Source organism: Condylostylus longicornis, unplaced genomic scaffold, assembly GCF_029603195.1.
Source record: "Condylostylus longicornis isolate FDR11 unplaced genomic scaffold, ASM2960319v2 ptg000031l, whole genome shotgun sequence".
NCBI lineage: Eukaryota > Metazoa > Arthropoda > Insecta > Diptera > Dolichopodidae > Condylostylus > Condylostylus longicornis.
In genome coordinates, this window is record NW_026578000.1 from 9,329,494 (window position 1) to 9,582,134 (window position 252,641).

At 29.7% G+C, this 252,641-nt stretch overlaps 16 protein-coding genes and 1 non-coding gene across 22 annotated transcripts; 9 read left to right on the forward strand and 8 right to left on the reverse strand.

Moving 5' to 3' along the window:
• The first annotated feature begins 70,386 nt into the window (after nucleotides 1-70,386).
• On the forward strand, nucleotides 70,387-116,067 carry LOC129608291 (rap1 GTPase-activating protein 1-like). 2 transcript variants are annotated; one of them, XM_055519702.1, is made up of 4 exons: nucleotides 70,387-70,459; nucleotides 110,260-111,903; nucleotides 111,992-112,510; nucleotides 112,794-116,067. In XM_055519702.1, exons 2-4 carry the CDS (start codon nucleotides 110,374-110,376, stop codon nucleotides 112,950-112,952), a joined length of 2,208 nt encoding a protein of 735 aa, XP_055375677.1. In that variant the 5' UTR covers nucleotides 70,387-70,459; nucleotides 110,260-110,373; the 3' UTR covers nucleotides 112,953-116,067. The 2 variants fall into 2 exon arrangements, with proteins under 2 accessions (XP_055375677.1, XP_055375676.1); XM_055519701.1 differs by lacking the exon at nucleotides 70,387-70,459 and having other exon boundaries at nucleotides 110,178-111,903.
• A 2,546-nt stretch (nucleotides 116,068-118,613) lies between these two features.
• Nucleotides 118,614-119,713, reverse strand: LOC129608292 (histidine protein methyltransferase 1 homolog). Its single transcript, XM_055519703.1, has 3 exons — nucleotides 119,605-119,713; nucleotides 119,133-119,535; nucleotides 118,614-119,073 (listed from the first exon to the last, which is right to left on the reverse strand). The coding sequence occupies exons 1-3, from the start codon at nucleotides 119,670-119,672 to the stop codon at nucleotides 118,678-118,680; spliced, it is 867 nt and encodes a 288-aa protein (XP_055375678.1). The 5' UTR covers nucleotides 119,673-119,713; the 3' UTR covers nucleotides 118,614-118,677.
• A 1,348-nt stretch (nucleotides 119,714-121,061) lies between these two features.
• LOC129608387 (26S proteasome non-ATPase regulatory subunit 7) lies at nucleotides 121,062-122,247 on the forward strand. Its single transcript, XM_055519871.1, has one exon. The coding sequence runs from the start codon at nucleotides 121,142-121,144 to the stop codon at nucleotides 122,132-122,134; it is 993 nt and encodes a 330-aa protein (XP_055375846.1). The 5' UTR covers nucleotides 121,062-121,141; the 3' UTR covers nucleotides 122,135-122,247.
• A 231-nt stretch (nucleotides 122,248-122,478) lies between these two features.
• Nucleotides 122,479-139,861, reverse strand: LOC129608297 (ankyrin-1). The gene is made up of 5 exons (XM_055519709.1): nucleotides 139,722-139,861; nucleotides 139,332-139,568; nucleotides 138,572-139,044; nucleotides 123,811-124,513; nucleotides 122,479-123,160 (listed from the first exon to the last, which is right to left on the reverse strand). Exons 1-5 carry the CDS (start codon nucleotides 139,822-139,824, stop codon nucleotides 122,856-122,858), a joined length of 1,821 nt encoding a protein of 606 aa, XP_055375684.1. The 5' UTR covers nucleotides 139,825-139,861; the 3' UTR covers nucleotides 122,479-122,855.
• Nucleotides 131,239-136,952, forward strand: LOC129608298 (uncharacterized). The gene has a single exon (XM_055519710.1). The coding sequence runs from the start codon at nucleotides 132,100-132,102 to the stop codon at nucleotides 133,783-133,785; it is 1,686 nt and encodes a 561-aa protein (XP_055375685.1). The 5' UTR covers nucleotides 131,239-132,099; the 3' UTR covers nucleotides 133,786-136,952.
• Nucleotides 139,862-141,724: 1,863 nt separating the features above from the next.
• Nucleotides 141,725-143,265, forward strand: LOC129608320 (eukaryotic translation initiation factor 3 subunit H). Its single transcript, XM_055519771.1, has 3 exons — nucleotides 141,725-141,875; nucleotides 142,159-142,839; nucleotides 142,893-143,265. Exons 1-3 carry the CDS (start codon nucleotides 141,783-141,785, stop codon nucleotides 143,145-143,147), a joined length of 1,029 nt encoding a protein of 342 aa, XP_055375746.1. The 5' UTR covers nucleotides 141,725-141,782; the 3' UTR covers nucleotides 143,148-143,265.
• A 2,513-nt stretch (nucleotides 143,266-145,778) lies between these two features.
• Nucleotides 145,779-179,145, reverse strand: LOC129608362 (uncharacterized). 2 transcript variants are annotated; one of them, XM_055519846.1, is made up of 3 exons: nucleotides 178,432-179,145; nucleotides 169,182-169,252; nucleotides 145,779-150,005 (listed from the first exon to the last, which is right to left on the reverse strand). In XM_055519846.1, exon 3 carries the CDS (start codon nucleotides 149,953-149,955, stop codon nucleotides 149,053-149,055), a length of 903 nt encoding a protein of 300 aa, XP_055375821.1. In that variant the 5' UTR covers nucleotides 149,956-150,005; nucleotides 169,182-169,252; nucleotides 178,432-179,145; the 3' UTR covers nucleotides 145,779-149,052. The 2 variants fall into 2 exon arrangements, with proteins under 2 accessions (XP_055375821.1, XP_055375820.1); XM_055519845.1 differs by lacking the exon at nucleotides 169,182-169,252.
• LOC129608452 (uncharacterized) lies at nucleotides 155,667-157,253 on the forward strand. Its single transcript, XM_055519946.1, has 3 exons — nucleotides 155,667-155,711; nucleotides 155,793-156,018; nucleotides 156,257-157,253. The coding sequence occupies exons 1-3, from the start codon at nucleotides 155,667-155,669 to the stop codon at nucleotides 156,973-156,975; spliced, it is 990 nt and encodes a 329-aa protein (XP_055375921.1). The 3' UTR covers nucleotides 156,976-157,253.
• Nucleotides 179,146-182,240: 3,095 nt separating the features above from the next.
• On the reverse strand, nucleotides 182,241-183,058 carry LOC129608453 (collagen alpha-1(XI) chain-like). Its single transcript, XM_055519947.1, has 3 exons — nucleotides 183,019-183,058; nucleotides 182,591-182,773; nucleotides 182,241-182,527 (listed from the first exon to the last, which is right to left on the reverse strand). Exons 1-3 carry the CDS (start codon nucleotides 183,056-183,058, stop codon nucleotides 182,241-182,243), a joined length of 510 nt encoding a protein of 169 aa, XP_055375922.1.
• Nucleotides 183,059-183,365: 307 nt separating this feature from the next.
• Nucleotides 183,366-189,196, reverse strand: LOC129608454 (collagen alpha-1(XXIII) chain-like). Its single transcript, XM_055519948.1, has 7 exons — nucleotides 189,157-189,196; nucleotides 188,633-189,073; nucleotides 188,447-188,563; nucleotides 188,294-188,380; nucleotides 187,669-187,674; nucleotides 183,771-183,926; nucleotides 183,366-183,655 (listed from the first exon to the last, which is right to left on the reverse strand). Exons 1-7 carry the CDS (start codon nucleotides 189,194-189,196, stop codon nucleotides 183,366-183,368), a joined length of 1,137 nt encoding a protein of 378 aa, XP_055375923.1.
• Nucleotides 189,197-193,736: 4,540 nt separating this feature from the next.
• LOC129608455 (collagen alpha-1(VIII) chain-like) lies at nucleotides 193,737-194,483 on the forward strand. The gene is made up of 3 exons (XM_055519949.1): nucleotides 193,737-194,190; nucleotides 194,257-194,319; nucleotides 194,377-194,483. Exons 1-3 carry the CDS (start codon nucleotides 193,737-193,739, stop codon nucleotides 194,481-194,483), a joined length of 624 nt encoding a protein of 207 aa, XP_055375924.1.
• A 3,838-nt stretch (nucleotides 194,484-198,321) lies between these two features.
• LOC129608456 (uncharacterized) lies at nucleotides 198,322-199,077 on the forward strand. The gene is made up of 3 exons (XM_055519950.1): nucleotides 198,322-198,592; nucleotides 198,742-198,983; nucleotides 199,060-199,077. The coding sequence occupies exons 1-3, from the start codon at nucleotides 198,322-198,324 to the stop codon at nucleotides 199,075-199,077; spliced, it is 531 nt and encodes a 176-aa protein (XP_055375925.1).
• A 1,856-nt stretch (nucleotides 199,078-200,933) lies between these two features.
• On the forward strand, nucleotides 200,934-211,299 carry LOC129608524 (collagen alpha-1(XI) chain-like). 3 transcript variants are annotated; one of them, XM_055520077.1, is made up of 17 exons: nucleotides 200,934-201,024; nucleotides 202,389-202,614; nucleotides 203,237-204,735; nucleotides 204,800-205,064; nucleotides 205,945-206,051; nucleotides 206,106-206,169; nucleotides 206,706-207,164; nucleotides 207,221-207,382; nucleotides 207,433-207,665; nucleotides 208,051-208,150; nucleotides 208,213-208,599; nucleotides 208,663-208,751; nucleotides 208,815-209,130; nucleotides 209,192-209,497; nucleotides 209,557-209,709; nucleotides 209,771-210,930; nucleotides 210,990-211,299. In XM_055520077.1, the coding sequence occupies exons 2-17, from the start codon at nucleotides 202,434-202,436 to the stop codon at nucleotides 211,131-211,133; spliced, it is 5,625 nt and encodes a 1,874-aa protein (XP_055376052.1). In that variant the 5' UTR covers nucleotides 200,934-201,024; nucleotides 202,389-202,433; the 3' UTR covers nucleotides 211,134-211,299. The 3 variants fall into 3 exon arrangements, with proteins under 3 accessions (XP_055376052.1, XP_055376055.1, XP_055376053.1); XM_055520080.1 differs by having other exon boundaries at nucleotides 209,771-210,925; nucleotides 210,990-211,148; XM_055520078.1 differs by lacking the exon at nucleotides 200,934-201,024 and adding an exon at nucleotides 201,052-201,172.
• A 3,248-nt stretch (nucleotides 211,300-214,547) lies between these two features.
• On the forward strand, nucleotides 214,548-217,362 carry LOC129608526 (ejaculatory bulb-specific protein 3-like). 2 transcript variants are annotated; one of them, XM_055520085.1, is made up of 3 exons: nucleotides 214,548-214,784; nucleotides 215,077-215,331; nucleotides 216,541-217,362. In XM_055520085.1, the coding sequence occupies exons 1-3, from the start codon at nucleotides 214,736-214,738 to the stop codon at nucleotides 216,678-216,680; spliced, it is 444 nt and encodes a 147-aa protein (XP_055376060.1). In that variant the 5' UTR covers nucleotides 214,548-214,735; the 3' UTR covers nucleotides 216,681-217,362. The 2 variants fall into 2 exon arrangements, with proteins under 2 accessions (XP_055376060.1, XP_055376059.1); XM_055520084.1 differs by lacking the exon at nucleotides 214,548-214,784 and having other exon boundaries at nucleotides 214,885-215,331.
• Nucleotides 217,363-218,739: 1,377 nt separating this feature from the next.
• Nucleotides 218,740-227,798, reverse strand: LOC129608458 (coiled-coil domain-containing protein 170). The gene is made up of 12 exons (XM_055519951.1): nucleotides 227,721-227,798; nucleotides 224,500-224,601; nucleotides 223,319-223,447; nucleotides 222,750-223,166; nucleotides 222,273-222,671; nucleotides 221,881-222,207; nucleotides 221,704-221,823; nucleotides 221,507-221,644; nucleotides 221,314-221,448; nucleotides 221,073-221,243; nucleotides 220,437-220,971; nucleotides 218,740-218,765 (listed from the first exon to the last, which is right to left on the reverse strand). Exons 1-12 carry the CDS (start codon nucleotides 227,796-227,798, stop codon nucleotides 218,740-218,742), a joined length of 2,577 nt encoding a protein of 858 aa, XP_055375926.1.
• A 2,041-nt stretch (nucleotides 227,799-229,839) lies between these two features.
• Trnak-uuu (transfer RNA lysine (anticodon UUU)) lies at nucleotides 229,840-229,912 on the reverse strand. The gene has a single exon. It is a non-coding gene; the product is annotated as a tRNA-Lys (tRNA).
• A 12,911-nt stretch (nucleotides 229,913-242,823) lies between these two features.
• Nucleotides 242,824-245,573, reverse strand: LOC129608459 (intraflagellar transport protein 80 homolog). Its single transcript, XM_055519952.1, has 8 exons — nucleotides 245,444-245,573; nucleotides 244,882-245,329; nucleotides 244,587-244,814; nucleotides 244,143-244,522; nucleotides 243,914-244,083; nucleotides 243,511-243,859; nucleotides 243,149-243,440; nucleotides 242,824-243,090 (listed from the first exon to the last, which is right to left on the reverse strand). Exons 1-8 carry the CDS (start codon nucleotides 245,536-245,538, stop codon nucleotides 242,824-242,826), a joined length of 2,229 nt encoding a protein of 742 aa, XP_055375927.1. The 5' UTR covers nucleotides 245,539-245,573.
• Between the last annotated feature and the right edge of the window lie 7,068 nt (nucleotides 245,574-252,641).

Genomic DNA, 252,641 nt, shown 5'->3' on the forward strand with positions numbered 1-252,641 from the left:
CCAGAATCTGTGGATTCCCAGTGATCACAAAAAACACATAAAATCGCTCTATCTCTTCTAGTTTAGCCAGAAAACGCGTTTAAAGTTTTGCAAAAGATTTTTTTAAATATCTCCAAAAATATTTTTGCTACAGCCTATTATCATATATTGCCAGAATCTGTGGACTCCCAGTGATCACAAAAAACACTTAAAGTCGCTCTATCTCTTCTAGTTTAGCCAGAAAACGCGTTTAAACTTTTGGAAAAATTTTTTTAGATATCTCCAAAAATATTTTTGCTACAGCCTATTATTATATATTGCCAGAATCTGTGGACTCCCAGTGATCACAAAAAACACTTAAAATCGCTCTATCTCTTCTAGTTTAGCCAGAAAACGCGTTTAAAGTTTTGCAAATTTTATTTTTAAATATCTCCAAAAATATTTTTGCTACAGCCTAATATCATATATTGCCAGAATCTGTGGATTCCCAGTGATCACAAAAAACACTTAAAATCGCTCTATCTCTTCTAGTTTAGCCAGAAAACGCGTTTAAAGTTTTGCAAAATTTTTTTTAAATATCTCCAAAAATATTTTTGCTACTGCCTATTTTCATAAATTGCCAGCATCTGTGGACTCCCAGTGATCACAAAAAATACTTAAAATCGCTCTATCTCTTCTAGTTTAGCCAGAAAACGCGTTTAAAGTTTTGCAAAATTTTTTTTTTAAATATCTCCAAAAATATTTTTACTAGTGCCTATTATCATATATAGCCAGAATCTGTGGATTCCCAGTGATCACAAAAAACACTTAAAATCGCTCTATCTCTTCTAGTTTAGCCAGAAAACGCGTTTAAAGTTTTGCAAAAGATTTTTTTAAATATCTCCAAAAATATTTTTGCTACAGCCTATTATCATATATTGCCAGAATCTGTGGACTCCCAGTGATCACAAAAAATACTTAAAATCGCTCTATCTCTTCTAGTTCAGCCAGAAAACGCGTTTAAAGTTTTGCAAAATTTTTTTTTTTAAATATCTCCAAAAATATTTTTACTAGTGCCTATTATCATATATAGCCAGAATCTGTGGATTCCCAGTGATCACAAAAAACACTTCTCAAAAAACACTTCTTCAAATCGCTCTATCTCTTCTAGTTTAGCCAGAAAACGCGTTTAAACTTTTGGAAAATTTTTTTTAGATATCTCCAAAAATATTTTTGCTACAGCCTATTATTATATATCGCCTGAATCTGTGGACTCCCAGTGATCACTTAAAATCGCTCTATCTCTTCTAGTTTAGCCAGAAAACGCGTTTAAAGTTTTGCAAAATTTTTTTTTTAAATATCTCCAAAAATATTTTTACTAGTGCCTATTATCATATATAACCAGAATCTGTGGATTCCCAGTGATCACAAAAAACACTTAAAATCGCTCTATCTCTTCTAGTTTAGCCAGAAAACGCGTTTAAAGTTTTGCAAAATTTTTTTTTTAAATATCTCCAAAAATATTTTTACTAGTGCCTATTATCATATATAACCAGAATCTGTGGATTCCCAGTGATCACAAAAAACACTTAAAATCGCTCTATCTCTTCTAGTTTAGCCAGAAAACGCGTTTAAAGTTTTGCAAAATTTTTTTTTTAAATATCTCCAAAAATATTTTTACTAGTGCCTATTATCATATATAACCAGAATCTGTGGATTCCCAGTGATCACAAAAAACACTTAAAATCGCTCTATCTCTTCTAGTTTAGCCAGAAAACGCGTTTAAAGTTTTGCAAAATTTTTTTTTCAATATCTCCAAAAATATTTTTGCTACAGCCTATTTTCATATATTGCCAGAATCTGTGGATTCCCAGTGATCACAAAAAATACTTAAAATCGCTCTATCTCTTCTAGTTTAGCCAGAAAACGCGTTTAAAGTTTTGCAAAAATTTTTTTTAAATATCTCCAAAAATATTTTTGCTACTGCCTATTTTCATATATTGCCAGCATCTGTGGACTCCCAGTGATCACAAAAAATACTTAAAATCGCTCTATCTCTTCTAGTTTAGCCAGAAAACGCGTTTAAAGTTTTGCAAAATTTTTTTTTTAAATATCCCCAAAAATATTTTTGCTACAGCCTACTTGTATTATCATATATTGCCAGCATCTGTGGACTCCCAGTGATCACAAAAAATACTTAAAATCGCTCTATCTCTTCTAGTTTAGCCAGAAAACGCGTTTAAAGTTTTGCAAAATTTTTTTTTAAATATCTCCAAAAATATTTTTGCTACAGCCTACTCGTATTATCATATATTGCCAGAAGCTGTGGATTCCCAGTGATCACAAAAAACACTTAAAATCGCTCTATCTCTTCTAGTTTAGCCAGAAAACGCGTTTAAAGTTTTGCAAACATTTTTTTAAATATCTCCAAAAATATTTTTACTAGTGCCTATTATCATATATTGCCAGAATCTGTGGATTCCCAGTGATCACAAAAAACACTTAAAATCGCTGTATCTCTTCTAGTTTAGCCAGAAAACGCGTTTAAACTTTTGGAAAATTTTTTTTAGATATCTCCAAAAATATTTTTGCTACAGCCCATTATCATATATTGCCAGAATCTGTGGATTCCCAGTGATCACAAAAAACACTTAAAATCGCTCTATCTCTTCTAGTTTAGCCAGAAAACGCGTTTAAAGTTTTGCAAAATTTTTTTTAAATATCTCCAAAAATATTTTTGCTACTGCCTATTTTAATATATTGCCAGCATCTGTGGACTCCCAGTGATCACAAAAAACACTTAAAATCGCTCTATCTCTTCTAGTTTAGCCAGAAAACGCGTTTAAAGTTTTGCAAAATTTTTTTTAAATATCTCCAAAAATATTTTTGCTACAGCCTATTATCATATATTGCCAGAATCTGTGGATTCCCAGTGATCACAAAAAACACTTAAAATCGTTCTATCTCTTCTAGTTTAGCCAGAAAACGCGTTTAAAGTTTTGCAAAATTTTTTTTAAATATCTCCAAAAATATTTTTGCTACTGCCTATTTTCATAAATTGCCAGCATCTGTGGACTCCCAGTGATCACAAAAAACACTTAAAATCGCTCTATCTCTTCTAGTTTAGCCAGAAAACGCGTTTAAAGTTTTGCAAAATTTTTTTTAAATATCTCCAAAAATATTTTTGCTACAGCCTATTATCATATATTGCCAGAATCTGTGGATTCCCAGTGATCACAAAAAACACTTAAAATCGCTCTATCTCTTCTAGTTTAGCCAGAAAACGCGTTTAAAGTTTTGCAAACATTTTTTTAAATATCTCCAAAAATATTTTTACTAGTGCCTATTATCATATATTGCCAGAATCTGTGGATTCCCAGTGATCACAAAAAACACTTAAAATCGCTGTATCTCTTCTAGTTTAGCCAGAAAACGCGTTTAAACTTTTGGAAAATTTTTTTTAGATATCTCCAAAAATATTTTTGCTACAGCCCATTATCATATATTGCCAGAATCTGTGGATTCCCAGTGATCACAAAAAACACTTAAAATCGCTCTATCTCTTCTAGTTTAGCCAGAAAACGCGTTTAAAGTTTTGCAAAATTTTTTTTTTAAATATCTCCAAAAATATTTTTACTAGTGCCTATTATCATATATAACCAGAATCTGTGGATTCCCAGTGATCACAAAAAACACTTAAAATCGCTCTATCTCTTCTAGTTTAGCCAGAAAACGCGTTTAAAGTTTTGCAAAATTTTTTTTTTAAATATCTCCAAAAATATTTTTACTAGTGCCTATTATCATATATAACCAGAATCTGTGGATTCCCAGTGATCACAAAAACACTTAAAATCGCTCTATCTCTTCTAGTTTAGCCAGAAAACGCGTTTAAAGTTTTGCAAAATTTTTTTTTCAATATCTCCAAAAATATTTTTGCTACAGCCTATTTTCATATATTGCCAGAATCTGTGGATTCCCAGTGATCACAAAAAATACTTAAAATCGCTCTATCTCTTCTAGTTTAGCCAGAAAAACGCGTTTAAAGTTTTGCAAAAATTTTTTTTAAATATCTCCAAAAATATTTTTGCTACTGCCTATTTTCATATATTGCCAGCATCTGTGGACTCCCAGTGATCACAAAAAATACTTAAAATCGCTCTATCTCTTCTAGTTTAGCCAGAAAACGCGTTTAAAGTTTTGCAAAATTTTTTTTTTAAATATCCCCAAAAATATTTTTGCTACAGCCTACTTGTATTATCATATATTGCCAGCATCTGTGGACTCCCAGTGATCACAAAAAATACTTAAAATCGCTCTATCTCTTCTAGTTTAGCCAGAAAACGCGTTTAAAGTTTTGCAAATTTTTTTTTTAAATATCTCCAAAAATATTTTTGCTACAGCCTACTCGTATTATCATATATTGCCAGAAGCTGTGGATTCCCAGTGATCACAAAAAACACTTAAAATCGCTCTATCTCTTCTAATTTAGCCAGAAAACGCGTTTAAAGTTTTGCAAACATTTTTTTAAATATCTCCAAAAATATTTTTACTAGTGCCTATTATCATATATTGCCAGAATCTGTGGATTCCCAGTGATCACAAAAAACACTTAAAATCGCTGTATCTCTTCTAGTTTAGCCAGAAAACGCGTTTAAACTTTTGGAAAATTTTTTTTAGATATCTCCAAAAATATTTTTGCTACAGCCCATTATCATATATTGCCAGAATCTGTGGATTCCCAGTGATCACAAAAAACACTTAAAATCGCTCTATCTCTTCTAGTTTAGCCAGAAAACGCGTTTAAAGTTTTGCAAAATTTTTTTTAAATATCTCCAAAAATATTTTTGCTACTGCCTATTTTAATATATTGCCAGCATCTGTGGACTCCCAGTGATCACAAAAAACACTTAAAATCGCTCTATCTCTTCTAGTTTAGCCAGAAAACGCGTTTAAAGTTTTGCAAAATTTTTTTTAAATATCTCCAAAAATATTTTTGCTACAGCCTATTATCATATATTGCCAGAATCTGTGGATTCCCAGTGATCACAAAAAACACTTCTCAAAAAACACTTCTTCAAATCGCTCTATCTCTTCTAGTTTAGCCAGAAAACGCGTTTAAACTTTTGGAAAATTTTTTTTAGATATCTCCAAAAATATTTTTGCTACAGCCTATTATTATATATCGCCTGAATCTGTGGACTCCCAGTGATCACTTAAAATCGCTCTATCTCTTCTAGTTTAGCCAGAAAACGCGTTTAAAGTTTTGCAAAATTTTTTTTTTAAATATCTCCAAAAATATTTTTACTAGTGCCTATTATCATATATAACCAGAATCTGTGGATTCCCAGTGATCACAAAAAACACTTAAAATCGCTCTATCTCTTCTAGTTTAGCCAGAAAACGCGTTTAAAGTTTTGCAAAATTTTTTTTTTAAATATCTCCAAAAATATTTTTACTAGTGCCTATTATCATATATAACCAGAATCTGTGGATTCCCAGTGATCACAAAAAACACTTAAAATCGCTCTATCTCTTCTAGTTTAGCCAGAAAACGCGTTTAAAGTTTTGCAAAATTTTTTTTTTAAATATCTCCAAAAATATTTTTACTAGTGCCTATTATCATATATAACCAGAATCTGTGGATTCCCAGTGATCACAAAAAACACTTAAAATCGCTCTATCTCTTCTAGTTTAGCCAGAAAACGCGTTTAAAGTTTTGCAAAATTTTTTTTTCAATATCTCCAAAAATATTTTTGCTACAGCCTATTTTCATATATTGCCAGAATCTGTGGATTCCCAGTGATCACAAAAAATACTTAAAATCGCTCTATCTCTTCTAGTTTAGCCAGAAAACGCGTTTAAAGTTTTGCAAAAATTTTTTTTAAATATCTCCAAAAATATTTTTGCTACTGCCTATTTTCATATATTGCCAGCATCTGTGGACTCCCAGTGATCACAAAAAATACTTAAAATCGCTCTATCTCTTCTAGTTTAGCCAGAAAACGCGTTTAAAGTTTTGCAAAATTTTTTTTTTAAATATCCCCAAAAATATTTTTGCTACAGCCTACTTGTATTATCATATATTGCCAGCATCTGTGGACTCCCAGTGATCACAAAAAATACTTAAAATCGCTCTATCTCTTCTAGTTTAGCCAGAAAACGCGTTTAAAGTTTTGCAAAATTTTTTTTTAAATATCTCCAAAAATATTTTTGCTACAGCCTACTCGTATTATCATATATTGCCAGAAGCTGTGGATTCCCAGTGATCACAAAAAACACTTAAAATCGCTCTATCTCTTCTAGTTTAGCCAGAAAACGCGTTTAAAGTTTTGCAAACATTTTTTTAAATATCTCCAAAAATATTTTTACTAGTGCCTATTATCATATATTGCCAGAATCTGTGGATTCCCAGTGATCACAAAAAACACTTAAAATCGCTGTATCTCTTCTAGTTTAGCCAGAAAACGCGTTTAAACTTTTGGAAAATTTTTTTTAGATATCTCCAAAAATATTTTTGCTACAGCCCATTATCATATATTGCCAGAATCTGTGGATTCCCAGTGATCACAAAAAACACTTAAAATCGCTCTATCTCTTCTAGTTTAGCCAGAAAACGCGTTTAAAGTTTTGCAAAATTTTTTTTAAATATCTCCAAAAATATTTTTGCTACTGCCTATTTTAATATATTGCCAGCATCTGTGGACTCCCAGTGATCACAAAAAACACTTAAAATCGCTCTATCTCTTCTAGTTTAGCCAGAAAACGCGTTTAAAGTTTTGCAAAATTTTTTTTAAATATCTCCAAAAATATTTTTGCTACAGCCTATTATCATATATTGCCAGAATCTGTGGATTCCCAGTGATCACAAAAAACACTTAAAATCGTTCTATCTCTTCTAGTTTAGCCAGAAAACGCGTTTAAAGTTTTGCAAAATTTTTTTTAAATATCTCCAAAAATATTTTTGCTACTGCCTATTTTCATAAATTGCCAGCATCTGTGGACTCCCAGTGATCACAAAAAATACTTAAAATCGCTCTATCTCTTCTAGTTTAGCCAGAAAACGCGTTTAAAGTTTTGCAAAATTTTTTTTTAAATATCTCCAAAAATATTTTTGCTACAGCCTATTATCATATATAGCCAGAATCTGTGGATTCCCAGTGATCACAAAAAACACTTAAAATCGCTCTATCTCTTCTAGTTTAGCCAGAAAACGCGTTTAAAGTTTTGCAAAAGATTTTTTTAAATATCTACAAAAATATTTTTGCTACAGCCTATTATCATATATTGCCAGAATCTGTGGACTCCCAGTGATCACAAAAAATACTTAAAATCGCTCTATCTCTTCTAGTTTAGCCAGAAAACGCGTTTAAAGTTTTGCAAAATTTTTTTTTTAAATATCTCCAAAAATATTTTTACTAGTGCCTATTATCATATATAGCCAGAATATGTGGATTCCCAGTGATCACAAAAAACACTTAAAATCGCTCTATCTCTTCTAGTTTAGCCAGAAAACGCGTTTAAAGTTTTGCAAAAGATTTTTTTAAATATCTCCAAAAATATTTTTGCTACAGCCTATTGTCATATATTGCCAGAATCTGTGGACTCCCAGTGATCACAAAAAACACTTAAAATCGCTCTATCTCTTCTAGTTTAGCCAGAAAACGCGTTTAAAGTTTTGCAAAATTTTTTTTAAATATCTCCAAAAATATTTTTGCTACTGCCTATTTTCATATATTGCCAGCATCTGTGGACTCCCAGTGATCACAAAAAATACTTAAAATCGCTCTATCCCTTCTAGTTTAGCCAGAAAACGCGTTTAAAGTTTTGCAAAAATTTTTTTTCAATATCTCCAAAAATATTTTTGCTACAGCCTATTTTCATATATTGCCAGAATCTGTGGATTCCCAGTCATCACAAAAAACACTTAAAATCGCTCTATCTCTTCTAGTTTAGCCAGAAAACGCGTTTAAAGTTTTGCAAAAATTTTTTTTAAATATCTCCAAAAATATTTTTGCTACAGCCTATTATCATATATTGCCAGAATCTGTGGATTCCCAGTGATCACAAAAAACACTTAAAATCGCTCTACCTCTTCTAGTTTAGCGTTTAAAGTTTTGCAAAATTTTTTTTTTAAGTATCTCCAAAAATATTTTTACTAGTGCCTATTATCATATATAGCCAGAATCTGTGGATTCCCAGTAATCACAAAAAACACTTAAAATCGCTCTATCTCTTCTAGTTTAGCCAGAAAACGCGTTTAAAGTTTTGCAAAAGATTTTTTTAAATATCTCCAAAAATATTTTTGCTACAGCCTATTATCATATATTGCCAGAATCTGTGGACTCCCAGTGATCACAAAAAATATTTAAAATCGCTCTATCTCTTCTAGTTTAGACAGAAAACGTGTTTAAAGTTTTGCAAATTTTTTTTTTAAATATCTCCAAAAATATTTTTACTGCCTATTATCATATATAGCCAGAATCTGTGGATTCCCAGTGATCACAAAAACACTTAAAATCGCTCTATCTCTTCTAGTTTAGCCAGAAAACGCGTTTAAAGTTTTGCAAAAGATTTTTTTAAATATCTCCAAAAATATTTTTGCTACAGCCTATTATCATATATTGCCAGAATCTGTGGACTCCCAGTGATCACAAAAAATACTTAAAATCGCTCTATCTCTTCTAGTTTAGCCAGAAAACGCGTTTAAAGTTTTGCAAAATTTTTTTTTCAAATATCTCCAAAAATATTTTTACTAGTGCCTATTATCATATACAAGCCAGAATCTGTGGATTCCCAGTGATCACAAAAAACACATAAAATCGCTCTATCTCTTCTAGTTTAGCCAGAAAACGCGTTTAAAGTTTTGCAAAAGATTTTTTTAAATATCTCCAAAAATATTTTTGCTACAGCCTATTATCATATATTGCCAGAATCTGTGGACTCCCAGTGATCACAAAAAACACTTAAAGTCGCTCTATCTCTTCTAGTTTAGCCAGAAAACGCGTTTAAAGTTTTGCAAAATTTTTTTTTCAAATATCTCCAAAAATATTTTTACTAGTGCCTATTATCATATACAAGCCAGAATCTGTGGATTCCCAGTGATCACAAAAAACACATAAAATCGCTCTATCTCTTCTAGTTTAGCCAGAAAACGCGTTTAAAGTTTTGCAAAAGATTTTTTTAAATATCTCCAAAAATATTTTTGCTACAGCCTATTATCATATATTGCCAGAATCTGTGGACTCCCAGTGATCACAAAAAACACTTAAAGTCGCTCTATCTCTTCTAGTTTAGCCAGAAAACGCGTTTAAACTTTTGGAAAAATTTTTTTAGATATCTCCAAAAATATTTTTGCTACAGCCTATTATTATATATTGCCAGAATCTGTGGACTCCCAGTGATCACAAAAAACACTTAAAATCGCTCTATCTCTTCTAGTTTAGCCAGAAAACGCGTTTAAAGTTTTGCAAATTTTATTTTTAAATATCTCCAAAAATATTTTTGCTACAGCCTAATATCATATATTGCCAGAATCTGTGGACTCCCAGTGATCACAAAAAATACTTAAAATCGCTCTATCTCTTCTAGTTTAGCCAGAAAACGCGTTTAAAGTTTTGCAAAATTTTTTTTTTAAATATCTCCAAAAATATTTTTACTAGTGCCTATTATCATATATAGCCAGAATATGTGGATTCCCAGTGATCACAAAAAACACTTAAAATCGCTCTATCTCTTCTAGTTTAGCCAGAAAACGCGTTTAAAGTTTTGCAAAAGATTTTTTTAAATATCTCCAAAAATATTTTTGCTACAGCCTATTGTCATATATTGCCAGAATCTGTGGACTCCCAGTGATCACAAAAAACACTTAAAATCGCTCTATCTCTTCTAGTTTAGCCAGAAAACGCGTTTAAAGTTTTGCAAAATTTTTTTTAAATATCTCCAAAAATATTTTTGCTACTGCCTATTTTCATATATTGCCAGCATCTGTGGACTCCCAGTGATCACAAAAAATACTTAAAATCGCTCTATCCCTTCTAGTTTAGCCAGAAAACGCGTTTAAAGTTTTGCAAAAATTTTTTTTCAATATCTCCAAAAATATTTTTGCTACAGCCTATTTTCATATATTGCCAGAATCTGTGGATTCCCAGTCATCACAAAAAACACTTAAAATCGCTCTATCTCTTCTAGTTTAGCCAGAAAACGCGTTTAAAGTTTTGCAAAAATTTTTTTTAAATATCTCCAAAAATATTTTTGCTACAGCCTATTATCATATATTGCCAGAATCTGTGGATTCCCAGTGATCACAAAAAACACTTAAAATCGCTCTACCTCTTCTAGTTTAGCGTTTAAAGTTTTGCAAAATTTTTTTTTTAAGTATCTCCAAAAATATTTTTACTAGTGCCTATTATCATATATAGCCAGAATCTGTGGATTCCCAGTAATCACAAAAAACACTTAAAATCGCTCTATCTCTTCTAGTTTAGCCAGAAAACGCGTTTAAAGTTTTGCAAAAGATTTTTTTAAATATCTCCAAAAATATTTTTGCTACAGCCTATTATCATATATTGCCAGAATCTGTGGACTCCCAGTGATCACAAAAAATATTTAAAATCGCTCTATCTCTTCTAGTTTAGACAGAAAACGTGTTTAAAGTTTTGCAAATTTTTTTTTTAAATATCTCCAAAAATATTTTTACTGCCTATTATCATATATAGCCAGAATCTGTGGATTCCCAGTGATCACAAAAACACTTAAAATCGCTCTATCTCTTCTAGTTTAGCCAGAAAACGCGTTTAAAGTTTTGCAAAAGATTTTTTTAAATATCTCCAAAAATATTTTTGCTACAGCCTATTATCATATATTGCCAGAATCTGTGGACTCCCAGTGATCACAAAAAATACTTAAAATCGCTCTATCTCTTCTAGTTTAGCCAGAAAACGCGTTTAAAGTTTTGCAAAATTTTTTTTTCAAATATCTCCAAAAATATTTTTACTAGTGCCTATTATCATATACAAGCCAGAATCTGTGGATTCCCAGTGATCACAAAAAACACATAAAATCGCTCTATCTCTTCTAGTTTAGCCAGAAAACGCGTTTAAAGTTTTGCAAAAGATTTTTTTAAATATCTCCAAAAATATTTTTGCTACAGCCTATTATCATATATTGCCAGAATCTGTGGACTCCCAGTGATCACAAAAAACACTTAAAGTCGCTCTATCTCTTCTAGTTTAGCCAGAAAACGCGTTTAAACTTTTGGAAAAATTTTTTTAGATATCTCCAAAAATATTTTTGCTACAGCCTATTATTATATATTACCAGAATCTGTGGACTCCCAGTGATCACAAAAAACACTTAAAATCGCTCTATCTCTTCTAGTTTAGCCAGAAAACGCGTTTAAAGTTTTGCAAATTTTATTTTTAAATATCTCCAAAAATATTTTTGCTACAGCCTAATATCATATATTGCCAGAATCTGTGGATTCCCAGTGATCACAAAAAACACTTAAAATCGCTCTATCTCTTCTAGTTTAGCCAGAAAACGCGTTTAAAGTTTTGCAAAATTTTTTTTAAATATCTCCAAAAATATTTTTGCTACTGCCTATTTTCATAAATTGCCAGCATCTGTGGACTCCCAGTGATCACAAAAAATACTTAAAATCGCTCTATCTCTTCTAGTTTAGCCAGAAAACGCGTTTAAAGTTTTGCAAAATTTTTTTTTTAAATATCTCCAAAAATATTTTTACTAGTGCCTATTATCATATATAGCCAGAATCTGTGGATTCCCAGTGATCACAAAAAACACTTAAAATCGCTCTATCTCTTCTAGTTTAGCCAGAAAACGCGTTTAAAGTTTTGCAAAAGATTTTTTTAAATATCTCCAAAAATATTTTTGCTACAGCCTATTATCATATATTGCCAGAATCTGTGGACTCCCAGTGATCACAAAAAATACTTAAAATCGCTCTATCTCTTCTAGTTCAGCCAGAAAACGCGTTTAAAGTTTTGCAAAATTTTTTTTTTAAATATCTCCAAAAATATTTTTACTAGTGCCTATTATCATATATAGCCAGAATCTGTGGATTCCCAGTGATCACAAAAAACACTTCTCAAAAAACACTTCTTCAAATCGCTCTATCTCTTCTAGTTTAGCCAGAAAACGCGTTTAAACTTTTGGAAAATTTTTTTTAGATATCTCCAAAAATATTTTTGCTACAGCCTATTATTATATATCGCCTGAATCTGTGGACTCCCAGTGATCACTTAAAATCGCTCTATCTCTTCTAGTTTAGCCAGAAAACGCGTTTAAACTTTTGGAAAATTTTTTTTAGATATCTCCAAAAATATTTTTGCTACAGCCTATTATCATATATTGCCAGCATCTGTGGACTCCCAGTGATCACAAAAAACACTTAAAATCGCTCTATCTCTTCTAGTTTAGCCAGAAAACGCGTTTAAAGTTTTGCAAAATTTTTTTTAAATATCTCCAAAAATATTTTTGCTACAGCCTATTATCATATATTGCCAGAATCTGTGGACTCCTAGTGATCACAAAAACACTTAAAATCGCTCTATCTCTTCTAGTTTAGCCAGAAAACGCGTTTAAAGTTTTGCAAAATTTTTTTTAAATATCTCCAAAAATATTTTTGCTACTGCATATTTTCATATATTGCCAGCATCTGTGGACTCCCAGTGATCACAAAAAACACTTAAAATCGCTCTATCTCTTCTAGTTTAGCCAGAAAACGCGTTTAAAGTTTTGCAAAATTTTTTTTAAATATCTCCAAAAATATTTTTGCTACAGCCTATTATCATATATTGCCAGAATCTGTGGATTCCCAGTGATCACAAAAAACACTTAAAATCGCTCTATCTCTTCTAGTTTAGCCAGAAAACGTGTTTAAAGTTTTGCAAAATTTTTTTTAAATATCTCCAAAAATATTTTTACTAGTACCTATTATCATATATAGCCAGAATCTGTGGATTCCCAGTGATCACAAAAAACACTTAAAATCGCTCTATCTCTTCTAGTTTAGCCAGAAAACGTGTTTAAAGTTTTGCAAAAGATTTTTTTAAATATCTCCAAAAATATTTTTGCTACAGCCTATTATCATAGATTGCCAGAATCTGTGGACTCCCAGTGATCACAAAAAACACTTAAAATCGCTCTATCTCTTCTAGTTTAGCCAGAAAACGCGTTTAAAGTTTTGCAAAATTTCTTTTAAAATATCTCCAAAAATATTTTTGCTACTGCCAATTTTCATATATTGCCAGCATCTGTGGACTCCCAGTGATCACAAAAAATACTTAAAATCGCTCTATCTCTTCTAGTTTAGCCAGAAAACGCGTTTAAAGTTTTGCAAAAATTTTTTTTCAATATCTCCAAAAATATTTTTGCTACAGCCTATCTTCATATATTGCCAGAATCTGTGGATTCCCAGTGATCACAAAAAACACTTAAAATCGCTCTATCTCTTCTAGTTTAGCCAGAAAACGCGTTTAAACTTTTGGAAAATTTTTTTTAGATATCTCCAAAAATATTTTTGCTACAGCCTATTATTATATATTGCCAGAATCTGTGGACTCCCAGTGATCACAAAAACACTTAAAATCGCTCTATCTCTTCTAGTTTAGCCAGAAAACGCGTTTAAAGTTTTGCAAAATTTTTTTTAAATATCTCCAAAAATATTTTTGCTACTGCATATTTTCATATATTGCCAGCATCTGTGGACTCCCAGTGATCACAAAAAACACTTAAAATCGCTCTATCTCTTCTAGTTTAGCCAGAAAACGCGTTTAAAGTTTTGCAAAATTTTTTTTAAATATCTCCAAAAATATTTTTGCTACAGCCTATTATCATATATTGCCAGAATCTGTGGATTCCCAGTGATCACAAAAAACACTTAAAATCGCTCTATCTCTTCTAGTTTAGCCAGAAAACGTGTTTAAAGTTTTGCAAAATTTTTTTTAAATATCTCCAAAAATATTTTTACTAGTACCTATTATCATATATAGCCAGAATCTGTGGATTCCCAGTGATCACAAAAAACACTTAAAATCGCTCTATCTCTTCTAGTTTAGCCAGAAAACGTGTTTAAAGTTTTGCAAAAGATTTTTTTAAATATCTCCAAAAATATTTTTGCTACAGCCTATTATCATATATTGCCAGCATCTGTGGACTCCCAGTGATCACAAAAAACACTTAAAATCGCTCTATCTCTTCTAGTTTAGCCAGAAAACGCGTTTAAAGTTTTGCAAAATTTTTTTTAAATATCTCCAAAAATATTTTTGCTACAGCATATTTTCATATATTGCCAGAATCTGTGGACTCCCAGTGATCACAAAAAATACTTAAAATCGCTCTATCTCTTCTAGTTTAGCCAGAAAACGCGTTTAAAGTTTTGCAAAATTTTTTTTTCAAATATCTCCAAAAATATTTTTACTAGTGCCTATTATCATATACAAGCCAGAATCTGTGGATTCCCAGTGATCACAAAAAACACATAAAATCGCTCTATCTCTTCTAGTTTAGCCAGAAAACGCGTTTAAAGTTTTGCAAAAGATTTTTTTAAATATCTCCAAAAATATTTTTGCTACAGCCTATTATCATATATTGCCAGAATCTGTTTAGCCAGAAAACGCGTTTAAACTTTTGGAAAAATTTTTTTAGATATCTCCAAAAATATTTTTGCTACAGCCTATTATTATATATTGCCAGAATCTGTGGACTCCCAGTGATCACAAAAAACACTTAAAATCGCTCTATCTCTTCTAGTTTAGCCAGAAAACGCGTTTAAAGTTTTGCAAATTTTATTTTTAAATATCTCCAAAAATATTTTTGCTACAGCCTAATATCATATATTGCCAGAATCTGTGGATTCCCAGTGATCACAAAAAACACTTAAAATCGCTCTATCTCTTCTAGTTTAGCCAGAAAACGCGTTTAAAGTTTTGCAAAATTTTTTTTAAATATCTCCAAAAATATTTTTGCTACTGCCTATTTTCATAAATTGCCAGCATCTGTGGACTCCCAGTGATCACAAAAAATACTTAAAATCGCTCTATCTCTTCTAGTTTAGCCAGAAAACGCGTTTAAAGTTTTGCAAAATTTTTTTTTTAAATATCTCCAAAAATATTTTTACTAGTGCCTATTATCATATATAGCCAGAATCTGTGGATTCCCAGTGATCACAAAAAACACTTAAAATCGCTCTATCTCTTCTAGTTTAGCCAGAAAACGCGTTTAAAGTTTTGCAAAAGATTTTTTTAAATATCTCCAAAAATATTTTTGCTACAGCCTATTATCATATATTGCCAGAATCTGTGGACTCCCAGTGATCACAAAAAATACTTAAAATCGCTCTATCTCTTCTAGTTCAGCCAGAAAACGCGTTTAAAGTTTTGCAAAATTTTTTTTTTAAATATCTCCAAAAATATTTTTACTAGTGCCTATTATCATATATAGCCAGAATCTGTGGATTCCCAGTGATCACAAAAAACACTTCCCAAAAAACACTTCTTCAAATCGCTCTATCTCTTCTAGTTTAGCCAGAAAACGCGTTTAAACTTTTGGAAAATTTTTTTTAGATATCTCCAAAAATATTTTTGCTACAGCCTATTATTATATATCGCCTGAATCTGTGGACTCCCAGTGATCACTTAAAATCGCTCTATCTCTTCTAGTTTAGCCAGAAAACGCGTTTAAACTTTTGGAAAATTTTTTTTAGATATCTCCAAAAATATTTTTGCTACAGCCTATTATCATATATTGCCAGCATCTGTGGACTCCCAGTGATCACAAAAAACACTTAAAATCGCTCTATCTCTTCTAGTTTAGCCAGAAAACGCGTTTAAAGTTTTGCAAAATTTTTTTTAAATATCTCCAAAAATATTTTTGCTACAGCCTATTATCATATATTGCCAGAATCTGTGGACTCCTAGTGATCACAAAAACACTTAAAATCGCTCTGTCTCTTCTAGTTTAGCCAGAAAACGCGTTTAAAGTTTTGCAAAATTTTTTTTAAATATCTCCAAAAATATTTTTGCTACTGCATATTTTCATATATTGCCAGCATCTGTGGACTCCCAGTGATCACAAAAAACACTTAAAATCGCTCTATCTCTTCTAGTTTAGCCAGAAAACGCGTTTAAAGTTTTGCAAAATTTTTTTTAAATATCTCCAAAAATATTTTTGCTACAGCCTATTATCATATATTGCCAGAATCTGTGGATTCCCAGTGATCACAAAAAACACTTAAAATCGCTCTATCTCTTCTAGTTTAGCCAGAAAACGTGTTTAAAGTTTTGCAAAATTTTTTTTAAATATCTCCAAAAATATTTTTACTAGTACCTATTATCATATATAGCCAGAATCTGTGGATTCCCAGTGATCACAAAAAACACTTAAAATCGCTCTATCTCTTCTAGTTTAGCCAGAAAACGTGTTTAAAGTTTTGCAAAAGATTTTTTTAAATATCTCCAAAAATATTTTTGCTACAGCCTATTATCATATATTGCCAGAATCTGTGGATTCCCAGTGATCACAAAAAACACTTAAAATCGCTCTATCTCTTCTAGTTTAGCCAGAAAACGTGTTTAAAGTTTTGCAAAATTTTTTTTAAATATCTCCAAAAATATTTTTACTAGTACCTATTATCATATATAGCCAGAATCTGTGGATTCCCAGTGATCACAAAAAACACTTAAAATCGCTCTATCTCTTCTAGTTTAGCCAGAAAACGTGTTTAAAGTTTTGCAAAAGATTTTTTTAAATATCTCCAAAAATATTTTTGCTACAGCCTATTATCATAGATTGCCAGAATCTGTGGACTCCCAGTGATCACAAAAAACACTTAAAATCGCTCTATCTCTTCTAGTTTAGCCAGAAAACGCGTTTAAAGTTTTGCAAAATTTCTTTTAAAATATCTCCAAAAATATTTTTGCTACTGCCAATTTTCATATATTGCCAGCATCTGTGGACTCCCAGTGATCACAAAAAATACTTAAAATCGCTCTATCTCTTCTAGTTTAGCCAGAAAACGCGTTTAAAGTTTTGCAAAAATTTTTTTTCAATATCTCCAAAAATATTTTTGCTACAGCCTATCTTCATATATTGCCAGAATCTGTGGATTCCCAGTGATCACAAAAAACACTTAAAATCGCTCTATCTCTTCTAGTTTAGCCAGAAAACGCGTTTAAACTTTTGGAAAATTTTTTTTAGATATCTCCAAAAATATTTTTGCTACAGCCTATTATTATATATTGCCAGAATCTGTGGACTCCCAGTGATCACAAAAAACACTTAAAATCGCTCTATCTCTTCTAGTTTAGTCAGAAAACGCGTTTAAAGTTTTGCAAATTTTATTTTTAAATATCTCCAAAAATATTTTTGCTACAGCCTATTATCATATATTGCCAGCATCTGTGGACTCCTAGTGATCACAAAAACACTTAAAATCGCTCTATCTCTTCTAGTTTAGCCAGAAAACGCGTTTAAAGTTTTGCAAAATTTTTTTTAAATATCTCCAAAAATATTTTTGCTACTGCCTATTTTCATATATTGCCAGCATCTGTGGACTCCCAGTGATCACAAAAAATACTTAAAATCGCTCTATCTCTTCTAGTTTAGCCAGAAAACGCGTTTAAAGTTTTGCAAAATTTTTTTTTTAAATATCTCCAAAAATATTTTTGCTACAGCCTATCTTCATATATTGCCAGAATCTGTGGATTCCCAGTGATCACAAAAAACACTTAAAATCGCTCTATCTCTTCTAGTTTAGCCAGAAAACGCGTTTAAACTTTTGGAAAATTTTTTTTAGATATCTCCAAAAATATTTTTGCTACAGCCTATTATTATATATTGCCAGAATCTGACTCCCAGTGATCACAAAAAACACTTGAAATCGCTCTATCTCTTCTAGTTTAGCCAGAAAACGCGTTTAAAGTTTTGCAAATTTTATTTTTAAATATCTCCAAAAATATTTTTGCTACAGCCTATTATCATATATTGCCAGCATCTGTGGACTCCTAGTGATCACAAAAACACTTAAAATCGCTCTATCTCTTCTAGTTTAGCCAGAAAACGCGTTTAAAGTTTTGCAAAATTTTTTTTAAATATCTCCAAAAATATTTTTGCTACTGCCTATTTTCATATATTGCCAGCATCTGTGGACTCCCAGTGATCACAAAAAATACTTAAAATCGCTCTATCTCTTCTAGTTTAGCCAGAAAACGCGTTTAAAGTTTTGCAAATTTTATTTTTAAATATCTCCAAAAATATTTTTGCTACAGCCTATTATCATATATTGCCCGCATCTGTGGACTCCTAGTGATCACAAAAACACTTAAAATCGCTCTATCTCTTCTAGTTTAGCCAGAAAACGTGTTTAAAGTTTTGCAAAATTTTTTTTAAATATCTCCAAAAATATTTTTGCTACTGCCTATTTTCATATATTGCCAGCATCTGTGGATTCCCAGTGATCACAAAAAACACTTAAAATCGCTCTATCTCTTCTAGTTTAGCCAGAAAACGCGTTTAAAGTTTTGCAAAAAATTTTTTTAAATATCTGCAGAAATATTTTTGCTACAGCCTATTATCATATATTTCCAGAATCTATGGACTCCCAGTGATCACAAAAAACACTTAAAATCGCTCTATCTCTTCTAGTTTAGCCAGAAAACGCGTTTAAAGTTTTGGAAAAGATTTTTTTAAATATCTCCAAATATATTTTTGCTACAGCCTATTATTATATATTGCCAGGATCTGTGGACTCCCAGTGATCACAAAAAACACTTAAAATCGCTCTATCTCTTCTAGTTTAGCCAGAAGACACGCGTTTAAAGTTTTGCAAAAGATTTTTGTTAAATACCTAAAAAATTATTTTTGCTACAGCCTATTATCATATATTGCCAGAATATGTGGATTCCCAGTGATCACAAAAAACACTTAAAATCGCTCTATCTCTTCTAGTTTAGCCAGAAAACGCGTTTAAAGTTTTGCAAAAAAATTTTTTAAATATCTCCAAAAATATATTTGCTACTGCCTATTTTCATATATTGCCAGCATCTGTGGACTCCCAGTGATCACAAAAAATACTTAAAATCGCTCTATCTCTTCTAGTTTAGCCAGAAAACGCGTTTAAAGTTTTGCAAAAATTTTTTTTCAATATCTCCAAAAATATTTTTGCTACAGCCTATCTTCATATATTGCCAGAATCTGTGGATTCCCAGTGATCACAAAAAACACTTAAAATCGCTCTATCTCTTCTAGTTTAGCCAGAAAACGCGTTTAAACTTTTGGAAAATTTTTTTTAGATATCTCCAAAAATATTTTTGCTACAGCCTATTATTATATTGCCAGAATCTGTGGACTCCCAGTGATCACAAAAAACACTTAAAATCGCTCTATCTCTTCTAGTTTAGCCAGAAAACGCGTTTAAAGTTTTGCAAATTTTATTTTTAAATATCTCCAAAAATATTTTTGCTACAGCCTATTATCATATATTGCCAGCATCTGTGGACTCCTAGTGATCACAAAAACACTTAAAATCGCTCTATCTCTTCTAGTTTAGCCAGAAAACGCGTTTAAAGTTTTGCAAAATTTTTTTTAAATATCTCCAAAAATATTTTTGCTACTGCCTATTTTCATATATTGCCAGCATCTGTGGACTCCCAGTGATCACAAAAAATACTTAAAATCGCTCTATCTCTTCTAGTTTAGCCAGAAAACGCGTTTAAAGTTTTGCAAAATTTTTTTTTTAAATATCTCCAAAAATATTTTTGCTACAGCCTATCTTCATATATTGCCAGAATCTGTGGATTCCCAGTGATCACAAAAAACACTTAAAATCGCTCTATCTCTTCTAGTTTAGCCAGAAAACGCGTTTAAACTTTTGGAAAATTTTTTTTAGATATCTCCAAAAATATTTTTGCTACAGCCTATTATTATATATTGCCAGAATCTGTGGACTCCCAGTGATCACAAAAAACACTTAAAATCGCTCTATCTCTTCTAGTTTAGCCAGAAAACGCGTTTAAAGTTTTGCAAATTTTATTTTTAAATATCTCCAAAAATATTTTTGCTACTGCCTATTATCATATATTGCCAGCATCTGTGGACTCCTAGTGATCACAAAAACACTTAAAATCGCTCTATCTCTTCTAGTTTAGCCAGAAAACGCGTTTAAAGTTTTGCAAAATTTTTTTTAAATATCTCCAAAAATATTTTTGCTACTGCCTATTTTCATATATTGCCAGCATCTGTGGACTCCCAGTGATCACAAAAAATACTTAAAATCGCTCTATCTCTTCTAGTTTAGGCAGAAAACGCGTTTAAAGTTTTGCAAATTTTATTTTTAAATATCTCCAAAAATATTTTTGCTACAGCCTATTATCATATATTGCCAGCATCTGTGGACTCCTAGTGATCACAAAAACACTTAAAATCGCTCTATCTCTTCTAGTTTAGCCAGAAAACGCGTTTAAAGTTTTGCAAAATTTTTTTTAAATATCTCCAAAAATATTTTTGCTACTGCCTATTTTCATATGTTGCCAGCATCTGTGGATTCCCAGTGATCACAAAAAACACTTAAAATCGCTCTATCTCTTCTAGTTTAGCCAGAAAACGCGTTTAAAGTTTTGCAAAAGATTTTTTTAAATATCTCCAAAAATATTTTTGCTACAGCCTATTATCATATATTTCCAGAATCTATGGACTCCCAGTGATCACAAAAAACACTTAAAATCGCTCTATCTCTTCTAGTTTAGCCAGAAAACGCGTTTAAAGTTTTGGAAAAGATTTTTTTAAATATCTCCAAATATATTTTTGCTACAGCCTATTATTATATATTGCCAGGATCTGTGGACTCCCAGTGATCACAAAAAACACTTAAAATCGCTCTATCTCTTCTAGTTTAGCCAGAAGACACGCGTTTAAAGTTTTGCAAAAGATTTTTGTTAAATATCTAAAAAATTATTTTTGCTACAGCCTATTATCATATATTGCCAGAATCTGTGGATTCCCAGTGATCACAAAAAACACTTAAAATCGCTCTATCTCTTCTAGTTTAACCAGAAAACGCGTTTAAAGTTTTGCAAAAAAATTTTTTAAATATCTCCAAAAATATTTTTGCTACAGCCTATTTTCATATATTTCCAGAATCTGTGGACTCCCAGTGATCACAAAAAACACTTAAAATCGCTCTATCTCTTCTAGTTTAGCCAGAAAACACGCGTTTAAAGTTTTGCAAAAGATTTTTGTTAAATATCTAAAAAATTATTTTTGCTACAGCCTATTATATCATATATTACCAGAATCTGTGGATTCCCAGTGATCACAAAAAACACTTAAAATCGCTCTATCTCTTTTAGTTTAGCCAGAAAACGCGTTTAAAGTTTTGCAAAAGATTTTTTTAAATATCTCCAAAAATATTTTTGCTATAGCCTATTATCATATATTGCCAGAATCTGTGGATTCCCAGTGATCACAAAAAACACTTAAAATCGCTTTATCTCTTCTAGTTTAGCCAGAAAACGCCTTTAAAGTTTTGCAAAAGATTTTTTTAAATATCTGCAAAAATATTTTTGCTACAGCCTATTATCATATATTGCCAGAATCTGTGGATTCCCAGTGAAAAGTGTAAGTTAATAATAAAAAAACACGTTCATTGTGTAATGATGTGATATGTAAATTAATTTCATATAACATACATATATATATATGTATATCTGTATATCTTATGTCTAAGATTTTGACGAAAAATTTAGAAAATTTTAATTTAAGAAATTTTCATGTTTAATAATGCAAGCAATAATATCATTGATGTGTGTATACATGTTATATTTTTATTTTTACGCATATATTCATATTTGGGAAATATTTTCCCATTTACGTTTTCAAATTTTTAGCTTTTTTCCAAAAACATTTTCAAAAAAAGTGCTCATTATTTTTACTCTGTGCGTCCGTCCGTGGACATGTTTTTAAAACTTTTACACCCCTAAAGACAGAAAGCTGAAATTTCATTCGTACATCTGAATAATCATACTAGCTGAATAATCATACTAGAAATTTCGTAGAAGAAAATCCTCCCTCTAAAAATTATAGCCCCTCAAAGTTTTAAAAATGGTATTTTTTAAGTAATTAATGTATAGCAAAACTAGAAAAATTTTTTAAATTATGCAAACGCAGAAAAGTGGCGGCTATTCACATAGATAGATATTAACAAATAGTTCATTTCGTTAGAAAAAATGTCTTTCCACGTCCGTGCACTCTCAAGTTATTGCCTCTCGAAGTTTGTAAAATTTGAGTTTTTTATACCTTATATTTCCGAAACTGCAAACTTTTCCAATTTTCTAAAAAATGCAGAAACCTAGTGGTTTCCTAATGCCATGCCATTAAGAAATATAACTGTTTTTCTAAACTCGTGCAATTAACCCTTAAATTTGAGCTTTATAAAGAGGCGTATTAGGCAGTAAAGGGAACTTGTTGAAGGGAAAATGGCTACATTACAAACCATAGGTCTGATCTAACTTTATTAGTAGTATTTTTAATAAAAAAATCATAACGAATGAAAATTGTCACATTAAAATATTAAAAAGTGTATTTCAGTAGTGACATGATTTTTTGCTCCTATGTTACTGAACCATCACTCGTTTTCTTAATACTTCTCATAACAATGTTTGCTGATCATCCATCAAAAATAATGTGATTTCTTTGATTTTATTGAACTCAATCAAAAAATGCGATCAAAGCACCTAAAAAATTAATTTATATGAAATTATAATAAAAAAATTATATTAATATAATTTTTTCTTTTTACCTTTTAAATGAATAATAAATACATTTACCCATCACGTATGCTGCTGCAAATTAAATGGCTCTAAGAAGTCAAACGAATCAGAAATTCAATTGTTCTCGTATATGCCGGTACATATGTACATACTTACGACTTTTTTTTAGACACAAGCAAAATTTTCTGCCTTAACGTTCAAGGGTGCCCAATTGAGATACATATGTATATAACCATACTACAACGTGTATAATATAAAATGCATTTCCTGAACTTATGACAAGTTACATCAACATCATTTGTTGATGTAGCCATTTAAAGTCTGCAAGTAGTAGAAACAAAGGAAAAATATTACAAATACAGTATATAAAATGTACATACATATGTATATACATACATATTTATTATACCAAAACAAACATATGTACATAAGCACCTGTTTATAATTGTAATACTTTTTGTCTTAAAAAATTTTCATTCCATTAACGTTCATTATAATTTTGCTCATTGAATATTAAAAGTTAAAAGTTAAAAACACATAATATAGAAAAACTTCTTAGAATCGACAGTGATTTCTAAAAAGCAATATGATTTTACCCAAAAATTGTTATACGAGTATGTACATTATATAAAAGTAAAAACATTATAAAAAAGAACATTTTGATTTTTCTTCTAATTCGTAGCACTCAAAAAACTTTTTCCTTCTTTGGTTCTGTGATTTTCTGATAAAATGTAGAGCAAAGCAGCGTTTCTTCAGTTCTTTTCATCTTCCTTTTAATTATGCATGTATTATACATACGCACTTACATATTTTTATTGTAAGAGTATATAATATTTATAAAAATGTATTTACAGAAATATATGTATGTAATCAAATTAATTATTATATCTAGCAAAACTGAAAATTTTCGCTAAAAATAATATCATCGCGTTCAAAAATTTCTTTACAAAGAAAATTCCAAGAGTGTGTGTTCACATACATACATACGAGTATATGTATCTTTTTATTTAAATTTTAATTGAATATGCCGGGACTTCTTCGAAATATTAATTCTTTATTTAATACAAGTGCCAAAAATCTTCAAAAGACAAAGATAGCCCGACCAAAATTGTCGTCAGACCTATCAATACTGCGGAACTTTAACCCAACCTAAAATGCACACGGATTGTCATAAATACAGATTTGCTTTTATTTAACTTTATTTTTCAACATTAGATCCTACTAAATTTGCTGATGATACAGCAATATTGACAGTCAATGTTACATATCCTAAACCTAAAAAATCACTTGTATAAAGCACATATAGTATAGGACCGGGAACACTGCCTTGAGTCACACCCGCCTTAATTTGTCTAAGCGTCGAGTACTCCTCCTCCTGTTTAATTCGAAAAAGCCTGTCAGACAAATATAATTCAAGTAACTCAACGAATTTCTTAAGTTTAAATAATAAACCGTCGTGCCAAACCTTATTCTTTATTAAAACTTTTTTCAAAAATGTCATTACCCTTCTCGGCAATTCTCTTATTATCGCAGCACTAATGAGATCATTGGGGTCTTGTTCGATTTAAGCGATTTTATATTTCTTGTTATGCTATAAAATTCATTTAAATATGTATTATAAAACATATATGTACACATGTGTGTGTACTTGAATTTTTGTGACGATATGAAATTTGAACAGTCTGTTGGTTTCTTAATTGGTAAAGTTGGTTTAAAGTTAAACCTTACTAAAGTGAAATTTTTTTTTTTTATTCCTGTTACTCCACAACTTGGGAGCTTTGGGCTTCATTCATCTCTGTTCTTTTAGTTCATCCCACGAGGTTCCGTATCTATTTTACGAATGACACTGTTATTCTCCATGTTGTTCTGGGTCTACCTCTTGGCCTGGACCTCGCTATGGGTTCCAGGTCAGCGCCATTCTTGTTATGCATTCTTCTTTTCTTAATGTATGACAAATCCACTTTCGATTTCTTCGGGTGATTTACTTCAAGATAAGCTCTTCATTTGTTAGTTGCCACAAATCTGTGTTTCTAATCCTGTTCGACCAGAATATTCGGCATATAATTCTTAGGTGTTTATTTATGAACACTTGCAATTTAATCTTGATGGAATAAATGAACGTGAGTAGCCATGATTCGCAGCTATATGTTAATGGAAATTAAAGTGGAAAATAACGATAAAAAATGTAAGAATAAATATGTGTAATTAAAAAGATTCGAATTCAATTTGTATAAATAAATAAATTTAAATTTAAGTATGTACCCACATAACAAATGAGTCACTTATTTGCAATACGTGTTCCAATCCAATGTCAATCTATTTTGTAAATTTTATGTGTGTTCCTAAAATCAATGTATCTATGCACACATGTTTGTATATACGATAAAAATTCTACACATATTGAACTCCTGCAATAACTTTATATTCTCATTTCGTCGCATTTATTTGTGTTGATTTTTTTTCTTGTAATGTTATAAATCATCATGCTGTGCTGAGATATATTTTGTTTAAAGGAAGGTGTAATAAATATCTTTTGCAGTATGCTTGTGTGTGCAATATTTTTTACTAAAGTTGAAAACCGTTATAAACATAATTTATTGTAACATTTTGCTCTAAATTTTAATTAAATCCGGTGTTAATATTATTAGGAAATTATAAATTAAAATTTTGGTAAAAAATCGTAACAAAAATGTTCGCCAAACCTTTGGAATGTATGTATATTTAGATTATTTTGAATTTATTATAAATGGAAGTCAATAAAATATAATAGTTTTTGCAATCTCATCCAAAAATTCATAAAAACATGAAGTGAAGGTATGTTAAGGTTTGTTGAATGCTTAAAATTCTAAATTAAACAGTTTTCAACAACTGTTTCTTGTTTACTTTTTTTAAACACTACATATGTATGTATATGTATGTACATAAACAGAATATATTAAGTGTGTATCTATGTAAAATTATGAAAATTCTTCTAATATTTCATTAATATTCGAAAAAAGGAAAATTTAACATGGAAATTTACGTTCAAATTAACTCTCTGGGGAAGATAAAGAAATGATTTCACTTAAATTTTCTTTACTTTAACACCCAAAAAAGTTTTCTATTTTGGAAAGTTTAACGAAAAACAGAATATTTAAAAAAATACGCACGGTTATAATATAATAATAAATCTGTGCATGTGCACAAATACACCAACAAAATTTAAAACAAAAAAAAACAAATCAACAGTAATAATGGCAGTAAAATGAGACTTATTTTCCGGTTTATTTTCTTTTATTATTAGTATGTATGTTATAAAGGTTTTTCTATTCGCTTTTTATATATTTTTTACATATTTTTAAATTGAATAGGCGATTATTCAGAGAGTTTCCTCTCGAAAAAAATTAATATCAAACGTTTCTTTCTAAGTACCAAAGAATAAGATATCGATTCAATATAAAGAGCAATGCGGCGTTCAATCAAGCCATTTATAGAGCTTTAAAGATGACGATGAAGAATTAAATCAATCTTGATTTTATATATTGCTAAATCTTACTTTTCTAACCCAATGCATACATATGTACATTATATTGTATAAAGCATTTTTTTTGTTTTCTAAATGTCGAAAGATAATTGTGTAATTCCAGAAAAAAGTGGTCGACAGTTAACGAGCCAAGGTTAAGTTAGAATAGATTGACGCGGCCCACCGAAAGGTAAACTTATTGTTTCTTCCTGAATTTGTCACAACAGCTGCTACAGAAATTCTTTTCGCGGCGGCACATTCTGCTGCCATGTTCGCCAATAAAACAAGTTCTGGTTAAAACCCCATAGTTGTACTGGTCCATCATCCCGTTAAGTGATGACCTAAAATCTAGGAAGGCAGCCAGTGTGTATTGCACACAATTAAAAAATTTTTCTATATAATGTACCAAGTAGTTTAAGGCCGTTTACTTACCCTTCCAATACACATGTTGTACAGAAGGTACTAAGCTTGGGTTAACGTTGCTCCTTATCTATACGATCCAAAGAATTTTGCTCTTTGCTTCTTATGTATACATATACGTCTTAAATTTTTTGGTCAATTACGACATCTTCCCCCAGTTTTAGGAATGAAGAACACCTTATTGCATGTTCTTGGAATGTAGGTTACGTCTATACAGCATGTGTAGATGATGTTCAGCCAGGACAAGATGACCTCCGCCGCGCTTTGTAATTCTGCCAGCATTATATCGTCGAGACCTGCCGAATCGAAAATTTCTAAGGGTAGTGAACTCTTCGGACCATCATTGTGGTTTTCTTTTTCTCAACCCAGTTAGCGGAAACGTCCCAATAGAGGCGGTAATTATAGATTTGGATAATTTGATTGGTAAGCATACAGACCATACTGTCTAGGTCTACAGTCGCCTTATAAATTCAGTTCATCTGTACTCTTAGCACTATTACAAAAAATGACTGACCGACGAAACTAACATAGGTAATGATGTAAGGAATATTAACAGAAACGTTTGTAAACATGAATTTGTTATTTTCTATTTTGGACTCTGTACGGTATTTTTAATAGTGTTATGTATGAGATTCTTTGTGATGTTGATAAGATTTTTATTAGGTATAAATTGTTGGTTTTATTTGTTTTTGTTATTTGCTTAGTACTTCTTGAAGGTTATGAGAAAAAGAAAACGGAAAGCGAAACATATTTTTTAAGAAAATTTATGTGAAATCGAACGAATTTAGTGTGATACAATCGGATACAAATATGTACTATATATGTAGTTATATTTTGTTATGATTTAGTATAGTAATATATGTACGTGTAAGATTAAAATTGTATAGATTTATAGACCGTTAAAAGTATTAGTGCAGTAACTGGTCTGTGAAATCAAAATATTTACTAATATGAAAATTATATTCTATGGTTGATAAGCGGTGAATTTGTGTGACCTACAAAATAGATATACAATATAACTATGTATGTATCAATGTTACAGAGAATTTTTATTTTTTACATAATTTTATTTTCAAAATCAAGTTGTAACTATAAATTTTTTAACTACCTGTTTTAAAAGTAAGATCAAAAAATTGTATAAGTGAACTAATTATTGACTTAGTATTTGTTAAACATTTTTCCATGGTGTGGAGACTTTATGCTTAAATTGAGTGAAAAAGACTCGTTAAATAAATTCCTAGAATACTTAACATCATTGCTTATGTTTCAATTACATAAATAATTATGAACTCTGTTCAAAAAATGCATTTTATTATAAATTGGAAGTCGCTACATTTCTTCATTATGAAGATTTTTGTTATTCCAAATGTAATGTACATATACATATGTATGTAAAATTTGCATAAAATTAAATTGTATGTATTTGAATCTGAAGAATTGCGTAAATGATCGTATTTGCTAATATTGAGAATAATATGAAAATATAAAAATATGTAAGCCTTTTTATCATTTATCATTTATTTTATCATTTATCATTCTTTTTATCATTTAAAATATTGCAAACATATACACCATATAATAAAATTACAAAACTTTCATTAAATTGAAAATTTCTATATGGTTTGTGCGATTAGTTCAGAATATATTTACTTATAATTTTACATGTTGCCATCTAAATTCTATTTTTAACACTAGACAGGAAACAATATTCAGCCGTTTCCTTTTTTTCTATAACTTTGGTGTAATATTGAAATGTTAATTTATTTATTGTTTTAAAATAAAATTCATTTAACAAATCTACAAGGATGTAAATAAATTACCATGAACAGAATAATTTTGAAGTTTGAAACATTAATGACGACGATGAATTTTAATGAAATTGTTAATGTGTAGGGAGTGCTGCCAATGATCAGTCATTTTTAGTAACATCTTGAAAAAGAACTTTTTAGACACCTAAGTATTTTACTTTTCATTTGTAGTAAATAACGTATAAAAATATTAAAAAATGGAATAAAACTATAAGGATAATTTTTTACAAACGTATACAAGTAATCTAATCGCATACTCGAGGAGGAATGAAAAGGGAAAAAGGAGGTTTGAATGGAATTAGTTGAAAATTCTTCTGTAGTAGAACCGAATAAAAATTATTATAATTCTTACCTTTTAACCAAAAATTAAATTCATAAATAATTATCTTTTCTCTTTGCTTTCATTTTTCTATTCTTCTTAATGCTTAAAAAAAATCATCAGCCATTAAATCACGAGCCAAAATTACGTCAAGGGCATATTAAAAAAAATGTATGTAATCGAAAAGAAAATGACTATCTACACACATATGTACATACATATATACCTATGATTTATGATCTATAAGAAATAAAAAACCTCGAAGGATAATAATAATTATAGCAATAATGATTTTGTTGGGATTTATATTACAAACGTCTTAGCATGCACACATGGTTCTACATACTTTTATTATTGTATTAAAGAATCTATACAAAACATTAAAGTGTGGGAATTATTTGGCGCTGAGATAGTACAGAATATCAATGAAATTAAAATTATATTATATTTATGAATCATAAATCAAAAGATGAAAGTTTTATACATTATGGATCGAAGATTGTCACAAAAAAATTAATATTCCAAATTAGTTTCAATAGTGAACTCTTCTTAAATGTGATAATGTTGTATATATGTTACACTAAAACTAAAATAATCTCATACTATTTGACTTCTTATTTTTTATTGCATTATGTTGTTTCAGTAGCTTTACTTCATTTTCTAATATTTTTGCGCTTTTCTGAACATAATGTAATATCTAATATAGTTTCAAACGAAATTTTTTCAGTCATGTTCATGTACAGTACGAGTACATAATTCTTGTTTTTCATTCATTCAGTTTAATATCTTACATTCATTTAAATCGACGAACAAATGGCTTTGTCAAAAATCGAAAATTTCTTATACATTATTCTGTTATTTTTCCCACAAAGTGTAAGTTAGGAGTTTTAGATATTAAATGGTATACAACAATTTTTGTTTTTTGTCTTTACCTCTTTCGAAAGCAACAGCTTTATTCTTCATTAAAGCTGTGATTGTAAACTCTTTTAGTTTGGAAACGGGCTTGACTTATGAGTTTTAGTTATTAATTTTCAATGTTTGATTTCTTTTATTTTTTTTCCTGAATTTTCTTCTTTCAAAGTAATAAGTACATGACATCTATATAACAAAAGTATATAATTTTGTTGATTTTTTGCCATATTTAAATTCCCTATAAAAAACGATTGTATAAATACAATCATTTATTTTTTTAAATATTCCTTTCTTTTTCTATTCTCTTTGGCTGCAGATGTATTACATATCAACCTACCACTCAAAAGTTATGTAAATATGAACACAATATTATGTACGAATAAATTTAAGCTGCAATGTTTATACAGAATATTTGTATGGAACAAATTTTATTGAAAAAGTGTATAAATAACTTAGGCGCCATTCGAATTTATTTCATCATGTCATATGATAACTTTTTTTGTGGGTGTTTTTATTTTATAAATATTTTATTACACTTAAATGCGTGCAACATTATCAGGATAGGCGATGAATTGTTGGTAGAAGAAAGAGATGCATATTCGTATTCGCTCTTATAATGATCATACAACACTTACACATAATAATTATTTATTAGTCAAAACATGTACGCACGTTTTGTAGTTGCTAGTATTAATAAAACCAAAGGTTACACTGAAGGTATACAAATCAATAAATTTTCTGATGTATATTAGTTATATGTGTATGTACATACATACATCTATTAAGAACAACAACATGCTTTGCAAGCTTGGCCAGTGTTGCATAAAAAATCCTACACGGCCACTAAAACTGTTCTGAATTTTGCTTCTAAATTGAATAACATTAAATTTCGGGCAAAATTTCCAGATGAACTTCAGTAAAAGAATTGACAGGTCTGTCAAAAAACAGTCAATTCTACTTTATCATTTCAAAATTATAAATTAAAAGTGTATGGAAATTAAATTAAAAACTTTAAATTAACCAAACCATTATTTTCTAGAAAAAGTTTTTTAACTGAATATTTATAGTGTTTCTGTATCTTTTTGGATTATACTTATACACTTAAAATTTATATATTTGTATTTCAGAGAATTTGCTAATGCGATTTACTTGATAATTGCATATTTATCATTAAATGTTCTTTTATAATATGGAATGATGACACGTTCAAAGTTTTTCTGTTTTTGCTTTTTGTTTTGTCGTTTGGGACGAAGATATTATTTTGCATTCTAAGTCGAGTATGTAAAAACAATCAATGAAATGATTTTTGAACGACGTGAAGTTCTGTATGAACCATAGATTGTAACATTTTTTGCGCACGAGATTATTTATAATAAATCTACACGAAGCTTACAAGTTTCTTGACATACTTTTATATTATCATATTATTGAAAGTAAAAAAAGAATACATATTAACAAACTATTTTAACAATATTAAGTACATTGAAACTTTGACGATTTTGTATATCATTGTTAAGGTATTACCGCAAAATCAAGAATACAAATGAAAATAAGCTCTCTACTTCTCATTCAGCTCCACTACCTGCAGGTGTACTTATATGTATATATATTCTATTTTTAAATCATATGATTTTAAGGAACTTCATTTAATTGATACGAAATAAAATTTTCGTATTTTAAATAACTTCCCTTAATATTTTGAATTCCCTCCAAATTATTAATCGCAGTAGTTTAAATATTGTACAAAAAAGACGAATTTAATTAACCTTAAAACAATAATACTTTTACTTATTAAATAATAATCAAAGTGTTTCCAATGGTCAATCAAATTTCATTTCAAAATGTAAATAAAAAGTGGAAAATAATTCAAAACTTTCACCAGTTACAATAAAAAATTCATCTAGAAAATAGTAAAAATAGTAAGTTAAAACAAAAAAAGAATTATTAGAGTATCGCATGCTTTTTTTCTTTATTGCCTAGAGAATAAAGCGATAAAGCTTTTTGCTATAAGTGTGCACACACTTAATATAATTTAGTAGTAGAGCCATGTCATTAAAACCTCATCTTTTCTTATTATTTATAATCAGTTATTTAAATATGAAAAATATAAAAAAATAATTGGTACAGAAGGCACACAAGATTTTTTATTTAAAATTGTTAAAAATACCAACGAAATATAAATAGAAAAACGGAAAAAATTAACTTTCAAAAAGTAAAAAAAAAGAAAAAGTTGCCCCAAAAAAGTAAAAGTTGCAGGCTGGTTGAATGTTCCTCCGAGACATCGCCAGGAATCTATCCGATTTCCTAAGGTCATATTTTGGCCACAACTTTCTTGCTGTTCCGCATGTACAAAGAGTTTTTTCCCCATACGGTCAGCGCACGATAAATAATGCCCATATTTATTCATTTTCACTGTGTTGATAAGAATAAAAACTTGCGCCGCCCCGGAAATGTCGTTGACTCAACCACACCTAGTTAGCTCATCCGGCCGTTTATTTTCCACTATAATTATGGTGAGCCGAAGCCCAAGTAAGATAGATGCTATAGCGAACGCACAGCTACGCTAGCTTATAACAGCATTGGCGGTTCGGCTGTCAGTCACTTCCACCGGGAAGACACTCGACTCGTAGTCGATGCAATTCAGACACCTCATGTGTCAAGGGGAGAGAGGAGCTCGACACAAAAATTCTGGTCGAAGTTTAACCTTGGGATACAATAGTTTTGTTGGATCTAAACGCTGCAGCAAAACCAATACGCGAAGCCCTTTGAAATCTACAAATTACAGTACGATTTTATGCCTACTCCATCGCCGGCAAACACACAAGCGCTCCATAGGTGAGAATTGGTCGCACAACCGCTGTATACGATCATATAACCATGTTAGATTTCAATCCACACCACCTTCCAACCATTTTGTAGGTGTAGAGAGCCATGCAGGCCTTCCTCACCCGTATAATTAAGCTGAAGAATTAACGTGTAATTCTTCAGCTTTTTGAGAAATGGAATTTTTTATACTTGTTTCCATATTTTTCAAAGTTTACAAAAAAATATTTTGAGCAAAAAGTCAATTTAATGGGCAACGAATTGTAACACTACTTCCATGCCAGAAAACTTTTCGTATTATTCTCTGCAATTAATTCTATTTGAATTGATTTAGCGCATTAAGCGGCTTATAAACATATGTCATTGGGCATGCCATTAGTTTTTCTCTTTGGTGTTTGATTTGGTTCAAATTGAAAATTTTATATGTTTTGGTTTCCTACTTTTTTTAATTGAACTTCATTTAAAGATCGCAAAGGGTTCATGAAACATTTTTTTTATTGAATCTTCAAAATGAATTTATTTTATGGAAATATTTGGATTAACCTATTTGACAGCACAGTCCTCCAGTTAAGCTTTGAGTCCAGCACAATACCCAAGTACTTAACCATCAGATTAATAACGAGGGGAACATCACTTAGTCCGGGCAGCCGGTAGTGCGGAACTTTGGCTTTGGTAGTAAAGAGTACTAGCTCCGTCTTCTCTAGGTTTACTCCTAGTCCACATACCTCAGCCGAAGAGCCCACCTCGATCGGCGATCACTTCAAGACACTGCTGATCGTTGGAAGGTCGAAGCGCGAATCCAGGATAGCAACCGCCTTGACATGCCTCACATAGAGTTTCATCAGGATCTCATTCATGGTCATTAGCTAAGCTAGAGCGGACGGAGAACCTCTTCGAGGGGTGTCCCCTACATTGCTGCCTGTCAGTTCTGAAAAAAGAATTGTAGACACTATTTAGCGAACCACTGGCATCTTCACACCAGCTCATAATTATTGAGAGCTTTAACCCTGTCTTTTTGCTTAGCGAAGTGTTGTTTTGAATTTCCTCAGGCACTGGTTGTAGGGCTGCCATGACTCCGTCCTGTAGCAGACATTAAAGACATCTCTGGTCATTTTCTTGAGATTGGTTTTGTCTTCGTTTCACAACGGAGAATAAGTCTTCTTAAAAAATTTTAGAAGCAAAAGGTCCCGACGACCACGTACTCACCTCTTTCGTTTGTCTTCGAGCTCGTCTCGAGGGTGTACCTGACGTCTGTGTCACAATCAATCGTTAAACTTAATCGCTTTGCTGTGACCTCCAACACCAGGTTAGTAACTTCCGATGGTGGGGTAGGGATATCATGGGTCATATAGACCAACACACATAAACAGAATCACGACGTTTTCTTCCTCTAGCTTTACAACCCTCAAATCCTCGATGCTGAAATTAAAGCAAAGTAAAAATGATTTAATGTGTCTTCTAACTAACATGCAGATTTTAGGATTACCTGTCTTTCGTTCTACTAGCTCGTGGAAGAGGTTATATTTTGGGTGCTAAGTCTTCTGATCGTGTTACTGTGCACCCATTGCTCTTAAGTAAGAGCGATGATAACGTCTTCCTCATCTAGGAAGACCATTTGGAAGTTGACAAATTATGAACATTTTTAAGGCAGAGGTTGTGAATTTTTAGGTGGTTGGGCATGTATCAAATTTAAAAAAAAGTTTATACCGTATACTTAACAGATTATTGTTGTTTCTAAATTTATACCTTATGCAGTGTATAGTTTGCAAGTGTACTGATATGCTTCTATTCCTAAGAATGAAATTTCATTTATAGAATTCGTTGAAGAGGTTATTAAACTATTCCCTAGAATGAAGAATGTGTTTTTTACATATGGAGGATCGTGCTTTCAGAGACCTAGAGTTTTGACAAATGATTTCATGTGTTTGGCGTATGCATTTCTAATTATGTTATATGGAATGTTTCGTTTAATTTTCGCTGTGTTTCTTCTTGAATAAATCTGTTTTTTTTTTTAATTTCTTCCCTTAATTTTCATCTGTCCTTTTTTCACGTGCTTTCTTTAAGACTTTGTTTGCAACTTTATTTCGATATTTTTTTACTTTTTGGTTTCTTTAGATTTTGGTTAAAAGGAAAAGAACCCACTGCTGTTGCTTTTGTCTGTATAAATCGCAAAGAGCCAAGAAATTAAAACAAAGAGGTAATAATTTTTTTTGTGTTACCTTTGCCATTGACCCAAATCTTAGCGACATGAAACAATGCGTACAGCTTATACACGTATTCATTTTCTCCATTTAAACGTGTTTTTCGCTCTCCGCCGCCAATGTTTTTTAGTTTTCCATCCATTTCTTGCTTTTCACTTAGAAATGTGCCCGTATGAATATAATTTTTGACAGAATTTCGAATATTTGTTTACTTTTTCATTTTATTACAGACCGTATTGTGTATACAATAGGTAGGTTATGTTATGGCAACAAATTTTGCATATCGTGTTTTCGGGGGGAATGCACTTCTCCATAGTAGGGAAGTGTAAGTAAACTATTTTTAGCAACCTGTCGGTCTGTGTGTGCACGCGTGTATCTCAAGTTCTGCTAAATCGATTTTGATGAAATTTTATATGTAAGTTTGGTTCTACCATGGAACGGATTGATCAAATTTTGGGATATATCAGGCTTCGGGAACTGCACTTTTTAGCGGGCCTGTTTTACATTTTGACCATTTTGAAGAAAATATTCAGCCGATTTGCTTGAAATTTCATATATATAAGCTTCGCTCGACCGTCCGCGAAACCTCCTAACTTTTGGAAGAAATCAGGAGTCAGCAACTGGACGTTTACACCGGCAAAATATACATTTTTGCGTACATAAAGAGCAATAACCAACCGATTTCATTGAAATTTAATATTTAAATTCTTCGTATTAAAAAAATGAACATATAAATTTTTTGGAAAGATCAGATCTCGAAAACTGATCTGCGGGCCGATTTTACATTTTTCACCATATCTACGGAACGAATTAATGGAATTTCTTGAAATTTTATATTTGAGCTCTGGTTGCAGAACTAACTAGCGAGCATTTCAGGGAATTCGGGTAGCACAAAGCGAAACTCTACTAAGAGCCAAATTTACATTTTCCTAGGTATGTTGACTATAAGCTTACTAATATTCTAAAAATTGGAAAAAAGTATTTAATAGACATTTTTATAATATTCTGTAACACTTTCAGTTAACTAGACAATACATATTGCGGTCGGTTATGTGCTGACCACATCAGATTTTTTTTATTAAAATTGTTTTGTAATGAACGTTGTTTTTTATCAATTATTTTGTTTTCATCATCTACTGATTTAATTCAGCCTGGAAATGGTTGGAATTAATATTCGTTAAATTGAATATAAGGTTGCATTTATTGTGAAAATTTATTCGGAAGAATTTTATTCATATTAAATTTAGCGTAAACAAAAAATTTTATGGATTTAATTTAAATTTTTTCGTTTTTTTTTTTTGTTTATTGATTTATAAATTTTTTTTTGCATACATAGCTACAAAAATATCTTAAGGTTTGGGAATTTTTTTTCTAAAAACTAAATGAATTTATTTAAAATTCAGTAAAAGTTATTGGCCAGTAAATTGTTTATTGATAAACTAAAACACCTTTGTTATAACAATTGCATTTCCAATAACTAATATGGGAGTAGCGTTGTCTGATTTCTCATCAACATTGTTTATAAAAAAAAGTTAAGTACATACATATAACTGCATACCATATGTATAAACTATTTAGAATTGTGGTATAACAATTCAGGGACTTCAGTATTGGTCTTATTACATTTTACATTCACAGTATAACACTTATGATTCAAGTTAAACAATTTTGAGATCGCTAGATGATAGCAGAATTTTCTTCTTTACGGCTGCCAGTCGCTTCTGTACTGATATGATTTTCTTCTTTTGAGGAGTTTATCTTTTCTACACTGTTTTTGTTAAGAGAAGTTTCACATTCTGAATTACACTGATACGCTTACTAGATATAGTAGTTCCACTATGCGCTCTTATTGGTTCTGCACTAATTTGCTATAATTCTTTAACTTTTCACTTTTCATTATCATCAACCAAAAACATTTCTTTTTTTCAAAAATTGCGCCTTCGTGCACATGTTCTTTCAGTTATCGCCGTAATTTTCATTATTAATGTAAATATCAAGTAAAAAATGAAATATCGCAAATATGAATAATCGCAAATACGAGTAATGGGAAGAAATTTGAAGAAATGAAATAAATTATACAGAAGATAAAAATTAAAGTACAAAATGAAAAATGAAAAATGTTTTTGCACGTACGAATGTGAAGTATGTGGGAATAATTTTTATTCTATAGTAATAGAAAAACACATCGAAAATTTTCTTTTAAAAGAACAAATAAGAAAAATAATTTAATGTATGAAGGTTGAATTAGCAAAAAATTGAAAGGGTTAAATAATTTCAAAGTTATAAAAGTTTTCAATACTTTAATATTTTACTGAAAGAGACCTTCGCGTTTATAGTTTACGATTCACTATAGCACTAAAGTACATTTGTGTGGCAAACACGTGAAAACCAAATTTTAATCTCGAGAAGTTTTCATTTTATGCCAAATTCAATATAAAGACGTAATTTCAAAATAGAGACGTAAGTTTTTTTCCCTCTAATACTCTATCTATTGAAATAATCAATAAATATTTAATAATCTAAACAAAGTGGGTCATTTACATTAGTTTTTTTTAGTGATATCAAAAATTGTTTAGCATCGTTAGATTTTTTCTGTATATTATGAAATTAAAAATTGTTTAAATTTTCGAAATAGCGAAAAATTCTATTTTTGACTATTTATATACACATGTGTGTAGTTGCTTTTAAAAATAACATATAAAACAATCATACACAAATCTGTAAATAAAGTGGCAATACAGCTAACATAATAGCTGTTTTTTGTAATAAGTTCTGCGAAAATAATTTATCCTCATATCGCTTTGACAAATTCATTATTGCAAATATGAATAAAACCTATTCTCTTTCTACAATCATCTATTTTTATAGTAGCTACTTTCTTAGCTACATAAAAGGATACAAAAAAAAATAACATATAGGCCACAAAAATTAAATTTATGTTCCACATCCCCTTTTAACCCTTAAATATTATCTACAACACAATGAAAATAAGTGTAATTTACAAAAAAATATTAAATTGAAGTACTTGAATAAAATATTTTTTGTGTACATACATATGTATGTATGTACATAAATTTTTTGGTCCCAACTACACAATTTACGTTGCAGCCTCTTGGTCCAAATACACAAATGTGTGTACTATTAAAAAATTCCGAACCAAATACATAGAAGGTAGAAGTAAACACAATGACATATTACTATTCTTTTCAGAATTCTCCCTTTGGAAAAAAAAAACAAATTTTTGATGTAACTTATATGCAGTGTCGGACTAAAAAGAAAAACATTCCATAGTGTTTATAGGTCATATAGACTGACTGAGTTGCACCCTGAGGCCCATATTACACCTTTTAACACATTCACCAAAAATGTAAACTTATTTGTAATTTTTTCAATCACTACTATAAATATCTGTCGTCGTATGTGCACTGGTCTGCACATACGGTGTGTCGGTCCGTATGTGCACGTGTGTATCTTGAGAGTTCGACCGAACCGACTTTCATGAAATTTTATATGTGAGTTTATTTTGGGTATGGCTCGGGTAGATCAACATTTGGGACATATCACGCCCCGGGAACTGAACTTTTTTGTGTTCCGATTTTACATTTTTGCGTATATAAGAGAAATACTCGTAATTAACCAATTTCGTTCAAAATGAATAGTTAAATTTGGAGTGTTAAAACAATGAAATAAAAATTTTTTAAATTGATCAGGACTCGGAAGCGGAACTGGGGGTCGATTTTTCATTTTTTACCATACTTACGGAATGGATTGATGTAAATTCTTGAAATTTAATATTTGAGTTCTGGTGGAATGAAAACTAACTGGTGAATTTTTCAAAAAATTCGGGTGGCACAAAGTGAAGTTTTTCTAAGAGCCAAATTTACACTTTTCAACTTGCTAGTGTCCTTAAAACTGTAAAGTAGTGTTTGAAACTACTTTTCATAATCTTCTCAACACTTATACTAAACTGGACAATATTCACTGCGGTCGGTTATGTGCTGATCACATCAGATTTTTTTATTAAGCCAGAATGGTGTTTTGTTTGGAAAATTATCAATAACCTTCATCAAAGCCGGTACTATTTATAAATAGACACGAACCCTTTGGTGTTTGCATTTTGTATTTTAATGAGCAGATTTTTTTTGATCACTGCACATTTTTGTTGACCCGTGATCCGGGACCTGCTGCAATAAATGCGACACTGCCCATTTTTATGTACATGTTATATGTATATTTTAAACTCGCTATTGTTAAAATTCAAAAAGAAAAAAATGTACCTTACAAAAATTTTAAATATACCATACTATTTATACTAGCATTATTTATGCTGCAATATCACCATGTAGTCTATAAAACCATTGTTGGGGCTTAGGGGCTTGGGTTCATGGGAATTATATATAATATATTTGTGTAAGTAGTTAAGTGGAGTTAAACAATAGATTTACTTGCTTCAAAAAATGCTTATTTTCTGGCTACACTTACACTTGTTAAAAATATATATTTATATATATATTTTTACATAAAAATGTATGTATGTATGTATGTGTATAATTATATAATCGGCATGGTATTTTAAAGGTACGAGTGTTTTAATGCTTACAAAGGAACAAATCAAATTTGCCAACTTATGTTCAATATTGAAAAGAAATTAGAATATTGAATTTGCTTTTAGTAAAGTTGGGTCAAACCACTGGTTTGTATTGTAGCACTTTTCCCTTCAACAAGTGAAAATTCTGCTTTTAAATACAGTCTATGTATATTTATCAAACTATTAAAATTATTTTCGTTCATATACAAAGCCATTTCTAGGATTGCATATATTTAGGATGACGCATTCATGCAGTCTTTAAAATAAAGCAAAAATTAATATAAAGAGGGGTTAACATAATGCTCGATTTTAAGGGTTAATTGTGTGAGTTAAGAAAAATAATTATATTATTGAATGTTATGGAATTTACCGTTAGCTTTTTGTGTTTATAGAAATTTGAAAAAGCTAGCGGTTTCGGAAACATAAGGTGTCAAAAATTCAAATTTTACAAATTTCAAGAGGCGATAACTCGAGAGGGGGTGAAGATGGAAAAAAATTTTCTTCCAACGAAATGAACTCTTTGTTAATGTCTAAAAGCCCCTAAATTTCAAGCTTCTACAGGCTGGGGTCTAGAAGAAAAACGAAATCAAAAATTTGGAAAAACAAGACTTTGGATAACGGTAAATTTGAACGGCCATTTGGTTTTTTCTAAAGTTTAACTATAGTATATCACGCTAGGGGAAGCAAGTCGCTGCCTTTCTGCGTTTGCAAAATTTCAAAAATGCTTATGGTTTCATTGCAACAAATAGTTAAAAAAGGCCATTTTTAGGGTTTTGGGGGGGTATAACTTTTAGAGGGGGGGAGATAGCTAAAAATTTTGTTCTACGGAAATAAGTTTATAGTAAAGATCTATGTACAGCTTTCTATCTTCAAGGGTGTAGAAGTTTTGTAAACAGACACACGGACCGACGGACGGACGGACAGAGTGAAACTAAGCACTTTTTTTTTCAAAAATTTTTTGGAAAAGTGCTAAAAATATAATGAAAAAATGCAATTTGAGTACACGAAAGAAGAAGTTTATCGATTTTTAAGTTGAATGAACTGCATAGTAAACATAAGTACAATGAACTATGTTAAGTGTTATTGTAAATAACTACGGTTGTTAAACAAATGTTCCATAGAATTATCAGAGAGGCCGTCATTATAGAAATATTGATTTTTACTTCACAATATGATTTAAAATAAGTGAATTTTATATGGACATAGTTATCTAATTAAATTTAGAACATTAAAAAGCATTTGTTTAATTTCGCTAAATGCAAATGATAAACTAATAATTAATTTGTTTTTTAGAAATAAAATTTCTTATATTGATGGCATGAGTAAATACTGCATTGCAATTAGGTTGTTCTTACATCTACGAGTACATCGAATTTATTTATAAAAACAAAAATACTCTTATTTAGTGTTAACAAATATTATGAACTTCACTCGTTTTCCCTTTCTTATAATTTTTTTTTCTGAAACACGATTATTTAAATTTAAAAAAATTTTAAATGTATGAATAATGTGCCGTTAATTTTGTTTATAACTTGTTGTATAATCCAGAGATTTGTCATATTGTATTTGTTAACAAAATACATTTTGTTACAAACGAATCTATTCAGACGACAAATGAAATTTTATAATCCATTCATTACAAGAAGAATTTTACAAGTATTTTGTGCATTTGAGTTCGAAAAAAATTCCAGACTTGAACTTGACTTTTTCGAACATTTCGTTTTCTCTTTGTCACCTATACTGCAAGTGTCATATGTGTATGTACGAGTACTATATATGCAAAAATTAGAAAAAAATTTTTAAAGGGAAAGTTAACCTTATTTAGGGGCTGGATTAAAAATATCAATGTTATTTACCTTTTTCTGCAATATTTTCTTGGAAAAACATGCGAAAAACGTATAATGCTGTTAAAACATTTATTATTTTGCCTATATTTTAAAAAGGTTTAAAGTAAATGTAAGTATATATATATATATATATATATATATATATGTACTCAAGACAAGATTATGGTACGTAACCAAAATTATTCCTTAAACATGATCCTTCGAGGTTTGTCGCATTCTCTCACAAATAAACAATATAAAATCTAACAAAAAAATATGAAATACATCCATACTTACAGGTTTACGTTTTGTATATTAAAGTATTAAGCACAAATTTTGTTGTATTTATACGTATACGTATATTAAAATTAGAAATGAAATGGCATGTACAATATGTAGACGTAAAATAACATTAAAACAGACTCAGGTTTAGCATATGCGAAATAACGCAAAATAAAAATATAACGAAAACAGAATCAACATAACTTAAAAAGGAAAACACTAACACAAATAACAATGATAAATATAAGAAAATAATGAAAAAAAAAGCAAATGATAAAAAAGATATGTGAATTTCTTTCTTCCTTATTGTCTTTTTTCTTGCCCTTTTTTTTTGTATTACAACAATTTTCTGTAAAACAGTTGTGTACCTACAAGAAAAGACACAATGTACTCCTGAAGGAATTCTTTCACCATAGTATCGAATGTAGTACAAGTTTCTTTAAAAGAGAACAATATGTTAAGAAGATATCAAATTTATTATTAGGCCCGAAAGTTATTGAACTACAAATTTCACTTTCCTGTTTCTTAAATATCCCCGACACAGTTTATTCTTATGTCAAGTATGCTTATTTATATTTACCCTTGGGTACAGGTTATACAAGTACAATTTAGATGTTTGTGAATTAGTACTTGTTTTGCGAGTTTTCTTTTTTTGAATTTTGCTTAAGGTACTTCAAAAGAATTCTCAAAAGGAGCAATTGGTTTCATTATATATGCATGTATTTATGTTTGTGTATACTTCGAACAGAGTGTGTTAAGGTATATCGTAAAGGTATATCGTAGAAAAGGATAAATTATGTTATTGAATAGTTTTGATTTAAAATCAAGTGATTATCATTTTAGCGATTTAAAAAAATTTCCAAAGGTTGTTAAATGAAAAATCTACTTAACCAATATTTTTTTAATACTTCATTAATTTTTTAATAAAAAAATTACCAAACTAATTAAAAAGGAATCAGCTATTTTCAGTCTGCAGATTAGCTGAAATTAACGAATAAGTTACGCTCTAAGTCTTTATATTAAAAACCTAATATCATGCCGAAAATCATTTAATCCTTCTCATAAATTCTCTATTTTTCTTATAAATTGTGTTGCCTTTGAAAATATATTAAAATCATAAAATATGCCACAAGGAAACTTAAGTATTCGTGTTCCTATACGGGAAAATTTATTGTTATTGAACTAAAATTAACTTCTTTAAAATAAGTTGTATGCATATAAGTATGTAAATATTGATAATCCTTTCTTTTTTTTTCAAAATTTGTTAAATTTTTTTCAACGATAACGCACTGTTGGTTTATGTCTTGCTTATTCTACTTTATGTATTTCTAAATGAAAGCAAAATATTTATTGCGAAGTCATTTTCAAGTATTGCGGAATCATTTGATTTTATGACTTCCATTTTGTGGAATATTCTCGCTTTTATTATGGCAAAATAAACACACATGTACACAACATGCTGATGTATATCAATGAGAGTATATGTTCAACTTCGGGTTAAAATAAAGAAAAAAAGGATTTTTTCTCTTTTAATTTATTTGTGACACATTTAATTCTTCTAGTAACAAAAAAAGATGTGCGTATTTCAATATGTATTTTTTTTAATTTTTTTTTTTGCAATAATTTTTAATTATTGTTATAGTCAAAAAAAAGGAAAAAAAAAAACAAAATACCAGGGCATTTAAACCCACTTTAATTATTACGTCTATTCCTTTTTTTCCAATTAGATTTTATTAAATCATTAAATATAAAACACAATATTTAAAGTTTACGTTTGGAAAACAGGATAAAAAAAGTTTATTTTGGTCAAAATACGTTATAGTCAAATAAATTTTTCGTAGTAGTGATTTTGTAAAAAACTTTTTTTTAGAAATAACAATGTATTAGATTAAAAACGAATTTAAAAAATTACCATTTTTTCTGCAATTCATAATGCATAGAACAGATCAAGGATGTAGGGTGAAAGAAGAAGTATGAAATTAGTGTAAGATGTAAATTGTTTACATCATACATACTTGATATGATGTGAAGAATATTTTTCTAAACAAACTTAACAAATCTAACCGAAATACTTCACCTGTCATGCATTTAATAATAAATCCGAAAAGCACTTAATAAAACTATTAACTGTAGTTTTTACGTTAGCAATTTCACAATATAATTTTAATTGTAACCTAGTAAAGAGGGTATTAATGAAAACTTTTTCTTAACTTACACGTACAAAACTTTTTTCAAACAGAAAGCTTTCAAATTTTCATTTGTAAACAGTTTCTGTAAGAAAAAATATGTGATATACGAATACAAAAGGCACAAACACAACTATATGAAGAAATTTTCAAGGATAATAAAACAAAAAAGTTTTCAATTGCATTCTATTACACCTGCTAAAAAAAGATATAGAATTTTTTTGTGCTTTCACCTTTACGAAAATAAAAATTACAAAATGATTGCACAAATGATTCAAAAAAGTTTGCATAACCATGCAGTAATCGGAACGAAAAGGTACGAAAATAATATTAAAAGAAAATTAGAAATTACAACAGCAGCTAAATTAGAGCAATTTTAACATAAGAACTCTTTTAAGATGTAAGTGAAAATTCATGTCTTAACAATAATAATAATAATAATGATAATGTTGATGGAAATGTTAACAACCGCGAAAAATTCAATAAAAGTGATATATCAGCACTAATCATGAGATGTGATGCGAATTTTATGAAATAGTACAAGCACCAGTTAATACATATATACGTTGTTCAGAACAACTGATGACTTATACTAACTTTAACAATAGACTCTGGACTTTATTAATTTAGTTTGCAAATAGTTGAGATACTCGCAAAAGTTCAAAGCAATTGATAAGCAATTGGAAATAAGCAAATTTAAATAGTTAAATAGTAGTACTTAGGTTAGGTTAGGTTAAGATGATGCGGTTATCAAAGAAACTTCAGCAGAGATCATTAGCGGGACGTTCCATTCTCCTAGATTGAATTCCGCTATGATTCGGAGCCCAAACCAAAATTTCGAACGATTACGTTATCTCATTTAAAAATGATCTGCGATCCTGCACCGTTCTAGAACTAGGCATCTCCACTTCTAACACCCTTACCGCTGCTTGACTGTTCGCAAAAATGCTGGTAAACCTAATAGGTACTGCTGTAGCCTAGAAGACGAAAACTAGTCTTAGAGGAAAAAGAGGGCCTTGTTTCCTTCAATTTGGCGAAAATATACTCAGTTTTTAGCTTTTTTCAAAATAAAAATTAAAAAAGGTATTTATTAGTTTCATTCTGTTCGTCTGTTCGTCCGCCCATCTGTCCCTGTGTCTTTTTACAAAACTGTTATATCCTTGAAGATAGAAAGCTGAAATTTTATATATGAATTAGTTTCTCTTTAGATTTTTTAAATTAATTTTTTATTCACCTCACATTTAAAACTTGTTATACTGTTTAATTATTGATAGATTATTGATAGATTACCATGATCTTTTTTATGAAAAATTGTGCATCTGCATTTTGTGTAGGTGAAGTCTATATTTGAAAACCAAAACAAGAATGAATATAAAATTATAAAAAATAATAATTTGCGATCCAAACTAGACAATGCAATTGTTATAACATGTGATAAATAATAACTTGAAATCATTCATTACAACACTGTGTTAAAGAGCCTCTGCGAAATGTAAATGAAATAACAAAAATTTTTCATTTTATTTAACTATATTTGTATTTGTGAAAGCATTTCCCTACAAAGGAAAAATAATTGAATTATATGTATTTCAATTTGGATTTGATTATGAGTTTTTATTCCATTAAAATTTCATTTTAGTTGAGAAAAAAAGGTTCTATGTAGCCTACAATAACTTGTGTTGTTTTGAAATATAAGTCTACTTTATTCTTAATGTTATTTTTTTGTAGGTTACTTTTAAAAGATTCTAAATTAAAATTTTAATGAATTTCTAAAAATGTCACACATTATAATGATTAAATGATTATATTGAATGCATATAAGAATGTTGATCGAAATGTTAAAATTGTTTTCTGTAAGTTATTTCTATTTCAGCATTCTGGGAAAAAACAACTGCTCATTCAAAATGAGTTAGTTGAGAACTGCAACTAGTAGTGAAATTTGTATTTCACGTATGTGTTCAAAAATATACTATTCTTCTATGAATTGAATAAGGGAAATTGTTTTTCAAAATGAGTATCTTTCACAAAACAGCGTTTTCCAATTTTTCTTTTTCTATTAAACTTAATATTTATATGTAAAAAGCTATTAATTTCTCTAATATCATCATCCAAATAAATTAATTCAAATGTTTAAAAATATTTAAGTACAAAGTTTTCTTTTACTACTCAAATTTATTAAAAATTAATATGTATCTTAATACATTATTTTGCTTTTGTGTAGAAGAAGATTTTTTTAAAGTTTTAGGTATATATCGATTAACATTCTACATTAAATTTTTTTTTTATTATATTTGTGATTTATCTCAAGTTATGTAAATCTATTCGTAAATATTTTATGCCGGTTCTCAAAAGCGTACCAAAATATGTTTATAGTACAGAGATAGAAATTCAATATCTTTTAAAAATTTACAATTGCTGTAAAATTTCTTCTAAGGCATTCTAATCTTTTTTTAGTATAGACTTTTTAGGTAGCCTATACTAAAATTTATATTCTGCAGTTTTCTTTTTTTATGTAAAGTTTTAGTTGTAATTCATACCAATCCCTTCAATTTGTAATTTAGTTAAAATTATGCTAAACAAGTCTGGTTCCATTTTCTCAAATTAAATTTAAAATTTATCTTTTTTATTAAGATAATACCAATGAACATTAAATATTTCATTTTGTAGAATACCACGTGAAAACTATACATGAATGGATGTAGAATTTTTTATATATTTTACAAATAATTTCACAAAATAAAAGAGAAATGATGACTCAATTTCGCTTGTGATATCGGAAACAATACCTTCACTGTACAAAAAATGAAGATATGCACATACATACTACTAATAAGTGCAATGTTGACACAACCCGGTTCTTTTTTTTTTTCATTATAAAATAAAATACCTATCACACTGGTAATAATGTGTTTTTTTTTATTCTTGGTTGATCTATCTTTTCATTAATTCTATGATTCCATTTTTGCCATAATTTATTAAGTTACAAAAATGTCGGCCCAACTTTTTTAATTCGATTTAATTTTGAATATTTTGATATAATTGCATAATAAATATTGCAAGAATACAATTCTAATGAACTTTAAGTTTTATGAGAATTTTTTATTACCGTTCCTACCGAGACCGGTCAAATGACCGTTTTTAGATTTTCAATTGGAATTTCCTACATTCAACGTAAGCGAATTGCCTTTAAACTTTATGACTTTTCCTCATATATATGTATCATGCATTTTTCAATACTCACTTATTTTTTTATTGTTTATTTTCCGAGAAAAATTTGTAGTCTGTCTTACTTAAGTGCAGATCAAAGAAATTTAATGACCCCTACATTTTCGATTCAGATTTTTTTTAGACTTACACTTCATCACCTTCCTTGAGAGGATCCCCTTTTTTCTTCTTCCTTATGAGAAAAGACTCAAATTAACTGACTTTCTCACTTTAAGGAAAAGACTTGATGTTTTTTTAATTCTGATTTAATCACTCCCGATATTTTAAATAAAATCATGGTCAATTCTAATATCAGGTTTTGTTCTGCTGATTTTTTTGTAGTTCCATTTCAAAGAATTAATTATGAGAAATATAAACCCGTCAGTAGAATGTTGAATTTATTAAATTCAAGAACATAATTTATTCATTTCTGGATGATACCAATTTAATTAATAGTGCACATATTGTATTTTTAGAAACTATGTAATCTTTTACTTAAGCATGGGATGAAAAAAAATACTTGATATAAAAAAATATATATGAACAATAGCCATCAATATAACATATAGTTCGTTGTTTCGTTTTCAATGGTATCAAGTTTTAAAGTGTTAATGCCGACAAAAGAAGAGCAATTTACAAATAATTGATACCTAACGCGTCACTTGTTTTTTATGCAAAAATGGGTGATATTCATTAATGTTTGTGTGCTTACTCTTATTAATTATCATTTTGTTATATGTACGGTACGTGTAACAAAATGACAATGACGTTTGTGTTAACTTGTAAACTAAACGTTTACACTCATATAGATAAATAGTTTAAATTTGTGTCATAAATAGAGCATGAAACACAATAGCTTACAAATCGATTTGTTTTCGTTTTGAACTTCATTGACTTTCTTACAGAAGACACAAACGAACATTTATACATAACTTGTTGGTAATTTTATGTTAGCGAGTCGTAAAATGAAATGCTGAAGATAAATCACTGAATCCATCTAACTGTATTTATGAAAGTCTTTCTTTCATTAATTTAGCGTGGTTTTATTTTGCAAAATAGAAAAGAAATACTATAAACTTTTGATCATAATTACTAAAAACTTTGCCACAGTTCACACGTAATGCTACAGAAATTGGTCGTATAGAAGCAAGAATTCTAATATGGATAAGTTTTCAGTCTTGAAAACGTTCGGGGGCGGGTTTAATTTATTAATGATAAGTTTTATAAATAAAAAGACAGAAGTTGTAGAATTTATTTACTATAATAACGTAAATTGAAAATACAATGGAGAGCATATGAAGAGGGACTTTAATATTAAATCATTTGAAATGTACTTTATTTAAGACGTACGAGTCAATGTAGAGATTTCGGTGCATAATGTAAATGCAGGAACATTTGAATTTAAAACAGATAAAAAAGTGAAAAGATGGCGGGTTTCTGTGGGCGGAAAATTGCAAAAAAACATTTTAACGAATTGAGGTAATTAATACGAGAACCACCACCGGGACACGAATGTTGAAATCTTAGACTGGTGGTTTCAATCTCAATCAAAGTAAACGTTGAAGAAATTTTAAAAGTGTACATTTAGGTACAACTTTTTTAGGTTTAAAAAAAATGGCTAAGAAAGGTTAACTGCAAATTCTTATGACATGTTGACGGCTATTAAATATTTTCTAGAAATTATTAAAATAATCACTGAATTACTCTTTTATCATTCTTCTTATTTTCCTCTTTAGAAAATAAAATAAAAAATTAAAATATCGTAATTCAAAATATATGATCAAACAGAATTCGTTACTTAACTTTTATATATTATGGAAAATTTTAGGAATGTGTGCTTGTTAATAGCAATATGGCACATTACAAGGATATCGTTCACGTTACGTACACATATTATACACAATCATCTTTAAGTGAGAAATTGAAGACATAGAAGATGCCTCTCGGCATTCAACAGTTTTCTTTTATTTAGCTTTTTTTCAACTAAATTTTCATTTCTATGTAAAGTCTATATAATATGTAATGTATAATTATATACCATTTTTGTATATAGTGCTCAAGAAATTTATAGGATATTAGTAAGAAAAAAAATAAACTTAATTTAGGTTGATTCAAATCTTTTTCACTTATATGTCACTTGAATTTTTTAACATCTCAATTCGGAAAATTTCCCACAAAAAACGGAAATTCTACGACATTTATGTTATATACGTATAAAAAAAAAATGGTTAAAAAAGGAAACCCAACCAACCAAACTAACATTTTTATATTCTAATATATTTTCCCTTTCTTTATGGTGTGAAATTTTTTTTCAAAAATTCCATTTTACTTACTCTCTTTAAATATAACTAAAAAAATTTTCAAATTATTTTTTAAAAAGAAGTCTTATCAGAAAAATCACTCACTTTTGTCACATTATATTATATATGTATTGTAGTTATACAAAAATTCGAGATACATATATGTGAAAATTGCCTAAAGGACTTTTATTTTCAATGGCTATGCATTTGTAATAACATTTGATAAGGAAACTTATTACAATATATGTATTTATGTATGTTACAAATTCTATATTTATATCCTTAAATTAAACTAAAAGTTGATCCGTGAAAAGGGAAATCGTGTTCTTTAAATATCCTTTTGCTTTTAAAAGTATTCTTATACCTATTCAATATGGACGTTTTACTTCTTATTAAACCCATATTATTGCATATAATATGATCTTAACAGAACATGATGACAATAATAATATTAGGTGTGTATATTAGTTTTGGGATTTAGAAACATTATAAAAAGAGAAGTTGAATACTTGGGAAAATTCTTATATAATGAGGTGCAAATAAATGCTCGTAACATAGAGTTATCATTAGGAGCTTGTTTTACATGCGATTGATTGTTCTTTATTTTTTGGTCTTAAAATTTATTTGATTTAAGCCATAGTGTTCGAAATACAGCTCGTCAAAATCAAAATTTTTGTTTTTTTTTTTTGAATCTTTTTTTAAAAAACGCAAAATTTCTCGAAAATTTTTGTTATTACTTTTTTTTTGCTTTTTCCGATGCGCTACGATGAGATGTAAAAGTTAACCCATATAACATTTTCCTCTATGTCTCATAGTTTTGGCAGTAAAACGAGTTAAATGTGCTCAAAAAACATGCGAAAATTGCATATTTTTCAAGATTCATGAACTTCTATGAAGAAACACTACAAAAGTTGGTTTACAAATACTGTAAATACGAAAGATCTCATGTAATGTACTTGTATATGTGATGAGCTTTTTTTCTTAATATTTTATTTTTATGTTTCTACTATTTATATGGTTGTACATCTACACTCTTTTTAGCACTTTTCCGAAAAATTTTTTGAAAAAAGTGCTTATTAGTTTCACTCTGTCCGTCCGTCCGTGTGTCTGTTTACAAAACTTCTACACCCTTGAAGATAGAAAGCTGAAATTTTATATATACATAGATCTTTACTAGAAACTTATTTTCGTAGAACAAAATTTTTACCTATCTCCCCCCCTCTAGAAGTTATACCCCCCCAAAACCCTAAAAATGGCCTTTTTTAAATATTTGTTGCAATGAAACTTTCTTTTAACCCTCAGAAAAACATTAGCCAGGCTGAATAAATACAAGCTGTTTATAGGAATAGTTGTTTTCGTCAATCCAAGCCGATTTCTAAATTTATTGTTTAACTGCCGTGGTCCTGAACATTACTATACATTCCCCGATATGAATTCCCAGAAAATAATTATTTAAATTTTTCTTGTTAAAATTTGAAACTTATTCCTTGTAATAACCTAGAATTAAATATCTTATAACATAATTAAGATCTTATATTTATTTCTGCGAAGCGAACTGCAAAATCATGACAATCCTGGTAGTACAGAATGTAATATGTTTTCCTGCTTTAAAAAAAATTTTTTTTAATCGTCATAAATTTAAAATATAATTTTAGATAATCATGAAAGCTAAAATGAAAATTGCCTTTTTGAAGCAGATAAGAAGTAAAAAATTACGGCTGCACTCTATTCATTTTGTTTGATTAAATAAATTTTCTTTTATAGTTTTCCTTAAACCTGTGAGTTTTATTTTGTAAACTTTCGATTGTATTTGTTTTTTCACTTTGTTTTCAGGAAATAATTTGTGCAGTATGCAGAAAACTGAAAAGTTTATATTATTAAGTAAATTACCTAATTAATTTCGATTGTTAACATTTTGCCAGAGTCCATTTAAACTTATTTAAAATTTTCAGCAAGAAAACTTTTAATCACATTATTGTAAATGAAAAACGGATCTAGACCTAATAATAAAGAATGTAATAAATTTCAAAAAATTTTTATTGCCACTTTTTAATTACTTTTTAAGTTGCACTGTAACTTTTAAAAAAATTTTTTTGTTTTACAATGCGTAGAAAATGAAGTTATTTATTTTTTTTTTGCTAAAAGTGTAATTGGAAGAAATTCAACTTAAAACCATTTTCCATTAATTTTTTTGAAAAGCCTATTGTTCATGAAAGATTTAACAAAAATACAGACAATTAATAGCTTCAGTGAAGACGGAGTTAATTTAAAACTATACATACGCCTTTCTTTGTCATTCTGATTGAGCTTTTAGCTCGAAATGTAAAAAAAGAACTTGCTTTTCTTCCCACAATGCGGTGTCGTTGTATTTTTAGATTCATTAGATGTATATGGTTTAAAGGCAGTTCCAAAGTTTTGTTTTTGATAGCACGGAATACTACCAACTACATTATTAGAAAATTTTAAACACTACAATGAAATAAGTACTTTCGTTATTCCCTTGTGGCATATGGTTATGAAAAGAAATTTTTTAAAGTAAGTTATCAATTTATAAAAATTATCCATTCTTTTAAGCTGCGTGCAATTTTTCAACGAATAAGCTACAAATTTAAAAAAATATTATTCAAATTATCATTTACCAACATCATTTACATCTTGACATTTATTACTTCCAAAATAGGAACTTAATTACTTTGTTAGTATTGCTTTTTTTTAAATCCCATTGCAACAATTTTAATTTTACAAGTTCAGTACATTAATTTAATTAATGAAGAAAAGTTTGTCATACCATCTACATAAGTATATATATATTTAAATAATCATACTTACTTCTCTAAAAAATTTTACTGCTTTATGTAAATTTTAAAGAAGTCTTAATCCATTAATTTATCCATTCATGAATATACATAATCGCAAAAAGGATTTTGCACTTCTCATACGAAATTAAAACAATGCTTATTTGACGCTCACTATCCTTAGCATTTTGAATAATTTCTTTTCATCCTAAGGAGGACATTAAGTATTCAAATCATCAGCTTACAATATGTTTAAATTGTGACATAGAAAAAATTTAAGGTAACTAATAGTTATACAGAAAAAAAAATATTTTCTGTAAAAAACTTTTACAATAAAATATTCAAAGTGTTGCGAAATAGTTTTAGTGTTCTCTAGGTCTTTATTGATTTTGATAATTTTCTTTGCAAATATTTCACTAGATTCACCTAAATTCCATTTTATATTCTCGAATAATAAAATCTTTACGATAATCTCAAGTTTGAAGTACAAATTTATTATATACTTTTTATGACTTTGTTTGTAATTACATACATATATTAAATAGATAAAAATTTTGTCATTTGTCAAAAATTTTCATATTAAAAAACAAAGTAAAGATTGTTTTTTTAAGAGCCAAAGGATTGATATATTAAATTACGGAACATTACAAAAATTTTTGCTTATTAGTTTACTCTGTCCGTCCGTCCATCCGTGGGCACTTTTTTTGTTTACAAAACTTCTACACCCTTGAAGATAGAAAGCTGAAATTTAATATGTACATAGATATTTACTAGAAACTTATTTCCTTAGAACAAAATTTTTGCCTATCTTCCCCCCTTTAGAAGTTATACCCCCTAAAAACTCTAAAAATGGCCTTTTTTAACTATTTGTTGCAATGAAACCATAAGCATTTTTGAAATTTCGCAAATGCAGAAAGGTAGCGGCTCGCTTCCCCTAGCGCGGTATACTATAGTTAAACTTTAGAAAAACCAAATGGCCGTTCAAATTTACCGTTATCTAAAGTTTTTTTTTCCCAAATTTTTGATTTCGTTTTTCTTCTAGACCCCAGCCTGTAGAAGCTTGAAATTTTAGGGGCTTTTAGACATTAACAAATAGTTCATTTCGTTAGAAGAAAATTTTTTTCCATCTCCACCCCTCTCAAGTTATCGCTTCTTGAATTTTGTAAAATTTGAATTTTTGACACCTTATATTTCCGAAATCGCAAGTTTTTTCAAATTTCTATAAATGTAAAAAGCTAACGGTAAATTCCATGACATTAAAAAATATAATTATTTTCCTTAACTCACACAATTAACCCTTAAAATCGAGCATTATGTTAACCCCTTTTTATATTAATTTTTGCTTTATTTCAAAGACTGCATATATGCGTCATCCTAAATATATGCAATCCTAGAACTAGTTTTATATATGAATGAAAATAATTTTAATAGTGTGGTAGGTATACATAGACTGTATTTAAAAGCAGAATTTTCACTTGTTGAAGGGAAAAGTGCTACAATACAAACCATTCGTTTGACCCAACTTTATTTGAATTATTTTTTATTTTAGTCGAGCTTTGACTCATAAGGATTTGAAAATGGCTTTTATAATTTAGCACGGACCCAAAATTAAATAATATGGTCAGTTCCAATATATTTAAAATTATTTATGTAATTAATTTTGTATTTTACACACTCTTAACAATTTTGAATTAGTTAAACAACTTTTTCTGAAGAGTACATATGGACCTATACTACATGTATATATGTATCAAATAAGCCACAAAAATCTTCGTAATTGTAAATATACATTACATTCGTAGATTCGTAGATTCTAAGGGAACCGAGTGGGACAGGAGTAACCCCCCAAGTCACCGCAGCCATTTTTGACTTATTGTAGCCCCCCCACTCTCCCGTCTATAATATCACCGTCCCAATCACAAAGCCGGAGATATCCCTAAGGAAGTTGGACAACAGTTCCCAAACACTTAGGGACCCATGTCCAAGACAATTGCGGCGCCGGTCTCATCGCCACCCCCACAATATCCTCACAGGGGGGAGCCCGACTTCCCTAGCCTATGCAGGTGGTACTTCACTGGGCAGTGCCCGTTGAAGAAATTCGCAATAGTGCGAACCCGGCTCCTGCTCATCCCCAGCAACTCCGCGGTGAATCCGCTGGAGCACGACACTTTCGCATGACGGCACCCTTTCGTGTTCCACCAGTAACGGCCGCATTCCGCCGCGAGCAGGCAGGCAAGCCTGGCTCCCGCGGCGGAAGAAGGCAGACCGCAGAAAGGCAGCGACTGTACAAAATCAGCCCCAGATCCCTCCGCGCCAGCTCATCGGCAACTTCGTTGTCCGTATGGCCACTATGGCCCGGCACCCAAATGAGCGTCACTCTGTTCTCCGATGCCAATTTCATAAGTGCAGCAAGGCAGCTCCAGACCAGCTTGGATGTAACCTGAGCTGAACGAAGCGCCAGCAGTGCAGCCCTGCTGTCTGAGAACACATAGATGGTGCGGTTTCTATACCCCCTTTCCAAATTGATTCTCAGACAGATATCTATTGCATGTATTTCGGCCTGGAACACTGCAATACGGGTCACGGGTTGCATATACACGCGTGTCCGGACGGACACCGTATACGCCCGAATCCACACATGACTCTGTTTTGGACCCGTCTGCATACCACACGCTCGAACCCGACCTAAGTACCGGACCACCCCGATCCCGATCGATCGGGAAACAGAACCCTGTACCTGTGGTCGAAGTTGTACCGCGGCAGACAGGTATCCGACATGGTTATTCTTAGAATCGAATCGCCCTAAATGAAGTCTCTGTGAGTCCTGTGGGCCAACTTTAGCCCTGCCCCGTCCTCGCCAGAGAGAAGTCACTAGCCGAGCTTCCTTCAATATATGGAGGTGCAGTGGCGGCAATCCGATCATCACCTCCAATGCAGCGGTGGGAGCCGTGAGCATTGCCCCGGTCACTCCCAGGCAGGCCAGCCTCTGTATCTTTTCCAGCTTGGCGCGCACATCTGCCTGCTGAGCCTTACGGCACCATACAGTCGACGCATAGGTGACGATGGGCCTAGCAAGGGCCGTATATAGCCACAGTGCTATTCCAGGTCGCCCCGATGAAGCTCCTACACGTCCACAAGGCCGCCGTAGCTCTCCCGATAACTCTATCTATATGGGTATTCCAAGAGAGACGATCATCCAGGGTTACCCCTAGATATTTTACCTTCCTAGAGTAACTAATACGTTCACCAAACAGAATTGGGCTCGTTAATCTATCCCTGCTTCTGCGTCTGGAGAAGGCGACTAAAGTGCTCTTGCTTGGATTTATATTTAACTCAGCGCCCCTGCACCACCTTTCCACAACACGTAAATTTTGCTGTAGAAGATCAGAAATACTGCTCTCAAATTTTCCCCGCACGACGAAGGCCACATCGTCGGCGTATCCCCAAACACGCGCCCCGGAGCCCCTGACTGCTATCACTTTTTCCATTGCTTTCAATAGAAAAGAAGTAAGGCTGATTGGACGGAAAGACCTTGGGTAGTTACTTGGTCGCTTACCCACCTTCGGAATATACGTCACTTTAGCCACCCTCTATGCCTTAGGGATGTAACCCCACGCATAGCTGACACGAAAAATTTCCAAGAGTGCTCTGGCGATATGTTGGAAGTCCCTCTGCAAAAATGCAGGATATATCCCGTCATCACCTGGAGATTTGAAGGGCCTGAAAGAAAAAACAGCCCATCGTGAAGACTAGACGGGATCGTTGCCAGTCACCCCTCCTGGGCCAGGATGCCTTCGCTTCAATGACCGCATTTGAGTGATTCCGAAGAATCTCCGAGTCAGGAAAGTGCGTTGAAGCCATAAGCTCCAACGTCTGCTTTCCGTTCTCAGTCATGGAGCCATCAGGACCTTCCATTAGGCCCAACCCGCTAGCATACTTTTTGGAAAGCACCCTGTGAAGACGCGCACTGCTGGAGAATTCATCAATGCCCTTGCAGAACGCCCTCCACGAAATTCTCTTCGCTTTCCTAATTTCTTTATTGTATTTTGTGAGTGAGTCTTTATACTCTTCTCACGAACCCGACGCCTTGGCCTTATTGAATAACTTTCTGGTCTTAGACTAAATCTAAGCCTTGAAAGCTCTTCATTCCACCACGGGCACTTCCTACTGCTCCGCCTCGGCTTAGCGCGGCAGCTCCCGTGATAGGCATTAGTAATAGCCGCCGTCAGGGCCTTGCTGGCCAGTTCTATATCCATCACCGTTCTGACAGAAGCAGGAACGGATCCAGTCCCATCCATGAGGAGCGTTTCGAATTGACTCCAATCGGTGGATTGGGGCACCCGATATATTTCTTCTGCCACGCCCCCGGAGACCACGATATCAAACCTAATCTGCCTATGATCGGACATGGATGTCTCGTTTGAGACATGCCATCCACCAACCCTACTGCCGATAAATTCAGTGCAAAGGGTGATGTCAAGGACCTCTTCCCTAATTGCATTTATGAATGTCGGCATATTGCCCTCATTTATAATCATTAATTTATTGCTATATATAAATTCAAGTAGGCACTCACCTCTTTTGTTTATATTGCTGCTTCCCCAGACGGTGTGGTGGGCATTGGCATCACTTCCTATTATAAGTTGGAAGTTCCTCCTTCCACAAAAGTTCACTAGATCCTTCAGTTGCTGGTCCGGATGGGCACAGTCCCCCGGGAGATAGGATGACCACACAATGAACTCTGTCCAGTCCCCGGAGGACTTCACCTTCACCAACGCAGCTACTTGATCCTTAGAACAGTAATCTGGAATGGGAAAATACGTTAGCCTTTTACTAAACAAAATGCAAGCCCTAGGCCTGCTCCCAATTGTATTATCATACAATAGCTCATCTGTTAAGCCCTTAACCTGATCCTTCACTATGTAAGGCTTTTGGATAAGGGCAATATCGAGGTGATCCTTCATAAATCTATGAGCTAGAACATCAGTAGATGTCCTAGCATGCTGTAGATTTATTTGGATGCACCTCACAGCCATATCATTTCCTTCGGCTCTTGTCTATGGGCTTTGGCCCTTTAGACAAACGCTTTACATGAGCCTTACCTCCCATTGCCGCCTTTTTACACATCTTGGTGGGCGCCTGCCCTGCCACAGCCTCTTTTGCCGTCCTAGGTGCCACGCTAGCCCTCCAACAGCAAATACCGAAGCAGTTCCGGGCTTCCCAATGGGTTTGAGCCCTTTTGGTTCACTCGGGACATTTGTATTTGGCGTGCTGGTCGGTGGTCCTTTCGTTTCCCTTGCCGCCATTTTCGGAGCGACTTCAGACTTTCCAATGAGTTTTGGCTCTTTTGGTTGGCCTGAAGTGCTCGTCGTTGTCGCGGGGGGCATTAGTTTTTTATTTTGTGCTGCCCTGCCTCCAGCACCTTGAGAGGATTTTCTTACTTTAACCCGAACGGTAACACGGAAGAAATTCAGAAAAAGTCGGAACTCCGCTTTCCGTAGATCTTCCAATCCGAAATCATCCACGGAAAAGGTGACGCAGCAGCCCCCGTCCTTTTTCTTATCCATCCTCAGCACTCTCCAGGAACTTATCTTGAGGCCGGGATTTTGCTTCCCTATCCTACTTAGAAATTTGTCCCTGGAGAGACTGACGGTTGTCTCGTCCTTTGGTACGTAGGTGACGCAGACATGCTGTTCGGGCATGTCGTCGCCATCTAGTACCACGACGTCGAAACCGTCCCAAGGCTTTATCTTCCTGCAGACACTGATTATCCACTCCCTGGTGTTTTGATTGTTGCATGTTACGGATATCCATCCGTCCCTTTGCAATGCTGCGGTGAATTGTGGATGAGAGTCCACAACTTTATCCATTTCATCCATGATGGAGTGCTGAGGATGGATAGTTTGATTTTCCCCATCTGAACTTCGGATAGCCTTTCCTCTGGATGCAGTCTATGAGTGATGGCCACCTTGACCTGTGCTACTGCATCCCGATAAGAAGTCATTTTCGGGTTTTGTTGAGGAATGTTCCTAGGGACCTTTTCCTCAACATTGCCCTTCATGGATCTCTTTTTTGAGGGCCCTGCATCAGGAGTGTTGCTTTCCGACCTTTCCCTCTTCTGGGGATGGTCGGCCACAACACCCGATCCGCAGGTCTCCAGCTTTTCCAGTCTTTCCTTCTCATATCTGCGAGCTTCCTCTGGGGACATGCCATCCCTGATATAAGCCGCGATACGCCGCTTGGATCCACCAGAGAAATATTGTTTTTTTCCCCTGATGTCCAACCTTTTCCTCCTCCTCAGTTTATTGGATAATAGGTCCAAGAGGATCCTGATTATCCGTCTTCATCGGAGGCGCCGCCTTTTCCTCTACTGACGTGAGAAGGAGTTCCTCCTCTGTGTCAGTCGAGAGAAGCTCTGGTTCCGAAGACCCTTGAGCACTAACTGGGTTTATGTCGTCCTTAGTATTGTTGTTGTTGTTGCAGTTGTTGTGTTTATCACAGTTGTTGTTCTTATTGTTGCTGTTTTTGTTGTTATTGTTTATGTTTTCCATTTTTGGTCCCACGAATAGCACGTGAAAGTAAAGTCACCCTTGGCAGAGCCCGGCATACCATGGGAAGGCTCGTTTAAACTGGAGGGCGCCTGGTATCCAGAGTCCGCATACTCCATATACATTACATACGTAGCTACTTCTAGATTGTAGATTTTTTCAAGGGAACCGAGTGGGGCAGAGTATCCCCCGGGCCCCTCCTATAATATCCCCGTCGCAAGTATGACACCAAAGATATCCTTAAGGGAGTTAGACAGCAGTTCCCGAATACTTAAGAAACCTTGTCTAAAATAATTGCGCCGCCGGACGGCCAGTACCGGGTAGTCGCAAAGTACGTGCACGTTAGTTTCATCACCGCCCCCGCAAAATCTCCACTGGGCAGAGCCCGATTTCTCCAGTCTATGGAGGTGATATCTAACCGGGCAATGGCCCACAAAAAAAAAACCAGGCAGGCGAGCCTAGGCCACACAGCGGCGTAAGGCAAACCACAGAAAGACAGCGGTTGCACAAAGTCAGCCCCAGATCCCTTCTGTGCCAATACATCGACAACCCCGTTGCCGGCATGTCCACTAAGGCTGCTCCAGGCAAGCCTGGATGTAACGTGGACCGACTGAAGTAACGCCTCCCTGCTGTCTGAGAACACATAATTGGTACGGTTCCTATACCCCCTTTCTAAACTGACTCTCAGACAGATATGCATGTATGCATGTATTTCGACCAGGCTCACATATATACGCGTGTCCGGGCGGACACCGTACACACCCGACTCCGTTTTGGACCCGTGAGTCCTATGAGCCAATTTTCGCCCCATCTCGTCCTCGTCAGAGAGAAGTCGGTAAGTCATTAACCGAGCCTCCTCAACATATGGAGATGCAGTGGTGGCGACCCAATCATTATCTTCAATGCAGCAATAGGAGCCGTCCGCATAGTCCCGGTTACTACCAAGCAGGCCAGCCTCGGAAGCTTTTAGCTTGGCCCGCACACTCACTTGTTGAACCTTTTTGCATCACACGCTCGACATCCACAAGGCCGTTGTAGCCCTCCCGATGACTCTATCTATGTCGGTACTCTAGGAGAGGCGATCAGGGTTACATCCAGGTACCTCACCTCCCTACAGTAACCAATACGTTCACAAAACAGAATTGGGCTTGTTAATTTATCCTTGCTTCTGTGCTTGGTAAAGGCAACCAAAGCGCTTTTGCTGGTATTTATATTTAACTCAATGCATCTGCACTACCCTTCCAGGACACGTAAATTTTGCTGCCGAAGGTCAGAAATGGTGCCCTCAAACTTACAGCGTATGACGAAAGCCACATCGTCAGCGTAGCCCCAGACATGCGTCCCGGAGCCCCTGAGCAATTAGGTCATCCACCACGATGGACCACAGAAGGGGCGAATGAACCCCGCGTCTGTCTAAGCCTTGAAAGCTCCTCATTCCACCACGGGCACCTTCTATTGCTCCGCCTCGACTTGGCGGAGCAGCTGCCATGATAGGCATCAGTGATAGCCGTCGTCAGGGCCCCGACGCCCAATTCGATATCCACCGTTGTTCTGACAGAACCAGAAATTAACCCAACCCCCTCCATGAGGAGCATTTCGAATTGAATCCAATCCGTGGACTGAGGCACCCGACACATTTCTTTTCTCATGCCATCAAAGACCAGGATATCGAATCTAATCTGTCTATGATCAGACATGGATGTCTCATTTGAGACACGCCATTCATCAATTCTACTACTGATAAACTCAGTTCAAAGGGTGATATCAAGAACCTCTTCCCTAATTGCGTTCATGAATGTCAGCTTATCGCCCTCATTCATTATCGTTAATTTATTACTAAATATAAATTCAAATAGGCACTCACTTCTTTTATTTATATCACTGCTTCCCCAGACGGTGTGGTGGGCATTGGCATCACTTCCTATTATCAGCTGAAAGTTTATATTTCCACAGAAGTTTACTAGGTCAACTGTTCGTCTGGATGGGCACAGTCACGCGGGAGATAGGATGAGCATGCAACAAACTCTGTCTAATCCACGGGGGATCTTATCCTCACCAACGGAGCTACCTGATTCTTGGAGCAGTAATCTGGAATGGGAAGATATGTTAGTTTTTACTAAACAAGATGCAGGCCCTAGGCCTACCCCCAATTGTATTATCATATAACAGCTCACCTGTTAGGCCCTTAACCTGATCCTTCACTATGAAAGGCTCTTGTATAAGGGTGATGTCGAGGTGATCCTTCATAAATGTATGAGCCAAAACCTGTGCCTGTGGATTTATTAGGATGCACCTCACACCTATATAATTTCCTTCGCCTCTTGTCTATGGGCTTTAGCCCTTTAGATAAAGGCTCCACATGGGACGCCCTTCTCCTTTTTTCCTCTTTTGGCCCGCCCTCCTTTGTTGCCTTCGCAGGCCCGGCATTATCCTTCGAGGTGGAGGCCCCATCTGCTCCAGCTGCAGCCTTTGGAGCCGTTTCAGGTTCCCTAATGGGCTTAGGCGCTTGCGGTTCCCCTAACTGTAAAAGGTTTTTAACTAGTTTCTTTTAAATTCAAGCAATATTCTAGTTATTTTTTCAATATTTTTTATTTTTCAATATTTTATTTATTTTTATACTTCATTAGTATTTCATATGAATTTCGTTCCAGACAGACTATATTGCATCATAATATCTATATTATAAATAAAAATATTATACATATTATTTATGTACATGTTATACATACTCGTATTATACATATACGTTCATAATATCTATATTATTTCGAAAATTAAATAAAAGAACTCTTCCGTCCGTCCGTGGGCATGTTTACAAAACTTCTACACCGTAGAAGATAGAAAGCTTAAATTTCATAGATATATAGATTTTAACTGAAAACTTAATTCCGTAAAAGAAAATTTTTACTTATCTCCTCCCTCTAAAAGTCCCTAAAATGTAATTTTTTAACGAATTATTGTAGCAAAACCAGAAACATTTTTAAAATTCTGCAAACGCAGAAAGAAAAGTAGCGGCTAGTTTCTTCTACCACTGCATATCACATTAGAGTTTAATCTAAATAAAATTTTTTTTGAAAATTTTTGATACAGTTTTTTTTTCTAAACCTGAGGTTGTAGGAGTTTGAAATTTGAACAGCTTTTAGATATTCATAAATAGTTGATTTTATTAGACAATTTTTTTCCACCTCCACCCCTTCTCAAGTTATCGCCTCTGGAAATTGGTAAAATTTGAATTTGACACCATACTATATTTCCGAAACTGCAAACTTTTCCAAATTTCTAGAAATGCGCAAAGCTAACGGTAAATGACATGTCAATAAAAAATATAATTACTTTCCTTAAATCGGTCAATTATCCCTTACATTCGAGCATTATGTTAATCCCTTAATTTTTTTTTGTTTTATTTCAAAGATAGCATACACTGAAAGATATTCGAGTATGAATAAAACTAATTTAAGTAATGTAGTACACAGATTGTTTTTAAAAGCAGTATTTTCATTTTTTGAAGAGAAAAGTGCTGCATTACAAACCATTGGTTTGACCCAACTTTATTGTTACAAAATTTTTATGCGAATTAGTTCCCTATTATACGAAAATTTTAAGTATGTATTCTAAACGTAATGGCCACACCTTAGGTTTAGAATACGCAAAGTTGCATATTTTAGCATACAAGCATACATGTGTGTATGTATATGTGCACATTAAAACTATTTTTATTGTTTCCTTGTAATTCAAAAGAAATAAGGTCAACATTTCTAATTTATGTACATACGAGTACACATGTACGGATTTTAATATATGTAATATTTGATCCGAACAAAAAATTATGAACAAACTGTAATATTGCTGAATCGTAAGCAATTAAAACGAAATTATTTTAATTATCCTGAATTTTCCTTTATTTTTTTTTTTCGTTAAATACTCATATAAAAAACAATAGGCCTTCTTATAATTAAAATTTATTTAGAATTTTTTTTATAATTAGAACAAAATTTTAATTTAGTTAAAAAAAATGTAGCTCAAAAATTTTCCGGTATATGTATAGGTACAGGTACAGTTGAATCATATTATTCACTATACTCACTTACTGTTTGTTCAAGCAGTTCAACACCGGTAAAGTTGGCAGCGTAGTTGAATTGGTTAAATTTAGAAATTTTTCTTAAGAGTCGCTGAAATTATAAAACTTCGAAAAGTTTCCGGTAGACAAAAGTCAAAACTTAAATATTCGCTTTAGTGCTTTTAATATTTAGTACTAACAAAAATAAATTAGATGAAAAATAGTTTTTCTTTTAACATTTTCATATCCTTAGTCGCAGAAGAGTGCAATTATATTTTTAAATATTTCGTAAGCGTTTACTTATCTATGGAATATAATAAATTGAATTGCAAAAAAACTAATGTCAAAATGTTCCTCCTTTCAAATTTGAAATTTTTTAATATAATAATTTTTTTACAAAGCAAAAGCAACATTTTAAATATTACTTTGTTCATATTAAATTAAAGAAACCCTTACACGAAAAATCATGAAATTTTTAAAACATTAAGAACAAAAGTTTTTCATTTTTTTCATCAAAATTTCATTCTTCCTTTGAGGATCCTTTAAAATTTTAATCTTATTATATATAGGTGTAGGAGATGTAAAAAAATATGAAGTTTTATTTTGCGAATGCAAAAGTAAGCTTTCATCAATTCGTTTATTCTTTAAAAAAATTTATAAAAAAAACTTAAAAAAGGACTTATGTCCTTAAGAGAATAATATATTATTGCATCTCAATATACATACATACGTATATACGTACATAGTTTCTACGCATAGAAATTAGTATATATATGTACAAAATCTTTTCGATTTCAATTTTATGTTTTACTCGTAGGTTTTCAAAACAAGTTACTTGAACGATTTAACTTTAATCCCTTTAACATTTGAAAATATGAATTTTCATAATTTTTCATTTTAGCTTCAAAAGAGTTTCCAATTGTGGAAGATGGGTCAACTCAGGTTAATTTTTTTTCCTATTTAGGCACTTTATTTCTGACTAGTTGTTTTCCACTTGATTCGGCTTCATTTAGTATGGTTCATCGCCACGTCTTACAGGGTCTAATCACCTTCCTTTTCCCCTGTGGTTTCAGTCTAATACCTGCCTAGCTATCGAATTCTTTGGCCTCCGTAACGTGTATCCAAGCCATCTCCACTTTCTTTCTTTTATAGCAACGATTATATACGTCTGGGCGGTCTGCCCAGGTAGTTTAATTGGAACAAGCCCTTAATTTGGCTGTCTCCTAGTTGAAGGGACGTATTATTTTGTATTCAATCTTAAGCATTTGTTTTTGTTGATGCTGTTCTTAAGGTCGACTCTCGAAGCCTTCGTTTCTAAGATATTTATTCTGGTCTGCATATTCGCAAAAGTATGAACTAAGGGGCAGATATCGCCTGCATACTCAACATCCATCAGTCTGCTGGTCAATTTCCAGTTGATACCCTTCGGCGTAGTCTTAATTCTTTTATATGAGGTAATCTTTCATTACCTCATCCAGCACCACTATGAAGAGAAGAGATGTTGAGGTACACCCTTCTTGACACCTTGAGTTATTTGAATTAGTGGCTTAACTGAAGATCTTGTAAAACACCGGAACTTGTATTCTCGTACACGGTCTTAATAATGTTTACAATATCTTTCTGGGGACGCTGTCATAGTGTAATATAACACAAACTTGAAGCCATGTGCTTTCCAGAAAGCTTTAAGTTTAACGTTGTCGAATGCTCGCTCGCAATCGACGAAGGTGCAGTAGGCTATTCAACTCGAGTATAGTTTTGCAATTATTGATATATATAAATATAATGATAGTTTGTGCTGAATTTGACCAATATGGTTGGCATACTTTCTAAAAATTTATAAAAATTTGGGCTCTGAGAGCGGATAAAAAAATTTGCTGATAAAAGTTTAAAAAATCTCAAAATTCAAGTAATTTTTGAAGTATTCAGAAAGTTGTTCACTTTAGGTTTATAAAGGAAAATGTTCTGACTACTTGATCTCCATTGAAAAAATATTTAAATGATAACCTTTCATGATAAACATTTTTAACGTTTATTCATACATGTATACATATAGTAAATAGACGACTTTCTAGTATATTTATTCTAACGAAAATGATATTATAGAAAAGGAATACAATAATGTTCTTCTTCAAAAGAAATATTTTTTTATAGATACTCTTTTTAAAATTATGAAATGTACTTACATATTTTTTCAAAATGAAAATAAAAAAAAAAATAAAAAATTAAATTGTTCAAAGAAAAACTGGAAAAATCGCTAAAAGTTTAAGTAATTTTTATAAAAATGTGAAGTAAAAATTTTTCCACAAAGTTTTTCTAATCAATTTAAATGAAAACGCAAATAAATACTTTTCATACAAATTTGTACAATTGAGTATAGAAAGGTGAAACTAAAGGTTCAAAAAACAGAATGATTAGGCAAAAAGTAAAGTCATCTAACTTTATTTTCATTTGATTTCCCTCACACATGTGAGGGCAGTCAATGAAAATATTCAAGGCGACATACTTGAACCTTCATAACCAAAAAATACATAAAGAAATTCTTATTGATTATTAAGCACAAAAGCTTTGTAGGATTTTAATAAAAAATAGAAATTACAAAAAAATTTTAAAATAAAAGAAAAAAAAATAAAAAAAAGAGATTTAAATTTAGAATTTTACTTTTTTAAGTTTTTGTACACGAATACACTAAATACTTATACATACGCTATGAAAGTATGACAAGTTTGTTAAAATTTTCGATTTGCTTACATTTACATAACATTTTAACTTATAGAACTACAACATCCTGTAAAGTTTTTTTTCAGTTAACAAAAGGCGAATACTGTGAATAAATTTGTCAGTCCTTCTAATATTATTACTCTTTTTGCGCAAAGACATGAAAAACGTTTTTTATAATGGCGTTTTTAGAAGTGGAAAGCTTTAAAATCAAATAATATATGTTGTCTTAGAACAACTTGTTGTCTATGTCGGGTAAAATATTTTTTCATATTTTGATCAAAATAAGTTAAATTAATAAATATTCCTGATAGTGTAAACTTCGCCACTTTATAATAACGATTTTGTATAAACCTGAAAAAAAATTAATTTTTTTTTTCCATTGGTCTTAATATCGTTAGAATAATTAGTTCAATTTTTTTTCAGAAAAGAAAAATTTTAAATAATTTTCACATTGAAACAACTTGAAGCACAGCCTTCAATAACGATGTATAAATAAAAATCAACAACATTTCTTCATTGTTGTTGCTTAAAAGTTTAACCTACTACAAACAAATGTAAACTATAATTTTAAAATGAAATTTATTGTTTCAAAATTATTATAAAATTTAAAAGGAAATATTACACTTTTTAATCATACCCGGAATCAAAGAAATCATAAGTTTTTATATATGAAAAAGCCCTATAGTTCGGATTGTGTTGTGATTAAGAGTCTTGCTTTCAAATAAATCTCATAATATAATCTACGAATATGTAAATATATACCGCTTCTTATGTATTTGGACTTAACTTTGGTCTCTGCATAATTCATTGGCTCAAATTGTAAAATATCTCTATGGACGGTTACAACATCATTAAATAGTTGACGTACTCTGAACATAAATTCATTAATGCCATCTTTACTGTAGTAATCAGCTTCTTTAGCAACACTTAAAAATACTCGATCACCATATAAAACTTCTAATGAATTGTTTTGTTGTTGTAATGATGCAATCAAAAATGGTGAAACAGTGAAGTTGCGTTTATAAATATCATCATCGTTTGTTGAATTGTTGTTATTGTTACCATCGTTATTGTTGTTATTATTATTATCATCAGTTACATTCTTTAATTGACATTTAGTAATCAATTTTTGAGAGAATGGACGTACGGAGGAACATTTTTCTCGTGAATCTTGAAATAAAAAAAAAATGTTATTATATATTTTCAATTTAGCTATTAGTATGACTATATTTTAAAAATATATACATACAGATGTACATTTTATTGAAATATATGTAAAATGTACGAACAAGTTTTACCTTCTACAATAAAAACAGCTCTTTCCAAATAAGAATATTGAGCAATTAAATTTTTTGGTGTAATAAAAAGCTCTGCCAAAGCGGTATCGTTTCCTTCATATCCAAATTGAACACGATTTTCACCAATACGAAGCCATAATGCAATTGAATTATTTGATATGATTGGAATTAAGGCGGTATTAATGTAAGTTTTTCTATTTGTACTCGCTGAAAATCGGGTAAATGAAACTGAATAATGATAAGGATTTATTGAATTATGATAAAATTCAAAGCCCCTTAAAAGATCTGAGTTATATGCATCATCAAGTTGAAATTCAGCAAAAATTGGGAATGGTTTAGCAATTCTAAATTTCAAACACTTTTGATCACCAATTCCATAATAAATTTTGTCATTACTTGGGGGTTGTAATATATCTCGAATAGGCGAGACATGCTGGTTAGTATCATCGTCAACAAATAGAACTTCACATTCCAGTTTCTTACCATACAGATCCCGAAGAGATGGTACTGTCACATTAGTTGAATTAGTTCCATTTGGTACTTCCAATTGACCATAAAACGATAAATCGGTAGGATTTTTAGCCAAAGCTATCGATAAAATAGCAAAAAAATTTATAATAAAATATTTCATATTTCCAACGATATGAATGTTTAACTTTTTTTTTAAATAGGTTTATTTATTAATTGTTTAACAGTTAACTGTTTCAATTTAAATAACTGCTATTCTATAATTTCTTCACATTTTTATACTTACTGATAAGAGATTATGAAACAATTTAGAATCTTATGTTATCTTTTTTCAATTTTTTTTATGTTAAAGAATATTGTAATTATTATTTTACTAGTAAAGTAGTAGTAAACACGTGAAACACGAAATATTAATTAGTAAATATTCACAAAATTATTTAAATATTTAACTTGAATATCGTTTGTTATTGAATGAGATGAAAGAATACAAAACATTTTCAGTAAAATTTTTGCAATTTTTAATAAAACATAATTTCCCAATTGTTAAACATGATTCAGTTATAAGAATGCATAATTGTGAGCCGAAATTAATTTTTCTTGTTCCCGATCATTGCCTTAGCAATCAAATATCACTTATATTTAGATGTTCCAAAATTGTTTTACAATGTTTTGAAATGTTTTCATAAATAGATTTTATCGTTGATTGGAAATACTAATTTTACATAACTGATATAAGCTGATAGTGGTCTTGTACAGTTACTGGTATAACGACAATATTTAAACTTAACTATAAAGCAAAATCTTCAGCAGTACTATATACTTCAGATACTATATAGCTCTTTTTAATTTGGTTTACTAACACTGAAAACACCAAAATCATGATTTAGTACAGGTATAGATAGCAGATTTTCAGAATTGTAATAGTACCAGAAAACTCATTTGTACACCAAACTGGCTTGTTATATATGTGCAACAGTAACTTAAACAAAAAGTAGGTTTTAAAAAATTTGATCGACCACTGATTCTCCTGTGTTTCTACTGTGTTTTCTTTGTGTTTTGTTGTTTTATTAAAAACTGTAAAAAACAGTAAAAATTTCAGATATTATATGTTTTTCTCAACACTCAAAAATTATAAGTTCTTTAATGTTTGTTAGGTTTAGGTCCGTTTCAGAAAATTTTGTATTAAAATCAAATTAACTAAATTAATATGAAACATAAAAACAATTATGTATAATTTACTTACATTTGCTTTAATAAAAATACCTAATTAAAAGTTAAAGAAGCAATTGCTAAACATATTAAGTAAAAAATAGATTCTTTTTAAATAGCTTCTGTCTAGGCATATACCCAAACAAGATTAATCACAAAAATTAAAGAGAATACAAACGAAAATAAAAAGCGCAGAAGCTAAAAATTCTAGGAATTTTTTCTTTATTATTGTATTGTTAACTTTTAGCTAGCAAGCGGTTAAGAAAATTTAGTAAATAATGAGATTAAAAATAAATAGCATGCATGCGTCACTTACGAGAATATTGAATTTTGTATAGGGAATTTTTTGAACAGTACAGTTTATTTGAATACCTAATGTATACACATATATGTACGTACAATTAAATATTAGATAGATATTAAATATATAGTAGTAGTAATAAGTAGTAATAAAAATGTTAAAAACATAATATTATAAAAAAATTTTATACTTTGACCATGATTTACACAGTCTACTAGGGAAATCTTAACTAATCTTAAGTTTAGAATAAATTTATAAATCCATATAACTGAAAATATGAAAAATGAACAAAACTTCCAACATTTGTTTAAATTATGTAAGTACATACCTATATATCTATATTATGTATTGCTAAAATAATGAAAATTGATGTGTCCGACTACAAGAACATTTATTCTATACTATAGTATAATAAGTATAAAAAAATGTATTTTCTCGAATTTTCTTAGTGGATTATTATTTCTGTTCTTCTTATCTGAGATATTAAAATAAAACATATTAAATTTTGTATACACATTTACTATCGATATTATGTATTTACGTATATGCATACATTTATAAATAAATTTTGTATATCCTACCTCACTTTTCACATTTAACCTTTCACCAAACTTAAGGCACCATACTCTATATTTACGAGTATTATATTACAATGGTATGACATAAGAACAATGATAGCAATGACAAGAATTATTATACCTTAATTTTCAATGCTACATATTTATGCAATTATATTAATAATGAATTAAATGATAATAATTGTCAAATGGACAAACAACAACCAACTATTAAAATTTTTTACGCAAATTGAACAAAATGTATTGAAAGAATTATATTACATATTTTTATTTGTAACAGTCCAATAAAAAATTCTTATAAAAACAATATTAAGAACAATAAAAAATTATCGACACATTTTTCTTATGTATATACATACATAAGAACATATGTATTTGTTTTGCTAATAATTAAGACATATATGTATACGTGAGTGTATAGAGCCTATATTTTAACTAAACTGCAATGTTATGCGACAATCGACAAATACAGCAATTGAAACTACTAAATTTCGCACTTATATTCCGGCTAGTAGTCACAACTTAATATTAATGTGAACCAAACTTTGCATACTTACAGGATCACACATATCTGTTGAAATACCTAGAATAAAAAGTACTCTAGTAAAAAAACAGGACTTGAAATTATTTTGCTAAACTTGAAACGAAATTGCAACTTTCTATATTCAAATAAAATGTGTAACTAATTAAGGACAAAGCTAGCTACAATTACATATTACTCGTAAGGCCCACTCTGTACTTTTATTTAGAATGTTTATACAATATTTTAAGTGATGCGACAACATATGAATGAAATTTTCAATTATAACTTGATTATCATTACTTTAAAATTAAAAATGAACACGGATCTTCTTTTGACAGGCCTAAATCTGTTCTGATGAATAAAACAATATGAGTGCATCCATCTATTTTTCATCCGATAGAATTATGATAAAAAACTCTAGAACAAGTTTTCTTTTTTTGTTTTTTTTTGACATAGAATGAATAAAATGTACATACATAAGTATGTACGTTTGTACGTAATATAATCTGACTTATATAAAATAATTAAATATGTATATATATATGCATGAAAAAAATTCCCTTCATTTTAATATTTGCACACATCCATACATACATATTATGTAGTTATTTGATTCATTTTCTTTTCTTCTTTTTTCTTTTCAGGTAATAATCAACCGACAAAAAATAGAACAATATATTTGCAACATTGTATTATAGAATGGATTTAAAATGCATACATATATATTTATAGTAGAATATTTATAAAAAATTGTTTACATCAGATTTGGCAAAATAAAAAATTTTCACTTGAAAGAAAGTCCCTACAATAATGCAGTTGCTGTGCCAACAACATTGGCGGCAGTGTACTTTGTAATTTTCACAGTTAACTTAAATCATACTTTGGTGTATTAGAAAGTTGCTGACTATGTTGCAAACTAATTACAAGTGTGTTTATCTCAATTAACTGTAAGATTATTATAATATTTTTGATCTCATTCTCAAACAATTTCATTGAAAGAAATGGATTATATTCAATTATATTTATTCAATGATATTGTTAAAACTGAATAATGAACTCATGAATTGGTAAAGAGAGAAGACGGGAAGTGACATAAAATATGCACTATAGCGAAAATTCTCATTTCCAAATATAGTATATGTTAATGATTATTGCGTTTTGAAAAGTTGAAGCATGTTCATATTCTAAAATTATGGGAAAGCTAATTACAGCTTGTTCCATGAAGTTTAGTAATAAATAGCTGAACTGCTGAATGCTACCGTGTTTGTCACGGAGATGAAAAAAATTCTATAAAACCGAATTCGTAAATCCTATTCACAGGTTTACTATTAAAGGGTAAAAATTATATATACAAAAAAAAAGGATATTCATATTATTAAATTTCGGTTTATAACTGAAGTAAATTAATTTCAAAAAAATATACACTGTTACGATAAAAGTTTATAAAAAAAGGATATTCATATTATTAAATTTCGGTTTATAACTGAAGTAAATTAATTTCAAAAAAATATACACTGTTACGATAAAAGTTTAATTGCGAATACAGTAAGTTTTTTTTTGATAAATAGGATTCTACTACAAGCAAAATCGAAAGTAAGTATGAAAATACGAAAATACGGCCTCATATTTAGCTTGAAATAGTTTATTAAAACAGCCTTTATAGCAGCGACCTGTATTACGATAACGTTCCGCAGATCACACACGCATATAAAAATTAAGGCCTTTAATCGTCAGGCAAGTCGAATATCGTTGTCAGGCAGGCAATGTCCCTCTGAGACATCGCCAGGAGCCCATCCAATTTCCTACGGCCATATTTTGGCCACATCTTTCTTGCCATTCCGCATGTGGATAGGTTCTTCCATCTGAGATTCTTTTCACGTTATTCCTAATGGAAATAAAAACATACCATGGAAATGTCAATGGCTGAGTCAAACCTAACCCGCTCACGCGTTTGTTTCCCGCAATATAACGTGGCATGCGCAATATAACGTGGCAATAGTAAGATAGTCTGCATATGCAGCCTCCTCACATCGCGTTTTACCAGGATCTCATTCATGAGCATAAGGCACAGAAGCAGAGAAAAACCCCTCAACCTGGGGTGTTCCTGTACTGATATGCCTGGTTATAATGCTGCTAGCCAGTTCCGAGAAAAGGATTCCAGGCTGCAGTACCTCAACTCAGCTTCAAGACACGCTCCAAAGCTTTCAAAACATAAGAGGTAAGAAAAATCGGTCTAAAACCTTTCGTTTTTCATAGTCCCCCCGTTTTGGGATGGATATCAGCTTAACACATCTCCATGATTTGGGTACATGGCACAGTGAAAGGCGCTTTCTAAAAACTTTTAGGAGCCATTAAACTATAAATTTTTCAGAGTTTTGTAGTATTGCCGGAAATATGTCGTCCATTTAGCCGCATACGGTAAGAAATTATCCACAGCCCAAACAATCCTCCCACCAGTGACAACAGATTCCAGCCCTTCCTCCGGTGCCAGGGCCGCCAACCGCCCAACCAATGGGTAGTTCCTGGAACGATTCTACATCACCTGGGAAGTAGGTGTTCACCAATAAGTTTAAGGTTTCCTTGGACGTTTCGGTTCATGTCCCATCGATACCCTTAGAAATAAAGATTGGAGTGCTCCTTATATAGTAATCTGGCAAGTTTGGCAGACTCCCTTCTACACTTTACATTTTCTCAAAAATCCCTCCTACCTTGGTTTTTCACGGAGCGGAGTGCCTTTTTAATTTCCTCAGGCACTCCTTGTGGGGTTCCCATGACTCCGTCTTGTAGGAGGTATTGAATATTTCTCTCGCCATTTTCTTGAGATTCGTTAAATCTTCGTTCCAACACGGTGGATAAATCTTCTTAAAGTATTTTTGAGGGCAGGAAGCTCTGAAGACCACATCCATGATTTTCTAAACTCGTCAACTCGGGCCTCCAACTTCTTGACATCATAAATATAGTTTTTATACCCTGCACTTCGTGAAGGGTATATTAACTTTGGTATGGAGTTTGTAACTACTTGAAGGAGTCATCTGCGGTATGGACATATATATATATTCTTGCTCAGCGTAAAATTCTGAGTCGATTTAGACATGTCCGTCTGTCCGTCCGTCCGTCCGTCCGTCCGTCCGTCCGATCGCACGATAACTCAAAAACGAATAATGCAATCGACACCAAACTTTCACAAGTTTTTTCTTTTGTGCCAAGGACGAGCCCTATTGTTATTGGACTAATTCGGACAACGGGTTCGGGTAGCTGCCATACAACTCAAAGAGTTTATTTTAAATATTTCAAAAACTAATAAACGTATAAATATAAAATTTTGTATACATGTGTCCAATTATATTCTACACATGCTCTAAAAATTTTAATGGGATAGCTGCACCGGTTCGGGTGGCTGCCATACAACTTCAACAGCAAATTTTTTATATTCGGCAAAATAATAAAGCCAGATTCATGAAACTTGGCAGTCATGTGTCCAATTATAGGTCAAATATATTTCTGAAGTTTTAGAGGAATCGCTTGACAGGTTCGGGTACCTGCCATACAACTCCAGAAGCTAATTTTAAATATTTGGAAAAATAATAAAGTCAGATTGATGAAACTTGGCAGTCATGTGTCCAATTATAGGTCAAATATATTTCTGAAGTTTTGGTGGAATTGCTCGACAGGTTCGAGTAGCTCCCATACAAGTCTAAAAGCTTATTTTAAATATTTGGAAAAATAATAAAGTCAAATTCATGAGACTTGGCAGTCGTGTGTCCAATTATAGGTCCGACATATTTCTAAAGTTTTGGTGGAATTGCTTATCAGGTTCGAGTAGATCCCATACAAGTCTAAAAGCTTATTCTTAATATTTGGCAAAATAATAAAGTTAGATTCATGAAACTTTGCAGTTGTATGTCCAATTATAGATCAGATATATTTGTGAAGTTTTGGTGGAATTGCTTAGCAGGTTCATGTACTTACCATACAACTCCAAAAGCTAATTTTAAATATTTGGAAAAATTATAAGGTCAGATTCATGAAACTTGGCAGTCGGATGTCCAATTATAGGTCCGTGAAGTTTCTATAGAATGATTTTAGAGGTTCAAGTAATTGCTACACAATAACGAAAGGTGCAGGGTATAATTCAATCGGTTTATACCGACTGAAACGTTTTTACTTGTTCATATTAGGTTCAGCACGAATGAACCCCCATTTATTTTTCTTGGGTTCCTATATGGTAAGAAAGATTTAATCTCCAATCGCACAGTGAAGAGAATCAGGGCTGTCGTTTGATTTTTTGGTTGGAAAGCAGAAATATTCAAAAAAATGCATTTTTAAAAAAGAGGAGCCAATTCCTATATTTTATAAAAAAAAAACAACTTACTCGTATTATTGTACGAATACAAAAAAAAAAAACAAAAAAAGAACAAAAGAAAAGGGAAAAACAAAACAAAAACTTTGAAAAAAAAATTATAAACAAATTAATAAATAAATTCAAATTAAAATATATCACAACAAAAACTTAAACTTAAAATAATATTTTTTACATGAACCTTCATATACCTTCATACATTTTTTTAAAGTTTAGGCTTTAGTTATTGTAAAATATTAAAAAAAACCTCATAAGAACGTTTATAACGTGTTTTTCTGATCATATGTTTACTGCCTTATTCATTTCCTAATATGTAGATTAAAATGGTGTTGAAAAAGTATACTTGAAATAAAAAGTTTAAATAAGATCACAACTTAATTCCTAGCTTTCCGCATCAATATTTTTAAATAATTCTTTTGAATTTAAAATATTGCATACCATTTCAAAATAAAAGAAGTTTCTCAATTTAGTTTTAATCAAATTAATGGAAGAAAATACCCTTTCAGCTGCCGCTATACAATACGCTAGACAGACGGAGTTTGCAATAAATTTTCCAAATTTTCAACAATATAGTCGATCGACTTCAATTAAAATGTCAAAATTGCAATATTATCCCGTATTGAAAAAAATGTATACAAACATACTTCATCTGCTGACGTCGACGAATTTTTTTAAGTTTGGTTATTTGACACTTTAACTGACTAATTAATAATTTTCCAAAAGTATTTATCACAAGTAAAATTAAACTACAATTTTTATACAGTTTTTGTGTTGAATTGTTTTTTTAAGTATGGAAAGGAAATAATTAATTGAATAAAAAGTAAAATTATAGTAAAAGAGTCGTTTGATATTAATAAACAAATTATTAAATGAATTATAAAATAAAAACTAAAATTGGTGTAGAATAATTTAATATACACATTAGCAGAATATGTAATAAATTTATTGACATTTATAAAAAAAATGGAAAAGAATTAAAATTATTATTTCTATGAATTGAAAAAAGAAAATTCAAAATCTCATTTTACAAATTAAAATTTTACTAATAAAATAAGTGTAAAGCGTAAATTCGTAAGCATTCACTAAGTACGCATATAGTTTGTAATAAATGAATAAATATGTTATTTTATTACTCTTATATAAAAGTTAAATTATTCAAAATAGAGGGAAATTAAAAATATTAAGTTCGTTTAATGAATTTAGATGGTCTAAAATAAGGTTATATAACATAATGCAATCAAGAAAAAAATGTTGAAGATTTTGGGTTATGATTTGAAAATAGATACTCTATTACCACTAAGTATATTAAGTTATTATGCAACACAATTTAATCATCTTATGTGGTTGTGACCCTTTTATATTTACATAATGTCCACAATTTAAAAATATCAATGTGAGGGTTAAATTTTTTAAGTTCAATCCATATATAAATTTCTATACATAAGTTAAGCGATTTACTTGTTTTTCCCATATTTTTTAATTGTTATATTTCAGTTTTTGATGAGAATGATTGATTCGAGCAATCAGTACCTTAGTAGGATTTAATTACCAATGCAAATTATTTTTAGTAAAAATAAAATAAAATTTTAAAAATTAAATTTATTAAAATGAATCAAAACAAAATTAATTGAATTTAATCATTTAATAATTGCATTATTAAATTAAATTATTGATCGAATGCCTTATTTGTTTGCTTTGCGAGTATTAATTAAGCAATTAATTTATACTTTAAAATTTTATATACTTCACTATAGGTGATGGCTGTATACAGCCCTTGCTAAACCTATCGTCACTTATGCGTTCGTGGTATGGTGCCGCAAGGTGAAATAGGTGGATGTGCAGGCCAAGTTGGGGAGGCTTTAAATTACTGGAGCAATACGAACGGCTCCTTCGGCTGTTCTGCAGACTTTCGTTGGACTGCCACCGTTGCACCTCTACATTGTGCTTGAAGCTATCAACTTACAGACTTCTTACTGGTAATAATGTCTCCGGGAGAAAATTAGTCTGAGGCACTCATAGGGCTTTCGACGAAAACGACCGCGTTCTCGGTCCTGGTGTGTGGTATTGTTTTGCAACAAAAATATCCTTGAGAGTGAACTATAAGATATGCTTATGATGAACTCAAGATATGCTTGAGAGTAAAGATATGCTTGAGAGAAAGCGTTGCTGGAGCTCCTATCAGCTCAGATCACATCCAAGCAAATTTGGAGCTTTGTGCCCGCACTTGTGGAGCTAATTTTTTTAATTTAAGCTTAAGCATTTTTTTGTCTTGCTATTGTAATCCTACTAAAACAAAAAAAAAATCACCTGTTTATTTTACGGAAAAGATGTATATTTAACATACGATCTTTTATAATTTCAAAGAACATGAGAGGATAATAACCGAAATATCTTCCTTCTTTTATTCTCCCTATTATATTCAAAAATAACATGAGTTAAAATTTGTATACGCGCGAAAAACTTTCATGAACACAAAAATAAAGATTATTTAATATTTCAGCTTTCATTCCCATAACACCTGAACCAGGTGTTTCCAGCCGTAACAAAATATGATGCAACTGACTTTTAACTAATTTTTTTTTTCATTTTTTATTCTTTCCCGTTTTTAGTTTTTTCTACCTGCTGCTGCTGTAGGTGATTGTTTTCGTATCGGCAAAATATTTTTGCGTTTATTTTTTTACTACACACAACAAACTCTCAAAATTATTGTTTACTTATTACAAAAGGTGAATATTTATATGAAAAAAATGGGCTATCATTGATTCAGTTTGTAATTTTTAATTTTTTTTTTCTCATATTGGGGTTACATACTTTTTCAACTTTTGCACACAAAGTCGTAAATGTAAATATAAGTATATAAAATTATAATATTATATCTTCACGGTCGGTTGGGTCATGTTCTTAAAGGTGATTCAATCATTAAATTTATAGTTGAAGTTAGTGAATTCATGGGAATTTTTGTTTTATTTTTAATTTTTTAAATAGTATTTTAACTTCTTGTTCTATTGCGAAAGTGGATATTTAAAGTTGTTTAGATGTCTTGGATGAGTGATTTTGGTACAAATATGCAAATGTTTATGTTGCTTTTTCTTAATAAGAAGTAGAATTGTTGATTTAATTTTTTATGTAAAAATACTTCCAGTGATCTGCTTCAATGATAACATACTAAAAAGTTCGAAAAGAATTATTTAATGTAAAAATTTTTTTTCAAATTCAAATATATTAAATTTTTCAAAAAAATTCAAACACAAATTTGAAACTCCTGCATACATTAAGTTTCAAAAAATTTATCGGAAACTAAAAGTTCTCCTAAAGAACAAACCTTTTTGGTAATTTTCTCAAAGAAAGTTATACTTTAATTTTATACACTCAATGTTTCGGCGCTTTATAATTTTTGTAACGTCTCAAATTTTACAGAAAATTTCTACAGACTTCACGTCCCTTAATTTTAAATATTTTGTAAACTAAAATAACATATTAGTAAATTAAGTTCCATGAGCTTACCATATTTAAAAATTACCGTACTATAAAGAATTACTAGTAATATACTCCCTAGTTACATAAATTTCAGTACTTTTCAATATTTTCTAAGATATGGCCAAACTACTGTCTAGAGTTGTATGGCAGCTATCAGAAAGAGACAGGCAATTTCATTGACTTTTATCAAACACATTGGCCCTACTAATATATTTGTTTGTGTCTCGTACCCGAACCAGTACCACGTTCATAACCAATTCTAATAGGGTTCTGGCACTTACTATAACAAATCATTTGTGAAAATTTGCTGAACTTAACTCAATTAGTTTTTGAGTCGTCGTACGGACAGACGTGCAGACAAAGCTAAATCGATTCAGAATTTGATGCCGACCAAAAACATACACTTGAGTCTACTCGTATATCTCAGACCATTATTTCTTAGCGTTACAAACGGTAAAACAAATTTAGTATACGATTCGAACATACGCTCATGCGGGTATAAAAATAAAAATATTTAACTTTAAATCGCCTAAAGTTATACTTTGAAATATTTTCATTTATGTCGCAAAATTCAGACTAGAAATGAGAAGCAAAATATGAGAAGCTAAATATATATTTCCGAGTGCAAGAATATATATAACGTATATATATGTGTATGCATGCATGTGTATGTATGCTAGAAGAAAAATTTTGGAATACGTCATATTACGAGTATAAATTGTTTATTGCATTTTTTTTGTTCTTTGTTATATCCTTTAAAAATATGAAAATAAGTTAGAAAATATAAAAACATTGTTTCGTATAAAACTTTTTTATGAACCCTTCATCACGATTTTCATATATTTTCAGTATTATTTTGTTATAAATTTTGAAACATTGCCAACAAAAACAGAAAAAAAAACAACAATACGAGTAGAAACTTGAAAATTCTAGAAGTTATACCCCCCCCAAAACCCTAAAAATTCTATTTTTTAGCAATTTAGTGCAGTGAAACCATAAGCATTTTTAAAATTTTGCAAACACAGAAAGGCAGTGGCTTGTTTCTGCTATTGCGGTATACTATAGTTAAACTTTAGAAAAACAAAATGGCCGTTCAAATTTACCGTTATCTAAAGTCCGTTTTTTCCAAATTTTTGATGTCGTTTTTCTTCTACGAGTAGACCCCAGACTGTAGAAGCCTGAAAATTTAGGAGCTTTTATACACTAATAAATGCTTCATTTCGTTAGAAGAAAATTTTTTTCTATCTCCACCCCTCTCAAGTTATCGCCTCTTGAAATTTGTAAAATTTAAATTTTTGACACCTTATATTTCCGAAACCGCAAGCTTTTTCAAATTTCTATAAAAGCATAAAGCTAACGGTAAATTCCATGACATTAAAAAATATAATTATTTTTCTTAACTCACACAATTAACCCTTAAAATCGGGCATTATGTTAACCCCACTTTATATTAAATTTTGCTTTTTTTTAAAGACTGCATATATGTATCATCCTAAATATATGCAATCCTAGAAGTAATTCCGTTTATGATTGAAAATAATTTTCATAGTGTGGTGGATATACATAGACTGTATTAGCAGTATTTTAACTTGTTGAAGGGAAAAGTGCTGCAATACAAACCATTGGTTTGACCCAACTTTATTTTGTTTTGCTTTAATTTTGATTTTCATCTGAAATTTCCTGCATGCTTATTGAATCTTTTCAATTGTTTTTATGAACGCAGTGTTTAAAACGTGAATTATCCTGCACAATAGAAATAACTTATATTTAAGTAAAAAAATTTATTTCACTTGAGTTTATAATCTTTCTTAAATTAGTCCCTTGCAAATGAGTTTTCAAATTTGGCATGCACGTTCTGTTATTTTTGTACCAACATACAGTAAGTTGAAAATAATAATGACAGAAAACTCAAAATGAACTTTTCTGAGATATTAATCTATAATGAGAAAGTTTTCATTTTTATTTTTGGCAAAGTATTACTTTAACTTTTGAAATGAAATAATGTACAATAATACGTCTGTATACAAATACATATGTATATATTTCAACCATGGTGATAATTGGAAACAAACATTATATTATGGCAAGAAAATCAGTTATTTCAAGCATATACGTTAAAACATATCAACATTTTTTACCATACAATCTACAGTCGTATTTGTTTGTATTATGTAATTGTAGTACATATACAAGAAAAATAAAAACAATTAAGATTTTGAATTTTGTAAAAACGGAAACTCTTTAAATTATTTCCTTAAAGTTTCTCTTTTGTACTTAATTCAATAAATACATAATAGCTTAAAGCTGAGCACATATCGCATTAAAGAATTTTATAGTTACATATAGTTAGTTTTGAATAAGCTTACTAAAGTTTATATCTTAATATTATAACAGTATAAATATATCATTACTCTACGCCTTCGAGTCTGTTCACAGAACCCAAAGTATTTTTTAATGTTGAAGATTTCAATTGAAGATTGTACAAATAATAGGAAAATCAAATCAAACAAATCAAATATTGGCTTTTCTTTGAAATATTCTTTAAATATAGGTTGGTCTTCCCTTTAGTAGTAGTGCTTTACCACTGTATCAAAGAAAAATAATTAAACGATAACAGACCAAAATAAATATAAAACTGAAAGTATTTATATTTATGCGCTCGTGTAAGAGTGACAAATGAGTAAAGCACATATAACATATTATATTACATATCCTGAAGTATTTTCCGGAACCTCTTATTAGCAAGCCTTTTAGCTATTAATGCATGTATTTCAATGTAAGTAAATATTTTCAATTTAAAAATTTCTATTTAAATATTTCTTGTTTGTTTTGAACTCATCTTATCCTTCCGCATATAAGAAAGTATATAATAAGAACACGTGAACAAAATTGAAAATTAGAACCGAATTGTAAAAAAGTTGACAATTTTTATTATACTTTTATCTTTGTTTTGGTTTGTATTTTTCTAAAAATGTTTAATTTAGATTATTATGATAAATAAATTTCAAGTGAGTTGAAGCAATGTTAATTGACTAAAAATCCTTTTTGAATTAAATTATATAAATAGTCAATTGATAAATAGTAAAAAACCAAAAAAATTCGTAAGAATTAAAAAAAATTTCAGTTTGTTGGTGAAGCTAAAGTTATTATTTTTTTTACCGACCGTATTGTGTAATAGCCAATTTAAATACCAACTTTAATTAAGCGAGCACGTGTAAAGTGTAGTTCTTTTTTGTTATTATTTCGTTGTATTTCACTACCATAAAAAAAAAAAATTAATTTAATGAATTCATTTTTTTTCATTTTTATAAAACCAATTTAATAATACAATTTAAAGACAAGTAACAATTTAAAAAAAACCTTTACTAAAATATAAACTTAATTTATTATCCATTAAATATTAAATTTGGCAGTAAATGTAGCAATAAAGTTGATTCTCTTAGCAATTACATTTTAATAAACACTTAATGCTGAATTCAAACAAATAACATTAAATTGGCCAACTATAGAAAAAAAAATCAAAAAGAAAAAATGAAGTATGATAAAGATGTTTTTTACCTTTCATAAAAAAAAATGAATCATTTAGTTAAACTTGAATTAAAAGTTTATTAAAAGAAAAAAAAATTTATCATCAAACTTAAAAAAAGAAATGATAGACTGACTGATAATGAGTCATTTTTTTAACAATGAATTTTTGTTTTAGCTTAAAATTTTTAAAAACTTGTAAGGGAAGACAAGTTTTATGACAGAAAAAAATACTACTTTTAATTTCAAATGTAAGTTATTTCACATTGCGCATTTATTTATTAAAGATGCCATAAACTTATATCAAATTGTCTATATTATTGAGAACAATTATTACAATGACCCCGAATTCTTATTTGAGAACTTTGTTATAAGTCTACACAAATTGTAATAAGGGTTTAATATTAACAACAACGCTGCAAAATAAATAATGTATTCATCATCATTCATCACCTTTTTACAAATCTTTCATCCCCTTTTTTTTTAAATAAATTTTTCTTATTCTCCGAATCATAATTGCTTTTTTGCAAAATCCGCAACATGAATACTTAAACAACATCCTTGTTTGAAGACTATATATTGGGTTAAATTTTTGGATTGCAGAATTTGTAGAAATATTATTCTTTGAAATATGTATATTTTATAAATATATAAAGTAAAAAAAGATGTTCTTCTAGAATTACTTCAATAGAACATAAAGAAATTGTGCTATTTTATAAATCATAACTTAAGCAAGGTTTTTTTCATAATGTAGCAAATGTATAATTAACATTAATATGTCATCGCGATTTTTTCGTCAAGGCAAAAAAAAAACCTTTTTTGGTACTTTGAAGTTGTTTTTTCATTGAAGTTTAATAAAACAATAATTTTTTTAATTAATTTTTTTAAATAAAACATTAATTTTTTTATTTTTTTAGTAAATTAATTAAGTTTATATAAAAACCAGCCAAACAAATTTCCATACTTTTTTATTACGTTATTGATAACCAAGGCTTTATAATTTACATCAAAACATTCGTCGTATATTCATTATATACGTCGTATATAATAATTCCAATAATTCAAACATCTACATATTATGTTTTATGTTATGTAAATATATACGTATATATAAATTATGTATTTCCCTAATTCATCAATGTTGTCGAGAATAAGTAAGGCATGTGTACCTGTGTCAATAAATTGTTTATTTGTTTGCAGTATAGCCTTGAAAAATTCAATATAGTTAATATTTACCAAATCTTAATCGTATAGACCCATAAACTTTAATTATTATAGACCGGTAAAATTATCTTTCATGCTTCCTTCAGTACCTGTTAAATTTTTAACGAAAAAAATATATAAAATGTAAGGTGAGCAATAAAATGTAATAAATGGAACGTAATATAATACAAAAATTCTAACTGAAGCAACACAATACTAAACATATGGCAATCGTATCCAATTTAAAAAAAAAAAATTTAACAAACGATTTTAGGCATCGAAAAAATTCTCACCCGTTCTCAAAAGTCTTAATAAATATGTGAGCAAATAAACCGAGTTTTGAAGTATGAAATTTACGTTATTCTCCTATATGTGATCGTGATAGTATAACTACGTGTAGCAAGATAACAGATAAACGAAAAATTATTTTTGATACTACAAATTTATTAAAGCTAGAACGTTGGTTGGTGTACAATGTGACTGACTAAAAGAGAAAGTCGAAGAAAATACAATTAATAGATGCGTATATTTCCAAATCTAAATTTTCCTATGTCCAGCCCAGGCCAGATATATTCAATCAGCTGCATGATTTCATTCCTCAGTAACTGTTGGAACTCCTTGCAAAAGATATGATGGCTATATTTTTAGTTAAGTGTAACTTAGAGATGAATTTTATTGCTTAATCTGTGCAGTTTGGTTAACCTCTCGGTCTTACCTTAGCATTGCAAACAGAACCGACTCTTGAATTCACAGAAATGCGAATGAAATTTCTATGAACTGAGTGTTAAGCCGCGTATATATGTAAATTTATGTAAATTTAGAGACCAACAGCTCAGTTACTCATATTAATAAAAATTTTAATAAAAAAAGTTAAATTTAAATATTATAGATATAAAACTTATCTTGCTTTTGTTTTATATTTGAGATTCTGTTTAATTGTAGCAGCATACAAGCTTAAAATGTTGTTTAAATGACACAAGTAATACAGCAACGACATGTAAAATAATATATTTTTTTGAATGTCATATATGTAACGTAAATTAAATGAAATTTTTTTTTTGAAAAATTTTGAAAGAACTTTTGACCGAATAAGTTAAAAAGGATAATAGCACAATTCAAAAATAATAAAAATTTTAACCCTAGACAACATATTGTACATCATGTCCTGTGTTGTTCCTAAAATAGTTTAAGCAATAAATTCCAAAAAATAAGGTAACGAATTAATAAAAATCCTTATTAATATTATTAAAGTTTATATAATATGATTGAAAAATAGAAGACAAAACAACATTTCCGGATGTTCAATTAAGGCAAAAAAAAAGGTAAACAATAAATTCTTGTTCTCCTTTTGATTTAAGACACGATTCATGATCAAGTAAATTAAGTCTATATTATAGAACAACAAGATACACGCAAACACTATAAGACCCACTATCTTTCACCTCCATTGTCTAAGTCAAATAATTTTTTCTTGCAATAAAAAAATTTAATCACAGCACTAAAGTAAAAAAGGGCACATCGGCCCTACTAATATATTTGCTTGCGTGAAATTTCAATACCACAGCTTTTATAGTTTCTGAGATATAGGCAAATAATTTTTGAAGTTGTACGACAGCTACCAGAAGGAACTGAGCAATTTCAACGGCTTTTATCAAACACATTGGCCCTGTTAATATATTTACTTGTGTGAAATTTGAATGCCATAGCTTTTATAGTTTCTGAGATATAGCCAAATAACTTTTGAAGTTGTATGGCAGGTACCAGAAGGAACCAAGTAATGCCAACGACTTTTATCAGACACATCAGCCCTACTAATATATTCGTTCTTGTGAAATTTCAATACCATAGCTTTTATAGTTTCTGAGATAAAGACAAATAACTTTTGAAGTTGTATGGCAGGTACCAAAAGAAGCCAAGTCATTTTAATGACTTTTACTAGACATATTGGCCCTACTAATATATTCGTTTGTGTGAAATTTCAAAAGCACAGCTTTTATAATTTCTCAGTTATAGCCAAACAAATTTTGAAGTTGTATGGCAGCTACCCGAACTGGTGCCCCGATCATGTCCAATTTAAATAGGGTTCTGGAACTTATTACAATAAATTATTTGTGAAAATTTGGTGAACTTAGCTAAATTAGTTTTTGAGTTATCGTTGGGACGGACGGACGGACAGACGGACAAACAAAGCTAAATCAACTCAGAATTTGACGCTGATCCTTTTATACCCTTCGAACATACGTTCGTACGGGTATAAAAATACTGTTTAGTTCATTAAAGTTGATTTCACTGAGAAACTGTACAATTTGTAAACTGAAAAATCAAATTTTAGAAAGATTGACTTGCAGCAAAACTTTATTTTTGGCTGTTTTTTAGGTTGTGTTTCCGTTTTTTTTCTTGTTATACCGAAATGGAAATGGCATGAAAAATAAAATTCAATACTCGTAATAATCCGATCAAAAAATTTTAAATTATTTTGCCCTCAAAAATGACCTTTTCTTTCGTTTGTTTTCGTAAAAAAAACAATAAGGAAAAAGAGAGCAAACCAAAATAGACTCAAAATCACATACCGTTACACAAGCAGATTTTTCTTTATGTTGTGTTCATTTTGCAATCCTTTTATTTCTATCAAAATTCAAACTTTTTTTTGTGTTGTGTTTCGATTATTATTTCACTTTGTCATAACAAAATATCCTTTTTTTGACTTTTTAAGTTTTCATGTTACATATTTAAAAACAAAATGTTTCTACCTTGAATCATCCAAAACTTTTTTGTTTCATTTTATGAAATAATAATCTAGTAAAAGGAGTTTTCGGTATTATTGTCTCTCTGGTAAAGTTTTAAGAACACTCGCCTCTCAAATATCTTAAATTTAAAAAGGGCATTTATTATAAATTGCATTAAACTTGAAATAGAAATAAAAAAACTAAAAACAAATGACTTTTTATTGGACGTATTGTGATGTGATGTCAACAAATTTTGCATATCGAGTTTTCGGTGTTAATGCACTTCTCCATAGTAGGGAAGTGTAACTACACTATTTTTAGCAACCTGTCGGTCTGCTGGTCTGTGTATGCACGCGTGTATTTCAAATTCGGCTGAACCGATTGAAATTTTATATGTAAGTGTATTTGAACTATGTCAGGAATTTATCAATTTTTGGGATATATCAGGCCTCGGGAACTGGACCTTTTAACGGGCTGTTTTACGTTTTTGATCATTTTGAAGATTTATACAACAGATTTACTCAAAATTTTATATATTAGCTCAGCTCGACCGTCCGCGAAACCTCCTAACTTTTCGAGAACTGATCTGCCGGCCGATTTTACATTTTTCACCATATTTACGGAACGAATTGATGGAATTTCTTGAAATTTGATATTTGAGTTCTGGTTGTTACTGAAACTAACTGGCATTTTAGGGAGTTCGGGTAGCATAAAACGAAACTCTACTAAAAGCCAAATTTACATTTTTTTAGCTATGTTAACTATAAGCTTACTAATGTCCTAAAAATTGGAAAGAAGTATTTAACAGACATTTTAATAATATTCTGTAACTTTTTTACTTAACTAGACAATACACATTGCGGTCGGTTATCTGCTGACCACATCAGATTTTTGAATTTGTTTCAATACATAAAATATTGAGATTTAGGGCCAGATCGTCTATCTCGCTATTTTACTCGGCAAGTGAGAAGAAAGTGAGTAACTATTTGTATTTGTATAATGTAACATTCGAGAGTGAAGAATTATTCGGTATTACATAAAATGTACATATACAAAATTTATGCACTTTGTTTTTGAAAATTCAGTCGATAATTTGAGAAAAAATGCAAAAATACAATTGAAAAAATGAATAATTTATTAGAAAAATTAAATATCCATTAGAAAAACGGAGAATTCTGATTTGAAAGTAAATAAAATATGAGTAAAAAAAACGATTAAGCTATTAGACGAAAAATAAAGGTGAATAAATCCTAAATTCGAAACATCAAGGAGATAATAAACTTTTGACAAAATTTTCTATTCAAATAAAAAATATTAAAATTGGAAGGGTCTACTTAAAAGTGAGCTACTACGTCAACAGATAACCACAGACAACATAATCCAAAAAGGAAACACGCCAAATTGTTAGTCAAGACAAAAAATAAATGAAACATCAAAAAAAAGGCGCGCAATAAAGCTAAAAGAAAGCTGAAAACAGAAAGGTTGATAAATATTCAAGTCAACCCATGATTAATAAATTTTTTTTTTCTTTTTTTGCAATTTTTAATATTCTTATTAATAATGGTCATTTATTACCGACCGGTTTGCATACAATAAGGGAGATTAAGTGATGTTACCAAATTTAGCATGTCGAGTTTTCGGTGGAAACGCGCTTCTCCATAGTAGGGAAGCGTCTATCGATCGGCGTGTGCACGTCTGTGTCTAAAGTATGGTTGAACGGATTTTGATGAAAATTTATATATGCTTTTGACTGTATCATAGATTGATCAACTTTTGGGATATATTAGGCCTCAAGAACTGAACCTTTTTACGAAACGGTTTTACATTTTTGACAATTTTTGAGGAATTCGGATGACTTAGAGGTTCACTAAGAACCAAATTTACATTTTTCTTTATATATCGCTCAAACGTTCGCTCGATTATATGTGTTTATCACATCATATTTTCCAATATAATTAAAAATATTCCATTTTTTTCGCATGACCCTGACTGATTATGCGAGTCCAGATGCCAATTAAATGAATGATATAAAATTAAATCCGTGTACTGGAATAAGGAAAAACCATTTTTGTATATAGGAAGAAAATTTTTATTTTGTTTTATTTTATTTTACAAAATCAAGACTTTTTCTTTTTTTTCTTAAAATTTAAAAACCACTTTGCGTAAACACTTTTGTTATAAATAATGCCCAAAAAATACTTTATTTAATTATCAAAGATCCCCGAGTCCTCTCGATTTGCAATGGTATCTTTAGAAAACATTGCGCGACATATATGTATATACGGTACCAAAAATGTCTTCTTCTAAGAGTTGAAAATGTGTTATTTCAAGTAAAAGCATACCAAATTTATTTAATAATAAAGTATTTAAAGTACTGAAAACGGTTCATTAAGAAATCTTTAAATTTTAAACAATGCATACTTCGAAACCTATAAAATATCATTGTGAATTATAATCATAACCATAAACACAAAATTTTAATAATGAATAAAAAGCAAACATATGTATATAAACCTAAAAAAATATATTTTAAGGACTTTTAAGAACTAAAGTTGCTTTTAATTAATTTATATTTGCAATTTCATTTTCATCTGCAATAAAAGATGAACAAAAATGAAATTTTTTTTTTCCAAAATATTTGTTACAGTCGAAAAAGGTTTTGCTCTAAAAAAATCATGAACAATAGGGTATGCACATGAATTTAGAAACTTCTTTAAAAAAACCATTTAAAAAAGGAAAATTTTATATGAAATAGGGATTCAAAAAAAAGGTAGACCCTATATTAAAAATACTTACAAAATGAAAACAATTTTTATTGTCAAATCCTGAGCCCTAAATTCTGTTATACATATTTATATATACATATATATTTATATTATTTACACATGCATATGTACTTATTTATTCGAATTGGTTACATATATGTAATTAACTGGGGACCATACTAAAGCACCTTAATGTTTAATTTGCATCTTATTTTTACCTAATACATATTATATTATCCATATTAAAAATTTTTTCATATCAAAAGTTAAAATAGTATTATCAATTTTATACAAAAAATTTCGAAAATAATATTCGTACAAGAGTTTTTAAAACATAACTAAATATGTACATAAAAATTATTAAGGTGATTGCAGAAGTAATAATTAGTCGAACATGCAGGAACACAAGTTGTTTACATCCTGCATGGTTTTTCTTTTTTGAAAGCGTTTTTATATGAAAATGGGTTAATAATTAATAATTTGAGTTTCTGTACTATTTTCGAAAATTGTTTCTCCAAAATTTGATAATTTCAATAAAGAAAAGTCCGCTATTAAATTATTTTCAAACGTCTTATATATTTAACGTTATAATCTGAATAATTATCGAAACATTTTCTATATACAATTTAGTACTTACTTTCTATTCAAACTTACTCAACATTTTACGCAATTTATTTAATACCTAGGAATTCAAGAAAAACACACTTTTAAAAACATGTTCGTTGTTGAAAAAAGGAAAAAATTTATAATATCTGTAAACAGAAAAGTAGTTAAAAAGTTTTTCAAAACAGCTGTAGTACTAGACAAAAGTAATCATAATTTCGTTTCTTTGTTTATGTCACAAGTTCCAAGGTCAAACACGTTTCCATATTTTTATGCTTGTAGTTTTTTCGTCCTTTACTCATATATACATACATTAAAATTTGTTTGATTTTTCGCTTATAAAGGTTCAGTATACGAACGTAATATTTTTAGCAAAAAATTCAACTTTTTAGAATAAAATTTTTAATTTTTAAACTAAAGATTATTGAAAACTATGAATACTCCTCTTCCCGTCTTAGTCTTTTCCCTTTACTTAATTATTAAACGTTATCTAATAAACAATGCAATACCTATTTGTATATTTAATGAACGTAAGTTTGAACAACAACCCGAGAATTAAAATAGCCATACTTAAAGAAAAATTTAAAAATTAAATGCCCCTTAAGGCAAATTCAACAAATTACATTTATTATGTAATTTACAACATTTATTTATGTTTCAATGCGTCAAATTTTTTTTTTTATACTTTTACTGTTAATCGGATCCTACGGAAAGTTTGAGACATCGGAATATGTATCGAGAATATCCGAATATTATGGGAATATCGGGATTTTTTTAATTTATTTTTATTTTTTCCAAATAAATATTAATTATCACATTCATTTAAGGTATTTGAAACTCCTAACTATTCACAACAAAAACGAGAAAAGAAAAGGATTAATTTTATTTATATTTTTTTCTCTTTTGCATTTTGGATGGAGATGCTTTGGAAAATTAAGAGATTTGAAATTTATAAATGGGAAAGCATGAACTAAGAAATACAAATTCGTTAAGATATAAGGTGGTCATTTATTTGTGTACAAAACTGTATCTTTATACACAAATGTAAGGAAAATTATTTAAATTTTAAAGTAGATTACATAGTTATTTATCAAGAAGTCAAAAACAGTTATTTTATTTTAAGGAATAATGCTCTGCAAATGATGAATGACAAATATCCTTATGAAAATTTATAAATTCCATATTATAGAAGTCATTATGAAAATTTCTACATCTATAACACTAGTGATGTGTGCGGGCCAAGCTGGAAAAGCTACAGAGGCTGGCCTGCCTGGGAGTGACCGGGGCGATGCGGACGGCTCCCACCGCTGCATTGGAGGTGATGATCGGATTGCCGCCACTGCACCTCCATATATTGAAGGAAGCTCGGCTGGTGACTTACCGACTTCTCTCTGGCGAGGACGGGGCAGGGCTAAAGTTGGCCCACAGAACTCACAGAGACTTCATTGAGGGCGATCCGATTCTAAGGATAACCATGTCAGATACCTGTCTGCCGCGGTACAACTTCGACCACAGGTACGGGGTTCTGTTTCCTGATCGATGGACGTGGGATCGGGGTGGTCCGGTACTTAGGTCGGGTTCGAGCGTGTGGTATGCGGACGGATCCAAAACGGAGTCGGGTGTGGGCTCGGGCGTATACGGTGTCCGCCCGGACACGCGTGTATATGCAACCCTTGACCCGTATTGCACAGTGTTCCAGGCCGAAATACATGCAATAGAGATCTGTCTGAGAATCAATTTGGAAAGGGGGTATAGAAACCGCACCATCTATGTGTTCTCAGACAGCAGGGCTGCACTGCTGGCGCTCCGTTCAGCTCAGGTTACATCCAAGCTGGTCTGGAGCTGCCTTGCTGCACTTATGGAATTGGCATCGGAAAACAGAGTGATGCTCATTTGGGTGCCGGGCCATAGTGGCCATGCGGGCAACGAAGTTGCCGATGAGTTGGCGCGGAGGGGATCTGGGGCTGCCTTTGTGCAGCCGCTGCCTTTCTGTGGTCTGCCTTCTTCCGCCGTGGGGGCCAGGCTTGCCTGCCTACTCGCGGCGGAATGCAGTCGTCACTGGCGGGACACGAAAGGGTGCCGTCATGCGAAGGTGTTTGTTCCGGCGTGCTCCGGCGGATTCGCTGCGGAGTTGCTGGGGATGAGCAGGAGCCGGGTTCGCACTATTGCGAATTTCTTCACGGGGCACTGCCCGGTGAAATACCACCTGCACAGGCTGGGGAAGTCGGGCTCCCCCCTGTGCAGATTTTGTGGGGGTGGCGATGAGACCGCCGTGCACATTCTCTGCGACTGTCCGGCACTGGCTGTTCGGCGCCGCAATTGTCTTGGACATGGGTCCCTAAGTGTTCGGGAACTATTGTCCAACTCCCTTAGGGATATCTCCGGCTTTGTGATTGGGACGGGGATATTATAGACGGGAGGGTGGGGTGGCTACAATAAGTCAAAAATGGCTGCGGTGGCTTGGGGGGATGCTCCTGTCCCCACTCAGTTCCCTTAGAATCTACAATCTACAATCTACAACACTAGTGATAGGAGTAAACAATCGCACACATGAAAGCCCCGAACAAAAAAAGTTTAATACTTTAATATCATATTCACTTTCAAATACCAAAGTTTTGTATTTAAAAACAGTAAACTGCTAAACTATCGCAAAGATTCCTTAAAGGCTTGGTAATGGAATAATTTAGTACAGTTTATACAAATTAAACTAGCTAAAAATAAACCATAAAAGTAAGCCTAAACAAAGGGAAAATGAACAAAGTCCTAGGATAACCCAGAAAAAAATTTGTGTCTTAACAGAACTAGGATAGCATTACATTATACGTTCATTTTAGATAAGGTAGGTTTAAACCGAAAAATTATTATTAACATATTGAATGACAAAAATTCGAGAGTATTATTTTGAGCAGGACTTTAAAACACATTTTATGGAACCTTTTAGACACTAATAAATAGTTTATAGAAATAGGTTATTAGAAATTTGTAAAATTTGAATTTTTAACGCTTTATATTTCCGAAACCGCAAGTTTTTTCAAATTTCTATGAATGGAAAAAGCTAACGTAAATTTCAAGATATTAAAAAATGTAATTATTTTTCTTAACTTACGCAATTAACCCTATGTTAACCCCTCTTTATATTAATTTTTGCTTTATTTCAAAGACTGCATAAATCGTTCATCCTAAATATATGCAATCCTAGAGTGAAAGTTTCGTTTATGAATTAAAATAATTTTAATAGAGTGGTAGGTATACATAGATTGTATTAAAAAGCAGTATTTTCAGTTGTTGAAGGGAAAAGTGCTACAAACTATTGGTTTGACCCAACTTTATTTCTTCTAAATAATGGTGATGAAACTTAACGCAAAAAAATTTTATAGAAAAAAATGATTATTAAAAATCCATCATTTTTAATCCAAACTAAAAAAACTATATACATGCATACTTATTTCACGTACTTTTTTGGAAACCCAATATCATAATACTTTAACACTTATTAAAGAAATTATCCCGTAATTTTCCAAACATACATTATTATATAATAAAGAAAAAGTAAGCTTTCCTTTGAAAAAATGATTAAAAAAACGCACCTAAAGGAAAATATTCATCAAGCATTATCCCACTAGAATTAGTGAGTATCTAAATATAAAAAATATGTAAAATACAATATTCATTGCAATATATACAGTTACTTCTTTTCAAAGATTGGTATCTTCAATCTCAAAACCCAAAAGAAAAAACTATAGAAATTACCAAACACTAAACCAATTTAGTTAGTTGTTGGTTTATTTTTATATTTTATCCTTAAATGAAAGATCACAAAAAAACATGAGATCCTTTTTATTGAAAATCTTAATAAAAGTTATAAAAATAGACAAAAACCAAAGACTATAAACATTTTTGTAAAAACAAAATCCAACACAAAAAAGTATTTACTTTTCCAGTCATATATCCTAATTACAGGTAAGTTTGTAAATGAAAGTAAATAATTTTTTAAAAATTTCATTTTTACTTTTCATTTTATCATCCTGTTTGTATCATCGTTAATCCGTTAATTAATTTTAAGTATACAGTAATGATGAGATACTTAGATAATTTCTACCATCCTTTTTCATAACATTAATGATTTTCTATCATAGGATGTAATTGAATTTAATGTAAAAAGTAAAACAAACATCCTTTTGGTCTAAATATTTTCGTTTTCTCTCTCTACTTTATAAAAAAGATAAGTAATGTATATGCCTATTTGTAGGTTTCGGAAAGAAAATATTTTAGCCCTAATAAATTGATTAAATAAATATACGTTCTATATATGTACGTACACATGTAGTTACAGTTGCATAGTGTTTTTCTTATTAACAAATTTTTATTTTCCTACTATATTGTACAATATACTTTATTGCAGATTTTGCTACTATATTACACAATATAGTAGGAAAAACTGCAATAAAGCTTTCCAAAATATAAATTTAATTTATAATTTAATTAAGTGCTGAATTTCCTTGTATTCTGAATTATTTAAATTATTTAAATAACAAGGAATGAATGCTTAGGCAAAGGGAATGACTAGCACAAGCTAACCATATCTGTGATCGTTCCGAGGACAACTAAGGAAAGAAATTTAGAGGGTGTGTTAGAAAAATTGGATCGTTATCAATTCATGGGCATATAGGGATTGATATCGAGAGAGTGCTAGATGGCATGGCTCTCACTGAGAATGCAGTCCGCGCAGCATTATTACCTCAATTATTGTTTTATTTTCACAATTATTTTATTTAAGGTCTGTGTGTTTTATATAAACATCAGTCAATACAATATCGTATGATATTGCTATTAACCTAAACTTTTTTTTCACATTTATATAATTCAAAAATTTCATTCAAATATAAGTTTTCTCATAATGTAACCTGCTTGTATAATATTAAACCAAGAACATATGTAAGTCATCTTTGTAACGGTTATAAAATATATGATTTTGTTTTAAAATTTTAGAGAAACAAGGAAAAAATAGTCGAATTTGAAGAAAAGTTTGATTTGAAAAAAAATAAAAAAAAATCTGATGTGATCAGCACATAAACGACCGTAAAATGTACTGTCTAATTAAGCTTCTGCTGTAGAAGAGCATAAAAATGCCGTTTAAACACTTTTTTCGAATTTTAAAGATGTTAGCAAACCTTTAGCTAAAGTTAAATTAACAAGCCCTGATATTCCCAAATATACATATGTAAGTTTGTTTTAACACATCGAATTGAAATATTAAATTTCAAGTAAACTGGTTAATTGCTCTCTTTATATGATTTTATAGTTTATCGAATTGTCATGCGAAGCTTATATTTAAAATTTCAAGTTAACCTGTTGAACGGCATGTAAAAAGATTCAGTTCCCGAGACCTGACATATCACAAAAGTTGATTTGTAACTTACATGAATAACTTAAATAAGACGCGTGCACACGCGGACCAGCAGAACTCACTAAAAATACATATAGTTTATTTACGCTGCTCTAACATGAAGAATTGCATTTCCACCGAAAACTCGACATGTGAAATTGGGTTCTATCACATAACTTCCGTTATTGTATGCGATACAGTCGTGAAATATAAAGATAAAAAACTGAAGACATATGAAATCACAATCGCATGATTTAACCTAATAAATTTTATTCCTCCACAAAACGAAATAGTATTATACGAGTATGTTATATCCTTGTTGTATGTATTTTATAATTTATTTCGCCCTTCGTTATGTTTTAAAAAAAATTTATCGTTCTATTCAACATTACTTACTAAAAACTTTTATATTATGTATATAAAAAATGAAAACAATATACGTATAAGATCACTGAAGTTTTCTACAGTGAATAATAAAACTAATATGTAAATGGATATTATAGGTTAGAGTATTATAAATTTCACTAAAAAGAATTTAATTCGAGACTAAAGATTTTTGGCAATAAATTGTAATTTATTCATTTCTTGTAAACAGAACCAACGTAATTAAAGTCATAGTCAGTCCCAAAGTACGCTATGGCATATTTGTTCGCAGATAGAAAAACAATTTCGTATAAACGGATATCACAGATTTGATACGATCAACTCTATTTTTTATTGTTTTAGTATTAATTTATTCTTAATTATTAATTCATCTTGCAACTTAATATACAATACTAGTGAATATTATACAAGTAATTTTCAAATATTCGTAATATTCGATATTAGAATAAAAGCAAAAACTAAGAAGAATAAACAGTAAATATTAATAACCTCAAATAATTAATATGAATAAAAATTACGGCAGGCTGGTCACCTACCTAGTAAACTCTTTGACGCTATGAAACTAGTGCATAATATCATGCACTAGCCCTATGCTCCTTCTAGGAGTGAATAAGTAAAAAAAAAATACTTGTCTAGTTGCATGTTAGTTTAGAAATTTGAATACATATTTATAAAAGATTTATAGTAATAATCCTTTTATTGCTATACAATCTATTCAATAATTAGATCTGTATATAAATAAATATATAATTATGAAAATTATCTTGAAGTAAAATCTAGTATTTAACTTATACGCTTTGTTCTTGAATAATTGAAATCGTTTCAGCTTAAGCATATTATAGTCATTTTATTTAAGGTTTTATTTAAATACAAACCTAGGACACTGGTGCAAAAGTATTTTCACTCAGGAAATAGGACGAAAAACAGGTCACTTGAAGAGTGGCACGTTATGCGGCGTTCACGGAGTATAATTGCGAGATAATTGCATGTCAAGAGGATGTTGTAGAGGCCTTCTGCGAGGGCATTCTAGAATTCCCCATGGGTGCAAGAATTCATCGGGTTCTGTCGAAGGAGTCTAGCACTGGTGTAGGTCTCCTTATTAGGCATCAAGACTATGCCGCCCCGTAACTTGCATTCCCAAAGATGATAGAGAGATTGATGCAAAGTCAATGAGACCGATTACTTTGTCATCATTTGTCTTTAAAACGATGAAAAAATTGTTGAGAGGTTAATAAGCAAAATTTCTCTAGCTGCCAACCCTCAGTTTACGCATCAGTACGCCTATCAGAAGGCCAAATCCAACTTTACCTTCAAACGTGGTTCTTCTCAACTTTACCTTCAAAATCGAATCTCTAAGTCGCCTTGAGAAGAAGAGGTATTGACGAACTGGTTTTTCGAACCGATTATGCACTTTCCTGATAGCAGGGTTGTGCATTTATCCCTTGGCGATACGCGTATTGTGCCCTAAACCAACAGGGCTGTCCTCAAGTGAGAGTTGTGACAAGTGGTTGACGGACTACTTTGTCGTCTGCATGACCATGGCTTTGCTTGTTAGGGATACGCGGACGTCTGCATCGTTATTGCAAACTGGGTAGTCACTTGCACAATTTGAGACAATCTGGGAACCGATTTTTGTAGATTTTGTCATGATGTTTTTGTGAAGCATGGCGTTTTATAAACAATGGGACGTTACAATAAGTCTTTATGGCTGAAATGATTTGGTCTAAGGAAAACGCCTACAAATCTGCAAATCTAACGTAGTTTTGTGAGAAAATATCTATTAGCACTACAGTAGTGTATTTCAGACTGAGATACTTGTGGTGTTCACGCCTGCAGATCCATTTAAATACAAGTTTTCCTCTGAGAACTTATCTGACAAATAATATATGCGTAAAAAATCTTTATATTTCGCTGAGATAAACTTACTAACAATACAATTTTATTTAAATAAATTAGGTAATAATTATAAAAAATTCAACCGAAAATGAAAAGTTACACAGTAAATTAAAATGTCCTCTTATATGTTGCCAATTCAATTTCAATTTTCAGTTGTTTCTTCTGGTTATTACACTATTTATTTCCTTGTCAATCTCAAAGTATTTATTCTTCTTCAGACACAATATATTCACATACGTACCAAAAATTTAATTAGCCATCATATTATGAAATATTTACCAAAGTATGCGCATAAGTACATAATTAAAATTCAGGAAGAAAACACACATACATGTGTCCATAAAATATGTACGTATATGTACCACGATATGCATAATATAAAAATTTACAAAAGGAACTATGAAAAAAAATATTCATGTAAATGAAACATGAAAAAAAATATTTAAAAATAATAAACGTGTTTCATAAGCATACTTGTTTTCCTAGCCTTGAAATTTTCAATTTTCCATGTAAAAATTTGTGCTAAGAACGACATGATAAACAGAAATCTAATTTGTCATTTTATGATTTTAACATTATAAAAGTAATTGTAAATGATGTAATATGCATACTATACGAACTCTATAGGTACGTATTTATGGTTTACATACATATACATATATTGTGTACATATATATGTACATAAATACATGTAAATAAATTTTTGAAATATTCAATGTCAAAGTCATATTCAATAAAGTATTGACCCTGATCCATTTTAAATTAATATTTCATTCATTCATTTTCTAATAAAATACTTCCTAAAGAACTAGTATAAGTTTATAGGGTTTATGGGGTACTAACCATAAAAATAGAACAACGTATATGTATATACCATAATATCACATGCACGAACGTTATTATGGTATTGATGGTTATATAAGGACATGAGTATCTTAAATCATCATTAGAAGAAAATAATATGATTATATTATTGGACAACAATATTGCTTTGATCAGTCAATAAATTGCAAAACAAGTTAAATTTGTACAGTATGCAGTTTTATACAACCAAAGAAAAGAATTTTAAGGAAATATTAACATACACACATAGGCTTTTATTAATGTTAAAAAACCTTAAGGTATTTTTTAGCAAGTAATTACCTAAAAAATTAAAACTTATCAAAAGTAATGCACATTATGTCACTTCGTCGAATATCCCTCAAATATCATTTACATAAACAGTAGTGTTCTATTTGCTTAATTTTAAAATTCAAGCAAACAGCAAGTACGGATTAATCAGGCGATTGTGAACTACTATGCCAGAAGAAACCAAAGTTTTTCATTTTAATTAAACAAAAAATTAAACTAAAATCATTTCTACTTTGCATTAAAATTTACAAGTTTTGGATCAGTATGCTTTTCTAGAGTTAAAGAAAAATTTAAAAATACATATAACAAGAAAAGTTTATATAGCACGAAAAAAAAAACAAAAATTCTAGATCGTTCAGCTTCAATCAAAAATGGAAGACGCCATCTATAGTCTATAACGAACTAAAATGGGATTCTTGAGTTAACGTCTAATAAAAACTGCAAAATATAATATTTTTTCCTTGGAACAACCCATAAAAATGGAAATAGCAAAGTTGAACATGTCAACTCTGTGCTACCAGCTTTTATAAGATTTAAAAAAAAAAACAACAACATTACTAAACCCATAAATTATCTCGTTCAATTATCTTTGACATTGTATAACGGCCACACGAATTACTTTCTCGATAACATCCCGGAATCCCGTCCGTGTAATTTCACGATTTGAATTTATCGTGATCGTAATGCATAAATTATTTATATAAAAATATTTTTGATATGTTATTGCAAAATCATCTATGATAATTCAAAGAATTTACCTCAGAAGTCTTCCAAACGTTGGAACAAGAAACAAATTCACACAAACATAATCTTCAAAATCATTTGGATGCCGCCACCTCTTTTTTAGAAGTTAATTTAACGAATTAGTCAGTTAAAATGTCAATGGCCCCTCCTTCCATGATTTGAGTACATGAAAAAGTAACAGGCAGCTCCTGAAAACTTTAACAAGCTATGAAACTACAAATTATTCCCTAGTGTTTTGCAGCATTGTCGGAACTATGCCATCCATTTCAGCTGCTTCATACGGTGAAGGAAACACCTCTTAGAAAATAAGGGCTAGAGTGCTCCTTAGATAGTAATCTGGCAGAGTCCCTGCTACACTTCACATTTCCAATCCTCCAACACTCCTTGTACGATTAGCCCGTCCGGTAGCAAACATTGAAGATATTTCTGGGTATCTTTGTGACATTCGTTAAATCTTCATTCAACCACCGCGGATAAATCTTCTTAGAGTATCTTAGAGGACAGAAGGCCGATGACCTGGACTTCCATCTTGCCAACATCATAAATACCGTTTCCCATATTAGGAATGACCGTGAACTTGTTCCGCACGATATTTCTCTCCTCTTAGGTTCCTAGATGGTTCAGTAGATTAAGTCTCGTACCGCGCCGAGAAGATAATCCAAGCATAGAGGAGAAGAATGCTCTCCACTTTTCGAATAAACAATGGTTTGTTTTAGGCGTTATATCTTCCCAACCAAAAAAGCCGTTTTATGTTGGGAATAGTAAAAGTGGGAGCGTTTTTCTTATTTGCCATTTCTAAACTACTGCTTAAGATAAAGTCATATAAGAACAAAATCATGTTAGAGGCATTTGCATCGCAACCAAATCAAACTTGATCGCTTAGCTATGACCTCCGAAACCAGTTTAACGACTTTTGGCGGTCTAACATGGGTTATATACGCCAAGCCTATAAACAGACTCGAGCTTAAAAACTCCCGCCGCTTCCTTCAGCTTTACCACCATCGAATCCTCAGTATTAAAGTTAAAGCAAAAAAATGATTTAATGTGTTTCTTAAATAAATTACGGACGCGTACTTCTTTCTAGTTTGAGAAGAAGCCAAACCTCATTCGGTTCTAATTTTTTCGTAAAGCCTCTAAACTTTCCTCGTTCATGAGGAGTAGGAATGATTCGCTGCTGTTCTGGGGTACTTTTGACTCATCAGTTATCCATCGGAAACCCTGCATTCGCTATCTTTAGAACCTTTAAATGTTTGTCCCCTGTAATACTCATCGTGGGATACATGACCGGGATCTCCTTGGGATTTTCCAGTCATGGCTAAGTTTTGCGACGAATTAAGAAAATCCGGAGAGAGACGGTCATCACATTTTGTCAATCTGTAAACCCTGGCTACCTAGGGTGACTCAAATCCTGGCTACCTAGACTCAGGACATTCTTGCTTTTGATGGTTATCATGTGCTCTACTAACATGTTTAATTGCTTTGCCTCTACATTAGACCAGAGCTCCGCCAACAGTTTGAGGTTGTACGACTTTCTGTCGGCAATTCTAACCTAACGGTGGTCACATATCATCTAACTCATCTTCTTTTTCTAAGCCTGGTGTGCGGTCGTTCCGTGTCTTGACATTACTCGATTTCTCGCTCTTTTGAGCATGTTTTTCACCATCCTGGGACCTGTTTCGTTTCATACTCTTAAGAGGTTTGGAGACCTTATATACTTCGAACTCATCAATTACCTACTGTCATTTGATTTTGCCCTCAGCATCCCCCGGCCTCATTTCGAGAAATCTTGCCAAAGATATTTGCCTTAAAAACCTTGACAAAATTACAGAAATCGGCATACAAGCTCACATCACCGTCACATTATGTCGCATTTGTTGTTCGTTGCCCCTAGAAGTCACCGCTCAGGTGTAACTAGCACTTGAGAGTAAGAGAACGAGAATCACAAGGCCTAGAAGCCTTTAAATTCGTTCTTCCAACCCCCAAAGTCATTCTTCTATGGAATTCTTAGTTTTAAATTTTCATCTCAACCTTATCGACATGGTTGAACCTGGCACGTACCTGAGTTGGTACCAAATTCACCGTTAAACTTGGTTGAACCTTGGTTGAGCCTTGGTTGAGCCTTGGTTGAACTTGGCAGGTACCATGTTCACCGATCATACTCAGCTCCCTCACCATGACAAGATGACGCTCCACCGATTATTATTAAGTATATTCATACTTATAGTCGTTTATATTTACTTTTAAGAAATTTTCTCCCCTCCTATTATCAACTTTTTCCCGACTTATAAAAAAATGGCATTTTTGTTTTTTGCTATTCTTATCAACATTATACGTAAGTATATAATTTATATTTGTAATATTTATGAAACTATAAAGCCCTATTGTCAAGTTCCTTTCATTGCAGAATTTTTCTTTTATGCTTAATAGATCGCAATGGTTTTTAAAAAAAAAATAATTTTATTAACTTTATTTTAGAAAAAGAAAAAAAACGTAGATAAATTAAATCGGACAAAAAAATAAAAAACAATAACAAGAAAAAAAGTGTAAAAAACAATGGCGATGAATGAAATCAGTCAAATGAAACATTTCCCACCGCAAAGTTGTAAGAAAAAAGCTAAAAAACTCTAATAAAATAATTTATCCATAGCAAATAGTTTTGGTCATCACACCCGCTCAGAGTTCACAATATAATTTACTCATAGAATATTCATGTTTTTATTTTTCAAATTAAATTTTCTTTTTCAGAATTTACAAGTCTTCCTTTTACTGAATTTTTATTGCTTATCATTTACTATCATAACAGAAGCAATCATCAAAAGTAATCACTATCATTGTATTAAATATTTCTACTATCAATGCTGGTATCAAAAATTGTTAGCATATAGCGTGACGCCATAATTTTATATTCAAGAAAATATTACCTTACCTTTAGTTGATCATAGAAATGGTAAGATAATTTGTGCTATATACATATGTACATAAATACATATTATATAGAAACATAAAGAAATAATTTTTAATAAAACAATCATGCAGAAAAGGATTTTTTTATTTTCTCAAACGATATGCATGTACACATACGCAAATGTAATGATGGGAAATTTGCACAATTTCCATAAGAAATTCAATAGAAGCAAAATGTTTTCTATCTTCTGTTCTGCGGTTTTAAATTGAAATTAAAGTACACATAATAATGTAAAACTATTTCTCAGGATTAAAGAATATTTTGATGAAATTATTGAAGCAAAACCAGACATAATTTTCAAATTCTGCAAAGGCCGAAAAGTAATGGCTGGCTTCTTCTACCGCGGCACACCGTATTTAAACTGTACAAAAATAAAATGGTCGTTAAAATTTAACGTTATTTAGAATCCGTTTTTTACAAATTGTTATCGTTTTTGTTCTAGACCTCAGATTACAGGATTCCAGAATTTTTGTAGCGCTTAGATATTTTTTAAATTTTTTACCACCTCCATCCCTTTCAAATTATCGCCTCTCGAAATTTAAAAAATTTGAATTTCTGAAACTGCGAGCTTTTCTAAATTTCTATAAATACAGAAAGCTAACATGTTAACAAATTAAAATTGCCATGCGATTAAAAAATATAATTATTTTTCTTTACTCGGGCAATTAACCCTTAAATTCGAGCATACCTCTTTCCTCTTTCTTTATTTTCGTTTTATTTCAAAGATTGCATGCATTGCTCAACCTAAATGTATGCTCTTTATTATCGCTCATCCTAAATGTAAATTTTTGAAATATATTTGTATATGAATGAAACTAATTTTAATAATGTAGGACACAGATTGTTTTCAAAAGCAGTATTCGCACTTGTTGAAGGGAAAATGATACATTATAAACCATTGGCTTGACCCAACTTTATTTTTCTTAGAATTTTATCTTTTGGTTATTCCATTATGTAATATTTCTTGTTTCTTGTTTAACAGTGAGAGTAACAATAATGGCACAAGAACTATAAATTGTGCGGCATCTAAAGGCATGGTTATATCGACCAGCATGTTTAAGAGAAAGAATGTGAAAAAGTGACATGGCTGGCGTCAGATGGACAAACCAAAATTAGATTGACCATGCTTTGATAGATTCACGACATGCGTCATGTGTAAGGGGAATAAGAACCTTTCGTGGTGCGAACATAGACTCAGATCACTATCTAACAAGAACTTTACTACGGGTACGGATATTTAATGTAAGAAAAACTCGGGGCTTACAACAACAAAAAAAAGTATGACATCACAGCTATGCAAAGTGAGGAAAACATGAAAAACTTCAGGGAGCGTCTTAATACGGCTGGGACCAATAATCAAAACGCTATTAACAACGAAACGCTGTCAGGGAAATGGGAGAATCACGTGGCTAAAATACATGAAGCGGCTGAGTATACGATAGGTAGAAGTCAGCGAAGAATCACAGAAACCTGGTTTGATAATGAATGTAAAACCGCCACTGACCAAAAAAATGTACCGAACAATGCTTAGCAAGCATAGAACTCGCACAGCGAAGGAGAAATCTAAAGAACTGAGAAGAGCAGAGAAAAGAATACACAGAGTCAAAAGGCGTATTTTCAACAATAAAATTTTCGAAGAGCTACAAGAACACAAAACTAGAAATAAACAAAGAATAAAATAAACAAATATACGTTAGAAAAGAATTCAAACCAAAGGTAGCATATTGCAAAAATAAAAATGGAGACCTATTAATAGATAAGTCCCATATATAAGAAAGATGGGTACAGCATTTTGATGAACTTTTAAATAAAAATGAATTTGTACAACCCGTAGTAAATGTGAAGTGAAATTGAACCACACACACTACAGGATCTTAACGCCACTATAAAAAAACTTCAAAGGAACAAATCACCCGGTTTAGATGAAATCGCTGCTGAGTTTTGTAAGAATATAAAACGAAATTTTTTACAAAGTGTTTATCATCTCATTCTTGAAATGTGGAACAATGAGATCATGCCAGAACAATTGGGCGTTGGACTTATACTCCATTAAAGAGGAGACCAATTAAACTGCGAGAATTACAGGGGCATAATACTTTTAAATGTGGGTTATAAAATTCTTTCGAACATCATACTTGAAAAACAGTGACCATTTGCTGAGAAAGCTATGGGCAGTTACCAAGCTGGCTTCCATTCTGGAAGGTCAACATCGGATCAAATATTTATCTTGCGTTAAATACTTGAAAAAATCGAGAACATAACATCGACACATACCATATGTTCATAGACTTTAAATCTGCATATGAATGCATGTTTAGAAAACGTCTCTATGCAGCAATGAGAGAATTCAATATTCCTGAAAAAGCTTATACGTTTGGTAAAGTGCACCATAGCCAAAGTAAGGAATAGAATCAAGATACAAAAGGACGTATCTCAAGAATTTGAAACAATAAACGGCTTATGGCAAGGAGATGGTCCATCTTGCATGCTCTTTAATCTCGCCTTGGAAAAAGTTATACGAGATTCAAAAATAAATGTGAAGGAATATCAAAGAAAACTCTGTTTGGCACCTGATTTAATGCTAAATGGATCCGTCAGTTCCCTCTGAATCAAAACTCTCGCATTTGTATTTTCCAACGTGATAAGTCTTATTAGCTTCTCAGGTATACTTAATACGTATCTGCAGAATTCCATATATTTTGCCTCGGTCAATGCTGTCAAATGGCTGCCGGACATCAATAAAAAGACAATGAACATCCCGGGAGTATTCAAACATTTTTCGAAAATTTAACTCAAAACAAAACACTCGTAGTTTCTTTATTTCAAAAGGTCCGTAGTTGATTTGTTTACTCTAAAGCCGCATTGATAATGATTATTTACTCAGACAAATTACTGAGACGTTCGTATACGAGTAACACATTTGTAAAAGCTTTATACGACATGTTTAGTAAAGAGATTCCACGGTAGTTTCCACATAATCTATTATCTCCTTTTTTATGAGTTGGAAATATTACACTACCTAGCCACACATTAGGAACACTTCCTTTATTATCTGCTTCGTAATTCATTTCATCTGGAATTTTATTTAAGAATTCGTCCAAATGCTCTTTCCACCTTTTTAATATTTTTGCTTCTTCTATAACTATATAGCCACTTTTACTTTTACAGCTATTTAATTTTAGTTGAAATGGTGTAGTTTGTTTAATGTTTTTATAAAACTCTTTTATTCGGTTTTTAGGATTTTCTTTTATTTTTCTTATTTTAATCTTGAGCTCATCTCTTTTTTCTTTCTTATGATTTTTTAGCTTCTTTTCGTTTTTTCTCATGATCTAATAGACTACTTCTAGTTCCTATACTTATTCATGCTTCATGTTTACGATCATTCAGCATATCTGTATTTCATTTGATAGGCTTAAATAGATTCCTTGAATTTATCATAGAAATCCTTTGTCGTATTCTGAAATAAACAATAAATAAAACAAAAATTAAAAATATGCAGCGAATAAATTACTTTTTTGAAGAGAACTGAGTAAAAAAATAAATAAATATAGAATAGATATGATCTTCAATTAAAATCTTTTATAATAGTTACTATGAACTTAAAAAGCACTAAGTCCATTATTAATCGCAGATTACTTTATTTTTTACATTACCATTAGCACGCTACTTTCAACAATCGGCAAAATTATTAGTATTGGTTTCCGTCGTTTGATTGGTTAGATTTCCTTTCCGTCGTGATATTTGCCTTTACTTAAGTAAAGATTATGTTAGTATAATATACAGTTAACATTTTGAAAAGACGAAGAGTAGGACATAGTAGAATGATACAGTGACATGAAACTAATTTTTTTATGTTTATTTATTTTGATTTTTTTATAATAAATAATTTTTGTTTTAAAGTTAACATTACATAAGAAGTTTTGGAGATTAAATTTTTCCCAAATGGGTTAAATAAAAATAAATGAGGAGGAAAACTTTTGCAATCAAAAAACTAAAAGATTTCAAAAATGAAAAACATGTGCCATTTTGTAAAACTTTCGTAAACAAAAACGCAAAAATAAATTATTCTAATATGGTCATTTGTGTAAAGCAAAGTTCTTGAATTATCAAACAGAAAAAAAATTCAAATAGAAAGCAAAAAAGAAGGAACAGAAAAGATAGTATGTAAATAACGTTTAATGCAAAATTAGTCTGATTTGGAAAATGAATTTATAAATTTATTATTTTAAGAAGTTTTACCTTGTTTCTTTATCAATACGAGTACAATTCAAAAAACAAGTAAAAACGTTTCACGAATTATATCGTGCACCTTGACAATCTGGCTATATAAACTTATTTTGAAATATATAAAATTAATTAGTTTTTTTGGTAGTATGGCAGTTAAAATCTGTTCAACCTAATTTCAAGGAAATTAATTTATTATTTCTCTTTATATGCACAAAAATGTAAAATCGGCCCACAAAAAGGTCCAGTTCTCTAAGTATGATTAAAATCTACGACTTAAAATAATTTATTTACGGAGAATTCCGTTTGCACTGAAAAGTCAATATGTAAAGTTTTTTGCCATCACATAACCTCACTTATTGTATGCAATGCAGTTGGTAAAAATGTAGAAAGAAAGAGCAGTAAAAAAATATTTTGATTTAACATCGAAATAAATCTTTAATTTTATATTATGACAGCATTATGATTAAAAAAATGATGCAGTACTAAAAACTTAAATAATAATACAATAAATTTCAGATCTTATAATAAAAAATAATTTCAGATCTTATAATAGACATTAACAAACACAAAATCCAGATAATTATTAGATAGTGTATTGGATAATTTTACTGCTAATGGGAAATCCTGCGCAATATTCAAAAGTGTGGTTAAGATTGTAGATTTCAAGGGAATCGCATGGTCACTATGGCCCGGCACTCAAATGAGCATGACTCTGTTCTCCGATGCCAACTTCATAAGTGCAGCAAGGCAGCCCCAGACCAGCTTGGATGTAACCTGAGCTGAAAGAAGCGCCAGCAGTGCAGCCCTGCTGTCCGAGTACACATAGATGGTGCGGTTTCTATACCCCCTTTCTAAATTGATTCTCAGACAGATCTCTATTGCATGTATTTCGGGCTGGAACACCGTGCAATACAGGTCAAGGGTTGCGTATACACGCGTGTCCGGGCGGACACCGTATACACCCGAACCCACACCCGACTCCGTTTTGGACCCGTCCGCATACCACACGCTCGAATCCGACTCAATCGGGTCGCTCTCAATGAAGTCTCTGTGAGTCCAGTGGACCAACTTTAGCCCTGCCCCGTCCTCGCTAGAGAGAAGTCGGTAAGTCACTAGCCGAGCTTCCTTCAATATATGGAGGTGCAGTGGCGGCAACCCGATCATCACTTCCAATGCAGAGGTAGTAGTCGTCCGCATTGCCCCGGTCACTCCCAGGCAGGCACCATACAATCGACGCGTAGAGCCCCGGAGCCCTCGAGAGCAACTGTTAGATCATCTACTACAATGGACCACAGGAACGGCGAAAGGACGCCGCCCTGCGGATACCCTTTTGCAGCGGAAATGAAGTGTGCATCATTAGCTATGGTGGGCTTAATAATCCTATCCTGTAGCATCCGATTAACACATCTGCTCGTCGTCGCATAAATTCCTCGTTTGTGCAACGACTTACAGATGACATGACATGGAGTGTTGTCAAAAGCTCCCTCTATATCAAGGAAGCAGCCAACTGCCACCTCCCGCACCTCCAATGAGTTTTCAAGGACCCCCACCAGACTCTGCAGAGCGAGTACAATAACCTTCCCGACTGATAGGCGTAGATTCGTGCAAGGGATTTCTTCCCAGTGCCTCGTCCCGTATAAATCTATCAACCACTTTTCCATTGCCTTCAATAGAAAAGAAGTAAGGCTGATTGGACGGAAAAACCAGTGGTTGCTTGGTCGCTTACCCGCCTTCGGAATATACGTCACTTTAGCCACCCCCCATGCCTGAGGGATGTAACGCATAGCTGACACGAAAAATTTCCAACAGTGCTCTAGCGATATGTTTGAAACCCCTCTGCAAAAATGCAGGATATATCCCGTCTTCACCTGGAGATTTGAAGGGCCTGAAAGAGAAAACAGCCCATCTAATCCTGCCCATCGTGAAGATCAGACGGGATCGTTGCCAGTCATCCCTCCTGGGCCAGAATGCCCTCGGTTCAATGACCGCATTTGAGTGATTCCGAAGAATCTCCGAGTCAGGAAAGTGCGTTGACGCCATAAGCTCCAACGTCGGCTTTCCGTTCTCAGTCATGGAGCCATCAGGCCGTTCCATTAGGCCCAACCCACTAGCATACTTTTTGGAAAGCACCCTGTGAAGACGCGCACTGCTGGAGAGTTCATCAATGCCCTTGCAGAACACCCTCCACGAAATTCTCTTCGCTTTCCTAATTTCTTTATTGTATTTCATGAGTGAGTTTTTATACTCTTCCCACGAATTCGACGCCTTGGCCTTATTGAATAGCTTTCTGGTCTTTGAAGCTCTTCATTTCACCACGGGCACTTCCTATTGCTCCGCCTTGGCATAGCGCGGCAGCTCCCATGCTAGGCACTTGTAATAGCCGACGTCAGAGTCTCGCTGGCCAGTTCGATTTCCATCACCGTTCTGACAAGCAGGAATGGATCCAATCACATCCATGAGCAGCGTTTCGAATTGACTCCAATCTGTGGATTGGGTTATCCGATACATTTCTTCTGCTAGGCCCCCGAAGACCATGATATCAAACCTTATCTGCCTCTGATCGGACATGGATGTCTCATTTGAGATATGCCATCCACAAACCCTACTGCCGATAAACTCAGCGCAAAGGGTGATGTCAAGGACCTCTTCCCTAATTGCATTTATGAATGTCGGACTATTGCTCTCATTCATAACCATTAATTTATTGCTATATATAAATTCAAGTAGGCACTCACGTCTTTTGTTTATATTACTGCTTCCCCAGACGATGTGGTGGGCATTGGCATCACTTCCTATTATCAGTTGGAAGTTCCTCCTTTCACAAAAATCCACTAAATCTTTTAGTTGTTCGTTTGGGTGGGCACAGTCTCCCGGGAGCTAGGATGAGCACACAAACTCTGTCCAACCCCCCGAAAGACTTCACCTTCACCAACGCAGCTACCTGATCCTTAGAATAGTAATCTGGAATGGGAAAATACGTTAGCCTTAGGCCTGCCTCCAATTGTATTATCATACAATAGCTCATCTGTTAGGCCCTTAACCTGATCCTTCACTATGTAAGGATCTTGGATAAGGGCGATATCGAGGTGATCCTTCATAAATCTATGAGCTAGAACATCAGTAGATGCCCTAGCAAGCTGTAGATTTATTTGGGTGCACCTCACAGCCATATCATTTCTTGCGACTCTTGTCTATGGGCTTTGGCTCTTTAGACAAAGGCTTTACATGAGCCTTGCTTTTCATTGCCGCCTTTTTACATATTTTGATGGGCGCCTGCTCTGCTACAGCCTCTTTCGCCGTCCAAGGTGCCACACTAGCCGGGCTTGAGCCCTTTTGGTTCACCCGGGACGCTTGTATTTGGCTTGTATTTGTCGATGGTCCTTCCGTTTCCCTTGCCGCCGCTTTCGGAGCGACTTCAGACTTTCCAATAAGTTTTGACTCTTTTGGTTGGCCTTAAGTGTTCGTCGTTATCGCGGTGGGCGTTGGTTTTTTATTTTGTCCTGCCCTGCCGCCAGCACCTTGAGAGGATTTCCTTCCTTTAACCCGAACGGTCTTTTAATCCGGAATCATCCACGGAAAAGGTGATGGAGCAGCCCCCGTCCTTTTCCTTATCCATCCTCAGCACCCTCCAGGAACTCATCTTGAGGCTGGGATTTTTCTTCCCACCCTCCAGGAACTCATCTTGAGGCTGGGGTTTTTCTTTCCTATCCTGCTTAGGAATTTGTCCCTGGAGAAACTGACGGTTGTCTCGTCCTTTGGCACGTAGGTGACGCAGACATGCTGTTTCGGCATGTTTTCGCCATCCAGTACAACGACATTGCAACCGTCCTAAGGCTTTATCTTCCTGCAGACACTGGTTATCCACTCCCTGGTGTTTTGATTGTTGCATGTTACGGATATCCATCCATCCTTTTGCAACGCTGCAGTGAATTGTGGATGAGAACCACAACCTTATCCATTTCATTCATGATGGCTACTTTGATTTTCTCCATCTGGACTTCGGATAGCGTTTCCTCTGGATGCAGTCCATGAGTGATGGCCACCTTGACCCGTGCTACTGCATCCCGATAAGAAGTCCTTCTCAGGTTTTGTCGAGGAATGTTCCCAGGGAACTTTCCCTCAACATTGCCCTTCATCGACCTCATTTTGAGGGCCCTGCCTGAAGGGCGTTGCTTTCTGACCTTTCCCTTTTCTGAGGATGGTCGGTCACAACACGCGATACGCAGGTCCACAGCTTTTCTAGCCTTTCCTTTTCATATCTGCGAGCTTCCTCTGGGGTCATGCCATCCCTGATATAAGCTGCGATACGCCGCTTGGATGCACCAGAGAAATATTGTTTGTTTCCTCTGATGTCCAATCTTTTCAGGTCCTCCTCAGTTTGTTGGATAATAGGTCCAAAAGGATCCTGACTATTCGTCTCCATCGGAGGCGCCGCCTTTTCCTCTACTGGCGTGAGAAGGACTTCCTCCTCTGCGTCAGTCGAGAAAAGCTCTGGTTCCGCAGACCCTTGAGCACTAACTGTGTTTGTATTAATGTTGTCCTTAGTATTGTTGTTATTGTTGTAATTGTCACTGTTGTTATTGTTGTTGTTGTTATTGTTATTGCAGTTGTTGTATTTGTCACAGTTGTTGTTCTTGTTGTTGCTGTTGTTGTTATTATTTACATCCTCCATTTTGTTCTGTTGTTATTATTTACATCCTCCATTTTGTTCCCACGAGTAGCGCGGGAAAGTATAGTCACCCATGGCAGAGCCCGGCATACCATGGGAAGGCTTGTTCCCATGGAGTTATGTTAAACTGGAGGGCGCCTGGTATCCAGAGTCCGCATACTAACGACTAAGCTCCTCCTTAGCCATGCAGACATCGACATATGCTGTTCCACCTTGACTTCGAGGCAGGCCTTGACAAAGCAAGAGGTTCGCCGCGAGACATGACCACGACACGAACGTAACTTTTATCGTTTCAATCACCCCTTTATCCTCCACCATTACCAGGGCCCACCACTAGGAGGTGAGAGTGCGGTTTTGGGCCCCAAAGGTTAAGTTAATCTACTTCCAGAATAATTTTTTCTTTAGTGAAACATAAAAAGCGGGAGACCACGTAAGTTGCACTGCTTTGTGGCACTAGTATTATTTATATCACGTAAATAATTAGATTATTATATTTCTTTAGTCCCCTTTTAAACAACGTTATAGTAGTCCCAGCATAAAAAGTAACCTCTATAATAACTCATATGAACTTATTTTATATTTACTTACAGGTTCCTCAGCAACAACATGAAAGGTTACACCAAGTACAAAGTCATCATCATCATTCACCGCAGTTAAATCGCCACTTTAATAATACACTTCAGCATTCCAATAGTCGAACATCAATGTTAAGAAATACATCGATCTCAAATCAAAATCATCAACAATCAAATTCTACACCTTCTTCACCTCAATTGGGACAATTTAAAAGTGGATCACCATATAGAATAAGTCACCAATTATCAAATGGTTATTTATATCAATCTCACTCATCAGTTTCATCTCAATCATCAATTGTTACAACAATATCAGCATCCCAACGTTTACTCGAAGAGACTTTATCACAGTCTGGTCCACATCCAATGATAGTTTTACCACGAAATGGTGGTTATTGGGTTGATGGGACAGATCATGAATGTGCATTTGATTCACATGGAAATCCCGTTCTGCCTTTACCAGCATGGAGAGCAAAATTTGAAACAGATGATACAGCTAAATGTTATCGGCGATTTTATATGACAAGAGATCATTCAAATTTAGTTGGGCATGATGATAATTTAGGTCCTGTATTGCTATCAATAAAAAATGAAAATGTTGCTAATCAAGAACATATTAGAATTTTATTACGATTGAGAACGGGAACAATGCATGAAATAATACCAGCCTCCTGTCTCATACCAAATCCAAGTCCAATAAAAATGGCTCGACTCTTAAATGATCAAATAAATGTTGACAATTTTATGCCGGTTATATGTCCGAAAGCATCTCAATTAATTGCTAGTTATGATGAGCATGTTATTGTGACAAATTTTAAATTTGGAGTTTTATACCAAAGATATGGACAAACCACTGAAGAAGAACTATTTTCAAATAACAACGCGTCTTCAGCCTTCGATGAATTCTTAGATTGTCTGGGGCAAAGAATCAAGTTGAAGGAGCATAAAGGGTATCGTGGAGGCTTAGATACACAAAATGGACATACAGGAGAGAGTGCAATATATGAAATATATAAAGAGCGGGAAATTATGTTTCATGTTTCAACAATGTTGCCATACTCTGAAGGTGACTCTCAACAATTACAACGTAAGAGGCATATTGGTAACGATATTGTTGCGATAGTATTTCAAGAATCTAATACGCCATTCTCACCCGATATGATTGCTAGTAATTTCCTGCATGCATTTATTGTAATTCAACCACTTGAACCCAACACACTCAATACAAGATATAAAATAAGTGTTACAGCACGAGATGATGTGCCATTTTTTGGTCCAACTTTGCCTAATCCATCCGTATTCAAAAAAAGTAGAGAATTTAAAGAATTTTTATTAACAAAACTAATAAATGCTGAAAATGCTTGTTATAAAGCAGATAAATTTTCAAAACTCGAATTGAGAACAAGAACGTCATTATTGCAAAATCTAGTTGAAGAGTTAAAAGAAAAGACCAGAGATTTCCTAGGTGCAGATTTATCTAATCCTATAAGCCCTTTGCATGAAGCAACAAATAAGGAAACTAGTAATGCTGGTACAAGGTTTATCGACACTGTTCGAAAAGCGCTTATTTCCAGGGTGCGATCACAAAGCAGCGTTGACCAAGGATTTTTAACTAATACAATAGACAGATCAAAGAAATTAGAATCATCATACATGAATGTAAATTTGATATTTTTCTTTTTATAATTGAAATAATTACGCATATGTTTTGAATTTCATTTCTCATTTTTACTTTTGATCTTTTTAGACTTTTGGAAGATCGAAATCAAAAACAAAAAAATCGGATTCTACAACATCATCTCCCGATATCAACAATTTTCGCCAAAAACAGGGCTGTAGTATTGTTCATCCAAATGTGGCAACGAGCAATATTAATCATATTAATAATAATCATAGCCCAAATCAAAATGAGTTGCCAATTTCATTTAATAACAATGGAAATTCTGTGGCTAATATGTCAGAAACAAGTGATGACTCCAGTTTAAACAGTATTGATTTAGATCCAGTAAATAACATAGAAGGTGCTGTCTACATAGATAGTGATACAGGTCTAGAGTCGATGTCATCTGCTGAAACAACGCCAAAAGCTTGTTCCTTATGTATTGATGGTTCAAGTAACAATAAAAAAGAGTATCATAACAATAACTGTAATAAAGATTTAAAGCATTTTAGCGACCATCATGAGATTGCTTTTGAAATTGAAAATTATAAGCAAGAAATAACCAGATTAAAATGTGATAAATTGGATTTATTGAGACAAAATGTGGTATGCGTTATTGTAAACACTTTTTATTTGAAAAAAGCAAAGCGTTTAATTTGTAAACGGTTTCAGAATTTCATATTTAAAATGTGTTAATCTTAACAAATATCTAAATATATCAAATAAACTTAAAAATGATTTTCTAAAATTCATAATACATCAAAATAAAGTTCAAAAGCCTTTAAATCAAATATTCATTAAATTAAAAATTTTTATTATCACCTAAATTTGTGTTTGTCATGCTTAAGAAACATTTGGTATAAACATATTTTTTTTTCTTTATTTTTAGACGTGTCAACGTGACATTAAACGGTTAAGGGAAAGAGAATTATCGTTACAAGGTGACTTAGCAGCAGCCGGAAAAGAAATTCTACGGTTAAGGGATTTATTGAAGGAATACATTCCTGAAGAAGAACTTTCTGGTCCATCTTCATTGTCCCATGTATAAACAGATACAAATTTTTGTCTTCTTATACATGAGCGTAATATTAATTTTTTCAAAATTTGGTTGAAAAAAATGCATCACAATCTAAAAAAAACCCAAGAATAAAAAAATTATAACATTACACAGTTTTCCATAAACTTGTAAAAAATGATTGACAAATTTATAGCACAAGCAAAAGTCACAAATAATTTCAATAAGTAGATATAAATTCAATTTTGTTCTTTACGTACATATATTAATTATCCATACTGTACGTATATAAATTATGAAAAATATTTTTTCTTGTATATCCAATAACTTTCTTTTTTTCTATGTTACAAACAGAGTATATTCCCCCGGCTTTTTAACACTTTCATCTTTTATATTATATTATCTTATTCAACTGCACCTTCAGAGATTTGTCCTATTAAGTTTAAACAAACATCAAAAGAAAAATATTTCCAGTAAGATATCCATGTATCTACAAAATAATTTATGTTGTTTCTCCATGACGTTAAGCAACTAAAATGTGACAATTTTTCTTAAAATTATGAATTTTAGTTGAAGGAATAGTCATAAGAAAGCCTTCTACTTGAGCTATAATTTGGATGAACATAAAATTAGAAAACAATTTCATATGTTTTGAAATTTGAACTTCCTCGATGGGTAACCAAAATTTTTGGTCAAAATATTATAACTACTAAAACTATAACGTAGTAAAAAAAGAAAAGAAAGAGATAGCTGAATGATCAATAGAGCTCCTGCTCTATTCTTTTTATTGTGGAATATTTACCTAAACTCGAATTAATATTTTCAACAAAAAATATTTTTCAAGTTTTTAATTTAAAAATTTTTATAAATTTCTTCTTAGTAATATAAAATAAGTTGTAAATAAAATCAAAATATTAAATAATATGTAAGTAAATATAAAGCAAAATTTCAAATTATTATTTAAATTATTATTTAAAAAAAATGTAATATCGTTATAAGACCTTGTTATAAAATGGTGTTTTAGTTAATTGTACGTATATAGTTAATTAAAATAAAGTTATATAATATTAAGTTTACAAGTTAATTTTAACCACAAAGTTTACACACAATAATATCTCTAAAAACATCTCTTCAATTTCAAAACCCTATTAAGATGAAAATAAACACTTCTATTAAAAAAAGTGAAAAAACTACGATTTGTAAAAAGTAAAGCAAAATTTAATTGTGATTTATAATTATAAAGAAGTATGAATGATTTTAAATTAACAGAATTATAAACGTTAAGTGGCTAAAATTTTGATCAAAAAATTTCTCTTTGGTTCAAATTGGTCAATCAATTTTGAGAATAATATAGAATACAAAGTAAGCATCTCAGAAAAATTAATACGCTAAGAATGCAAAGCTGAAGAAGTTAACAAAATGATAAGAAGAAGTAGATGTGACTAATTTTTTTGCATGCGGAAATTTAAGCGAAATGAGTATAACAATGAGAACGGTCAAATTTTTAAAACATTTAGGGAAAGATGTAGGAATTATTTTTTTCGTTAAGCTTCTGAATAATTTGAGTTAAGTATGGAAAGAAGTAAATTAAGTTTTTTGTTTGCTGAAAAACTAAAAAAGTATTTGCAAAAGAAATTAATATTATTTATGAATGAAGGTTTATAATGCATGCATGTAGTTGTATATAATAAGGTCTGTATTTACCTATACCCATGTACTAGCTCAAGAAAGAACTAAGGATAACGGCTATGTAAAAGTTATATGTACTTACGTAAAACCTACATGTAATAGCCTTCCCTTTTGCACAGTCTTCCCATAAAAAAATTTCGTTTGATTTTCTATTAATTTCGGACTAATTTTCAACTTAACTAATTGTACATGTACTTACATTAAAATTGCATATTCTGTTTATTTATTACAACACAATCTTTTTTATCATTATTTTGTGTACATTGTATTAATAGGTAATTGGGTACCCAGTTAAGTATACCTACCTAATGTTGCTCAAGAACTAATAAACCTTAACATTATTTATAAAATACATTAAAAATGTTTATTGTTAGCACTGTTTTTTCACATGAGGATTGATCTTATAATAACATACATATATGTATGAAAGTGTTTACTTATTCAGTTTTTCGGAAAGACCTATTAAATACCATTGCATCCCTCTAAATATGGGTAAATGTTATTTTTAACGGAATTATCTATGAATGTCGAAAAATATATAATGTAGGTTACATATAGATTATTCATTCTTCATAGAGTTGACATTTTATGTATCTATTCACATAATTTGAAATTACATATTTATGTACATACATATCTAAGTAGGTACCTACATACATATACTTAGATTTGCTAATTAAATTGTTAAAATATTTTTCTAATCGAATGATTACATAAAATGTAATCAATAATCATATACAGTTTTCATACTTCATGTAGAATAAGATAAATATAAAGCTAAATTAATTTTCAAGAAAGCTTTAATAAGCAAGAAAATTTAAATAAGAATTCTGTTAACTATGTAAATATTTTTTCACGTTTTAATATTCCTTTATTAAAAAAAATTTACAATACATATGTATCTAATAACTAACTAAAAACTAAAGAACATGTTGATATACACAAATACAAATATGTAATATATATATGTATATATACATATGTATGTATAAATTATACCTAATATAGTAATGTACCCCTGCACAAGCCTCACAATAAAAATTGTTAATTGAACAAAGTACATAATTACAAAAAACAAAACAAAAAGCTAAACCAAAAAATTTATGTAAAAACACAAAATACAAAGCTTATTTTTTATACTAAAAATTCAATTCAACTAAAGATAAATTAACCGCACTACAAAAATAAGAATACATATTAGATAATAATCTGAAAGTTATAAAAATATATAAAATTATTATAAAAAAACCAAAGGTTACCTTACGCATCATTCACATCAAAATTAGTGTTTCAAATAAAAATAAAAGTATATTTGAAAATTTTCTTCAAAAATGTTGGTTATTAAAAAAAATTAAAAATGACACGAACTAAATGTCTGTGTAAATTTAGATGAATAGAAATGTTAAATTTAAATTTTTACCGAAAATAATTATTTAGTTTTCAAAATATCAGAGTAAATTATTAAACGACAAACAAAAATAAGTTAATTGTGTAATCTTTTTGAAATTACATTTAATTAGTAGGATAATGAATTTTATGAGTATACACACATGTTTTTATTAATTTTATTTAAAATTTTTAATTGATTTTGAATAAATAAAGATTATTATTAAATATATTCACAAAAAACAAACAAAAAAAAGTTTTTCTTTTCCGTATTTTATTTTATGAAGTATCCTTGGAGCTTGAAAGTTTGTTTTATTTATTATTTCAAAATTTTAAACAAAATTTTACACTTTTTTTAAGAATGCAATAAAATAACAATATCAAAAACCTCCGTACCAGCGCTACCAAAAGGGAAGACCTATCTTCAAAATTAAGGCTTTTTGGTCACATTTTTTTGCAAAACTTCAAAATAAGATTTTTAAAATTTTTAAATTAACAAAAATATCTTCAATATTAAGGCTTTTTTACTGCTACTGAACTTTTTGAGAAGTAGATTTTTTTACATTTTTTTTCATATTTTACAAAGTTTACTAAAAAAAATTTGACCAAAACATCAATTTGATGGGCAATGCACGCTACTTCCATGACAGATAATTTTTAATATCATATGGCACTGCACACGTCATTAATATTTTTTGCTTTGGCTCTGATTTCGTTCGAATTGGAATCGTGATATTTTGGCTTCCTACTTCTTTCAACTGAACTTCAAATGAAGATTTAAAAGGGCTCATGAAAAATCTTTTTATCGAAACTTCAAAACGAAGATTTTGTTTTAACAAAATTTAAGATATGGAGTAATATCTAATTAGATAGACAAACTCTAATGTCAAGCGACTGCAAATAGATTTTTGTAAAGAGATAACTCACACTGTCATAAACGGATGTACTTCGATATGAGGGCACAAATTTCATAACGACAAAACTGCAAATTTACGGTATAAAACGTTCTTCGTTACAGCGTAAGGTTGCTATGGAATAGCGTAAAAATTTTCTGTGGAGCAGTGTAGCTAAAACAAAAATATATTAAGATGCTATTTTAAGAATGCTTGAATAAGAGTTTATTCAAGCATTCAGAGGTTTAGTAATTAGTTCGTATTTGAGCATGTGAATAATTTTCATTATTTTAATATATTGTTATTCAGAGGATATTCAAATGAAATTTCATTAGATGAATATGACTTGTAGAAATGAACTTTAAAATCACAGCATATTGGTAGGGTATCAATATATTAATATAAAAATTAAACTCAAATTTTAAATGAACATAAGTTTGTTTGTAATGATAAATTTTGTTTGTCACAAACCAAATTATAAACGAATTGAGAAGTATGGGATCTCTCGATTTCGAATAAAACTCCTTCAAAATTCGGTTTTCAGTGAAGTTTAATTACAAAACGTTTAGGATAAAATAGCGAACCCTCTGAAACAATGGAAATACAAATACATATCTGCCAAATTTAATAATAAGTTCAAGATAAGTATTTGAAGTTAAGGCAAACTGAATAAATAAATTTGAAAACTTTTTGTAAGAAATTAAAAAGTCTTAACTTATCGAAGAGCTAGTTATCAGTCTTTATCATACTTTTGTATAGAAGGACTGATATTTGATATCAAAATAAAGTGTTTTGGCTTCGAAGTTTAGTTTTGGTTTTGACTTGAAAAGTTTTTTCAAATTTTGTTAAGTAAAAGTAAGAATCTTAAAAACTTTTCAAATCTTATAGCAGTCGAAACATATGTTTTTCTTGGTTGTCTGAAGGTTTAATTTTTGAAAAAAATTTTTTTTCATCAATAATTTTTTTTCAAAACTTTTCAATTAAGAATAAATTAAAATAACCAAAAATTATTCACGGATCTTTTTTTCTAAGTTTCACACTTTTATAATCCAAAATCAAAATTTTCGGTTGTTATAACCAAAAAATATTTGCTTATGTTTGATAAATACTTTAAAATTTGACGTTTATCACCTATTTATTTATAAAGTTTTAAAAATTTTTCAAGTTTTCTGTCTGGTTTATTTTTTTTTTAAGTGAGAATTTTCTTTCTTTTTTTCAGAGAAAATTCGCCATTGTTTTTCTTTAAAAGTTTTTGCAAATTTTATTCCAGATCTATTTTCTCTTATTTTTGTTCAAAAAGTATTGTACTTGACGCTTTGTATACAAAAACTTTATAAAGTTTTTTCAAAATTTTTAACCCCTAGCCCTAGCCTATTATTTAAAAGTAAGTTTTGAAAGATTAAGATTTTTTGGAGTAGCGATCAGTTGATTTTTATTTTGGTTATAATTTTCGTAGCAAAATTATTAAATTTTGACCGCTATTAAATAATTTCATTTCAAATGGAATATGTAAGTTAAGAGCATAGAAAACGTTTATATGCTCGCAAGCAACAAGCTCCGTTGAATATCTAATATTTACCTCAACACGTCACTTTTAAAAATTTATGGCATTGCTCATGTAGATTGCGATTAGGATTTTGAGTGATCTATCATTAGAAACTGCTTCATCATTTGCGCAAAAATTATAATTACGCTTGGTAACTAAGCTTGATCCTAACCAAATTATTAAAAAATTGTCATATTATGTACCAATTAAATATTTTATTGAGTATATAGCGAATGTGACAAAATCAGCTTTTAAATTTTATTTCTAAAATTTCTCTGCAAACTCCTATAGTTGATTTCCACACAATTTTACTTTTAAACCGGTTATCTCTCACTATTAAATCTTCAAATTGCCTGAGGCCTCCTCCAACCCCAAAATAATGCGTTTTAGCTGCAAGGTATATTAAACCAGTTGATTTTAATTTTTCTGCAAAAGTATTTAGAAGTTTCGCATGATTGTCTGGATTGTAAATAGTCTCCGAACTCAAGATTAAGTCAAATCTTGGTGAATTTTTTGTTGCTTCTACATATTTCGACCAGTCTCCAGAAAAAAATTTCATTTGTGACGACTCCAACCACGAATTGAACGGCAAATTAATCAAAACATTTGGTATCGTTACTAATTCTAAAACATCTTTATTCTAAAGTATTCATAAGTGAAACCGTCTAAAAATTATTTAATAAACATAAATATACTTACATAGTCTTGAAAATGCACAATGGCGTTATTAAAAGCTGCAAAAATACCCAAGAGGCCTGTTCCGCAACCTAGATCCAAAACTAATTTTCCGCTAATATTCTCAGTTATCTTATTTTGAAGCATATATATTAATAAATCCTCAGTGCATTCCCAAATTTTAGCACCGCCTTCATAGACTGCAGTAACTAAATCACTGTGATTTAAATCTGCATTTTTGATGCTATTTTTTATAGTTTGTTGCAATTTAATTTGCTTTTCATATGAAACAACAAACAGTTGTTGGTCCAAAAATGAAAAACATTTTGAATTCTGCTTGTACAAACTAATATTTGAGTGTTTACTTTTATCCAAGAAGATTTCGTCTACATCATACCAATACAACCGATTTTTCTTTTGCAGCTCTCTAAAAGTTGATTTGTTAAAAATCAATCGCCAATAAGTAAATATTCAATTTAAATTCAAGTATTCTTACTGTGTGCTATCATATTCTAAATTAGAATCACTTTCTGGACCATCTATATTGAAATTGAACTTAAACATGCTTGCAGAACTTTACCCATCTTTTCCTACATGAAAAAAAAGCAAAACAATCACGAAATGTCAAAATATGCGTCAAAATGAAATGTCTCTTTAGGCGAATTTTGATGGAGAAATAATATGTACTGTATTACAGTTCATATTACTGCAACAGCGACCGTCGCACGATCTGTTAAAATATTATTCAATCCATTGATTTAAATAGGGTAAGTTACACTGCTGCTACATACGACAGATTTTCGGAAAATTGAATATTTGTCGCAGAATCATGCAATGACAATTGAAATGAAAAAAAAACAGCGAGAAAAACGGTAATCGTATTATAATTTCAAAAGAACAGTAAAAAATATGATATATAAAAATATATTTTTTTAAATTGTTTTAAATTAACTTATTGCCGCTTTTTCTGTCAATGTAAACTATTAGGAGATTTCTTGAATTTAAATTTTTAAGTCTTTAGAATTTTTCACACATTTACAATGCGGCTGCAAAAAGTAATTTAAGAAAGCCGGGCCAGGTTTTAAGGCTCTAAGTGATATTTCTATATTTTGAGTGATAACTGCAGCTCACTTCAATAATTTGAACTGTCCAATCAAAGAAATTCAAGAAGTGTAAAAAGGGAGCTTTTTAGATAGTTTTATTTTTAAATTTTATTTAATTTTTTTAATAATGAAAAAGACTAAAAAGTACTGGTTTTGGCAAAATGTCGAAGCATTGGTTCGTTGCTTTTAACCTGAGCTTTACATTTTATTTGACAGTTGTTTGACAAGAACTATTCCTAGCTGGTGCTTCAAAGAAAAAGCTCAGCACTTGAATTTAACTTGATTCAATTTTCTCTCTCGTAACCCAGCATTTACACATACAAGTTACTTGCATGCAAGTTTGTATAATATTAATTGTCAATTAGTTTTTCGAAATGTCAAATTACTTGCTATTATGACGTAGGCGTTTAGCAAGTTAATTTTTGAAAATGTCTTTGAGAAGAAAACAACTAGCAATATATATAATTGTTTATAAATTTTAGAAACCATAAGTTTGCTAAGTTTAATTTTTTCAAAACAAAATTCAAAAATTTTAAATTAAAAAAAAAAAAAATCAAAACAACAAATTTTTTTTTGTGAATTTCTCAATATGTCAAATTACTTGCTCAAATTACTAGCAGCAAAATTTTCTTGCAAGTTGAACTGCAAGTAAACAAGCAAGTAGAAATATTTCAATGTGTTAGTAAAATTTTTGTATGTATTGCAAATTTCTTGCAAGTAACTTGTACGTGTAAATGCTGGGTAAAGATAAGTAATTAAAAAAAATGTTAAAATATTTCATTGAAAACTCTACCAAAATGTTTAGGGTAGAATTAGACATATGGTAACCTCATTAAACTTCAAATTTCATTGCTTGCAAATTTATGAGAACTTGTCATTGCTGAGCAGTTTTTTGTTGAAAATAAAAAAAAATTGAATAAAAATTAAAATATGCCGACCAGTGAAGTTGCGGTTAACAAGATAATTGTGCATCCTTTGGTGCTTTTGAGTGTCGTTGATCACTTCAATCGTATGGGGAAGATAGGGAACCAAAAGCGTGTTGTTGGTGTTTTGCTTGGTTGCTGGCGTTCGAAAGGCATTTTAGATGTATCAAATAGTTTTGCAGTGCCATTTGATGAAGACGAAAAAGACAAATCTGTCTGGTTTTTGGATCATGATTATTTGGAAAATATGTATGCAATGTTTAAAAAGGTAAATGCTAGGGAAAGAGTTGTCGGGTGGTACCACACCGGTCCAAAATTGCATCAAAACGATATAGCTATTAATGAACTGATCAGACGATATTGTCCAAATTCAGTTTTAGTTATTATAGATGCAAAGCCTAAAGATCTTGGTCTTCCAACGGAAGCTTATATATCGGTTGAAGAAATTCACGATGACGGTACACCGACATCAAAAACATTTGAGCATGTTCCAAGTGAAATTGGTGCAGAGGAAGCTGAAGAAGTGGGTGTGGAACATTTGCTTCGAGACATCAAAGATACGACTATTGGAAGTTTATCACAAAAAATTACTAATCAACTGAATGGACTGAAAGGATTAAATGCACAACTAAAAGAAATTAAATTCTATTTGGAAAAAGTTAGTATGGGAGAATTGCCATTAAATCATCAAATTGTTTACCAACTTCAGGATATATTCAATTTATTACCAAATATAACTTCTGACCAGTTTACAGAGACTATGTATATTAAAACTAATGATCAAATGCTAGTCGTCTATTTGGCGTCCATGGTTCGATCTATAATAGCATTACACAATTTAATTAATAATAAGATAACAAATCGGGATGCTGAAGAGGGAAAAAAAGACGATCGGGAAAAAAAAGAAAAGGAAAAGGAGAAAAAGGAGAAAGATGAAAAGGATTCATCGAAAAAAGAAGATAAGGAAAAAGCTGTAAAAGAAGAAAAATTGAAAAAGTAATCTGTTATAATATACTTGTATTAATATTTCTAAATTAAAAACGTTTAATTAAATATTTTTATAAATTTAAATTTAATTTGAATTTTACACCAATAAATTACATATTTTATTTACTATGAGATTTTGAATAAAGAAAAATTTTCAACGTTTAAATTCTACAACTATAATTGTAGTTCAAATCATGTAAGACATTCAAATGTTTTATAACATTTTTATATAAAATATGTACATATATAAAAACAAAGAACTGGGGGAAGCTCTTTCGAAAAATTCTTAAACTTTTCAAATTTCATGTCTTAATAACAGTAAATTAAATTTTCGGAGTTCTGTAGTTTCGCATTACTGCCCTTGCCTGTGCATTGAATAAAATGGGAGATTTGAAAGGTTATCAACATAATATATTAGTCTTTTTTTAAATAAATTTATTTTCTATTTGTATTTAAAATTAAATCCTTAAGTGACTTTATGCACTTTTTTTATCTTAATTATATTTTAATATATCTTAATACTATTTTAAATATACATTTTTCAACATAACGACAGAAAGTAACATAATTATAAAATTATGAAAATATAAGTATAAGTTTTGATAATTAATACCAAAATCTTAATTAATAATATTAAAAAACCTAAATTTACTTTAGGATTTATGAATCAATCCTAAGTCTTATTTCTAGTTTTTATGAATTTCATTCACTTTAAAAATTATGAAATTATTAAATTAAAGTTTGTTTGTGATCTTTGGTATATCATCAAATTCATATAAATAAGTTTGAAGTGGTTTTGGAATGCTCAATTGTTTAATTAATTTGAATAACTTTGACTCATCGCAACCTGACGCTTCTGCCTTATCAGCTTTTATATTTATTAGCAGTAAGTTACGAACTTTTATCCTACTTAAACTTTGCAAAGACAATGGATTATGGCAATAGTATCCAAGCCAGTCGTCGAAATCTCCTTCAACATTCTCCCAAGGTGCCTTTTTTAAATTTGTTGGTTTCGGATGAATCTTTAAACCAGCATTTACTAAAATTAAAAAGAAAGATAAGTGTTTAAAAATAAAAATATTTACTATTTTAAAACTAGACTTTTCGAAATTCAATAAATATTTATATTATAACAAGTAAATATTTACATATGTATTCTCATATCTATCAATTACATACAATAGTTGCAATTTCTTGCCTTACTTTTCGAAATAGAAAAAATTGAACAAGACAAATTTTCCAGTTATTTCCTCAGTCCCATTATAAATAGTTTCGTAGAAATAGTTTACAAGAATATTATTATGCATACATCATACATACATGCATATATAATTTTTTAACAATGAGCATCAACAGAAATTTTAAAAAATATTATGGCTGGTCACTACAATAAAAATTGAATAAAGATTACAGTCATAAACTTTATAATATGTTAAAAACTGTATATAAAAAAGATAACTATTATAAAGACTAAAATGTAGATTCTGAAGATATTCATATTATAAATATATGAAACCCATTGTTATATAAGTACACTTATATGGAAATATATAGAAATATAAATATATCATAATGCGAAATATAGCATTTAAAAGTAGTACATTTAAAATCATTTAGAAAATTTTGGCACATTGAGAAAGTGCATTAATGTAAATATGTAATTCAATATGTTTTTTTTGTAAAATTTACCCAACAATTTCAATAGATTCCAATTCGGATGCGATTTCTCAAATAAAAAGTTGTCTGCATAATTTTCATTTCTTATTTTATTAATATCAGCACCTTCTTTTATTAGAAATGCAGCTATTTCAAATTGTTCCAACATAATTGCTGTCATTAACGGTGTTTCTCCCCAGTAATTTTCATCATCCATACAAACTCCGTGATCTAAAAGAACTCTTGCGACTTTGATAAAGTCGTTAAGTGATTCAGCGTTTTGTACAGCAACATGAAATTCCTTTGTTACAGAACGATTAAATTTTTGTGCGCCATTTTTCAATAAATAGTCAACCATATCTGCATTACATTGTTTTATAGCTAAATATAAAGGGGTATAACCAGAAAAACGTATATTTACATTTTCACCCGCTTCAATTAGTAAACGCGCTATTTCTAAGAAATTATTTTGCACACATATATGCAATAAGTAATGGGTAACGAAAGGGCGTGCACCATTTTGTAAAAGATGTGATGTTAATCGAACGTTATTCATTACAGCTGCATAATATATTGCAGTAAAACCTTGATCATCTTGTAAATTAATTTTAGCTTCTTTAGTTAATAAGTAAAATGCTACTTCTTCATTTCCATTAGATATCGCCGTCATTAATGGTGTTTGACCTTTGTTATTTGTTGTATTTATTTCAGAACCAGCTTGCAAAAGAATTTCAACCTAAATAAAAAATTTTTCAAATAAATTATTTTTCTTCTATTGATATTTTAAAAACAAAAGTATTTTTTTAAGATTTTATTTTATTAAGTAATTATTATAAATCTGGTTTTTCTAAGTCCTATATAAAAAATTATAGCTCAAATTAACTTGGTTTTAAAATGCTATGATATTAGGCGAAACTAAAACAATTTAGGCAAATCACAGATTTATATACGATACGAAGAATTCAAATATGGCAGTCATGGACAGTGGTTAGACAATATTTTCATTAGTTAACATCTAAAACAAGTTAAAATTCCAATGACATTTATATCTAGCTTTGTAGAACTGTATTTCACTTTTCCTTTTCATTACAATTGAAATTTTTATAAAGGTGAAACCGTGAGGTATACAACTTCTTTACGAGACAACCTCATCGGTAGTTTCTACAAATTCATGATGATTGTATTTTCCTTTAAAATACATCTTTAATGAATTAATAAGCCCATTGAAAGTTTTACTGGATGCAAGTCAAGAATGGACCCAACACCGTTAATTTTTTCCATTTAAATACAATATTTTTACAGTTTTATAAAACCTTTTATATGACGGTATTTTAATAACATGTTCTGCAACTATACATACATACATATGTACATAATTATACCAAAAATTATATAACAAACATAACATTATTTTTAATTGGCAATTGTTAGGTAAGTAAGCATCTCTGTCTTATAAATATATTGGTACAATATTTTGTTATTCATGATTAAAATAAAAGTTAAAATATTGAGAACCTTGAGAAATTTGGTTTTTTATTTTTCGTCTGGTTTTAAATTTTTTTTTTCTGAAATTATAAAATATAATAAAAATTCAAAGATAAATACATAAACATTATTTTAATAACATAAAAAAGTGCGCGTGTGTGTAGTTTAAGTAGTTTATCTGGTATTTTTGGTTAAAACCAATATTTTTTGTGTTGCTAGGTTTAATTTGAATCCAATTTTTTCTTAAATTTAGCAATATTTGTTGTTATATGCGGTCTTACTTGATTCCCGTAACGTGATTAAGACCAAAAACTTTTAAAATACTTACACATACTTAGCAAGAAATAAAAAAATTCCAGATCATGAGTCATAAATTTAACTTTATTCTCTTTCAGCCAATTTTTCTATTGAATTCACTTTAATTTAACTATTTAAGTCACTTGTTACTTATTACTCTCATAATTTTATATTTATAAATATTAATTTGAAATCTTTGTAGCTCATATATTTAGTAAAATTACAATTCATATTTCAGTTTTCTGAATAAACGAAGGAAATTTATTATGGAAAATAAATTCCGGCAATATGCATATATCGTAAAAGACGTATTAGGTTTCAGCCCCTATAAAATGTTTTAGATTAGATTTAGATTAGATTTTTGAGTTCAAGGGAATTGGACAGAAGTTCCCGAACACTTAGGAACCCATGTCCAAGACAATGCCGGCGCCGGACAGCCAGTGCCGGACAATCGCGAAGGGTGTGCACGGCGGTCTCGTCACCGCCACAAGATTTGCACAGGGGGAGCCCGACTTCCCCAGTCTATGCAGGTGGTACTTAACTGGGCAGTGCCCCACGAAGAAATTCGCAATAGCGCGAACCCGGCTCCTATTGATTCCCAGCAACTCTGCTGTGAATCCGCTGGAGCACGCCGAAAGAAACACCTTCGCATGACGGCACCCTTTCGCGCCCCGCCAGTGAAGGCCGTATTTCGCCGCTGGTCTTCACGGCGGAAGAAGGCAGACCACATACGCGTGTCTGGGCGGACACCATATACACCCGAACCCACACCCGACTCCGTTTTGGAACCTTCTGCACACCACACGGTAGAAGAATGGTATTAATTATCAAGTACCGGGCCACCCCGATCCCACGTTCATCGATCGGAAAACAGAACCCTATACTTACGGTCGAAGTTGTACCGCGACAGACAGGCATCCAACATGGTTATTCTTAGAATTGGAGATTTAAAGGGCCTAAAGGAGAAAACAGCCCATCTAATCCTGCCCATCGTGAAGACTAAAATGTTTTACTTCGAACGAAACAGAATTTTTCTCCAACAAATAAAATTTTTAATAAAGTTAATTTTCAAAATGTTTGCCCTTTACGAGTACTTATAATTTAATTACAAAGTAGAGCTTTGTACACAAAAAAAGTTTATCGGTCTCTTGCAGGGACAAACTGTACATCTTGTTCGAAAAATTTAATTGTACTCCAAATAAAATGAAAACAGTTTTTATAAAACAAATTTTAGAAGTGTAAATAACTAACTAGGAAACGTTAAAGAAATATTCAACCTTATGTTTTTGTAGCGTGCATTTTTAGTTAGTTAGTACAATACTTTTTCTTTAGTTTAACTTAACACTAATTTTCTGCAAACATTGTCTTGATTTATTTCAAACCTAATTTTTTTTAAGTCAACCAAATTAAACCAATAAAAATTTGTGAATTCACAAAAAAAAATTTTTTACGATATCATTCATAAGCCATTATGCCATAACTGTGAAACGAATAAAAAAAAAATTATGCAATATATTTTTTTTTTCTGTTCATTGCAGCACACTCGGAATGTTTTTTGTCTTTTTTTTATTTTACTCGCCTGTTTTTCTTCTTTTCTTTTGCAGTACTTGTGCAATTCAAATGTAGAACGAAATGTGTAAGTATTTATAGCACATTATGTATCTATCTCAAATTTAGAGTGTTAAGCTTTGCTTCCTGCTTTTGATACTGGAAAAACTTAGAAATTCATTGCATTTAGCATTTTGAAAAAGGGCTCGGTAGGTTTAAAATATTAATAATTTCAACTTTAAAAGATAAAATAGTCTGATATCTGCTCTTATGTTACGGAACATTTTAAACTTGTTAGTGAAACGAAGTGTCTATATTTCTAATGACGTAACATGAAACTGGAGAAATTTTTGTTTTCGTAAGTTTGCCAAGTTATGAACTTATAATCCTTATTTAAATTATGTACTTAGGGGTTTTAATAAATTTCTTAAAGGAGTTGCTGATCTCAAACTTTTTTGATATACTTGATGAGATAAATGTGTAAACGAATGTATTTATTGTGTGAGTAATTTTATTTTACATTATTGCATTATTTCTGTTTTGAAACGAAAAAGCTTTTTTTGCTTTAGAATGTTTTAATTTATAATCATTTGTTTAAAAAAATTAAACAAATGATTATCATAATTCGTAACATTAACTCGAAATGAATTGATATATGTACATATAAAATAATTTTTCAAAATTTTAAATAATTAAAGTAATTTATTGAATGTAAAAGAAAAAAGTCTTAAATGAAAGTATTAAATTATTTTTTAAATAGAAAAGAGCAAAATCGCCACATTTATAATTCATATTTTTGTATATGTATTATACGAGTAATGTGTGATAAAAATAAAATTTTCTTTTCAAGTTTTCATAACCGTTGAAGCATTGCATCGAAATTTGTAATATATTTCACACGTAATGGTCATAATTAGCAAATACACTTGTCTTAACTTTCTTTTTATCTAATCTGTTTCAAAGCTAGATTCATTACTTGGTTTTGTATTAAACTATTCAGAAACGTACATTGATTTGTCGAAACTGAAATTAGAATACATACATAGGTCTAAGAATTTTTAAAAATTCTAAACAAAAATTAAATTGAAAAAAAATTTTATAATTTTTCGAATGAACGAAGCACTGATTAGTTAACTCAATTTTCTCCGCAAAACGACAGGTTTTCAAAAATTTCTTCGCAAAATTCGTTTTGAGACAATTTAATAATCAGTTGAATGAGAAACCACTTTTCAAAACAAAGTTTCAATAAAATAAAAATGCAATTCCAGCTTCATTTTTTAAAGAATAATTTTTCGAAAAAGATTTTTCCTTAATTTATGAAAAATTATGAGATAATAAAGAAATTATTTCAATAAATCGTTTTCATGCTTTCACCTTACATAATACTATATACATATCTAAATGGAAGCTCCCGCCTTGAGTAATATGTTATTTTACAACCCATGATAAAAGACAAAATAAAGAATTTAAGAATCTTTAGATTCTCAGCTTGTGGAGAACGTGTTTAAAAGAGGATTATAGAAAATTGTTATTAGAATTTTTTAAGAAGTTTTTCAAAAATAAAATGTCAGAGGCACGTATACATTTTAGGGTTACGATGTATACATTTTAAATAAAGAAAAAAAATAATATTAAAATGTGGCTAGGTATAAAATTATAATTTGCCTAATTTTTTCTGTATTTAACATAGGAAATTGCATTTAATATAGAAATAAAATAATGTTTATTATTATGCAGAAATAAAAACGAGTTGAGGTGGTTTCCTTTTTATTGAACAATGAAAAAAATTCAAACAAGTATATACCTGTGAAGAACCATTTAGCTAAAGTAAATCTATTTTTTATTTCTCTTTTGTTTTTTGTAAAGAAATCAACTTCACTCTCAAAAGAAAAATAAAAGCTATAAAAGAGAATAAGAAATATAAAAACGTACTTGGGCTAGTTCCATGCATACATAGGTGTTCATAATTTTTTTTTTTCAAAATTTTTGTATATTCGTACAAGTATAAATGTATGTACATACTGAAAGTACATTTAAGATTGTTAACTACATAAATTAGTTAAAATATATATATACCTACACATATATACGATTTACAAATACACATTTATTTCAAAGTTGAATTGCAAGAAACAACTATTTATGCTAAACTAGTTTTTCTTTAATTAAACGAACGCATTACTTGCTGTGCCGTTGCTGTTGGCTTAAAGTATTCGTTTCTTGTTTCTTTTTGTATTCTGTTACTTTTTTTCTGTTAAGTTTTTCTACCTAAATATTTTAACTTCGCTCGTTGTTCAAGAAAACAAAAAAGTATACAGAATAGTCATTTTTTGCATAGATGTTTGTTTGGAATTTTCCTTGACAAACTATCGAAATTAGTTTACGGAAAGTGGAAAATCGGTAGATTGTCGAATTAAAATTAAAAATAAAGTATTTATAATTTTCCTAGAAATTAAAGTATGTACATATACGTAATTTTTGTGTATTAATTAAAGAGCTCGAAAATGATAAAACTGAGTATAGAATTTCTTTTAATAAAAAAAAATTTATTGATTGAACGCACTTTTCTAACTTTCCTTTGAATTTTTATATGTTTTGACCAACTTTTCACTATAAAGCTTCAATTTGTTTTATATCAAATGTTTTCTAAAATGTTCACGTTATTGATTGCAACAATACGCAGTAGAATAGCTTTGGATACTTTTATTTTGCAAAGGATATGAATTAGAAACGTACAGTTTTACATTTAAAACGCAGTCAACAGGGTACTCAAGAATAATGCATACGGTAGAAAAGCTTTGAAAAATTTAAAAATTTAATAAAACATTATAAAGTATTTTTACACTTAATTAAACAGAACTTTTAAATTTTCGAGCAAATGCACCCGTACCAAGAAAAAATTTGTTGAAATAAAGGAAACTAAGAAAGAAATATTTTGTTACTTTTAAAGTCATTTAACTTCGAATTCAAAATTTTAGACAAAAATAAATTACAAAAGAAAAAAGTTGTTTCTGTATATCGGGTGCGAATATTTTGAAATCGTCATTGAAACTTTTTGTAGTAGTAGTGTAATTGAGATTTTTTTTATTGTATTGTATTTTTTGTTTCGTTATTGTCTGTAGTTTCTTTCGTATTGGCATTTTAAACTACAATCCAATAATAGTACCCCACTATCCCGTATTTCTTACACTGCAGAAAAAAAACCACGAAAATGTTAAGAAAAACTGTATTTATGTTTTTTTTTAATATTCTTTCCTGGGAGTACAATATAAAATCGACTTGCCTCTGATAAAGTTGAATGTCTACCAAATACATATTATATAAATGATTTTAAACATTTATCTAAATTATCTATTATTTTAAAGTATGTTCTGAATGTATATAAAAAATTATTTCTTTTCAAAGTACAGAAACATAATGTATTTGTACTCACAAGGTTTGTCATGATATGTGCAAGTTATATCTATGTTAAATTAAAAATTACTGCACGAATAAAAATTAAACATTCATTATATCATATAGGTACGTATTTCATTCAAATTTATTAAGTTAGGAAGGAATAAGTTCAAAATTTTTGCAGGCACAATTTAAATAATTTTTTAAAACCCATATGTAGAAATATGTATATGTATACCAATGTTTAGTAAGCTAACCGACAAACAATTAAATTATAAATCGAATTGCAATAACGAAAACAACAATACCTTTAAAAATGGTTCAATGGTACTATAATGTTTCCAATTAAATCACTATCCATAGTATACAGGTTTTATTTCGATATATATAAAAAAATTTAAATACATTATTCTTTTATTAAGAATTTCGACATTATCTTTCTTAAGAATTTCGGTCCTGGAAATTATATAATATGTCGAAGCATACCTGTAATTTTTTTCAAATAAAATCGAACGTTGAAGTGTATTTATTTGAAAAGCGAAATCATAAATTCAATCTGAAACTAAATTGATGGAGGTATAAGCTCCTGCATGAGCTTTAACAAAAATGAATAGCAGCAAAAATGTTATTATTATGTTGTGTTATAAAACTGTTTTTTGTTTTTTTTTTTTCTGGTTTAACTTTTTATGGTTTAGTTAAGAGTTTAGTAATCTTGTGCTAAGTTTGTGGCGTATTTTATATGTTATGTGAAAGTACAGAGCAATCGCAACTTGTTTTTCGCTTAAGTCTTTCATTTTTTATTGGTGTTGTGTGGATTTTGATTGCTTTTTGTTCGTTTTTTATTATTTCATTTTGTGTATCAACGGTGGTGGTGGAAGTGGAAACGGTTATTGCCAATCCCCATTATAATTTTGAAACTAAAAGTGAAATCAAATAGCATTGGATACAGCTGAAAAATTTTTATAATTTTTAAATTATTTTTTTTTTGTTTTTTTTTTTTAATAATTTTAAAATTATTCAAAATATTTAAAAAAAATAACATAAAATAGAAAATATATAATTTTTAATAAAAATATTTTTAAAAACGTCCAATATATTTTAAAATATACAAAAAAATAGTTTAAATATTAAAATATTACTGTTATTTTTTATATAATACACGTTAAAAAATATAAAAAAATAAAAAAGAAGCAAAATTGGATAATACGAAATACCACATAATTTTAGTGAATTGGTTAAGACGCCAGTAAAAATTTATGTATTCAAACCATATTCGAAATTAAAGTTGGTAATAAAAAAAAACCTTCAACGTATACAAAAATGAAAAAATAATAAGCATATATGTAAATGTGTAGATTTGTGAATACTTATAACGAATGTGAATAAATATTAAATCTATTTGTGACAAAATAACAAAAAAAAAAAGAATACATAATTTATATGTACGTATATACATACGCATATACATACAGCTATATAGTGTCAATATTTTCTGAAACATTTGAAAAAACACAAAAAGTTTACCTAAAATCTTATAAAAAATTTTGCATTTACATATAGGTCCACTTTTTTAGTGTATTAAAATTATTACCGAATATGGTTTCTAGACGTAAAATTTTATCTCGATCTAAAGATGATCTAAATTTAGATCCAGTTAGCATTACTGGACAACCAGAAGATGAAGAAGATGTGTGGTATCATAAAGAAAAATTATTCAAAGAGCATATTCAAGAAGTGCTTGAGAAATGGTCCCAAATTGATGATGAAATATGGGCTAAAGTGATTGTATTTGAAAAAAATCGTCGTTTAGCTAAAGCATATGTTCGTGCTCCTGTGTTAACGGTTAACGGGTCTGACGATGGCTTCGATGGTATGCGTATCGGTTTGTGCGGTTTCGATAATCCAAATCGCGACTCAAAAACCGAGGAATTAAAACGTCATATTGAACGCGGTGTTAAAATTAAAATGGATGATGCTGGTAATATTTTAATTAGACGTTATGCGCGCAGCAATGTTTATGTCAAAAGTACTGCATTAGGACCAAATGAAGAAACATCAATTGGAGCTGATGTTGTTAGTTTACCAAATCAAGCATTAGAAATTGATAAAATAGTTAAACTATTCGATATGAAAAAATTTCAATCAAATGTTAATCGTGAATTAAGACGTGCATATCCAGATCGTAGACGTTTAGAAACACAATGCTTATCAGTTGTTACATTTGTACGTTCAGAAAATGAAATATTAGAATGCCCAATATGGATATTAGTTATAAATGTTGTTGCCATGGATATGTTAAAAACTAAATTGCCAACGGTGCAACGTCCATTTTTAGATATTAAAAATCGACCAAAAATACCTATTCCTGATGAAGATCCATATAGTATAGCTGGTAATGGTAGTAACTCTTTGAATATCAGCAATAATAATAGATTTATTAGTTTAAATGGTAATAATGGACATGTTGCCGCTGCTAAAGAACAGTTATTATTGCAAAGCCAACAGGATGCCCGCAAACGTAGTGAAAAACCCCCAAAATTACCACCACGTGATAATATATACCCACATGAAATACCAAAACCAGATTACGATGATTTGTCGCCATCATCAATTGTATCAAGTGTTAATAATGGCATACCGTTGCCTTCATTGACACCTTCATCAACAACAACAACAACAACATCATCATCTTCATCCTCATTAATACATCACCATCCCCCCAATAGTAATGACAAAAAAGCCAAAGATAAAAACGACAAAAATAAAGACAAAAAAGATAGGAAATATGATGATCCATATTATTGTGGTTTAAGAGCACGTGTTCCAAATTTTGTAAAAATGGCGAAACCATTTCGGAATAATCCATCAAATAGTGGCGGTAGCAACAATGTTAGTGACAAAGAAAAATTATTAGATCAACAATCACTATTATCTGCTAAACAGCAACATTTACAGCAACAACAACATATAATATCAAAAAGAACATCTGTTAGTCATATACCGACTGGTTCATCATTTAACCCATTAAAATTACATCATTCACATTCACATCCACATCATATGGCTGCAAGTCATTATCATTTGTACCAACAACATCAACAGCAACATCAATTGCATCAACATCAACAACAAATGATGTGGCGTACAAAAAGTTTTGAAAGTGGAATCGATTCTGATTTTCATGAGTCCCCTTATACTCATTTATATGGTGGACGTGTGCCATTACCAACAAGAGGATATATACCGACTCCACGTAATATGTATATTGGTGAATGGGACTAGATTTTATTTTAGTGTTTTCTTCTATTGATACACACATTGTACTTTTTATTTCATTTATATTTAATAACAATTTTTATATTTTTTAGATTGAAATAGAAAACAAAATAATCAATTTTCGGCTGTAAAAAATTTAGAAAAAAAATTACTATATTTTTGCCCAATATTATAAATTTTATATATAGAAACCTTTTATAAATTTATTTAAAAACAAAAAAATTTAAATATTAAAAGTAGTTTAGAAAAAAAATTAATATATATTGTTATTAATGGATTTTTATTCAAAAAAATTTAAAAAAGAGAATACAAATTTGATAAAGAGGTTTTTAAAAAAAAGTTTGCTTACAACTACATATGCATGTACATAAATTGTGATACTATATATAACTTTAAATAAAAAAAAATTCTTGTTACGAATTCAAATAATTGTAAGTTATTATTGACTTTCAAATCACGTTTAAATGTGGAAAATATAATAAAAACCAATTTCTTCTTCAGAATTTGTTTTAACGGAGTTGAATTGAATATTATTATTTAACCAAGGGTGCGTTCAACTTTCAGTTTGACTTAAAGAATGAATCAAAATACACGCTTAATGTTTCTTATGATTTAATAACTTTCATGTGTTTAAATGATATCATTTTCTGTAAAGAACCTACTTAGTAAATACTATTGAAAACTAACTTGTTTTAACATAGCTTTTTTTTAATTTTTCTAGTTCGTACATATATTCAAATGATGTCACTTTGACTGAGTGAAAATAGAAAAAAATTAATGTTCTTTTCATAATCAATTGAATATTTTGAATAGAGTAACAAACAACATCTATTTATGCTGTTCTATATTTTGAAATGAAAATGTATCATACATTTCTTACACCATAGCTCATAATTAAATTTTTTAATAAAAATTTTATCATAGTTTGATTAATATATCATTTCTTTCAGAAATGTTTGCGCATTCTTGAGGCTAAAAAAATTAAGTTTTTCAATAAACACAATAGAAGAAAATAGTTTTTTTTGTAGGTTTTGTTTTTTGAATAAAAATCCATTGAAATTAAATAATTTTTTATTCCTTTAGCCATTTTTTTAGCTAATGTAAGTTTGCAGAGAGAGAGAGAATACAGGTATACTATACAATATGTACACTATACAATATCGACTTGATAAAATTATATTATGGAATTTTAACATATTACTTTAACGTGAAAAATAGCAATAAAAGTAATAAATTTAAAACGTATAAAAAGAAAGCACAATAGTCATATCAAATTATAGTAAAAATTGTTATTTTCTTTAATTGAATTGTAATAACAATATATGTATATATGAAGGTATAATTTTTAAGAAAATTTAATAACACAATAGAGAAAAAACAAATACTGTTTTTTCGATCATAGTTTTGTTAAAAAACTTTATTGCATATGGCAAATTAAGTCTTGAAAATAAAAAATATAATATTACTATATTTGTATACATGTTAATTTACATAAACGCTATAATATGTATGCATGAATGTGTAGTTACACATTCATATGTTCATATGTATTATAATTACATTAATTTTTATGTCAATAAATAGGAAGTTGATAAAGAAATAACAGGAATTTTTTAATTTAACGGGCTTTTTTATTTTATTCACAGCAATTTAATTTATTGATTTAAAAACTTCTGATATATACTAATGTTTAATCATTATAAATGCATGACTTAACATTTGGACTCCAAACTTGAAAAGGTTTATGTGCCTTTTTGTACCTACAGTTAACCAATAATACAGTTACCTAAATACTCGATTTATAAACAAGTATAATTACTTTTTAAATTTATGCTTAGGCTAGATTTGTATGTAGTTCATATGTGATTTTAAGTATATTGTCTATTTTGTTTAACTCATTTCTTTGGTTTATTCAAATTTTATATTTACACGTTAACATTTTTTGTTAAGCAAAGCAACATGCACTTATATTCAAGAATTTCTAATTGTTACATTTTCGTTTGTTTTTTCCCTTGTGTTTTCCTTTAGTTTTTATTTGAATTATATTAAAATTAGAAGAAAAATTTTTGAAGAACATGCATACTTATATTTAGAATGAAACATACTTGCTTAGTGTATGATATTTATAAGTAAATTTTTAATTATAATTTTGTTTTTTAGGTTTTATGAAAATGCTTTTTTATTACTCAGGCGTGTATGTATATAAAACTTGAACAAATATCGAAGAGATTCTTTTCTTTAAAATATATATAATTTGTCTTTTTTTGGCAAATTGAAAATTCGATGCTTTTAAACACTTTTGTTTTTTTTTGTTCCTTATTGTATGACGCAATTAAGATTTTATTACGAAAATTATTTTGAGTTCAGTTTTAAATGCATTCTTTAGTGAATTCAAAAGGTATTCAAAATGCATGTGCAAATGTTAAATCAATAAAATAAATTTATAAAATATATAACATGTAATATACGTAAGGATATGAAATTTTTAATAAGTAATAAGTAAATACATAATGAAATTAAAACATAAACAAAAACTTTAATTTCAATAAAAAAGTAATTGAATTTAAATCTGTTTAATAAACTGTATGCTTAATATGGCAGTAAGTCGAATCATGCAATTATCACTACAAAAAATATTATACAAATTATGCACATATATGTATATACATAAGTAAAAAATAAAAGAATTATTACATTGCGTATAAAACATTTTTAAGCTTAAAGTAAAAATTCTTTTCAAATTATATATTATTCATTTCTTATAAAATAAAATCACGATCAAAAATTTTTTAGTATTTAGATCCTTAATATGCTTGCACATGCATAAATACGTATGTATGTACATACATATTATGTATGTACCTTATTATAGCATTTTTCCACTTCGCCATAAATTTGTTGAATAGAGGCATTACTTGATCCTGTATTCATATACATATGTATGTACATAAATGCATATGAATGTTTTTTTTACTTATTATAATTAACTGCCTAAACATATATTATATAATTACAGCAAAATCTAAAAATAAATATCTCAAATAAATAAAAATTAAACAACAACTTTTGAATGTATTAAAATAAAAAATATTAGAAACAAAAGATTGATTTTAAAGAAACATTAAATCTATAATTTAAGAAAAAAAAAAAATAAACATAAATCACATTATGTAATCAAATAAATAAAAAGCTATTGTTATCATTATAATTTAAGTTATAAAAATTTCTGTACACAGGTATTGTATATAAGAAACTGAAATAAATAAAAAAAATTATGAAGTAAAACTACTTATGTACAAATGTACATATCAAACTTTTGTTTAAATAATTCTTTTTGATTAAACGAAAAATGAAAAAAAAAATTAAACGTTTCCAATTATTTTGTTAACACATAAGTGTTGTTTGAATCAACACAAAACAGGCATAATTACGCTTATATAGCATTGTACGGACACAATTGTACCTAACTAAAGTAATTTAACAAATATGAGTATACAGAGTGTGTCGTATAAGGTGGGAAATAATTTCAGGGATGATTCTTTGATCGATTCCCAGCCAAAAACTGTATGGGTGGGGTCAGATGTGCAGATAAACTAGTTTTGGAGCTACAGTCTGGTAAAAACAAGGTACAAGATTTTTTCTGCAAATAAATAAATGTTTATAATTCGGAACCATGCATGATACAGTAACCGTTATGTGGACTTTGTATCTTCCGCATGTTTATATCCGTACGAACGTATGTTCGAGGGGTATACTAAATTTGCCTTACCGTTTGTAACTCTAAGAAATAATGGTCTGAGATATAGACTCAAGTGTATGTTTTTGGTCAGTTTCAAATTCTGAATCGATTTAGCTTTGTCTGCACGTCCGTTCCTATGATAACTCAAAAACTAATTGAGCTAAGTTCACCAAATTTTCACAATTGATTTATTATAGTAATAGCCATTTCCCTATTTAAATTGGATATGATCGGGGTACTGGTCCAAGTAGCTGCCATACAACTTTAAAATTTATTTGATTATATCTTAGAAACGCACCATATCTTAGAAAATATTGAAAACACAGTACTGAAATTTTGCATAAATTAATATGGTAACACGCCAACTTAAAGCCATAGTCTGTCCTATGGTCAGCTATGGCATACTTATTAATAGCACATAGGATAACAAATTCGTACAGGTATAACAGAGTTCACCCAAATCTATTATATAAGTTTAACAGATAAACTGGATTTTTGTAAAGCATTTCATATATATGTACATACATAATATATTGCTATTGCTTATGTTTAAAATTTAAAGTATGTTCATTTTATGTAAAAATGGCCATATTTGTGTTTTGAAGTATTTTTGGCTATAAATTCCGTTTTAAAAGAGAATCTGCAAATAGATTTAATTCTGTAAAAAAAAAGTTAACAAAACCATTAATTAAAAACGCGATAAAGTTAAGATAGTCAAAAGTTCCACAACACAAAGTGATCTATAAGAGATAGGAGAAAATAATTTTTATTGGTATTAACGTTTTAAAAGGTTTTCAGTTACACTAGTGTGAGTTTAACGGATAAGCATTTTGGCATCGGCGGTAAACTCTTTTTTGTTCTGTAAGCGCATAATTTTTAATTTTTGTTAAGCGAGAAATCAGTTTCTTGAACAAAAGTAAGTTTCTTGAAAATTTCCCAGAGCTCCTTGCTCTATTGAATTTCTCTTTTCGAGATTTTGAATTTTCAAAATTAAGACTTCTATCGCATACCTAGTTCTACCATATTTTTAATGTATTATTAAGAGTTACTCACAACTTTCACATTCCCCATTTTAGCGGCTACATGGAGGACTGTCTCTCCTGTATTATATATTTTTCTGTTTGGATCTGCCTTATGTTGTAACAATATTTCAACAATATTATTATTTTTAACAGCTAAATGTAAAGGTGTGACTCCATTTTGTGTAGTAATATCAACAGGTGACCCATTTTCTAACAATATGTTTAGACATTCAACGTGATCTAACACAGCAGCATAATGAATGGGGGCTTGATGATAAGCATCCAAACAATGAGGATCTTTTAGTTTAACTGTATTAGCTAATAATTCCCCAGTTTGCTCAAACATTCTAGCGTAGTACATGTAAAGTCTTGACCATTCATCATCCGCCGTTGCATAATTTGATACTCCTTGCATTTCATCGTCCCATTGTAAACCATCCATACCGTCGGGAGTCCGCTCTATATCAAATTCTAGGTTTGCAGTTCTAGGTTTTTTTGGCGAACCTAAAAATATTTAAAATTATTTTTAAATATTTAATATTGAAATCTACACTTTTAATCAAAATTTTTGTTGGTTTTCTAGCTTTAAAAACTAAAATAATAATGTAAATAAATTTTCACAATTTCATTATAACTTTTTCATAAGGTTGTTACATTCATAACAAGAAATAATACAAATATGTATGTTAAAAACAAAACATTAATGTAAACTCTCATTAAGTCCAATGTGATTATTCTAAATTTCTAAAAATTAAAAATTAAATTTCATAGGTATAAAGATTTGTGCTTACATCCGTTAAGTGATACATATTCTTCCTCACAAGATTTTAAGAGAATCGATAAAATTTCAGAGTACCCCTTGAAGGTAGCTTGTCCAATTGCAGATCTTCCATAAGACGTGCATTTTGTTGCATTTGCACCATCATCCAATAGCTTAGAAACCATCTTTATATCTCGTTTATCTACATAAATATACAATTTTTCGTGAATATCCCACTTTGATTGCATTTCTATATCTCCCTGAAGGCCTGAACCATGAATATTGAACATAAATAAATAGAAGGAGTTACTATCAGTTGTCATTAATTTGTTTGAAGTCATTTCAAACCAGGAATTTAGAGCATAATTTGACGTTAGTATTAAACATTTAAAAAAAACTTATTGTATTGACTATAACCAACCTTTTATGTACGTAGTGAAGTTTTTAGCAAAAATCCATCCGACATAAAAAATTATTTTAGAGCCAGGCAGATATGCAATTTTTAACTTTTTATTTGTATTCATAGGTTTATATTCAAGTGCGCAACTCTATGATTGCATGCATTTAAGCATTCAAATAATTTATAAGATTTTACAAACTGATTGCAATTTTTAGTAAACTAAATCGATTTGAATTGAAATAATAGTTGAGTTGCTCAGATGTGCGCCCAACGATTTTACAATATTTATTTCTTTAATACATCGACGCTATTTTAAAATATCTTACTTGATTAAAACATAACTGAGTTGTATTTTGGCAACGTCAAACTTTACATGTACAGTAGTTAATAAAACTTGTCAAAGAATTAAACAATTTTTAGAAGAAAAAAAAGTTCACGAGACAAAAATTATTATGTTTTAAATAATAAATATTCAATTTAAATTTAATTAAGTCTCGTAAAAGAATAGATTAAGGCTTATTGTTTCTTCAACTGGCAAAAATTTTACTATCAACAATTTGATCAAGCAATTTGACATTTTTAAGAAATGGCCTTATGTCATTAATATGTATTCTACAATAATTTGTGGTACGCAAACTTTCTTCTTAATTATTTACCATATATAAACCCTCAATAACATACAGCATTTAAATATCAAGCATTGTTTTGATTTTTTTTAAGGGTTACCTAAATTTTGTTTAAACATCAAATACTGTTGCCAAATAATTAAGATTAAATAATTTAGACACATATATGTATAATATTTTATATCATGATACAAAAAAGACATTAAAAACGAAAACTACGAAAAGAAACGAAATTACCATGCAGTATTGAAAATAGGTAAATTCAGTTTAATACAGAAAAATTTTGGTTTCGAAAATATTAATCTCATGACAATTTTGTGAGCATTGGACGACATTTCATTTTTCCAACCCACAGACTCCTTTACTGTTCACAGATTCACTAACATACTATACAAAAACAAAACATACTATACAGGAACATTAGTTGATGTGTAACGCTCACATAGTATTGTCAAGAATATGGAGTATTTACATTTAGTGCCAAAACAATATAACACTAAAGTCCAAATTCGGGCTTCATACAAGATCGATTAACTTATGATGATATGGTAACACTCATTAACAACAATGCAAGATGGAGCACAAAAAGTGACTGCTACTGACATTTGAAATATAACGATCAGGCCGTTTTATAATTGCACAAAGTAGTCGAATTTGCAAAAATATTAAGCTTTTGTGATAAAATGGAGCCCGACATTCTAATATAAGTAAAACACTCTCTGTGCTTATTAATAATCTGATACCGATATTTAAAAGACGCAACATACATGGCTTTCGTTAGTTTTTAAGATATTATAAAGGTAAAAGTGAATTAGAAAGTGAATATGGATGTAAAGGTGCAAAAATTTTCTAGTTGATGTTTTTTTCAAAGTAGGCATTCCACTGTGAACAAGAATCTTGTAGAAAAACATGATTTTTGCGAGTCAAAATTTTTTTCTTTGTTCAGAAACCTGAAAAATTGTCGCAAAATACAGGAAATTTGATACAGAAGAGAAAACTTTGATTTGAAACATGTTAAATAGGTTTTTGCATGATGTTGGACTTTTTTTTATAATTATATCATACAAACTTTTCAATTATGATATCATTCAAGGTTAATCTTCTTTAGCATTCTATAATTTGAATGTACTAGATTACAAGGTTTTTACTGCATATCACACAAACTATACTAAATCATATTTAAATATAAGATACATACTAAAAACAAAAAAAAGTTTCACACAAAGTTATGCATATGAATTAAAAATACGCTTATGTGTAGGCATTTATTATTAAAATGTAGTTTTTTGTATCCATATTTAACAGTGGAGCACACGTAAACAAAAGGGAGCCAAAAGCTCCATTCGGAGCCCAAACGACAGCACTGATAACGATATAACATAAAATCGTGTCAAATTTATTAGTTTTCTCGTTTTATTCTCCAAGTACATATTCCCTTTACTAACCAGCAATAAACATGGCTAATCGTAGTGGTAATCGTAATCGTAATCAAAATCAAAAAGAAGAGCCTGTTGACAATACAATTAGTTATGTTCAATGTGATGGGTTGGTAAGTTATTTTAATTTTCAACTATTTGACCCATTGTACAAACAAAAACGTTCTGCATTTTTACCCAAAAAAAAAAACAATTTTTGGTTAAATGACACGATGAAAATGCACGATCTACATGTTTCAGGAGTTAATATGAGACTGCTGCAAGTCAAAATATAAAATTAAAAGAAATTTTTCGTCTGCTTTTTGATATTGTATTGCATTTTTTATATATATGTATAAAATCAGATATGTGCATACTTACAAATAATTTTATTAAATATATGTAAATTATTTGCAGGCGGTAATGAAAATGGTGAAACATTGCCATGAGGAATCAACAAGCAACATGGATTTGGCCCAGGGTGCTCTTTTAGGATTAGTAGTTGATAAGCGTCTGGAAATTACGAACTGTTTTCCGTTTCCAAAAAGTGGTGATGAGACTATGGATGAAGAAGAATATCAGTTAGCCATGATGAGACGTTTAAGACGCGTTAACGTTGACCATTTCCATGTTGGATGGTATCAAAGTGCTGATGTTGGAAATTTTTTATCATTCCCTCTATTAGAGTCTCAATATCATTACCAAACTAGTATTGAAGAATCTGTTGTTGTTATATATGACACTCAAAAATCTGCCAGAGGATTTTTGACATTGAAAGCTTATCGTTTAACACCACAAGCTATTGCAATGTATAAAGAAGGTGATTTTACTCCGGATGCCCTACGACAATTGAAATGCGGATATGAAAATTTATTTGTTGAAGTACCAATTGTTATTAAAAATTCGCCATTAACTAACATCATGATGAGTGAGTTAGGTGAAATGGTACCGGAGGAAGAAGGGAATCGGTTTTTGGATCTAGGAACTGCTGGAGTATTAGAAAATCATCTCCGATGCCTGATTGAACGTGTTGATGAATTATATCAAGAAGCAAGCAAGTTTAATAAATATCAACAAGCTGTAGTTAAGCAAGAACAAGTAAATAGATTTTTACGTAGGAATTTCTTACTCATTTTGTTATTCTTTCTCAGGAAAAGCATAGAGCTTTGGCTAAATTAACTCAAGACAATGCCGCACGTGCGTCCAAAGGAGAAACACAAATTCCTGAAGAAGACGTACTAAAACAATTTAGGCCACTAGCAGTTCCACCAAGACTTAATTCTATGATTGTTTCGGGACAAGTTAACACATATTCGCAGCATATTTCACAATTTTGTTCACAATCACTAGCAAAATTGTTTGTTACGCAGTCTTTGCAAAATGCTAAAGAAACTAAAGGATCGTAAATCAACTTTTTTCAAAGCAAATATGAACATTTTAAGAAAAAAAACAAAGTAAAACTTGCGTTTTAAATAAAGATCTTAAAGCATAAGAAGTTTTTGTTATCACATTTTAAGTTTTTATGTATGCGGAGTTAAGTTCTGTAATGTATTATTAGATTGTTGCTTTACTTTTAAAATGTTCAAATTTCAGTCTGCTTTTCAATAGCTAAAAATTAACACAATATAATCATTAAGGCCTGTACTTACCTTTTTATTAACATAGTGCATTAGTGTTTTGATTTTAGTGTAATAGAAACTATGCAAATTATTAAATAATTGAGTAAAAAAAACATAAGAAATGGTTGGCGCAATAGGGTTCGGCCTGCAAATTTATGCAAACTCCTGGTTATATTTAAATTAGTTATATTTAATTTATATTCACTAGCAAAATTGTTTGTTACGCAGTCTTTGCAAAATGCTAAAGAAACTAAAGGATCGTAAATCAACTTTTTTCAAAGCAAATATGAACATTTTAAGAAAAAAAACAAAGTAAAACTTGCGTTTTAAATAAAGATCTTAAAGCATAAGAAGTTTTTGTTATCACATTTTAAGTTTTTATGTATGCGGAGTTAAGTTCTGTAATGTATTATTAGATTGTTGCTTTACTTTTAAAATGTTCAAATTTCAGTCTGCTTTTCAATAGCTAAAAATTAACACAATATAATCATTAAGGCCTGTACTTACCTTTTTATTAACATAGTGCATTAGTGTTTTGATTTTAGTGTAATAGAAACTATGCAAATTATTAAATAATTGAGTAAAAAAAACATAAGAAATGGTTGGCGCAATAGGGTTCGGCCTGCAAATTTATGCAAACTCCTGGTTATATTTAAATCTATTGACAAAATAAAAGTTTTAAAAGCTTTTAGATTTTATAAATCTCAGTTTCAGAAATATCGCAACGTTGTGTTGCAGTTTATTTTTACAAATTTTTATGGGTCAAAATTAAAAATAAATTTCTAATATTTTTCATAAACATTAAAATAAAACTACAACTTTTAAAGTTTATTAAAAAAGCAAAATTTAAAGAAATTATATTTTGTTCAACAATCAATGATAAATATATTTGAATTTTAATTATGGATTTTGAATATTTATCTATTTACGGTCAAATAAATTTTCTAAAGTCAAGTTTACGAATCGGTAAAAATTAGCAAAATGTTCGAAACAACATGCATACATATTAATTCTAAGCTTTCTGACGTGTCCAAGAAGACACGTATTAAAAAATGGAGTAAATAAAAACATCCAATGGTGTTCACAAATTCTTATTGTGCCTTCAATCTGTATTGCAACAGGTTTGTAATTTGAAGAAGTACCTAAAAATAAAAAGAATTTTTTGAAGCATTCAAAATACATTTTAAAGAAGTTCAATGACCTTATCTGGCTAACCCAAATTTTCGCATTTTTTCTTTATCTTCTCAAAATAAATAATTATGTACTTTATTATTTTGTAGCGTTATTATTGTTAGGATACCAAATGCAATGTATGTATGTACATATACATGTGGTAGTTTTGCAAGAAAAATTTACAATCAAAAATAAGTGACGATAGTGGAAAAATATTGATAAAGAAAGAAAATGTACATACATAAGTAAATATAAACTGGAATAACAAAAAAATATTATATACTCCGATACTTAGATATGTTGTGTTTTGGCTTCAGAAGGGTAACAAATTCAACATAGGAATTAAAAATCGCCATATTAAATATGCTAAAATCCTGTTTTCAACATAAAAATTACATATTATTTGTGCACTATCCTATATTAGTTGTTGTTATTTATTAGTAAAAAATCTTTCACTTAAAAAGTACAACTGTTCAATGAGTTTTCTGATAAATATTAAAACTAATTTAAATAATTGCAGTATTAACGCATTTATTAAGATTGCATAAAGCTTCACTGAACCTGATATTAGAAATACATATGTACTCGTATATGGAGTGAAACGATTGCTTAAAACATAAAGAAATATTTAGGTATTACTACTGTTTGAAACTCTGGAGAAGAAAAAATGCACCTGGGTAGAGTGAGCTTTTTATTAGTCATTTAATAACATAGTGCAAGAGTTCAAATGAAAAGTGCCTAAAGACACAAATGTAGTTTAAATTATTTGTTTACAGTTTTTGTCGCAATTTTATAGTGATTTGATTTGTATGCAGGTACATACATACCTCAAAAATGACTTTTGACCATGCTATGATTTTCTATTTTTAAACATTATTTCATATAAGTTGTATAAAAATGAGGAAATAGCACAAACTTTTTGATGATTAACGCAGTCATAACTACTAAAAATATGATAAGCAGTGATTTATTCGCAATAACCAAGTACATACCATATATTTATATTGCATGAATATATAATTATACATACGATGAGGTATTTCGATATAATTATACATACGATGATTTATAAAATATAAGTTTCCTTTCAAGATATTGCGTATGTATTGGCTTTAGCGCAAATAAAAATTAAAAAATTTAACACATCGGTATTTGTTGTTGATTTTTCAATTTTCTCTTTATTTTCCATATCATAAAATCTAAAACTTCAACAAAAAACCAAATTTTTAATCATGTTTAATTTAGAATTACAAAATAAAATTGTGTCAAAAAAAATATTTCGTTAAAAATTTTTTTTTATATTTTTTTTATGGATAACTTAACATGCTACCTGATTACATTTAGCAGACGAAGCATTTCATTTGAACCAAAAAGGTGGACTATATTTCAATTTATATCTTTTTAAAAACATTATTTGCTAAAGTTGTTAATATATTAAGAATTTCTAGTACTATTAAATCAATATTATTAACAACGAATAAATGGTTTCCGGTAATATTCTTGTAAGATGCTGGATCACATCTTGGAATTTTGAGTCATCCGAAGCTTAGAAATGAGTATCTGTCGAGAGACTTTTAAATATGTATTTAAATTAATCAGATATGTATATTAAAAGTTTTTATTGCTGCAAAAGAATAACTTCGTTCACAACTTAATCTTATAAAGGTTTAGTCATTGTTGCTTTCAGTTGTCGTAATTTAGTAACTTTAAAGTGCGCATAATATCTTTCTAAAAGGATTAAGTCAGATTTCTTACATTGCTAGTTACTGATATAATATACATATGCACATATACATATGTACAAATGCTTATACGTGAGAAAACTATTAGACTTGATTTTTATTTGTGTAGTGGAACAAACATTTTATATTTTGTGTTAATTTTATTATTTTGTGTAGATATGATGAATGCACGCTCGTATTTTTTTAATTTTCGATACCTTGAGGGTGAAATAATTAAATTAATAAAAAATTTCCTGAAAGTGGTGAAAATTAGTTCATTGAAACTGGAACATTAATGTAAATAGTAAATTTATGGTTACATTCTTACATATTTAGACAAGTTTTTGATGTACATATGTATTTAAAAGAATTGCTACGTGTGACTAAATGTTTTTGATTCGCACAGTTTTAATAAGTTTTTTTTGGTTTGTATAAATTTAATATGTTTTACATAAAGACGTGTGTGTTTTAGTAAACTATAAACGTACATGTTCTTTTTAATCAATTTATTATAATTTTAATAATAAAAATTGAATAAAAAATTTTTAATTGAAATTTTTACATAAATTTCAAAATATAACATACATTTCTATACTTTATTTCTCATAATTATATTTATCACAGTCAAATTATTTATTTACGTGTTATTTCTTTTGTTTGTTTTTTTTTTCATTTTTACGCTTATTATATTACAATATTGTAACGTTTGTGTCTTTGTGTAAAATAAACTTAACATTTTATTTTATTCAATTTAAATTTAAACAATTTCAATACATAGTTCATATTATTCTGAGGAAAGAGAATTTTCAATTAATATTTTTGCTTGTAAGTCATCGCCTAACTAAAATTTTGGTACTCAGAGCTGCGAGTGATATGCTATTTTTTATAGTTGCAAAATATTGATTTGATACTTTTTTGTGATGAAAAATTTGAAAATAGGCGAAATATTATAATTTCAAAAAAGATATTTGTTTTAATGATCCATCTTCATATCTTAAAAACACATTTTAACATATTATGGGTAAATTTTACTTTAAATAAAATCATTAAACTCCTTCGTAACTTAAATTGAAAATGCCAATACTTCGCTATTCAGATTTTTAAAATATCGCTATCCAGAATATGATTTTCGTTTCATATCGAAAATAATATTAATTTATTTTTTGATGAATAATACACATGATGTGCTTCTCAGAATAAACTCCAATGTGTTAATTAGTTTTTAACTGTGTTTCAAGGATTTCAAAACCTTTTGTGCAAGAAATTAATAGACACATTGCTCTGTCTATACATATATATACAAGTTTTTCAAATTAAAATGAAAATAGAATCAACTGAATGCTTCTCAGAAATGCCAGACCTTTACTCAATAGAACTTAGTGAAATAAAGTCTTTTGTAATTAGTATAATCAGCTAGCTTAATAATTCAAAATAAAAAAATTCGCCTTGGGCTCGATCATTGAATGAATAATAAAGTTTTGAAACTTAATTTTAAATTCTTTCAAATATATGCCTAAAATATTCTTGATTGAATGTGCGTCTCATTATTTTTAATTAGACATTATGTATAAAATTCTTTCTACAATCAGTAGAAATTAATCTATAATTTCAGCACCCATAAATTTACTTATCTAGATTTTTTTTTAAACTATGTAAATGAATTTAAAATTTTAACATAATTGTTACTTAATTTGAAAAAAAATATTATGCACTAACGCAAAAATAATAAGTCCAGCTTTTATGTTGAAATTTTAGGTGATTATTAAGGTGAAAATCTTTCATTTTATTATCTTGCATTGTCTATTATCGTTTCATTTCATTTTATTTATTGTAAAATTGTGATTTAATTATTTTAGTATGATACAACAATTAATTATTATGATACATTTTATAAATAAATTTTCATTTCGAATTTAATCACTTAGTGAATTTCTTTTTGATTATTTAGTTTTGTGTTTTTTTTATTTTGCAATTTTTAAAATGCATATTAAATAAAATATTTTATCAAAATTAACTTTTGTTTTGTTTTATTTATACGCATATGTCATTTCAAATGACAATAGTTTTAACAGTTTTATATAAGTATTTTTGCATGTTATATAAGTATATACGTATAGTGTATAAATTATGTAAATATTTGTATATAGAAAAATAAAGAACAAAATAAAATATACATAATACGCTTTGTTTTTTGTGTAAACGTATAATTACAAGTAAAATAGTTTTTACACTTTATACAATTTTCTGATATTTTAAACATCTATTTTTTTTCGATATTATTGTAAATTTTTTTACAGCTTACACTTGTGTACATAATTTTATGAATCGGTTTTTAAATATAAAAATAACAATTGATTGAATCGTATAATTAAAAATGTAAATGGTATTTTTAGATTACAAATAACTGTATAAATTTGTTTTATACTAAATGGCATATAATATAAAGTATTATTTGAATAATTACAACTCGATTTTTGTTGTTTTCGACTATAGGTGCTTTAACATTTTTTATATTTTATATTACATAATGATTTTTTTCTATTAAAATTAAAATGACTAAACTTAAAAACTGTGATATTTTTTAAATTTAATAACTAAAATTTTCATACATGACTAATTTTTTTGTTTTGTTTTTTTTTCTAACTAATGTACGTTTTTTTTTTTAATTCTAAACAAATTTTATCGTTGCAATTTTAATCATACAAAGAATCTTATGTATAGTGTATGTGTAAGTATATAATATATAAAAATTTCATACATATTACATTTTCATTTTCCAAAAATAAAACAAGATTTTTTTACTGACTACGCTTATTGCTCCCACTAGCGGCATCAGCAACAAATGTTTGTAATAAATAACGCTCAGCATCTTCTCTAGTTACACTTGTAACATGATGAAATTGACACGGGTGTGATATTTGTGATTTTGGTGGTAATGGTACAGGTTTCGATTTCTTTTCTTTTTTAGTTTTCCTTTTACTACCGGGTTGGTTTAACAATTTATTCTCTGGATCATTAATTAATTTTTCAATACATTTCCATAATTCATGAGCAGCATCACATGAATCAAAACTAAAACCAATTACTTGATTAAGGTTTGACGATAATGACATTGTATGAAAAGACGGACCTGCAGCGCGATATTGTGATGAATTGTCAATAATGTCACGCCACAGTGCAAAACATGAACCACGTTCGGCTAGACACAGAGTAATGCGTGGTATTGAGCGGGATCTTGCTGATCCTTTATCATGCAATAATACCGGTATACCAGTATATATTAAACGCCAATCGTCTTTTCCAATACCTTCATATAAATTAGCTAATGACGAACTGACATAAATTTCTGTTCCTAAACCGGCAAAGAAACTTTCTACTTGATTACGTTCATTTTCTGATAATATAGTACTAGCTGTACTAATAGCATCAACATCTTGTTCTTTATGGTTTAACTTATGGCTGTTTATATTACTCATGTTATTTGTTGAGTTTGTCGTAAAATTTTGATTATTTATATTATTTTGATAATTCTTCTGTTGTTGATGTTGAAACTGGTGATTTGATGTAGGATCTGATGTTATGCTCCTTGGCCAATCTTGATTTATAACATCACATGTCTCTGACGCAGTTCCTTCTGAAGAATCGGATGGAGGCGCTGAGTCACCAACAGAACTTAGACGTCGTCTTGGTATATTTGCCATTATATGTAATTATTACCGTGTTGTATTGAATTTTTTGTAGAGTCCGTTACCTGGAAAACCAAATTAAGGAAACAATTAGCTACATACATACACACATAAATTTTAGCTATTGAGCAAAAATAGTTTGCGATATTTAAAAATATTTTTGACGTATCAAAAAATAAAAAGAATAATGAAATTTAGACATACTTAAACTATCATACTAATTTTCTAAAAATAGTATACGAAAAATGCTTCATACTGCCAATATTTTTGATATTATCTCCATTTCTAGATTAGATAGAAAATTTCAGAATAGAAAAACAAAATTTCCATAATCGATTTTTTATTTGCATTAAAAAGGACTTTTTTAATTTATGGTTTTATACACTAGAATAAATTTTGTGTTCCGTAGAAGTTTTTAAACACCATTCGCAAGAAATTATTTTTGTATTACAAATTCAGATTTTTAAAACTTACAGAATTTTCAAACTTTAATAAATTCCCTGCAAAAATAAATGAGAATCTCTGACGTAAAATATGTATACACATATATGAATGTATAGTTGAACTGGAATTGTTTTTAATAGATAATCTTTATTTAGTGATGATAGTAAACTGCCAATATTAGCGCCTTCAAAAAAAATTAACCATTCAAGTACTAAAAAATTTTTTTTCAATGTCAATGCTTTTCGAACAGCGTCAAAAAAGTATTGTGTTTTCGTTATTTTTCAACTGAGATATTGAAATAACCAAAAAAAGTGAGTTATTGGGTTGAGGTTGGGAAAATTTCAAACCAAAAATTCCATATATATAAAGGAAAAACATACATATGTACATATACAGACAAAATAAGCAAATGATTGAATGATTAATTTTTTTTGTCTTGTGCAAATATTGTTTTTGAGTCAGTCCTTTGGTTAACTTGAATTGAATGATTAAAAAACAAGAAAACAACCGTAGATGAAATATGCCTTTGTATTCGCTTGAGTATTTTCATAAACTCCTATAATATATAATAATAAAAAGTATGTATGTAAGTATATATATAGATATCTGTGGTATTTTGTGCGTAAAATATTTTAATTATTTATTTATTTATTTATTTATTTATAATCTTCCAGTAATATACAAATTTTTGTCTTAAAATAGTTGGTTATTGTTTTTATAGAGTTTAGGCTGTTTTAAAGTCTTTACAACTAAGATATTTTTAATGTTTTATACATATTTTGGCATTTATTTAATTGAGAAATATGCAATTTTAAGGAAAAATGGGAAAAAACCTTGTTTGACTTCGAACTTATAACTATACTTAAAACTAAAATAAAATTGTTATCGGTTATTATTTTAATTAATTAAAAAATTTTGATACCTATCTATTTTTTTGAAAATTTGAAACAGATAAAATTTTGATACCTATCTATTTTTTTGAAAATTTGAAACAGATAAGAATAATTCTTGAGTTTAAAATTTACATGTTTAGCAAATTTTAAACAAATGGCGAAACAGCAATTACAAATTCTAGGAAATTCGTTACTCATTTCTATTAAAGTAAGTTTTTGTTTTATGTTTAGTATATTATGTCAAATCACAAACTAAACATAAACATTTTAATCAACTTAATTTCTTAGAATACGCATAGGGTTTGTGAAAATGAAAAAACGCTTATAATTTAAATTTATCCACAAAAACCCAGCAACACATTTAAAAGCATTTAAACAACGTCTAGAGATCAACAAAGTTTACTGATAGTTGAATATAAACCATGTACATGAACATATAGTATATACACTTGCATACATTTATATTTACGTATTTATGTATGTATACATTTACGTATAATTTTGTTTATATTAAATATTCAAAATTTTCTAGATAAAATCAAAATATGTACTTATGTCCAAACAAAAAAAAATACCTACACTTATACAAATACAAAACTAATCGTCTAAAAGTATTCTTGTATTTATCTTATTTATTTATTTCTCAAAAAGAGAAATTCTGCATGTGTTCGTATAAAGTGTTTAATAACATAATTATATAATAAAAAAAAAATTAAAATGGTTATACATTGTGTTTGAGCTCTGTTTTGCGGGTTTTATAGTATTTTTCTAATATATCTATAGGTATATATACATATTCATTATATATTTATAAACTCATTATATATGTAAAACTCATTAACTCAATATCAATTTATTTAGATTAATTAGAAATATCTTTATCTTTGCTCTGTTGAAAAATATAATGTATTCTGAAATATATGAATTCAAATCTGAAAAATATGTATGTAGGAATCTACATTATGTATGCACATACTATACTTTGGTTAAGTTACCTCACAAACCTTTAAAAAAAAATTCTGAAAAATAAAGTCTTATAATTTCAGTAATCATATTTTAACGAGTTTTTATTGGAATTTCCTTTGTCCTCGTGATATTAATAAAATTATGCGCGGTATGTATATACTGTGTGATGTATCGTTTTTAAAAATCTACCTTTGCAATCATTTTTGATACCCAAATATTTGTTACGAAATTTTAAAGAAAAAATATAAGAAGTATATGCATATGCTTACACACATATATCTTCATATATTTATATACTTTAAGTAATTCATTATAAAAAATTATTTAAGCGCTATTATATAAAAGAAAATTATTGACCTTGGCACATGACTTTTACAATTTTGTTTCTTATTAGAATATATTATGTATGTATATAGATATATTACTCGTATTATGATAGTTATTGCTCATTTTTTATTTTTCGATTCATGATTTCTGAATTCACATAACTAAAATAAAATAAAATGATATAAGATGGTGTGAATCAGAATAATAATAATTACTTTTTCACCTTAAAATATATTTAACCCCTTAAGGTCTAAGATAATTTTTAGAAAATGATTAATATTATTATTTCTGTTATATTATTATTCTGTTATCTTATATGTATGTATTTATTTTGAAAACAAAATCATTCAATAAATAAATAAAAATGTATGTATGTATTAGAATACGAGATCTATTCTAATCTTGTTTTGAGGGTACAATCGAGTTTCGACTACGTATTTATACATGTATATGCATATAATCTTGTCTAACCTACACTGATGTATAATTATTATCATGTATGGATATGACTGATGAAGAGAAATTATTTTCAGGAAATAATAATCTTAAAAAAATTAATTATCAATTAAAAGAATACACAATTTTACTTCTTGAGCTCAGATTGATTTTTTTTTATTTGTCAATAAATAACCGTAAGCATTTGCCAAATTTTAATTCATTTTTTGAGAGTTAAATGAAAAATAATAATAATTAACAGCTATTTGCAAAACTTTTTACTATAGTATCTTTATTTGTAATAAAGTAAATTTCAGAAATAACGTAAGCGTATAACGTAATTATACCCGTACGAACGTATGTTCGAAGGGTATACTAAATTTGCCTTACCGTTTGTAACGCTAAGAAATAACGGTGTTAGATATAGACTCAAGTGTATGTTTTTGATCAGCGTCAAATTCTGAGTTGATTTAGCTTTGTCTGTCCGTCCCAACGATAACTCAAAAACTAATTGAGCTACATTCTCCAAATTTTCACAAATGATTTATTGTAGTAAGTGCCAGAACCCTATTTAAATTGGACATGATCGGGGCACCGGTTCGGGTAGCTGCCATACAACTTAAAAAATTTATTTGGCTATATCTCAGAAACTATAAAAGCTGTGGTATTGAAATTTTACACAAAAAAATATATTAGTAGGGCCAATGTGTTTGCAAAAAGTCGTTGAAATTACTTGGCTCCTTCTGGTACCTGCCATACAACTTCAAAAGTTATTTGGCTATATCTCAGAAACTATAAAAGCTATGGTATTGAAATTTCACACAAACGAATATATTATTAATAGGACCAATGTGTTTGATAAAAGTCGTTTGATAAAAATCTCTTGACTCCTTCTGATAGCTCCCATACAACTTCAGTAGTAGTTTGGCCATATCTTAGATAATATTGAAAACACAGTACTGAAATTTGGCATAAATTAATATGGCAATGCGGCAACTTAAAGGCATAGTCTGCCCCATAGCCAGTTATGGCATATTAATTCGCACAGGGGATAAGAAATTCGTACGGGTATCACAGAGTTGACAAGGTCAACTCTATTTTTTCTCGTTTAAATAGAAATTGCTAGAAAAAACAAAGTTTGACATAAAATTTTTATATAAGTTTGAAAAAAATACATTAAAATAAATTATAGTATACGTGAGTAAATTTTTATGCTTCTGATTACATATGTATTTTACGCTTTACTTATCTATCTATCAATAGTACAGGGTTTTAATCCACTTATCAGCACTTTAGGCTAAATCAAGAGATTTCGTTCGTTTCAGTTTTTCTGCTCTAACTGGCTCTTCTAGACATTAAGGGGCCTCAATGTTGAACAAGATTTGAAAATATGAAAATGTAAATTATAACAATTGATGTAAATGATCAACTTAATACAAGATAAGAGTCCTTTATATTCATTTTTTTAACACCCCAAAACCACAGCTATACGTGTGCGCGCGTGTATCCCAAGCTCGGCTGAACCGATTTTGATGAAATTTTATATGTTAGTTTATTTTGACTATGGCACGGATTGGTCAACTTTTAGCATATGTCAGACCTCGAGAGCTGAAGCTTGTTGTGAGCCAAATTTAAATTTTTTGGGTATATAAAGAGAAATAATTAACCAATTTCCTTCTTTAAATTTAATATTTAAAATCAGGGTGTTAAAAAAATGGATCTATAAATTTTTTGGAAAAATTAGGGCTTGGAAACCAAATTGAGTGCCGATTTTACATTTTTTATCGTAAGTATACACGGAGCGGATTGATGGAATTTTTTGAAATTTGATAATTCAGTTGTTTGTTACCGAAACTAAATGGTAAACTTTTCAGAGGATTCAGGTCGCATAAAGCGAAATTCTACTAAGAACCATAGTCATTCAGTTAAGAAGGATTAAAGATTATAAAAAGTCATTCACTCAAGATGAAAGATTATTAGCGAGAAAGACGTTGACATTTTTGATAAAACCTAAGATTAAAACCTGAGACCCAATTCGGTTTAAGCAATTTTACTGCTTGGAAAATTTCGTTTTACTTAATTTATCGTTTTCTACACTAAAGTGGACCTGCCCTGTGGACTTTTTAACCACTTTAAGGATCAATATGACAGCAGAGTGATCCAAATCCAAATTTAAGTCAAAACTATCTTCCAAATTCAAAACAATAGAAATTTGATACAACTAAGTATGTACTAAAAAAGCAGGGTTACAGTTTCGCAGCAAATAATCTGACAATATTGTATTTCAAAATTCCAAATTTCAAACTTTTTTTTGGAAAAACCGTTATATTTATAAGTATATACATTTATATTCTTATATTTGTAAAATTTGTAGCAAAATGTTTACATTCATTTATTTACTTCCTAGCAATTAAATATTCATACATATGTATTTATGTGCTTTTTATAACGATTTTTAAAATAATATTTGAACAATTGAAAAAAAATTTAAATAACAAGTAGACATTAAACTTTTAACTCAACCTAAAAAATTTTAAAATCTATTTGAAAATCTATTTTAAAATTTTTAATTCTGAATTTTAATTAAATATTTTAAGAGTTTAGTTTATCTAAATAATTAAAAGTGATATTACGTGTCATAGAAATATCAAATTCTTCAAGATGCAGTTTATTTTTTTAATTTTAACAATTTTGAACTTCGATCAGGTAATAATATACATACATTTATCGATATACGAGTAGTATAAATTCTTAAATTGTTTGAATAAATTTTTGTTATTTTATTAGACATTGTTAGTGCGCTCAACAATGAATTCATTTGAAGTAACGTTTACAAATAATTTGGTAAATTCAGTAAATTTAGATTTATTGAACTCAATTTCCAAAAATTTACAAATTTCATTGGAAGAAAATAAAGCGGTTTTTTTGGATAGTTTCACGCCTTTGTTGAATAATTTTTGTGATATGATTTGTAATTTGATTTCAGAAATGCCGATAGAAAATGGGAATTCAAGTGAGTTTTAAAAATTATATTAAAGTTAATAGTACATAAAAAATATGTACATATATGTATATACCTTCTTCGCGTGTATGTAAGTAAGTATAGCAATTGAATATTTTATACTGATATTGTTCTTGTAAATAAGTGATTAAATAATAGATAATTACAATTACAATGCATTTCATATATGTAAATGTACATATTCTGAAAATTTAAATTTTTAAATTACACTATAAATTTTTTTTTGTAGTTTTTCAGATAATTGATGATGTTGCATCGGATACCTCATTAAAATCATCTGGTGTTTTACAAAATTTAGCTGGAGTTATTACGAACGGTTTACGAAAATTTACTGAATATTTAACTAACGTCAGTTTAATTCAAACCAATATATTTAATAATATTCTTGAGCAAGAAAAGAAATTATCATTAATTTTAAGAACTTATGTTAATCTTCAATTTGAGTACTTTGAAGGTACTGCGATTGATAAGATATATGTAGACAGTTTTGTTAATAGTGTTAATGTTTGTATGGAAAAATTTATCGAACAAGTTAGTTCATATGAATTCAATTTCGATTATTTAAATTGCAATGGTTCAAATGATATTCTAGCAAAGAAAATTAATGAATTTTCTAACACTAACAGCTTTACAGATATTTCGTATATTTCAAAAATATTGGATATATTAAAATTAAGGAAATCATCAATTAATGCAATTCTAGATGCTAAGAAGCTTATAAATTTTTATGCGGAAGAAACATTTGAGAACATCGTAGATAGCTTGGTAAATAATATAAAAATGTGTATTGCAGGCAAAATATCTGAAACGAATTACTTAAAATTAATAAATTTGATCGATGCGTTAGAAATCGATTTAAGTTTCAATGAATTGGATATACAAAAGAGAATCGATTTAATCTCTAATGAAAATATTTTTATAGAAGGGTGGATAAATTCAAAACTTTAAAAACATAAAGATTATAATTTTTTCAGATTTGGTATTTACAAATTATTAAATCAAAACGCTTGCATGCATCCTAAAGGCAATTAAATCAATTAATTTAAAGAGAAGTTAAGCACAGAGAACATTCATAAATCGCAACGTTCCCAATTAATATACCGAATTTTAAGTAATAATAGGATTATCTCCTTATTTGTTTTTTTTTCCCTCTAAATTAGGTTAGTTTTGCTTAAAGTTTAAACACACATATTCTAAGTTTACAGTTTGTCACTAAATTCAGAAATTAAAACCTTTAAAAAATTTGTACATTTTAAATAAACTAAAAAATGTGTATTGGATATATTTTGCATTTGCTTTTATTATATAAATTATATTAAGTATGTATTAATGCTATATATATATAACTGCTACTTGGTATTTAAGCAAAAATGTGTTCAAAACACATACTATGACATTTTTGTACCTGTTTGGTAAAGTCTTCGTTTTCGATTACTAAGAGTATTTCCCAAACAATTATTTGGTCAATTTTCTCAATTTTTTAGTAAAAGAATTCAATTAAATTCAATCAAGTCAATTGTGGTAATACAAACGAATATAATTTAAATTATCAATTATTGTAACCAACTAATGGCATCGTTATTTGTAGTTATTATACAGTTAGCTACACATAATGTATAAATTTAATGTATTAAATTTCAATGAGGCAATTTTGTTTCGTACGACTGTATAGTGTATTTGAGCCAAGTAAATTCTCGGAATTCCAAGAACTATTCTCGGAAAAGTTCACATGCGCATTTTAAACTTCGCAAGACTAATTTGTCTTTTAATTTTGCATATACGAAGTTATATTGAACTAAATGAGCTGGTTTTAAGAATAATTGAAATTGCTTATAGGTTTTTACTATATTGTATGCATACATATATATGTTTTACTCTTTTTATAAAATTAAATACATATTTGTGAACTAAATTAAATAAAAAATATTTGTACAATTGGCAAAGGCGCAAATCAATTTCTCAAACTCTGAAGAAATTTATACTACATAAAAATTTACACTTTAACTTATATTTAAAGACCTTTTCAATTATTTAAACAGTCAGTTAATATAAATTTTTGATTGAAAACGTTTTAAAAATTAAAACAAAATACCAAAGATGTATCTAAGTTTAATTATTTTAACAATTCTGAGCTTAAGTCAGGTGAATTAGAATATTTAGATGATATAAAATTCTAACAATATACTAAATATAGCCATGTAGATGTGTATGTAAGGGTTTTATTCGTAAATCAATATTTTTTTATTTAATAAGATTTCGCTTGTGAATTCAAATCCAGGACTAATTGGAGATTTGCTTAAACCTTTAGATAATTTATTTAAACCAGTAGACAACCTGCTAAGACCAGTAGACAGCTTGCTTAAACCGGCTTCAGACAATAATATTTTAACAAATTTACATAATTCATTGGAGAAAAATAAAATCAATTTTTTAAGTAGTCTATTTGGCAATACTGAAACCGATGTATGTGGTCAAAAGGCTAGTCCACCGAAAGGAAGTAAGTTTTGTTTTTTAGAATTATTTGTTCAAAAATTTTTTTTAACCTAATTTATATATAGTTCTTGGATTAATCGGGATTTTGATTAAAACCTTGACAAATATTGTTGGAACTGTTTTAAAAGGATTAAACCAAATTACTTCGTATTTGGGTGTTACTATTGATATTCAAACCCAAGCTTTTGATATGTTTCATCAACAAGAACAAACGCAATCAGAAACTTTACAAAATTATGTTAATACACAATTCCAAAATATTGTAAATTCAGCTGGTCAAACTATAGACTTAGCAAGTTATGTCGATGCCGTTAACAGCTGTATGAAAAAATTAGTAGAACAAGCTAAATCGAGTTCAGATAACTCAAAACTCATCGATTGCAATGTTCCAATTGATGCGCTGGTTGATAAATTAAACGAATCGAAAGGCCAATCAGGAACAAATGGTTTAATTGATAATATATTAACCATTTTAGATGAAAGAAGAACAACAATTGACTCAATTCTAGATGCTAGAGATCTAATTGACTCATATACTACCGATTCATTTATGGATACTGTGCATATTTTTGTAAGTAATGTGGAAACGTGTATGAAAGATAAGTTACCTGAGGCCGATTATAAAGAATTAGTAAATATGATTGACTCTTTAGAAAATGATTTAAATTTAGATGGTTTGGATTTAAATGGAAGAGTTGATGTAATTAACAATCTGATTGTTACAGTTCAAACATGGATCGATGGAAAGGTTAATACACTCAAAAGATGAACACAATTAAATTTATTTTTATAAATAAATGAAAATATGTGAAAGGCTAACTTAAAAAATTTATTATTGAAAAGAACTAATTTTTCAGTTTCTAATATTTGAGAAATTTTTATTACAACAAGAAAAAAAGTTTAAGATAAAAAGTGCCCCAATTCTAATTATGTGAAATTTTTTCATGACAATTTAGCAAGTGTTAGTAACGTGAACTAACTTCACACTCTGAGACATAGAGTTTGTTACATTAGAATTTTTTCTAAAAACCTCCTAAAAGAACTTCTACATAATAACTAAATTAGTTGAGATTTCCGACAGATTACAAACTTATTTAATAATTTTATACGATATTTTACTGCTTTATAAATGAATTTTGTACAGCAAAAAATAAGATCGAATTATATAATTACTATGAAATTTTAAACCTTAACTATACTTATTTACTTATCGATTTTATTTTAGTTTTATCCCATGGCATTAAAATTTTTTATATTACATAAACGACTCGAATATCATTTTTGCTTTTATGAGGTTAATCAACATACTGCATTCAATTATCGATTGATATATTTATTTGATATGTCGTACTGGTTTAATATTTTTTGTGACTTTTTTGATGCACAATTCAAAAAAGATAGCGAGAAAATGCGTACACATGTATGTCACGTCAAAAATGTAAAGTTTTTCCATCCTAAAATACATTTTAGATATAAGTATAATAGATTATCACCATAAAATATGAATATGTATATGTATATGACAATCATATTATGCATATAACACATGTTCCTGCATAATATTTTGTTTGTATAGACACTTATGGTTTATTTTTATATCGATAACATTTTATGATGGCGTAATCATAATCCGAACTTATCAAATAATATCAAAAGCAATTTAAATTTGTATTTTTTATTTTTATCATAAAAAATAAAAAATAAGAATTCTTTCCATAAATAAAACTAACTGAATTTTATAAAACAACACTTATTTCATATTTCAATTAAAATTAATGTTTCAAGATATACTCCTACATAATACTATGTAGTATGTAGCATTTTTTACGTAAATTTTGTACATGTCTTGTACTATACGTATGTGATATATACAAAATATAAAATTGATTACTTACTGTTTAAAATCATGAAAATGATTATGGGAATAAAAGTATAAATCTGGTCGTAAATGAAGATTTAGTTCAATCTTAATATATGTACTCATGATAGATAATTAACTTAATTTTTCATTTGAATATAAATCGGCCATTTATTCATTGGGAAAAATAATTTTGAAACTGTTGCAAGAAATTAAATTTGAATTTATTTCGAATTTCGCACTGTATAATACAGTAATTTGGTAAATAATACTTAGGTTCACTTTTTATTGTCTTGCAATTAAAAAGCATAATCTCTGTGTTGATTTCCGGTTTCTTAAGCTTAATTTTATTAAACAGAATATACTCTTTACTAATTGGGTTTTACTTCTTGTATATAAATTTACAAATTACCATTATACAATTAATCCTTTTATATACATAATTCGTACAAGTGGTATCTTATGAATTACGGACATAATAAGAATTAGTTTAATTCTGCACAATTAGCTTAATAAGTACTCATTCCTGGAGGAAGTACTTATGTTTAGAATAAAAAATATAACAAAAAGAAAATTATTATTTAATTAAAGTGTAATGCATATTTAAAACGAGAAAAAATAGAGTTGACCTTGTCAACTCTGTGATACCCGTACGAATTTGTTGTCCTATAGTGAACAAATATGCCATAACTGACTATGGCACAAACTATGACTTTAAGTTGCCATATTACCATATTAATTTATGCCAAATTTCAGTACTGTGTTTTGAATATTATCTAAGATATGGCCAAACTACTACTAAAGTTGTATGGGAGTTACCAGAAGGAGTCAAGAAATTTCAACGACTTTTATTAAACACATTGGCCCTACTAATATATTCGCTTGTGTGAAATTTCAATACCACAGCTTTTATAGTTTCTGAGATATAGCCAAATAACTTTTGAAGTTGTATGGCAGGTACCCGAAGGAGCCAAGTACTTTGAATGACTTTTTTCAGACACATTAGCCCTACTAATATATTCGTTTGTGCGAAATTTCAATACCATAGCTTTTATAGTTTCTGAGATATAGCCAAATAACTTTTGAAGTTGTATGGCAGGTATCAGAAGGGGCCAAGTAATTTGAACGACTTTTATCGAACACATTGGCCCTACTAATATATTCGTTTATGTGAAATTTCAATACCGTAGCTTTTATAGTTCCTGAGATATAGCCAAATAAAGTTTGAAGTTGTATGGCAGCTACCCGAACCGGTACTCCGATCATGCCCAATTTAAATAGGGTTCTGACACTTACTACAATAAATTCTTTGTGAAAATTTGGTTAACTTAGCTCAATTAGTTTTTGAGTTATCGTTGGAACGGACGGACGGACGGTCGGACAGACAAAGCTAAATCATCTCAGAATTCGACGCTGATCAAAAACATACACTTGAGTCTATATCTAAGACCGTTATTTCTTAGCGTTACAAACGGTAAGGAAAATTTAGTATACCGTTCGAACATACGTTCGTACCGGTATAAAAAATGCACCAAAATTATTGATCAAATATTGAAGTTGGCAGCTACCACAAGGAGTCAAGAAATTTCAATGATTTTATCACACATACCAGCCCTATTAATACAATTATTTTCGCGAAATTTCTATATTATAGCTTTAATAATTTCTGAGATAATGCCAAATAATTTTGGAAATTGTATAGCAGCTGTCACAAGTGCTCATGGAATATCAACAACTTTTAATGAATATAGCTGCCAATTTACTATATATTATTTTGCAAATATCAGTGCTGTGGGTTGAACAGTTAGCCAAATAACTTTTTCAAGCTGCCAGAAGCAGCCAAGTAATTTCAATGACTTTTATCTACATAATGGTCCTAGTAATATATTTGCTTTAGCCAAATTTCAATACAACAGCTTCTATAATTTCTGATATACATACTTTAAAATACAATGGATGTAATAAAAAAGAGATATACAATAAAATTATTTATTATTACTGTAATAAATCATTTGTACGACAAAACTTTCTCAAGTTGCTTCTTTTATGCCAAGGACCGGACCTTATGCCAAGGAAAACGGGTTAGGGTCATACAACTAAACAAATTTATTTTTAATTTAATCAATAAAGATATAAATATGAAATTTTGTATGCGTGCCTCCAATTAAAAGCTGTCCATACAACTCTAAAAGCTTATTTCATATGAATGCATGACCGCCAAGCTTATGAAACGTGGCGGTCATGTGTCCAATTATGGGTCACACGTATCCTCAAAATCTTGTTGGAATGGCTTGAAAATTTTTGAAAAAAGTGCTTATTAGTCTTATTCTGTCCTTCCGTTGGTGGACATGTTTACAAAACTTCTGCAACCTTAAAGATAGAAAGCTAAAATTTTATACGTGCATAGATCTCGATCTACTAGAAACTTATTTCCGTATACGAAAATTTTTACACATCTCCCCCCTTTTAAAAGTTATATCCCCCCAAAACCCTAAAAACGGCTTTTTTTAACTATTTATTGCAGTGAAACCATAAGCATTTTTCAAACGCAGAAATATAATAGATGGTTACTTCTATAATGGCATACTATATTTTAGCTTTAAAAAAACAAAATGACCCTTAAAGTTTACCGTTATCTAAAACCCGTTTTTTTCAAGTTTTCCATGCCGTCTGCCTTCTAAACCCCAGGTTGCGAAAGTATGAAATTTTAACAGCTTCTAGACTCTAATAAATAATTTATTTCATTAGAAGAAAACTTTTTTCCATCTCCACCCCCTCTCCAGTTATCGGCCCTGAAAATTTGTAAAATTTGAATATTTAGCACCTTATATTTGCAAAACTGCAAGCTTTCTCAAATTTCAATAAAAGCAGAAAGCTAGCGGTAAATTCTGTGCCATTAAAAAATATAATTATTTTTCTTAACTCACATGCTCAACAGGGGCTCAAAATCGCACTGTCACCTCCAAGTGGTGAGTCCTGGTAATGGCGGAGGATGGAAAGGTGATTGAAATGAGGCGCCCTCCAGTTTAAATTAGCCTTCTCGTGTTATGCCGAGATCTGCCATGGGTGACCGTATTTCCTGCGCTACTCATGGGACCACAATGAACAGAGAAACAAAAAACAACAACAACGATAACAGGAACAACAACGACAATAACTTCAGCAAGGACAAAACAGAGAACAAAAACATCAAGGACAACAACGAGGTGGCCGGTAATGCTATGATCGGTGCTCCAGGGTCTTCGGAACAAGAGCTCATTTCGACCGACGCATGAAATGGAGAGATTGCAGATCAGGAGAAAGAAACATACTTTCTCTGGTGCCTCTAAAAGACTTATGTCTCTAGAAGAGGCCCGCGAATACGAAAAGAAAAGGCTGGAAAAGCTGAGGGCCTGCAGAACGGTTGTTACAACCAACCATCCCCAGAAGAGGGAAGGTCCGAAAGTAACACTCCTGATGCAGGACCTTCAAAGAAGAGGTCGATGGAGATAATACTGAGAAAAAGGTCCTTGGGAACATTTCTCAACACAGCCCAAAAAAGACCTCTTACCGGGATGCAGTGCTGCAAATCAAAGTAGCTATTGCTCATGGTTTGCACCCTAATGAGAGGCTATCCGTCGTCCAGATGGGGAAAATAAAAGTAAATGGACGAAATACATGGCTCCCGAATCGCACCCTCAGTTTGCTGCGGTGTGGCAAAGGGACGGATTGATATCTGTCACATACAACAACAGGGACACCAGGGATTTGATTACCAGTGTCTGCAGCAGGATTAAACCTTGGAACGGCTGTAACATAGCTGTGCTAGATAACGACAACGTTCCCAAACAGCGCACCTATGTATGTTACCTATGTCCCAAAGGACGAAATAACCGTCGCCCTCTCCAGGGAAAAGGTCATCAATAGGATAGGGAAGCAAAATCCCAGCCAAAAGATGAGCTCATCTTCTGATGAGGATGCTCCGTATGGATAGAGAAAAGAACTACCTTCTACACCTTCTCAAAGACGATTCCGGTTTGGAGGATCTACGGAAAGTGGAGTTCCGTCTTTTTCTTAATTTCTCCCAAATAACCGTCAGGGTGAACAGTGAACCGAAAGGGCCTAAATCCATTGGGGAACCTGAAACGGCCCCAAAGGCTGCAGCTGGAGCGGGAAAGGGAAGTGGCGGGTCTGCGAAGGCAAAAAAGGAGGGCGGCCCGGAAAAGGAAAAACTCAACGACGCGCAAGTCAAGAAAAATAAGGAGAAAGGGGACCCATGTGGAGCCTTTTTCTAAAGGGCTAAAGCCCATAGACGTGAGCCGAAAAAAATGATGTGGCTGTGAGGTGCATCCAAATAAATCTACGACATGCTAGGGCATCTACGGATGTTCTGGGTCATAGGTTTGTGAAGGATCACCTCGACATCGCCCTTATCCAAGAGCCTTACATAGTGAAGGATCAGGTTAAGGACCTAACAATTGAGCTATTATATGATAATAAGATTAGGGGTAGGGCTAGAACCTGCATCTTGTTTAGTAAAAGACTAACATATCTAACATAAAGGCCTGCCAGAAGAAATCTATCAGGCGCTTCAGTCCACAGATTAGAGTCAATTCAAAATGCTCCTTAAGGAGGAGGTTGGCTCCATTCCTGCTTCCGTCAAAACAACGGTGGATATCGAAGTGGCCCTCGGGGCCCTGACGATGGCTATCACTGATGCCTATTCATGGCAGCTGCTCCGCCAAGCAAAGGCGGAGCAATAGGAGGTGCCCGTGGTAGAATAAGGAGCTTTTGGGACTTAGACAGAGGACCAAAAAGCTCTTCAATAGGGCCAAGGCGTCGGGTTCGTGAGGGGAGTATACAGACTCACTCATGACATACAATAAGGAAATAAGGAAAGCGAAAAGGAGCTCATGGAGGGCCTGATGGAACGGACTGATGGCTCCACGACCGAGAAGGGAAAGCAGACGTTGGAGCTGATGGCCTCAACGCACTTTCCTGACTCGGAAGTTCTTCGGAATCACTCGAATACGGTCATTGAACCAGGGGCATCTTGGCCCAGGAGAGATTACTGGCAACGGTCCCGCACGGTCTTCCAATATATCGCTGGGGCGTTGTTGGAAATTTTTCGGGCCAGCTATGCATGGGGTTATATGCCTACTGCTTGAAGGGTGGCAAAGGTGACGTATATTTCGAAGGCAGGTAAGCGACCAAGCAACCACCCAAAGCCTTTTCGTCTCATCAGCCTTACTTCTTTTTTATTGAAAGTAATGGAAAATGGTGGTTGATAGGTTTATAATGAACGACGCACTGGGAGCCAATCCCTTGCATGAGTCTCAGTATACCTATCAATCAGGAGGTCTACTACGCTCGTTCTACAGGGTCTATTGGTGGAACTCACTGGACGTTGGGTGCTTTCTTGATATTGAGGGTGCTTTTGATAACACCCCATATCGTGTCATCTGCGAGCTGTTGCACAAACGTTTGATTGATGCAACCACGGGCAGATGGGTTGGCCGGATGTTACGCGATAGTATCATTAGATCCATCATAGCTGACGACACACTCTCCATTTTTGCTGCGAAAGACGTGTCCACAGGGCGGGGTTTTTTTTGCCCCTCCAGTGGTCCATCGTGGTGGACGATCTACTTGCTGTGCTCAGGGGCTCTGGGGCGCATATCTGGGGCTACGCCGACGATGTGACTTTCGCCATACGCGGGAAATTTGAGGGCACTATTTCTGACCTTCTGCAGCAAAATTTACGTGTTGTGGAAGGGTCAGGCCCAGGTTACATCCAGACTTGTCTGGAGCTGCCATACTGGCATCGGTAAACAGTATGACACTTATTTGAGTGTCTGGCCACAGTGGACATGCGGGCAACGAGATTGCCAATGGAGTGGCGCGGAGGGGATCTGGGGCTGACTTTGTACAGCCGCTGCCTTTCTGTGGTCTGCCTTCCTCCGTCGTGCGGGCTAGGCTCGCCTGTCTGCTTGCGACAGAATGCGGTCTTTACTGGCGGGACACGAAAGAGTGCCGTCAGGCGAAGATGTTTCTTCCAACATTCTCGAGGAAATTCGTTGCGGAGCTGTTGGGGATGAGCAGAAGTCGGGTTCGCGCTATTGCGAATTTTTTCACGGGCCATTGCCTGGTTAGATATCGCCTGCATCGACTGGGAAAATCGGGCTCTGCCCAGTGTAGATTTTGCGGGAGCGATGATGGAACTGCCGTGCACGCACTTTGCGACTGCCCGGTACTGGCTGTACGGCAGTGCAATTGTTTTGGACAGGGTTTTAATAAGTATTCGGGAACGGGGATATTGTTGAAGGGGCGTGGGGAGGCTACAATAAGTCGCGAATGGCTGTGGTGGCCCGGGGGATACTCCTTCCCCACTCGGTTCCCTTGAAAAGAATCTACAATCTAACTCACATATATGAATATTTTAATAATCGAACTTCCAATAAAACTTAAAAATAACATTTTATTTGAAACCACTTTATTTTATTTAGGACATAAATGATCAGTTTAAAAGAAAAAAAATTTAGTTGACCATGTCAACACTGTGATAACAATACGAATCAATATTTTTAAAACCTTGCCACGGACTGAATTTCTTAGTAAAGTGACATGGAATTAAATGACTGAATTTCTAAATATTGAATATTAGAGTTCTGTTTGCTACTGAAAGTAACTGGCGAATTTTAAAGAAATTCGAATGACATAAGCGAATTTTTTTTTATTACCTAGAAATTTTCACTTTTCTAGATATATGTTTATTAAAAACTTATTATAAAGTACTGAATATTTGATAGAAATATTAAGACATTTTCAAAATACAAAAAATAAATGCACAACTTTTTGCCAAAGCTAGAAGCTCTTGTGCTACTTAGTGTATAAAACCTTTGCAACAATAATTGATTGCATTTAGTAAACAAAAATTTTTAACGCATGGCAAAAACTTGGTTTTTTTTGCGCTCTGCTAATTTTGGTTGAGTAAATCTTTGGTTGAGTATGGGAATTTTTTGTATATGTAATGGTTTTACGTATTTATAACCCTATGATTTTTTAAGGATATACCAAGTACTTTTTAAATTCTTTTTAAACTTTAAAACTATATGACATCAACTTGTAAACGACGTTTTTTACAAACTTGAATATTTTTAATAATGAAGTACGTTCGATTTTCCCAATCCTAATTTTCTCTCTTTTTTTATTTAAGCAACGACTTTAATTAAAAAAGGAACTGTATTTTTCGATATGTTAAAAAAAAATTTCAATAACGTTTGTAAACGAAATACAGATATCGGCATTTGTTTGTGTTTAAATGTATGTTATGTATGAACAACGAAATATGTTAAGTGTCACACATTTTTCAGAAGACAGAAGCACGACTGGCTGTACGTATGTGTTTTGTTAACCTACTCTAGATAGAACCGTTGCATAATACTCACATACTTCTTTTTACCTCTTTTCACCCCTCTCTTACTGCCTCTTTCTTCCTCTTTCTCATATGTTTTTTCACTCAATTTCAATACATTAAACACAATAAAGTATACATATTTTGAGATTATGTCGCTAACAATAAAACTAAACACAAAAATATAAAATCTACATTTTATAAAAACTACGATTTAAGTTACATGCATATATGCATATATGTATATCTATCTTGCTTAATCATTCATTACGCTAATGAAATTAAAAAAAAAAAAACATTTTCTTATTTTCACTTTTACCTTAGTAGTCACAATAAAAATAAAGTTTGGTCAAACCAATGGTTTGTAATTTAACACTTTTCCCTTCTAAAAGTGAAAATACTGCTTTTAAAAACAATATAGCTGTAAAATACTACATTATTAAAGTCACCTTTGTTCATATACGAAAATATTTCAAATATTGCATACATTTAAAATGAGCTATCTATGCAATCTTTGAAATAAAACAAAAAAATTGAAAGAGGCATTAGCCTCACGAATTATATTTTTTAATGGCATGGCATTTATCACTCGCGCTCTGTATTAATAGAAATTTGGAAAAGTTTGCAGTTTCGGTATTTTGATTCCTACTACCTGAAGTCTAGAAGAAAAACGATATCAAAAATTTGGGAAAAAACGGATTTTAGATAACGGTAAACTCTTACGATCATTTTGTTTTTTTTTAAATTTAAATATGGTGGGTTGCGGTAGAAGCCAGCCACTATTTCTTGTCGTTTGCAAAATTTAAAAAATTGTTATGGTTTCTGGAACAAATAGTTAAAAAGATCATTTTTGGACTTTGCGGGCTATAACTTTCAGAGGGCGGGGGGGGGGGGGGAGGGCTATAACTTTCAAAGTCGAAATTCAGCATAATCAAAGGCATATTTACATATATATGTATGTGACTTGTTCACAGTTTGTGCGATTGTGTATTGACTCATAAGAATGTGTAGTTTCTTTAAAAAAATCAAGACTTTGTTTTATTGTAAAATCAAATGTAAAATCAAAAATTTCACTTGTATTTTCCATATAAAAACACAAAATTACAGAAATGAAGTTTGCCATTCTTCTCCAACTGCTACTTTATGCCCTTCTTGAAAGAAATGCAGTTATGTTGGAAAAAAATAACTTAAAAAAAATTAGTTTCCGTAATTATATATGTGGGTATATACACACACTCATAGGTATTAATAATTTCTTTAATAGTGAAATTTCTATAAATATTTTACAATAAAATTTATAATTTTTTTTCAATATTACATTTTTTAACAAGAGTTTGAAAAATAAACAACTTTTGTTTATTATTATACATGGGGTTTATATGTTAACTTTTCTTGATAAAAAATACTTACAAAACCCATTCTGTTCACAAACTCTGCTTTTACTAACTCTGAATGTTTTTAAATGAGAATAATTTTATTACCTGAAATTAAAAACAAATATTTGTTAAGTAATAATTAATATAATTAAGATAAACATTTGTACATATACATATGTATACTTAACAAAAAAGGTTATTTTCGGTTTTCAGTATGTATAACCATATCAAAACGGCAAGTGCTTGAAAAGTTTTTGATCTTGAACGGTATCGAAATCGAAATAGCGTATAGTGAGTTTAGCAAGCTATTTAATACAAATTACAAGAAGAGATTAACAGCTGATGCGCCAGAAAAGAAATTCCGAAAATTAATAATTTAAATTGTAATACTAATTTGTAATTAGGTTTGTTTTATCATATTTTGTATTAGTTAAAGAAGTATGTATAAATTAAACGACAATAATAAGTTTTTAAAATTAAGTCGATCAGTGGTTAGTGAAAATTAAATTAACTCCACTTAAAATTAAAAAGTTTTGGGAGAACGGGAGAATTTCATTTATCAACCTTTTGAAAGATTCTCCTATATTTATTTATATATGCATAATAAATAACACATTTATATTCATATATTAATTTAAGTGCTTAAACTTTTATTTAAAGTTTTTCAAAATTGCAAATGTAGAATTTTATATATACTTATCGTACGTATAATAAATATAACGAAATCATCCACTTGTTCAAATAATACGACTTATGTTCTATAATCGCAATAGCTGGAAAAAAAAATTTTTGAGAACCGTCTACAAAATTTCCAAACATGATTTTTAAAATGATATTGTTTTAAAAAGCTTTCAATAATCTTAAAAGCTTTTCCCTTATTTTCTGTCTAATTTTGTAGTCTTATGTAAGTTTATATATGTACAAATAATTTTAACCTTGTGATCATAATAAAAAATCAATATAAACTTAAATGACATTGTAAAATTTAATTCTATTGACGATATTTGACTTTGAAATTTTGATAGTGTGCATAAATACAGGGTGTTTCGCATAAGGTGGCAAATAATTTCAGGAATGACTCTTTGATTAATTTTCAACAAAAATTGTATGGGAGGGGAGTGCAGATATAGTTTTTTTACAACTACAACCTGTTCAAAAAAAAGGTACCAGAATTTTCCCACATATAAATTAACTTATAACTTCAGAACCATACAACATAGAGTTATCATAGAGCTTGTTTTACAGGTTATTAATTGTTCTTTATTCTTGTTCTCACAATTAATTTGATTTGAGCCATAGTTTTCGAGATATAGTTTATCAAAGTCAGATTTTCTTTTTGTTTTTAATTTTTTTTTACAAACCTCGAAATTTCTTGAAAATTTCTGCGTTTTTTCGATGCCTTACGATCAAATCTAAAAGTTAACCTATATCACATTTTCCTCTATCTCTCAGAGTTTTGCCAATAAAACATGTGAAATGTGTTTAAAAAACATGTGGAAAATGCATATTTCATACATTTCGTACGAGTATACCTGCCCCTCCCCCCCACGCAAATGTTTGAGAACTTGACAGCAGTTAGTCAGAAAAACGGAGGTAGGAGGTCCTGGTGGACATCAGTATTCCTGTTCTACGACTCCCAGGAAGAATGTCCACATTCAAACTTGAGCAGCCTGGAGGAGCACGGTCAACTGCCTTACAATCACTTGTGCGCTACATAGTGATCCCTGGATTTAAGGGACTACACCATGTCTAACTTTTTAAATATTGAGCGGGCCTTGTCGAGAAAGCAGCTAAACGTCATAAATGGTTTGTTTTAAGGGAATCTTAATCTTGTCTTTGATCGGGCCGCTGGGTGCGGTTTGGAAATAAACCCTCGTAGGACGGGACTAGTTATCTTCAAAAAACGAATGAGACGAAACTCCCCTTCTCCTTTGAGAGTAGATTTTTGGGACTAATCTTAGAATCTAAACTAAACTGGAGGTCCGACATCAGGGAGTGAGCTACTACGCTTTACTCGTGCGACAGTCATGCGTGAGAAGTGGATCATCGAGCCACGCATGGTTCGCTGGTTCTACACCGCAGTGGTGAGACATGTGCTGATTTATGCTGTTCTAGTACGCTGGCCTAGGCCCATCTGCATGAAACTGACAAGCAAGGTCTAGGGGATGGCATAGATGTGCGTTAGGGGAACGTTGACAATCGGCTCTCTGCAGTAGCTGCAATGATGATGAGGAGGAGACTGTGATCCATTTTCTTGCTCATGCTCAGCTTTGGTACGGGGAAGGCGCAGATTTCTTGGGTCGCATTTCTTTTTTCTAGTTACGGACCTGGCGAATGTAAATGCCTAAACCGGTTTATAAAGGGGTCGGGCTAGTTCATGTGAGGGTGGGGATGCAGGGATCAAGCGGTGTCACAGCGGGTTTACGTGATCTAAGGAAATCCTCGGATAGCTGCGTCAACCTAAACCTAATGGTAAATCAAATTGAATTTTAATGATTTACATCATTTCCTTAATTTAAGCAGTTCTATTATTAACTCTTTGAATATGGTATAGTAATACATGCCTATTATATACACAAGAAAATACACAAGTATATTTGAATACTTAAGTAATTACCTCACAAATGCATGTGTATGCTAAAATAATGCAGTAAGTAACGTACGTATACGTAACGTAAACATAGTCAAATTAGTCACTTATTTGTATTTTTCTTTTTTACAGTTTTAAAGATAAATGACCCACAAAAGGTTAAAAGATCGGGACGTAAAAATATTTTCACTTAACTTGTTTATAACATTACGTATGCCTTTATATAGAAATTTCTTATTTTCTTTTCAAGTACATCACCTTTGAACGTTTCCAGTTCATTAAGTTTTTTATATGCATACGTACTTGTTGTACATATATGTATACTTCTTTTGTTTTATTTTTATTTTATTGCATCTATATTATTGGAACTACTTTCATTCTTTTATAATAAAACAAATTTTTTTAGGGCAAAATACTTTCAAATGTATGCATGCAAAAATTAAAACAAAATTATTTTGGAATAAAAAGTTTTTCTGATTTTTGAGTTTTAGCTGCTAAAAATCTTTAAAAAATATGCAATATCAAGGATACCTGTTAGATAAATGTGTGCGTATATAATCGGCTATTCAAATTTTGCAATTCGATTGTAAATTAAAGTAAAGTACACGCACAGTCTTGTTTACTGGAAGTAAGCAATTTTAATAAAATGCCTGCCAATTCTCATGAATTTGAAATTCACAATACAAAATCAACTTGATGCAATCAAAGCAATATTTTACAGCCAGTTGTTGGGTTTTTAATGAAATATACTATTTCAAGATAATGAAGGATAATTAAAAGATAGAACAGATCTATATATGCACATTTTTTCTTGCCACATATTTTGTGAACTAAATGGCATACTAACAAATTATTATGGACTGAAAGTACTAAAGTACATAAGGTAAGTGTAGCTAATACTGACAGTGGCGGTAATACTGACATATATGAGGTTTTTTATAATTATTAAGAGATTTTCTCTATACAGCATATATATATATTTTTATTTCTAGATTAATTCAAATTATCGCAATACTTCCTTTTATTTAGTTTTGAAATAACTCCAAAATATTGAGCATAAATCAGTTTTGTTTCCATAGACATAGCAATGGTGGGTTGAATTGGAGAATTTCTTATACTTTTTGCTTAATTTTTCCGATTTTGTTTTTATTGCTTTTTGACTTATTTGACTGTTAAAAATATATGTATTTATATTAAATTAAATATTTTGATTATTTTTTATCTTATTTTATAAGTAATTCGGAGTAAAAACATTAAATAAATAAGAATTTTAACAAATAATTTCTGTCAGTATTAGAAACATCTAAAATTCGACCATGCTTCTATTACTGACATATGTGTCAGTAATACGTCAAAAATCCGTATTTTTATAAATTACGTCATTTTTAAAATATTTAATTTTTTATTTTCGTATTTATTTAATTAAAATCGAATTTGAATTTTCTTTCTAATGTCCGAATTCTGACACTAAGAATTTACTACAGGTTCGGAGTATTTTACCTTTAAAAACTGGTGTCAGTAATACGATCTAAAGAGGGTCAATATTATGTACAAAATTATGTCAGTATAAAGTTTTAATTTTGATATTTATTTTAATTAATTAAAATAATTTTTTTATACTTTAAAATTAATTAAACTATTTCTGTCGAATAAAAATCGATTACATTTGTGAAAACCTATATCTGACTACGACCTTTTTACCTTTTTAATAGTGATATTCGTCTAACAAATTGTGTGTCAATATTGTATACAATACTGTCAATAAAACAGTGTCAGAAAAATTATGAATTAAAAAATATTTTGATTAAATAATTTTATAAAAAACATTATTCTCAATTATCCAAATTATTCAAAAAATCGGAAACACGATCATTTATTGTATCCCACATATAAAATATCTCACGCCAAAGTTGAATTTGTTGCGAAGTATGTCAGTAATAGGGACACTTACCTTATTACAAAAACATATTTTCAAGAACTAAAAAAATTGACATTAGACTTAGTTATTTATTTTGTTTTTTGGTAAGTAAGTATGTCATACCTAAAACTGGGAAATCAAAGAAAATATTAAAATTATGTATAAAAAGAACAAACATTTGTGAATATATATAAACCTAACTACACTATCAGTAAGTGTAATAAAAGTACTTAGTGCGAAAAATTAATTAAATGTATAAGTATACATAAGCATAAGGTTATCATAATATATGTTTTATATGAGAAAATTTTAGACGTATTGCAACACATCTATTGAATTGTAGCGAGTACATACATATATTATATAATAGAAGAAGTTATCACGCTATATTTTTTTTCATCATATTTGTTCATGGAATTACAATTTTACTATACTCGTATCAACTACTTATACTAACTCGATTTTCTTCAAAATACACAGCTCATAATTAATTTTCATGTTCAATATAATAACCACCTGATTTGCTTTATATACTTATTGTTTTAAATCTACATTTTTTTTAATGTGTAATATGTATACATACATAAGTATGTAAATATATATAATTTCGAATTCTAAAAAAAATCAGCTTACTTATAGCTTGAAAAATCAGATTACGAAAAATTTTTGCTCTAAGTTTTTTCTACTAAAAAATGACCTCTCGGAATGGAGTTGAATAAGTAATTCAAAAACATATAAAACCAAAAACTTTTAATTTGTTAACCAAAAACTTTTAATTTTAAATGTACATAAAGTATGTATATATGTATATTACTTTTGATTCGTTTTATTTCTAGAAGATGGGCAAATCGATCAAAAAAATTTTCAAATATATGTAAATGAAATAAAAAAGTATAGGTAAACTGCTTGTCACAATTTTTTTTGCTGTTTTCAATAACTCTTTTGAAATACTCACCACGAAAAAAAAATTGTTAAAATATGCGCCAGTTTATTGGTTAGTAAGATTATGTAAATTTTGAATTTAATTTTTTTTGAAAAATTATTTAAATTTTAAAATATGTTTTTCGAATTTCTGGAGGTAAAAATGTTATAAGTTGCATAATAACGAAAGAAAAATTTTGTGAGATAAAGGAAAATAAGTTATAAAAAGAATATTAAGTTTTTGTAAACGGGCGATTAATAAATGCTTCTAATCTAGAGTATAAAATTGGACTATAAATTTTTATAAATCAGGAGACCAAACTGAAGTTGTACAGTTATTCAATATGTTTCTCAACAAAGCATTCGGTTACATGCCTTAATATTTAAGCCTGAATAAAAAAATTTGAAAATTGTAACCGAAGTACTATGCAATCATTCCAAATATTTTAGCCATTAAACTGCAAAGCATTGTTCAAGCTTATAAAAAATATAAAACAAATTTATCTTTTTTTCATATTGAAGTTTAAGTTCGTGAAAATATTAATTAATATTTTTTTTCACGATCATCGCTTTGTATATTATTATATCGAGTACGTCACATTACTTACATTTTATATGCTATTTTTTTCTAAATTGTAGTTGTATATCATTCACAAATTGTTTGAAAATAAGGTATTCTCGTCTTCTATTTCATTTTAAATTAAGCAAAAATTTAAACATAAAATTTTTTATGTATGAAATTTAAAATTCAAGAGAAAAAAAAATCTTGCAAACACTTTCAAACTTGTCTTTTAAATATATAACCAAAGCGTTTCAGCATCGGCATACCTAAATATGTAAATATTTTTTTGTGTTTTAATCCAAAAAAGACAAGTGATTCGTTTTTAAATATTATTTTGAAAATGTTTTCTTTGAACAGGTTGCATTGAAACACGCAGCTTTTTTATAAGTTATTTCATTGAACATGGAAAAAAGGAACAAAATAAAAAATACCTGTATACCAATCGAAATGCTTCAAAAACCTGTTTACCGATTTTATTAGATGTATGAGTGAGCATATTGTATGCGCAGTAAGATATGAACTCATAATATTAGTTTTTCAAGTAACAACAAAATACCGAAGTATTTTCAACGTTACTTAAAAAACTGAAGTACGTTACTTAAAAAACTGAAGTTACTTAAAAAACTGAATTATAAAATTTATCCACAAAAATCAAATAAAATTTTTGAAATAAAAAGCAAAATCACATAATATGTAACTATTAATAAAAGAAAAAAACACTTTTAATTATCTTATTTGAGCTTGTGTAAAAGATACAAGCAATAAAATATGTACTTTATTAGCAATATGGTACTGATATTACGTGGGAGAAATTTTCAACATAATCTTGGGAATTGCAGTGGTTGCGTTCTTTAAAGAGCAGAAACACTTTTGAGCAGACATACTGGAGGTAATTCCCAATTTGAAAAGGCAAGAAAATAATGGTTTGATTTTAAACGGCAAGAATATTTTGCGGCGGTTTCTAAAAGGAAATGACGTAAAAATTTATGAAAAAATTGGAACTACTTGAAGTTACTAAGTTAATGAATATTTTTTAACTTTAAAAAGTCAAGCTTATTTTTGGTACAAAAAAATCTTAAGTTAAAAGCTCATTTGACAAAAAAAATATTCCTACTTAATTCTGGTTTTATAAGAAGGAAAATGTACGTGTATTCACATACTTGAGTACTTATGTATTTATTTGTTTTTTAAAATTTAGGAGATAAGTAAGTGCTTATCACAATTCAACATTAAAATGGAGTTTATTTGTACAAATTTTAATCAAAAAATTTGTATTAGCTAAATAAGCACACATGAATGTAGATAATGTAAATATACTTTAACACATACGTTAACTAAGTGTGATCATATGTAAGTATAATCTTATTTTACAAATTTATTATTATTGTTTTTTTACTTTGACTGTTATTGTTAGACTTTAAAAATATAAATGCCACTACTGATGTACTTTAGCTACGACCATTTATTTATATCATTATCATAATTCAAATTCTTATTAAATACTTAAATTATATATAAACATAATAATATGTATGAATAAAATGCGTTCTACTTATAAAACATACCCATGTGCATTATATAAAATATGGGAACTTTAACTACATACTTATAACTTATTTGTTTAATCTTTTCAGTTTATGAAAATTGTTAATTGAACATGAGTATGCCTAAAAGAGATCTATGAAAAAAATATTGTTTTTCCGAATAAATATTTAATAAAACACATGTATGTAATTATGTATGTACTTTTTGTACATGTATATGTATGTACTTGTTGAAAAATGAGATATATATTGGACTCATATTGGAAACTAGAAATCTTTTGGGTCTTACATACGCATTTATATATAGACGTACTCATGGATACACAAACATACTTGAATACAGTGTAATTTCGCGTTGTTTCTGAAAGTTTTATAACAAATACAGTTTTTATCAACTGCAAAACAAAATGGATGTGAACTTATGTATTTATTTATAAAAACAAGTCTGAATAAGCAAATAAGCGCATTTTCTTGGTTTTTAAAGATGTAAAGAAATCTGCCTTAATATACATTACATACACCCATAATGCCAAAGTTTCCTTAGTAAACACGATAGTTAAGAAAAAAAAAATTATTCGAATTTCGAAAATTTAATTTTTTTTTTGGTGATTCACTTTTTCTGAAAACGAGTAAGAATACTCCACTGAACGAAAAATTACTTCGGGAAGAACTTCAACTTTCCGTTAAATTGGAAAATTTTTTTTATTTAAAATGATAATGTTGTAGAACGCGTCTTAAAATTCCAACGTAATCTGAAATTTTCTATGTCTGACTACAGAGAACTCTACAAAGAACTAGTTAAACCACCACAGCTTGATTACTGACTACCTCGTCAAAGAAAAAAAAATTGTTATTAACATACATACATACCTACCTACATTTGTGAAATTTATTAAAATATGACGAAAAAAAATTTAAATCTTATTATTTATAAATTCTTTTTATGCGATTTCTAGTACATTTTAAAACATTATTTGGTTTCATGCGATTTTTTTAATAAATGGAACGTATCCATCATTTTGCATATAAATGTACGTCTTTTTTTGAGCGATTTCTTTATATGCGGATTTCCCTAGAACACATCTACCGCATAAAAAAAGATCGAAGTGTATATAATATATATGCATACATATGTCAGTTATGTAGAACTAGTCTACAAGTATGCCTATTATTACAACCGCAATAACTGTTAAACCCTAGGGATCATATTATTATTTTGTTTTATAAATTTTTATATTTTTTTAAATTTATCAAATAAGGTCCTAATTAAGAAGTGAATGAATAGTCTGAAGGAATAATAAACATTAGTACACACTCCTATATTCCTCTCGCTCTATCCAAAATAATATGAATCTTATTTTCATTTTTTTTCTTTTTTTAATGGGTTTTTCGCTATATTTTATATGCGTTAGTATGTTTTTAGTATGTGCATTTTATTGTAAAGTAACTATTTTTTGTTACACTTCTGAAGAATCTGCTTATCTCGAAATGTGGATATGTACATATATAAATATGTACATATTATAAGGCACTTTAAATGAAATTTAAATGAAATACTCATGTACGTACATACATACATATACAATTTGTTCGCTTGTACTGACTTTTTTCTAATTTGTGTAAAAAATTTTTTACACCTGAAAATAAAAGATTTAAGCTGATATAGTTAATCCTCTGATGACTTTTTCGCAATGGTTATGTATGAGAAAATAATTTAATTTTTGATTCTTGCACACTTAAAGAACTCACCGTTTTTGGCTTCATGTAATCCTTTTCTTGTCTTTCAAATTTAATCAATACCAAAATCTGGCGAAGCACATATAGGTATAATATGTATTACGTGTTACGAATATCCTTATGCGATAAATAATATCGAACGTCTACAAGTTTGTGTATATCCTTTAAATATTGAAGTGTGCAATTACTGGCTTTAGTTTCTCTAGAATATAAAATTTGCTTAGATACTTAATTTTTTACCGAATCATTTAAGAAATTATGTACATATGCATGTATCTTTTTTTGTTATATTTTAAGTATTAACACTAAAACTTTTATATGCACCCAGAGAAATAATTTACAATTTTTATTTATAAGGAATAAAACTGGCACTTTGTATTATGGTCATTTCTACTGTGTATTATCTTTTAAAGCTTTTACTATACATGCAAACATATTATATTTTTTAAACTATTGCATACAAATATATTTTTATATTTACGAAGTAAAATTATATTCTGTTTATTTACTTTTTTTTAATGTGGGTTATAAAAATTTATTTTCACTTGCATTCTTATAATTTAAATATGAGTAACAGATTATAAATCGTCAGCATGTTGTCATACAACATAGTTATATAAAATATGTTAATGATTTACTATAAAAAATTATTTATGTGTGTACGTTCTTTGTGTATGAAAAAAATAAATAAGCAATCCGATAATAAAATATTAACTCACTAACTTAAGCGACGATTCAAACGGGAATGATGTGAAAATGAAATGTTTTGGGAAAGAAAAATGAAAATTTGTTTTAGATTACCAAGTGTTTCGCAATAAGAACTGGCAGCACATATATAAATATGATATGATTAGAATAATGGAATATGGACTATGGTGTATCAATTCCATGTATATACAATTACTCAATACTCGATTTCATTTTCAAACGATTTTTTAACATTGTTGCTGAAATAGTTAAAAGTGAACAAAAAGGTTAACAATCAGGGCTGTCGTTTTACAATTTCACAGAGCAGCCAATATTATAAAAAAGGGGACCTTTTAAGTTTGAATTAACCCGTTTACCTAATGTTGTAGTACAAAAAATACTCCTACGCTCTATCTTGTAAATCTCTTCCATTCCATCTCTATACTAGGTAAGTTAAACTCATTTATCATCACGGGTTTCAGCACAATAAAAAAACTTGAACTTCTAAATTATACTCATATTTTGATTTTTATTATTAATTTTAAAAAATATAAAACATAAATTTAATACAGTCATACAAAAAAATATAAAATCAATTTTTTAAAGAAATTTAGCAGCGTTTTTCTGTTACTAAATATTCAAAATTTGCTTGAATTTAATTCGCTGTTGTAATTTTTAATATTTTTAATTTTGGTTGAACATGTTGATATGTTAATCGTTATTTTTTAATATCGAAAACTATTCTCCACACAATTATGTGCTTTCGAACATGGTTAAAACACGCTTAATTGATTTATAGGTAAATAATTATAAAATTTAGTAATTTCCACTTCTCTAAATTTTATAATTATTTATGATTAAATTGAAACAGAATCGAGAAATGAAAAAGTATACACATAGGTTAAATTCATTTTGACATCTATTAAAATCCAAAAATCTTCTTTCAAATTTGGTTTTTAATAATTTATTTTAATTAGAGTATTCGGAAAATTTCAAATTAACTTCACTGCTGTTTACAAATATAAGAAAATTAAACTATTTCAAATACATATATAAGTACTAGATTTATAGAACTCGCTTTCCACTTTCCGAAATAAACTTTTTTTTTTATTAATTAATTATGTTATATTACAACTCAGTCAATAGACCTACGAGTATCTAGTAATTTTGTTTCCAATTCTACGTTTTTTGTTTACAGGTCGTCTAGTGACAGCAGTCTTCTCCTTGGTTTCCGAGTCTGTTTTAAAACCCGTTAGTTCGTGGAGTAAGTAGTTCATTTCGATTGTTGAAAAGACGAAATGGCAGTTCTTAGACAGTTGTTTTCTATCTTAAGCTCCATGATTTCTTTATTTAGTCTATTGCAAAGATTTTCTATTTCAGCTAATTTTTTGCGCGGAATTGCATTTTCATTTGGTACATTACTGTTAGGAATATTTTTAGTACCCTTGGTGGTACCAATTTGATCCGGAATCACTGTTAGGAATATTTTTAGTACCCTTGGTGGTACCAATTTGATCCGGAGGAGTGCGTTTAGTTAATGTTCTCCTACCAGTGACGCAAGTTGTTGGATTGGACGTCGATGTTAATGCATAGTGCAATAGTTAGCTTTGCCGAGAATCCGTAAGGCTCCATGAAGGGTGATTCCTTTCGTACCACCTCGGGTAATCAGTCCTGCAATTTTTCCCATTGCATAATACGATTCGTGTAATCTTCGACAGGAGCCCTTATATGGTACTATCAGCCGCGCCAGTTGAACCATGGTTTTTGCAGATGTTGATACTCCTCTTGGATTCTAATGGACCCGTACGACAAGCATGCCTTACTGCAGATTTTTCTTTGCTCCACCTGCCGGGCCCCACCTCTTGAAACAAAATAGCGTGAAAATTCGATTCCGGCTAAATTTTACATATAGTTGTGTATTTTTCACCTATGCATAAGTTTGGATTTTGGATGTGAACCTTCAATCTGGTTATAATATAAACCTTCAATATAAGAAATCAATATCAATTTTCAAAAATCGTAACGGGTCGCAGGATAAAGAGCTGTGTGACGCACACGTGCGTATTTGACATACTTGATCTATGAAATCAATCGATTGACGGGAAAAAAATCGATTGACAGAGACAAAATTTCACATTTACATAAAAATTCAAACATTTTAGTGATTGAGCTCAAATATATTACAATATAATACATATCAATTGACATATTTACATATTTTGACTTAATTTTGAATCTATATTAAATCCAAAATAGAAAATAAAAACAATACAAAAGCTTACAGATATTCTAAAATTACAATACATGTGTTATTATTATATAAGTTAGAATCTTCTAGAAAAAGGATGAATTATCTATAAGAAAATAAGTGTTTTTTTATAGTGTCCTTTGTTAAAGTGAAATCAAGTATGTCTTTGAATTTGCTACACAGGTTCAACATTGTACTAACAAGTTTGTGTTTCCCATAATTAGTTCTATGAAACGGAACTATAAAAATATCAGGAGAACGAGACCTAACATTAGAATTGATGACGATCTTATTAAAAATATCAGGAGAGATCAAATCAGATTTCATAAGTAGAAAAATGAATATCACTACCGCGCCAAGGAGGAAAAAAAATAGGATCCTCCCAAGGCAGGTGGCGAAACGCAAATCGCAAAAGATTCTTCTGAACCGATTCAATCCTATTAATATGAATATTGTAAAAAGGCACCCAAACTTGTGAGGCGTCTTCAAGATGGGGACGAACCAGAGACAAATATAGGGACTTCAAAATATAGGGGTCATTAAACTCTCTTGATCAGCGTTTAATAAATCCCAACATACAGCTTGCCTTGCCAACCACATAGTTGTAGTGATTGGCGAATGGTAGATTATTATCAAAGCAAACCCCTAGGTCCATAATTGAATTAACCCTATTAAGAACTTCACCATTTAAAGTATAATCTGATATCCTTCAATGGATTAAAAATGGAATGGAAGTAACTGTCAATCGTTTAATTATTATCAGGAAATTAGAGTTTGTTAATTGTGTAAAAAAATATTTTTTAATCTCAAGCCATGCTATATTTGGATAATTGAAACTATTACTTTTTCTAAAATGTGCTTTATTTTAATTTGTTTTCTTCAGGTTTTAACCTGAATCTTGTTGATTAGTACCATGTTGACCTTGCAAACCTGGTATACCTGGTGGACCTGGGGATCCAACTTCACCCATTGCACCAGGATCCCCTGTAGCACCCACATCACCAAAGTCTCCTATTGGGCCACTCACTCCCACCGCGCCAGCAGGACCAAGTAAACCTTTCGGCCCTTGCTCTCCAATTGGTCCCAAAATCCCATGATCTCCCGAGTCACCTTTTATTCCGCTTGAGCCTTGAGTACCTGGTGCACCTTGTTGACCTTTAATGCCTTTTTGGCCTATACCAAATAATTTTTACATATTTAAATTTGGTTTTAAATTAATTTCATTACAATATTTACCTTTTTGACCTGATATTCCTGGTAAGCCAGGAACTCCATCAGTACCTGGTCTACCAGATGGTGCTGGAGGACAATTGCAAATAGTTACTAAATTATTACGAGTGAGAGTAGCTCCTGTTGAAACTTGCTTTGCTTCGCCATCATCGGCTAAAACGTTAAGGCCAGTATAAAAGAAGATTTGGGCTGTGAAGATAAATTAAAAAATATATATGATAAGAAGTTAATATAATTTTTCACTCAAAATGCTTGCCAATTATAAAAGCAAATGTAATCGTCTTCATTTTAAATGACTAGTGATAATACTTATTCGCAAGCAGCTTTTATACGAAATTTCCGAGAAAAACTAAAACAAAAATGTTGATGTGTGAAAATTGGTTTGCAATGCTGAATAAAAATTGTAAGTTAACAGTTTAGTAATCGACCATTACCTGTCATAAATAATTTGGTATCTACTACGGAAACAAACATCTAAGTATATCTTGAAAAATTTTATGTGACGTTTGAATTCGTTAGTGATTTTAAAGAATTTGTATCAAAATTTTTTGCCATAACTTCATCTGCAGTTAAACAACTCATTTTGTTAATATAAATAACTTATATGAAAGAAGAAAGCTTAATTTATTATATGAATAACTATACCAAATTTAAATAAATAAAACGCTTATTTTTTAAATAATATTTATTCGCAATGTCCTATAAAACGTTAAATGATTTAAGTGGGTTAAGCCCTTTCTCATTTTTTTTATCTTTTTAATCCAGAAGTTTGACTTTATTTTTATTTTCCATTATCTTGTAAATTAGCACCTGGCGAACCTGGAACACCAGGTACACCAGTGGGGCCCTGAAAACCTTGAAGCCCATTTGGACCGGGTGCTCCTTGTTCACCTTTTGCTCCGAAATCACCAAAAGGACCTACTGCACCAGTGACACCAGTTGGCCCAATTGCGCCTTTTTGACCTTGAGGGCCTGGTGCACCTTGTCGTCCCATATTACCTAATTCTCCTTTAGTTCCTGGTGCACCTTGGACACCTGGTGTTCCCCTTGGGCCATCTACACCTGGTTCACCTATATACGGATGCATAATAAATATTTTGACACATTAAGTTGACGTATAAAATTAAAATTTTTATTAAGAACAAAATATGGGTTACAATATTTGTAGATTAAAATTAATACGAACCTTTCAAACCTGGTATTCCGGGTAAGCCGGGATTTCCATTTGGACCAGGTCTTCCAGGTGGTGCCGGCGGACAATTACAAACTCCCACTACGTTGTGACCTATTTGTCTAGCCTTTATTGCTGACGTCAATTGTACGTTAAAGTATAACATTTCTGCTTAGAATTAACGATATTTTTATTAATAAAAGTGAACTTGCAATTACTAGGTAGTTTTAACCATTTACCTGCCAATAGAAAGAAGATTATTGTCTTCATTTTGAGTTATTATAGAAGACATCGAGAAAAAATCAATTCTTTTATACAAAATTTTTTGGAAAAAAAAAGAATTGATTAAAAAATTAATAAGCAAAATTTTCAGTTATCGGCCTACAATAAAAAATCAGTTAAAAAAATTCTTAAGAAATATTATGTTATTCCTATAAATTAATACAATTATCCTATATTGCATTCTAAACGGAAATATGCTATGAATACGATATTAAATAAATAAAGCCTTTCACAATAAATTATAATTAATATAATAAAATATGTAAAGTTAGAAATTTTGTGTAACACATCAACTTCGTATTTTTCAACAACTTCAATACGAAGTTGTTTGAAAATATATTTAATTGTTTCAAAATATTGATTTAAACTCTATATGTAGCAATTTTAACCTTTCAAGTTTATTTAATATTTCTTAAATAAGTAAACCTTTCAAGTTTATTTAATATTTCTATATAATTAATTTTGTATTATAATAATATAATACTTAAAAACTTTTTAAATAATTCAAATATTTTTGTTACGTAAAAAGAGGAAGTTTTTATTTCTTAAGACGACTTCCTTAAATTTTTTATTACTTGATAAATTTTCAAGTACAAAGTTTATAAAATAGAAAAGTTTTTGAATATTTTGTTAAAAAGTTACAGAATTGTTATGGATGGTTTGTTTTTCATTTTTGTAATATGAATCTGTAATCAATCTTGTAAGTTAGACATTTGGATGTAAGGAAATAGAACAATGAAAAAAACTATTGAAACTATCCGAGTCATAACACAATTTATTACCCTAATACAAATTTTAAAATCACATATTTAGTATAGAATTTAAAGCTTTTGTGTTCTTAAGAACCAATTTAAATAGAACAAATTGTGGAATATTGTTTTTATTTTACGCATGTATATGTGTGTATGTATACACAGCCATGTGAACAAAACTATAAAAATATTGTAACATTCCTGAAAAATTTGAAAGAAAAACTATAAAACATGTTTTAAATATAGAATAATAGAAAATTTTAACGATATCAATAATTTTTTGACAAAAGTACTTTGAACTTTTAAGAGTCACACCTTTAAGGTTTTATTTTAAACGGTATATTTTCGCAATTTTATTATCCTCATTATACATACATATTTATTGATTTTTAGAGGTTGTTTCCCTAGCAAAATTTATTCAGTTTTATTAAGCACTTCCATAGTTTTGATTTTTATCAATAATTTTATTTTTCTTCATTAAAAGCCTGTAACTACTTTAAATTCTGTTATAATTCATCATAATAGAATATGTGCGTATAAGCGGTTTACGTTTATTTTAAGAAATGTTCTAATACTATTTTTATATTAATACTTTTAAGTAAAGAATCCACACGAAAGGATTCTTTAAGTAAAGAATCTTCATGAACGGATTAAGTTGTGCTCTTTTTATTATTAGACGGATATTAATTTAACCTGGAAATATAGAGTGGTGAAATTTGCTTTTATTTTGTATTGATAAGAATAGTCATTATTGCCATAGTGCTGTTTTAAGTTATATATAGTTAACCGAATGATCGACTCACTAAATCGAAAGAGCCAAAAGTTAAATTCAACGCGTTTTCAAATAAACTCGTAATAAACTAATGTATTTTAAATCACAATATTTCTAAGTCAAATCACTTTTTAGCATTTAAAAGGTTGTTTGACACTCCGAAAAATTTATGAAAAAAGTGCTTATCAGTTTCATTCTGACCGTCCGTCCGTTCGTGGACATTTTTAAAACTTTCTAAGAGTGACATTTTTTAAATATTTATTGCAGTGAAACCAAAAGCATTTTTGAAAATTTGCAAATGCAAAAAAGAAGTGGCTGGCTTCTTCTACTGCGGCATACCATCTTTGAACTTTAAAAAAAAATGGTCAATAATATTTACCCATATCTAAAATCCGTTATCTCTATTTTTGTTAATTTTTGACATTGTTTTTGATATCTAAACCGTTGGTTGTACGACTCTGAAATTTTAGCAGCTTTAGAAAATTTTTTTCTACCTCCACCCCTCTTAAGTTATCGCTTCTCGAAATTTGTAATATTTGAATTTTTGAAATCAAGAATTATGTTAACGCGTCTTTAAATAGTTTTTTTGTTTTATTTCAGAGACTGCTCGTTCCAAATGTATGCGATCATTGAAATACATTTGTATATGAATAAAAGTAATTTTAATAATGTAGTACGTTCATAGCTATGTAGTTAGATTGTTTTTAAAAACATTTTCACTTGAAGGGAACAGTGCTACATTACAAATTATTGGTTTAGAGAAAATTGATAAAAGGAAATTTGTAATTGCTTATTTGCTTATAGAAATTTTATAAAGTTTTTATTTTCGAAGAATTGAGCTTAGGCTCAATTGAGTTTAAACTGAGGTGTAGGTAAGTGAATAAAAAATTTCTTTTAACAAAAAGAAATTTGTATTTATTGTAATGTTTAGGAAAGAAACAAAAATTACTAACTTCCAAAGTTCGCTGTCTTATACGTAAGCAATCCTTAATGTTAAAAAAAAAATATTTCAAAGTTACGCTATTTTTATATACGGGAAATGAAAGACCGAAACATTTTGTTTTATACGAGTACTAGTATTGTTTTTACAGTTGTGTAAAGTAAAAAAAATAAAACAAGAAAAGAATATATATTTTATTTTAATTGTAAATGTACAAATGCAATATTTTTAATTATTGTAATCTCAATTTAGTTCCATAACATTGAAATCGAAATGTTGCTGCAACTTGAGAAAAACACGTACTATTTCAATATTTCATGCTATTAAATTAAAATATTTTTCGAGTTTAAATGATATCGCAAATTTAAAAAGAAACACACTCTGAAAAAGTCCGAAAATTGAACTCAGAAAATTTCGAATAGAAGCGGTAATTTTTGATGTATCGTTACATGATTTTTGGTAAAAATATAGAAAAATATGTTGCACTTTAGATATTGCGGTATTTTTTCCACAGTGCGAAATGTTAGACAGCTTTATAGAATGATAATTGTGAAGTTAGAAATTGTGCTATTTTGCTACAAATCATAATCAAAAAACTGTTATTTCACAAATTAATTGTTATTATTCAAAAAAAAAACATTTACATCATATACCATATACAGAGTTAAATAAATACAGATAATCAAAGACACAATAATATCTGGTAAACTCCAATGATTAAGAGAACTATTTGAAATGCGTGGAAATTTGTTACTCAAAGTCCTTTTGGAAGAATCTTTAGAATATTTCATATAAATAATACTTATACATATAAATATATACACATAATAAATTATTTATATATTATAGTATATCTAACTACTTATTATATTGATATAAATCATCAGTATGCTATAGAAAATAACTAAATTCAGTTTTGTCAGATTCGAATTAAAATGCTATACTATAGAAATTAAGTTTTATACACAAAATTTACTAAAATACTTATAATTTTTTTTAAATTTTACTAAATTTACTGAAATACTATAATTACTTTTCCCTTGTTTCCAAAATGTTGCCTAAAATGGTAAAATTTGCAACGATTAGAAACTTGTAGATACTTATGGAAAGTTTCCTTTTAGCCTTGTATTAGAGAATAAAATTTTGGCATTAGTGTATTTCACTTACCTGTGTCTGTAACATTGCATAATAGTAGTTATTAAAAACTTTTAACATCTCCTATAAAAATCTCCAATTTATATCTCTAATTACTTCGGAATGTAGTCAAATTTTCATTTACTTTATTCTTATTTGAGGCATATAGTACTCGTATACCATTAAATTTTTTAATTTTTTTACTATAAATTTATGTCACTAAATTTGTTATCCACATTATTTACACAAGCTAAATAAAATATATGTTCATATGTATGTAAGTAAAATATTTAAACTAAATATGAGTAAAATAATGTATGAAATGGAATGGACTATATATTCCTTTCAAGTGTATGAGGACATCACTTCTGCGCTAATCTACAATGTATTAAATTTAATCATGTACATATGTACTCGTACATATGTATGCATGTATCTTACTATTTATTCTAGGTTAGATTTCTAATTATATTATGATTTTTAATTGTTGTTATAAAAGAATTAAGTTAACACAAGTTTAATCATAAGTTAAATAAAAATAAATAAATTATAAATTTTTATTTTATTACGTATAAATTTTTATTTTATTTTTAGATACAACATAAATTTAAGCCAAGAAAACTAGAACACTGTATGCTGAGTTGATTTTTGGTTCAACCTGGGAACGGGATTCCAGGAAGACCAGGTGAGCCAGGTGGACCCTGCACTCCAGGTTCCCCAGGGACACCAGGAGCCCCAGTAGGTCCTAAAAGTAGAAAAAGGAATGTTTTTATTTATTTTTATTTTCAATAAAACAATTAATATTATTTACCTGTAACTCCCGGTGCCCCTTTTTCGCCTTTTGGACCTGGGTCACCCACTGGGCCTACTACGCCAGCAGACCCAAAATTACCTGTTGGACCAACATCTCCTCGTTGTCCCCGGACTCCTGATGTTGAAATAAAATAAAAAAAATCCATTCAAATAAATTTATGGTTGAATTTGTATATTGCTTTACCTTTAGGTCCTTGTGGCCCAACATCACCTGGTGCACCTGGTGATCCAATCGATCCTGGTATACCTTGAGAGCCTTTGTCCCCTGAATCACCGGGAGTACCCGGAGTACCGGGATCGCCATCCGGTCCGGGTATTCCTGGGGCACATCTACAATTAATGTAGTTTGAGCCACTTAAAACGACAGGATTTGTACTTTGTCTTAATTGACTTTGCACTTGCTTTTGTTGTGATGGTGGTCTTATTTGAGAATTGGGTTTTAATATTTCAGCTAATTCATCATTTGCATCATTTAAAATTACAGAACTTGCATCAACTCCAGGAACTGCAATAGCTTCAGTTAAAATATTCTCGTTGTTCCCGCCTTGGTTATTAAGAAAACTAAATGTTTTAGAACTTTCTCCATCTTGTTTTGTCTCTTCTGTATGTGTCAGGCAGAAGCAATCTATAACCAAAATAAACCAATTAAAATTTTTTTTAAAATTTTTTAAAACTTATTTACATAACGAAAATGTTAGTATAACTTACGGTAACATAAAAGCAAGAATAGAATGATACTGCGCGGCATTTTTAATATAAATGTAAAAAATTTCTATTCGCGTTTTTCTTTTATAGGCCGCGTACCTTATTTAAATAAATTTATATATGTATAGGAATTGTGATTATTTTTTACTATTTATTTTCATTTATTTCAATCAAATCTGCTTATGCTTTAGTTTTTGTGATGATAATATAATGGTTCGATAATATTTAATAATCTAAACAATTTTAATTAATCTTTGAAATCAATGTTTGAATTTGATCAAATCTTGTATTATTTATATAACTATAACATTACTATTATTTATGTAACTATTTTGAATACCAAACTAAATGTCATCTTGTATACATTTATATGTAAGTCGAATATTTGTTCAATTAATTAATTTTTTGCTGTCTTTTTTAAATCAATACATTAAACAAACATAATATTAGTAATCTCATTTAATGAATTTTATATATACAGACTACCAAGTTGATACCGTAACTTTTCATTACAAGCCTTGTATCAAGTACTTGCGTTCTATGAAATTGTGAATTAAAGACTAAAGGTATTAAATGAATGTGTTTAAGTTATAATTCCAATACAGGCCGTTGATATGATTTCAACGAATTGTTATATTTTCATATAACAATTTCATAAGACTTGATTTACAAATTTATTTAATAACGAAACAAGTTTGTTTATTACCATAAGAGGGTAATATTCTTACAGGATTAAAAATGACAGCTTTTTTCTTTCATTTCGGTTATTGCCTTTAAAAAGAGGACAACATCCTAAAAATCCAGTTCTTCAACTCAGACTAATTTTATGTTGTATAAAAGAGTATCTCAAGTCCGAGTTTAACTCACAAAATTTTAAACTTTTATTGCGTGAGGATGCATTTTTCTTATTTTTGTTTATTTTTAATTGGTAATATGTACAGTAATCGCATAAATATTGTTTTTTTTCATAAATAAAAATAAGATATTTATTTATTCTATTCCTATGTTTTTTCTACGGTTTTCTACAAATAGCACCATTGACAGTGTGTTCAAAAAGTTTGAATGTAGACCAAAACAGTAGCAATGTAATAAAGAATACGTGTGTTCTGTATCAGGAGAAAGATCCAATTCACTCTGAATCAATAAAATCATCACAAACAATTAAAGTAATTGAAAAAACAAATTTAGACTTGGAAGAAAATAAAAATAATTCGACAGGTAATTGTAATGAGTTTCTGCATATAGATACAATTTTTTTTAGTGTAAAATATGCAGTTTTTAATTTTACTTAAAATTAACAATTTCTTTTATTCCTGTTTTTTAATATGTACATCAATTTTTTTAAAAAAGCCTATGAAACCGACGAAGAAATTAAAAAAATTTATGATGCTCTTAAAGTACATTATTCAAAATTTCTAAATGAAGAAAATAGCTTACAAATTTTTTGGTTACTTGCAAAACGTGGGGCATTATTTGACTTTTACGATAAAAAATGCCGTGAATTCAGTTTAAACACTAAGGAACAAAAACAATATTCTCAAAAAGAAATAGAATGCGATGAAATAAATTCAAATAAACTTCGTCCTGTCTGTGGTTTTAATGGCAACGAGTTTTTAACATTTTACAACATATGTGAATATAAAAAAATAAGTAATTGTCAAGAAAGTATCAATAATGGTAAATGGGAAATTACTTCAATATTTAAATGTATAAATGAAAATAAAATAATGTTCGTTGGAAGGAATGAGTCGCAAATGGAATATGTTAACCCTGAAAAAAGACATTCTGAAATAACAATTGAAGATTTAATTAAAGAAAAAGTTGAATCATTTAAGTTACCTGATGCTAAAGATCCAACAAAGGAAACTAAAAATGCAGAAAAAGAGGAGTTTATGAAAGAAAATATGGCAATTTAGAATGTCAAATTAATACTCGTAATTTATATTAAATTATATAAAAATCTACATAAAATTATACGTGTATATTTAATTTGAATTATGGTTAATGGAATTATGGTAAAATCGTAAATGCATATATTGAAACAAATTGAAATATCATTGTAATTAAATAAAAACCATACTCTTAATATCTATTTTATCGACTAATGAGACCAATAAGACTTTATAATATTTAATACTCAATGCAAACATAGTTAACGCCTTGAGATTTTTTTGCAAGAATGAAAATTTAAAAAATTTAAACATAATATGCTAAATCTGTTTTTATAAATGATTAAGAAAACAACATTTGAAATTTCCGTAACGGTTTCATAATATTTATATACTGTAATTAAACCTTTAGTAACTGACAGAAAGTTCAACCGAAACTGTTTGTGTCAATAAACTCTGTTAAAGAATTTAATATAAATACATATACTTTTATACATATGTATATGTACATAATTTGAATACATTTATGTAAAAAGCAAAAAAAAGTAATTTTGTCAAAAAACTTCATATTTCATTATAGAGAATTTTATATTGGATTTACATTTCGAAATCCGTTATGCGATTATGCCTATTTGACAAGAGTAAATAACTACCCTAGACTTTCAAATTAAATTTCATTAAATGCAATAAAAGTGGGAGCATTTTCTTTCAATTCAAGTATCAAATTAGATATATTATATGTATCTATAGGCTATACATTCTAGTTTATAGAATAAACAAAAATTATTATCTTCGTTTATCAGAATAAAAACACAGTAAAAATGTCACAACAGGATCTTATGTATAGTAGTGTGAATGATTATTTTTTCAAAAATAGCCAAAAACGTAAAACTGGCTTGTGGTCAATTTTCAAATCAAAGATTCAGTTTTAAGGTTTGTAACAGCCTAAAGGCCGACTAACTCCCCACCCATATGGTCAAAGTTAACTTTGATATAAATTATCATCAAAATCAGTTCAATTAAAATGGAGATTTAGGAGTGTATATAGAGAGATAGTTGAATAGACTGAAGCATAGACCGGAAGAAGGTGTGTCGGAATATATTTGTGTGAAGGAAATCGACCAATATTTTTGGATCTACACACTTTTTTTTAAATTTAAAATTTAAATTTCAAAAAAATCGGTTGGTAAGTTCCATATATAAAGAGATAGTCGAATAGACTGAAGCATAGACCGGAAGACAAACTTTTAATTAAGATGCGAAATTTAGTGCCATCATATAAGCCCCGTTATTGTAGGCAATGCGGTCGGTAACAAAAATATGATACTATAAATTTGATACGAACATTTCTAGCATCTTCCCCTACTATATATTAAATACTACATTAAGCTCTTTAAATTGATTTAGAATAAAAATAAAAAATACGCGCTAAATAATGTGGATGTGAGAAATATCTAATAACTTTGTAAATTATTGATAAAAGCTAAAAAAAGGGCTTGTCCAAAACAGTATGTAGTAAAACTTTAAAGCAAATTTAGACTTTTATTGCCTAAAAGAGGTAAAAGCAAAAAAAAACGTAATTTTTATATTTTAATACGTGAATAAAAAATACAAAATATTCTAAAACCCAGATCAAAGTTTCATATTGCAATTCTGTTACATTTTTGTTTTTTTTATAAAATGTTATATTATTGTTTAATTTTGCCTTTTTAATGTATTTAAAGGGGAAACCTCTCACGACCATCAAAAGATTGTCGTGAGAAGTAAGTAGTTTTTTTATAAAATTTACGTGTACCACATAAAGATCACGGAAAGGGAAGTACTGTTTTAGAGTCTCTTTCATATTTTCATGCAAACGTGGACAAATTTTGAATTCCTTTTGATAAAATTTTATATCTGGACTTGATTAAAAATAGAAGCGCTTTTGAGATGTTTTTTTTATGACAAGACAAATTAAGGCAAATCGAAAAAACGCCTAATCTACTTTTCTGACATTTGATATCTGAGCTCTATATGAAATCATTTGAAAAATTTCAAATTAATAATTTAAGGGATCGTTGTTTTGCAGCGCTCAATAAACGGTTGAACTATGAAAGGTGTATTTTGAAAGTTATGTAAGTCAATTTTTATTTGAAATGGAATCGTTTGGTTTTAAAGTAAAAATTTGGTCAATTGGTTAACCAACTACATATATAAGTTTCAATTACAATATATTATTTCAAGATAGTATCATTATTTTGGAAGCAAAAAACTTTTAAAACCGCAAATGAACCTCTTTTTTTAAAATAAACCATCTCGTTATCAATCATTTGAAAGATATAATCATTACTTATTTTACAAAATTCCAATATCTAGTTCAGAATTTCATTGTGGGTACTTTTCAAATTGCTCGTGAGTACTAAATTAATCTAACTGATAGAAAATTTTTTAAAAATAATTTTAGGTTTATATTTACATTTATGTTTTTTTCCATACTATAAAGTAATAACATAGACCTATAAAAAAGAAACTAAATTTTTTAGAATAACAATAAAATCTATACATAAGCGTAAAGGCTTCGTTTAAGTTTTTATTCTACTATTTTTGGTATTTAAAAGCTTTGTTATCAGGTGTATTTATAACTAATCGAATAAATTTGAGTAGAAATTCGGTATAAAAACAAAATTAAGCTCTTGAAGTACAACATTTATAAAAATGAAGCGAGTCGTAGTAGTGCTATTTATTTTGTGTAGCACATCATATTGTGACAAATTACCAAAAAAAAAAATAAATCATAATGACAGAAATATGAAAGGGCATGAGGAACAGCGTAGTATTTTTGGAAATTTGCATGATGGTTGGAGCGATAATAATGCGCCAAGTTCACTAAAAACAACTAAAGGCGGCTCATTATTCAATTTTGGACTGCCAAATTTTGGTTCAATTCCAACTCCAGGCATTCAAGATTGTTATTGCCAGCCTAGTATCGGTCCAAAGGGTCCAAATGGTATTCCAGGCCACAAGGGAGCCAAAGGATCTGCAGGAGGTCCTGGTGAACCGGGCTCAATGGGTGATCCAGGAAATAAAGGTGCTGCAGGTCCAGTGGGTATACCAGGAGATCAAGGTATAAAAGGGGCAATAGGTCCCCAAGGACAACCAGGATTTCCGGGTAAAATGAAAAATACTTTGGAATGATATACAATATCATTTATAAATTATTACTTTATTTATTTAGGAGACCCTGGTATTAAAGGTATTGCAGGTCCTCCAGGACCAACAGGATCCCAAGGACCAACTGGTAAGGTTCTTTTTTCTTTTCACTAAAATTGTGAATATTAATTAATGTTTAATATAGGCGACCCTGGTGTGCCAGGCCTTCCTGGTATTCCAGGAGATCCTGGTCCAACAGGAGCAATGGGACCTGATGGAGATCCTGGCGTATTATTACCTCCCGGAAAATGATTTTAATGAAAAATTAACAAATAAAATAATAGTTTTCCAGAAAAAAATATTGCTTTGTGTTTTATTTCTACTTATACATATATTTAATGCCATATATATGTATCTACAGCCTATCAAGCTCAGAGAGCAAATAAAAAATAAATTCCAAATTTATATGGAGTTGAAATGGAAGGTGTGTCGGAATATATTTGTGTCAAGTAAATTGACCAATATTTTTGGATCTACTGATTCTACATATTTTTTCAAATTTAAAATTTAAATTTCAAAAAAATCGGTTGGTAAGTTCCATCTGGAAAATGCATTAAAAAAAGAAATTGCAATTTTTAGCACAGACAACCTTTCTTGTCTTCCGAATGGAAGGGTACTGAATTACAGAGTAAAATTTTTGAATAAAAAATAGAATTTAAAAATAAATTGAAGAAAAAAGCAAAAAAATAATAATTATAATCTAGATGACTTTTGAAACTATACTAAATAAAATGAAATTTATAAAGAATACTCAAAAATTTCACAAAAAAAATAAAAAAATATTTCAATCAGCATACCTTGAAAACATAAAACATTAAAAACTGTTTTTTAAAAACTTATTTTTAAAAATTATAACTAGGAAAACTACTAATAAATAATTTCTTAAAACGCCTAGATGGATTTGGAAATTATTTTAAAAATTTGGACGACAAACTTAATAAAATTAATGAAGTGATAGACAACCTTATAGAGGAAAACACAAACATATGAAAACTGAAAATGAAATTCTAAACAAAAGAATTCGCCGAAATGAAAACTAAATTGAAAATATTAAACAAAAAGAGCATAAAAATTCTATCGAAATTTGTGGTGTAATTGACAGTGCTCAAAGTGATATCGGGGTGAGCAATAAAATTTTTAATAAATTAGGTTTAAAATTTAATAGTGACACTATTGCGGACATTTATATTAATACTCGTAAGAGCAAATATTCTAAAAATTCTGAAAATACTAGAGCTATGCTATAAGATTTAGAAATTACATTAGTAAACAGAAAATTTTAAATGCAAAAAAATAAGCAAATTAAATTGTCAGACATAATATTTACAGATCTAAAAACTAATAAAAAAGATAGCTATATGTATATAAATGACAAACTTACTAAGCTTACTATGTAACTTCACTTAATGACGTTATCTATTAACATAATTTATGATCTTGATTTGCCATTTTACCCAAACCACGATAAAATAAATTCCATAAATAAATTAAAATTTTTCCAAGATGACTCCCTTAAAAATATGTACATACATATATAAATATTAGAAGCTTAAAAAATAAGATTGAAGTTCTGTATTTACTTGATACACAATTTTAAAACTGATACACATAAAAGCTTAAAAATGATAAAGCTATTGAATTTATAAATATTCCAAATTATAATAAAATATTTTCATGCAAAATAAATAGAAAAGATGGTGCAGCAGGTATATTTATGCAAAAATCGCTCAAATATAGCTCAATCGAAAATTGCCGTGATAAATTTACTAGTATTTTAGAAGTAAATATTAAATTAAATATGACAACTTTAAATTTTATCTTATTATATTGACCACCTTTTAAGAACACTGACAAAATAAATGATTTTTTGAATAAATTAGAACAAAAATTGACTAATAAAAATAAAGAAAAGACAATAAGAAACAATAAAAGAAACAAGAAAAGACAATAGGCGATTTTAACTTTAACATACTCGACAAAAATGATTTTTAATGTTTACCTGTACCAAAGTATAATAAAAACAAATGGTTACTTATTTTGTAACAAAAATATAACACGACCGAGTAGTAACACGTTTTTAGATTATATACTGACAAATAAATCAAAATATTTCTATGACCCAATTGAATTATAATTTCTCAGATCATCACATATTAGGCATTTTCATAAGCACAATACTGACAATAGTGGAAAATAGGGCCAAACAGTGGAAAACTGGAACAAAAAGAAATTTTGTTATTTTTAAATACAACAATTAACAGACGAATTCCTAAAAAAATGCAAAAACTAGTAGAAAAAAAAGTACAGCTGATTTAATTGCGCTAGCCATGATAATTTAAACATTTTTGTGGTAGTTTAGCAATGTTTATGAACAAACTTCTTTAGCAACATTTATGTATGAATACAAATATAGATTAGTTCTTGCTATATATCGCGATATACCTATTATTTATTGAGACAAATTATTTCACTCAAAAAATCCACTTAAATAATAAGAAAATGTTTGAAAGACTCAGAAGAAATTTGTGTCGAAATGAAATTTTCAATTTAGAATATGAATAAATCGCAAGTCAAAAATACGATCTCATAAAAACCGTAATTGCAAATGCAAACGAGAAAAAATAGAGTTAACCTTGTCAACTCTGTGATACCCGTACGAATTTGTTATCCTATGTGCGAATAAATATGCCATAACCGACTATAGGACAGACTATGACTTTAGTTTCTATAAAAGCTATAAGTAAAAAGCTATCAGAAGGAGCCAAGTAATTTCAATGACTTTTATCAGACACATTAGCCCTACTAATATACTTGTTAGTTTGAAATTTCAATTCCATAGCTTTTATAGTTTCTGAGATATAGTCTATATATATTTCGAAGATAAATTTCGAAGTTGTATGGCAGCTACCCGAACCTGTACCACAATGATGCCCAATTTAAAAGGGTTTTGGTACTTACTACAATAAGTCATTTGTGAAAATTTGGTGAACTTACCTCAATTAGTTTTTGAGTTATCGCTTGGACGGACTGACGGACGGACAGACAAAGCTAAATCAACTCATTTAAGGAATTTGACCCTGATCAAAAACATACACTTGAGTTTATATCTAAGACCGTTATTTCTTAGCGTTGCAAACGGTAAGGCAAATTTAGTATACCCTTCGAACATATGTTCGTACGGGCATAAAAACGAATCTATGTTTACAATTAAGGTCAGTAATAAGAATATTTTTGAAAACCTTGGATCGACAAAAAATTATCTCGGCTATTAAAATAAAAAATGATTGGTATTCAAAGCATATTAACAGTGCAAGTAATATAGAAATTCTGACAAAATATAAATATTGGCCTAATAAGATAACTCATTTAAAAAGAACAAGAAAACGAAATTATTATGGAAATAAATTTAAAAAATGCAAAAATGACCCTAGAATGAAATGGAATAACATCAAAGATATAGATATAGAAAATTTGATACTAAAATATTTTACCAGGTAAACGATTCTAATAACGAGAAAATTGGAAAATTATGAACTCAACAACTATTATTGTAACATAGGTAAAAAATGATCAATACAAAGGTAATTCAACTTGAGGTATTCTACTTAAAAATACAAGTTGGAAGTAAATTTTACTTTAATGTAATGCTATGCTCCCCCCCATCTTATTTTTTATAGGATGTTATAAAAATATTTGAAATCTTATTTTTTATAAGATGTTATAAAATATCAGCATGAACTGAATGAAAAGTTCTAGCGCATGGTTAAGGCAACTATTCAACAAAATCTTGCAAGGACATAAGATGTAAGAAGAAGGGAGGTGTGATACAAGAGTGCCAATTTACAAAAACAAAGCCGATGTATTAAACTGCAAAAATTACAGACGTATTAAATTAACATTTCATACTCTGAAGCTTTGGGAAAGAATCATTCGCAGTAGAATAGAAAGAAATACTCCGAACCAATGTGGATTTATCAATGGCAGATTATCTGTAGACGAAATTCAAGCCCTGTAAATCACTTTGGGAAAGTACCGGCTGAAAAAGTAAGATTTTTGTATGGCATTTATAGACCTGAAAAAGGCATTTGACATGGTACCTAGAGATTTAGTATGGCAGGCAATAAGACTTAAAGATATAACAGAATCGCACATGAAAATAATTATGGATATGTGCCGTAATACCGTTACCAGATTAAAAAGTTCGACAGGTGTATCACATGAATTTTTGGTAACAGTTGGAGTCCATCATAGTTCTGCACTTAGTCCGTATCTTTTTAATCTAGTTATGGACTATGTAACATTAGATTTTCAAAGGCCTACTTCCTGGAACATCTTATATGCTGATGATGTAGTGCTGATAAGTGAGAGGATTCAACAACTCAAGGCAGATCTTAACACCTGATATGCTGCATTGAAGAGAAATGGGCTACGTTTTAATGTTATCAAAACTGAATACCTTCGAGCAAATTTTACATAAAAAAATATCAATGACCCCTAAAATACCATCAAGATCCAGGAAGAACCGCTCAACAGAACATCTTCATTCAGCTATCATACGACGTTAAGTATAGATCGAGTGTAGGCTGGCTAAAATGTAGGTCTGTATCTGGAGTTCTGTGCGATAAGAAAATGCCCATAAACTTCAAGGGCAGAGCGTACAGAACTGTTGCGAGATCAAGGCTAGAAAACCACACTGCATTGAGTATAGAAAAATCACCGAAACGAAGGGGACACCGAGAGCGACATGATTGCGTACTATGCAAAGGAATATACAAGAAAAAAATCTTGAAGATGTGACAATCTAACATAAATCATCTTTGCGATTCAGAACAACAGTCGACCCTAACTATGTGGGATAAGAATTTAGAGAAGAAAGAGATAAAAATAAATAATGTAAGGAAGTTGAAGTAAATTAACTCAATAACAATTAACTTGTGCAAGAAATATGGCAGCAGTGAAAATTATAAAATAAATTCGAACTAATTGATGAATTTCTTAACTGTGAAATGAAACGTACAAACGTACACAAATTCCCAAAAATGTGGAATTATTTTAGGTTCGAAGTATAGAAAGAATTTAAACCGAAATTAGAAAATAATTGAAACAATATAGCTTAAAATATTCACATATTATAAAATTGATAATTTTAAATAGATCTAAAGTCACGGATAATAAAAAAAAAGTAGTTTCATCACTATTTTACAAGAGTAGGTATAATAATTTTGTAAAAATATCAAATTCATTTCAAAGACTGCATACATTGATCATTCGAAAGGTATGCAATCTTTGAAATATATTTGCATATGAATGAAAGTAATTTTGATAATGTAGTACGTAGCTAGATCAAGCAGGTTTTACTCAACTTTATTTAATATTAAATCAGTATGATCGGCTTTCGCATACAACAATGTAGTGCTTTCTGCAGAAATTTTGCAACTTTTATATACAGATAACTTATGACTGTTTTAAACTACTCTTGATTGTTTATATGTTTTGAAAATGCTTATGTTTATTGTGCAAAAACACAATCTGAAACAGGCAGATTTTTTATGCTTTGAAAAGTATTAATTAGGCTCACTTTACTATTTAGGGAAGAAAAACTTAAGATTTTTCTAAAAATTTTCGAATATAATTAAAAATTTAATGGATTATGTCTAGTATTGTTTATTTTTGTAAAACAGTTGATTTGATAACTCGCATGTATTTTTTTTTAAATTGAATAAAAAATTTGATATTTTTTTTATTGCAATTGGATTTAATAATTAGTATCTTTTATTTTTTAAATATAAATTACGTTAAATTTAATTTTGTGATTATTACATTGCAAGTGGTTCATCAAAAGAACACTAATATGAACCAACTGATTCAACTGAAATATCACCTAGTATAGTTCCAGTATTAATTGTCATAGTTGTACTAGATGGTCCAAGTACTTAACAAGAGATTTCCCGTACCTCCAAAGAAAACGATTTATAGATGGGTGAAATATTGTATGATCTCGACAATCAAACGGCAGTTTCAAAACAGCAAATTATTTATTTAAATTGCAATTTGAAATAATTTTTAATAATTATTTATTAAATGTTAATAATTTAGTCAACTAACAAAACAGACTAATGAACTTGACGTCTAATCTTTTAACAGTAACAAACAAACTGCAAAAAGTTATTTACTTGTATATTGATTTCGAACAATATTTAATAGATCATTCATAAGATAATTTTTAATGACATTTTTGTGCGTTACTGTTTTCTTATATCCAATCTATTACTAATCTTATGACACACTTCTATTATAAATAGTATATTGATCTTTTGTTACACTGTTGTAGAACTAATTTTTAAAATAGTCTCTAATGAAAAATGTTTGCACATATTTTTTGCAATTATTTTTAAATAAGTCTGTTTTGTTCATATCTAATTTTTCTAATTTTGATTCGAAATATTTAAGGTCAATTCATTACACGCCTAGGAAAATATGTAAAAATAATTAGTAGATATTTTATTTATATGTATATCGCAATATTTAAGAAAAAGTAAAAATAAAAATTAAAACATATGAAAAATAATGAAAACAATATACAAAAGTGCATACCGAACTTTATACAAAATAATCTTATCTTCTTTTTATATTTTTATATTCTAATTACAAAATTTAATTTTTTTCATAATGAAAAATAATCGAAGTCAGTTGTTAATAATCCGTTCACCGTTTTAGACTTGTTAAACATAAATTGGTTTGCAGTCAATACGGAAAATAAAAGCATATATTATTTATTAAATTTTAATTTTCGGTTAGTTTTAAAATTTGGATATTATTTTAAAATAATCAAAATGTTATTATGAAGTGGTTTAAAATAGTACATATGTGTATAGTTTAACAAAACAACGGATACTCAGAATAATTTGCAAAAAATAATTTTTGTGCATATATATACATAAGTATACCTACATATATCTTATATATTAAATTTATCAATAACGGTGAAAATGGTGTTCTGTTAATGGAAAGACAAAAATTATGAATTACAAAATGTTAACAAAATCCTCGAAATTTGATTTAATTTAGAAATTATTCTGTGGTTTAAAATTAATCCATAAAATTGTATTAAAATAGTAAAAAATAAATATATAAAATAGTTTTGAATATTTCGACAAAAATTAAAGTAAATTAAAATTTTTGAAAGTGTTAAACGAGATAAAAACTTGCAACTTCCTCCTTTAGGTCATTAAGTTATCACGCACTCAAATACTCGTTTTTTCTATATTTTATTCATCTTAGTTTTCTTCTCTCAAATTTTGGCTTATTAAGAGTTCAATTACTTATTCGTACTTTTTAAATGTCAAAATCAGAATGTTTAGCAAGGCGCATTTCTAAAGATATTTTTTCTTTTTCTTCTTTTTTTTCCTATTGTTTTTTTTTTGTTTTTTGTAAGTGTTGTTAGATAGTTTTAGCTTTCGTTATCAAAAACAAATTGTGATTACAAGAAATAATACACATTTGGAATACAAAGGCGGTAATATTTAAAATACAGATTTGACTCTTGAAATTCTTTTTTCAAATTAAGAATTCTTAAAATGTTTATACTGAACCAAAGTTTAATATGTAATGGTATATATTAAAGTATTCATATATAATAATTTTATAGCATATGTATGTAAAATTACCTTACGCATAATTTGTGGTTGAGTAAATTCGTACAGTTGGTAGAAAGTTGTGTTCGTATAAGTGATTCTTTTAAAGGATAATGTAGCGAAGCTACAAAGCTGAATTAAAATTAAATGACTATGATTCCGTTGAATCGTCTATTTATGATGAAGAAACAAAAAAGTAAAGACAGACTTCAAAAACAGTATAACGTTTCGGTTGAATGGTTTTTTTTTTATAATTATTTTTAGATACCTATAATACTCGTATAATTTATGTATTTTAATAGATTGAAAAAAACTTAAGCCATCTTTATACTACTTGAAAATAATTTGTTAAAAAATGATCAAAATGTGTTAAAAAAAAGTAGATATTTGTTATTTCATGTCAATTTTTACGAAATTCCTAAAATAATAACACTTTTTCTTGAATTTTGATTGAGATACAAATCAATTTAATTTAATAACCTTTTTTTTTAATTAATGCTTGAGAGACTAAAATTATTTACAGGTATAAAAGACGAAATAGGAAATATAATTGCTTCATAGATGTGAAATGTTTAAAATCTTAAAGATTTTACTCTACAATAGAGAATACAATTTTAATAGTTATTTTAAAACCAAATGGAAGATAAAAATGCCTGTGAGGTCGACGAAATTGTTGACGTGTATATATTTGCAGGCTTTTATGCTTTTTCATCTGGAACTGAGGACTTTAGCAGCTGACCCGAATGATGGTAAGTTAACTTTAAAGTGCAAATAATATAAAATTTACTTTCTCCACGACGGTTGATTATTCAAGTTTTTATTTTTTTCGAAAGTAAAAACAGAGGGCCTCACGTCTTTTTATTTTTTTGTATTATTCTAGTGAATTTATGATGACCTGAAGAAATTCCAGCATAATAACTTGATTATCGTAATAACTTAGTTGCTTATGTTTTTGTTCTTTTTTTTTACGGTATTGATTTATGTAATTAAATGTAATTCAAAACGGTCTTTAAAATCATTATTTTTAATTTAGATTTGGATAATACAAAAAATATTACATGCAGCAAATATTAATGTAGCAAATCTTCGAATCATTTTTATCATTAATTCATAAATTAAATTTCAACCTATCTTAATGTAATTTTAAATATAATAATATATACAATAAGACATAACAAGCTGCAAACTTTAAATTCTAAAAAGAAAAATGCAAAAACAATGTATTTTTTCGTCTAATAATGAAAAAGAGAGAAATTTATCATGCTTTTTTTCTGTAAAGAGAGTACATATTTATCTCCTTAAATTTATTTATTTTTGTTTTTGTTAAATTAATTTATTTTGTATGTTTTTTTGTTTTATATTTATTCCCAGCTGGTTTTATTGACCTTATTCGTGAATTTGGAATACCAGATTTGCCGGCTGGTATTCATTCAACTCAAGGAATGTGCAAGAATGAAAAAAATCAATTTCAAATTTATCCTTCACCTGCTTATACTATTACTAAACAAGCAATATTAACAATTGGAACCCCATCTGTGTATCCAAATGGTTTTCCAGAAGACTTTTCTATTCTGCTTGTTTTAAGACCAAATGGCACTATGACAAAATCACCAATTTTTACAATTTATTCTGCTGAAAGCGAGGATGTTTTATCAATATATGTAGGACCAGAAATCGAAATGGTATTTCAAGAGCTAGATGGTCCTTTCGATCATAAAAATTCAATAAACTTTGGAATTGGTATTGGGGATAAGGAATGGCATAGAATTGGCTTAAGTGTTAAAGGAAACTCGGCAACTTTAATATTAGATTGCAATAAGCAAGTAACGCGTCGACTGGAAAGATCAATTGGTACTAGTATTGCGACTGATGGTTTAATATTGACTGGAGCTCAGTTAACTGATGATGAAGGATTTTTTACTGGTGATATACAAATGATGGCAGTTGTTGATAAACCAGATGCCGGGTTTGAGTTATGTTTATATTACGCTCCCGATTGTTTAAGCAGTTATCCTCCTGAAAATATTCAAGAAAACAGACAATTAAGTAGTAGTAGAAGTAATAGCGGTTATAACACTGATTCAGTAATGAACAGAAATTATCACGATTTTAATGTAGAAACTTCTTCAGGAAGATTTTTTGGTAGTGATCTTAATAGTCATTCTACAACAGATTCTTCTGGTCTAACACATTCCCATAACTCTCAGAACCATTGGAATATTGAAGCTAGAACACCTTCTTCTAAACCTTTAGCTACAACAACTGTTGATGGAATATTTGGAGATTTGCGCGGGAACTCAATACATGAGTCGAAGTTGGGCTCAGAAAGAGATATTTCAACAACTTTTCATATTGAAAGTGATTTTTCGGACGCGTCTATAAATGGTGATAGTGGCCATATGCTAAACATAGATTTTGAAGATTTGAATGCAGAGTTTGGTCTAAGTTCCAACCCGGAGACAATAGAAATAAGAGAAAATAAGAAATCCAAAAACAATAGAAGAACAAAAAATCGTAATAACTCAACATATGCAAATGATGCCTCTAATTCCATGTTTTTATTCCCGGAAAATGATTTACAAATCAGTAACAACGATGAAAATTCTGAGACCGCAACTAACCGAACAAATGCGAGACGAGATTCTAATAATATTTTATGTTACCCTGGACCTAGAGGATATACTGGACTTCCAGGTCCCCCTGGAGAACGTGGACTGAAAGGAGAACCCGGTAGAGATGGCCTTTCTGGCTTAACTGGAGCTCCTGGTCCTGCTGGAAACGTGTTCGTTGTTCCAATAAATCAAAATCAGAATGAAAAAGGTCCAGATGCTCATTCTGAAGCATTAAGGCAAATGATTTCCCAGCATCTGGTAATGCTAAAATTTCAAATTCATTTATATTTTGCACCCTTGTAAAAAAATATATATTCTGCAGACGGCAATGAGAGGAGCAGAAGGTCCAGCTGGTTTGACGGGTGTTGCAGGTCCAACTGGTCCGCCTGGAGAACCAGGAACGAAAGGTGAACCAGGTGATATTGGAGAACCAGGAGCACGGGGAATTAGAGGCCCCGTCGGTCCAACTGGTCGTGAGGGCCGCAGGGGACGAGCTGGGAGAGATGGAGAACGTGGTCCTATTGGGTTTCCTGGTATCAAAGGTGAACCAGGTCCAATAGGCCCAGCAGGACTGATGGGAGAAAAAGGTTAATATTAAGCAATAAAACATTTTTATTCGAGGTTAAAAAAATTTCCTTCATATATGTAACGTATACATCGAATTTATTATACATTAAATTACGATTAATTTAATGTATAATAATTTAATGTATAATAATTTATTGGTTAAGTAAATCATTCTTAATAACCTTATTCACTTTCTAAAAGAATTTATGTATATTCAGTACAAAACGATATTTACTTTATAAAGATTTTTCCAAAATAAATTAATAATTTTTCGAATATTTTCTAAAAACACTTTAAAAAAATTTTCTGTGATTCCTGTAATATATATTTTTTTGTGGAACAAATATACACTTTATTAAAGCTGATTCCTCTAATTATTTTCTTTATTTGAGTATTGCAACAGAATATAATGGTAAAAGTTGTGCTTAATTTTCGCGATAAATATTTTTAAGTAAAATCAGTACCGTCGAAAATTCTTGACCGTTATTTATTTTTAAAATAAAAAGTTTTTAATTAAAACAAATTGTTTTAAAACTAAAACAATGTATTATAATATAAATAAACCAAAATAAATATATTTACGTATATGCTCAATTTAAACTTTAAAAATATTCAAAAATTTTTAAAGTTTCAAATATTATACGAGTACACCGCAATTAGTAAATGTTTAAAATTACAATATTATTTTCCATCAGGCTTGCTATATTTTATAGTGCAATATTAAGATTTAAAATATATTTTCACATAAAGTGATTCACCTGTCAATCACTTCATTATAAACTCTACAAGTACAATTTCATTTTTTTCGTATGTATGTATATTCTTATGGTATATTTTGTAAATTAGTTTTTGTCGAGACATATTAAGGATCATATATCTTAAAAATTGTTTATTTTATAGGCCATAGGGGAAGTTCTGGTTTACAAGGAGAAAAAGGTCAACAAGGTATTGAAGGGCATCCTGGAGAGGATGGTCCTCCAGGACTCCCTGGTTTACCTGGAGAACTGGTACTTTTATAAATAAAAAATTTTTAATAAAAACTAATGTAAAACATTTTTTAGGGTCCACGAGGTTTTCCTGGTCCAAGGGGCTTGCCTGGAGGGCAAGGAAATCCCGGTTTGCCAGGTAAATATCAAATTTTAATTAATGAGGAAAAAATACGTTTGCTAAAATATTTGGAACCGAATAACAATTGCGTCATAAAATTTAATACAACATATACATACATATGCCATAGAAAAATTAAGCAATGGTAACGAAATTGTTGGTAGTAACGTAAATATGAAATTGTGACTTCAAGAATAATTTCGAATGACTTACAATACATATTACGATTTTATTAGATTATTCTTTTTTGTTTTATACATTTTAAATTTTTTTCATAATTTTACATTTTTACTGTTAATTTGTTATAATTAGAAATTAGATGAAGAAAATAAGAAATTACGATTAGATTTAGGTGATATCCCTGGCTGACGTCTAAATTTGATAGTTTCATTTCGACAATAATAAGTTTAATAAAAAAATATACACCTTCAGTTATTACTTAACAGCCAATTAACGCAATATTTAGCTTAATTATCTTCAAAATACAAAATTGTTTATACTCATTGCAAAAATTAATGCTATAGACTCCTAATACATTGTGCAAATATTGACAGGAAATGAAGGGCCTGCTGGCCTAAAAGGGAACGAGGGTCCAATAGGAATGGCAGGTCCTCCAGGATCCCCGGGAAGTGAAGGTCCAACTGGTTCACCTGGTCCTCAAGGTAACTTGGGACCACCGGGCCCTCCTGGGGGATCTGGAAAGCCAGGTTTGCCTGGGTTACCTGGAGCAGATGGATCACCGGGACGGCCTGGTAGTCCTGGACAAATGGGGCCAAAGGGACATCAGGGGAATGTTGGCGTTCAGGGCCCTGTAGGTTTTCCTGGGTCTAGGGGTCAAAAGGGTGATGATGGAGCAAAAGGTCCGATTGGAGATAAGGGAGACAAAGGAGATCGTGGTCTGGACGGCGAAAAGGGCGAATCTGGCCAACCTGGCGAAAGAGGTCAAGCTGGTGTACCTGGAAGTACAGGTCCAGAAGGTCCAGAAGGTCCAAAAGGTTTTGAAGGCCCAAGAGGTAAAGTGATTTAAAAAAAAATTAATTTTTTTGTAAAATTTTAATATTTTGTTAAGGCGAAGTTGGATTAATGGGAAAATCTGGAGAAAAAGGAAAACAGGGAAATCCTGGCTTGCAGGGGTATCCAGGTGCATCCGGTGAGAAAGGTGATAAAGGAGCTACTGGTATTACTGGTCCCGCTGGTTTAAAGGGAGATCGAGGAAACCCTGGTCTACTGGGTATTTGAATATCTTCTTTATATGAACTTATGACTACGAAAATTTTTTAGGAGAAAGAGGGGAAACCGGGCCAAGAGGGTTCCGTGGTCCAAGAGGTAGGAGAGGCAACGACGGAGTACCTGGAATTAAAGGTGAAACAGGGCAGCCAGGCTCACCTGGCTCCCAAGGTGAAAGTGGGGTTCAGGGCCCAGAAGGTCCCCGTGGTTTTATTGGTATGCCAGGACCACCTGGATTAACTGGAAAAAATGGACCCAATGGGCCCCCTGGTGAACGTGGACCGCCAGTAAGTGATTATAATTTAATATTAGCTAACTCAATTCATACAGTTTAAGAGCCACCGATTCTGTTGAGCAAATATTGCACTTTATTAACTTTCTTCTGGAATTATATAGTTTTCTTAAAAGCATATTGTATTGTTTGCTTCTGTGCAAAATTTTATGCTATCAATTTTTATTATTACTTTTTCTTTATTTTTTTTCATCAATTTTATCAAAATGTTGTTGTTACATGTATCGATCTTTATTTTATCTTCTTTAATTTTCAAATACATAAGAAAACCATAAAAAAGTCAATTTCGCAAAAACTTTGGAATTTGGCTATTGCACATTTATAACAAAATGATTAATTTGAATAATTATAAACTTATATTTTTATTTTCAATTTTCGAGGGCGAACCTGGAAAACAAGGTGTTCCTGGGGAAGTTGGAGTTATAGGTCCTAGGGGAGCAAGTGGAGAGCCGGGTCCATCAGGGGAACCTGGTATTCCAGGTATAAATTAGCATATAAAATAATATAAACTCTAATACACTTCCAAAATTTTAAAAATGAAGGACTGCCCGGACTGCCTGGAGAAACTGGAAATCCTGGAGAACCTGGTAAAGAAGGGCAGCAGGGCAATCCAGGTCCAATAGGATTGTCTGGTCCGCAGGGTCCAGTTGGTTTGCCAGGGTTTCCAGGTGAAAGGGGTCATCAAGGTCAACCAGGGCTCCCGGGATTGAAAGGAGAAATTGGGCCTATTGGGTTACTAGGTCCCGTAGGGGACAAAGGCGCCACCGGAGAGTCTGGAAAAGATGGCCCTATGGGTCCAGAAGGTAAAACAGGTCAACGCGGAAATCCTGGTGCACCTGGCGCGAAAGGAGAACCTGGCGAAAGAGGTCAACCAGGATTAACCGGAAGAGATGGTCTACCAGGTTTACGAGGACTGACAGGACCACCTGGTAAGAAATAATATTTAATATTTGAATTGTTAAAGCATCATATTCTCAAACATATCCCACTAGGCCAAAGTGGGGCGCCTGGTGAGGATGGTGATAAAGGAGAAATAGGTCTGCCTGGTGAAAAGGGTTTAAAAGGAAATCAAGGAGAAACCGTAAATTATAATATTAATGTCGTTCTAAATCTTATAATTTTAAACACAACTTCCAAAATGTAGGGTTTACAAGGTTCAACAGGACCGCAAGGACTTCGAGGAGAAGTTGGTTTGCCTGGGCTACCTGGAGATAGAGGACCGCCGGGTGAAATTGGTCGCCAAGGAATTAAAGGTGAGGGAGGTGCTGTTGGCATCCCGGGTGCTTCCGGAAATCCAGGCGCGCAGGGTTTACCGGGTCCACCAGGTTTGAAAGGAGATAGAGGGGATGAGGGAGCTCCTGGCCTGATTGGTTCTCCCGGACTACCAGGTGAAACAGGTAAAAGAGGCCCAAAAGGTACAATTGGTGGTCGTGGTAAGCCAGGGGAACAAGGACCTCAAGGTATGTCATTTTGCCACAGGCACAACTTTCAAATCTAATGCCTATTAATTAATTTTCATAGGTCAAGCAGGTGAAGTAGGCCCACCTGGTCCACCGGGGCCAATTGGGCCCTTAGGGAAGGAAGGACAACAAGGACCCACAGGACCCAAAGGAGAAGAAGGTAAATCTGGTTTACCTGGACCATTAGGAAGGCCAGGGTCACCTGGTCCTGAAGGACCTAAGGGCGAATTGGGCCCAAGAGGTTTTCCAGGAGATCGCGGCGAACCTGGTATACGAGGTAATAAAGGTGACCCTGGGCCAGAGGGTGAAGATGGAAAGCCGGGAGAAGAAGGTCCTCCCGGCGAGTATGGCCAAATGGGAAAACAAGGTAGATGTATATTTCTGCAAATATCTATTATCTTACAATATTTTAATTTCATAATACAGGCGAACCGGGTCCTCCAGGAAAACCGGGACTTGAAGGGGCAGCTGGACCGCAAGGAAGTCCTGGCTCAGTTGGAGAAAAAGGGGAAAAAGGTCAATCCGGCCCCTTAGGTGCCATGGGTGTCGCAGGTCCACAAGGACTACCTGGTGCCCAAGGTATTTTATGATTAACATATTTTTTCCCTATATTTCGTTAAATTACACACATATGTGTTAGGTTACCCTGGAGAAAGGGGACCCACAGGAAGTGCAGGGGATGCTGGATCTCCTGGTAAACCGGGTTCCAGTGGACCGCCAGGTAAAATTGGAGAGACTGGGCCTAAAGGACCAAAGGGTGAAAGAGGAAGAAGGGGACCAAAAGGGCATAGAGGTGAGTTGGGTCTTGTTGGATTAAAAGGGGACCAGGGTGAAAAAGGTGACCGTGGTTTAAGAGGTCCCCAAGGTCCTGAGGGACCTAAGGGAGAACTGGGTCCAATGGGCATGATAGGACCTAAAGGAAATGAAGGTCCGCAAGGGCAGAATGGCGAAACAGGGCCAATCGGTCCCAAGGGAATAGAAGGAATAGCCGGTAAAAAAGGAGATGAAGGACCTCCTGGACCTCCTGGACCGCCAGGATTACCAGCTGAAGGTCCAATATTGCCTCCAGATCTGTTACTTCAATTGAGTGCAATTACAAAAGGAGAAACTGATTCAAAAAGACGTAAACGGGATTTAATAAATGTAGATACTTATTTCAATTCAGATATTAACGAAATTTTGCATAAATTATCGGAAGATGAAACTACTTCAACGTTTACAAATCAACGGGAAAAGGAAACTGACGGTACGGGTTCAAATTTTGTTGAGATGTATCATTCCCTCAATTCTATGCGCCAAGAATTAGATCGTATAAAAAAGCCCATTGGAATTCGAGAAAATCCTTCGCGAACATGTAAAGATCTACACTTTGCTCATCCGAAATTCGAAAACGGATGGTATTGGATTGATCCGAATTCGGGTATGCCAGACGATGCCATTTACGTATATTGTAACATGACCAGCGAGGGTGAAACATGTATATATCCAGATTTACACAGCTCAAAAGTGCCTACGATGCAGTGGCGCAAGGAGAATAGGATATTGGATTGGTTCTCCAATTTAAAAAGAGGTTTTAAATTTAGTTATGAGTCAGTAGGTTCAGTTCAAATGACATTTTTAAAATTACTGTCAAAAGAGGGCTACCAAAATTTTACGTTCAACTGTATAAATAATGTAGCATGGTACGATAGTAGAATAAAAAATTTCAATAATTCAATTAAATTAATGGGTGATAATGAAGTTGAAATAGCTTTTGAGGGAACACTGGTAAAACCTGTTGTGCTGTTTGATGGTTGTAAGGTATTTATTGCTTAAATAACTTGTCTCAAATTATATATTATATTATTTCAAATTTTTAGACTGGAAACTCTAAGAGTAAAACAGTTTTCGAAATAAGAACAAATCGCTTACATTATTTACCAATCAAAGATTTTTTTCCAATTGATTATGGTAAAGCAAATCAATCGTTCGGATTTGAAGTTGGACCGGTGTGCTTTAAATAGTCACTTATATTTTTATAAATTATAGCTTGTAGCTGTATGCTACAATTTTTCAATATGAAAATTAATTTTTTACTTCACTAGATAATAGATTTCATGAATATTGTCGTATAAAACATCTCTTATATTAATTAACTTTGCATTTTTTAAAAATCATGCTATTTTTCAACTGATAGTCTTAAAGTATTTTTAACTGTTATAATAAAGTGTACTTATATCATAAGCTTTTAAATAAGAATTTTAAATTATTTGTTGAGCTAGGCATTACCATTAGTTTTAAGATATATATTTAATGTATTTTACAAAAAACTATAGAGTTAATATAATTGTAAAAAATAAATAGAAAAAGTAATATTGCATTTTTAGAATGATTTTTTAGGTCCACCAAAACAATTAATTCGGTCAATTCAATTTAAAAAACATTAAACACAAAATTCATTTGTTTTCAAAAATATTAATTCTATAAAATGAAAATTTTAAAAGATGATAATATGCTTATAATAATAATTTCTTGTTTTTGCTATTTATATGTAACTGTTCTCCAAATTTCAATTGCCTGTTTTGCTAAAAAAATGTTAAAACAGATGGCAGCGTGTAGCATGATCCAATTACATTTTCATAATAAACTAATAGTTTGATTTGTTATTATTCGAAAAATTTTTGAATTAATAATATTTCTTAAAGCGCAATCAGTTCTCTGCGGTAAAAGGCTGAAGTTAATATTAAATTCATCAACAGAATAACTTTTATTTCAATTTAAAAATAAATAAATCTAAGTTCGATAATTATCAACTTTTTTGTTACAAACTTTTTAACTTAAATCTAATATAAAATGCTGAAATTATTAATTTTTTAATTATTTAAATCACAGTCATCAATTGTGCCTGCTTTTTCAAACAGTAACATTTCACATACGTACATATATGCATATTATGTTGGTCGTACAGAAAATTTTATGAATTGAATATTTTATAATACATACGAGTATGTATAACCTTTATTTTATTAATGTTGCTATGAAAATATGAAATATGTACTTTAAAAACTAATAAAATCAAAGAATGGGTAATAGATACACTTTTAATATAAGAAATTTACCACAGAGATGTACTACATATTCAAAAGCGAACATATTCTGCAAAAATTCGTACGACGTGCATAGTTTCTTAATAATTTTTATTTGTGTAAGTTTGAAAAAGTTATTCTTTTCTATACAAATTGGTTCTTCTCATTTATAAGATGAACATCTAGTGCAAGTCAGAGGCAGCAAAGCAATCTATACAGGGTGCTTCGCATATGGTGAGAAATAATTTCAGAGATGATTCTTTGAAAAATTTTCCAGCATCATCAGATAAAAAATTTTCTGATTTTTCCTGCTTGCAACCGCCCCCCCCCCCCCCTTCCTTCCACCAACCAACCCATACAGTTTTTTGCTGGGAATTAATCAAAGAATCATCCCTAAAATTATTTGCGACCTCATGCGACACACCCTGTGTAATATTACTACTGCTATTACACTATTTACTTTTTTTTATTTCTATCACTATTTTCTTTTTCCAATTTTATTATACAATATCTACCGTTACATGTTATTATTATTTATGTCATACAAAAGTAAATTTTTGTATTACTTTTCCTTTACTAGGTTATTTTTAGCATTTTTCCAAAAAATTTGTGGAAAAAAATGCTTATTAGTTTCACTCCGTCCGTCCGTCTGTCCGTGTGTCTGTTTACAAAACTTCTACACCCTTGAAGATAGAAAGCTGAAATTTTCTACGTACATAGATCTTTACTAGAAACTCATTTCCGTAAAAGAAAATTTTTGTCTATCTCTTCCCTCTTAAAGTTATATCCCCTAAAATCCTAAAAATGCCATGTCTTAACTATTTTTTGTAGTGAAACCATAAGCATTTTTAAAATTTTGCAAACACGGAAGAAAGCAGTAGATTGCTTCTCCTAAAACGGCATATCATACTTGAACTTTAAGATAACAAAGTGACCGTTAAAATTTACCGTTATCGAAAAATCAGTTTTTTCCAAATTTTTGATGCCGTTTATCCTTTAGACCCTAGGTTGTAGGTGTCTGAAATCTTCACAGCTTTTAAATTTTTTCCTCCACTCCTCTCAAGTTATCGCCTCTCAAAATTTGTAAAATTCGAATTTCTGGTACCCTATGATTCCGAAACTGCAAGCCTTCGCGAATTTCTATAAATGCAGAAAGCTAACAGTAAATGTCATGCCATTATAAAATATAATTATTTTTTTAACTTGCGCAATTAGCCCTTAAATTCGAGCATTATGTTAACACCTCTTAAATTTTTTTTTGGTTTATTTTAAAGCCTGGATATCCTAAATGTGTGCAATTATTGAAATATGTAGTTTCGTAATTTTTATAATGTAGTACTTAGCTAGACCATTTTTGAAACGGTCATACAAATCATTGGTTTGATCCAACTACATACAAATCATTGGTTTGAAGTGCTACATACAAATCATTGGTTTGATCCAACTTCATTAATATAAAATAATCGCAAATAAAAACTGGTTTAAAAACAATTCTCGGAAACTCGCTTGATTTGCTGTCAATCCAATATTTTCTCTGTAGCACATGCATAATAGAATATGAATGCATTCACTACATTAAAAATCAATTGCCACCGAGTAAAAGAAATATCTACATAAATAAATTCATAAAATTCGTAAGCAGTAAATTAAACATTCAGCTTTGGATTGCAATAAAAAAAATGAGTTTATGGAATAAAAACAGATGACTAATTTTAAAAAAAAACCCAAAACAAAAAAAGGTAGGTATGAAAGTTAATAAGCAAACGCATAGTTCGTTGTAAGTACATACATAGTTACTTTATGTATATATATACATTATACACACATATAGCTAGGTATATAGGTAATCAATATCTTTTCGCAAATCCAAAATTTACCTTGTTATATAATGCAATTAAACTACATACAACCATAAACTTATCGATATGATTTGATGTCGTTACGAATACACGCGTGAAAATGATAAAGCTATTAATATAATATTCCTTTCACTTTTGTTAGACATAATGTGGATTTGAAACTTATCTACATATGTACATATACATACATATGTATATAAGTATAAATTGTTGGGTAAGAAAATCAACATTATTTAAGTGTGTTCAACATTTAACATAAAATTTATAATGCTTAAAAGATATGTATGTATTAAACATAGATAACCAATTTCATTAAATTTTTTATGACATAAAACTTTGTACATACAAATATATGTATATAAGCGCATTATATATGTGTGTATTTAAGCGCGAGAATAAGATGTGCGATCAAGGACTTGATGAAAAGCAGTACGCATTATTTACACAAGTATTACACTTTACTCAGGGAGCGAAATTTAGTTAAATTCGTTAATTATTTAAGTACATCTTTAGAAAGTAATTGAATAGGCTTTTGCGCTATTAGTTGCCTGTTATTATTTCTGGTAGTATACATATTGTACATATGTATATAATTTTATAAATTGCGAAAATTTTATTTACATGTTGTGTTATTAAACGAGGAACCATGTAATACTATACAACAAAAAAAACTATACAAGCATGGAAGTAACACGAAACAAGCATTATTGGTACATGGTTGATGGTAGTCGTAAGTAATAAGAAACAAAAATATATGACTTTATTTTTTTATTTTATATTTGATCTCTCTCATAAATTTACAATTCAGTCTGCTAAAAACAATCATATAGAAAGTTACGCGTCTTAGTAAATTTACGCGATAAAAAAATAAAAATTTTTGAATTGAATAAAACTTATTTTTTTCAATTTATTTAAAGGCACAAATATATTTTAAGTGTTACGTAAAGTCTGAATTTTTTTTTAAATCAAAATGCAAAATAAAATTAATTTTAGTATGTTATTATTAATAATCATTTATGTAGAATCAAGTTTAAGTGAAACTACAGAATCAGTAACATCAACCAAATTATCAACTGAACATCAGCAAATAATTGAAGAAAATTCTAATAAAAATAGTGAAGAACAAAAACTGAATAAACCGCAGGCGGGTGGTTTATCACCAGGGGTATCCGATGAAGATTTAGAAAAACTATTAATGGATAAAAGATATTTAACGAGACAAATAAAATGTGCTTTGGGACAAGGTGCTTGTGATCCGGTTGGCAGGCGACTTAAAAGTAAGTTTCGTAAATATACAAAATTTACAAACATAGGTATACTGTTAGAATTATTATTTTAATGAGAACTTTAAAGGTAACTTTAAAATGTAATATGTATCACGTAAGTAATTATACCTATTTATTATTATAGATTAAAAATAATATTAGTTAATTTTTCCAAATCGTTTCTTGTATTACTAAATTACATTTCTTGTTTACTGATAGCAATTTTTCGCTTTAAAAAATCTTGACCCCTAATAAATTCTGAGTGTGATTGGCAAAAAATGTCATAAAGATATACATACATATATGACATATCAAATTTCAAGAGATTTCGTTGATTATTTACCTAGTCGAAAATTAAGTTTAAATTGGGTCGAATGAATTTTCAGTTTCTGGTACCTGATATTTCGTAAAAACTTGTGGTTCATTGATGCATCAATCAGTATTGATATACATTCATATTTGTGTATGTACAATATTTTAAACAAAAATCGTAGATTGTTTCCTTGTACTTAAATATGTATGTATATCAACAAAAATGTAAATTTGATTTGTAGTAAAGGTCAGTTGCGGCATGATTTCCTCGAAAAACTTGATGGTTCATAAAATTGTGAGATGGAAATAACTTACAAATAAAATATCAAGAAATTGAATTTTTTGAATGATATTTTAAAAAGTAAACAAAAACGTTAATAAATTTAATTTTTAAAATATTGTACGTTAAACTTTAGTACATTTAATGAAAATTTGGTTGCTTATTGCTGGTGTCTGATTCCATCAAAAATCTAGTTGGCTTCTTGTCTTTTTATTTATCAAATTTCAAGAAAATTTGTTTAATTTTTTTTTAAAATGGTGAAAATTTAACTTCCAAAAATTGATCCATCGGTTATGTTGTCAAAGTAAACTAAGATATAAATTTTCATCAAAATCGGTTGATCAAAAATTGAGATGCGCACGAATGCGCCGGCACACAGACGAACTTTTAAAAGGTCCGTATTTTGTTTACAAAATATAAAATATCTACTACAAAATATTTAATTTTTTCGTATGTACATATGTACATACATATATTAATTACAAAATTTTATTAAAGCGTAAATGCACTACGCTTTAATAATATTTAAAGGTTTAAATTTAATTTATTTATTATACAAATGTGAATTATAAATTAAATAGTACATACACAATATTATTACTTAAAATTATTTAATTTATTTTATTAAGGTTTGGCGCCTCTAGTACTGCGTGGTGCATGTCCAAAATGTACAAATACGGAAAAACGACAAATTCAAAAAACTTTGGCGTTCATTCAAAAAAATTATCCAAAAGATTGGGCCCGGCTAATGTCAACTTATACTGGATAAAATTATGAAAGATTGATTTCTTCTTGTTATTGTTGTTGTAGTTTTTTGGATATAATATACATACATACATATATCGTACATGTACATTCATATAAATAATTTTAAGACCAAATTTTTTAACTATGATTGAAATGAAATATTTAAAAAAAAATCACGAATTTTTGAATTCAACATAATTATGTATTTTTTTTATTTATATCTGATATTTTAAACTAATATAAAATAATATATACATACATATATGTAAAATATAATGTAAAATAATATATGTATGTACATGAATATATTGTTTACGTACTACAACTATAAGTTTAAATGAATGAATGCATTATGCTTTTGGTTTCCATTGTTTATTGTATTATCAATTTCATGTTAGATCTACAAGTTTTTAATTATTAAGTCAAGTTCGCGTGTTTCTGCAAATATTTTATAAGTTATTTTAAATAATATTTAGAAATTATTTTTTTTTTTGTTAATTTAAGAAAAAAATCTCGAAAGCCATGTATGTCTGTATATTAATATGGAAGAAATATTTATACATGTAAGTATATTATGTGAAATATTTATGAATTGAGAAACAAAAAAAATAAATATAATTACATATGTATAAAAATCAGAAAACAATCAACCGCCTTGCGCTTTGCGCTAACAGCGCTAAAATAAAATAATTTTGTGAAAAATAGCCTTCAGCTTTTGAATCTTGAGTGTGAGTTAAGTATATTTTATTTTAAACCTAACAATTAAGTTAATAATTTTACTGTTATTATATACAATATAATAGGCTTCATTTTATAAATTCTGACGCTGTAGGACTTTTCAGTTAGTGCAATTAAATACTAAATTGTGTTTAATTTAAAAAATTATAGTAATCATTGGATTTAAAAAACATCGGGTGCTTGTTTTACAGGCGATTGACGATTTATTGAGCAAGCATATACATGTACAAAAAAATGTGTGAACATACATACATGCATTTTTTGTACGTGTTATGTAATTAAAATTTCAACGTTTCCAAATTGCATTTGAAAATTTTAATATAGAAAAATTATTTACCCTTCCTTTATTATAAATATGACATTTTGGAAATATTAATTATAAATAATTATGTGAAAAATGACTTTATTTAAGTTCATGCATATTAATTATATATAATAAAATTTAAACCATTGGTATTTGAATTTAGTATTCACAATGTTATACATAATGCGTATGTGCATACTTTCATTGAAGTTTGTTTTTATTAATGCAAAACCAATAAAATTTTCAAACAATTTTTACCATAGAAACATACATAAGAAGGTTAAAGGGTGAACATTACTTGGATTATAATTAATTTGTCGCGGAAAAACTTGTTTTTGTTGTTTCTTTATAAATTTAATCCAAGTTGACACGATATTCCTGAAACTTTTGGAAATATTTTGTGGAGAAATAAAGGTAATGCAAATGCCTTTCATTTTGGGAAAAAAATTACATGTTACGAGTAATAAAGCACAATACTGCGTAATAAAGATTAAAAAAGTTAGTTTTTGTTTGAAAAGTACTTTGTTTTAGTTAATTTTTTAAGGTTTTGACCTCAGTTGTCATGATACGAGTAGACATGTTATTTGTAAAATTTTTCCCACATTATGTTATATCAAAATGAAGGTCAGAATATAGAGCTCTTCTTCATGTAAAAAAATGATAGATTGATAACGTGGAATTATGAGTAAATGACGGTTAAACGAAAATTTGGAAAAAAAAATTTAACAAATTTTGATTTTGCACTTGAATATCTCTGAAACTAAAAAAATCTTTGCAAACGCTGGTACACCGTTAGAATGTGGATTTCATTAGCTTTAAAATGAGTTTACAAGATTGGATTTACCTGTCACATTTCCCAAGTTATAAATAAAAATGTAAAAATAATACGGTTTTTGCATGTTCCAAATTTGAGGCCCCATAACTCGAGAACAAGGGCTTAAAAAGAAAAATGTCACTAGGTGTTTTTTGCTCGTCTGCATGAATACTATCACCCTGCTTCGAGAATACCATTGAGGGCCAGACACCCTGTATATTTGACTCATGACCAATTTAACAATGTTGCACCTATAAGCATTAAAAACATTTGGTATTACTTTTTGGGACAAAAAATACAATTCATAAGTAAGTACATATGTATGTAGCTTTGAAAACGATATTGTGTGTATAAATTAGGTTATAGGTACTTCAAATTATGTATGCATTTATAATATGAAAAAAGGTCATACCCTAGAAATGCATTCACCATCTTTTGTTTTACTAAAACAATTAAAAATTTGGATTGGGGTTATTAAAAAAATTCTTTGAGACAACTTTGAAGTTTAATTTGAAATACATAGCTATATATGTATGTACATATGTATGCATATATTTTAATTAAACCAAAACATTTTAACTTTGGTTTGTGAAAAGTAGAATTCATTTGATGTTTGTTTTTGGGGGAAAAGCGTTTTCTGAGCTACCACCTTATTATTTCATACGCCTAATAAACATAAAAAAAAATTTCTAAAGCTTTTGAAACGTTTTGGAATACAATTTTTACAATATTAATACAAATGTTGACGTTTGTTTGAAAATTTCAATTTAAAGTTCTGTGCAAATGTTAAGCGAGAACTGCGCTATATTTGTGTTTATAAACAAATGTTGCTAATCAATTTTGCTCATAAACATTGTTAGTATCAGAAAAGTTTTTAAATTATCATGACTAGCGCAGGTTAATCAGCTGTACTTTTTTTTTTACTAATTTTAGCAGTTCAGTTTTACAATTTTAATTGTTAATTCCTTTACTTCAATGCAACAAAATTTTTTTTTGTTTCATTTTTCTTTTTTTGTTTTTCTTAATTTTTATTTTTCCTGAAATAGAATTTTTCGCTATTTGGCCGAAATGAAAAAATTTTTTTTGCTAGCATTTTTTGTTTATGAACACAATACTGAACATTCAAAATAGCAAAAGTTTTTATACAACTGTCAAAAATATATTGTGTATGTATCACATTATTGCTTTGCAGTATTGCCCTTATGAAAATCTCTTTAATTTTCAACATTATAAACATTATTTTTATGCTGCATTTTAGGAAAAAAAAAGTTTATAACTAGCACTTTATTGCTGAAAATATATCCGATTTTATTTAATTGGTTACTTCTGACAACATTTAGAAAAAAATGTTTAAGAAAAGCCTGCTCGATTTTTTCGATACCCAATTTACTTTTATTTAACATATCCACTACGTATAGAACGCATTTAGGAAAAGTGTGCAATATCAAAAGCTTTTACTAAACTTTTTGGAATGTGATACTTTGTAGAGTTTACGTCGTAAGCGCATTATTGAAGTCACGGTATTATGTACATACATATATCTAGTTCATTTATAATTTGAATAAGAAAATCACCTGTTATTTTGCTTTGTTTCACTTTTTTTATTGTTTCTGTTTAATATTCTTTATTTTTATTTTTAATGTTCATATAAAATGAAACTAGAGAAACAAAAAATTTATAATATATAATTATACACACTTCTTCAAATTCAATGTAAATTCAGCGTATTAAATGCATTATGAAAGTTGTGGAAGTGTATACAAACTAGATCGATTAAATGTATACAAATGAGCGATTTTATTCTTAAATTTATTTCACTATATTATTATTAAAAATATTTGGACAAATGATTTTATTTTAAAATGAAATATAAATTCAATATTTTTTTAAAAAATCAAATTCTTCATCTAAAGGATCATCACTAAAATTATGATTTGTTTCGTGTCTACCATCATTAACTACACTAGTACCACCTCCACCTCCTCTACATTCAGATCTTCCTCCCGCATCAGCCGCCCCATCGTATTTTAAATCATATTTTAAGTCATACTTTAAATCATATTTTGAATCGTATTTTGAGTCATATTTCGAATCATATTTTGAATCGAATTTAGATTTCGATTTAGAGTTCCGTTCAGTAGTACGATAATGATGATGATTGTTGGATGGACTTGTTGAAGATAATGGACGACATTGAACTGATGGCGGTATTGGATCCTCGAACCGGGGGCATGGATGATCACCAATTGGTGAAGCAGATTCATAGCGACGTGAAAGCATGGTAAATTCTTGATGAGCATTACATAACATTTGTAAACGGTGTAATAGGTCCGTCTCCGGAATGTCGCGTAAATGTAACGTTCGTGCAACGGAAGTTCGAAATGATTGTAAATGTGATATTCTATGATTTGCTTCAGATAATTGTCGTTCAAATCGTGTTATATCTTCTTTTAAACTCTTTAAAAAGAAAACGTTAGTTTTAGTTCAAATTTCAAAGGATTATTTTATAATAAATTTGCATTGTATAGAGAAGTTCAAAATTTTAATTAGGAATTTACATTAATAAGAACTTCATCTCTGCATCTTCGTTCTTGGGACGTGGAAACTGCTGACCTTATTCTTTCTTTCGAAGCGGAAAGTTGAGCTAATAATTTTGATTTTTCACTTTCCAAATCGCATATTCTTGTATTTAGTTCATCAATTTTTCTAGCTCTTTCCAATGATTGTATCTAATTGTAATACAATAAACGTATCTATTAGATATAAAAAACTATTTGAAATTTATTTATGTTAATTTACTTTATGTTCAACCGCTTCTGAAAGTTGACCTTTTAAATCTGCTAAATGATTACGAGCATCAGCTAATTGCGAAGTTAATTTTTCAATTTTGCTATTAGCTTTTTTTAATCGACACATGGCTTCGTCGCGTTCGCCCTAAGAAAAAAACTAGAAAAATTCACGCCTTGAATTAAAAAATTCCAGCAAAGGAAACCTGTAAGACACATTTTCCACGAGCTCCTTCTTCTAGTAGTGCTATTTTACGTCTTAACAATTCTAAATGCAGATCGCGTCTTTGAACTTGTTCGCGTAAAACTCTTACACGTCTTTGAAGGTTATACATTGCAGAGCTCTAATGAAAATATATATAATAATTTAAGAGAATCTTGTTTTAAAAATTTTCCCACTTACCTCTTTCATTGGAATATCGTTGCACGATCTTTCTCTCCTTAGTTTTGAAGTGCCATGGTGATGATGATGGGAATGGGAATGTTGATGTGGATGCGAGTGGTGATGGTCATTATGACAATTCTAAATATGGAAACATATTCAATTTTAAATTAAATATTTACTATTGTAGATTCTAACTTTATCACAGAGGTGATGTTCATGATGAGATGTAACTTGTTCAGCTCTTTCTAAAAGACTCTCCGCCATTATTGTCGTATCAGTACCTGGACCTGGAGGTGTTGTACATTCATTCCAACTTAAAGCTCTTGATAGTCTTACTAAATAATCACTTAATCGAATATGTTCTGCCCTTAAGTCATGAATTTCTGCGTTAGCTTTTTCTAACATTTTCTCAAGTTCACAATTTTTAGCTTCTTCAGCACGAATTCTACAATTAAGTGATTCTATATGTTCTTTGTGCCGTTCGGATTCGACTGTTAATTGATCAGAAACTGTGTGAAGTTTCTAAATTAAATTATAATAAAAATTATGACAGTCTAAATAAAAATATTAATTAGTCAATTAAATACCGTATGAGTTGTTTGATTGTCAGTTAATATTTCTCTCAATCTATCTTTGATCAAAGTTTCACATGGTTCTTTGGCATTAAGTGTTCCAGCTAAAGTTCTTAAAAAACTCATTCTATCACTCTGAAATCGATCCATTGTATTCTGTAAACGTTGGCAACGTGATTCAAAACCTCTTAATTCCTCCTTTAATTTTTCATTGCATATATCTGATTCAGATAAATTATCTCTTGTCACTTGTAGATCTCTTTCATATTGTCTACAACGTCCTTCCAACTCGTGAGTCTGATTTTGTAAAGCATCTATTTGAGAATTCAAGCGATCCTTATCAGCACTGGTTAATGATTTAAAATTTGAAAATTCATTTTCTACAGCAGTCAAGTTATCACATGTAGATGCCAACTAAATTAAGAAGATTTTGCCAAATTTTTTCTTTATTTTTTTCATAACAAAATTTGAGACAAAATATCTTAATTTTACCTTATTACGAAGACGATGCAGTTCGGCAACAACTTCCCCAGCTTTGCCAACAACGCAGTCTGGTGAGAGATGCACTGGATCACAAACATCGATTTCCAAACATACACATAATTTTCGTAACAATTCATGTAACTGTGCTTTAATCTGCTCTTTATTACCTTCCTCATTACTTACATCAACTTCTAATCTGCGAATACACCCAAGGAGTTCCTTATTTTTCTCTTCAAGACACCGTTTTTCACCAGTTAAGCTTTTTATTGTATTTTCACACCGTTCTTGAAGACTGCGTTCACGCGTTTCAGCTGCTTGTAAACGACTTTGTAATGAATGTATATGTGCAGCTTGACGAGCTGTTTGAGCGCGCAGTGACTCACATTCTGTATCCTTAGCACAAAGAGCGCTTTTTGTTTCAGTTAACTATAATAAGAATGAAAAAAATGTTAATTTTTCATCATACAAACTTAAAGAAACTCATCCGTGATTAAACATGATTTCTTTTTTTCATAATTTAGAATGAAGAAAATGTAAAGACAACTGAATATCTTTACTACAGTATTTATGAAATTTACCTCAGTAACCAGACGGTCCCTTTTATAGGATATTGCTGCCAATTCACTACGCAATGTTGTTACTAAATCTAAGGAATGGCTTACATGATCTGAATGTGCAATTGTGGTTGCCGCACATGATGAATCAAGCTACATTAAAAATACTTTATTCTAATTAAGACTAGATAATTTAAACATATAAATTTTCCATTCAATAACTTATAAGGTATAAATGCATGGAAGAAATTATAAATACATAAATATCTACATATGCATAATACAATATGCGTACAATCACAGGCATCTTTATATTATAGGAGTCTATGGTACAATGCATAATACAAAATGCATACATATGCATAAAATAATACATAAGCGTAATTTTAATAAAGAACAAGTGTTATGTTAAAATTTTACAGTCAAATTATACAAAATTATGTGTGCATATTTATAATATGCCCAAAATTATGTTCATATGTATTTTAACAATTAAATATACATTAAATATTAAATATAAATTAAATAATTGTAATAGCATAATTATAATGCACTTAACTAAAAAATATGAATAAATTTGTAAATAAGAAGTAAATTATAATTATATGAAAAAAATAAATGCAAAACTGCAGTAAAATATCATAGGAGGACTTCAAATTTTCAATAACATTTTGAACACTTATATTAAATATTATTATTTATTTAACTTCGAAAAGGGCTTAAATCGCCATATATATACATTTATTAATTGAAAATCAAAAGCTCGAACTGTTCGTATTGATTTTTTTATGAAATTTAAATAGTTTGCGTCTGCTACGTCTTTCAGGTAACTTATTCGTATTAATTTCAGTAAATACTATTTTATTTTATTAAATAGCTAAATCTATTAATGCTCGCATTGATATACGAATAGATATTACAGTAATCTTTGTAAAAATCAGTGCTCCAGTTTGCAGTTTTTTGGATTTTAATGTACAAACGAAACAACAATGTTAAAATTAAAAAAAAAATACAATATTAATATAGTTTTTATTCATGTTTAGGAGAATTTTTTTAGTTAAAAAGCATAAGATATGTAAGTATAAAATTAGAGAGGACTTAAAAATATGTAAGTTAATAAGGTTTTAGTTAGCATTATTATAAATATGTTAATTCTATGTACATAAGTATACATAATAATATTTTCGATAAAAATTGAAACGTACAAAGTGATGATGATGTGGTGAAAGACCTGTTGTTGAATGACCATGTGAATGACCATGTCCTGCTATCGTGTGACTACCACCATGATGATGATGATGATTATGCTTCGACATTTAATGATTTTTATGTGCAAAAAAAAATTATCGCAATTTACCTCGTTGTGTTAATTTTTTCTTCTTCTATATAAGGGGTGTTTTAAATGCATAAATAAAAATTTTATGCAAATTCACACTTGATCTTTCTATTTAAGTTAAGACACATATAATAAATGATCGACTTTTTTAATAGCACTAAGAAAAATTTTCAATTAAATAGTTTAATAGACTTTAATTCTTATAGCTATGGTGGAGGTTGCTACAGTAAGTTTACCGTTATTTATTGTATTATATTTTATTTGCAGCTTATACAAAAGCAAAACATTTCGTTACAAATCGTTGTAATGGGAAGGGGTAAAAAAAATTAAACAAAATGAAATGAAACTTTTACCACTTTCAACGAATTGCTGCACTTAACTAAAATATTGTAGATTATTATATTGTACGGTAGAACCAGAATTTTCATATTATGGAATTTCTTTTGTTTAAAAGTTTACACATTTAACGTTTTTTGTTGTTGTTATAGTTCTTGCTCTAAACATCTTTTTGTATTGAAAAATATATGCACAAAATTTGTTTTACATTTCTTCATATAGGTCGTTTGCATGGTATCCAAAAATTAAAAAATTTGTAAAATAAACGCTAACTACGGGGTCGCTAAAGGAACGCTTGAAACTATTTTGTTATTATAACAAAATAAATTTTAATTTTTTTTTTAATATCTACAATATTTATACTCATTTTCGATTATCAATTCATTTAAACGAGCATATCAATATTATGGCTTCGAAAAAAAACAAAGACATAAAGTCAAAGAAAAAAGTTTATAAAATATAACATTATAACAATCATGAAAATTAAAGAAAAAATAAAAAAAAGGAATTTTACGTAACTATAGTTAAGCATATTTTAATAGGATCGCATGTAAAAAAATAATTGAAAACATTTTACTCATTTAAATACGGGTTATATGCTACTTACCTACACAAAAACATATATAATATACGAATACACATGAATAAAATGATATAAAAATGCATATATACATAATATAATAACAAACCTATACATATGTGCCTAAATATGTACATATGAATGTATGTATGTGAATGAATGCGACACAGGCGAGAATACGATTATTTTTTAGTAACTTTTTTAAAGCTTAAAAAAATGTTTGCTTTGCTACATAGCTATGCATTTCATATTACAAAAATGACAGTCAAATCTTTTTCTTTTTGATAAGGACTTTTTTGCTTTTATGAAATTTCAATTTGAATCGAATTTCCTTAAAGTTAAAAATTTTGGTATATATACTTAAAAACTTTAAAAAATTTTGGCCTACATAAGTATATAAAATAAGTACATAAAAAAACATTTTTTAAATTAGACTTTTAGTTAAAACTGGACTGAAACAAATTTCTTGCTTCCTATAAAAAAAAAAACGCCGTAAATCGAGTTCTAATGTTTCATTTCATAAAAAGTGAAAATTCCAGAACTCCTACAGATAACATAATATATGGCCTTTAATAAGAAAAATTTTTCTTTTGGCATTTTTCTAAAAAAATTAAAAAAAAAGTTCTTATTAGTATAATTCAGCCTTTTCTTTACATTCTTGAAGACAGGAAGGTGAAATTTCATACGCACATAGATCTTTACTAGAAACTACAACTGCTCCATTTCATATCTTAACTTTAAAATAACGAAATGACCATTAAAATTTACCGTTACCTAACATTCACTTTTTTTCAAATTTTTGATGTCGTTTTTCTTCTAGACCTCAGGTTGTAGGAGTTTGAAATTTTAGCAGTTTTTAGACACTAATAAATAGTCAATTTCGTTTGAAGAAAATTTCTAATTAATTTCTTCTAAAAAGTTTTTTTCTACCTTCACCTTCGCTTAAGTTATCGGTCCTCGAAATTTTTAAAATTTAAATTTTAGGCCATCTATATTTCCAAAACTGCAAGCAAATTTCTGTAAATACTTACAGTAATACTACTTAACTCACGCAATTAACTTCTTAAATTCGAGCATAATATTAATGTCTCTTTAAATTTTTTTTTTATTTATTTTAAAGATTGCGTGAATGACTGCGATTTTAAAGATGTATATGACTGCGATTTTAAAGATGTATATGACTACGATTTTAAAGATAGATTTTAAAGATTCATTCTAAATGTATACGATCTTTGAAATATATGAATGAGAGTAATATAAATAATGTAGTATGTACATTGATTGTTTTTAAAAACTGCTGAAATTTATGTATTTTCACTTGTTAAAGCAAAAAGTGCTATTTTACAAACCATTGGTTTCGCTTAACTTTATAAATTCAGTATGTTATATAATATGGAATAGTGTGTTTTTTGAAAATTACATGCTTTGTACCTTTATAATCTCTACTTGTGAATTTTCCGATGTCAATACGATTTTTTCATAATCATGTATACAATGATATATAAATATCTATAGGTAGATTTTTTCTTGAATTATTTAATGTTGTTTACATTATTGGTTGAACCAGTGCTATTATTAGTTCGAAGAGAATGCTTTAGTTATTTACATATGTGTTTTGATTCAAGAAAATTAAATTTATTAATGTATGTATAACATATGTTAAACAAATGTTATAATTAACTCGCCTTTTATTATCATGATAATTATTGTAAAAATACGATAATATTGAAGATAAGTTTTTTGAAAAGTAATATTATCAAATCAGAAACTAAAAGTAACATTTACTTTTTTCGATTATTTTCATATGTGTTCATCTTATTTAAAAATGACGATTTTAAAGTAAAAATGAACATTAAAACGACAAAACAAAAAAAGTTTTTTTTAAGGAAAATATGCAGCAAATGGAAGCAAATTGCACTGTTGCAGTGAATTTGAAAATTTAATAATGAATATATCATTTTAGATAAAAGGTTATAAAAGTTCACAAATAATTTGGGAAAACACATTATAAAACAATAAAAATTCGCATAAATACATATGTACATGATAAGTTACGTCACTAATAAACATATTTATTAGACAAGAGAATAATAATCATAATCTTTTATGAATTTCTAAAAAGCCCCTGAGTTTTTTTAAATGTATGAGAATTTTACTATAATATGTATACTCACAAAATCATTACACAATATATCAAAAATTTCCCAATCCTCTGATGTATTGCCGAATCTTTCGCATAATTCTTTTCCCATATCTCATATCCTTATAAATTTTACATTTGAATATAAATATATAATTATAATTAACTAGTTTCTTTACTAACAATCACAATAATTTACAAGTGAAAAAAATATACTTATGCACATATTTTTGAATTTAAATTTTAGTTTTTTAGAAATATATTTGTGATTTAAATAAAAAGGATAATTTAGTCTTGAGTTATCACAGAAAAACAAATAACGTGCTACTAAACTTTTGTTTTCCTTTTTTTGTTGTTGTTTATGAATTTAATAATTGACTCGCTTATTCTACTTAAATTTAAACTAAAATAACTAAATAAAAAATAATATAATACTCTTGCCTTACGTTATAGCAACGATTTTCACCATAGCATACACATGCTTATAAGTAAAAAAACCGGTATGTTTAAAATATTAACTTAACAATTTACCATAATTTTAAAGTAAACAACATTTTTGGTAGCTATAAACTGTAATATCTTCTAAAATTTCAAATTCAAAAACAATGATGGAAGGGAACCGTTGCTATTTACAAATTATAAATTTACAGCTAAACAACAATAAAAGATTTTTTCGAAAATATTAAGCGTTATAAAGGTATTCACAAAAAAATAGGGAAATAATAGGAAACGAGAAAAAATAGAGTTGACCTTGTCAACTCTATGATACCCGTACGAATTTGTTATTCTATGTGCGAATAAGTAAGACATAACTGACTATAGGACAGACAATGATTTTAAGTTGCCGTATTACCATATTAATTTATGCAAAATTTCAGTACAAAATTTCATTTCAAAATATTGTGTGTGCCAAACTACTATTGAACTCGTACGGCAGCTACCAGAAAGAGCCAAGAAATTTTAATGAATTTTATCAAGCACATCGGCCCTACTAATATATTCGCTTGTGTGAAATATCAATATTACACCTTTTATAGTTTCTGAGATACAGCCAAATAACTTTTAAAGTTGTACGACAGCTACCAGAAGGAGCCAAGAAATTTCAACGACTTTTAAAAAACACATTGGCCCTACTAATATTTTCACTTGTGCGAAATTTCAATACCATAGCTTTTATATTTTCTGAAATATAGCCAAATAACTTTTGAAGTTGTATGGCAGGTACCAGAAGGAGCCAAGTAATTTCAACGATTTTTATCAGACACATTGGCCCAACTAATATATTCGTTTGTGTGGAATTTCAATACCACAGCTTTTATAGTTTCTGAGATATAATCAAATAAATTTTTAAGTTGTATGGTAGCTACCCGAACCGGTACCCCGATCATGTCCAATTTAAATAGGGTTCTGGCACTTACTAAAATAAATCATTTGTGAAAATTTGTTGAGCTTAGCTCAATTAGTTTTTGAGTTATCGTTGGGACGGACGGACGGACGGACAGACAAAGCTAAATCAACTCAGAATTCGACGCTGATCAAAAACATACACTTGAGTCTATATCTAAGACCGTTATTTCTTAGCGTTACAAACGGTAAGGAAAATTTAGTATACCCTTCGAACATACGTTCGTACGGGTATAATAAAAGCAAAGCATGAAGTTGTGAGTAAAATATGTGAACATACATAGTACAGGAATGTTCAGAACTAGTGTTAAAGCTTCAGAATAGTGATTACCGTGACGGTCACTTTCTAAAAAATACTATTCAGCCTATTAAAATTAAACGGCTCAATGGTATTTTTGTGACCGTGAGAAGCTTATATAATATGTATTTACATAATTATATATTTATATAATTTTACACAATTTTTCTAACTCAAGACTACCTACAATTAGTTTAACATTTAAAAGATAAAAATTAAACGAATATGTATGAATCGTATAAATGAACTTTCCATTACGTACATTAGTTAGTCTACTAAATTTTTGTTCATTATACTTACGTATGTATACTCGTATATGCATGTATGACCTTTCATAAGCATATAAGTGGGAGACATAAACTATAAAAGTTTAACAAATTTGTAAAACATTAGAACGATTCAAATTAAAAAAAAAAAAAAATTATTTAAAAAAAAAATAAAAAAAAAATTACGCCCGAGCAGGGACTTGAACCCTGGACCCTTGGATTAAAAGTCCAATGCTCTACCGACTGAGCTACCCGGGCACTTATTAAATTTTGTTTCTTATATATTTTCTTCCTTACATGAATTTTTATATTTTGATAGCATTGTACAAAATGCAAAAAAAATCTTTAAATTTTAAAAATAATGTCTTATTTCATTTTTAATATTTAATAAATAATAGGTACCTATACATATTATTATAAAATAAAATAAATATTTGTTGTATGAATTTTGTAGTGATAAGTGAGAATTCCTAAAGATTCTACAGTTTTTATATTTATTTTAAATTATTAAACAATTGCAATGATAGCTGATGGAGTAGAAGAGTTGTTGAATGTTTAAATACTACTCAATACATAAAATTTCTCAAATACATGTACATATATGTGTGTGTTTAATATACTTATCACGTATCATGTTTACATAGATATAAATAGATATAAATAGATATAAATACATATCATGTTTACATAGTTAATAGCATACAAATTTTGAGCAGAATCACTTGGATTGAGTATGTTCTTTCCATGTTAACTACAAGATACTTAAAGTAAAATCAATGCATGTTGCTTTTACTCACGAGTTTTAGCTGCTGAATGTACATATGTATGCATATATAGATGCATACATATGCATATACATATGTACGTACATATATATATGTACATATTATGTAGATTTTTAAATTTTACGTTAAATAAGATATGAGTTTGGATGGTAGTTGATATCTTTAAGTTTCAATTACAAGCTATTTAAATATATGTAATATGTATATTTTTATACAGAAAATTATATGATTCTAAAAAACCCGTACGTCTTTCTAAAAATGCCTTTCAGGCCACCATGTTCTGATAGTAGAAATCAAATAATTTTCAAATTTGTATGAAAATCGCAAAATTTGTTGAAAATTCTTTGTGTGAAAGAAATTGACTAATACATACATATTTTTAATTTTGGTTATTCTTATTATACCTACATATTATTTGAATATTTAAAGTTTAAATTTAAAACGAGAAAACTCCCGTACGAATTTGTAATCCTTTAATCTCTATGTACGAATAAATATGCCATAACTGAATATGGGACAGACTATGACTTTAAGTTGCCGTATGTGCTTTTCAGCTACCGGAAAGAGTCAAGCAATTTTAACGAATTTTATCAAACATATCGGCCCTACTAATATATTTGCTTGTGGGAAATATCATTATTACAGCTTTTATAGCTTCTGAGATATAGCCAAATAACTTTTGAAGTTGTATGGCAGGTACCAAAATCAGCCAAGTAATTTCAACGAATTTTATTAGACACATTGGCCCTACTAATATATTCGTTTGTGTGAAATTTCAATACCACATCTTTTATAGTTTCTGAGATATAGCTAAATAAATTTTGGGTTCTGGCACTTGCTGCAATAAATCATTTGTGAAAATTTGGTGAACTTAGCTGAATTAGTTTTTGAGTTATCGTTGGGACGGACGGACTGACAGACAAAGCTAAATCAACTCAGAATTCGAAGCTGATCAAAAACATACGTAAGTGATGATTTGACAGGTTCGTCCGCTTGGACTATATGTCCAACTTTTAAAATTTAAAAACTGACAAGGTATGCAAAAATTTCTGTTCTATGTACTTTTGTTTGGAAAATTTCGCTTATAAAATGTTTCAAATGGCAGACTGAAGAAATCAAAGAATAATTAATTTACTCGTAATTAATTACATTTACGAGTAAATAACTCGTTTATACATGTTTATAACTATAACTGTAAATAACACTTAATCCTAATCCTACAAACTAACTTAAAACTAAATTAATACTACGAATTTAAGAACCAATATTCGTTCCGTTTGCATTTTTTATTTGTGTGGCAGCTATTCAAACCTGTCAAGCCATTAAATTAAAACTTCAGGAATATATTGGACCCGTAATTGGACACAAGACTGCCAAAATTTATCATGTTTTGGAATATTTTAAGTTAACTTTTGGAAGCAGGGATATTATCTGACCTATGGAAGCACGGATATTATCTGATCCAACGAATTAGAAATACTAAAGGAAGAAGCATCTTAAAAAAACAATGAAGCCAAATTTTCTCTAGTTTTCTCTTTCTTTGCTCCGAGAATTGTCAAAGCCGTAACAGGGCGTATTTATTTTATTTTCTTATCTGGCCTCTTCTATAAAATATGTGTAATTTGTAATAATGATGAGTTAAATTTTTTTTTAAAGTAAAAACTAAAAAATATTTCAAATTTGGAATTATACACCTCTTTCTCCTTACAAAGCTTTTTTCTTCTTTTTCCATTTTAAATTTTTTTTTCTTGGATGAAAAAAACAACTTGTGAAAGTTTGGTGTCGATTGCATTGTTCAGTTTTGAGTTATCATGCGCTCGGACGGACGGATTATATGTCTAAATCAACGCAGAATTTTACGCTGAGCAAGAATATATACATATCTCCATACCGGAAACAACCCCTTTAAGTGTTTACAAACCCCGTACCAAAGTTAATATACTCTTCACAAAGGTACAGGAGGGTATGAAAATTTTTTTTACATTTTTTGCACTTTTTACTTAAATTAAAAATAAATCTGATGTGATCAGCATATAACCGACCGCAATGTGAATTATCTAGTTAAGTGAAAGTGTTACAAATATTATAAAAATGCCTGTTATAATACTTCTTTCAAAATTTTTGGGCATTAGTATGCTTATAGTTAACATACCTAGAAAAATGTAAGCTTGACTCTTAGTAGAGTTTTTCCTTGTGCTATCCAAATTAACAAACAGAATTCAAATAAAAAATTTGAAGAAATTCTATCAATTCTTTTCGTAGATATGATAAAAAATGTAAAATCAGCCCTCAGATCAGTTTCTGAGCCCTAATCTTTCCAAAAAATTTATATGTTCATTGTTTTAATACGAAAAATTTAAATGTTAAATTTAGGAAAAATCGATGGATTATTCCTCTTTATCCTCCAATTGCTGGCTAGTAAACCTCCAGTTGCTGGCTAATCGAATGAAGCTGATATATGTATGTAATTTCAAGTAAATCTGTTGAATATTTTCTACATAATGTTCCAAAATGTAAAACAGGCCCGTTAAAAAGTCCAGTTCCCGAGGTCTGATATATTTCAAAAGTTGATCAATCCGTGACAAAGAAGAAATAAACTTACATATAAAATGCCATCAAAATCGATTCAGCCGAACTTGAGATACACACAGACCGACATACCGACAGGTTGCTAAAAATAGTTTATTTACACTTCGTAACCATGGGGAAATGCGTCCTCACCGAAAACTAGATAGGCAAAATTTGTTGCCATCACATAACCACTTATTGTATACATAATGCGGTCGGTAAAAATACATTTTACACAAAACCATAACTTCCGTAAACGCGTTTGATATCTTTAATTACTATGTACATAAATATTTATACATGTTATCAAAAATTATAAATATGGTTTTTATAATTCACAAAAAAACTTATATTAACAAAAATCATGGATAATCGGTCAAAAATAAAAAAAAAAGTCTAATTTTCATAGAAAATTAAAAAAAAACTTGCAAAAGACATAAAAACCTTTAAAAACATATGTATGTACATACATATTTGTGTAGCCACAAAATATAAATATAAAATAATTTTTATATTTTTAAACGTTTTAATATTTTTAAATGTTTCATTATATTCAAAAGAAAATTTCTAAAGCTTAATTGAAATGAATTGTTTTTTTTTTTTCAATAAATTTTTAATTGTTAATAATCTTAATACTTCGACCAAAACCTCTTAAAATTAAACACAAAAAATTATAGGATTAAGAAACTGTCCAAAAATTTGCATCAACAAGATGAACCCATTATACCGGCATTAAAATCAGTTTTTTTTGTCATTTTTGAATCCCTTCCGATTATGTACACAGTACACCTACTTTTTGAGTTATGGGAAGCAGTCAACAGAAGAGGATTTTTGTGATTACACAATGGAACTACTTTTTTGAGTTTTTGACAATAACGTAGATTCATATTTATTATAACGCTTTATGTAAACAATGTCTTCAAGTTTTAATATAGTGCCATCTATTGGGAAATCAAATTTTATAAAATTTAACTTTGAAAATAAGTTCTAGCTATGGGTCTTCGCTAGAATTTTGAAAGTAACTAGAACCAATTTGTTCTAGTTACTTTCAAAACACAATTATACTGATTAAATAAAGTGTGAATGGCTGAGAAAAATTTTTTTCAATAATATTTTATTATTTTTTTTATTTTTTTATTTATTTTTTACATTGTTTTTATTTTTATTTTGTGCACAAAAGAGATAAAGTTCTCAAAAGAGAAAAGCTTACATTTCAGTTTCTGAAAAATCGATTTTGGTGCACGAAGCGACATCTAACTAAAAAATGTTTAAATTCAGTATGTCTTTCTTATTTATGGTTTTACTATACATATATTGCGAGAAATTTTAGATAATTTTTCGGGAAAAGTAACGATGTTCGATTGACAGCAATGAGCGTAGAGTAAGTTAGTTAAGGAATTTTTTAAAATGTCAGCTACGAAAAATAAGTTGGTATAATAAATAAATAAAAGTTGATATCCTCCGATGCATCGAAAAATATCGGACAATTATTTTCAGCGTTATCACTTTATTTTGAAATAATGTCTTACCATACCTGATATTTGATAAAAAATACCCTATTTGCTTAATAACTAATTAATTGAAATTATTAAAGATTACCCACTTGTATCCATACCCTAACAAAACCTATAGACGAAAAGAAAAACACATAAATATAAAAAAGAAAAATCAAATGTTTTTTCATACGAACACATAATGTGCATTTATTATAGACTTTTCCTTTTAGATTCTTCCCAAACAATGGATGTAAAATTGCTCAAATACCTTAAAATCACACAAGTCGGAAAAGATAATAGGTTTTCTTATTAACAGGATATCATAGTTCCATGAGTGATTGCGCGGAAACTGACTATAAAATTTTTAAACTAAATGTGTGTGCATGTACATAGAGATTAGTATGCTTTTGAAAACGAAAGTTTTAAAGCAAATTCAAAAATATTTCGTAAAAATTTCCATTTCCAAAAATAAATTATGTACATATGTATTTAAAATTATTGTGAGCAAAAGTTTAAAAAAATAACAATTATAAATTGTTATTTTTTTTATTTAAAATTAGAACAAAATAAGTTTTTAACAATTTATAGTCTTAAGACGGTGCTAATTATATCTATGTAGATTACCATATACAATAAAATAATAAAATTTCTTCATCATAGAACTCTTGTTTCTAAAAATAGTTTACATGAAATAGTTTACGATTAAATACATACATATACATGCATTAACAATTGTAATATAAAAAAAATACAATGAATTTACGAATCTTTTAACAGTAATTTTGAAAAAAAGATGAAATTTATTGTTTTTGCAACCTTATAAACTTACAATATACAATTTTAAAAATATTGTATATGAAGCACTTCGTTTATAGCAACCATGTTCATTTAATTTTTTAAACGTACAATAAATTTTTTCTCAGGGCCGTAAAAATTTTCTTCTATTTTCGTACAATAAATTTTGGCCGTAAAAAGTTTCTTCTGCATGAAAAGTTCATCGATAGAAAATTAGTCTTGACGTAAGTAGGATTTTTAGTGAGTTCGCTGAAAAGTTCATAAGTTACTTGCGGTAGGAAAGAGAACTTTAAATGTAAAGTTAAGTTTCCGAGTTCTCAAAAAATTTATAAGCGCATTGTTTTTACACTCTGAGTTTAAATATTAAATTTTAAGTAAGTTGGTTGATCTTTATTTCCTTTATATGTATAAAAATGTAATTTCTTACAAAATTTAGGTGACTTATGGTACTATCTGACGAAACATATAAATAATATAATATTTTTCCGAAATTTTGAATCCGAAAAAAAATACAAAAACAATTCTTAAAATTTTATGTTTTCTAATTTTATGAAATTCTATCAATTCTTTTCGTAGATATGATAAAAAATGTAAAATCAGCCCTCAGATCAGTTTCTGAGCCCTAATCTTTCCAAAAAATTTATATGTTCATTGTTTTAATACGAAAAATTTAAATGTTAAATTTAGGAAAAATCGATGGATTATTCCTCTTTATCCTCCAATTGCTGGCTAGTAAACCTCCAGTTGCTGGCTAATCGAATGAAGCTGATATATGTATGTAATTTCAAGTAAATCTGTTGAATATTTTCTACATAATGTTCCAAAATGTAAAACAGGCCCGTTAAAAAGTCCAGTTCCCGAGGTCTGATATATTTCAAAAGTTGATCAATCCGTGACAAAGAAGAAATAAACTTACATATAAAATGCCATCAAAATCGATTCAGCCGAACTTGAGATACACACAGACCGACATACCGACAGGTTGCTAAAAATAGTTTATTTACACTTCGTAACCATGGGGAAATGCGTCCTCACCGAAAACTAGATAGGCAAAATTTGTTGCCATCACATAACCACTTATTGTATACATAATGCGGTCGGTAAAAATACATTTTACACAAAACCATAACTTCCGTAAACGCGTTTGATATCTTTAATTACTATGTACATAAATATTTATACATGTTATCAAAAATTATAAATATGGTTTTTATAATTCACAAAAAAACTTATATTAACAAAAATCATGGATAATCGGTCAAAAATAAAAAAAAAAGTCTAATTTTCATAGAAAATTAAAAAAAAACTTGCAAAAGACATAAAAACCTTTAAAAACATATGTATGTACATACATATTTGTGTAGCCACAAAATATAAATATAAAATAATTTTTATATTTTTAAACGTTTTAATATTTTTAAATGTTTCATTATATTCAAAAGCCAATTTCTAAAGCTTAATTGAAATGAATTGTTTTTTTTTTTTCAATAAATTTTTAATTGTTAATAATCTTAATACTTCGACCAAAACCTCTTAAAATTAAACACAAAAAATCATAGGATTAAGAAACTGTCCAAAAATTTGCATCAACAAGATGAACCCATTATACCGGCATTAAAATCAGTTTTTTTTGTCATTTTTGAATCCCTTCCGATTATGTACACAGTACACCTACTTTTTGAGTTATGGGAAGCAGTCAACAGAAGAGGATTTTTGTGATTACACAATGGAACTACTTTTTTGAGTTTTTGACAATAACGTAGATTCATATTTATTATAACGCTTTATGTAAACAATGTCTTCAAGTTTTAATATAGTGCCATCTATTGGGAAATCAAATTTTATAAAATTTAACTTTGAAAATAAGTTCTAGCTATGGGTCTTCGCTAGAATTTTGAAAGTAACTAGAACCAATTTGTTCTAGTTACTTTCAAAACACAATTATACTGATTAAATAAAGTGTGAATGGCTGAGAAAAATTTTTTTCAATAATATTTTATTATTTTTTTTATTTTTTTATTTATTTTTTACATTGTTTTTATTTTTATTTTGTGCACAAAAGAGATAAAGTTCTCAAAAGAGAAAAGCTTACATTTCAGTTTCTGAAAAATCGATTTTGGTGCACGAAGCGACATCTAACTAAAAAATGTTTAAATTCAGTATGTCTTTCTTATTTATGGTTTTACTATACATATATTGCGAGAAATTTTAGATAATTTTTCGGGAAAAGTAACGATGTTCGATTGACAGCAATGAGCGTAGAGTAAGTTAGTTAAGGAATTTTTTAAAATGTCAGCTACGAAAAATAAGTTGGTATAATAAATAAATAAAAGTTGATATCCTCCGATGCATCGAAAAATATCGGACAATTATTTTCAGCGTTATCACTTTATTTTGAAATAATGTCTTACCATACCTGATATTTGATAAAAAATACCCTATTTGCTTAATAACTAATTAATTGAAATTATTAAAGATTACCCACTTGTATCCATACCCTAACAAAACCTATAGACGAAAAGAAAAACACATAAATATAAAAAAGAAAAATCAAATGTTTTTTCATACGAACACATAATGTGCATTTATTATAGACTTTTCCTTTTAGATTCTTCCCAAACAATGGATGTAAAATTGCTCAAATACCTTAAAATCACACAAGTCGGAAAAGATAATAGGTTTTCTTATTAACAGGATATCATAGTTCCATGAGTGATTGCGCGGAAACTGACTATAAAATTTTTAAACTAAATGTGTGTGCATGTACATAGAGATTAGTATGCTTTTGAAAACGAAAGTTTTAAAGCAAATTCAAAAATATTTCGTAAAAATTTCCATTTCCAAAAATAAATTATGTACATATGTATTTAAAATTATTGTGAGCAAAAGTTTAAAAAAATAACAATTATAAATTGTTATTTTTTTTATTTAAAATTAGAACAAAATAAGTTTTTAACAATTTATAGTCTTAAGACGGTGCTAATTATATCTATGTAGATTACCATATACAATAAAATAATAAAATTTCTTCATCATAGAACTCTTGTTTCTAAAAATAGTTTACATGAAATAGTTTACGATTAAATACATACATATACATGCATTAACAATTGTAATATAAAAAAAATACAATGAATTTACGAATCTTTTAACAGTAATTTTGAAAAAAAGATGAAATTTATTGTTTTTGCAACCTTATAAACTTACAATATACAATTTCAAAAATATTGTATATGAAGCACTTCGTTTATAGCAACCATGTTCATTTAATTTTTTAAACGTACAATAAATTTTTTCTCAGGGCCGTAAAAATTTTCTTCTATTTTCGTACAATAAATTTTGGCCGTAAAAAGTTTCTTCTGCATGAAAAGTTCATCGATAGAAAATTAGTCTTGACGTAAGTAGGATTTTTAGTGAGTTCGCTGAAAAGTTCATAAGTTACTTGCGGTAGGAAAGAGAACTTTAAATGTAAAGTTAAGTTTCCGAGTTCTCAAAAAATTTATAAGCGCATTGTTTTTACACTCTGAGTTTAAATATTAAATTTTAAGTAAGTTGGTTGATCTTTATTTCCTTTATATGTATAAAAATGTAATTTCTTACAAAATTTAGGTGACTTATGGTACTATCTGACGAAACATATAAATAATATAATATTTTTCCGAAATTTTGAATCCGAAAAAAAATACAAAAACAATTCTTAAAATTTTATGTTTTCTAAGCATGCCGATTGAAAATATATTTTTTTATTTGAAATATTTGATAGAATATTTTAATCGGCAACAAACTTTTTATGAAATTTTTGAGCATTCTTTTTGTGAGAGTTAATTTAGAATGGGTTTAAAAGCCATCTATATTATAATAATTATTTTTTTGCTTATTTTTCTTCAATTTTTTTTAAATCCAATTTCCTTTTTAAAAACTTTACTCTTCAATTTAAAATGTAAATCAGTATCCTTCCATTTAGAAAACAAGAGAGATTGCAGATGTACTCGTTTTCGAACTACTTGTTGAAAAAAAAGTTACCGGACTTTTCCTGCATATGAATAAGTGCTACTAACTTCGGAAGCATACAACATAGAGTTATTAATAGGAGCTTGCTTTACAGAGGATTGATTGTTCTTTATTTTTGGTCTTTCAATTAATATGATTTGGGACAGTTTTCGAGGTACAGCTCGCCAAAATCGGAATTTTTTTTTGAAATTTTTACAAAGCTTGAAGTTTCTTTAAAATTTTTGTTATTATTTTTTCTTTCGATGCTCTACGATGAGATCTAAAGGTTAAACCATATAAAATTTTTCTCTATCTCTCACAGTTTTGCCAGTAACACGTGTTAAATGTAGTCAAAAAACATGCGAAAAATGTATGTTTCAATTCTTTTGTCCTTTAACACTTATTTTTTTATTTTATATGAAACACGTACAAATTAGATTTCGTTAAAAGGTGATTTATCTACTTAAAAGCTTTTAAAACAGAGACATAAAAAGCGCTTCGGCGAATGAACTAAACACAACATTACCGAATTTATACAATTTTACAAAAAAAATACCCGAAAATTTGATTTAATAGCCGTTGATACATGTAAAAATAGTGACAAAACTATATTCAAAAGTAGAAAAATAGGTTTTCAACTTTTAAGAATCAAAACAAAAAAAAATCATGGGAACTTTGAAGTATACGAGTATCTTAATGTATGTATGAAGTATATCTTATATACGAGTACAAACATAGTATATTATTATACTATGTATGTATGTATATCTTAAAACTAATAGAAGATGAGAGCGAGGAAAACAGTGTCCGAGCTTTGATTTTAGTCACGTTAAAATTATTTTATATAGTATGTGCGTACACATATTGTTTAGCAAGAAAATGGTTTGTAAATATAAACATGTATATATATATTATATGATTCCAAATGTGTGAATATAATACATACATACTAATATATAAAAATACTTTTATATAGCATGTTTACTATATACAAAACATACACATGTGAGTTTATAAATATGAATTTTGATTTTGTGTATTTAATTTTAGAAAAGATTTTTCTTTTAAAGTTTATTGCTATTCACTTGTAAGTTAAATATGAAATATGTATATCCAATGTATGCATATGTAAATTAAAATTTCTTAATGAGTTCCTTTTTTTAGAGTTTATGCTTTCCTGGTTCTAAAACATGTTGCGTTATTTTGGATGACTGACCTAATATGAATATTTTGGACTGCTATCAATCGGTGGATTTTGGACTGCTATCAATCGATTTTTCCAATTTTTTTTTATCACTTTTGTGATTGTTACAAAATTCCTGCGGAAAAGATTACGAAAATTCTTCCGGAAGAATAAACAACTGAATTAAATCGTCCCCCACTGTAGACGTTTTGCAATAAATCTCGTAATGTTAATTAAGCCCCCTAAAAGCGGAATAATTTTTAAGTTTTTTTTTACATTTGAATACAAATTAAATAAAATAAACTTATATTATACATAAACATATATATCAACAAGGATTATGCGGGAAAATAAAAACGAAATTATTAAAAATTTATATAAGATAATAAAATACGGCGGGTGTCAGATGTCTGTTATTATGATGATTTATACTCGTTTCTGTCTGTTACTTCTAAAAAATTGTATAGCCGTTTTACAAGGGATTTTTATTTTGCACTGGGTGATATTATACTTGCATTGATATCTCATTGCCGATTTGGTGATGTTTACGCTGGTTTTTTAACATTGATAATGAATGATATAAAAACGTTGCTCAAAAAATTTGCCTGTAGATAAATTGTTATAAATTAAATTTCGAGAAATTTGGATTAATCTTATTGACGCATAATCAGTGTTGCAATCGGCAAAATTTGAAAAGTTCCTAATTTCAACTGAAAAAAGGGTCAAAAAGATTTTTAGTATTTTTTTAACTGTTTTTGCTAGAAAATAAAGTGTAATTTACTACATTCATAGCTGGTAAATGAAATTTTTCATGAAAAGACGTTCACTTTCAAAACTAAAACAAAATCTCACTTATATTTTTTTAATCACTTTAATTATTTTACTTAAGATTGGTAACATTACATCAGTTAATCCGTTTTACACTCAAGGATCTTTCCCAAACTTCCTGGAAGAACAATTATTGATATTGCATAAGCCTATCCATTCTAGGTAGAGAATGCCATTCGCTATTTACAGCCTGGATATCGACAAAATCGGCATTTAAAACTGTTAAAAGTTAGATGATTAAATAAGACATATTCATTGCAGAAGTTTATTTTTCATATCTATTTTTTTAACGATAGGTACTATTGCCAAATGTAATAAAAAACTTTAAGATGCTATTATATATAACATATAGTAAAGTTATGTACTAACATAGGAACTACATATATTTGAAGCTATATTTTCATTTGATGCTAAATCTGGGGTTTTTAAGTATTTGTGTAAGCTATTAGTGTACACCTTTTCCGAATTTCTGTTTTTTTTTTAAACTGTATTATTTCCCAAAATTTCAATTCCGACGCGCCCAAAATCTTATTTGCAATGACATATTAAAATAAATATATACGCAACGTCATTGTTTGACATATTCACTTAAATTGTAGTTGGTACTATTGGCTTAACCAAAATACTGTTTGCAATTTGAAATTTCATTAGACATCGCTAAATTTTGATACAATGTAAGAGATTATTTTAGTTCTCCAAGAACTAAAATAATCTCTTAATTAAGTGCTCCAAGTGGCACAAAAGGGCTAAAAAATCCGTATAATAACAATTGTAATTTCAGAATTTAGATTTAGACGAAATTAAAAAAAAAAGTTATGCTTTTCAAATTTTATGCTATTTAAAGTTTTTTGCTTAAGGGATTCATTTAAAAGAATAAAAACAAATGAAAGAAGAAAGACAAAAAGGACAAATTTATTGATTTAATTACAATATTTTATAATATTTGATTTGCGAATATTGTTTTAATGAGCGTAAAATGCGATCAAAACAAAAGAAAAAAGTATAAAACCAATTTTGTTTTCTAAAAAAGAATTTTTAGAAAACGTTAAGCTTGTTTGTAAATAAAAAACAATGTAGTTTTGTGGATCTTTGGATCATTTCGCAAATATTTACTACCAAATAATAGAAGGTTAATAGAAGATTGTTACAAAATAATAGAAATTCGTATCAAGAACATACATTTTAAAATTATTTCAAATATTAATACAATAATTGCTTAAATCTTTAAATTTTCCTTTTTAAATTAATATTTTGTCATTCGCGAATTTTGTTGTTTTTGCTTATTATTAATATCTTTCAAATTTAATATTTCGTTTTAATTTTTGCAAAAAAGTAAAAAAAAAACAAATCTTAAAGGTTTGTTATATACTCGTACATATATGTACGTATGTACGTACATATGTATGTTTATACATACTTATGTATGAACGTAAATTTGGGAAAACATAATTGAAAATTGAATTGTGTAGATACATTTGTATACTTGCAACCCTATAAAACAAACTGTAAGCACTTTAAAAATAATCATTTTTCTATTTTTAAAAATCTCGTATCAAATTCTTCTTTTCCTAAAGCCTGTAAATATTTGGCCCTTTCAATCAAAACTACGTCTAAGTTAATTTGACTTTTTTCGGCAATGTCTAACGCTCTTCTCCAATTATGCATTCTTATACATAATGCAATTGCTTCTTTAACTTTTTTGTTATGTATCAAAATAGTTTCAGCTTCAATTAATCGTCCTAACATTAAAGAGTTTTCCGCCATTTGTTCAGGACCACCAGGTGGTAAACTCTAAGAGTATAAAAGAATATGTATGTGGAAAATGTGAATTTTTTGAAATGATAAATACCCTTATATACTGCAGATAGTCAACTTTATCAATTTGCAACGCAGCAGAATAAGCTTCTTCACCAATTTCTAATTGATTATGCTTACTTGCGTATGCCGCAAGAGTGGCCCAAAGTACTGTACTTTGAGCTATTCTGCAAATATTTAAGGCTTTCTGCCATTGTCCTGCTATCAGGCAATGATGCATAATTTCACAATAAATGTTTACATTAATTGTAAACAAAGCTCCAGATGAACAAAATGTAATTACTGCACTTTCAAAAGATTCAAGGGCAACATTTTTCCCGAATTCGCTGCGACATAGTATAAAAAGTATTAAAACAAATAATTATGAGTTTTTAGCAAACGTTTTATCTTGATTACCTTGATTCATGTGTGATTGTTGTCAAGGCAAGCAAAATTTGGTCATTACTACTTTCTTTAGGGCAATACCAAATACTGTAACAATTGTCATGTAATCCCACTAATATATTTGTTGCACTACCCCACATAACAGACATAACTTGAGTACCAATTTTTTGTGGGGTTTCATCATTTCCACCTTTAGTTGATATTATAAAAAGTTCGCGATTGACATCAATATAAACAAGATACTGATCTTCTGGCGCACCAGAGCGACATGTTGCAACTTCTAAAACGTGAGTTTTTGTGTTAATAGCTAATGGTTCAACTTGTCTAGATGCTCCAGGCATTAAGTCAAAAATGTAAATCACTAAAATTAGCATTCTTACTTAGCATTCAATATTTATAATTTTCAAATTTTTACCGGAGGTATCTGATGAATCTCGTACAGCCAAAACATCTAAACCAATTGAAATTAATCTTTTTATTACATTTTGTATTTGAGCTTGAGAACCTGGAAATCTGGGATTTAAATGTAAACGGCCAGTATAAGAATAAATCCATATTGATGAAAAATCTACAGCTAAAAAGAATCTTCAAACACCTTTGCTGATAAAGTTTTCCAATAACAATAAAATTCTCAAATTATTTACTTTTTTCCAAGCTCTAATATTTTTGTGTCACTTCTACCATCAACTATAATTGGAGTATTAATGTAGTTTTCATTGAAAATATGAATTTGGTTTGGAGTTGCTACAACTAAATGTCCATAATTTAATGCTAGATTTATAATTCGATCTGGGAAATCTAAAACATCTGTCGAACCGCTCACAATATCTTTCAAAAAAATTGATTTTCGTCCGGTTGTTTTGACTTTCAAGTTCTTAGAATATAATTGGTGATCAAATAGATGACCAAAAACAAGATTTCCACTAGAGCTTCCTGTTGCCACCTGAGTGCCATCTGGTGACCAAATAATATTATAAATTGATCCAAGTGGCGGTGAATTAAAACGGCAATTATTATAAGACCACTAAAAGAAATGTAAAAAAGAAATTGCAATGCAAAAATTTGTTTATGATATGGGAAGAACGTACACCATTACTACTGCACAGTTTGAGAACGTTGAACCCTCCTACAGCTAACAAATCCTGGTTTGGTGAAAATTCAACTGAAGTAATGACGTAATCACTGGTTTGGCTTATGTAAATATTAACACCTTGTTGATCCCAAATTTTATAACGAAGGTCTTCCCCACTAGAGGCTATTAAATTAAGAGTTGGAGACCAACTTAAGCTTAAAATGAGACCATCATGGGCGCGCCACTAGGATAGTTTTAAATATAATTAAAAATAATTTTTTAATGAAAATTAAAAAAGACATGTATTTTACCTTTGTTAATTTACTGTTTGCAGCTAATGATTTCACTAAAATGTAACCATTTTGACAAAATGCGATTGATTGCGAATTACCTGACCAACGAGCACATCTAATCGATTCGTCAGATTGTATTACTGTTGACCGAAGCATACCAGATCTTGACCATATTTTTATTATACCATCTTCACTAGCTGTTAATAAACTTGCTCCATCTGGACTCCAACGACCCGATGTTATTGACATTGTATGAGCTGCTATACTTCTTTCAAGTCGTGCACTTTTATTTAAAATTATGAAACGTCCATCGTTACTGGAAATTAATAATGAATCACCCCCACCTTTACCACCACTTTTAGAAACAGTCCAATGTAAATCTGTCGGTATAAAGTCTTCTGGTAATTTAGCAATTTCAACATTTTCACGCAATACAGAACTCCATTTACAAATTTGATGGTCATCGCTATTATTTAATGAATAAAAAGAAAATTAAATTGTAAAATTATTATGCGTTTTTCAATTTTAAAATTATTATGAACATGTATATATATGGTTACAGTTTTGGGCTTCATTTTACCTCACACTATAAATTTCCTCATTATTACTCCAATCTAGGCATGATAGCGGTGCCTTATGAAATTGGTTCTTATTAAGGTAGGCTTTAATTTTCATTGATTAAAGATTTTTAATCTTTATTTTCAAAATCCTTTTTGTATAATGGTTAATATAAAATAAAATATTTGTTTATATTTAAGTGCGTTTTATTCATACTATAATAGTAACCGTGGCAACAAAATAGTCAAAACATCTGCTCTTTTTGTAAAATTTGTGTTAGTATTATTTATTTGTGTGGGTGTCTCAGCCCAACTTAAATAAAGTTAAATTATTCAGTACTTTGAATAGCACCATTGCGTTATTGAATTCACTTCATTACTTTTCTTTTCATTTTTGAAATTATACAAAAATTTGTTGGTAACACATACATATGAACATATGTATCTGGTTGTTTGAGTGTAACTGAAAGTTGCTGAGCTATTGAGCTTACTATCGTCAGTTTATAAGCAGACAGGGTCAAAAACTTTCATCCCCATGTCCAAATAGCACTTATATATATGAAAAACAACACATAGATTTTCAACCGCATTTTTGACTCTAAGCATTGTTTAAACAATAGTATAGGTATAGACCATTTTATGCTTGAGTCTTCAGGTTTTGCTGTAGAACCTCGTTGCTGCCCATAAGAATTTGGTTGCTCTATCCAGTCAGCGATCTACCCAATTCCAATTATCTATCCAATTCCTAATAATTGACCCCACCGGATTGATGGATGATTGCATTGCAATTTCTAAGGAAACAAAACGCAAACTGAACCTCCACCGCCTAGTTAAGGTATGTTACAGAAACTTCTTTATTAGGATCCAACCGAAGGAACCCTTATACTTTTATAAACTTCAACTGCATCTTGTTGATGTTGTTTTTTTTTTTGCGCTAAAAATTTTAAAGTCTAATAGCTTGCCTTTCATATGACCTAGTGAGCTGGGACAGGGCTTTGGAAAGAGCTCAATGACACCATCATTTTTTTTTTGGACGTGATAAAATTATTCTACTTATCCATCAGCCGAAAGTTTAAAACCTGAATAAATTCTGTATCGAAAAAGCTAATGAGCTGAAAGAGGGCCCGTTGAGTGGAAAGTGGGCTTTACTACCATCCTTTAAAAAATGTTTGGGTTCAACAATTAAAAGAAAAATGTATGATGTTTATGAATATTGAAGCTGTTGATTTTGTAGTTGTTTCTTGAAATATGGTAAGCAATAAAACGGATTTGGAAAAAAATTATGTTCCTATGTATGTAAGTGTATTATATATGTAAACGTATATTTAGTATGTACTTAATGTATTTGTATGTATATATACTGTCATTCATAATCAGGGTGCAATTTTATGTGGAAGTAATCAAAATGCTTTGACTTTTTGGCCTTTAGTGAAAGTTCGGCTTTCGAGCCATGATGTTCACAAAAAAATTATAAATTCAATGTTTTAGTTAAATTTAAATATTATATTTCATGAACATTGGTATATTATTCCTCTGCATATCTGTGAAAATGTAAATTTAGCTGGTAGAAAAATTCGCTGAAACCTGATTTTTTCAAAAAGTTAAGTGGCGTCTCATATTGTTTGAAGAATCTTATATATAAAAGTTTAAGTTATTAATGTGTTAATTATTTTTAATCAATTTTAATCAAGAAAAATTTTTTCTTTTGATCAAAAATGATCGCAAATATGTAAAATTAATTTGTAGAAAATTCAGGTTTGAGATATCGCAAGAGTTGATAAATATGTGACATATTCAAAATAAAATCAGATATAAATTTCACCAAAATCGGTTTAGTCGAAATTGAGATATAGGCACGCGCACACAAACGGACAGACCAACATTTTGCTAGAAATAGTTCGTTTTCCCCCTTCTGAATTCTCTCTACCATGGAGAATTGCGTTTACACCGACGACGTATCATCACACAACCTCCTTTATTTTATGCAATTCATGCAGTAAAGAGGAAGTAGTTTATTAATGAATTTCACTTTTCCCTTTTTTTGCTTTATAAAGATTTAACAAATTTATTTTGTTTATACATATTATATTATGCAATTTTACGTTTTATAAATCATATTTACATAAAAATTGAAACTTAAAGTAATAAAATTGTAAAAATTGGTTGTATCTTTTTCACTAAAAAACGAAACTTTATTTATTTGACATAGTTAGTCTACTTCAAAGGAATCTTCATGGTTTTGTACTTGGAGCTAAGCTTATTATTATTCCGTAATTGGGTTATATTTTACCCAGGACGATTCCACTTCAGATTCTGTAATTGAAGATTTAAATGTGGATGTTGATCTAATCAATAGCGTAGATTCCAGCAAAAAAATTTATAGGAAAATGCTGGAATCTACGCTATAAGAATGTTTTTATACTTTTTCGTTTTTATCACGATTTATTGTTCTTGTAGCAAGCAAAATTATATAGTTTTTGCTCATATTGAAACTTATGCAAAACAGTAAAACTCTTATGCAAAATCACAGTTTCATAAAATGTTTCTCAATAATGGTGTAATTATGTATACACATTTGTATCTAAAATTGGAGGAAATTAAATTTGTCGATTTTCGTAAAACTAGAAATAAAAAAAAACGTTCTATTTAAATAGTACGAAGTATGTAGGTATTGAATATTTGCACAATTGTTTAAAAAAATTATAATTAAAAAAAATATAGTAAAAGTTTTTAGAAATTAGAATTCAAATATATAACGATTTTATGTATATTCGCGGTTTTATGGTTGGAGTTAAGAAAATATTAACAGTATATATTTGCGCTTTATGTTATATGTGCACATATAAATAAAATCTTATCAGAAATAAATGTGATAAAGTAGATTTAAAAATATAAAATTTCTCTATATTTTAGTTTAACTTAAAAACTCAAGTAAAATAGTTCTGGCAATATATTCTATAATTAGTAAATATCTATGTAAAAAATTATTATTTGGGACTACTGAATCAGATATAACCAAAAAAAAATATGCATTTAAAAAACTGCATTCTGTTTGGAATAATTTTTATATTTTTAACGATTTTTAGAGGTAATAATTTTTGTTTCAAGGTAATCATTTGTTTGCAAATATTTTTATTGATTTTTTTTTTTATTCGGGAAATTGCAAATCTAATGTTATAGTAATGAAAAAAAATCGACTTTTTATATTGCGTTTTTATTTACGTATTGGTGAAAGAAGGATGGAATTAAAGTGAAAACAACTATATAATTATATATGCAAATAGATTCAGTTGTTGCAGACACATTTTCGTATAGCTGCATTGTAATTGTGAAAATATGAATAAATATCGGCAAGATAACCAAAAGACAGTGTAATTTTTAACAAAATCATCTTCTAAAGATTTTCAATCTTTCTTTATTCAATTATAACTTTTTATATACGTATGTACTTTATTTACTTCAAATTGTTTCAGAACAACATATGTATGTATGTGTTTATAAGTTTCAAATTTATGCTTTAAAAAAAATATCTTTTCTGCATTCATTAAGATATTGTTTTTATTAAGATCAGTATGTTTATTTCAATTTTTTAATAAATTTTTTGTTAGAAAATGAAAAAAGCCGTGCAGCTGTTGTTTATATTTCGTCACAGACTCTTCAATTAAAGATTTTCAGTAAGAAAAGTATTGAAAACTTTTGTTTTACATTAATTCCTTCTTTAATTAAATAACCAAAAAGCCATTTTAATCGAAATTGCAAAAGAATAATTTTTAGCACTTTTCAAAAAAATTTTTGAAAAAAAGTGCTTATTAGTTTCACTCTGTCCGTCCGTCCATCCGTCTATCCGTGTGTCTGTTTACAAAACTTCTACACCCTTGAAAATAGAACGCTGAAATTTTGTATGTACATAGATCTTTACTAGAAACTTATTTCCGTAGAACAAAATTTTTACCTATCTCCCCCCCTCTAGAAAATATACCCCCCCAAAACACTAAAAACGGCCTTTTTTAACTATTTGTTGCAATAAAACCATAAGCATTTTTTTAAATTTGGAAAACGCAGAAAGGCAGCGACTTGCTTTCCCTAGCGCGGTATACTATAGTTAAACTTTAGAAAAACAAAATGGCCGTTCGAATTTACCGTTATCTATAGTCTTTTTTTTCCAAATTTTTGATTTGGCTTTCTTCTAGACCCCACCCTGTAGAAGCTTAAAATCTTAGGGGCTTTTAGACATTAACAAATAGTTCATTTCGTTAGAAGAAAATTTTTTTCCATCTCCATCCCCTCTCAAGTTATCGTCTCTTGAAATTTGTAAAATTTGAATTTTTAACACCTTATATTTCCGAAACCGCAAGCTTTTTCAAATTTCTATAAACACAAAAAGCTAACGGTAAATTCCATGACATTAAAAAATATAATTATTTTTCTTAACTCACACAATTAACCCTTAAAATCGAGCATTATGTTAACCCCACTTTATATTAATTTTTGCTTTATTTCAAAGACTGCATAAATCGTTCATCCTAAATATATGCAATCCTAGAAATAGTTTTGTATATGAATGAAAATAATTTTAATAGTGTGATAGGTAAACATAGACTGTATTTAAAAGCAGAATTTCCAGTTGTTGAAGCGAAAAGTGCCACAATACAAACCATTGGTTTGACCCAACTTTATTTCAAATTAATTCTATATGCAATACGTAACTCTAAAACGACATGTTTTGACACAATAGGATCGTCTCTCAACAGTTATGTCTCATACTTTTCAAAATAATGTTATGTATTATTATTCATAAATTTTAAAACTATTTTTCCTTGGTAGAATAAACTTTTTTTCCGAAAAATATTAAATAACCTTGAAAATTTAATATGTATTTACATAATTAGGTACACATTTACTTTGTCATTAAAATGTTGGAATAACAAAGTTACAGAAGGTGCTAGTTTGTACAAATCTAGCTTTTTAATTATAACTACATATGTATATTGAGTGACATATGTAGTTTCTTTAGCCAATAATTATTATTGGAAAATATTAATTTGAATTTTTTTCATATAAATAAAGGAACATTTTATTATTATGTCTCATATGTTATTAAATGTAGACACAGTATTTAAATAACAAAATATAGAATAAAGATAAAAGGAATTTGTCGTTTTAAAATATATAATTCGCTCTTTATACATTACATTTGTATATTAATGTACATAATGTTGTTACAGATAGGCATTAGACGCGCATTAAAAAGTGATTAATCAATGTCGATTCATTTTTAAGACATTGACTATTAGGGTACATCAAATACTGTCATAGGTAAAGAATAGAAAACGCTATTACATATGTATTTGTATTCTGTTTGAAGTTTCCATTTTCACAATCATTAACAAAAACACCAAAAGCTCGAGATCAACAAGATCGAATTAAAGCAACGATACGGTTTTTGTTTCTAAGTATACTCGGTTTAAAGAAATTCAAGAAATATTGAAATGCATAATGCATATAAATTTTTAATTTCACTAGAAGTGCTTGAAAATGAATAACTTTTAGAGTTTACGTATAAATGATAATTTAGATTTTTACACAAGTTTGTAAAATTTTATTCAATAATGGTACATATGTATGTATGTGCATATATATTTCTGAAAAAATTTGGTATATCAAAAAAGTAATAAAAATTACAATGCTTTTAAAACAAAACAAGTTCAAACCTATCTTACTATGTAAATTATTGGGAATTAATAAACGATTATAAAAACAGATAAAAACTACATATTTACATACCTATGTATGTACTCGTATGTAGAAAACCATATGTAGAAAATGTGAAAATATGTGAATTTATATACAATAGATTTGTTATTTGTTTAAAACATGCATGACATCATAATAAAATTATATATTCACGTAGCATTTTATATGTGATTACCAAATACTAAGCAGCTTTCTGTTTCCATTTACGCTAAACTTTTAGCGGCCTATTTAAAAAAAAATCAATTTGTTTGTTTCTTATAATTTAGAAAAAACGCAGATAAACAAATTTGATCACTTTTTGTCAAATAAAAAATTGAATAAAAACTTAGTAGGTAAAACTAATGCCATATATGTATATCTATCAGGCCACCAAGCTGGAATTATTGTCCGAAATTTTAAATAGGAAAAAATTACAAATATTTACGTACATATTTGTAATTTATTTTTAAATTTATTTTTTTTTTTTTTTAAATTTTTGAGTATTTTTTGTGACTCTCACTTTATTTAGCATGATTTTAAAAGCTGTCTAGATTATTTTTTTCAGATTATTATAATTGTTTTTTATCTTTTTTTCCAATTTCTTTTCAAATTCAATTTTTTATTCAAAAGTTTTACTCTGTAATTCCATTTCGAAGACAAGAAAGGTATTTTCAGTACCCTTCCATTCGGAAGACAAGAAAGGTTGTTTGTGCTAAAAATTGCGATTTTTAGCACAGACAACCTTAGATTTATTTTCTTGAAAAAACAATAAAGATATGTCATTGATTTTCTTTTCAGCCAAGGAACTTGCGCTTTCCCCGTGAACAATGGAAAAAAAATCCCTCCCTTCTCTGAAGCCTTTGCGGCCCTTTACCTGCCTTCTGTACACCTGGATTTTATCCTTATATATTATGCCCTAACTGCTCGCTACAATGAGTATGTTTAACACTTCATTTTGAAATTTGCGTACTATAATTGGCAAAAAAAATACTATTTGAAAAAAAAATGTAGAAAATTCAAAGAAGATTATAACATGATTTGACTTTCAACGAAACAAATTTAACAAAAAAACTAAACAAAAAGTAATATCACAAATTAAATTTTTTTTCAGAAAAATAAATAATAAGAATTTCGCCTGGAATTTATGTACATATATATATGAATATAATATGTACTTATAATTTAATAGTTTTATAGCTAAATAAAATTAAAAAGTAATAGTATAATTAAAAGTAGAAATAAAGTAGTAGAATTTAATACTATTGTAGCATTAACACAGACCATAAGCTTTGCACCCCAACTGACCATAAGCTTTGTCCCCTACCTTATGAATATAATATGTACTTATAATTTAATAGTTTTATAGCTAAACAAAATTAAAAAGTAATAGTATAATTAAAAGTAGAAATAAAGTAGTAGAATTTAATACAATTGTAGCATTAACACAGACCATAAGCTTTGCACCCCAACTGACCATAAACTTTGCAC

Bases quoted from the DNA above. Each gene is read 5' to 3' on its own strand.
- LOC129608291 (XM_055519701.1), top strand. From the start codon at position 110,233: ATGAACTTATTTTATATTTACTTACAGGTTCCTCAGCAACAACATGAA. The intron at 111,904-111,991 runs GTAAATTTGATA...TGATCTTTTTAG, and splicing joins TAGAATCATCATACATGAAT to ACTTTTGGAAGATCGAAATC. The intron at 112,511-112,793 runs GTATGCGTTATT...CTTTATTTTTAG, and splicing joins ATTTATTGAGACAAAATGTG to ACGTGTCAACGTGACATTAA.
- LOC129608292 (XM_055519703.1), bottom strand. From the start codon at position 119,672: ATGTTTAAGTTCAATTTCAATATAGATGGTCCAGAAAGTGATTCTAAT. The intron at 119,536-119,604 runs GTAAGAATACTT...ATCAACTTTTAG, and splicing joins TTAGAATATGATAGCACACA to AGAGCTGCAAAAGAAAAATC. The intron at 119,074-119,132 runs GTAAGTATATTT...TGAATACTTTAG, and splicing joins TTGTGCATTTTCAAGACTAT to AATAAAGATGTTTTAGAATT.
- LOC129608387 (XM_055519871.1), top strand. From the start codon at position 121,142: ATGCCGACCAGTGAAGTTGCGGTTAACAAGATAATTGTGCATCCTTTG.
- LOC129608298 (XM_055519710.1), top strand. From the start codon at position 132,100: ATGGTTTCTAGACGTAAAATTTTATCTCGATCTAAAGATGATCTAAAT.
- LOC129608297 (XM_055519709.1), bottom strand. From the start codon at position 139,824: ATGAATACAAATAAAAAGTTAAAAATTGCATATCTGCCTGGCTCTAAA. The intron at 139,045-139,331 runs GTAAGCACAAAT...AAATATTTTTAG, and splicing joins ATATGTATCACTTAACGGAT to GTTCGCCAAAAAAACCTAGA. The intron at 124,514-138,571 runs GTGAGTAACTCT...TTTTTTATTTAG, and splicing joins AAATGGGGAATGTGAAAGTT to GTTGAAATTCTTTTGCAAGC.
- LOC129608320 (XM_055519771.1), top strand. From the start codon at position 141,783: ATGGCTAATCGTAGTGGTAATCGTAATCGTAATCAAAATCAAAAAGAA. The intron at 141,876-142,158 runs GTAAGTTATTTT...AATTATTTGCAG, and splicing joins ATGTTCAATGTGATGGGTTG to GCGGTAATGAAAATGGTGAA. The intron at 142,840-142,892 runs GTAAATAGATTT...ATTCTTTCTCAG, and splicing joins CTGTAGTTAAGCAAGAACAA to GAAAAGCATAGAGCTTTGGC.
- LOC129608362 (XM_055519845.1), bottom strand. From the start codon at position 149,955: ATGGCAAATATACCAAGACGACGTCTAAGTTCTGTTGGTGACTCAGCG.
- LOC129608452 (XM_055519946.1), top strand. From the start codon at position 155,667: ATGCAGTTTATTTTTTTAATTTTAACAATTTTGAACTTCGATCAG. The intron at 155,712-155,792 runs GTAATAATATAC...TTATTTTATTAG, and splicing joins CAATTTTGAACTTCGATCAG to ACATTGTTAGTGCGCTCAAC. The intron at 156,019-156,256 runs GTGAGTTTTAAA...TTTTTTTTGTAG, and splicing joins GATAGAAAATGGGAATTCAA to TTTTTCAGATAATTGATGAT.
- LOC129608453 (XM_055519947.1), bottom strand. From the start codon at position 183,058: ATGTTTGTTTCCGTAGTAGATACCAAATTATTTATGACAG. The intron at 182,774-183,018 runs GTAATGGTCGAT...TTATCTTCACAG, and splicing joins TACCAAATTATTTATGACAG to CCCAAATCTTCTTTTATACT. The intron at 182,528-182,590 runs GTAAATATTGTA...TATTTGGTATAG, and splicing joins AGGAATATCAGGTCAAAAAG to GCCAAAAAGGCATTAAAGGT.
- LOC129608454 (XM_055519948.1), bottom strand. From the start codon at position 189,196: ATGCCGCGCAGTATCATTCTATTCTTGCTTTTATGTTACC. The intron at 189,074-189,156 runs GTAAGTTATACT...TTTTGGTTATAG, and splicing joins ATTCTTGCTTTTATGTTACC to ATTGCTTCTGCCTGACACAT. The intron at 183,656-183,770 runs GTTCGTATTAAT...ATCCGTATATAG, and splicing joins CGGAATACCAGGTTTGAAAG to GTGAACCAGGTGTAGATGGC.
- LOC129608455 (XM_055519949.1), top strand. From the start codon at position 193,737: ATGAAGCGAGTCGTAGTAGTGCTATTTATTTTGTGTAGCACATCATAT. The intron at 194,191-194,256 runs GTAAAATGAAAA...TTATTTATTTAG, and splicing joins AGGACAACCAGGATTTCCGG to GAGACCCTGGTATTAAAGGT. The intron at 194,320-194,376 runs GTAAGGTTCTTT...TGTTTAATATAG, and splicing joins AGGATCCCAAGGACCAACTG to GCGACCCTGGTGTGCCAGGC.
- LOC129608456 (XM_055519950.1), top strand. From the start codon at position 198,322: ATGGTACCTAGAGATTTAGTATGGCAGGCAATAAGACTTAAAGATATA. The intron at 198,593-198,741 runs GTGAGAGGATTC...AATACCATCAAG, and splicing joins TGATGATGTAGTGCTGATAA to ATCCAGGAAGAACCGCTCAA.
- LOC129608524 (XM_055520077.1), top strand. From the start codon at position 202,434: ATGTTTAAAATCTTAAAGATTTTACTCTACAATAGAGAATACAATTTT. The intron at 206,052-206,105 runs GTACTTTTATAA...AACATTTTTTAG, and splicing joins CTGGTTTACCTGGAGAACTG to GGTCCACGAGGTTTTCCTGG. The intron at 209,498-209,556 runs GTAGATGTATAT...TTCATAATACAG, and splicing joins TGGCCAAATGGGAAAACAAG to GCGAACCGGGTCCTCCAGGA.
- LOC129608526 (XM_055520084.1), top strand. From the start codon at position 215,025: ATGCAAAATAAAATTAATTTTAGTATGTTATTATTAATAATCATTTAT. The intron at 215,332-216,540 runs GTAAGTTTCGTA...TATTTTATTAAG, and splicing joins GGTTGGCAGGCGACTTAAAA to GTTTGGCGCCTCTAGTACTG.
- LOC129608458 (XM_055519951.1), bottom strand. From the start codon at position 227,798: ATGGGAAAAGAATTATGCGAAAGATTCGGCAATACATCAGAGGATTGG. The intron at 221,824-221,880 runs GTTAGAATCTAC...TTCCATATTTAG, and splicing joins AACATCACCTCTGTGATAAA to AATTGTCATAATGACCATCA. The intron at 220,972-221,072 runs GTAAATTCCTAA...TTCTTTTTAAAG, and splicing joins GAGATGAAGTTCTTATTAAT to AGTTTAAAAGAAGATATAAC.
- LOC129608459 (XM_055519952.1), bottom strand. From the start codon at position 245,538: ATGAAAATTAAAGCCTACCTTAATAAGAACCAATTTCATAAGGCACCG. The intron at 245,330-245,443 runs GTAAAATGAAGC...ATTAAATAATAG, and splicing joins GAGGAAATTTATAGTGTGAG to CGATGACCATCAAATTTGTA. The intron at 243,091-243,148 runs GTATTTATCATT...TTATACTCTTAG, and splicing joins ACTATCTGCAGTATATAAGG to AGTTTACCACCTGGTGGTCC.